The 220169-nt window shown below is 39.1% G+C and overlaps 3 protein-coding genes and 1 pseudogene across 6 annotated transcripts; 2 read left to right on the forward strand and 2 right to left on the reverse strand.

The window, feature by feature from the left end:
• Window positions 1-14199: 14199 nt before the first annotated feature.
• MAP4K5 (mitogen-activated protein kinase kinase kinase kinase 5) lies at window positions 14200-123640 on the reverse strand. The gene is made up of 32 exons (XM_079768429.1): window positions 123506-123640; window positions 123067-123280; window positions 99393-99450; window positions 85403-85493; window positions 84855-84919; window positions 81975-82030; window positions 73125-73172; window positions 72994-73036; window positions 71691-71763; window positions 67493-67624; window positions 65239-65301; window positions 62922-63003; window positions 61997-62113; window positions 55871-55949; window positions 50936-50994; window positions 49737-49804; window positions 48285-48327; window positions 47521-47674; window positions 46121-46218; window positions 45901-45942; window positions 45004-45088; window positions 41543-41622; window positions 41128-41188; window positions 37039-37153; window positions 35870-35928; window positions 31811-31914; window positions 31150-31327; window positions 28332-28400; window positions 23816-23908; window positions 20824-20894; window positions 17920-17975; window positions 14200-15819 (listed from the first exon to the last, which is right to left on the reverse strand). Exons 2-32 carry the CDS (start codon window positions 123172-123174, stop codon window positions 15732-15734), a joined length of 2538 nt encoding a protein of 845 aa, XP_079624555.1. The 5' UTR covers window positions 123175-123280; window positions 123506-123640; the 3' UTR covers window positions 14200-15731.
• A 206-nt stretch (window positions 123641-123846) lies between these two features.
• ATL1 (atlastin GTPase 1) lies at window positions 123847-181434 on the forward strand. Of its 2 annotated transcripts, XM_079768425.1 has the most exons (15): window positions 123847-123981; window positions 138038-138206; window positions 149018-149265; window positions 151259-151393; window positions 151842-151946; window positions 154395-154445; window positions 157547-157603; window positions 166010-166102; window positions 167085-167223; window positions 172361-172488; window positions 173818-173874; window positions 175113-175184; window positions 176427-176858; window positions 178523-178537; window positions 180405-181434. In XM_079768425.1, exons 2-15 carry the CDS (start codon window positions 138173-138175, stop codon window positions 180513-180515), a joined length of 1677 nt encoding a protein of 558 aa, XP_079624551.1. In that variant the 5' UTR covers window positions 123847-123981; window positions 138038-138172; the 3' UTR covers window positions 180516-181434. The 2 variants fall into 2 exon arrangements, with proteins under 2 accessions (XP_079624551.1, XP_079624552.1); XM_079768426.1 differs by lacking the exon at window positions 178523-178537 and having other exon boundaries at window positions 180405-181431.
• A 433-nt stretch (window positions 181435-181867) lies between these two features.
• SAV1 (salvador family WW domain containing protein 1) lies at window positions 181868-213389 on the reverse strand. Of its 2 annotated transcripts, none has more exons than XM_079768428.1 (5): window positions 212656-213389; window positions 208635-209012; window positions 195635-195905; window positions 191410-191553; window positions 181868-183256 (listed from the first exon to the last, which is right to left on the reverse strand). In XM_079768428.1, the coding sequence occupies exons 1-5, from the start codon at window positions 212747-212749 to the stop codon at window positions 183055-183057; spliced, it is 1089 nt and encodes a 362-aa protein (XP_079624554.1). In that variant the 5' UTR covers window positions 212750-213389; the 3' UTR covers window positions 181868-183054. The 2 variants fall into 2 exon arrangements, with proteins under 2 accessions (XP_079624554.1, XP_079624553.1); XM_079768427.1 differs by having other exon boundaries at window positions 181881-183256; window positions 208635-209078; window positions 212656-213387.
• On the forward strand, window positions 199832-200929 carry LOC307097880 (proteasome activator complex subunit 2-like; annotated as a pseudogene). Its single transcript has one exon. The product of its transcript is annotated as a proteasome activator complex subunit 2-like (transcript).
• Window positions 213390-220169: the final 6780 nt, after the last annotated feature.

Below are 220169 nucleotides of genomic sequence, written 5' to 3' on the forward strand. Positions count from 1 at the left end.
ATGCATTTCCATTTAGTGAAATGGAAATCAGGACAGGGGTCAGGTAGGAGCAGGAGCTGGGAGGAGAGGGATTGGTGCCTGCCTTGACAATGCAGTAGTATCTAGATCAGTGGTTCTCAACCTTCCTAATGCCACGACCCTTTAATACAGTTCCTCATGTTGTGGTGACCCCCAACCACAAAATTATTTTCGTTGCTACTTCATAACTGTAATTTCGCTACTGTTAATGAATCGTAATGTAAATATCTGTGTTTTCCGATGGTCTTAGGCTCTATAGCAGTGGTTCTCAACCTGTGGGTGGCGACCCACAGGTTGAGAACCGCTAGCAGGGTCGCCTAAGACCATCGGAAAACACAGATATTTACATCTAGATTCTAGATGGTCCAGGGGTGGACTGGAGTTCATCTGTGAACCTCCCAGGAATTGTCTGCAAACGACAACCACTGATGTGTTTTCTGTCTCTACAGTTTTGCCTTCTCCTGAATGTCATGTCAATGGAGGTATACATTATGTAGCCTTTTGAGCTAGGCTTCTTTCACTTAACATAAATAATTTGAGATACACCCACTTTGTTCCATTTATCAGTTTATTCCTGTTTATTACTGAGTAGTATTCCATTGTATGGGAGTACCATAGCTTGTTCATCCATCCCCACTTGAAGAACATTTCAGTTGTTTCCAGTTTTGGTGATTATCAGCCAAGCCACTATAAACACTCATGCATGGTCTTTTGTGGGAACATATGTTTTCATTTCTCTTGGGAAAATAATACTTAGGAGTACTGCTGGGTCATACGATAAGTATATGTTATTGAAGTAACTGCCAAAATGTTTTCCAAAGAGACTGCACCATTTTACATTCCTGCCAGCATCATTCCAGTGACTCTGTGTCTTCGCCAGCACTTAGTATGCGTGATCTCTTTATTTCAACCATTTTAATATGTGGGCAATGGTCTGTTGTGGCTTAATTTGGAATTCTCTAATGAGTAATGTTGAACCGTCTTTCATATGCTTATTTGTCATCTGGATGTTTTCTCACTGTTCTATCTAAAATTCCTAGGAAGTTTTAGTAAATTCCTTGGGATTTTCTATGTGGACAATCATGTCATCTGCAAATAAATAGGGACCGTTTTGGCTCTTCCTAACTGGTATGCCTTTTCTCTCTTTTTCTTGCCTTATTGCACGTGGCAGGTCCTCCAGTGTGAACTCGAACAGGAGTAGTGAGAGCAGATATCCTCATACCGATCTTGGGAGGAAAGCATTCAGTCTTGCACCACTAGGAATGATGCTGGATTTCTTTGTAGATGCTGTGGCAGACAGCCTAAGGTGGCCCTTAATGACCCTGCTTCTTGGTACTCATGCCCTTGTGTGCTCCTCTTCCTTTCAGTATAGACTTGACCTAGTGACTTGCTTCTAAGGAACGGAATATGTCAAAAGTAATGTGACGTCACTTCTGAGGTTAAGTCACGAAGAGACTGTGATTTCCACCTTGGGTGCCCCCTTGGGCTCTCATTTACTTGCTCTGAGGGAATACAGATGCCATGTTGCGAGCTGCCTTATGGCAAGGAACTGAGGAAGCCAACAGCTAAGAAGAACTAGGCTAATATTCTGTGAGGAAATGGGTCCTACCAACAACCATGTGAGTGAGCTTGGAAGCAGATCTCCCCCCTGCCCCAAACCACCTTCCAATGAGATTTCAGATAGACTTCGCCCCGCTGACAAACGTAAGTTCAGTCTCGTGGGAGGCCTTGAGCCAGAGGCACCTCCAGAAACGGTGAGAGAATAAATGTTTGATATTTATGCCTTGGGGGCATTTGTTTTGCAGCAAATAGAACTAATCCAGAGGCCCTTTCTTAGATTGGGAAACTTCTCTTTAATTCCAGTTTGCTGAGAGGTGTTTTTTAAATAATGAATTGATGTTGAGTTTTGTTGAATGCGTTTCTACATCTATTGAGATGATTGTATCATTTTTCTTCTTTATATCATACTAGAGGCCTGGTGCACGAATTCGTGCACTGGTGGGGTCTGGCTGGCCTGCCCTGATTGGGGCTGATTGGGCCAGGCTGGCTGCAGGGTGGGGCCACTGGTGGTTGGCTGGCCGATCAGGGGACGGGGCCAGCCAGCCAACTGCCCGCAGCTCCCCCCGCCCCCCGGCTGGCCCCTCCCACTGGTCCAACTCCTGGTTGACCTCCCAGTTGAGGGGACAATTTGCCTATTAGCCTTTTATTATATAGGACTAGAGGCCTGGCGGGGGTGGGGGTGGGGGTCCTCAGCCCAGCCTGCACCCTCTCCAATCCGGGACCCCTTAGGGGATGTCCGACTGCCAGTATAGGCCCGACCCCCAGCAGTTGGACATCCTTCTCACAATCCTGGACCGCTGGCTCTTAATCACTCACTGGCCTGCCTGCCTGGTCACCCCTAACTGCCCCCTGCTGCCGGCCAGGTTGCCCCCAACTGCCCCCTCCTAGCTGGCCTGGTCACCCCCAACTGCCCCCTCCTAGCTGGCCTGGTCACCCCCAACTGCCTCCCTCTGCCGGCCTAATCACCCTTAACTGCCCCCCATGCCAACCTGGTCGCCTCTTACTGCCCCCCCCCTGCTGGCCTGGTTGCCCCGAACTGACCCCCCGCCCCCGTGCCGGCCTGGTTGCCCCTCATGGCCCCCACACACAGCCTGCTGCTCAGTCATTTGATCGTCCCTCACTAACCGCCCCCACCGACCTGGTCGCCTCATGCAGCCTGCTTGTTCAGTCATTTGGTCGTCCCTCACTAATTCCCCTGCTGGCCTGGTCGCCCCATGCAGCCTGTTTGTTCAGTCATTTGGTCTTTCCTCACTAACCCCCCTGCGAGCCTGGTCGTAGGCAGCCATCTTGTGAGGGCGTGAGGGTAAATTTGTATATTACCTTTTTATTATATAGGAGGAGGACTTTTTTTAGTCAGTTGATAAAGTGAATTATATTGAGTGATTTATATGTATATATTTTAAAATATATTTTTATTGCTTTCAGAGAGAGGAAGGGAGATAGAGAGATAGAAACATCAATGATGAGAGAGAATCATTGACTGGCTGTATTCTTCACATCGTCTCCTGGGGATCAAGCCTGCAACCCAGGCATATGCCCTGATGAGGAATCGAACCGTGACCTCCTGGTTCATGGGTCGACACTCAACCACTGAGCTACACTGGATGGGCTGTATTGATTGATTTTTTAAAAACTTTATTGTTCAAGTTATTACAAATATCCCTTTTCCTCCCATTGACCCCCCTCCCCACTCCTGCCATGATCTCACTAATACATATATATATTTAAAATATATTTTATTGACATTTTACAGAGAGGAAGGGAGAGAGATAGAGAGCCAGAAACATCGATGAGAGAGAAACATCGACCAGCTGCCTCCTGCACACCCCCTACTGGGGATGTGCCCGCAACCAGGGTACATGCCCTGACTGGAATCAAACCCGGGACCCCCCAGTCCGCAGGCCAATGCTCTATCCACTGAGCCAAACCGGTTAGGGCTATTTTTTGATATTTTTGTTTGCTTGTTTGAAAAAGGTTTATTTAATTAACAAATTTTTTCCATAAATATTTGCAGTAATATTTATCTATTGATTTTTAAATGTTGAACTAACCTTTCATTGTGGGATAAAACCAACTTGGTTATGATATTCTATTATTTTGATACATTGCTAGAGTTGATTAGTAATACTTTATTGAGGATTTTTGTGTTAATGTTACTAAGATATATTGATCCATAGTTTTCTTGTTATGTCTTTGTCTAGTTTTGGTATCAGAGTAATGTTGATCTCATAAAATGAGTTAGAAAGTGTTTTCCTGTCTAATATTTTCTGGAGACATTTATATTAAATTGGTATTATTCATTCCTTAAATATTTGGTAGAATTTGCCAGTAAAGCAATCTGAGCCTGGAGTTTTCATTGTTGAAATATTTTAAATTACAAATTCTGTTTCTTTAATAAAATATAGAACTATTCATTGTATCTGGTTCTTCTTGAATGAGCTTTGATAGTTTGTGTCTTTCAAGGAATTTGCCTATTTTATCTAGATATTTGAATTTATGAGCACAAAGTTGTTTATATATAACAATTATACATTATTATCTTTTTAATATTATTCACATCTAATAATATTACATTATTATCCTCTTAATGTCTATAGTAGTGTTTCCTATGTCATTCTTGACATTAGCAATTTTATCCTCCTTTTTCCTGATCAGTTTGACTAAGACTTATCAATTTTACTGACCTTTTTAAAGAAACAGCTTTTGATTTGATTGACTTCATGTATGTTCTTTTCTGTTTTCCAATTTTATTGATTTCATCTCTTTAATATTTTCTTCCTTCTGCTTGCTTTGTTTTTACCTGCTTTATATATATATATTTTTAAGATGGAAGCTTATGCCGTTAATTTTAGATCTTTCTTCTTTTCTAATTTAAGCTTTTAATGCCACAAAATTTCCTCTAAGCACCACTGTAAATGAATCCCCAAAATATTGATGTTGCATTTTCATTTTCATTCACCTCAAACAGTTTTATTACTTTTTAATTTATTGATTTCAGAGACAGAGAGAGAAACACTGATTTGTGGTTCCATTTATTTATGCATTCATTGGTTGATTTCTTGTATGTGCCCTGACCGGGGATCAAACCCCTAACCTTGGCATATTGAGACAATGCTCTCACTAACTGAGCTACCCTACCCAGCCAGGGCCAAAACATTTTCTAATTTCCCTTGAGACTTCCTATTTGACCTGTAGGGTATTTTGAAGTGTGTTGTTTAATTTCTAACTATTTGGGGATTTTCCAGATATTTTTTTGTTAGTGATTTCTAGTTTCATTCCATTGTTTCCAGAGCAGTTTCTTTGTATGATTTAAATTCTTTGAAATTTGTTGAGGTTTGCTTCATGACCCAGAATATGGTATATGTTGGGGAATGTTTCTTTTTGACAATTAAAAAAATATATTCTAAGATGAAAAAAAGGAAAAAAAAAGATGAGGTAGGAAAGTCACTGTGAACTTTTCCAGAGCTACCTTGTCTAAGGTTCACACGAGGCCAAAGTGAGTCTGGAAAATTAACTTCATGGTTCAGTACCCAAGGATCCTGGGACGGTGCCAAGCCCAGGGGTAGTTAAAGGAGGGAGCAAGTGCACCAGTTATTGACGCCTAAGTAGGCAGCGAACCAGAAAGCTAGCGTGTCTTGCCGCTGCACCAGTTGTTATGTTTGGAGGAAGGTGGATTAAACTATAAGAGAACAACTTTGAAAGGGAGACAAACAGTTGATGTCACCATTTAGCGCCAAACAGAGAGGGTCCTATGGCCTCTATACTGTCAGTCTCAGCAGTCCTTTTAGCTGGCAGGACTGAAATGGGTTTTGAAATCAAAGAATTACAACTCCTGTGCAGCATAGTTCTTGGGAAGCTGAGGAATGTGGGCTTCTTTCCTCAAGCACATGTAAAAGAACTGTGAAACATTATTTTCCACTTACAGTAGATTTTTTTTTTTTTTGGAGCTCTCCATAATCAGAGAGAATACTTCAGTGTCCCTGGGTAACACAGACAGTGCTGTGATATTTTAATCATTTAAGAAAGCAGTAATCATTCAGTAGACTAACACATGCTCCGAGAAAGAGCCTGGGATTGGGAATCAGAGACCAGGATTTCTGCCTTCTTACTGGTGTTTGATCTTGTGCAAGATAATTACCATTGCCCACACAACAGCCACCACAATAACTATTTAATTAGTGCTTATTCGTGGCAGGCATTATGCTAAGAATATTTTATACTCGAGCCTCACCACAGGCCTAGGAGAGGAGTCAGGGTTACGCTGAGGTTTCAGAGGAGGAGCGTGAGTTTAGGAGGGGTAAGGAAGGACACAAAGCGGGCGACTGGACGCAGGCAGTCTGACCCCAGAAGCTTTGCTCCTAACAGTTTGGCTAACACTACCAAACATATCATGAGGAAAATAAGACATTTTTTTGGGGAGGGATGGGTGACCAGCAGCCTGACTCTGTACCTAGTTAATCAGTATCCCTAATGCACATTCCTGTTAGCCTATAGTCTAGTCACTGCCCCTTCCTTAATTATCTGGTCTTGCAAGACCTATTTACCTAAATACTCACATTTAACAGAGGCCATAAACCATGAACAATACACAACCCCCGGAGGGGGTTATCAGCGCTGGCGCCAGGCCAGGCCTTTAGGTGTGGTCTCACGGCCCCCATCCCAACACACGGGGCTTTTTGCAAAGCCCGTGAAAGGTCTGGAAGTCTGATCCATATTTGGGGGACAAAGAAGCCAAAGGGTATAAAAGGAACACTTTCTCCATATTGGCTTGCTCAGGATTTGGAAACAGGCTCCCCTGAGTCACGGTACCAGTACATCTGGAAATAAATGGGTTTTTCCTGTATCTCCGGGTACTCCTGTGTATTTTTCGGTCGCCTGGTAAATTCTGTCACACACAGAGGGGTGGTTGTCAGGGTGTCTGAGTTAGTTAATGCACAGGACGTGGGGAGCTGGCCTAAAATACTTACAATGCTCCATGGAGGACCCTCCTCCTCTTTAAGCTGCCAGGAGGATGAACCTTGTCATCATGCTTCCTTCTCACAGGAGCTCAGCAACTTCATCTGTGTGCAGGCCCGACACTAGAGCACAGCTCCCCATGAGGCTGAGAACGCTGGCGCCTCATTTGAGTGTGAACCCAGCAGCCAGGCTTGAAATCCCTCTCCCTCCATCCCCGCCCCCCCATTATGTTTCCTGTAAGGAAAAGAAAGTTGAGTCGCTGTGATTTTAAAATGACACTATAAAGCTGCTTCAGTAAATACTTGAATTTACTTTCCCTGTTTAAAGAGGATTTGGAAAGGAAATAGTTTCCATGGCACATACAGAAAATAGTTAATAACTACCATTTAGGGGCACTTATGTTTTGGGCTCATTAACCACATTATCTCTAATCGTTATAACCATCGTACATGGTTGGATTTACTTCCTGGTTGGGATGATGAAGTGCCCGTTTTATAAAAGAAGAAGCTGAGGCTGTGGGACGTTGGTCAATGGAGACAAGGCCACCCAGCCATCCAGGGCTGAAGGCAGGCTTCAGACCCAGCCCCACCACGCCCAAGCCCACCCGCCAGTGGATGTGGAGTTATGACAACGAAGAACACCTTGAGGAAGGTCCTCCGTCTTCAGATGCGCCAGGGAGCTGATGATGAGAGCTGACATCCTGATACACAGCAACCTCAAGAGGAGCCAGGTGTCAGCCAAGGTCCTCCTGACCAGGCACTGCTACACGTTACAAAACCAGGCATGTGAATAACTCCCCCCCGCCCCCCAACACCACTTATCTGGAGATAGTAAAGCCTGGTGAATCAAGGTAAATACTGGAAAGTGAATTTAAATAAAATAAGAGCTTACCCTCTTGACTTTATATGTGGGCCCAGACAACATAAAATGTTCTCATCCCTCATTAACATAACTTTAGTTATATGGCCAGCCATCCTTTTTAAAAATATATATATGTATTTTATTGATTTTTTACAGAGAGGAAGGGAGAGGGATAGAGAGAAACATCAATGAGAGAGAAACAAAGATCAGCTGCCTCCTGCACACTCCCCACTAGGGGATGTGCCCGAAACCAAGGTACATGCCCTTGACTGGAATCGAACCTGGGACCCTTCAGTCTCCAGGCCAACGCTCTATCCACTGAGCCAAACCAGCCAGGACTAGCCATCCTTTTTAAGCACCTCTTCTAAAAACTTTCCTTTCTCAATCTTCCTTTAACAACCTCAACACCACTTTGCATTTTCAGATTTTAAAACAACCACCTAATACTTTCACCAATGAACCCCAATGCCATGACTGCTCAGCAGTGTAACACTGGCGGGTTAATCACCAGAGGGTGTGTGTCAATGGATATGATGATCCTTCTTTGGGAAATAAGTCTCAGAACCTCAAGGTGTACACCTCTTTGCCACTTTGGACAGTTGTTTGCTAATCATACTCACAAGGCAATCTAAGTACATTCTGTGCTTTTATGATTTTTTAAAATGTGAATTTATGAGACAATAAATAGGAAAAAATTAACTTTCTGAACTTCAGCTTAAAACGGTGACACAGAGAGAGCTGTTTGGAGAGCAGACTTTCACTGGGTGCTGACGCGTAGGAGACGCCGTGCTGGGCACTGGAGATAAGACGTGACTTTCCGGAGATCCCACACTGTGTGTCCAGGCAGAGCGAGAGCTCCGCCTCCTCGCCCAGTGGTTTCCTCCAGGAGGCCACTGCACGGGAGGGCTTGGAGGGCTGGGGTTTAAATCGTACATTTTGCTTTTCAAAACACTTCACAAGAGTCCGTGGAAGAAAGAGGGCACAGCTGAGCGTTGAGGAAACAGATACAAAAAATATAAATGACTGTTCAGAGTGAAAAACCAGGGTCTCAACTCTGAGTTGTATTCTTTCCACTTGTGGTACCATACCGCAGCTTCAAATGAGCTCTCATCATGTGGCCAAAGAATATAAACCCGCCTTAAGGAAACCTAATATCAAAATAGAAATATTTGTGTTCATGACAAGGTGAGGGAGGGAGGAAGCAGAGGACAAGAAGTATGAATTACTTGCATTTAAAAAGTATTCTTCACTCTAATGAGATTTCTTTTCATACTGATTGTTTTAGAGATGCATCCATTTCTTAGAGTTAACACTCTAAGCCCTCCCAACTCTTACTTCCCGTATAAAAACTTTGTGATGCTTGTTCATTGGTATCTGAATAACCCTTTGTACAAACAGTAACCTCTGGTACCCTAGATACATTTCCCATGTCAACTACTGAATTTTTAGGCATCTATTGATCCAAAAGAGGTAAATAGTTTCATAAGATCCTCTTTACGCTGCATGCATGCCAAAGATTGAACGAAGATTATAGTTACACCCACATGCAGAAATCTTATCGTTGTAAATAGTGTTCATGGGAATGGCTCAGTGTCAAATATTAGTAGTGAGATATTATGGAGGCATCTAAAGCAAACCCACGTGTAGGTCCTTGTAAAAAAAAATCATTTAAACATTTCCCACAAACAATAAGAAATCCTTCATTTTAAGCATCAACATATTTATTTTTCTACAATATCATCTGACCTAATTTTCCTGGTAAGAGCATGAACTCTAGGGCTAGATTACCTAGAATCAAATCCAGCTCTGCTCTGAATCACCTGGTAAACTAGAGCCAGTCACACAGCCTCCTTGTGCTTCATTTGTGTCATCTCCAACATAGAAATTAATTACTGCCCTAGCTGGTTTGGCTCAGTGGATAGTGTTGGCCTGTGGAATGAAGGGTCCCAGGTTCCATTCTGGTCAAGGGCACATGCCCGGGTTGCGGGCTCGATCCCAGTAGGGGGTGTGCAGGAGGCAGCTGATCGATGATTCTCTCTCTCATCATTGATGTTTCTATCTCTCTCCTCCCTTCCTCTCTGAAATCAATAAAAATATTTTTTAAAAAGTAGTAAAACACACATAACATAATGGGCATGGCTGCTATACAATGGGACTCCTTAAAAACATTACAAAATAGCCCCGGCTGGTGGTTCAGTGGTTAGAGCACTGCCCTGTGTTCTGAAGGGTCGCGGGTTCGATTCCCTGCCCTGGTTGGTTGGGGCGTGTGCAGAAGGCAATTGATGTGTCTCTCGCAAATTGATGTTTCTCCTTCTCTCTGTCTCCCTCCCTCTCTCTCTCTCCTCTCTCTCCCTTTCACTCTCTCTAGAAATCAATGGAAAAACATTCTCCGGTAAGGATTAACAAAACAAAAATATTACAAAATAAATGGCAGATAAGATTTTGCAGATTGCTCTAAGTATCTTGAAATTCTCTCCTGATGTGAACAGGATAGACCTAGATTCCCACTGCTAACTGAAGTGTTAATTCCTTTCTATATTCCGTTCTTTAGTTTTACAATCAGCTTACTTATATATTTGATCTACCATGAGTGCCTTAGCTTCATTTTGCTCAAGTGTGACACGAATAGTCTAAAAAGTACTGTCTGGTACATAGTAGGTACCTAATTAAAAGTTGTTAAAAAAAAGACAGTTCTGGCACTAGAAGAGGCCTTTAATTGCATTATTCACTCCCTGGTATTCATTTCCCTAATTCAGTCCAAAGAAGAATGTTCAGAAATCATAAGAACAGGTGTTTTTATACAATACCTATTGGGACATTGGCTTCTCAAACAAAAATCCTCCAAGTCAGGTGTAAATTCACAGGAAGAAGATTTTTTGTCCATGTTTGTACTCAATGATCATGAAAGTAATGCAAATTAATTATTTATTGAAGAATGACTTCCTGTAACAGACTATAGATACCAAATTAAATTAGCACAGTCCTTTCGTCAGGCATTAATTCCAGAGAGAAAGGCAGAAATGTAAGTAATTAAAATACAGTGTGGCAATTCTTAATGTAAGCAAATTCAAAGTGTGGTATTATATTATCTTAAATTGTTTGCATTTTGGAGAGTTATACATGGAAAGGCCAACAATTAAAAAATATTTCAAGTTCTTCATAGTTTGGTTCCACCATTATGCTCTAAAAATCAAGTATTAACAGTTTGTTAAACGGAGAGTACACATGTATACATCTAACACCAGTGCACATGCACACTCACTGCATTGTTTCAAGTTGGGAAAACAAGATTTAGCTTTTAGCTCGGCTGGTGTGGCTCAGTGGTTGAGCATTGACCTTTGCACCAGGAGGTCACCTGTTCCATTCCAATACCCAGGCAGGGCACATGCCCACGCTTGATCCCCAGCAGGGGGCGTGCAGGAGGCAGCAGATGGATGTTGATGTTTCACATCAGTGTTTCTATTTCTCTCCCTTTCCTTTCCTCTCTCTCTCTAAAAAAAAAAAAAATCAATAAAAACATATATTTTAAAAAGATTTAGCTTGTAATGTAATGTGGCTCAGTTGGTTGGATAGTTGTCCTGTACAACAAAAGGTTGTGGGTTCCATTCCCAGTCAGGGCATATACCTAGGTTGCAGGTTCAATTCCTGGTAGGGGGGTGTATGGGAGGCAACCAATCAATGTTTCTCTCTCTCTCAAAACCAATAAAAACATATCCTCAGGTGAGACTTAAAACACACACACAAATCTGCCAAACTATCTTTCAAAGTGTTGCCCTATTTTCTATTTCCATTAGCAATGTGCAAGCACCGGTTTCTTCACAATCTCATCAATTTGTCTTTTTTGTTTTGGCCATGTTGGTGGGTGTATGAAAGTACTGTATTGCTGAATTTGAATTTCTCTGATAACCAAGAAAGATGAAATCATATTTATTGGCTACTTGGATGTTACTTTCTGTGGAGTGCCTGTTCAAAATCTTTTGGACATTTTTCTCTTGGGTTGTTTGCCTTTTTCTTAAGCTCTTTTTATCTTCTAGGTAGGTCTTGTGTGATATATGTCAGTCTCTTTTCCATTCTGTGGTTATCTTCTCATTCTTGTAATGGTGTCCTTAGATGAACAGAGCATGTTAATTTTAATTAAGTCCCTTTGACCAACTTCTTCTCTTACAGTCTAAGGCTTAATTTTCTATTTAGGAAATCCTTGCTTACTCCAAGTTGACGAAGATATTTTCTTTTTAAAAGCTTTATAGTTTTATATAGTTTAGATTTATAATCTATTGGATATTTGTATTTATTATGCAAGGTAGTAGTCAAGACTCATTTGATTTTTCATTATAATTTTCAATAAAATTTATTGAAAAGACTATATTTTCCTTTATTCCACTGCTGTGTAACTGTCATACATAAGTGACTAAGTGTGGGTCTGTTTCAGGACTCTTAATTAAATTTGTCTGCCTGTGCCAATATCATACTATCTTAACTGCTGTTATGGCTTTATCATAACTCTTGAAATCTGGTAGCCTAAAACTCCCAGGTTTTTCTTATTTAAAACTAATGGCCCGGTGCATGAAATTTGTGCACATTAAAAGGGAATTAGAGGAAATATTTTAATATTTGCTATTTGCCCTTTCTCTATAATATGTGTCAGAGATGAAAGAAAATTAGTAAAATGTATATGAAAATCTTCCTCCTGTCAGAGTCTGGGATGTGCCACGGGAACAAGACTCAAGTCCCTGCCCACCCATGTGCGCCTTGAAATCGTGCAAGACCCAGACCCGGCGGGTCCCTCCCCCATTGGGCTAGATCCAGACTTGGCTGGCCCCACCCCCGTCAAGCCCCGCCAGGTGGCCTCAGGTCGCCTGGCCCAGCGCCAGGGCAGGGGGCGTGGCCTGAGATCCCCCGGCCTGGGCTGGGGCAGGGGGCATGCCTTGAGGTCCCCATCAAGCCCTGCCAGGCATGGGGCACGGCCTCAGGTCCCCCGGCCCGGCGCTGGGGTGGGGGCACAGCCTAAGGTCCCCCTGCCCAGGCCACAGCAGGGGGCATGCCTTGAGGTTTCCCCGTCAAGCCCTGTGGGTGGGGGGCACAGCCTGAGGTCCCCTGTCAAGCCCCATGTGGCGGGGGGGGGGGGGAGATACAGCTTCAGCTCTCTGCTGATTGCTCGTTAAGGCTCATTATGGGAACTCAACCTCTGCTGTGGGCGCAGCCATCTTGTGTTATGGGATCCCCACCTCTGCTGTGGGCGCAGTCATCTTGTGTTACGGAATCCCTATCTCCGCTGTGGGCACAACCATGTTTGTTATGGCGTGGTCAATTTGCATATTCCCTCCTTATTAGATAGGATTGCCTTGACTATTATTGGCCCCGAACATCCTAATAAAGAGGGAATATGCTAATTGACCATCACACCCTCACAAAGATGGTGGTGCCCACAGCCAATAAGGAGGGAATATGCTAATTGACTGCCACGCCCTCAAAGATGGCGGTGCCCACAGCCACAAGATGGCAGTGCCCAGTCCCCTCAGCCCTGCCAGGGCAGCAGGCGTGCGGCATGGACAGGCCTGCCCTAGGCGGGTCTGGCTGCTCCGTGTGCCTGCCTCCGGAGTCCCCCAGGCCCCTCAGCGCCCCCGCCGCCCAGGGCCAGCCCAAGGCACAGGCAAGCCTTGGATGGCGGCTGCCCAGGCACCCAGGGCCGGCCGAGGCTCAGGTAACCAGGGCCGGCCGAGGCTTGTGCTGCTGGCAGTGGCAGCAGCAGAGGTATGATGAGGGCATCGCCTTCCCCTGACGGCCATTTGCTTCCCGGCCCTGAGGGCTCCCGGACTGTGAGAGGGGGCAGGCCGGGCTGAGGGACCCCCCTCCAGTGCATGAATTTTCACGCACTGGGCCTCTAGTTTTATATAATTTGAGAATCAGCTTATCGATTCCCATAAAATGTCTGCTGGGATCACACTGAATCTTTTCTAAATTATGTTTTTATTGATTTTTAGAGAGGGACAGGACATAGAAATATTGATGGGCTGCCTTCTGCACGGCCCCCAGCTGGGGTTCCAGTCTGCATGCAACCTGGGCATGTGCCCTGACTGGGAATTGAATCGGAAACCTCTTGGTGCGTAGGTCAGTGCTCAATCACTGACCCACACCAGCTGGGCTGAATCTTTTTTGTTGTTGTTAATCCTCACTGGAGGATATTTTCCCCATTGATTTTTAGTTCAATTTAAGCTCAGATTTCTCTTCCTCTTTGAGCTGTCTCAGGGCATTCTTTGATAGTTAAGGAGCCTATTTGGGAAAGGTTCTGTGGAAGGTAAAGGTTTCAAGACCTTGTACAGCTAAACATGTTTTCATTTTACTCTTAGGTTTAATAGTTTATTTGAATCCAGAATTGTAGGTTGGAAATTTCTTTCAGAATACTGAAGGCACTGCTTCTGTTGAAATCTGAAGCTACTGTTTCTTGTTCCTTGGTATTTGACCTGCCCTTTTTCTTTGGAAACAGCATATCTTGTCAACTGTGATGGTCACCGTGGAGTTATCTAGCTGGTAGTTTAGCTAGGACACCTGATGTCGGGAGCTGTGTAGTTCTTTCCACCTGCACTGGCTGGATTGCACAGAGATGATTCTTCCAATATTGTGGGATGGGAAGATCTGGCTGCCAGGATTCAGTAAGAGAAGAAGGATACTGGTATCCAGTATGTAAATATTTCCTGTTTTGAGTACGGTCCCCTCCCATCTATTATATCTATCCAGTGTTCTTCAGTCCAGAATCCCCATTAACATACCCCAAATAAACAGCCACACACTTACTGAAATCATATGTGCATTTTTAAAGGACAATACTTTATTTGCGTAACATTTATTGTTTGCATACTGCATAATGAAAAGAACAGAGTCACAAGACTCACGGTCTGGCTCAACCCCTAACTTGCTGTGTGAATTGGGTCTATTAACCCTGCTAACTTCTTATTTCCCCATTTGAAAAATAGAGATGATAATACCTATTTTATAGAATTGCTAACGACCAAATGAGATAGTTATACTGTTTTTTCTCTCAAGTAATTGCTCAAAATAAATCAGTAGTTTGCTATTGCTAACTCCTTGTTCATCATCTCAATGTTAACTGCCCTCAGTGAATGCATTAAGACACCAGGTACCAATGTGATACTTTACTTTGAATACTAACAATAGCAAAAGAGATGTAAACTAAAAATGGCCTTATTATTTCCTATTTTTAGAATATTGGTTTTTATAATACTTATTTATACTATCCCATGAGGAATTCAATTTCACATAAAACTTTTTTCTTAAACCTACTCAAAATGAATACCTACATATGTGAAAAACCCAAGATTACACATGTAGTTGCTTTACAGTGTCCCCTCTGGTATAGTATATGTGAATTACATATCCTGGGCAGTTAAATACTCCCCCCACACATTAAGGGATGATAATATATATGAAGGTTAATTTCTTATGCATTATCCCTAATGTAAAAAAAATCACAGGTATATTATACTGCTTGTCAAGAATACATACACATGGTAGTCATATCTACATACATACCTCTTCTAATAATATTTCAACCATCATCAATATCTTCTGTATGATCCCTTACAGCTATTTGTAGTTGAAAACACAAAATTCACTTTAAGGCAATTCTGGATAATATTGTTTTATAAAATACTTGTGTTAAACAAAATTGCATGTATGTATTGAACCTCCAAACACACTGCCTTTAAACCCTCTTACTACTCTTAAAAGGTAAACAAATTTTTATACATCATAAAAAAGTGTAAGCTGCTCTGCAACCCTCCTTTGCTAAAAGTTAGATAACATTACACCACTCCAGCAAGAGATTAATAAATAAGGATTAAATATTCTATTTTACAAAAACATACAGAATAGCCAATGTAAAAGTGAAAGGCTTATTTGGTAATTTCTTTATAAAATTATGTTCATTAAGAAGGAATAAAACATGATATAAAATGAGAAAACTGTCATTAAATTTATCTCCTTGAAGATAATCACAAGTTGTTATCTAAAAATATGACACCCTTGTTACAAACATTATTTTTTTAAAAAAGACTGGGCTTCCTGGAACTATAGGACTATTTATCTCATAGCTTTTATTAAGCAAACTTGATATAACCACCACACAGTGGCAAGAGATAAAACAGCTGTTTCCAGCTACAGAAAATATTGAATTCTACCTTAAAGTACAGATCATTTGAGATATAACCCATAACAGTTAAAGCAAATCATAGTGTAGTTTGTACTGAATTCCCTTAAGATATTTTTGCTTTCAATGGAATATATTCATTTTCCTGTCATTTGAGATCAGTTTCTGTTGCTTAGTAACTATTTTCATGTCCAGCCAAGATGTAAAGATTGCTGTGTGCAGTAGGATTTTCTGTTGGCCTACTTTCCAAAACGACAACCCTGCAATTAAACCAAAACAAAAGTTCTGTGTAAGAGTCAAGACACAGATTGCAGCTTCAAATACTAACATCAAACCAGGAAAGAATACCATTGTTTACATTCTCATAAGATTACATAAAGATCACAGACACAGCACAGTTAAGTTCAGCTTTACATTTTATAACTTAAAAACAAAACTGAGTAAGAATTGATGAATTTATGTATATAAAGTATTGAAAACATTTCAGGAGAGTCTCATTCTCTTATTTCAACTACACCAAGTTGGCTTACTCATATGCCAATGAAAGGTATAAATAGCTTTAGAAAATACACTAAGAAGAAGAGGGTGGAAGAAGGGCTGAGGATAAAACATGATTTCTATGAGACACCCATTCAAACTGTTCAAGGTATTTTTTAAAAAAGAAAAGTTTTTAGAAAAGTATAAAGTGGGGCCCAACTCCTTTGTCCATGGAACAAGGGCAAGGAAAGAGTTCAGTCAAAGGACCAATAGGAAGAAAAACCAATAAAGTGCCATACCATAGGATTTACACTGTTGTCGAGGGGTTTGAAAACAGAATAAAAAATAATGTACCCATGAACAGAAAAAAGTCTTGGAGGGGAAATTTTTCTAGTGTATGAGTTTTCTACAACTAGTATATTACTACTTTTGTAATAAAACAATAAAAAAGTAATATGTACTTTGCATTATGTATTGCAGAAAAGTAGAAGCGGAAAATAAAATTACCTATAACCCAACTACCCAGTTAACCATTATTAATATTTTTACATAAAATAAAAAAATATATAAATCGTGAAATCAAAGAGATGCTCAAGTAAGATAAACAGAATAAGGCAATGATCTGAAGAAAAACGTTTTTTTAGGGCAAATTGTGAGAGAATGGAGAAAGAAAAGGGACTAGTTGAAGGAGAAAGTTCAGGGGTGGGGAAGGTGGAAAGAAATACATAATTAAGAGAAATGGCTTAAGCAGAATTCTCTCATACTACGTCTTGTTTAGGTGCTATTTATGCCAGGATTATTACATGACCCACAATTCTTTTGTCAGCCCTTCCTGAAGAAGCAAAGAACCTCCCATTTTAGAGTCTTTAACCAGGTGGTCCTCAAATTCTTTCTTTCTTTTTTTCCCCCAGGACTAATTACAAAGTTGCCATGCTCTGTGGGCTTACCTTTTCTACTCATTAGTTACAATTTTTCAAAAAAATATTTTTTTCTCCTTACAAAAGTCTCCTAAAAATTTTTATAGGGTCACAACTCCATCCCCCATTTCCTTAAGTGTGTAATATTTAAGCAATTATTTTGTGACTAGATTGAACTTGAAGACCAGAGCTTCTCAATCCTCAACTTAGGACTAATGCATACTATTAGTCAATTTTGCTGCAGTAACAATTTTTGTTGAGAAAATAGAAAAAAATGTTTATTTTTAAATTGAATCTTTATTGTTGCAAGTATTACCTATGTCCCCTTTCCCCCCCCCCATTGACCCCTTCTAGCTCGCCCCCACCCCCTATCCCAGACCTTCACCACCCTATTGTCTGTGTCCATGGGTTATGCATATATGCATACAAGTTCTTTGGTTGATGTAGGAATGGGTGTTATATTAGTTATTGAGGTAGACAATATAGACTTTGGGGAACAAAAACTACCAAATTTTTTCTAAGATGGCACAGTTTTGGAATTTGTCTTCAATTTTTATCACAGAGATCCACATAATTCCTAATTTAGACTGACCACAGAAAATGAGTTGAATAGTTTCTGATATAAAAGCAGATGCCAGGGGGTACATATTCTGTTGGATTTATATAGTAATAGTTAATAGAAGGTAACATGCTAGGAAGAAATGATGAAAACAAAGGAGTCTGAAATGAAATATGTCCTGGTACTAGGGACATAAACACCTATATTAACACATTTTGTCTTGGCTGAGTATAACTATCTCTAGAATCAAGATCCTCACAATGATAAAAGATTGATTAATCAATTGATTAAAATACTATTCTCTCTTTCAATAAAAATGCTGAGAAATCCTCTAAGAGTTTATCTGACAGTATTTAAGAACGCAACCACCAAACTCCTTTGGTAATTAAAACAACCACACTCTTTACCTGTCTGATCCTAATAAGCGGAAAACTCTTGTTTCATCTGAAATCTCTTGGGTAACCTATGAGAGAAAATACCTATTAGTAATATCTTATCCCCATATTACTTAAATAATAATTTAAAAATCATTTAGATAGAACAAGTATTAAACAATTATAATTTCTGATAGACTCACTTCCTCAAATGAAATAAATTTCAGGAATTACCTTTTGACCATCTATTAGTAGAAATAAAACATTTATGAAACACCTGTTATTGGTCAGGCACTTTTCCCTAGAACTCTTTGTATTATAATCCCTGTATTACTGGATAGGAAAAAACACGAAGACTTGCAGAGGTTAAGTAACTTGCTTAAGGTTATATAACTGGTAGACCCAAGATTTAGACACAGGTTTGCCAGATGGCAGAGTTCCTGCTCTTTCCTGGTGTCATAGTGCAGATTCCCGCAGAGCTGCGGTGAACACGCCCACGTGCCAGGGTCTGACACCAGCGTACCAGCGGTCCTCTGCTCTGTCTTCTCCAAAGCTGTAGAAGGCACTCAGTCAAGCACAGGTACGATCCCAAAATGGGGAGCTTACACCCCCAGGGACAACCTTAACCAAAAGGGACAGCAGTTGGTGTATAAATGCACCTTCAAATGAGTCAATTCTGAGGTATATTCCACACTGTTCCTCAGTGGGCGGTGTGGGATTAAACCCTGGTTGCCCATAGTGGGAACCAGTTTATTATTGTGCTCTGTATTGGCTTTTTGCCCCTCTCTATTTTACATTCCTCACTCCATCGCTTGTTTTCTGGTATCTACTCCCAAATAAACTACCTGCACTTGAGTCCTTGTCTTAACATTGCGGACGGATCACAAGAATTCTCGCTTCATATTACACAGTGTTTTACAAAGTATCATACTTTAAAAAGATATTAGCTTTTAAGAACATGCAATAAATAACTTCAGAATGCAATGCGTATTTAATTTTAAAGCGTGCCTTTAACATTTATGTAAAACGTTTTTTGTACTCTTTCAACAGAAACTTATCTGGCCACTGGGTAAAGCTAGCAATAAAACTACTGGTCTGCAATGTGTTAAGGTGAGCTTTTGGAGGAACCCTAACTACAACAGTATGGATATAAAATAACTATAAAAATAGTCTGTTATCAATGAATTTGTAGAGCTAGGAAGATAGAATTAATACACTTAAATAAGAAAACAAATTAGATGATTTACTAGGTGGAGCTAATTTTCATATATTAAGTTAAAAAATATTCCAATCATTGTGGACTGGAAAGGATGAATATTATTTTATTAATTTTACAGCAAGGCCCGAATTCAAGTGTGAGAACATAAGCAGAAAGAAAGAGGTAATCAAGATGAGTTAAAAATGGGAAATAAAATTTGCACTTGATGTGGTGAACAACAGGTATCTTCCATAGATTGCTAACTGAAGGAGTGGTACAATGAGATCAGCATCTGAGGACAATTAATGTGATGGCAGTAAGCAGGGCTGTAGGCTTCATTAGAGGCAGGGACCTGGAGACATTAGTGACATGGGCAGTAACTAGATCAGTGGTTGGCAAACTGCGGCTCTCGAGCCACATGTGGCTCGCGAGCCGTGGTTTGCCGCTCTGTTGACTAATGAGTTTGCCGACCACTGTCATATACTACCCTTTACCTCTTTGCACACAATATGCCACAATTGCCTAATCCTCACAGCTTCCAACTACACGGTAACATTTAGTCTAGCAGTGGTTGGCAAACTCATTAGTTAACAGAGCCGCAGTTTGCCAACCACTGAACTAGATAAACTGACATGTTCAAAGATAGCAAATTTATGTCATTTTCTCTTAGAAGTATTCTAATTCCTCATTCATATAAGTGGTGAAAATACTCAATTACAGGCAATTCAAGAAAAAGACTTTAAGCTTTAAAATAAGCCCACATACTGATATTTGTGAGACCATGGCATACAAAAATTATACAGGTACTCACACAAATGGGAAATGTCTCTGTTAGTACTGTCTTAACTATTAGGATTTATCTCTCAAGGTGGAACAGCTAAAAGTGATTTTTGGAGATCCTTCAAATCCAGGCTATGTAATCTAGATAAGTTACTTAACCCCTCCGTGCCTGTAAAAATGGGAATATGAATAGTACCTAACCCCACTGGATTATAAGCCTTACGTAGCTAATATTTGTCAAGTGCCAGGAACACAGACGTTAGCAGAGTTTGAAATTATTTATAATTATACTTCCCTATGCCTTACAATGCTATAATAATAGTGTTTTGCATGTAGCTGGTACTCAATAACTATTTTCTAAATGAGTTAATTTTCTTATATTTTCCTTAGTCCTGGGATCTAATACATATCAATTTAGGATTTTAAATAAAATATTAAAACAGAAGCTATACACTTCTAGATTATGGAAAAGGCTTATTAAATTTAGAAAACTACTACAAGGTTAGTAACCATATTTAAAAATTACAAATTAAAGGACTGAAATGTACCACTGAGAATTTTACAATACAAAACTGAACTGGAAGGATAATACTGGCAATTTTTCTCTGCCAGTTCACAGCATTAAAACCACTAGACATAGCCCTGGCTGGTGTGGTTCAGTTGGTTGAGCATCGTACCATGCACCAAAAGGGAGCCAGTTCAGTTCTCGGTCAGGGCACGTGCCTGGGTTGCAGGTTCGATCCCCAGTAGTGGGCATGCAGGAGGCAGCTGATCGGTACTTCTCTCTCACTTTGATGTTTCTCTTTCTCCCTCTCCCTTCCTCTCTCTCTCAAATCAACTTAAAACAATAAAGGCACTAAACATAGTAATGTAGGTTCAGAAAGAAAATGTATGAAATGAACACTTCAATATTAAAAATCTTTAGTGGAAATCACTGGAGGTAATCTGAGAAACCTTACCTCATCTGATTTGAAGCTTTTCCCCTGCATTCCATGTTTCCAGAAAGCCAACACACTGTCTTGAAGGCACACTAAAAAAGATAAAGGGGAGGTGAAACTGAAATACAGCACAAGTAGTTCATTACACATTTTCCTTAACTGTTTTTAATAAACGATAATGTAAGGCTATCCAAATGCTTCGTGCAAAATTCCACTGTCTAGACCATTAGTTCCCAACATTTTTGTGGCTAAGCCATGTCTAAACTCAAATAATTTATTGAGTCGGGTCATAAAAGTTTTCAAAAAAAAAAAAAATACACACACACATACACACACACACACACACAAATATATATAAAACAGGCATTCATTTAAACATGGGCTAACTTATTTTTTTATTTTTAATTTTTAAATATATTTTATTGATTTTTACAGAGAGGAAGGGAGAGAGATTTAGAAACATCGATGAGAGAGAAACATCGATGAGAGAGAAACATCGATCAGCTGCCTCCTGCACGCCCCCTACTGGGGATGTGCCCGCAACCAAGGTTTGTGCCCCTGACCGGAATCGAACTTGGGACCTTTCAGTACGCAGGCTGACGCTCTATCCACTGAGCCAAACCGGTTTCAGCTTAACTTATTTTTTAAAAAGATTTTTATTTTTCAATTACAGCTGACAGACAGTATTATTAGTTTCAGTTGTATAACACAGTGATCAGACATTGGTATAACTTACAAAGAAACGTAAGTTGGTATCAGCATATTAATTTTTATTTTATATACTATCTTTTTTCTTAGGTGAATGAAATAATAAAAACATATAATTGGCTTTTTGAATAAAAAAACATCATTATTTAAATACTGTCATATAATTAGAAGTGGCTATTAAGGAAGCTTCTTTATGTTCACATTTTCCCTATTACAAAATTACTTAAACAAACAAACAAACAAACAAACAAACCTGTCTCACAATCCAAAATTTAACCACACAGTGAATATTTATGCTCTTTGTGCCAATTCTTACTTGGAGGGGCTCTCAGTTACAAGGCTCACTGCTGGGCCTCAGCCTCACCTCCTCAGGCATTGGAGCATCCTGGGCTTTTGCTCTGGTCTTGCAGGCCCCACTGCCCACATGTGGGTTCACAAATTTGAGCCAAGCTTGACTGCCTTCCTGATGGCTTTGGATTCAGGAGCAACCGTGGCCCCACAGGATGGCCATCATGTGGTAGGCCACAACACCCTCCTGCCCCACCCATCTCCCATGCTCCCCTGGGGTGGCCTGAAGGTCTTGAAGGGAAACCTACTCTTGCTGTGCTTTGTCCATTTCTGTGTCCCGGGTGGTGCCAGCCACAGGCCTGGGCCCAATGAGGAATTCCTATGCAATGACTTAGTGGTTCAGAAACAGAGGGGGCAGGCCCCCAATTGGAGGATGCCGTGGGGCCTCTGGGTCCTTCCTGGCAGGGGGCTGGAGTCATTAAGGTGCAGTGAAAGAGGGAGAAAACCCATTTTTGATTGTTGGAAAATTAGACATATGCCCTATACTATTAAAGGTGATGGGAGAAAGTGATAGAAACTTACTGTATGTTTTATTAGAATACTAACTCTATAAAAAGCTAATGTAAGAATGTCTTGGAAACATAATTTTACTCAATAAAAATAAAACTATTTTATTAAGAAATCACACGTTTCACTAACTGTAATGAATATGAAACCCAGTTACCAGTTTATTTTTAAAAGGGCTTAAAGGGACTCTTTTTACCTAGGAAGATCCTTGTAATTATTCCAAGGTTCACTGCTGGGGAGAGATGGTAGCTTATGGGGAACAAATTGTTGTGTAATAATTAAAGTTCCCTAAAAAATTTGACACATATGAAAAAGTTGAGGTATCAGTTGAAATGAAGAGGAACTATAAAGATCTCCGTCAGGATCTCTATTGAAGATATCAAAGCTTAGAAACTGGCATACAACATCCAGGACTTAAAGAAGTGAGGAAGAAATGAGCTCCAAAATTCCTTTTGTCCTGGCATCTACAGAAAGCGTAGGCTTTCTGTTTCAATAAATTAAGATTTTTCAATCATAAGCAAATTATTTTTATGTAATATATTTACACAGAGGGATGATCATACTTTGCGACAGGGCAAAATGCCAGTTGGGAAACCATTAAACTATTTTTTTAAAACACCTTTCTAAATAATGAGAAATATATTTTTCCAAGTATATATACATTTAATTACAAAATACATATATTTTTCAAGGCCAAAATAAAAATTGCCAACTTTGTTTTAACTATTTTTGACTTAGGGTAGAATCATATCATACAAAGTTCAGTGTTTCCAGCCACATTATTTTTTTTAAAAGTTCTATCATCCCTAGGGGGAAATACTTACTGACATATAATCAATGAGAAATTTTTATCATAAAACCAATGAGTATTATAAGAGTAAAACACTCATTGACAATAAAACAAATTAAAATGGCACATTAGTTTCCAAGTGGGAAAGTATCTATTTATATAGAAATAGACCTAAAAGCAATAATCAACACACACCAAGCAGGATTAGACACAAAGAATTATAGCATATCTAATATCATTAATCATATCACACAAATACCTTCATGATTTGGAAAGAATTGGGAGAAGTATAATTCACTTGAGGCAGTAAAGGGAACAATAAACAGAAATTTTAAAATGATTTCAAGTTTTAAATATTTAGGAACCAAAAATAAAAGATTTATTATCGTCTACACCTGCTTTGTCCAATACAATAGCAACTAACCATATGTGGCTATTTACATTAAAATGTAAATTAATTAAAATTTAAAAAATGTAGCACTAGCCATGTTTCAAGTACTTAACAGGTGTGGTTAATGACTATTATATTTAAGAGCACAGAGAACACTTCCATATCACAGAAACTTCTAAGACACAGTGCTGGTCTAGACAACCACAGATACCAAATGAAGGGAAAACCAAGTATTCTAATAGATTAAAAAAAAAAAAAAAAAGACTTACCTACAGACTCAATGCAAAAATCAAAAGTTAGCTCAGAGGCCAGTTTCTTACTTGACTTTAGTTTTCCTTGTAGATTTACAATTTTTACAAATTCTTAAAAAAAAGAAAAAACAAGTCAAGACTGGAAATCCAAATCTGTTCAAACAAATTTAACTTGATATATGGATTTTACATGGATATAGAACAATATTCTTAATGACATTCAACTATTTAGATTCAAAAATGTCCAGTGAGAAACTGTCATCAATATGTTTTACAATATAAGAGTACCTCCTCTGGTAAATGGCAATTCCGTTGCTATCTTTTTCTTTTTTAGATGGTATATATTGAACACTTATATTCTCATTTTAAAAAAAGTACAATGTTAAAAAAAAGTACAATGTTTCTTTAAAAGTGGTTACCTTGGTGTCTATATATTTAGCAATAAGAAGTGATTTTTCCCCCTTACAAATTACAAAACATGATAAGTATATCCGTAGTCATTCAATACAATAGTATTGAGTACTATTGTAACAAAGGGGCAACGAGTAGTACTCTTGAGGGTAACAATTGCTTTATAAGTAAACTCTGGGATGGGGGTATACATAATTTTATTTCCCTTTCATCTATTTGTTTTTCACTTTAACCATCTTAGCTCTGACTTGGAAGACACCTTTCTCTGTATTGCTTTCTTATCTACCTAACATAATTTGTGATTTTAGGCCTATCTCCAACTGGTGTTTACTAAAACTGATTCATACTGCATAGCTGATGCTTAATTTTTGAAGTCTTATATTGCTCCTTAAAAAAAAAAAAAACTCAAGAAAGTCAACTCTCCATTTACTTTGAATAATTGGGAAATGGAGGGCTTAGTTAATCAAAGGCTTAAAAATTTTTTTCTGGATAAATACATAAATCAACAAAATGAGACTAAGCACAATTTATTTTCCTTGGATGTCCCAGAAGGTATTAAGGATTTAACATTAAAGGTTCAACATTATTAAAATCAAATTCTGATTATCTGTTTATTTGCTTAATCAATATAGACCTTTCCAGCTCTTTGGGTAAAATATAATTTATCAAAAATACCACATGATCTCACTCATTTATGGATAATAAAGAACATTATAAACGGATGAACAAAAAGATAGATACAGAGGCAGTAAAGCATTAAACTGACTGTCAAATTACATCAGGAAGGTTGGGGAGGGGTGGAGATAAGAGATCAACTGAAGGACTTTTATGCATGCATATAAGCATAACCAATGGACGCAAGACACTGGGGGATGAGGGCATGTGTGGGAGTGGGGTGGGGGGAGCAATGGGAAGATATGTACACATGTAATACCGTAATCATTAAAAATATAAAAAATTAATAAGAAAATTTATCAAGTTAACTTAAATATCCTACCTAATAAAAGAGTAATGTGCAAATTGACCCTAACTCCGCTACACCCACAAGCCACGCCCACCAGCCAATCAGAGCGAGTATGCAAATTAACCCAACCAAGATGGCTACAGCCACGGAGACAGTAGGAGGGAGGCTTGGTTTTCCAAGGCGATAAAAGAAGCCAAGCTTTCCACCTGCCCTGGCTGGCCTAAGCCTCCACTCAAGGCTACAAAGTTTCAGTTATAGAAGGTAAATAAATCCAAACAGAAATGGCTGCTGGCCACGGAGCAATCAGAAGGCTTGGCTCCGCTCCAGGATACAAAGTTTCAATTGTAGAAGGTAAATAAATTCCAGATACCAGGGCCTCCACTTGGGTTGCCAGGGGGCGTGGCTGGCCTGCAAACAACCACAGGCCCCTCGCTCAGGCCACCCCACGCCCCAAGGGAACCCCCACCCTGATCCGGGACACCCTAAAGGGCAAACCAGCTGGCCCCGACCCATGCACCAGGCCTCTTTCCTATCTAATAAAAGAGTAATATGCAGATTGACCATCACTCCAACACACAATATAGCTGCCCCCATGTGGTCAAAGATCCTGCCCTCATGTGGACACAAGATGGCCACCACAAGATGGCCAGCAGGGGAGGGCAGTTGGGAGGCACCAGGCTGCAAGGGAGGGCAGTTGAAAGGGTTCAGGCCTGCAAGGGATTGGCAGTTGGAGGTGATCAACCCTGCAGGGGAGGGCAGTTAGGGGTGACCAGGCCGGCAGAGAAGGGAAGTTGGGGGCAAACAGACTGGCAGGGGAGCAGTTAGACATCAATCAGGCTGTCAGGGGAGTGGTTAGGGGGTGATCAGGCTGGCAGGCAGAAGTGGTTAGGGGCAATCAGGCAGGCAGGCAGGCGAGCGGTTGGGAGCCAGCAGTCCTGGATTGTGAGAGGGATGTCCGACTGCCCACTTTTTAATTGAATAATACTCCAATCTTATCAATATTAAAAGAATCCAAAGTACTTAAAAATGATGGGTGAATGAGATACTTTTGAGTTTTGGGTTACTTATCTGTAATATTAGATTATCTTTATGATTATATAAGGTAAATCCACTAGGGAGACTTCAGGGAATAGAAATTAGGACGGAAACACAGGCAAATTCGGTAGTACAACAATTTAAAAAATAACCCTATTCAGTAATTTAAAAAATATTAAAATGGATCAAGCATAGCAAATACTGTCAAGTTTTAAATATAGTGCCAAATCTAGGTTGAATTTCATCTTGCAGGATTCATTGCATAAAAATAAGGTGGGTTTGTTTGCAAAACTGAAGTAATACCTGTTGTTAAAAGTTTCTCTGATTACATTACAACACTCTTCTATCAATAACTAGAGGCCTGGTGCACAGGGGTGGGAGGTGTCCCTCAGCCCAGCCTGCACCCTTTCTAATCTGGGACCCCTCGAGGGATGCCCGATTGCCCGGTGGGATAGGGCCTAAATGGGCAGTCAGACACCCCTCTCACAATCCAGGACTGCTGGCTCCCAACCGCTCGCCTGCCTGCCTGCCTGATTGCCCCTAACCGCTTCTGCCTGCCAGCCTGATCACCCCCTAACCACTCCCATGCCAGCCTGATCGATGCCTAACTGCTCCCCTGCCGGCCCAATTGCCCCTAACTGCCCTCCCCTGCAGGCCCAGTCACCCCCAACTGCCCCCCCCGCAGGCCTGATCGCCCCTAACTGCCCTCCCCTACAGGCCTGGTCCCTCGAAACTGCCCTCCCCTGTTGGCCATCTTGTGGCAGCCATCTTGTGTCCACATGGGAGCAGCCATCTTGTGTGTTGGAGTGACAGTCAATTTGCATATTACTCTTTTATTAAATAGGATAGAGGCCTGGTGCATGGGTGGGGGCCAGCTGGTTTGCCTTGAAGGGTGTCCCGGATCAGGTTGGGGGTTCCCTTGGGGGCATGGGGCAACCTGGGCTAGGGGCCTGTGGTGGTTTGCAGGCCGGCCATGCCCCCCGGCGACCCAAGCAGAGGCCCTGGTATCTGGGATTTATTTATCTTCTATAATTGAAACTTTGTAGCCTTGAGCAGAGGCCAGGGCAGGTGGAAAGCTTGGCTTCCTCCATCGCCGGGGGAAACCCAAGCCTCCTGCTCTCTCCAGCTCTGTGGCTGCTGCCATTTTTGTTGGGATTTATTTATCTTCTATAATTGATACTTTGTAGCCTTGAGTGGAGGTCAGGGCCAGCCAGAGCAGGCGGGAAGCTTGGCTTTCTCCATTGCCGGGGAAACCCAAGCCTCCTGCTCGCTCCGTGGCCGCAGCCATCTTGGTTTGGGTTAATTTGCATACTCGCTCCTGATTGGCTGGTGGGCGTGGCTTATGGGCATAGCAGAGGTATGGTCAATTTGCTTGTTTCTCTTTTATTAGTGTAGATTATTCTATACTCTTTACTGTTATTTTAGTGTATGCTTTCTACTTACAGAAAGTAATGTTTTCCATAAAATAGCATGATGTGTTATGTTGGCAGCTGCCACACACATCTACTGTTTAGAGTGCCTCCTGAATGCATAATTTTCTCTTGTGCTTGATTTACTCTCATGCCGTACAGTTCACACTATACGTGTTTGTAGCCTAGGAGCAATAGGCTGTATACCATATATAATCTAGGTGTGTAGGAGGCTGTACCATCGAGGTTTGTGTAAGTGCACTCTTAAGATGTTCCCATAATGACAGAATCACCTAACAATGCATTTTTTAGAACTGGATATTCCCATTAAGTGGCACATGACTATATACCTTCTATTTTTTCATTAATTGAGGTCTGGAAAAAAAAAAAACCACCTCAAAATAGTTTTACACAGAATTTTATACAGAATAGTTTTATATAGATTTTTACCCCAAAGTTATGGCAAACTGTTCTAATATAATGTTTTCAAGTAGGCCAAACAAAGAAAAAAGTCACAGAGAATAGTAATGACAAACAGATCCATTAATTACTATTTATGATATCTGTAGCCAATTTAGATTTTCATCAATAAAATAAGGCCACTTAAGATGAAAAAAGTGAAAAATTTTCAATTATAGCTTAATAGAATCACTTCAGTAAAAAGACTTGTTATATCAAGTAGAACATTCAGAATAAATTTTAAAATAGTACTTACTATCTAAACACACTAAAACGGTATCCCTCTCCAACTGTGTTACATGAATGGAATCTAACTGTTGGCTGCCTTGGAGGGAAAAAAAGATAATGTTAGTTCTACAACAAGCTTTAATAACCTGATGAACAAAAAGATAGATACAGAGGCAGTAAAGCACTGAACAGACTGTCAAATTACAGCGGGAAAGCTGGGGAGTGTTGGGGAGAAGGGGGAAAGAGATCAACCAAAGGACTTGTATGCATGCATATAAGCACAACCAATGGACACAAGACACTGGGGGGTGGGATGAGGGCATGTGACAGGGGGTAGGGGAGGCTGGGGGAAGGTCAATGGGGGAAAAAAAGGAGATATGTGTACTACTATACGTAATACTTTAAACAATAAAAAAAGTCAATAAAAAAAATTAAAGAAAAAACACTAGAGCTTAGAAAATAACACACATTCTGACCTTTTCTGTGATTTAAAACTAATCTTTGAAATTTAACACAAATTGGATTTTGTAATAATATGGTATTTTTTCAAAATATGTATATAGGTCAACTTAGGAGAACAATCATTAAGTCCCAAGTAAGGCTAAGTGAGCTGAGAAAAGCTAAATATTACCGTTAATTAACACTTCAGCTAGTTCTAAAAAGGTGAGTTACAAAAATAAAATGAAGCAAAGGGTAAAATACACAAAAGTAAGGAAGGTGCATGCTATACAATGATTAGATTTTGCTCTGCATTTTAAAGGAACCCATGGGAAGATGGAAACAAGATCAGTTATGTGAATCACAGCATCCCTGAGATAAAAACAAGCCAGTAATTCAGAAAAACAAAAAATAAAATTAAAATAAAACTGTAATCAGAGAAAAAATTTCCTGGTGTGTGTAAGTTCCTTATTAAAGAGGACACTTAGTAATATAATGAACATTTCTGTCAACAATATCTTGGCAGGAAACAATTTTCATCACTTTGCTGATATTTGCAGGGTTGTTTCTTTTGATATATATTGACAGATGTGATGGCATTTGTGTGTGTGTGTGTGTGTGTGTGTGTAATGGCATTTTTGATAAAACAATTCATTTTAGGCACTCAGACTGCTTGAATAGTCTTGCTAAATCTAAGAAAATATTTTAGATTATTTAAAGTAATCATTCTTTTTAAAAAATATATATTTTTACTGATTTCACAGAGGAAGAGATAGAAACATCAATGATGAAAGAGAATCATTGATCGCACACCCCCTGCTGGGGATTGAGCTTGCAACTTGGGCATGTGCCCTTGAACAGATTCAAACCCGGGACCCTTCAGTTTGCAGGCTGATGTATACACTGTGCCAAACCATCTAGGGCTAGCGCAATCATTCTTAACTGCATTTCTTTGGGAAGCCAATGGATCCTCTCCCTTAAAAACTGCACATCTAAATGTAAATACAAAGTTTTATATATTATTTTTGGGTGTTTTTGGACCTTCCAAAGCTCATACACAGAGAAGAAGTCTGGTAGACAGACTGATAAATTGTTGGTCACTTGGGCAATAGTCCAAAAATAGTTTTTCTCAGTAAATCTATGTTCATGCATTTATTGAACAAATATTTATGGGGTGCTGACAAGATGCTTGGAATAGGAGTTCATTTTAACAGTTACAGCTGTTGCCCACTCAAGGCAGGGGGGTGCTTAAAAATGAATGCAGCTGGGAGGTGGATTAACAATCATTTGTGAAAATGGAAAAGCCTAATAAGGACAGCTTCTGCTTGAGGGGGATCTGAATGATTACCCTCAGAGTCCTGGCTTTCCTCAGGAAGCAATTTTGGTACTGCATTAATTTTTGTCTACAAAGTGTTATAAGTGGGTAGAACAGTACAGGCATTAAAAAACAAACAAGGGCCCTGCCTGGTGTGGCTCAGTTGGCTGGTGTTGTCCCATGCACTGAAAGGCTGCTGGATAGATTCTCAGTTAGGGCACATGCCCAGGTTGCAGGCTTGATCCCCAGTAAGGGGCATGCATGAGGCAGCTGACTGATGTTTTCCTTTCATATTGATGTTTCTCTCTCTCTCTCTCTCTCTCTCTCTCTCTCCCTCCCTCCCTCCCTCCCTCTCCCTCTTTGTAAAAATCAATAAAAAATCTTAGAGCCCTAGCTGGTTTGCCTCAGTGGACAGAGCATTTGAAATGAAGAACCCTTCATTTCACTTACTATGTAGATTTTAAAAATAAGTTGATTGATTTGTTTCAATTTTAAAGTTTAAATATAAACTTCCCAACTTTTTCTGAACTTCCATTGAGACATGTTGGATAAAATTTTAAGCTAATGAATCATTCTCAGACAGTGCAAGAGATATGTCCCTGTATCTTTAAATGGTAAAGCTGGATGCCACAAATGGAAAGCACCTGAACTCAATGATTCTAAGCAGTGTTGAGGGGAAAATTGATAGGGAAAAAAAAAGTAAACCTCTTTGCTTTTGAGAAGCTGGTAAAATTTGAAAAAAAGTACAGGGGTGGGCAAAAGTAGGTCCACAGTTGTTTGTATGAAAAAAATACAAATTAATACATAATAATACAAGAATAAACTCTGTGTTTCACATACTCATAATTGTAACCCTACTGTTCCCCACCCCTGTATCTTAGAAAACTTAAATCACTAAAATTTTCCTTGGTAAAATAATTTGTATCAAATTACCTCAGGCAGGTAGAGATCATAAACTGTATGTACATGATTCTCTAGGCTTACTTGGGAAACTAAGATCTGAGTGTTTGACTGAACCCACATTGGTTGAAATCATTCTGTTTTTTTCATATGCAAAATCATCAATATTTTAACATAAGATAAAAACACTTACCAGCACCAATTTCTGTAAACCATGATGATGCAGAATTCAAATTGATTGTCTCAAACTGAACTACCTGATTTGATTCGGTGCCTTTGCTAATAGCTACACAGACCATAGGGTATTCTTGTTCTGGTATTACCAGCATTTCAAAAACATTCAAAGGACTTGGCAGAGGAAAATCAAAGTGCTGCAAAAATAAACAAAAGAAGTATAATTTAGAAGCAATTTCTGAATAGAAGTACAATTTAGAAACAATACTACTGCTGAATAAAGTCAATGGAAAGACTTTAATTTTCTTGATCGATGTTAATTCTAAAAATAATCACTATAAGGATCATAAAAATCTATAAAATATGTTTTAGAGAATTGACCACATTCATCTCCATGGCTGGGATGCTTCTAAAAGTTTATTAACGTAAATTAAAGAGAAGGGCAACCCACTTGGGTCCCCTCCTTGCAGGAGGTAGCTTTTCTGTAATAGAATTTTGCTTTTGCTAAAAAAAAAGAGGCAATCTTAAGAACAAAAAACTCCTAACCCAAATAAAGACCTATCTATAAATAACTGTAAACATGCCCATTCTACATAGTAATAATGGAATCTTAAATTTTTAAGTTCAGTTGCACACTAGTGTTTTCTGAAGAAGAAAAATGTAAACAAAGTAATATATACCTTTATCAACATGAATTTCTGCATTGGCTCATACCACTGAAGTAAAACAATTCCAGACTGTAAAGCTCCACAGAGGTATTTATGTCCTGTGTAAGGGTTTCTGACTGGAAGGAAGCAAAACAGACATACCTAAAACACTGAATACCTTTCTATGAAAATATAACTGGTTTATGTCTAACCACTATGCTATACACCTGAATCTAATACAAAATAACATTTATTGTAAACTATAAATGAAAAAAGATATTAAAAAAATCATTAGTTTAGCTAAAAGCTAGATTCACCTAAAAGCTAATTCATCTTTCTTTATAAAGGCAATGCTAATATACATGGGGGAAAAATAAGAAAATGTGGCCTTCCGTGGATGGAAGAATTATGTGAAGCGATTATTTAGCTGATAAAGAAAAATTATTGTTTCTGTTCACTAGGATGATAAGAATGAGTAAAAAGTAAACATGTATTTTTTTGGGGGGGTTGCTACCCTTTCCTTTTCAGTTTCTTACCTCTTTATTTTATTTTTTTCTTTATTAAGGTATTACATATGTGTCCTTACTCCCCATTGCCCCCCCGACATTACCTCTTTATTTTAAAATTATATACATTTATTTCTAAACATCTTTAATATAGTGCATTGTTAAGCAGAGGAACTTTACAACAGTATTTTTAGCACTAAAACACCTAAACTAGTATGCAAGCTGAAGAGCTGCTTCTTCTTTTTCTTCTTCTTTTTTTTTTATTACCTAAAGTTTTACATATATCTCCTTGAAGAGCTGCTTCTTAAGTAAACTGACCGAAAGAATCCAGACAAGGTCTAGGAGGCAACTGAAATCTATGATTTCATTTTTGGTAGAGTTAACAGCTGAATTAAAACAAGGTGAAAATAACTGTTTTACATCTTCTAAAGATGTAACTTCCTTGACTCAAATCTACAAAAACTTATTGGTCTTCCCTTTTCTGCAATTTGACTCCCATCAATAATGATTATAAAAGTAGTTATTTGCAATAAGCTCTATCTAAATGTTCTGGTGTCCCAAAAACATGTACACACACTTTAACAGCTGATATCTCAATTGATGTTTCTTTCTTTTCAGCCAGACTAAGCTTTGAATAAAAGCTTTGAATAAAGGAAATTCATCCTAAAATGCTACTGGAAGTTTGAAATGCAGTTGAAGGACAAACACTGCTTTTATAATTACTCAAAGTATGTATACACTAGTGACTCGGTGCACAAAATTCATGCACATTAAAAGAGGATTAATTAGAAGAAATAATTTAATATTGCTATTTGCCCTTTCTCTATAATAGAAGCGTCAGAGATGAAAGAAAACTAGTAAAATGTATATGAAAACCTTCCTCCTGTCAGAGTCAGGGGCTCACCATGGGACCCAGAGTCAAGTCCCCACCCACCCACATGCACCTCAAAATCGCGTGAGACCCAGACCCGGCCAGCCCCCCCAATTGGGCTAGATCCAGACCTGGCCAGTCCCACCCTTGTCAAGCCCTGCCAGGCAGGGGGCACAGCCTCAAGTCCCCTCGCCCGATGCCAGGACGGGGGCGTGGCCTTAGGTCCCCCAGCCCAGACTGGGGCAGGGGGTGTGCCTTGAGGTCCTCCGTCAAGCCCCGCCAGGTAGGGGACACGGCCTGAGATCTCATATCAAGCCCCGCTGGGTGGGGGGCATGGTCTGAGGTCCCCCATCAATCCCCACCAGGCGGGGGGGGGGGGGGGCGCAGCCTCAGGTCCCCGGGCCCAGCACCGGGAGGGGGGTGCAGCCTCAGGTCCCCCGTCAAGCCACACTGGGCGGGGGCGCAGCCTGAGTTCCCCCGACCCAGCACTGGGGGTGTACCTTGAGGTTCCCTGTCAAGCCCCGCTGGGTGGGGGGCATGGCCTGAGGTCTCCTGTAAAGCCCAGCCAGGCAGGGGGGTGCAGGCTCAGGTCCCCTGGCCTGGTGCTGGGGTGGGGGGCACAGCCTGAGGTCCCCCGGCCTGTGCTGGGGCGGAGGGCGCAGCCTGAGGTCCCCCGGCCTGGTGCTGGGGCGGGGGGCGCAGCCTGAGGTCCCCTAGCCCAGCACCAGGACAGGAAGCGCACCTTGAGGTCCCCTGTCAAGCCCCACCTGATGGGGGGGCGTGGCCTGAGGTCCCCTGTCAAGCCCTGCAGAGTGGGGGGCAAGGCCTGAGGTTCCCTGTCAAGGCCCATGGGGGCGGGGGAGGACGCAGCCTCAGGTTCCTGCTGATTGCTCGTTAAGGCTCCTTATGGGAACTTGGCCTCAGCTGTGGGTGCAGCCATCTTTGTGATGGACTGATGGTCAATTAGCATATTCCCTCTTTATTAGATAGGATGTTTTGGGTCACAGGGTGTCCCCCTATGTATACACACTTTAACAGTTGTTAGCTCTCTTAATTTTCACCTCAGGTTTAACTGATTTGAAATAATGGGTGAAGCCAGACTAAGCTTTGAACAAAGAAAATTTATCACTAGACTTTTTTATGGGGATAAATCAAAGATGAAGTTCACGGTACAAAACCGGCAACAGCTGACGAATTGAGGGTGCACAAATACCGAACGAAATGATTCTTGATGTTTGTGATTCCATTGCTTTGTGTTATCAGCAGTGCCTGGACAGAATGGTCATCAGTTTGAAAACAGGCATTGACAAAAAAATTATTCATTTCTGTAGATTCTTTTAACTTTTGAAAATGAACTGTATGTTAATAAACTGACTTTATAATCATTCAAAGTGTGTATACATTTTTTGGGGGACACCCGATATTTATGAGTTTATATCTTGGGTTGTAAGCATCTAGACCTTTCTTGAGTCATGATCTGATAATAGATATGAACCTGATTCTCTCTAGAAAAATGCGCATGAAATTTGCTTTCAACTAGACAGAATGCTTGGAACCATGTAGCATGAAGATCAATGTGTATGGCCACTAATTAAACAAAAAGAATAAACAGGAAGTTAGGAGCTCAGGATCTGAAGTCATGGACTGGGTCTGATCCCAGGTTCTGTTACTTACTAGTGACATAACAAGTATCACAGGGTGGTGTTAGGGTTAAGTAAGATACGTATACAGTACAGAATTTAACCTTACCCCAAAGAGGTCTGCATTCTGTTGTCCCTCCTGGGAGGTACTCTCTAAGCCTTAGGAATGTCATAACTGATAGGAGTATCTTAGTTTGCCTGGGGTCTTGGGTCACTGGATAGTCTAACAATATGATTTAGAGTGGGGGCTGGCAACACTGGAGAGTCTAAGGGGGAACTGGTCATTCCAGAAAGACAACAACGTGAGTTAATATAGGAGCTTTGGGTCATGTAGTATCAGTTGACCGACCTCCAGAGGGGCTGGATACTGAGATCAGCCTTGGGAGCAATCAATCATGCCTATGTGCTGAGGTTTGAGTAAGCTTCCCTGGTTGGAAATGCTCTGTGTGTGCTGTCACACATCACTGTCAGAAAAGTAATGCTATCCATAACTCCTTAGGGAGAGGTCAACAGAAGCTCCTAGACTCTGTCCCATACACTTCTTCCCTTGGCTAATTTTAATTCATATCCTTTCCCTGTAATAAACCATAAGCATGAGTATTAAACCACTTTCACTGAGTCCTTCAAGAGAATTTTTGAACATGAAGGTAATTTTAGGAAGCCCCCAAATTTGCAATTGGAATAGAAATGAGGGTATTCATGTATGGACTGTTTTCTCTGACTTCTTGGTTGGCTTAACTCCAGCAGTTAATATGTTCATAAAGCACTAAGCAATAACTGTTAAATAGGAGTGTTAAATAAATGAAAGTAGGGTAGTAGCAGAGATACAGCCTCAGGGACTAAGGTTAGAAAATTCTAGGCACACTATGCTCTGAGAAAGCATTAGGACTACTATCTCCAAGCATTTTTATCCCATGTCCCACTATACATTCTTGTGCTTCACTGGTCCCTTAATTCCTTATAAAAACAAATATAAAGCCTATCTTCCTTCCTATTTGATATTATAAGTCTCTTCAGATAATTTTAAAGATGTTAAAATTTCTAACCATCAGTGTGAGAAATAGCATTTACTCACCTATGCAACATTTGTGGCAGCCTTTTGTATCAGGAATCTTTGTAGTTAAAGCAAACTTTCTGAAAACATAAGACAATATAAATGTACTTTATTTTAATGGCTTCCAAACAGTGGTCTGTGAATCAGTTGCATCAGAACCGTCAAGGAGCTTTAAATAAAACTGTCTTGGACTCTGACCCTAAAGTATGATTTTATAGGACTGAGGCAGGGCCTGGGAATCCTACCTAATAATAGACAAATATGCAAATTGACCACACCTTTGCTACGCCCAAACCACACCCACTAGCCAAGCCAAGCCCACCAACCAATCAGGACGAGAATGCAAATTACCCCAACCAAAATGGCGGTTAATTTGCATATCAAGACAGCATAGAAAGAAGCCAAGAGCTGCAGGAGGGAGCAAAGCTGCGGAGAAGCAAGCAAGCCGGGGGAGGAGAAGGGAGGAGCGGAGGTGGGGCCGGGGGAGAAGGAAGGAGAACAGGCGGGCTGTCGAAGAAGGCGGGGTGGGGGAGAAGGGAGGAGAGCAGGCGGGCTGTCGGAGAAGGCGGGGCGGGGGAGAAGGGAGGAGAGCAGGCGGGGGAGAAGGGAGGAGAGCAGTAGGAAACCCTATTGCAGGATTCTTCCTGCAATGGGAACACTAGTCTGTATTATAAAACTTCTATAGAAACAGACTTATAGACACAGAGAGTGGATTGGCGGTTGCCAGAAGAGAACTGGGGGTTGGGGGACTTGGTAAAAGATGTGAAGGGATTAAGAAGTTCAAATTGGTAGTTACAAAATAGTCATGAGGATATAAAGTACAGCATAGGGAATATATTCAATGATATTGAGATAGCTATATATGGTGCCAGGTAGGTAGTGAAAATATCAGGGGGAACACCTTATAAAATACATGATTGTCTAACCACTATGCTATATTCCTAAAACCAAAACAAAATAATATTACAAGTAAATTGTGCTTGAAAATTTAAAATAAGATGCACTAAAAATACTTCTATAGGGGAATTCTCATGGAAACACAGATCTTTCAAATTTTAGATGACATGTACTTTAGTGTAAACTATCTTTCAAAATCAAGACAAAGAAAGTTTTTCAGTGGGCAAAGAATAATGGCTGTTTTAAAAATAAACATCAATTTCTTTCTCTCCCAGAATAAAAATATTTTGTACCTTGGTAGTATGCGGTCTGGAAACCTATGAGTTTGAATATGAGCAGCTAATCCTAGTTTTTTGGCTTGTTCAAACAAAGCTATAAGATTATGCGAATAGAGCTGAAAGCTTTTTCCTATAAAAGAGAAACATGTTATTTTTATTAGAATCATTTACAGAAGAAAAAATACAATTTTCAAGCAAAAAACAAAAACAAAACATAATTACCTTCTAAAATGAGGAGTCCAGAAATGTCCAAAAAGCCAACCAATATAGAAAAACACAAACAAACAAACAAACAAACAAACAAAAAACCCAGTTAATACTATTTTGAAAGATAATAGGTAAAGTTAGTTTTAAGAAAATAGACAATTGTGTTTCTTAATACACAAATTAGGAATATTCTGACTAGTAGGTGACCTGGGTAGAATATACATAAACCTTAATGAAGTCAGTAAAGAAACAACATTGCTGAACGTCTTTGTACAATGGATTGAGTTACAATGATGTGCATGTGATTATTTTAGTATAACATGGAAAATTCTATAAAACATTATTTTCTGGGATAGAGCTATTTATTAATAATTTATCAAAATACCTTGGATTAAAACTGACTGTGAATAACATCTTTATAACAGATTGAAATACTAAGACAAGTAAAGCAAACTAATATTATATGCCATTAAACAAGGATAACAGTGATTACTATATAAAAATAATAGGAAATAATAGCATTATTTCCATATAATCAAAACCATAGCTGTCTTAAGCATGGAGGCATATGGTAAACATCTCATTCCTTGTTATACATGGCATCTATATATATATATAAAAAGACAGTGACCGGAACGCTGGAACGACTGGAATGACTGGTCGCTATGATGCCCACTGCGGCTGGCCAACTGGCTCGATTGGGGTGGGCGGCTGGCCCCGATCTGGACCCCACCCATGTACAAATTCATGCACTGGGCCTCTAGTCATATTATAAGAATTATTATAAATAATTATAAAATTATAAGTATTTATCATTTTAGCATTAGAAAACTTTATATATACACACACACACATATACATTCACAGGGTGAGGCAAAAGGTTTACAGTTGTATGTAAATCAATTTCTTATTATTACTAATTATTATTTATTATTATATTCCTCATACTAACAACTGTAAACCTACTTTTGCCCCACCATGTATGTATGTACATATGTATGTGTGTGTGGAGAGAGAGTGTGCACCAACCTCAGCCTCAAAATTCTCTATAGTTTTTTAGAATGCAAACATTCTGCCTAACATTGCACCACCCTTCTTTTCTCCATTACCCCTATACACTGAGTGGCCAGATTCTTATGATCTCTGAATGCATAATAATCTGGCCACTCAGTATATATAGAGGCCCAGTGCATGAATTCGTGCATGGGTGGGGTCCGGCCAGCCTGGCCAGGGAGAGGGGACATGGGCGGTTGGCCGGCCTGCCTGCTGGTCGAACTCCTGGTCGAGGGGACAATTTGCATATTAGCCTTTTATTATATAGGATATACACTGAGTGGCCAGATTCTTATGATCTCTGAATGCATAATAATCTGGCCACTCAGTATATATAGAGGCCCAGTGCATGAATTCGTGCATGGGTGGGGTCCGGCCAGCCTGGCCAGGGAGAGGGGACATGGGCGGTTGGCCGGCCTGCCTGCTGGTCGAACTCCTGGTCGAGGGGACAATTTGCATATTAGCCTTTTATTATATAGGATATACACTGAGTGGCCAGATTATTATGTGTTCAGAGATCATAATAATCTGGCCACTCAGTGTATACTATGTAACTAGCTAGGCGGCTAAACACACAAGTACATGTATGTGTGCACATCCACATAAACGCAGACCCTTAAGAAGAACAATATTTTCTCCTATTAATTCATTCCATTTTATGGATCATTTCAACTCGAGCATGAAAATAACTAATTTATAGGATAACTTTCCCCTATTTTCCTTAGTCATTTTATAAATATATAAGATGTATCTGTGTGGTTTTTAAGCTTATTTCCAAAGACAGGCATGAGTAGACATAAAAGAAGTGTTAGAGGAAAGTGATCTTATATGTAGACTAGAGGCCCGGTACACGAAATTCGTGCACGGGGGGTACCGACCTGTACCCTCTCCAATCTGGGAGCCCTCAGGGGAGCCTTCTCCAATCTGGGAGCCCTGACGGCTTAGGCCCACTCCCCGTGGTTCTTTGCTCTCTGTGAGGCCTGGCCACTCCACACCCACTTCCCAGAGGCTCTCTGCGGCCCAGAGGCTCTCTGCGGCTAGGGCGGGACGCTTGCCTCATTGCCGCGGCGATGACACAAGCATCCTGTCCCGGCCGCTCTGTGCACGCACTGCCCAGAGGCCCTCTGCGGCTGGGGCGGGACGTTTGCCTCTTTGCCGTGGTGACGAAGCAAGCATTCTGCCAGGCCGCTCATGCTGCCCACTCTCAGCAGCCGCCCCCCAAGGACTGGGGGACTCTGGCAGGGCTGAGGGGACTGGGCACCGCCATCTTGTGGCTATGGGTGCCGCCATCTTTGTGACGGAGTGACAGTTAATTTGCATATTACCCTTTTATTAGATAGGATAATTCAAAATTGTAAATTAACTGAAACAATTGTGTTTAAGTTTATTTTCATCATCATCATCATCAATTAATTATTTTGTTAAACAAAAGTATATAAACCTTTGGGGAAACATAATTTAAATCAAAGAGATTAAATACTCTTTTGAGGACCCCATCTTCTTAGAAGCCATTTATGCACAATCAAATAAAAAGCTCTTTGTAAATACTGTCATTAGCTTACATATATAAACTCCTTAAGAATTTCTAATTAGGTGATGGTTAGTGAAAGAATTTAAGTTACACATCCACACTTAAAATTATGAAAATAACATTTCTTAAATTAGGCCATAGTTCATAATGGTCTACCTATCAACAAGTAAGAACATGTATCAGCACTGATGCTTTAACCTTTTGCACTCGGATGTCGAGTGTGACTCGACACGGTTAGCATTAGAATAAAGGAATCGAGAAAAAAGCAAGCGAGTGCAAAGGGTTAAAGCAAAAGTAGCTGGAAGATACACTTAATGCTGATAAATCTGACAGAACAGTAAATAGAGCAGGGATATAACCCTCACCTGATCCACTGATACACAGCACAAGAGAGTATCAAACAAAAAGAATTTTTAAATACTAAAATTATTTAATTATTCAAAGCAGAGAAAGGGGTGAGTGCTATTTTAATAGTTAATAGTATTAGGATTAAATTAAGGAACAGAGAGAAATAATTATCTTGTACTCTATCAAAATAAAAGCAAGCAGCACATCTCTAGGTAGCCAATTAAATCTAAATGTAAAAGAAAATAGGTTTTTGTAGGTAAGAATGAAAAAAAAAAAAAGCCTAAAATGCCACCCATGAACCTGTCCCCAACAACAACCAAAAAAAGAAAAACACAAAAATAAAATTAGAATAGGTTGCTCTGGAACCCACTTGTTTATAAGACTTTAAAGCATCGGTCCAAGATAATTAATATGTGGCCCAGAATAACTTGAATTCTACCAGGAAACATCTGTTGAAATCTTTACAGTTTATCAAGCACTCTGGATATTATCTCATCCAATCCTCACAGCAACCTCTGAGGCTGTTATTGTTACCATCATTACCATCATTCTCGTTTACAATTACGAAAACTAAGCCTGAGAGAGACTTGCTCAAGATAACAGAGAAGCAGCTAGATCTTCTGATTCTTTCCCTTCAACTGTTAATTTTCAACAGAAGGTAGGAATAATATTGACAGTGGAGGTGGATGGGTGGAAGGGCATGGCCTCAGGTGACAATCACTATTATAGTCCTCTGATGCTGAGATCCTGGGAAGATTTGGGAAGTGCTACCTTAATGGAGATAGGGTCCCTTCTCAAAGTTTCTTCCCATTCTAAGTTGGTAAAAAGACATTTGCAGGTCTTAAAGTTACTATACTAGATTATACACAGAATAACAAATAACATTTTTAAATAATGCATATTAAAATTATATTTCTCTGCTTGTCTATGATTTATTTTTTACATTATGTTCATCATATACATACCCGATAATGACATTAAAGTATTATTGATGACATAGAGCCAAGTACATTTCCTTGGAAATAGCTATAAAAAAAAAAGAGAAGATAGTTAAAACTCTCCAATTTTCATCTTCTTACCTCTTAACCTCCAATTCCAACAGTCTGAAATAGTATAAAAATAACTATTTTCTACATTTCAGTAAATTACCAAAACATTACAGAAAAAAGCTCTCTCTCTCTCTCTCTCTCTCTCTCTCTCTCTCTCTCTCTCTATATATATATATATATATATATATATATATATATATAAATAATTTCACTTCTTTAAACATTTAAATCATAAAAATTAAAACTGAGGCCCATATAAATTGATTTGAAATTAAGATATTTCTTTTGCTCAATTTACTCAACTCTTCTTGAGTTAAAACTCCTGAATTACCTGTTCCATCGTTGCCTCATGTAGCTCATTGAGATTCAATGTGTAAATACCGTCTTCAGTTCCAAAAATAATGTACTGATCTAAAATAGTTGAGATAAACCACCAGAATTTACTATCAGTTTCTGAAATCATTCATTAAAATAATGGCTCTATTTTTTTAATGTTACTAAGAGTCAGACAGCTACCCACCCATCCAAAGAAAAATTATTTTTTTAAATCCATGCCACCTTCTTTAACTTTCTCCAATTCTTTTCTTATTTTTAAAAGCAGATATATGCTCTATAACTAACTCACTCTGGATCTATACATCCTTTTTTCAACATAATAATTTTCATATCTTAAGCTTTTTTTATTATTAGCTATATATTTTTTACTGGACATCTCAAATACTCTTTGAACAAGGAAACTACAAATTAAATAGAAATTATAAATTATGACACACCAGAAATCATGAGCATACCCAATATACAAACCGTGGTTTCTAAATATTATTTTCAACTTTAAAAACAAGGATTCTAATCCTGGGCAAGGAAAGTATAAGATTAGTTTAGAAATCTTGCTGTTTCAGAAAGTAAGGAAGTGCTCAAAAAACGATGAGGACATATCAAACAAAAGAACACAGGAGCTCCCACTGCTCAAAAATTCTGACAATTTAAGGGCTACAATAAATATTAAAAGTGATAGATCATACCTCACTGAATAAAAAAAAAGAATCCATACATTCAAATTGGTAAAAATACTTGAATGAATGGGAAAGAAGGGAAAATTACTGTGTCAATAGATATCAATGGATTGTCGCCAATGGATGCTAAAACTAGTTGGTGAAAAGTCTGATGAACAAGAGGATATTTATATAGTTTTAATGTATCTCCACACTTATTATCAACTAGAGGCCTGGTGCACAAAATTTGTGCACTCAGGGGTGAGTGGGGTCCCTCAGCCCAGCCTGTGCCCTCTTGCAGTCCGGGACCCAGGGGATGTCCCCCTGCCAGCTTAAGCCGATCCCTGAGAAGCCGGGCTTGCTGCTCCTTAGCTCTGCCTCGGAGGGGGGAGAGGCTCCCGCCATCATTGCTGCGCTTGTCAGCCATGAGCCCGGCTTCTGGCTGAGTGGCACTCCCCTTGTGGGAGCCCACTGACCACCAGGTGGCAGCTCCTGTGTTGAGCATCTGCCCCCTGGTGGTCAGTGCACATCATAGCGACCGGTCGTTCTGGTAGTTCCACCATAACGGTCGCTGGGCTTTTATACATATAGATTAGTTTGGGAAAATAAGTACTTATTTATTAGAAAGGAATAAACAGTAACTCGACAGTAGAGAATCTAGCTAGTGAACATGGCCTAAAACAACTGGTCAATGTTAATGTCACTAGTATTTGGACAAGCTGATATGATGCACTGAGAAGAGCACAATAACACTTCTGTGATATTCCTGCCCAAAATGCATAACCTGATCTAAGCATGAAGACTCACCCAAATTAAGGGACATTCTACAAACTAAGTAGCCTCAAAAATGCCAAGATCAAGAGAGAGATGGAAAGGTTGATAAACTGTTCCAGACTAACATAGACTAAAGAGACATGGTAGCTACCTGTCACATGTGACCCTGAATTTTGAACTGGGGGTGAGGGGAGGAGAAAGGGTGGAAATGATAAAAGGTATTATTGGGGTAATTAATAATACTTAAATATGCATTGTGGATTAAAAAATAGTATTATATCACTGATAAATTTTCTGATCTTTATAATTGTATTGTGGTTATGTAAGAGATGATTCTTGTTCCTAAGAAATATAGGGGAAATTTCAGGAGAAGAGAGCATGATGTTTTCAATTCATTCTCAAGTGATTCAGAAAAAAAACACACATATAGAGTATAGTAAAACAAATGGGGCAAAATAGATACAATCAATAATTCTGAGTTTCCTGCACTATTTTTCTAATTTTTCTGTAAGTTCGAAATTATATCAAAATGTACAAACACATACACAAAAATATAAATTTCCTTACTGTTAAAAATATTTTCTTGTTATATTTTGAAATAATGACATTTAAAGCAGGAAATTATATGATATGACCTGTCTTATTACTGTGTTGAAATGGAAACGAACATTTCCTGAACACCCTCTACTACCTAATTTCTGTTTGCTAATTACCAGACACCCAGGCAGGCTCTGCTTCCTTGCAACAAGGTGAGTTATAGTAACAGTTTTCTGTTATAAATGATCATACTGAACCAAAGTATCTTTCCCAAGTCACACAGTAATGACAAAGCGGGAATTCAAACCCAGATCTGTTTGATTCCAAATTTTTGCCTCTATGTATTATGCTTTCTCACTTTAAAAATGTAGTCTAAATTTTTAAAAATAAAATTTATTTGCCATTATTTCACACTTGCAGAAAAGTTGTAATAGTACAAAGAATTCCTGAATGTCCTTCACACAAGATCCCACATCTGTTAACATTTACTACTTTGGCTTTATCCTTCTTTCTCTCCATAAACACATTTTTTGCTGAACTTTTTTTTTCTTCAGATAAGTTACAAGCCTAATGCCCTTTTGCTCCTAAGTATTTCGGTGTACATTTCTTAAAGAAAAAGAACAACTTCTTATATAATCACAATACAATGATCAAAATCAGGACATTTACAGTGAAATAATATTGAGATTATCAACTGTCCAAGCACTGTCTTTTTACATAAAAGAAAATCCCAAAGTATGATTGTAATCAGTTGTGATGTCTCTTTGGTCTCCTTTAATCAGGAACATTTCCTGTATACTTTATATATATATATATATATATATATATATATATATATATATAAATTGATTTCAGAGAGGAAGGGATAGGGAGAGATAGAAACATCAATGATGAAAGAAATCATTGATTGGCTGCTTCCTGCACACCCCACACTGGGGATTGAGCCCACAACTCGGGCATGTGCCCTGATTGGGAATCAAACCATGACCTCCTGGTTCATAGGTCGACGTTCAACCACTGAGCCATGCTGGCGGGGTCAGTTCCTGTATGTATACTCCTACATTCTAATGTTTTAAATAAAAACTCTATTAACCTACTTAAGTGTTGCAGGTACCTACACTATTTAATATCTAAGTCATATTTTTTGTTGTTGTTAATCCTTACCCGAGGATATTTTTCCACTGATCTTTAGAGAGAGTGGAAGGGAGGGGAAGAGACACAGAGAAAGAAACATCGATGTGAGAGACACATCGATTGGTTGCCTCCCGCACGCACCCCAACCAGAGCCGGGATAGAGCCTGCAGCCAAGGTTCATGTCCTTGACCAAAATCAAACTGGGGACCCTTCTAGTCTGCTGCTCTATCCACTGAGCCAAACCACCTAGGCTCTAAGTCATATTTTAAAGTAACAACCTCAGTTCACTGATCATAAGGTCCCTTCCCATACAAGTATTTTATTGGAGATGTATATAAAAGTTCAGAAATTTTACCTTTTGTATCAGGATGTATCCAGGATGTTGCACAGTTAATTTTCAAAGGGCAGCCATCAAAAACTTTGGAAAAACATGCTCCCATCTTATTTATAAAGAAAAAAATGTTGACTTATTTGATTAATTTTGTATATTCTTAGAAAATGGCTAAGATTATTATGAAATGTTAAACTGACTCTTATTTACATACACTTATAGCTTCATTACAAAACAAAATTCGTATTTCTATGTTATTTAACCCCTTCTACCAATAGGGTCTCATAATCTTTCCTGTGTAATCCATATTTTAGGGCAAAAATATCAAATTTATCAAAACATCTACTCATGTTAATGATATCCTAGGAATTTTAAGTCACTGCTTTTTTAGGACTAACATTTAATAATGTGAAACAATGGATGATTTTACTGAGTAATCATTGTGCTATAATTCTTTCATAAGACTAATATTTATACTATATGTTAGACTTTACTAAATAAAAAAGTACAATTTATAAAGCATCCTATTCATATGGTAGGTTCTACCAAAAGACCCAAGAACAAGCATTAACAAAAGTGTCCCTGTATTTTTTCATTGTGCATAGTTCAATGTGAAAATGGTTTCATATGTAGAAAAATATTTAATCCATATAATGAAGAGGACACAGTACCATTAATATCATCACATTAAAATTAAATTGGCCTTTGTAGGCTAATCTGAGAACCCAACTGCCCATATTTATAAAAAGTGAAACTCCAAATTCTATCTAACTCACTCAAATTAGGGTATATGGTATACCCAAATACATTTAATGCCTTTGTATTTTATAAACCTTTCCATTCAATGGCTCAATAAACAATCTGCTGCTGCTTCTAAGGAGATAAAAATTGGTAAGTAATTAATATAAAAATATTTCTTACCAGCACTTTTGGGGTGGGCGGGAGGCCATTGATGACTGGTTTCTGTGATTAAAAAAAAAATATATATATATATTAATACTGTAAGACCTCTTAAGCCTTAAAAAAACTTTATAAATTTTGAAATTTAGTTATTTAAATTTTTCAATTTAATAGACTATGCCCCTTATATGATAAATACAGCATTAGTTACCACTAATAACCAAGTGCCTGTTATACCTACAGGGAACTCTCGCTTGTCCTTTTTTCGTGGGAGCTGTGGTGCTTGTGCTGATCCTTCTGTATTTTCGCTAATCAGTTTTGAAATACCATCACCATTTCCTAAAGAGAATCATGGTTAAAAGTTGAAGAACCATGCAAATAAGTACTTTCCTTAAAAAACAACTTTCCCTTTCCCCCACTACTTGTTTTTCAGTTTTACAGTTTACATTCAGGTGTACAACATAGTGGTTAAACAAGTATATACTTCACAAAGTGATCGCCCCACTCCCCCATATCTCAAGTACCCACTTGGCACCATATTTAGTTATTATAATATTACTGACAATATTCTCTATGCTGTATTTTACATTCCCGTGACTATTTTATAACCAGCAATTTGTACTCTTCATCCCTTCGCCTTTTTCATCCAGCCTTCCAAATCACTCCTCACCTCTGGCAACCATCAGTCTGCTCTCTATATTTATGAACCTGTTTTTATTTTGTTTGTTCATTTGTTTTTGTTTTGTAGATTACACATATAAGTGAAATTATATGGTATTTGTCTTTCGCCGATTTATTTCACTTAGCGTAATATTGGGTAGTCCTTTATTGGGAAATATTCTCTGCCAGACAAGTTAAAGTATCTTTTGCTCCTTTCTCTGGATTCTATACAGGTAGCATAGCATCTTTAGCAGTGATCTAAATGCATGAAAACAACAAATGTCTTTTCATATGTGAGAAAAACAAAATCTGACCTATTGATGCTGATATTCAAGGCCTTTCATAATTGAACTTCATTCTATCTTTTTGGTCCAATCTCCCAGTACATACCCTTTAAAAGTTCACACTTCTACCATATTAGACTGTATTTCCAACACATTCAAATTTTCCTGCTTCAGTGCATTTGTTCATTCTTTCTTGTTCTCCAAGAATGCCTGCCAGCACTGGCTCCACCTACTGAAGGCTCACCAAGCCCTTAAATACTTTGCAAGGGCTCACTTCCTCTCCCTTATCCTTATCTCTCTCAGATATCTCTCATCCTCTATTGCATATAGTTAATTACTGTAGAAGACACTTATACAAACTGTCTTGTCTAATGTTATATGTACATAGGTATAACTTCTACTATAGATCCTGAACTGCTGGATGGCAGAACATCCATTCATCTTTCTAGATCCTGCAATATTTAGTGAGGAATCAAATTAGGGTTGAATTGGACTGAATCTATGTATAGCCCACATATGTGGAATTTTAAAGAAATTTCACAAAGATTTAAAGACTAATAAAATTGACTAAAGAAAAAAGACATTCTTTAAAACATGACCAAAATGACTTTCTTTTCAATTTTCACTTTCATATATTTGCCCAGATCATAATATCTAGCTGTATGTACTCCAGGGCTGCCAATACTGCTAGCCATACCAATAGAGGAAGTCTCAGCTACAGGAACACAACTTGGGCTACTCTGTCTTCTGAGAACTTGGGGAGCTCTGTTCTCTGAATCAGGGCAACGTTTTATAGTTGATGATTTTTCTTCATCTAGGAGGTTGTCTTCAGGGTAACTGTTTATTCTTGGCTAGTGACAATAAGATACAAAAGTACTTTAATAAATTTGAATATAAAACAGTAACACTTCATTATCATTATGTATCAAAGACTTTAGGGGGAAGAGGACATGCCTATTTTTCTTTCTTCTATAGAGTTCAATTCACTGAACTATAAGCAAAGTAAGCAAGAGTTGAGTTACTGTCTCAACATAGCCATAAATTTGCCATGTGATTTTTAATCAACCATAGCTTAAGTTGATAAAAGTTTTATAACTAATAAAATTATGTAAATAAGGCATAAAATATTTAATATCTAGAAACAAGCAAGAAAATGACTTAATGAAGTATGACTCTACTGAAATGTCAAATTGTAGTAATAAAGCAGGAATGTAATGATTCCTCTCCATGCAGCCAAGTATTTTTTCAAGTGAGTAATAACCTATTTTTGCCTTTTTCTAATAGCTATTAAAATCTTATTTCTTATGAAATATTCTTTAATATATACTTTACATCTCCATATCACCTCTCAAATAAAACTGCATCTAAAATAATTTTTAAAAATTCAATAACATTATTTTAAAATTTTAATTACTTTCTTATTTAAACAGATTTATTATTTAAAATCTATCAACAGCTCACCTTAGGAGGAAGGGGAGGTGGTATTGCCCGTTTTGAGGTTGATCTAATATGAAAAGAAAAATGCAATTTAGATGGTGATAAATTATCATAACATAGATACACTATTAAATGTACATTAAAATCTATTTATATTTAGGGAACAGAAAATACAATTAGATCATGGTACACAGTATTTTAAAAATCTATAAGAAAACCTAAGATCTCATTCTGTCAAACTGTATTAGTATAACAAAAAAACAGAGATTTTTATACACTGAAGAAAAGGCTTTTTTACTTTAGAGTTATGGTTGGCAACAATTAATATATAATAAAAACTAAATTAAACTTAGTAGGAAAACACAGAGCCAGAATCTTAGAGTTGAAACCCACAGTGAATCACAGTTTCAAATGGCCATATCAAGTCCTTTGCTGCTCTAATTGGGGGTAAACAGATCAGCAACATTGGCATCGCCTAGAAACTTTTATAAATGCACTTTCTAGCCCACTGACTCAGAATCTGCATTTTAACAAGATCTCCAGGTGAGCATCCAGGCACATCAAAGATTGAGAATCATTGATCTAGCCTACTGGTCCCATACACTTATCTACAGTCACTACAATCAATTAAAAAGCTTTCAGGATTCTTTAATTCCAGTCCCAAAGACTGTGTTCTATAGACAGCGTTGGCAAACTTTTTCTGTAAAGGGCCAGACAGTAAATACTGTAGGCTTTCCAAACCATACAGTGGTCACAACTACTTAACTCTTTTGTTGTATCATGAAAGCAGCCATAGATAATAAATAAACAAATGAGCATGGTGATGTTCCAATAAACATTCATCTATGGACACTGAAACTTAAACTTCACATAATTTTAGAATATTACAAAATATCACTGTTTTATTTTTTTCAATCATTAAAATATGTAAATACCATTCTAGTTTGTGGGCTGTACAAAAAATACGCAGTGGGTAAAATGTGGATTATAAACCAGTTTACCAACCCTAGATTATAGGTCTAATATGGGAGCCCAGGAATCTGTATTTCAAAAAGCTCTCTAGGTACTGCAATGCATAAACAGGTTTGAAACAACTCACCTAGGCTACCCCTGTCAATTACTGAGGGAAGACAGGTCTAGAATATGAAGTAACTACATTGCAGAGATGAAACTGGGACTTTTTTACTTCCACTATAGTATTTTTTTCCCCCATGATGTCTTGTGGTTCATCTTTCAGTATATTAACATTACACATACTATATTCTAATTTAAAGTGCAAAAATCAAAAATCTTAAGAATCTACACATAATGCATTTTGGTAATAAAAAAAAGTCAGAAATTTTACAAAGACAAGAAGCCTCGTACAACTTTTTGAAGAATGTAAATGAAAGCTTATTAGGATAAATCACATCCCCACCCCAATACTGCTCTTATGTAATCAAGTAAAATAAAGTTTTATATTAGTGAACAACTTACTTTCCAGTACTTGCACCATCAACAAAAGGATTCCACTGTAGTACAAAGTTTGGGTCTGATGATACTCCCTGTGGAAGTAAAAATTTAGTTTAAAATGTTACCTTAAAACAAATACTAATTATTGTATTTGATTAAAAAAATAATTTAGTGTCATGATTGCTAATCATCTTGGCTTTCAATCAATTTTTTAATCTCCAGCTAGATTAACTGTAATTTGACATATTTAGGTCAATGACTCATCAGTTGGCTAAAATTTAGAAAGTCCATAAACATAATATATATAGCTTCAAGTGTAACAAGCCCTCTTTACCAATAAGCTCATTTGGTCAGAAGTAAAACGGAAAAACCTAACTTTGAATCATTTGCATCACTACTCCATTAGCACTGAGAACTAAACATCATACTATCATTAATTTATTGTGCTATTATTTTTTCCTACTAGTTCAGACATTGAGAGTTTATTATACAGCAATGTACAGGGTGGGGCAAAAGTAGGTTTAATTGTTCATATGGAAAATAATACAGTAATTAAGAAATAATAATACAAGAATAAATTCTGTTTTGTGTACTCACAACTGTAAATCTACTTTTGCCCCACACTGTATATAGTAGAACACCACTTCTAAAGGTTAAGTAAGATGAAGAGGTCCATGAACAGAAGACAATTACTCTAGAAATTATTCTTTTATTAATATAAAGTAGGTTAAGATAATATCGAGGCTGACTCTAATAATATCTTGTTCTATCTACTTCTTTCCTTTCAGATAAGGAAAGAGTTAACTAAATAGTAATTGCAGAATAAGAGCAATAGTTTAAAAATAACCTATATTAACAGATAACTATTAAAAATAGTAAGCCAATGCAATAATGTACGACAAACCAAAAAGAATCAATAAGAAAAAAAAATTCTGAGAGCTTAAAGCTGAGTATCAAAATCCATATACAGTACTTAATAACTTCATGCAAGTTCTTCAAAAGACCTCAGAAGGGTCCAAATAAATGGTTAAAATGTTATATTACACATTTTACCCTAGGAAAAAATACACCTAAATGTAGGCTTTTTTGAATTTTAATGTGTAAAGTACACTATCAAAATTAATGCTTAAGAGAACATTACTTTGTTCCATGGCCAAAGTATGCCTAACTATAAGTTTTCTCAAATTTTAGTGTGTAAAATACTTTAAAGTCATAATTCCTACCATTTCATCCCGTGCCTCTGTTTCTTTTCTCAAAGGAGGTTCAAACTGTAACTTGTCAACTGCAAAATATATAATAGATATTCAAAAAATCTATTTTACCGGAAAGTAAGAGAGAAGAAAGGAAAGAAGAAAAGACAAAATCTCTCTCTCTTTTTTTTTTAACCATAAGAGTACCCCTTACTTTATGTTTACCAAAAGAAAGTAACAATGTGGAATCATCCTAACTACTCTATTAATTCTTGGTCTGAGTCTAAAAATTAATAGCACTTTTTAAGTATAAGAGATTTTTAAAAACTAAGAGTAGATGACAAAGGATTTTAAAAGATTTAAAAACACTTTAAGGATGTTCTCTAGGCTGTAGACTCTGTTTTGAGACAAATTTAAGCTATAACTTTATGGTAGGGATGAACCACCGACCCCCAAATTACTTAGAATTCTCTAAAAAAAACCCCACAAGCCCTGCCTGGTTTAGCTCAGTGGAGAGAGTGTCGGCCTGCGGACTGTAGGGTCTCAGGTTTGATTCCAGTCAAGGGCACATGCCTGGGTTGCGGGCTCGATCCCAAGTGGGGGGCGTGCAGGAGGCAGCCAATCAATGATTCTCTCTCATCATTGATGTTTCTATCTCTCTCTCCCTCTTTCTTCCTCTCTGAAATCAATAAAAATATTTTAAAAAACCAACAACCCACAAATGATACTTAGTCAAGTTAAATGTTACAATGGTATACAGGAATTTAATATTATATTTTGATAAATGTGTATTTTATTTGGCCTAGTCAGAATGATTTTAGGATTAAGAGTACTTCTTTTATATGAAATGTTCTAAAACAGAGAAAAGGATGGCATATTACTTATTCATAAGATACACAGAATTTTAAAATTCTAAAATCTAATGTGTCTAAAAGAAATTAAAATTAAGGCCTGGGCCCAACCGGCATGACTCAGTGGTTGAGCATTGACCTGTGAACCAGGAGGTCATGGTTTGATTCCTGGTCAGGGCACATGCCCGGGTTGTGGGATCAATCCCCATTATGGGGCATGCAGGAGGCAGCCGATCAATGATTCTCTCTCATCACTGATGTTTCTATCTCTCTCTTCTTCTCCCTTCCTCTCTGAAATCAATAAAAATATATTAAAAAAAATAAAAATAAAAAATTAAGGCCTGGGGTGGGTTGGGACCCGGGTGAAGGAGGGCAATGGGGGGATAAATGGAGGCATCTGTAATATTCTCAACAATAAAAATTAAAAAAAAAAAAAACACAAAAAACCACCAATTGCCCTAGCTGGTTTGGCTCAATGGATAGAGTGTTGCCTGGGGACTGAAGGATCCCATGTTCAATTCCGGCCAAGGGCACATACCTGGGTTGCAGGCTCAATCCCCAGTAGGGGGTGTGCAGGTGGGCAGCCAGTCAATGATTCTCTCTCATTATTGATGTTTCTATCTCTCTCTCCCTCTCCCTTCCTCTCTAAAATCAATGAAATATATTTTTTAAAAAGCCCCAATAAACAAATATTTAGTCAAGTTGTAATATACAAAATCAATGTGCAAAAATCCATTGCTTTCCTGTATACTAACAACAAAACTTCAAAAAAAAAAAAAAGAAATGAAAAGACAAACAAAAACAATTCCTTTTGCAATTGCAACCAAAAGAATAAAATACCTAGGAATAAACGTAAAGAATATGAAAGACCTATATACTGAAAATTACAAAGCATTATTAAAAGAGACTGAAAAAGACACAACAAAATGGAAAAATATTCCGTGTTCATGGATTGGAAGAATCAACAGTTAAAATGGCCATAGGAATATACAGATTTAATGCAATCCCCATCAAAATCCCAATGTCAGTTTTTAAAGAAATAGAACAAGAAATCATCAGATTTGTATGGAACTACAAAAGCCCCTGAATAGCCAAAGCAATCCTGAGAAAAAAGAACAAAACTGGAGGCATCACACTATCTGACTTCAAATTATACTACAGAGCTACGATTATCAAAACAGCATGGTACTGGCAGAGAAACAGACACACAGATCAATGGAAGAGAATAGAGAGCCCACAAATATATGGGCAGGTAATTTTTGACAAAGGAGCCAGAAACGAACAATGGGGTAAAGATAGTCTCTTCAATAAATAGTACTGGGAAAACTGGACATCCACATGCAAACAAATGAAACTGAATTACAGTTTGTCCCCATGCACAAAAATTAATTCAAAATGGACCAAAGATCTAAATATAAGACCCAAAACAGTAAATCACATAGAAGAATATATAGGTACCAAACTATGGACCTGAGTGGTAGAGAACGTTTTATGAACTTGAACCCAAAGGCAAGGGAAGTAAAGGCAAAAAATAAATGAATGGGACTATATAAAACTGAAGAGCATCTGCACAGCAAAAGAAACTTACAACAAAGAGGCAGCCAACCAGACGGGAGATGATATTTGCAAACAGTAGCTCTGACAAAGGTTTAATTTCTAAAAGATATAAAGAACTCATAAAACTCAACACCAAACAAACGACCCAATCAAAAAGTGGGCAGAAGACCTGAAAATACACCTCTCCCAAGAAGACATATGAACAGCCAATAGATATATTGTTCTATTAGATATAGAAAAGATGTTCAACTTCACTGGCAATTAGGAAATGCAAATTAAAACTACAAACTACAATGAGATACCACCTTACACATATTAGGAGTTGCTATTATTAACAAAACAGGCAATAACAAGTGTTGGAGAGGTTGTAGAAAAAAGGGAACTCTCATTCACTGATGGTGGGAATGTAGACTGGTACAGTCAGTATGGAAAGCAGTCTGGTGATTCCTCAAAAATTTAAGAATAGAGCTATAAGAACTTGTATGCACACATATGAGCATATCTAATAGACACAGACAGGGGAGGGGCCTGGCGGCAGCTGGGGAGAGGTCAATGGGGGAAAAAGGAGACTTGTGTAATGCTTTAAACAATAAAGAATTTAAATTAAAAAAAAATGAATAGAGCTATGATCCAGCAACCCCACTCCTGGGTATATACCCAAAAACCTCGAAATCATGTTTCACAAAGATATATGCACCCCTATGTTCACTGCAGCATTATTCATGGTGGCCAAGACATGGAAACAACCAAAGTGTCCTGCAATAGAGGACTGGATAAAGAAGATGTGGTACATATACACAATGGAATACTACTCAGCCATAAGCAAGGATGAAATAGCACCATTTGCAACAACATGGATGGACCTTGAGAACATTATGCTAAGTGAAATAAGTCAGAAGACGCTAAGAACCATATGATTTCACTCATATGTGAGGTATAAAACTGAAACTCATGAACACAAACAGCAGTGTGGTGGCTGTCAGAGGGAAGAGGGTGGGGAGAGAAGGGGATACTAATATAAGGTGACAGATTTGACTTAGGATGGTGGACACATGGCTACAATATAACCTTATAACCTTAACATCAGGAAGGCCTTGCTTCACATAACACAAAACCCCAAAGCTATACAAGAAAAGATGTATAAATTAGACTACATTAATTGAATACTATACAGCTGCATAAAATAGAGAAAGCTTTATAATGGAACATCAACCTTGCTACTTTTCTGTCTGGTATCTGAAGCCTAGAGATTTAACTTGGGATTACGTAAGAAGGTAGCATAATAACATCATCAATCTGGGACTAACAAAGAGATAAAATCTTGAATTACTGGTTTAACTATAAATAGACAGGACTGAAACAACTGATATGGAAGGATATTTCTAACTCTCCATTGACCTATATTTCTGATGCTGTATCCAGAAAGCTAGAAATATTTGGGTTCAAGAAAACTAATCTGAAATGCTCATTTGCAATAATTCTAATTAACCTAAATACTTAATAAGTTATCTTCCTCCATTATGGTTTATAATTTTATTTATATCTTATTGTACTATAAACTACTTTAAATCTTTTTGAAACAAGTATGCATATAAATCAATATACCCATACTTAAAACTTCTTTGCAACTCTATTTTCTAAATTACTATGGCTAAAATGACAAATATTGTTGATACAAAACTTTTATCTGTCAATGATTTATTGAATAAAAATCAATTTCCTTTTATTTGTTTATTTAATCCTCACCTGAGGGTATTTTTCCATGATTTTTTAGTGAGAATGGAAGAGAGGGGGAGAGACAGAGAGAGAAACATCAATGTGAGAGTGAAACATCAAGAGACACATCGACTGGTTGCCTCTTGCACACTCCCCAACTCAGGCTGGGGATTGAGCCTGGAACCGAGTTATTTGCCCTTGACTGGAATCAAACCTGAAACCCTTCAGTCTGCAGGCTGACTCTCTAACCACTGAGCAAAACTGGCTAGGGCAATTTCCCTTTTTAAACATGCATTTTAGAAAAGACTCACATTAGTGTTAATGTTAAACTGCCTAAAAAACTAAAACCAAGCCAAATATCCAACAATAAGAAACTGTTCAACTATAAAGTTGATAATTCAATGAACAGGATGCAACCATCAAACATGGTTTATAAAGGCTAGACTAATATGAAGAAAATACTTAAGTAAAATTTTATGTATATTATAAATTCAGCCACCTAAAAATATACATGGAAAAGCATGAAGAAAATTCAGCAAAATATTATCTGTGGGTTGACATGAGTGATGTGATTATAGGCAATGTTGATTTTCTAGTTTTTCCTCTTGCAAATTTTCTGCAATGGACATATATTACCTTTGTAATTAGAAAATGAAAAACTATTTTATTGCAACCCAAGGGAATTCCATTATAAACCAGAAAAGCAACCTCTATTTTAGAGGTATTCTGATATGTTAAATTATGTAGCCTCAACTGGTTTGAGACTTTATTATTCAAAAAAACCACAAGAACACCCAGCTCAACCCCCCAAACCACCAATTGAAAATATATACCAAACACATACAATTTATTTCTGAAGCTGTCCGTTCAGCTCTGGCATTCCTGTTTGTAGATCTAATGGTATGACGAATGATTGCATGAGGCTGTGGATATAAGCATACAGTTAAAAATTTTATTTTTCAATTAGTTTATATTCAATATTATTTTTTATTAGTTTCAGATGTACAGTATAGTGGTTGGACAATCATATAATTTACAAAGTATCCACCCAATATTTCAAGTACCCACCTGGCACCATACTTATTACAACATTACTGACTATACTAGAGGCCAGTTGCAGGAAGATTCCTGCAAGAATAGGGCTTCCTGCGGCCGGAGCGAAGCAGAGAAGGGAGCAAAGCCTGCCTCGGCAGACTTCGCTCCCTTCTCTGCTGCCTTGCTCCCTCCCTTCTCCGCTGCTTCGCTCCCTTCTGCAGTGCTTGGCTTCCTTCTACAGTATTATCTGCCATCTTTGTTGGGTTAATTTGCATACTCACTCCTGATTGGCTGGTGGGCGTAGCGGAGGGATGGTCAATTTGCATGTTTCTCTTTTATTAGTGTAGATTCCCTATGTTGTACTTTACACCTCCAAGACTATTTTGTGACAACCAATATGTAGTTCTTAATCCCTTCACGTTTTAAAAAGAGATTTCAATGATAAAGTTCAGTTTCTCTTTTTAAATTAAACATTCACTTATCGACAAACATGACTACCTACTAATAAATTATAGGACAAAAATTAAAAAATATAATGAACACCAAGGTACTTTAAAAGTTTATTCACTTAGCCCTGGCCAGGTAGCTCAGTTGGTTCAAGCATCGTCCCGATATGCCAAGGTTGCAGGTTTGATCCCCGGTCAGGGCCCTTACAAGAAGCAACCAATGAATGCATAAATAAGTAGAACAAATTGATGTCTCTCTCTCTCTCCCCCCCTCTCTCTCCTCACCTTCTTCTCTCACTCTAAAAAAAACAACCCAATAAATAAAAATTTAAAAAAAGTTTATTCACTTATTCTATGTCTATACTGTATAAAATATATGAGATTCAAAGAAAGCCAGAGATCTTCAAAGAGTTTATAGTCTAGGAAAACAAGACACAAATACTTATAAGATTAGAAAATGGTAAGTGCCATTCATTAAGAAGATTATTACTAAAAAAAGATTACTATTTTTTTTTTTAAAAAAAACATGTTTTTATTGATTACAGAAAGAAAGGGAGAGGGAGAGAGAGAGAGATAGAAACATCAATGATGGGAGAGAATCACTGATCAGCTTCCTCCTGCACGCCCCACACTGGTGATCGAGCCCGCAACCTGGAGTTAGCTATTATTTGGCTATAATGAAGATTAAGTGAAGAGATGAAAATGCTGGAAGGAGTCTGAGGATGAGCAGGATCATCAGGATTGTCAGGTTACGGCTCTTAATTTTATTTTCTTGGCAAGGTATTTTTTGGAGATTTTACAGAGAGAGGGGGTGGCATCACCAGTCATCTTTAAGAGTAGTCTGATAGCCCTGGCTGGTGTGGCTCAGTTGATTGAGCATTTGAGCATGGTCCTAAGCACCGAAAGGTTGCTGGTTCCATTCCCAATCAGGGTACATGGCAGGTGGGCTCAATTCCCAGAAGGCAGCCAATCGAAGTACTCTCTCACACATCAATGTTTCTCTCTCTCTCTCTCTGAAATCAATAAAAACATTTTTTTTTTTTTTAAAAAAAGAATAATCTGGCCCTAGCCGGTTTGGCTTGGTGGACAGAGTGTCAGCCTGTGGACTGAAGGGTCCCAGGTTCAATTCCAGTCAAGGGCACATGCCCGGGTTTCGGGCTCGATCCCCAGAGGGTGTGCAGGAGGCAGCTGATCAATGATTCTCTTTCATCATTGATGTTTCTCTCTCTTTCTCCCTCTTCCTTCCTCTCTGAAATAAAATATATATATATATATATATATATATATATATATATATATATATATATGTAAATATATATAAAATATATATATATATATGTATGTAAATATATATAAAAAGAATAATCTGATGAATGTGTAAGGGGCATGGTGGGAAGAAATACTGGAATCAGGGAGACTAAGTAAGAATATTGTAGTAAATCAAATGAGATGCATACTACTTCCACCCTTTTGTGTAAGTTCCTGATTCTTTTGAAACTATGCCTTCAGCTCAACCCCTATCAAATTTCTGATGACTCCCATTCACTGATTACTCAGACAGTGCCAATGTTTTTTTTTCTCTATTTCAAAACCCACCATCATACCAACAGACTTCAAAAGCTCACTGTTAAAAAACAAAAACAAAAACAACAACAAAAAAACCCCCACTGTCCTTAAATTTTCTGACCTCATCTCTAGAGGCATTCTTCAATGCATTCTCTACTCCTAAGATCCCACCCTGAATCCTGTCATTCATTCTGATATAGAAATTCACACAATACTCCAAACTTCTCATCCTTTCTTCTCATCCACTCTCTTATTTGTCCCCATTAAACTTTATAATGTTTACATTAGAATCTCAAGTCCATCAATCCATTACTTTTTCACTATCAGAATTTTTCCTAACTTCACTTTTCTTCCTACTTAGTTTATATCAGGCAGACCACAACTGCAATCTCTTGCCAATATTCTAAATTCCCTTTGTCTCAGGGTCCTTCACTACACTAGCATGCCAAAATGATAACTCCAGATGAATTAAACTAGCTATTTTTGTGTTTACATCTGGGGTACAAATCACTGCTGGATGAATATTACACAGCAGAACACACTGAAAATCTCTCATGTAAGGCTTCAGCTTTGCCCAAAACACTTCTCGAGTCACTTAACCCATAAAGTCACCTCTACACACCTCCACACTCTTCAAACCCATCCATATTCCTACCCACCTTTAGGAGATAACCTTGCTACTAACCTCACAGAGAAAACAGAAACATCAACTAGAAACCTACTACCTACACTGTCAGCTACCCTCTCTATTGCAAGGGAAGTGTTTTTTTCTTTTCTCGAATTCAGCCTCTCTTTCCTTCTCAGGGATGTTGTCTAATTCATCTTGCTTCTCGTGGTTCTTCTATCTCTATCGGATCCTTTCATAAGCACTTTATCTTGCTCAAACTTTTTGCCACACATAAAACAGTCAATAAATCCCCTATGAACTCATTTTTCTCTAGCTATCGCTCTATCCTACTCCCCCACTTCCCAACTAAATTTCATAAATGAATTGCTATACTTATCTTTCAAACTATTCTAATCTAGATTCACCTCACCTTTTTAAAGTATTCAAATTCTACCACCCATATCCAATGATTTCTTTAACTCAACTTCAGTATTCTAATTAAGACTTTCCTTCTTTATTTTAATGTTCTTTATCAATCCTTTGCCATTCCCCTTAGCTTAATTGATTCTTGAATTGTGGGAGAAATCTCAGGATGCTGTCCTAGGCCCTCTTCTTTTCTCATTCTGCACGCTTATTTGGGTGATCATACCTACCCCTTAGGGTATCAACTACATCTATATCTAATACCTTTCAAATTCATATCTCTAGTCCAAACTTTTCTCTGCAAGCTACAACCACATAACCACATAGCTCTCTCACTTTTTATGAGATTTCTCCATTTGGAAGTCTTGTGCAACATTAAGATTACCATATATAAAATGAAACTCATCTTTCTTCCCAAATCTTTTCTAGTCAAAATCTGGAATAACCCTTTTCTGGAATAATTCTCCTCCCCCCCCCCCCCCCCCCAATTCTCATGTCTTCATCCCATCACCGATTCTCTCATATACAATAATTTTTTTGTTTTGTTTAGTTAATCCTCACCAGAGGGTTATTTTTTCCATTGATTCTTTTAGAGAGTGGAAGGGAGGGGAAGTGGAGAGCCAGAGAGAGACACATTAGTATATGCCCTTGACTGGAATCGAACCCTCAACCCTTCAGTCTGTACTACTGGCCGACTTAACCAAATAGGCTAGGGCTCTCATATAATTCTTGAATTAGTTCACTTTTCTCCATTCTTGCTCTACCACCCTAGTCTAAAATGCCATTATCTCTATTCAGAATAACTTCCAAAGCCCCTTAACAGGTTTTCTGGAATGGAATTACCATTCTGAAGTTATAAAGATCTTAAAATGCGTATCTAATTATGTCACTCCTTTACCCTTTAATAGCTTCTATTGCCCTTAGGCTAAAGCCCAAAATTTTCAACATGGCTTGAAATGGCTAGCTCTATAACTTCCTCTCTCACCACTTCCTTCCTTGTTTTCTGCTCTAAGAAGGCTGACTTATCTCTAGTTCATCAAATACACTGCTTTCTCTCTTAATCACCAGGCCTTCAAACATACTATTATTCCCTCTGCTCAAAACACTTTTGCCTGTTCTCTTCCTCTAATTCAAGTTACCCTTTAGGTTTTTAGCATACATATCACTTCTGCAGTGAGTCCTTTCTTGTCCCTATGATATGACCCCATAGCATCTTGTATTTATCAATCCATAATAGTTATCACACTTGTAAATTATTTGTTTATATTTCTGAATTTCCTTTGAGGGCATATACATTCTTTGAAGGCAGGAACAGTGTCAAATCTCATAGACCACTGTGTCCCCAACTGCCTGGCACAAGGTTTTTTTTATATTTCAAGGACTGGTGATATCACTAAACAGAAATAGAAATCTCAGAAGGTAGAGTAGATTTGGAAACCAAGCAAAATAATATGGGGGAATTAAAGAGAAGTTTTGTTATTTAATATGTCATTTAATATGTAACAAAATGTTTACTGGGTACCGATGATAAGACTATACTACATATATCTGTAGCAATGATTCCTTTTCAATGATTAGTTTTCAAAGATTGCTTAATGACTCTTTCTATTAAGTACATACATAGAAATGATGGTGTAATAACTAAGATAGTAGGCTTTAGAATTAGTTTGCCTGGATCCAAATCCTGATTCTACTACTGACTAATCATATGATCTTGTCAAATTACTTCTAGTCTTTCTTCTTCATTTCCTCATTTGTAAAATGGGGACAGTAATACCTATTGCAAAGGACTGTTCTGGGTATTAGATGAGTTAACATGGAAATTATTTGGCCTAATAATACTTGACACACAATAACTGCCCAATGAGTGTTAGTAGTAACCATAATACTTATATGGTATAAATTAAATCTTAAGAACATAAAGTAGAAAATTTCCTTCAATAAATAATAACACAAAGTTTAGTTCCATAATCTGGCCAAAAATGAAGATAGAGATAAAAAAAGAAATAAAGGCAGAAAGAGAAATGAATGGACAGATTTTAAGAAACACAAAAATAAAAAGGAATCAAAAAGAGGAAGAGACACTGGTGAAAAAACATAGTTATATACAGACAAGAAGTCCCTCATTCCTGATTTACAAGTTATATTGTTAAATATGGTCTATTCAAAATAATTCAACAATATTTTCAGTTATAAATAGCTCTGCAAGTAATTATGTAAAAAATAATAGTTTTGAACAAGTATTGGAAAGAATAAATTTCTATGGGAACCTCAACTTAATTCTTAAAAATTATTTGTATTCTGTTAGTGACCTGTATAATAAAGAAATTACAAAAATCTGGAAAGAACTAGGATTAAGAAATGATTATGTTATGTATATTATACCACAATTTTTAAGAAAAGTATCAAGTCGTAATTATATTCAGGATAAGTGTAGTTTATACTGCTAATTAATCTTTGTAGCTAAATCTGTTTTAACTAACTTAAAAGAGTGAATTAGAAAACAAACTTGTAAGGCCATATTAAACATTTATTTTCAAACTAGAGGCCTGGTGCACAAAATTCATCCACGGGGGCGGGGGATGTCCCTCAGCTTGGCCTGCACCCTTTCACAATCTGGGACTGCTGCCACCTAACCGCTCACCTACTTGCCTGCCTGATTGCCCCTAACTGCTCCCCTGCTGGCCTGATCGCCCCCAACTGCCCTCCCCTGCCGGCCCGATCACCCCAACTGCCCTCCCCTGCTGGCCTGATCACCCCAACTGCCCTCCCCTGCAGGCCTGGTCGCCCCCAACTGCCCTCCCCTGCTGTCACGTGAGGGCATCGTGTGAGCGCGTGACACCACCTAGGCTTTTATCATATAGGAGGATATTAGATTGCAAATACTCCTTACCTCAAAGTCATCATCGTCTCCTTCAGTGTAATGTGAATGGTTGTCTGGATTGTTCACTTTGTCCAAAAGTTCAACTGCTAGGGCCCTAGAGAGACCTGGCTGTCCTACAAACGTATGCTAAGTGAAAACAAAACAATTTCATAAGTATGCTTTTATATCTATGGCTTACAGAAACGTTATTTGTATTTTTCCATTCAGTATATATCAGAGATAAGTATATGGGAACCTCCTAGTACAAATAAATTATTAATCATGGAATCCATAATTATATATTATAAAGCTAAAGAATCTTTGTGGAATAAGTTTATAACATTAACATAGAAGGTAGTAAAAGTAAAACTTTGGCTATAACAATGACATTCATTACTCATGTCATTATGCTGATAAAATTATGTTAATGTACAAAGACATACAGTGAAATGATGACATTTAATAGTTTTCTTAGACTGCTATACTCATTGATTTTTTTGTACTATAAAAATATTTAACAAACACATATACACACAGAGCATTCTATAAATTAACAGAAGAATCCAAGAAAAGCAATTTTAATATGACAGCAATATTTTTAATAGTTTTCTCTATGGCAGGGGTTGGCAAACTACATACAGTTCATGGGCAAAATATGGTGCACTGCCTCTTTTTGTAAATAAAGTTTTATTGGGTGTTAAAGCCACACCCATTTGTATGTGCTATCTATGGCTGCTTCTGTGTTACAAGGGCAAAACTGAACAGTTGTGGCAGAGGCTATACAGCCCACAAAGCCTGTAATATTTACTGACTCTTTACAGAAAGTTTGCTAACCCCTGCTTTAAGAGATCACTAACATTTTTATATTAAAAAACCTAAATACCTTTGTTCTAGTGATATGCCTAATTAAGACATGACTACAGAATTATAATCCCCTATAATTTCAATGACTTACAGTCAGAAGTCTTTCAGCAGTTGGTCTTTTTTTTGGGTTTTTGGTTAGTGCTATTTTGACAAAATTATGGAATGTTGATGACCTTAAAATAAAAGGAGACATGTACAAAAATATTTCACTAATGTTAGTTTTTTGGTGTTACTAAATAAAGTTCTTACAAGTAGTTAAAAAGTCTGAAACACATGATTTTTTCCCCTTAGGTCTCTTAACTCTATATAAGCCAAAAAACAAAACCCAAAGCACAGATATTCCTTGATGCCCTGGCCAGTGTCGCTTAGTTGGCTGAGCATTGTCCCATGCACCAGAAGGTCGCCAGTTAGATTCTTGGTCAGGGCACATACATGCCCAGGGTGCGGGCTCAACCCCCAGTAGGGGGCGTGCAGGAGGCAGCCAACTGATGTTTCCCTTTCACATGGATGTTTCTTTCTCTCTCTCTCTCTCTCTCTCTCTCTCTCTCTCTCTCTCTCTCTCTCTCTCCTTCCCTCTCCATTTTCCCCCTCTCTAAAAAAAAATAACAATGTATTTAAAAAGAAGAAAATGTGTGTTAGTTCCATCTCTTAAGTAAAATTCCATTAGTTAACAGAATAGTAATATATGAGCTCTAAAAAATACAGTAAAAAGCAGAAATGCATAGCTGTATCACTTACAGGATTCATAATCTATTAAACTTAGAAATCAAAATGACCTTTTCTTATTGCCTAATTTATGTAGTATGTAAATGTTCTGCTACACCAAAAGAGTTGAATGGTGAGGAGATAGGGTGGGTAATGTAAAAGATTATTTAAAGCCTTTAAAAGGTCATTGAATTTCTTAGAAACAAGGGCAAAGAAGGAGTGATTTTAGCAAGCAGAAGAGTTTTCCTGCCACCTGAGTTGATGAAGCAGGGAAAATGACATAAATTAAAGGAATCATGCTTGGATTATTAATTAATAGCAAAGATGGATATTTGCACCATAGCCAAAATTCCACTGGAAGAGGGACTGGGCAAGAACCAAAGAGAATAACCTTAGTTATTACCAATGACAGCAAACACTCAGCATTTCTCTTCAGAAAAATCACATTACTGCATTACATTTGGTGACTTGTGGAGGAGATAACATGGAGTTACATAGTATCTGAGACTGGCAAAGGTATCCAATGGTAATGACTCCTCTGGAATCTGTGAATTCAGTGGTTATAGCTAATAGTTATTCATTCCTGAATGAATATTCAGTCCCTCCTGCCATAAACCCCTCCAGTTTTAATTGCTTAGGAACTTGAGGTGACAAGGAATAGGAAGAAACCTGTGTCAATACAAAAGAATACAGCTAGCAGAATATAAACCTTTTTTGGGAACAGGACTCTCAGAATCTGAAATAAGATATGAACATACAGAATTTGGGGGGGGGGGCATGGACCATAAAAGAGACCCATGTAAATCTAGATGAAAAAATAACTGAATTTAAGAACTTGGAAACTTATTTGCATACGTTTTAAAAATTAAATGTATGGAAAGACATTACCAGGTAAACAATTTTCAATTTTTATCATTCAATTGAAGATGTCCTTATGAACTATAAGAATATTCAAACTGCTTTACTTTTCATAAGAAAGAAGGTATTAGAATGAAAATATGTAATAACCTTTTCTTTTTGGAGGAAAGCGGGGGGGGGGGGAGAGAGAGAGAGAGAGAGAGAGAGAGAGAGAGAGAGAGAGAGAGAGAAAGAGAGAAAGAGAGAGAAATATACCGATGCAAGAGAGAGACATTGAATGGTTGCCTCCCACATGCCGGGGAACAAATTTGCAACCGAGTATGTGCCCTTGACCAGAAATCGAACCCAAGACTCTTTGGTTCTCAGGCCAACACTCTAACCACTGGGACACAGGCCAGGGCAGTAATAACCTTTTAGAATATTAGGGAAGGAAGGCAGAGAAAAGTCATTAAAGATTAATTTAAGTGTCATGATATCTGGGAAAACTTTTCATATCTCTTCCATAAAAGTCACCAAGTAATTAATGAAAGTACAGAGTAAAAATATGACTTTTCAAAGTCAATGTATTTATTTCAAATCCTTTCCTCACCACATCTCTTACCCAAAAATGCCAAAACATAAGAACATGATCAGAATTTTTTAAGAGAGCAACACATTATAAAGGAACACTGACCAGAAAAACCTAGATCCTTACCATAGCTCTGTAAGTAAATTAGATGTGTAACTTTAGGTAACTGTTGTTTAATGCCTCTGGGCTTTAGTTTCATTATCCATAAAATACAAGAACTAAACCTGTATCCCTTTCAAATGTAAAATTCTATAAATCTATATATTATTTAACTTACCATTTTGTTTTGTCCTTTAGTTTTGGGGGCTGAAAATTACTTTTGGACATTAAGAAGAGGGCCCTGAAATAAAAACTTCAGTTAAAGAGCAATACCAAAATACTTTTATTACTACATCTACTAATCAGATGAATATTCTGTAATAAATTTATACAAGATTACTACATAGGTAGACACTAATGAAAACTGGTATAAAATATGGAAATTAATTTTTTTATATTTTGGAAAACCTATGGAAAATTTCCCCTGGCTAGAGAAAGGATCTTTAAATTTCAAACAAGCTCTTATTCACATGGCAAAGCTACCAAATGTTAGAGAAGAGTTTTGTGATCATACTGGTAAATAAATAACTGATATTTTATCTTAGATAAAAATCTATATAAATTGTATATCATTCTGTAACACACCTAACATTAGGTTTTATGTTTAACTGAAGATTTGCCTATATAATTATTTTGGGTCTATAGGCAAATCATGTTGACTTCATAGTCTGTTTTCCTTTTAGGCCAATAATTTCCCACACCCTCTCATTATGATGATACAGAAGTCAACCTACAAGAGAACTTTCTTTATCTGCAAGTCTACCTGTGACCCATTTTCTATGTTTTCTATGGACTATAGGGGTTGAAGAATAAAGGATTTAAGAAGGAAGTTCTAAAATGCTCTATTTCACTAATTCCTACAAAACCCCTTCCAGGTTTCTAAGCAAACTCTTTAGTCTTTTTTTTTTTAATATCAAAGATATTTTCTCATTTTAAAAGCTAAACAGTGGTCGGCAAACTGCGGCTCGTGAGCCGCAGGTGGTTCACGAGCTGCAGTTTGCCAACCACTGATCTATAATAATAAAAGCATAATATGCTAATTAGACCGGACAGCCGAACGTCCTTCTGGACAAAGCTGCGGCTGTAAGGACCGAGGGCAGGCAGCTATGGCTGGCAGAGGCAGCAGTGGTGGGGTAATGGGGGCGGCGGGGCTTTCCCCTGATCGGCCGGTTGCCTCCCCTGAGGACTCCTGGACTGTGAGAGGGGGACAGGCCGGGCTGAGGGAGCACCCTGCCAGTTAGTGCACAAATTTTCATGCACCAGGCCTCTTGTTCATATATAAAGGAAAACTGAAAAAGAAATAAAGGTCTATACTCCTACAACCCTAAGATATTATTTGAAATTTTCTGCTCTTCTTTTTAGTCATTATCTTAATAATAACCAATTACTACATCACTGTATTAGGTAATATTATGTTCTGCTTTTTCTTCTTCTTCTTTTTTTTTTGTTTTTTTTTACTAATAATCAATTTCCCATGTTGCTTTGTTTTATGTAATAGCTGCCCTTAACTACTAAATAATTTGCTTAACAACTCACCAATTATTGGACATTTAGATTCCCCCCCTCCCCCATTATCCAGAAATGGATAATCCTTAGGTTGTTTTTTTCCTGAATAATTTCCCAAGTATCATTTTCTTAGTGAAATTACTGAAACATTTGGATGGCCCATAACAAATAATGTCTAAATTACTTTTCTAAAAGTCTGCATTTTTTGACATTTCACCTAAATGTAGATATCTCTTAACTTGTATAACTTTAGTTGCTTGTGAAGTCAAATAGTTCTCCATGTTTCTTTAGTACTTGCTCATAAACAATTTATATTTTGCCTATAAAATCTTTGAATGAGTTCCTTATGTAATATATATTATTTTGTCTATCATGTGAGGAAAACAAATTACACATTATGTTGATTTTCTTTTTAACTTTATATACTATGTACTTTAAAAGTTTAAATTTTAGTCCAATTTATCTTTTCACTCAAAATATTAAAAACTTTCAAAGGCCCTCAAATTTTTTTTCTGAGACAATTTAACCTAAATGCAAATGACAATTATACTAAGCACACCTCTTTATCCCTAGGAAAAGTAAAAAACAACAAAAAACATGCTGAAATGAACAACTAAAAAAAATCTCATCTGCAGTCTATCATGTTTATGAATCTACTTAAGACAAAAAAAGAAACAAGTTCAACTGACAGAAGAATGAATGTAATGACTTAAAAAAGATTTCAGACAGTATATACTGTTCGCTCCTTGTTGTTTTAGGAATAGTAATACAATCGAGCAGGGTTTAGATGAGATTATCCTTAAGTCCCTTATAACACCTCTACCATTTTAACATACTTGAAAATTAGCTTGGGATATCCAACTTATCAGTATCTCACTTCCCAGAAGACCTATTAATAAGTGCATAATTTTAAATAGTGAGAACACCTCATTGGATGAAGATCAAACATAGGTGGTTGAAGTTCTCCAAGTTCAATTGCTGTTATTCCTACTGCCCAGATATCACAGAGCTGGTTGTAGCCACCATTCTTTTCTACTGCTGCAACTTCTGGGGCCATCCTAGAAGGAATCAGTGAATATATCATGTTTTTTTTTTTTTTTAAATGATATGAAATCTGCTACTTTTGTCATATTCACTAGACTTCCCGGAGGAAAAGGAGCTGATAGACATTTGCTAAGAAGAAACTTTATTTTAAAAGACTTATAAAGACCTCATACATACAAAGACACACATTTTTTAAATTCATTATTTAAAAACCTTGAATCCTCTCCTCTGAATACTAGTGCTCTGAGGAAAAAATCGTGTTGTCTTATTTTAGTTTCTGTTTTGTAAATCTTGTTATGTAATATGGGAAAAGAAAATGAACACCTAAATCCCTGTGTAAGTCAGAGAAAAGTTCCCAAAGGAGGTGAGACTTAAATAATGAATTATCAGGGAGCTAAGAGCAGTAGGAAGTTGGGACATTTTAATCAGATGAAACAAGTGTAAATGAAGGGAGACAAGAAGAGAGCATGAAATATCTGGAGAAGTGATAGGACAGTGCTATTCAATGTATGATATGGGTCATAAATTTCTTGCTATGAGTCTGTGATAAGTAAAGAAATTGAGAGTAAGCATTTATTCTCATCAAATACATAATCATTTTTCAGTTTGTCATTTTTAATTTATTTTACTGAAAGGTCATTCATTACAGATAGTTTGAGCGGGACAATAAAGTATTTGAAAAATGAACATCTGAGATGGTGCTAGATGGACCATGAATGGCCTACTGAGTATATAAGAAATTCAGACTTTACTGTGAAAATAAAAGGTTAATTATGGGGGTAAGCTTGATCTAAAACTCATGGCAACATGAAGGACAGTGTGAGAGGAGGTGAAACCAGCATTATGCAGATGACTTAGATTATTTCAAAAACACAAGGGAAAAAACAAAGGATTTTTTTGAAGGCAGTGGCAGAGGGGACAGAATAAAAGGGGTTGACTATAGAGAATGATGTGAGTATAAAATGCTTATGCATAAACAAGTATAGCTATTATCAAACAGCTGTTTTGAATATATACAAGACTGAAGGTCAACTGAGTAGTGGAGTTGGAGTTATATCTACCTGGCAGTCTGTGATGTAAAATGATGGTATCTGAAGTTATAAAGCATAGATGATATTGCTCAGGGGAAATATTCTTTTATTTTTTAATGTTTACTATCTTAAAATTAATTTATATTTATATTGAATACCCAAAAGGTAGAAGTTGCTTTTATATGCACTTAGGTTACAAAAAGTTATACAACAAATGTCTCTCAACTAAAATGTGGTTAAGGATATAAAATACATATACTAAAAATGACAACAGGTACATGTACATGCTCTTTGAAAGTACTAGATACATAATAATGGGTATAGAAACAAAGAGAAGAAAATGACCACCATGGAGCAAAGGTGACTGAAGGCAAATTTCATAGAGGAAAGGAGCTGAGCTAGAACCCAGAAAAAGCATGTGGGCTTCATCTCCTCTGCCCACTGGAATCAGGTGTTAGTGGCTAACTGCAGCACCAAGCTGATCAGGACTGTTGCACTTCCTGGTTCAGTGGAAAACAGAGATGTGACCAATCAGTCAGCCATGGGTGAGATAAGGCAGAGAGTATGCCACTCTTCAGACAGAACAGGACTTAAGACAACTATACTAGGAAGGTAATAACCAATATCTGGAATAGTCACGGTACAAAAAACTGATAATTTTGACTAAAGAACAGTGTTGATTGGGAAGGACAGTCACAGAAAAGAGATTAAAGAGGGAAATAGGCATGTGAAGAATGAAATTTTATAGGTAACCTAATTCACCTGTTTTCTTTTAACTTTATTTAAATGAGATTTATCAGGGCTTTTTTCTGTGGTTGAAAGTGATATGTGTTGACTGAAGAGAATTTGGAATATATGACAAAATATGGAAGAAAACAAGTTATCAATTATACCATCCAAAGAGAACCACTGTTTCACATATTTTATCCATAAATTTAAAACACACACATACCTTCTATAAAATGGTATAATATTGCATATACTACTTTTAATCTTCCTTTTTAAATTAACATTATATCACAAGCCTATCCACTGATCTTTTACAACAGGATTTTTAATACCAGCAATTTCTTTAATTTGAATGAATGTACATAATTTCCTTAACTAATTTCTACTGGATATGCATATATTCCCTCTATTTTTCATTATTAAAGTATTTGATAAAGTTCTTAATATGTAAATCTGTATGTCTCTTTGATAAATTAATACAAGCAGAATTGAGACTAGAACATAAAAATTACTTAAGGAAAAAAATTGTTACCAAATTATCTTTCAAAACTGTCCTACAAATTTCTACTTTCATTATCAAATATTTAGTGATAGTGATAGATATTACCCATGATTCCAAATATTTTCCAATTTGATAGAAAAGAATGTAATTATTTAATTTGCATTTTTGGTCATCATTGGGGAAATTTTTTTCATATTTTATGGTATCTTATATGTATGATTTTAATAACTCTGCTTCTAAGGAAACATTCTTTATTGACTTATTAAGAACTTACATATTGCCCTGGCCAGTTTTTCTCAATGGTTAATGCGTTGACCTGCAGACTAGAGTCCTGGGTTAGATTCCTGGTCAAGGGCACGTACCTCAGTTGCAAGTTCCCCAGCCCAGGTAGGGGCGAATGTGGGAGGCAATCAATCAATGTGTCTCTCTCACATCACATTGATGTTTCTCTCTCTATTTCCACCCGCCCCCATCTCCTCCTTCCCTTCTACTCTCTCTAGAAAGCAATGGAAAAATATATCCTTGGGTGAAGATTAAAAAAAAAAAAGAAGAACTTATATATTAAAGATATTAAAACCTAGTTTGTCATATTTTAGCCATTACTTCCTGGTTTGTTACTTGCCTTTCCCTTTTAAGTGGGTATACATAGAGTAACTTTAAATTTTCATGTAGTTAAATCTATCAATTTTTCCCTTTAACATTTTATGCCAAGAAAGGCTTACTCAACTCTTTTTTAAGTTTATTTTTATTAATTTCAGAGAGGGAGGGAGAGAGTGACAGGAACATCAATGATAAGAATCATCAATTGGCTGCCTCCTGCACACCCCTACTGGGCATTGAGCCCACAACCCATGACTGGGGAATGTGCTCTGACCAGGAATCAAACCGTGACCTCCTGGTTCATGGGTCAACGCTCAACCACAAGAGCCACATGGGCTGGGCTTGGGCTACTCAACTCTTAAAGCAGATAGTCATTGATACTTCTTCTGGTTTTAGTTTTACATTTGACTATTCCCATATATAATTTATTTTGATATTAATATGAGGTATAGAGCTACTTTAAATTTCTTTCCAAATAAATAATTATCCAAGTAATAAAATATCCAACCTTTCATCAAACTTTAAATGGCACCATTTATAATATTGAGTAAATGATTTTACATATTGAAATTTATTACTAGGCTTTCTATTATATTTCAATTATCTGTCTTCACTAATGAAAGCAGTGTTTAATTAATTTATTTTTAATGTTGTTTTTTTTTAATTGATTTTAGAGAAGGAGAGAGAAACATCAATCGGTTAGGTTGCCTTCTGCATACACCCTGACCGGGGATGGTACCCGAAACCTGGGTATGTGCCCTGACTGGAAATCGAACAGGAACCTTTCAGCGCACAGAACGATGCTCAATCAAGTCACAGTGGCCAGGGCTGAAAGCAGTGTTTTAGAAAGATTATTTTGTCAGTAACTGGTAGGATGCATTACAAGTAGGGTAGGATGCATGAGTTTTAACAAACAGATAGCAAAGTCCAAGATTAAAATAGAAGCAATATCAAAAGAAAGGGTAACAAAATGACAAGAGATTGTAATATGAGTTTTTCTTTTGAAACTCTCATACCTATGAGTGCTCTCAATACAAGATCCCAGAGATGGCAGGAATTATTAGCATTTTAACATTGACAAAGCTGGACAATGAAAATGAGTATTGAAGTTTCCCAACCCAATTAGAACTATGATAGTATCAAGGAGCATGCAAGCCTTCAGACTTCCTAAAGAAATGAAAATGCATAAAATTCAATTATAATATAAATTTGTCTTACCAATAAGGGGTGCCAATGAAAGATTTTCTCTTTGCAATTGTAGCTGTTATTTTTGCAGCTACACCAAAGTCAGCTGGTAGAGAAAAAAATAAAACAGAAAATTTTAGTTCTTTTCAATAAAAGCATTAACATTTCTAAGTTTCATCCTTAGCCTGACATTATTAATAATTCGAATAGTAATGCTAGGGAAATGTATAAAAATTGAATACCTAAATTCCTTCTTGCTTGGTTTATAACACACCCATTAAAAGAAAATAATTTACTGGTGGCTTTACTAGAATGAAAATGTACATTATTAAGGACAAAGTTAATAAAAATATTTTTGTGACAAGCACATTAAAGTTAATTTGAGCCCGACCAGTATGGCTCAGTGGTTGAGCATTGACCTATGAATCAGGAAGCCACGGCTTGATTCCAAATCAGGGCACATGCTGGAGGTTGAGGACTTAATCCCCAGTTGGGGTGTGTAAGATACAGCCCATTGATGATTCTCTCTTATCATTGATGTTTTTATCTCTCTTCCTCTCCCTTCCTCTCTCTGAAATCAATAAGAACATATGTTTTTTTAAGTTAATTTGAAAAATAGAGCAAAAAATAAAACACCCACCTGAATTCCTTTTATTCTAACACAACCAGGTTAGTATTTTGGTGCTATTATAAAAAAAAGTTTTTTGAGTGTACCTGGGGGAGGAAAGTTGGTGGGCTTTGGCTAAGCAAAAAAGTTCTTTTTCTATGTATAAACTTTGTTATTGTTGCTAAACATGGTTGTAAAAAACTAAATACAAATATAGTTCATTTTTTTCATGTAACAGATCACGGGATTTTACTCTTACTCTTCTTAACTATTAATTTGTTTTAAATCCTCATCCAAGGATATGCTTTTATTGATTTTAGAGAGAGAGGAAGGAGGAGAGAAACACCAATTGATCACTTCCTGTACACGCCCTGATTGGGATGGAACCCGCAACTTTCCGGTGCACAGGTTGACGCTGCAACCAACTAAGCCACCTGGCCAAGATGACTGACTGAATAATGTTTCTTAAGTGGATTTATCACAGCTTAACAGTTTTTCTATTGCTAAAACTATGCTCTCATTTTCTTCTATTACATATGATATTATGATTAACCCTTCTGTGAATATGGATTTTTTTATCTTTAGAATTAATCTCCTTAAACTGAGTCTCAGGAGTAAAATTGCAGGGTCAAACAATGAACATTATTGTGGCTCTTGACATGATTATTAAACTTGTCTAATGTTAAAATTAAAATTTGGGAAAAATGTTAGAAACTTGAAATAACATACCTAATTTTACATCGCCATGATCTGTCAATAAAATATTTGCACCCTAAAACAAAAAAACAAATACTATTTAATTAGTATCATAAAATTCATTCCAATAAAATTATCAATTTAAACATATTAAATAAACTTACTTTGATATCTCTATGCATTTTGCCTTTAGTATGCAAATAGGCAAGACCCTAAAATTAAAAAAATAAAAGATAGCATTAGCAAAATCGCAAAACTGAAGCCTACACTTCCTGCTTGAATGGCTTTCTGGTGGTGACCCCAGATGAGTTTCTTTTTACTAGTCAATATTTACTATATTTTAAGATTTCAAATTCATTTCTGATAAAAATCAGAAATATTTTACTACTGGGGGCCCCTCAGCTTGGCCTGTGCCCTCTCGCAGTCCAGGAGCTCTCGGGACGTCTGACTGACGGACATCCTTAGCACTGCCGCAGAGGTGGGAGAGGCTCCTGCCACCACCGCTGCGCTCACCAGCCGTGAGCCTGGCGGCTCCTGGCTGAGCGGCGCTCCCCCTGTGGGAGCACACTGACCACCAGGGGGCAGCTCCTACATTGAGTCTCTGCCCCCTGGTGGTCAGTGCGCGTCATAGCAACTGGTCGTTCCGCTGTTCGGTTGATTTGCATATTAGCCTTTTATTATATAGGATAACACCATCTCCAAAATTAAGAAAATGAACATATTTATTGCTCCCAAAAGTTTCTCCCACAAACACTGAACTGCTTTCTTTAAATTAAAATATTTTTTATTATAGAAAATTCACATATAAAGTCTGAGTAACAATACAATGAATCCCTATGTATCCATAATCTAGACTCAACAAGTGTGAAATCATGATCAATCATTTTTATTTTTTTATTATTATTACTACAACTAGTAGCCCTGTGCATGAATCCGTGCACCAGTAGCTCTCTGCGGGGCCTGGCCACCTTGCGCCCGCTGCCCAGAGGCTCTCCGCGGCCCAGAGGCCCATCTGCAGCCGGGCGCAGAACACATGCCTCGTTGCCGGGGCAACAACACAAGCGTTCCCTCCACCCCTGCCACTCTGTGCCCACTGACCAGAGGCCCTCCAGGGCCAGGGTGGAGCGCTTGCCTTGTTGCCGCGGCGACAAAGCAAGCATTCTGCCAGGCCACTCATGCTGCCCACTCTCAGCGGCCGCCCCCCAGGACTGGGGGACTCCAGCGGGGCTGAGAGGATGGGCGCTTCCATATTTGTGATGGAGTGACGGTTAATTTGCATATTACCATTTTATTAGATAGGATGTCATGCACCGGGGGAGAGGGTGGGGGGGCATCCCTCAGCCCAGCCTGTGCCGTCTCGCACTCCGGGACCCCTTGGGGATGTCCAACTGCTAGCTTAGGCCCGCTCCCTGCCAGCAGTCGGACATCCCCCAAGGGGTCCTTAGCACTGCCGCAGAGGCAGGAGAGGCTCCCGCCACTGCCAATGCACTCATCAGCCGTGAGCCCGGCTTCTGCTGAGCAGCACTCCCCCTGTGGGAGCTCACTGACCACCAGGGGGCAGCTCCTGCATTAAACGTCTGCCCCCTGGTGGTCAATGCGTATTATAGTGACGGGTCGTTTCACCGTTCGGTTTATTTGTATATTAGCCTTTTACTATTATATAGGAATTTTTTTGTTAATCCTCACCTGAGGATATTTTTCCATTGATTTTTAGGGAGAGTGGAAGAGGGAAAGAGAGAAACATTGATGTGAAAAAAAACAAATCAATTGGTTGCCTCCTGCATGAGCCCTGACCAGGGTCTGGGCTGGGGAGGAGCCTGTAATAAGGTTACTTGCCCTTGACCAGAATCGAACCTGGGACCCTTTGGTCCACAGGCTTACACTCTATCCACTGAGCCAAACCAGCTAGGGCTCATGGTCAATCTTGTTTCATTCTGAACCTCACAGTACCACACACTCCCCCTCTACCACCATATTATTCTGAAGTCTCAGATTTCATATAATTTCATCCACTAAGACAGTGACTTTAAAAAAACATACATAACCACAATGATATTATTATACCTCATAATTAACAATTATTTAATACTATCAAATATCCAGTGTTCACAAGTTAAAGTGGGATTCAAACAAGGTTTGTACACTGCAATTCGTTGAAATGACTCCTACTTCTCTTTTAATCTATAGAATCCTGTGCCATATCTTATTACATTTTCCTTGTAAGTTTTTGTTAAAAAAAGTGCTGTTTATCGTGTGCAGTCTCTCAGGATTTGGATTTTGCTAATTACATCCCAATGATGTTGTTTTACGTTTTTCTGACCCCTGTATTACCACTAAATGAGCGCTTATATCTAGAGTCTTGATGAGACTCAAGACTGAATTATTTTGGTAAAATTACTTCATGGGTGGTGCTATATTAGTCAGAGTTTAGTCAGGAGACTAAAAAAACATAAGTTATTTGAACTATAGAACTAAAAAGGAACAATGAGAGCAACAAATATTACAGCAGCAGCAACAGCAGGAAGCTGCTAACAAAACTCTAGGACCTGGAAGAGCAGGGTAAAGAAGAGGGTGGAATTATTAATACTTAGAAGCCTGGGAAAAGATTCCTGTAGAACTGAAATTGAGATATCTGAGAAGGTGCTAATGTCCACAGAAATTACACAATGTCTGGCTGTCTTTTAGTGATATTAACTGGTCTGATACTGATCTGATTTCTGTCATGATAGATCATTTCTGAATTTTCTAGAATTTATGTAAAAGAAATCATTCAGCATATTCTTTTTTGTCCGTATCTTTCACAATAATTAATATGACAATCTTTCACAATAATTAATATGACATTCCTTGAGATGAATATATCAATACTTCATTCTTCTTTATTACTGAGTAGTAGTCCATTATACAGATATACCAAAATTTGTTTATCCATTTACCTACTGACAGACATTGGGTTGTTTCCAGGTTTTGGCTATCTATAATAATACTAGAGGCCCGGTGCACGAAATTTGTGCATGGGGGGGAGGGGTTGTGTCCCTCAGCCCAGCCTGCACCCTCTCCAATCTGGGACCTCTCGAGGGATGTCCGACTGCCCATTTAGGCAGTCACACATCCCTCTCACAATCCAGGACTGCTGGCTCCCAACTGCTCACCTGCCTGCCTTCCTGATTGCCCCTAACCACTTCTTCCTGCCAGCCTGATCACCCCCTAACCACTCCCCTGACAGCCTGTTTGCCCCCAACTTCCCTCCTCTGCCGGCCTGGTCACCCCTAACTGCCCTTCCCTGCAGGGTTGATCGCCCCCAAATGCCCTCCCTTGAAGGCCTGGTCCCTCTCAACTGCCCTCCCTTGCAGGCCTGGTCCCTCCCAACTGCCCTCCTCTGCTGGCCATCTTGTGGTGGCCATCTTGTGTCCACATGAGGGCAGGATCTTTGACCACATGGGGGCAGCTATATTGTGTGTTGGAGTGATGGTCAATCTGCATATTACTCTTTTAATAGATAGGATAGAGGCCTGGTGCATGGGTGGGGGCCAGCTGGTTTTCCCTGAAGGGTGTCCCAGATCAGGGTGGGGGTTCCCTTGGGGTGTGGGGCAGCCTGGGCGAGGGGCCTGTGGTGGTTTGCAGGCCAACCATGCTCCTCCCCTCCCCCTGGCAACCCAAGTGGAGGCTCTAGTATCTGGGATATATTTATCTTCTACAATTGAAACTTTGTAGCCTGGAGTGGAGGCCTAGGCCAGCCAGGGCAGGTGGAAAGCTTGGCTTCCTCTGTCGACAGAGGCAACCCTAGCCTGCTCTCTCCAGCTCCGTGGCTGCCGCCATTTTTCTTGGGATTTATCTTCTATAATTGAAACTTTGTAGCCTTAAGCGGAAGCCTGGGCCGGCCAGGGTGTGCGGAAGGCTTGGCTTCCCCATCGCCGGTGAAATCCAAGCCTCCCTCCTGCTTTCTCCATGGCGGCAGCCACCTTGGTTGGGTTAATTTGCATAACTGTTCCTGATTGGCTGGTGGGCGTGGCTGGTGGTATAGCGGAGTGGTGGCTAATTTGCATATTACTCTTTTATTAGATAGGATAAGCATAAAATGCTAATTAGGCTGGATGACCTTCCAGACAAAGCCAGGGCTACGAGGGAAGCCCGAGTCCGTGGTGCCAGAGGGAAGATGGTGCCGGCAGCCGGGGGAAGGAAGGCCTACTCTTGCATGAATTTTGTGCATTAGGCCTCTAGTTATAAATAAAGCTGCTATGAAGATTCATGTACAGTTGTTGCATGATTTTTTCCCTCATGGGTAAATACCTAGCAGTGTAACAACTGGATCATACAGTGGTACAAGTTAAACTTCTGGTGACTGCCAAACTGTCTTTCAAAGCAGCTGTACCATTTTACATTGAAAACAGAAGTGCATGAGAGTTCCCATTAATCCATAACCTCACCAACCTTCCTAAGTCAGGTTGTGTGTTTTTTAATTCTAGCCATTTTAATTGGTGTGTAGTGGTATCTCACCATGGCTTTAATGCACACTTTTCTAATAACTAATGAAATTGATCATCTTTTCCATCCATATATCTTCTTTGGTGAAGTGTCTGGTTAAGTCTTTTGTTCATTTGCATATTGAGTTGTTGTTTTCTTATTGAGTTTTGAGAGTTCTTTATATACTGTGGATATAAGTCCCTGGTCAGGTATATTATTTGCAAATTTCTACTTTTAGTCTTGTCCTTTTATTCTCTTAATAGTGCCTCTTGAAGAAGAGAGTTTTAGTTTTGATTAAGTATAATTTAGCAAGTTTTTTATTTTATGGATCATGCTTTTCCTGTTATGTCTGAAAAGGCTTTGCTTAACTCAACATTGCAAAATGTTCTATGTCGTGGTATTTGAGTCAACACATCTGTCTCAGCCTGCATTTGTGTTTATTCATTTCACAGGATTTTATGGATATGTATAAGCATATTTGTTTAACCTTTATTTCTAAATGTCAACTACCAAGATAAAAGTTCAACAGTATTCAGGTAAATACTTTCTTCTTTTCTTAAATCCAATCTTATTCATTACAAATAGGTACAAGCATCTGCCTGTTTTATTGTATCTTCTACTTTAACTATACCTGAGCATTTATTTATTAAAATACAAATTAATTCATTATAAAAATATTTTCTCCTACTTTCTCTTCTAGAATTTCTAGTGTATAGAAATCCAACTGATTTTGTATATTGATCTTGAATCCTGCAACCTTTCTCGTTATACTTATTAGCTCTAGTAGCTACTTTGTAGATTCAATTCCATTTTCTACATAGATAATTTTATAGTGAATAAAAAGTTTTACTTCTTACTTTCTAATATGTATGCCTTTAATTTCATTGTTTTTTTCTTTCTGCAATGGCCAAAATCTCTAGCACAATGTGGAAAAGAAGTTGTGAGAACAGACACCTTGCCTTGATTGACCTTGGTGAAAAAGCATCTAATCTTTACCATTCAGAATGACACAGTTGTAGATTTTTCATAGTTGCTCTTTATCAAGTTAAACAAGTTCCATTCTATTCTCAGTATACTGAGAACTTTTATCACAAATGAATGTTGGATTTTGCTAAATGCTTTTTCTGTGTTTAGACAATCATGTGGTTTTTCTTCTTGTTTGCTAATAAGGACAATTACTTGAAATGATTTTTGAATGTTAAAACAACATTGCATTCTAGGATACTGCCCTCCACCCCACCTTATTCATGATGTATTATCCTTTTTATATAATGTTGAACTGCCTTTGTTAACATTTTATTTTCCTTTTTAATTTCTGCATCTATGTTTATGAAGGATATTAGCCTGTAGTTTTGTTCTCTTGTAATGTCTAATTTTGGCTTCAGATCAATGCTGGCCCATAAAATGATTTGGGAGGTATTCTCTATTCTTCAGTTTTCTAGAAGACTTCATATAGAATTGGCAGTATTTCTTCCTTAAGTGTTTGATAGAATTTATCCATGACATCATCTAACTTGGAGATTTATTTGTGGGAATAGATATAAACTATTCAGATGATTTCTAACTGTCTGAGCTTTGGTAGTTTGTTAGGAAATTTTCTATTTCATCTAAGTTGTAGGCTTTATTGGCATAAAGCTGTTCTTAACATTCCTTGGGTATTGATTATCCTATTATCCTCAATATTTGTAAATTGTCATAATATTAGTAACTTGTGTCTCCCCTTTTTATTTTTCTTAATCACTCTGCTAGAGGTTTATCAATTTTATTAATCTCAAAGAATCATATTTCTGTTTCAATGCTTTGCTCATGTTTTCTGCTTCCTATTTAAATGATTTCCACTCTGATCTTCATTATTTTCTTTCTCTGCTTACTTTGGGTTTAATTTGCTCATCTTTTTCCAGTTTCTTAAGATGGAAATTGAGGAGGTTGTTTTCAGATCTTTCCTTCTTTCTAGAAGAGCTTAAAACACCTTTTTAGTAGTGTTATAAACGTTCCTCTACTAAGTACTGCTTTAGCAGCATCCCAAATTTTGATGAGTTGTGCTTTCATTTCATTGGTTTTAAAATACTTTTTAGTTTCTGATTTCTTCTTTGACTCATATGTTACTTATTAGCACTTTATTTAGTTTGATTTCTAATTTAATTGCATGTGGTCAGAGAAAATACTTTGTATTACGTAAATCCTTTTAAATGTATTGAGACTTATTTTATGGCCCAGAATATAGTCTATCTTGGTAAATGCTCTATGGACACTTAGAAAAGCACATGTATCCCACTGTTGTTGGACTAAAAGGTCAGGAAGGTCAAATTGGTTGATTGTGTTGTTCAAATTTTCTATATACTTACTGATTTTCTCCTACTTGTTCTACAAAATTATTGTGAGAGGGGTACCAGACTGTGCATTAATCTATTTTTCCTTGCAGTGCTATGGTTTTTGCTCATTTATTTTGAAGCTGTGTTTTATTAGGAACATAAATATTTAGGATTGTTATGCTTTTTGATAAAATTACCTTCTTTAGTAATAGTTTTTGCTCTGAAGTCTACTTTCTCTGAAATTAATATGGCCACTCAGCTTTGTTTTGAATAGTTAGTATGGTATGTATATTTATTTTCTTTTAACTTTCGATCTATTTGTCATTATAAAGGTATTTTCTTGCAGGCAGCATCTATTTGTATTTTGCTTTATTCCATTCTGACTTCTGTCCTTTTTTCTTTTTATAAAAACACACCTATTTAATAAAACTGTATATACAGGGTGTCCCAGAAAAATGTATACACATTTCAACAGCTGATGGCTCAATTTTGAAAATAAAATGTATTTTAATAAAAACTGCCTTTGTAATTATTCAAAGTGTGTATATACATTTTTTGGACACCTATATTTAAGGTGTACATAACTTGATATACATATACAATGAAATGATTACTTGAGTCAAAGTAGTTAACATATCATCTCACAGTTGCTAGTTTTGTGAAGAGAGCACCAAAATCTATTCTCTTAGAGTATTTTTAGTATTCAGTATAGCAGTATTAACTTTAGTCATCATGCTATACATCAGTAATTAATCAATCTATATGATTGCAACTTTATACTCTTTGATCAACATCTCCCCATTTCTCTTCCGCAACTTAGCCCAGACCCTGGTAACCACCATTCTACTTTCTGCATCTGTAAGTTCAACTAGGTTCTACAAATAAATAAGATCATGTAGTATTTGTCTTTCTGTTCCTGGCTTATTTCACTTAGCAAAATGTCTTCCAGATTCATTTGTGTTGTCACAAATGACAGGATTCCCTCTTTTTATGATTGAATAATATTGCAGTGTGTGTGTGTATATCACACCTCCTTTAACCATTCAGAAACCAGAGGAGGAAATTTGTGAGAATAATAAAATTTTAAAATTGGAACTAATCTTGGAGGCCATCCCTTCCAAAGACTCATTTAATCCTTGAGGAACTAGAACTATAGAAGAGATTATGGTCATAAACCAGAGCAAGAATGCAAATGCAAGTTACTGTTTCCATTCTGTACTCTGTCCATTACTATACAAGAAATGAACTTTGCAAATTAAAATATAAAAAATTTAATCTGTCAATAATTCTCTGCAATGAGTATATGATTAGTTTTGTATTGTATGTGGGTACAAAAAGATTTCTATGTTATGTGAATGTTAAGAAATTATATATATATATGGAATTTATTTTCATGTATCTAACAGTAAGATTTAACATGGTATGTCTTTTAAAGTATGTGGAAACCAAATCTTTTCAAAATGACTAGAGCTTTCTCAGAAATCAGGTCAATCTCCCCTATATGGAAGAACATTCAGAACCATTAATTTCACTTCTGAACAAACTATACAATCTAGGAAATGTAAGGATAGAAGCATCAATTAATAATGATCAGTTGTAAATTAACAAAATAAAAAACACAAGCACTACAACTTAATAACCCTTTTCCTAATTTAAATGCTTTAAAGTATATGAACAAAACTGTGAATTGCTCATTTTCTCAATGAGTAAGTAGTCTTTCAGGACACTGAAAAGATAAACATATTGGGAGAAATGCTGCATACTGTATACTATAAAAGATTCACAACCTACTTTAACATATTAAAAGCACTCACAGATCTGAAATAAAGAAACCTCTGCATAATACGTTATTTACCAAGCTTTTAGAAAAAAAGATTCAGCTCAAATAAACTCACAAAAATTCTTTACAAAAAAAATAAAAAAAGATTCAGCTATCAATGATTCTTATTAATATCACACAGAACCAGGATTTCCAGAAACCATTCTGGGTAATTGTTATGCTAATTTATTTTCTTTTGGGGGAAAATCGCAAAAAGACCACTGTGTATACCAGCATCAGCTTAAAAGAATTCCTATCAATCATTCGTGAAAGAAATAACTAGGCTTACAGAATTACAATATGAGGAGTTAACAAAAAACAAACAAACTGGTTTTCTGACTCTTTGTGCACATCACCATTTTATAGTTTTCAATTGTGAAAGGAGAATTGCCTTTTAGCTACGTAAGTAAATGTAGTACCTGTAAAGTTTCTCTGCATACATAGGCTATTTGCAATTCTGATAATGGTCCAGTAACTAGAAAGAAAAAAAAAAAGACCACATTGTAATACATCAGATTAAAAATAGTCTACTATTAATTTTTTAATTGATTACAGAGAGAGGAAGGGTGAGAGAGAGAAAAAAAATTAATGATGAGAGCATATCATTAATCGGCTGCCTCCTGCATGTCCCTACTGGGGATCAAGCTGGCAACCCGGGCATGTGCCCTGACCAGGAATTGAAGGCAACCTTTCAGTGCACAGGACAACACCCAACCAACTGAGCCACAAGGGCCCTAGCAAGATATTATTTCTTTAGTATAATTCTTTACTACAGCTGTCAAAATAGAGAAGCTTGATCCAGTCCCTTATCTAAGAGTTTAAAAAGGAGGCAGATCACTTCTGGCAACCAGATCTCTCCCTATCATGAAATACAAAATCCTTTTGCATGTACCCAATATTTGAAATCTAGGGTGGTGTGTGCTGACAGTGAAACCAAATGAGGTACTTCCTTTTAATCTTTACTTAAGAGAAATATTTTACTGCACATTTTAATCACTGGTTCTCTACACCTATTCTGAAACATAAACTTTTGATTCTTAGTAACTTGATGAAATCATAGTAAAAGAAGAAAAGCCACTTTGTTAACAGTTTATTGTAAGTATAGAGGCTCTTGATTACTATGCTATCCAATATACTATTTATAGAAATGAATACTACTTAAGATTCAACTTAATTCAACAAATACCAGATTTTAATAATGGAAAGTAGAAACTTCATGAAGATAAAATTAATGTCTCAAAACAATTCTTTAATTGAACATAAGAAGTAATGAAAAAATGCCAACTATATAGTTTTATTTATCCATATTCTTAGGTTCTCATTCTGTAATAGTGCGATGAATAAAAATTATAATTACTGTATAAAAACTCTATATGAAAGATAATTCTTCATTACCATAGAAAAGACTTTTTTAGTTTTTGTTTTTATTGATTTTTAGAGAGCGAGAGGAAGGGGAAAGGGAGAGGGAGGGGGGAGAGAAGAGGGGGAAAAAGAGGGGGAGAGAGAAGGGGGGAAGAGAGAGAGAGAGAGAGACAGAGAGAGAGAGAGAGTGAGAGAGAGAGAGAGAGAAACATCAATCTGTTGTTCCACTTATTTATGCATTCATTGGTTGATTCTTGTATGTGCCCTGACCGGGGATCAAACCCACAACATTGGCATATCAGGATGACACTCTAAGCAACTGAGCTACCCGGTCACGGCCACAGAAAATACTTTTAAATCAAGTGGCATAAGTTATTTTCTATCAATAATTCTTTAAAATCAACAACAGGGTAAAATAAAAGAGAATAGTCATTCTAGTATGATATAATACATAAGAAAATAAAAGACTACTAAATAAGAAAATAAACTTTATTTTTCTCTTTTAAAACATGAGATTCGTTTTTGCTTTAAGCACTTTATTATTTTGTTTATCTGCAACTATGTGGTATTAAATATTATTTTAAATAAAAATAGTCAATCCCCACTCAGGGCACGTATAGAAGGCAATCTATCGATGTATCTCTCTCTCTCTCTTTCCCCCTTTCTCCCTCTCTAAAAAATAAAAAATAAAAAATAAAAAAAAAGAGACAGTTGCTAGAGTTTCGACATCACAATCTTTTTTTGTCATGGCTTATCTTCTGTGATAAAATTAGATAATTATTATATTTATCAATGTATAATTAAGATATAAATACATTTATATTATAATTCAAATTTTTACTTATGAGTCCCACTTCTCCTCCCTAGAGGTAATGACTTATCAATTTGATATGTTTCCTTTAATTTTGGTGTGCATTTACATTTGTATGTATACTTTTAAAAAGTCTAAGTATGAATGATTATGTTATACAAATTTTTTCATGATTCATTTTTTCCATTTAAAAAAATGTCCTTGGGGCAATATACCCCAGACAATATAAATGGAACTACTGCATCTTTTTAATTGCTTCATAGTATTCCATATTATAGATGCAGTGTATATTTAACCACCGCTCTATTGACTGACAATTAAAAATTTGACCTCTACAATCTACATATATTATTTCAATGGCTATAGCACTTGTTTTTAGGAGTACTACGGTTGCATTTGTAAGCTGCATTAAATTTTATAAGGCTTTCAATATAAAGATTTCAGCATAGAAACATTAAAAAACATTCCTTAAATGTTTAAAAATACCTAATAAATTATACAACACATGGTTGCAATAGTTTTACTATTCTATATCCAGTTAAAGAAAGAAAGTTATTTTATAAGGATCTATACTTAGTCTCATAAGCTCTAGAAATTCAGGAAACTGTCAACAACAAAACAAACTGGAAGCTAAACTGTAGAGACAAAAGAAAAACAATTTCTACATAATGTTATGAGGCAAAATCAAATTCAACTAAAAAAAACTGCCTAAATTAACAGAATGCTAAACAAAAATATTATAGCAACAACTAAATTGCTTTCCTAGATAGCAGGTTAAAATATTAAGACAGGTACATAATTTCTTTTATGAGAGAATTACCCTTTGCATTTTAATTCGTACTTACAAGGAAGTTTAGGCAGTTTTATTGGTAGAAAAATACTTTCTCTAAAAAGTAAAATTTGGATTATTCAAGTACACTTGACTTTCTCAGTTCAGGCTCCAGCAAATTTAACTGAATAAACAAAAAATTAAATTTAAATTTCTTTTATGCAATACTTCAGGAACAGAACAGATGAATGTAAAACAGTAAATCTACCTGTTAATATCCCTGGTTAACTAGACATGTCAAACAACAATCATTAAAATCAGAGTCAGCCTCAAAATATAAAAACAAATTAATAGTACCATGGTAAATATCTTGAAGTGATCCGCCACCACAGTATTCCATACAAATCCACAGTTTTTCCCGACTAATATGAAAGAGAAAGAAAAGTACATTAGCTAGTAATTCTCAACCATTGACAACTGTGAAGGCTTTCAGCACACCAAAATGTAGGATAAATTATTGCAACAGAAAATTGCCCTGGCAGTCTCTCTCTTTTATTTTTCCTTTTTATTGAATTAATTGGGGTATGGTAGTCTCTCTTCAAGCTACAGAAAATATACTGAACTCAGCATTGTTCCCACCTTACATAGTTTGGAATATGACATCTTTTATAAGCTAAAATACTTACTTGTAATCATTCATAATATTTCATTAAGTTTGCCAGATAAGGCATAATTGCATAAATGGAGGTGTTCTATTAATATAGAGGGAAGCAATAAGAGAACCTAAGAAATTTTAGAACTTTAGACAATATAATTTTTAAAATTTATGTGTATAACAGCACTGACATAAAAGGGAAAGTGGTGGCAAAGAAATACAGAGAGACCAGAAGCTTTTTTTTTTTTACCTGAGATAGCTCCCAAAGTAGGCAACAATGTTGCAATGTTTACATTCTTTAACCATAAATATTTCTTGCTGAATCAAAGAAAAATCATCTCCTGAAAAACAAAATAATAACTTGGTCATCATATTAGATTTTGAGTCTCTATATATGGGAAGAAGGATGGAAAACTTTACAATAAATATTAGAGATGAGGAATTAGACATTCTTAATACTTCAAAGGGAATGTAAACTGGTACATTCTTTCTATAAAACCAGAAGCCATAAAAATGTACAAAATCTTTGAACTCATAATTTTGCTTCAAAATTTTTTTTCTTGAGATATGCAGATGAATGTTCTCTACAGTGTGACTTAACAATTAAAGAATGGTTAAATAACTTATGGTAGAGGTATAGTTTTATAGTTAAAAACAGGTTTTGATATGAAAATATGTCTATGATATATTAAGTGAAGGGATATTTTATATAATTATGTAAGTACATATGTATATAGAAAAAACGTTTCAAAAACATACACCATATTATGTCTGGGTAGTAAAATTAAAAGTAATTTTGCTTTCTTCTTTTGATTTGCATTTTCCAATTTGTCTATCACAAACCTATATGAGTTAATAAGAAAAAGTTATATTAAAATGAAATATTATTCATTGGAATTTTATAGCTATTGTTAGTTAGATACATTCTGGCACTCCATTATGCCCCACTTGGGGCTCTTGCCCCTCCTGGCGATTTTCCTCTCTCTCTAAAATCAATAAAAACACAGTTTTTAAAAAAATAAAGATCTTTTGTCTTAAATATATTGCAGTTTCACCATTACATATGCACATGGGCATTTCTTATTATTTATTCTGGTTGAAATTCTTAAATATTTGGTGTTTTCTCTGAGTTCTGAAAAATTTTCAACAGAAATGCTCCAAATGCCTGTGCCAAATTGTATTCCTAATTAGACCCAAGTTAGATCTTCACTCTATTTTGCACTTATTTTATATTCTTCCATATTTTTGCTTCTTTGAGCTATATTTTACATAGTTTCTTCATTCAATCTATATCTAACTTGTTACATCTATTGAATTTTAAATATATAATTATTTTTCATTTTCAGAACATAAATTTGGTTATTTTTCAAATCTGCTTGTCTTTCTTTTGGCAATTTATTACTTTTTACTCATAGTTTCAAATCATTCTTTTATTTATCTAATCATATCATATGTAGAGTATGTAATTCCAAAATTTGATGTCTTAATGGTTCTGTTCTGCTTGTTGTCTCTGCTGGCTCTTGCTCAAAGCACCTTCATTCCTTGTATCTTCTGTGATTTTTGACTCTGAGCTAATATTTCTTGGAACTTTATGTGTGGGAATTCTTTCAAGCTTGAGTTAAAGTAAGAGACTACATTAGCTTCTGCTATGTGACTGGGTGTGCCACGCAAGGACACATTTACAACTATTAAACCAAGAGTTTTTATTTGGTTTTGCTAATCCTCACCAGAGGATATTTTTCCCATTGATTTTTGGAGAGAGTGGAAGGGGAGGGAGGGGGGAGAGAAAAAGAGGGAAAGGGTAAAAAAGAAAGAGAGAGAGAGGAGAAAGATACACATAGACTGGCTGCCTCTTGAATGCACCCCAACTCTGGATCCTTAGGTGCACAGGTCAATGCGCAACACTGGCCACGGCAAACCCCCCACCCCCCGAGGTTTTTAAAGCAACACACACAGTGCGATTCCAATTCAAGAAAAGCAATATTTATTGTTGTTGTTTGCAGATGACATAGTACAATTATAGAAAACCCTAAAGATTCCACCAAAAGGCATTAGAACTAATAAATGAATTTGGTAAAGTAGCAGGATGTAAAATTAATAAAGAAATCGATTGCATTCTGAGCTGCAGAAATGGTTAAATAATTCTTAGAAATAATCATTTGTCTGTATATAAAAAGAATACATTTTTATATACCAGTAACGAACAATCAGAAAAAATTAAGAAGACAATTCTATTTACAATTGCATCAAAATTAAAAATTGCCTAGGAATAAATTTAACTAAGGAAATAAAAGACCTGTACTCAGAAAACTCTAAGACACTGAAGAAAAAAATCAAAGATGATACAAACAAATGGAAGGATATACCCCAAACAGCCAAAGCAATACTGAAAAAAAACAACAACAATTTTTCAATTGAGCAAAATGAATGTAGAATGCAAATAAATAGGACAGTCAATTCTAACAAAACATTTTCTTTAGGATGCCAATCTTAGATTCTGAAAATTCAACTAAAGAGAAAAATCCTCTCTATTTTAAATTCACTAATTTAGAACCTGGCATTGTAGTTCATCTTTTTTATTACATAGTAATAAAAAATATTTATATTTCAACTTTATCTTGTGTTTAAAAGCAAATTGGAATCTAACTGAAAAAGAGTACCCTAGAATTAAGTGATTTTTACCTATTTAAATAGCAGGAAATATCTAACCATATTAGTTTTCTATATCTATTATTTAAAAGAACATATTTGGGGGCTTTTGTGACATCAAATTAACATTTCCACCAATTCAGGCTTGAGCTTTCCAAATACTGAAGATAGGATACTAATATTTTACTCTACAGATTATTTTTAAAAATCGAAATTATGAGATTTTTAAAATAGAAGCAAATAGTGAATAGCAAGAACATAACACTTAACTAGGATAGCTGACATTTGTCCCATTTGGCCAAAGCCCCTACTTTGGAATTTCTTTGAAGAACATTAACAAGGCAAACGAACGGCTGTTTAAATCTTTACAGACCTTGACTTTTTAAAAATTTGTTCTTCTTTCTGTGCTTATCCAGGAAACAAGACAGAAGTAAGAAGTTTTAAACATCTATTAAAAGATACTTAAAGATTCTTACTTATTTTAAAACATGTTTACACTAATGAAATACATTTAACTTATTTTATTTAAACATACTGATCTATTTCATGATTATTTCAATTTAGCATTTAAAAAAAGCAAGCAAGCAAGCAAGCAAAAGTATACTGCATTAATGAGTCTGGGTGGTAATTTTATTAAATTCCATCCCTGTAATTAAGACTTACAGTTTTCAACAAACTATAATTTGCATAACTTTAAAATATTATCATATAGTTTCACCATAAAAGAAGGGTAATTAGAGGAGAGAAGAGAGGGGAAGGGAAAGTAGGATTCTGATGATTAAATGTCCCAAGAATCTTGCTCCTGTTCTGGCTGTTGGCTGCTACTAACTACAAACTTGTTTGAGCAAATGAACATCTGTAAATTGAGTTAGAGGGCAAGCTGAAATTCAGACAAGGACAGGAAAACATGGTGACAAATATCATAATACCCGCCTCCTTTTCTGGGGTAGTTCTGATGCCTGAACAAAGAGATGGAAACTGCAACTAAAAATCAAAACGGTATCACTAATATACGTTATTTACTTTCAATACTAATCACTGGTATGTCAAACTTTATTTATAAGATGGTATCATATTTAATAAGCAGCTACTATTAAAATGAAATACAGAAATGGTTAAATCATTCTTAGAAATAATAACTTGTCTGTGTATAAAAAGAATTAAAAAAACCTGAGGACACAGGAAGGAATGCTGACTTGTTATCTTTTTCAATTGTTTTTGTGGCTAATTAAAAAACCAACTCTCTGTGCCTATTTGTTTTTATTGTTAAAGCTAATGTTCACTTTAGAATTTTTATGAGTTTTAGGAAAAGCCTCAAAGGCAAATTTTCAGTAAAATTTTAAATATAATATAAATGTAAATTGCCAGGGATAAGTCAGTAAATCAGTAATAAAATTCAAGGCTCTAATAAACTTCTATTATTTTTAACTGGGGTGAAAAGTGTTATTAAGTTTATAGCTGCAATTTCATTTACGTAAAAAAAAAGTCTTGTTTATATTTAATCAGACATAAGGCTTTTTGTAAGTCATATTGGCAAATAATTACCTTTTCATGTCTAAAAACAATTCTAAACCAGCTCATCTGTTAAATCAATACAAGGAAGCACTTTTATAATGTACTGGCTTAAGTGCAATTTTTTAAAAAGCTGAATTCATTTCTGAAATACAGCTGTCTCCAGAATTATTTGACGTATCTGAACTGAATGATGAAATAATTCTTTAGCATACTATCAGATTTTTAATCTAAACATTCCCTTAGGTCTATTCAAATGTGAAAAACACCATCTACTCTGGCTTTACTGAAAATGCCAGCTAAACCATGCTATAAAAATCTATGGTCATACAGAAAACATTTCTTTTAAAGGCAAGAAACAAGAGGAAAAAACTCCACAATTAAAATGTAATGAAACAACCCAAATGAATAAAATCACCATCACAAACAGAAGATCAATTCCTCAATTCTAAAGCACAGATATGAAAATAAATTAAGCTGTTTTCTAAAATGAAAAGTATATATACTTATACTAATTTAGAACCTGGCATTTTATTTCTCAGGTGACTAATTTTATAGTTGTTATTTACTAATTTTTAAAATTACAATTACTACTAACCATGAATAAAAATCTAAAGGTATAATAAAGATTAAGGCCGTATTTTCTGCACATCACAGCTTAGAGAAGATATGCAGGCAGCACTTGGTACCACAAGCAATCAGGCAGAAGCAACAAGTCACCTACCTGTAAGAAGACAAATATCAGGCTGGCCTTACAGTTTTCTCTAATAGTATTCAAGGGAGAAAATGCCTATAGGTTTTTTGATGGTGGGAAAAGAATGTGTGATACAATAATTATATACCTAATTAATTTGTCATTCTTATACAAAGACAACAGAAAGACAAATATAATATTCATCTGTACAAAGAATATACTGTCCCAGGTGTTGAAATACGGCAGTGAAGACAGATCACTATTCTCATGATCTTACACTGTAGGAGAGACTGACCTTAAACAAATATCCTATATAATAAACATATAATATGCAAATGGTCGTTATGCCGTGAAGTGTAACAACCAACCGCATAACGACTGGATCATGGATCAGCAGGAGGGTGGGGCAGCAAGCTACAAGCAGGCAGCGGAGAGCTACAGGAGGGGGCAGGGCAGCAAGCTATGAGGGGGAGGCAGGGGGCGGAGGGAGCTACAGGAGGGTGGGGCAGCAGGCAGAGAGCTACAGGAGGGTGGCAGCGAGCTACTGGTGCATGGATTCATGTGGAGGGCTACTAGTCCTATCTAATAAAAGAGTAATATGCAAATTAACCATCACTCCAACACACAAGATGGATGCTCCCATGTGGACACAAGATGGCCACCACAAGATGGCCAGCAGGGGAGGGCAGTTAGGGGTGACCAGCCCGGCAGAGGAGAAAAGTTGGTGGCGACCGGGCCTGCAGGGAAGGGCAGTTGGGGGGGACCAGGCCTGCAGGAGAGGGCGGTTAGGGGTGACCAGGGCGGCAGGGGAGAGCAGTTAGGGGCAATCAGGCTGTCAGGGGAGTGGTTAGGGGGTGATCAGGCTGACAGGCAGAAGCGGTTAGGGACGAGCAGGAAGGCAGGTAGGCGAGCAGTTGGGAGCCAGCAGTCCTGGATTGTGAGAGGGATGTCAGACTGCCCATTTAGGCCCGATCCTACCGGGCCTAAACGGGCAGTCGGATGTCCGGTAGGATCGGGTAGGATTGGGTAGGATCCAGTAGGATCGGGCCTAAACGGACAGTCGGACATCCCTCGAGGGGTCCCAGATTGGAGAGGGTGCAGGCTGGGCTGAGGGACACCCCCCACCCCCGTGCACGAATTTTGTGCACCGGGCCTCTAGTCCTATATAATAAAAGCCTAATATGCAAATTGACCATCACTCCAACACACAAGATGGCTGCCCCCATGTGGTCAAAGATGGCCAGCAGAGGAGGGCAGCTGTGGGTGATCAGGCCAGCAGGGGAGGGCAGTTGGGAGGGACCAGGCCTACAAGGGAGGGCAGTTGGGGGCGATCAGGCCTGCAGCGAAGGGCAGTTAGGGGTGACCGGGCTGGTAGAGGAGGGCAGTTGGGGGCAACCAGGCCTGCAGGGGAGGGCAGTTGGGGGGGGGGGAGGGAGACAAGGCCTGCAGGGGAAGGCAGTTAGGGGCAACCAGGCCTGCAGGGGAGGGAAGTTGGGGGGGACAAGGCCTGCAGGGGAGGGCAGTTGGGGGCAACCAGGCCTGCAGGGGAGGGCAGTTAGGGGTGACCAGGCCTGCAGGAAAAGGCAGTTGGGGGCAACCAGGCCTGCAGGGGAGGACAGTTAGGGGCGACCAGGCCGGCAGGGGAGGGAAATTAGGGGTGACCAGGCCGGCAGGGGAGGGCAGTTGGGAGGGATCAGGCCTGCAAGGGAGGGCAGTTGGTGGTGATCAGGCCTACAGGAGAGGGCAGTTAGGGGCAATTGGGCCAGCAGGGGAGGGCAGTTAGGGGTGACCAGGTTGACAAGGGAGGGAAGTTAGGGGTGACTGGGAAAGCAGGGGAGGGCAGTTGGGGGCGACCAGACCTGCAGGGGAGGGCAGTTAGGGGTGACTGGACCAGCAGGGGAGGGCAGTTAGGGGCGACCAGGCTGGCAAGGGAGAGCAGTTAGGGGTGACCAGGCTGGCAGGGGAGGGCAGTTAGGTGCATTCGGGCTGGCAGGGAAGCAGTTAGGTGTCGATCAGGCTGGCAGGGGAGTAGTTAGGGGTGATTAGGCTGGCAGGCAGGAGCAGTTAGGGGCAATCAGGCAGGCAGGCAGGTGAGCGGTTGGGAGCCAGCAGTCCTGGATTGTGAGAGGGATCCCAGATTGGAGAGGTTGCAGGGTGGGCTGAGGGACACCCCTCCCCCCATGCATGAATTTCATGCACCGGGCCTCTAGAATATAAATAAATAAGTATTAAGCAGTCACATGTCCTATACAGAGAACTAACCAGAGCCTGGGTGTCTACTTTAAATTAAGTAGTCAGAAATGGGTTTCTCTGAGGACACAACATTTAAATTGAAATCTGAATGACCAAGAATCTCCTGAGCAAAGATCATGAAAAGCAGTACTTCAAGTAGAACAGAAGAACTAGTTTAATCTTGGACTGTTTTGTTTTATTTTAATCCTCACATGAGGATATGTTTTTATTGGTATTTTTAGAAAGATAGAAACATCAATTGGTTGCCTTGACCGGGTTTGAAACCCTCAACCTTTTGGTGTATGGGACAACACTCCAACCAACTGGGCTGTTTCAATAAAAAGAAAGCAGAGGCAGAGTAAGGAAGCGGAAATGATACATTATGAGCTCAGAACAGTAGACAGAGCAGCTCATAGAGGGTTTTATAAGCAAGGTTGAAAGTCTGAATATTATTCTAAGTGGATTTGGAAACGCCACAAATGTTTTAATCCGGAGAGCACAAAAATTTGTGTTTTAAAAAGATCACTATGGTAGTTTTATGGAAACTAGATGGTGGCAGATGGGGAAGTGTGGGAGAGGAAACAGGGAGGCCAAGAGAGTGGAGATGGCAATAATGAGAAGTAGTTGGATTCAGGATATGTTTTGGAAGTGGAGTTGAAGGAACTTGCTGACAGACTGACCCTGGAGTACAAAAAAAAAGAGAGAAATCAAGGCAATGGCTTGGCTAACTGCCTAGTAAAATGGGGAAGACTGATCTGGAAAAAGCAGGCTTGGAAAAATCAATCAATTTGTGGGTTCAAATTATATTATTCCTAACACTTACATGATCCATCCCATCAACAGCTAACCTATCTTCTATATCTATCTTCTATACTATTAATAAAAGTCTATGTGGTCGTCATGCCCTCACGCCGTGACGCCCTCACGCTGCAACAAGCGATCACCAGGAGGCTGCGTGAGCGGGTGGGTGGGGCTACGTGTGTGCATGGATGGGCAGGGGCTTGATGCTGTGTGCGTGGCGCGGAGGCAGGGCCTGTGGCTCCGCACGGTGAGGCCTGGGGGTCCTGCAGCTCTGTGCAGTGAGGCCGGGGGTCCTGCGGCTCCACGCAGCGCTGAGGCTGGACCCCCAGCTCTGGCCTACCTCTTTGGGGCAATCCATTGAGGAGTCCCGGATGGATGGGCGGGGCCTACCTCTTTGGGGTGATCGATTGCGGGGCTCCCATACTGTGAGAGGGCACAGGCCAGGCTGGGGGAGCCCCCCCCTTGCGTGCACGAATTTCGTGCGCTGGGCCTCTAGTATACAGTATAATAAATCCCTAATATGCAAATAGACCAAACGGCAGAAAGACCAGTTGCTATAACGCGCACTGACCACCAGGGGGCAGATGCTCAATGCAGGAGCTTCCCCTTGGTGATCAGTGCACTCCCAGGTGGGCAGTAAGGAACAAGGGGTCCTGGACTGCGAGAGGGCACAGGCCAGGCTGAGGGACTCCCCCCAGTGCACTAAACTTCATGCACCGGGCCTCTAGTCTTCTATATATATAAAAGCCTAAGTGACCAGTCGACTGGTCGCAATGATGCACACTGACCACCAGGGGGCAGACGCTCAATGCGGGAGCTGCCCCCGGTTGGGGCCGGTGAATGGGCGTCACCAGGCCACCAGCCGAGGCAGGTGCCAGCAGGGGCCCCCCGATTGCCCCACTGGTTGCCCCATAGATTGGCCCTGATCGCCGGCCAGGCCTAGGGACCCTGCCCTATATATTGGGAACAGTCTCTTAGATTTAAAAATTAAAACATGGCAAGGTTACTCTAACACTGAAAAAACAGGATGATGCAGCGATGACATGCATGAACTCTGGCTTGTACATTTTGTGGTCAGCCCTGATTCTGACACTTATAACTGTGTGACAAAGCCAATTACTTAACTTCTCTCTGCTTCAGTTTTTCCACCCATGAGATGGGGAAAATGACACTACTGCCTCAGAAGGATCATGTTATGTACTACGTTTTATAATCAGGGCAAAAAATGTAGCTGCCCATACAACAGCAAGATGCCTTTCACCTGTATGAAAAGTATGGTCACTGGTGCATGCAGCAACCCGGATTGTGAGAGGGATGTCCGAGGGGTCCCGGATTGCGAGAGGGCGCAGGCCAGGCTGAGGGATCCCCCTCTCCTCCCTCCTCCCCGCCCCCCATGCACGAATTTCATGCACCGGGCCTCTAATCATACATAATGGTCAAAATATTGTATTTGAAATGCAAAACCATTTTAACTGCTAAGATTAAGAAACTGTTGGCATAATTACTGGTCACACAATTTACTCTACATGTCTAGGTTTATGAAGCAGCAAACAAACAGATCATCAATTATTCACCTACCGGTCAAAAATTACTACTTCTCATCTCAATGACATTTTCTGCAGAACGAGCAAAACACATCCTAAAATTTATATGGACTCTCAAGAGACCCCCAAATAGCCAAAACAATCTTGAAAAAGAATAAAACTGGATGACTTGCACTTCCTGATTTCAAAACTTACTACAAAGCTACGGTATCAAAATAGTGTGATAGTGGCATAAAGACAGACATACAGACCAATGGAATAGAAAGCCCAGAATAATACTTAAATAATTTTTGACAAGGTTGCTAAGACCATTCAGAGGGAGAATCTTTTCAACCAATGGTTGAAAACTGGATATACATCAGCAAAAGAATGAACCCTTATCTAACAAAAGTTGGACCCTTATCTAACACCACAAACAAAAATTAACTCAAAATGGATCAAAGACTTAAATGTAAGACCTAAAACTATAAAACTCTTAAAAAAAACACAGGCAAAAGCTTCATGATATTAAATTTAGCAATAATTTCTTGGGTATGAACCAAAGGTATAGCAACAAAAGAATAAATTAAAAACTGGACTTTATGAAATTTTTAAAATTTGGGGCATCAAAAGACACTATCAACACAGGAAAAAAGCAACCCAAATAATGGGAGAAAATATTTGTAAATCACAACTCTGATGAGATTAATATCTAGACTATATACAGAACACCTAAAACTCAACACCACCAAAAAACAAACAACCAGATTAAAAAACGGACAAAGAACTTATAATAAATACTAGAGGCCCGGTGCACGAAATTCGTGCACGGAGGGGGGTTGTCCCTCAGCCCAGCCTGTACCCTCTCCAATCTGGGACCCCTGGAGGGATGTCCGACTGCCTGTTTAGGCCCGATCCCACTGGGATCACAATCCAGGACTGCTGGCTCCCAACTGCTTGCCTGCCTGCCTTCCTGATTGCCCCTAACCGCTTCTGCCTGCCAGCCTGATCACCCCCTAACCACTCCGCTGCCAGCCTGGTTGATGCTTAACTACTCCCCTGCCAGCCTGTTTGCCCCCAACTTCCCTCCTCTGCCAGCCTGGTCACCCCTAACTGCCCTCTCCTGCAGGGTTGATCACCTCCAACTGCCCTCCCTTGCAGGCCTTGTCCCTCTCAACTGCCCTCCCTTGCAGGCCGGGTGCCTCCCAACTGCCCTCTCCTGCTGGCCATCTTGTGGTGGCCATCTTGTGTCCACATGGGGGCAGGATCTTTGACCACATGGGGCAGCCATATTGTGTGTTGGAGTGATGGTCAATCTGAATATTACTCTTTTATTAGATAGGATAGAGGCCTGGTGCACGGGTGGGGGCCAGGTGGTTTGCCCTGAAGGGCGTCCCGGATCAGGTGGGGGTTCCCTTGGGGTGTGGGGCGGCCTGAGCGAGGGGCCTGTGGTGGTTTGCAATGCAAGCAGAGGCCCTGGTATCTGGAATTTATTTTCCTTCTACAATTGAAACTTTGTAGCCTGGAGCGGAGCCAAGCCTGGGGCTCCCTCCGAGGCTGGCAGCCATTTGTGTTGGGGTTATAATTGAAACTTTGTTGCCTTAAGTGGGTGGGCCCGGCCAGGGTGTGCGGAAAGCTTTGCTTCCCCTGTTGCCAGCGGCAACCCTGGCCTGCTCTCTCAAGCTCCATTCTGCTGCCATTTGTTTGAATTTGTTTACTTTCTATAATTGAAATTTTGTAGCTTGAGTGGAGGCTTAGGCTTGGCAAGGGCAGGCAGAAAGCTTGGCTTCCTCTGTTACCTAGGAAACCTTGCTCTCTGTGGCTGTAACCATCTTGGTTTGGGTTAATTTGCATACTTGCTCTGATTGGATGGTGGGCGTGGCTTGTGGGTGTGTCAGAGGTATGGTCAATTTGCATATTTGTCTATTATTAGATAGGATTTCTCCAAAGCAGATATACAAATGACCAATAAGCACATGAAAAGATACCAACATTACTAATTATTAGGAAATACAAATAAAAACTACAATGAGATACCACCTACTCACACCCATTAGGATTGCTGTTATAACAAACAAACCAAAATAGAAAAATAACAACTGTTAGCAAGAATATAGAGAAATTGGAACCCTTGTGCACTGTTGGAAGGAATGTAAAATTGCACAGCCACTGTGGAAAAATAGTATGGTGGTCCCTCAAAAAATTAAAAATAGAAATATCATATGATCTAGAAATTCCACTTTTGGTATATACCCAAAAGACTGAAAGCAGGATCTCAAAGAAATACTTGTAACTTATGTTCATAGAAGTATTATTCACAATAGCTAAAGTTGAAAGCAACCCAAGTGTCCAACAGATGAGTGGATAAGTAAAATTTGGCATATATATACACAATGGAACATTATTCAGTACTAAAAAGAAAGGAAACTGATGTGACAACATGGATGAAGCTTGAGGACATTATAGTAAGTGAAATAAACCAGTAACAGAAAGACAAATACTGTATATGAAGTACCTAAAGTAGTAAAAATCAGAGACAGAAAATAGAATGGTGGTTGACAGGGGCTGGGGAAAAGAGGGAAATGGGAAGTTACTGTGAACTGGCTATAGAGTTTCAGATGAAAAGAGTTCAGGAGTTGGATGGTATTGATGGTAGCACATTTAGCTCTGGCCAATTTTCTCAATGGTTAGAGCATTGGCCCACAGACCAAAGGGTCTTAGGTTTGATTCCCCATCAAGAGCATGTACCTCGGTTGCAAGTTTGATCTCTGGCCCTGGTCAGGGCGTGTGGGAGGCAACCTGTCCATGTGTCTCTCTCCCATAGATGTTTTTCTCTCTTTCCTCCTCCTCCCTCCCTTCCACTCACTCTCTAAAGATCAATGGAAAAAATATCCTTGGATGAGGATTAAAACAAAAAGAAAAGGTTTAGATGGTAAATTTTATGTAATGTTTATTTTACCACAGTAAAAATAAAAAACTTGGAAGAAAAAAAAGCTACTACTGATCTCATTAGAAACTTTTAATTTTGACAATATAGATGGATCTTGAGGGCATTATAAATATAACAGATCTCACTTATGTGCGGAATCTTTTAAAAAACACACACCAAAAAACCAAGCTCATGGATACAGAGAACAGATAGGAGGTGAATGGTTGGGCAAAATGAATGAAGGAATACAAAAGGTAGGAACTTCCAGCTATAAAATAAGTAAGTCATGGGATGTAATGTATAGCATGGTGACTATCTACATATATAAAAGCCTAAGGAACTGAACGGCTAGTCGCTATGATGCACACTGACCACCAGGGGGCAGACGCTCAATGCAGGAGCTGTCCCCTGGTGGTCAGTGCACTCCCACAGCCAGCCTCCTATGGTTGGCCAACCTCCTGCGGTCCTTCCCCTCAGCCGGCCGCCTTGATAGGTCCCGATTGGGACTGGGAGAGATGGCCCCAATCAGCCCCGATTGCCGGCCAGGCCGAGGACCCCACCCATGCACGAATTCAAGCACCGGGCCTCTAGTAGTTAATATTATTATATTGGATATTTGAAAGTTGATAAGAGTAAAATTTTAAAAAAATGTATTTGTATTGATTTCAGAGAGGAGAGGAAGAGGGAGAGAAAGAAACATCAATGGTGAGAGAGAATCACTGATTGGCCGCCTCCTGCAGGGCCCCCACTGGGGATCAAGCCCGCAACCCAGGCATGTGCCATGACCGGGAACCAAACTCCAATCTCCAATCTCCTGGTTCATAGGTCGACGTTCAACCACTGAGCTATGCCGGCGAGGCAAAACAGCAAATCTTAAAAGTTCTCATCACAGGAAAAAAAAAAATATAACTGTGTATGGTGACAGATATTAACTAGATTTACTGTGATCCTTTCACAGTACAGATAAATATTGAATCATTATGTTGTACACCTGAAACTAATATAATGTTGTATGTCACTTATAACTCAATTAAAAAGAAAAGAATTTTTACTGACCTATGTAAAAATTATGTAATGTCCTTTATGTAATGTAGGTGAAGAACAGCATACAGTACATGTAGTATATGCTCTCTGTAAAATGTTTACATGTATACACAGGAGGAAAATAAGAGGAAATACACTAAAAGGCAATAATAGTTGTCTCTGGGTGACAAATGGATTATTTTTATTTTCTTCTTTACACATTTCTGAATTTTCTAATTTTTGTGGTAAACCTGGGCAGAATACCAATTGAATACTTGTTTAAAAGATCCCATTACTAAGAAAAGAAAAACTTTGAGGATATCAAAATAATAAAATTGTTTCAGGTCTTATATAGTACTTTTGTTTTCAAAGCAAATCACTCAGTATGTTTTAAATTAACAGCCTTCTGACAGAAAAAAAAAATGTTTAAAAAAAATTAGTCTAAGACCAGAATTATTAAACCAGACAACAGCTAACATAAAATACCATTATGCCAAATATTACCAAATATCCCCCCAAAATCAATGAATACTTTCCTAGTCAAATTCTCATAGAAGTTAATACTGAAGCTCAATTATTTCACTATAACTTAAAAGAAAATTACTTTAACATTGTCAATGTGTCTTCCAATTTTTGAATGTGCACATTTGAACTTTTATTTAGCAACAAAACTATTACACCAAACTTGTCTTTAACTAACAACCTCCAATGCAATTTAATGTAGCCATATTTGAGACATCCTATTGCCCTGACAATATATAAACATTCCTTTTGGAAGAAGGGAAACAAGGAAATATGGAAAATGCTTTTAAGTTCTATATTTGTGAACTGCACCCGAAAAGTGTTAAAAAATTGTCATGAGTGTTTTAATACATACCAGGCTCCAATTTGATAATTTTTACTGCAGCCAACTCTCCCGTATGTATATTTCTGGCCTAAAATGAAAATAAAATGTTTTAAAAGTTTGTTAACTATATAAAAGTTACTTGTATTATGTTGATTGTTGCTTACCAATCATGCTTTTAATAAAGCTAAAAAACAAAATTTTAATGAGTATACTAATTTTTCCATTAAAAGAAAATATATAAAATATTACCTTTATTCCCACCACTTAAAAACAGTTATTGTTTATAATGTTGGTGTACTTCCTCCAAGTCCTTTCTTTATACTTGAGTTATTATTTTTCTATTTTGTATTTTTATCTTTACTGTTGAAAGTATTACAGATGTCCTCTCTCTCTTTAACCAACCCCCTTCCCCGGTATTTTTCTTAATTAAAAAAATACTCATGAGGAAACTGGACTTTGGGTGGTGAGCATGCAATAGAGTATACAGATGTTGAATTACAATGTTGTACACCTGAAATTTACATATTGTCATTAACCAATGTGAGAGAGCATAGGGACCTGGGCCTGGGATCCCAAGGACACCACACCAAAAACCCCACAGAGCTGGCATTACCCACGGCCCCTTGCTGGGATTCCAAGGCTTCCTGGTGGCCAGAAAAAACACACAGATAGGCCCACCACAAGAATGCAACCATTCCTCCACTCCCCATCGAAATGTCTTATTCCCCCTTCTAAACTCTTGCTTTTCATACCGACACAGAAAATTCCCAAGGCCGCTTTTTTTTTAAAGTCTACCTTTTCACACAAGTCTGCTTTGCCCCCAACTTATAAAACAGCTAAGCAGAGCCAGCCCCTAAGCCAGTTCAGAGGACCTTTCTTTTCCTCAGTGCTGCCTCTCTTGTGCTCCAGCATAAGCTTAATAAAATATGTCTGGAAAATTCTCTGGGGCTTCCTCTTGATTTCTATCTTGGAGAACCCAAGAACCCCAACACTGGTAACAAAAGTTACTTCAATAAACTTAACTTAGTCCACTGGGGCGAGTCTCAAGTGATTGAGTGTTGACCTATGAACCAGAAAGGAGGTCATGGTTTGATTCTCAGTCCGGGCATATGCATGATCTCCAGTAGGAGGGAGTGCAAAAGGCAGCCAATCAATGATTTTCTCTCATCATTGATGTTTCTATCTCACTCTTCCTCTCCCTTCCTCTCTGAAATCAACAAAAAGATATTTTAAAAAATTCTTGAAGTTAATTTAAAAAAAGAAAAGCAAGAAAAAATACCCATGGTTGTTATATATTTGATAGTCATAGGTCATTAAAGGAAAATAAAAATAAATAAAAATAAATTCCTAGCCGGATGGCTAAGTTGGTTGGAGCATCACCTTGTGTACCAAAAGGTTGCAGGTTTGATTTCTGGTCAGGACACATACTAGGTTGTGGGTTTGTTCCCAGGACGGGAGCATACAGGAGGCAACTGATGGATGTTTCTTTCTCTTCCTCCCTCCCTCCCCCAAAGTCAATAAAAACATACCCTCAGGGGAGGATTAAAAAACAAACAAACACAAATCATCTGTATCTTACAATCTGGAGGGAAAAAGTTTAAAAGTTAACATTTAGTATATGTGTTTCTTTTTCTGGTCTGTGTGTGCATGCATATGTGCATGTGTGCATGACAGTGTGTATGTGTTGTAGAAGACAATGATGTCATCACAATCTTCTACAACATGCTTTGCAATGCTGCTTAATTTTCCATTAATAGAATATATGATATATTTAATGCATGAAGGTGTATATATGTTGTAGAAGAGGATGATGCCATCAGTCTTCTAAACATGATATACAAAACTGCCTAATTTTCCATTAATGGAACATATAATTTAACTAGAGTCCTGGTGCACAAAATTCGTGCATGGAGGGGGGGGGTTCCCTCAGCCCAGCCTGCACCCTCTCCAATTGGGGACCCCTTGGGGGATGTCTGACTACCGGGGATCGGGCCTTAAACCAGCAGTTGAACATCCCTCTTGCAATCTGGGACCGCTGGCTCCTAACTGCTCACTTGCCTGCCTGCCTGATCGCCCCTAACTGCCTCTGCCTGCCAGCTTGATCACCCCTAACTGCCCTCCCCTGCCGGCCTGGTTGCCCTTAACTGCCCTCCCCTGCCGACCTGGTTGCCCCCAACTGCCCTCCCCTGCCAGCCTGATCTCGCCCCCCATGGCCCTCCCCTCCCAGCCTGGTTGCCCCTAACTGCCCTCCCCTGCTGGCCTGATCTCGCCCCCAATAGCCCTCCCCTGCCAGCCTGATCTCACCCCCAACTGCCCTCTCCTCCCGGCCTGGTTGCCCCCAACTGCCCTCCCCTGCCAGCCTGATCTCGCCCCCAACTGCCCTCCTCTGCTGGCCAATTTGGTTCTGATTGGTCAGTTTCTATACCAGTCAGTGTCAAAAGCTCTGTCTGCTAGGCAGCCATTGGCACCCCACAGCACCCGGATTTGGTTCCGATTGGTCGGTTTCAATGCTAGTCAGCGTCAAAAGCTCCGCCTGCTAGGCAGCCATTGGCTCCCCACAGCACCCACATTTGGTTCTGACTGGTCGGTTTCTATGCCAGTCAGCGTCAGAAGCTCCGCCTCCTAGGCAGCCACTGGCTCCCCATAGCACCCAGATTTGGTTCTGACTGGTCGGTTTCTATGCCAGTCAGCGTCAGAAGCTCCGCCTCCTAGGCAGCCACTGGCTCCCCATAGCACCCAGATTTGGTTCTGATTGGTTAGTTCCTATGCCAGTCAGCGTCTCCGGGCCTATCAATGGGGCCTGATCAGAAAAGTGGGGCTGATCAGCAGCCCCGGTGGAGGCCTGGAGAAAAATGGAGGCATGGCTGCTGGCCAGACTGGGAGAGAAAGAGAGAAGCAAGTGTTGATCAAAAGCTGCCACAGAGGCAACGGATCAGTCCCTGCTTCTCTCTTCAGGCCTCTCTCCAGCCTGATTCGCAGCCCCCTCAGCAGTCAGTGCTGGGGCACCACGCCTTCAGCGGAAGCAGTCAGACTGCAGGACTGACTTCCGGTTGGTCAAGCCTTGGTCATTACTGGTCGTTACGACCCAGGGTTTTTATATATTAGGATTAATATGTTATTGTTGGACATTTAGGATTTTAATATTATCTTTTAATTATAAACAGAGGGATAAATATATCTTAGATTTTTACCTATCCACAGCTTTATTTTCTTCAGAGAAATTCCTAGAAGAAAAACTATTTACCACTTAAAATATTAGAGAAAGACTTACTATAATTAGTGCTTCAATGATTATCACTGCAAATATTTTAGCATATAGTAATATATTAGTACAAGAATAATTGTTAGGTAAAAAGGTATGTGGATTTAAAAGGGATATATCGTCATAATGCTCTAAAATAAATTATGTGAATGTATATTTTTACCAACCCTGGATGTTAAACCTGTCAAGTTCTATTATAAACACAAATTTTTATTGTTTTTAAAGGTATGTACTTTCTCCATGCTATATATAATTTTAAATGGCTATATAATAATCCATATAATTGTTTTCCTTTATTGCTAGACATAAAGGATGTTACAGTCTTTTCATTTTTAAAATTATTTCTTTCAGATTCTAAAGTATGAAATTACTAGGTCAAAGGGTATGAATATGAACATTTAAAAGGCCATTAACACATACTGCCTAAATACTAGTAGCTTAAAAGGGTTGCACCATTACACTGTCATCACTAACATGGGTGCTCATTTTCATTGCACCTAGGGCACCCCATATGTGGAAATGCAATTTAATAATTTTCTAAGCAAAACAGGCATTCGAGCAATATACTTTGCCTGTCACAGGATACCAAAAGAAAATATGTGTCTATACTTTTCAATTACAGATTATCCAACAAGTGCTAACAACATGAAAAGATCTAATAAGCTTCTCTGAGAGTTTGGAACAATTAACTCCAGTTTCAGTCAGATTAATCAGAAGCAAATGACCTGTTTTGAAAACACTGTCCTCATTTTGGTATATTCACTTCCCCTGCCCCTTTAGCCCAGTTAATCTAGATTATCCTTCAGAATGCAATTTAGGTATCACCTCTTCTAGGGAGTCTTGCCTAATATCTATCCCAAGGCTAGATTAAGTGTGTTCTCTTCTTAACTCTAGGCATAATTCTTTAAAAAAAAATCTTTATTGTTGAAAGTATTACAGCTGTCCCTCTTATTTCCCCATTGACCCCTCATTCCCCACCTGGCACCCCTCTCCCACCTCAGGTCTTCACCATGATTCTTTGAAGGTCTACGAGCTAGATGTTCTATAAATTTGTTGAATGGACAATTATGATTGTAGGAAGGTTATTATTCTTTTTATTTAAAAAATAAGAATAAAATATTAAAATCCTCTACAACTTAGAAGTGCTATGAAACTGATCATATACTGTTTTTAATGGTCAACTAGTTTTCATTTATGTTGATTTATTTTCAATTTTTATTACTAATTAATTCAATAAAGCATTTGGAGAAAAAATGTACTCGTAAAAAAATACTCCTTAACATTGTTTTTAAAAATTCAAACAATATAAATAAAAGATGATAATCCCCCTCTCTCCTAATCTCATCCCCCTGAGTTAACTCCTGTGAATAATTTAGAGTATATCCTTCCAAACTTAATTAGATTAATTCTTAAAAACACATATACTGACAGTTTGATAGCTTCTTACAAAGCTAGTGTTACCATATGATTCAGCAATTCCCCACTTCCAGGCACTTACCCAATTAAGTTAAAGACCTATGTCCACACAAAAACCTGCACAAGTGAATGTTTATAGCAGGCTTTATCCATACTTGCCAAAACTGGAGCAATCAAGATGTCCTTCAATAGGTAAATGGATAAGCTGTACATCCATACATTGAAATATTATTTAGTATAAAAATAACTGAGCCATCAAACCATCAAAAGATATGGAGGAATCTTAAATGCATACTATTAAGTTAAAGAAGCCAGTCTGAAAAGGCCACATAGTATGATTCCAACTATATGACATTCTGGAAAAGACATAACTGTAGAAAGAGTAAAATGAACAATGGTTGCCAGGGATTTGGGTGGAGATTGATGAACAGGTGAAGCACAGGGAATTTTTAGCATGGTGAAACTATTCTGTATGAAACTTAACGGTGGATACATGTCATTATGTCTCTGTCAAAATCCATAGAACTGTACACCACTAAGAGTGAACCTTAATGTAAACTATGGACTATAATCATAATATCAACATTGGCTCAATAATTGTAATAAATGTACCACTCATACAAGATATTAATAAAAGGAGAAACTGTCTATGGGTGAGTGGCGGAGGTGTGGATGAATATAACTCTATGTACTCTTTGCTCAATTATTCTGTAAATCTAATACTGTACTAAAATTGTCTATTATTTTTAAAATAACACATATAAAATTATTTTAAGTATATACTTTCAGACTTATTTGAGTCAACACAAATACACTGTTTCAATGTATTTGAACCAAAGTGTTGCAAGGACCAAAGACACCTTTACTTATTTATTTTTTTAGAGTTTCTGATGGGTTCAGAAAGAAACATACCATTGGAGGATTTGAACAACAATCACAGAACCACATAAAATAAAGATGGTGGATAGTCTCTTCAATTAGTGATGCTGGGAAAACTGGAAAGCCACATGCAAACAAATAAAACTGGATTACAGTTTGTCCCCATGTATAAAAATTAATTCAATATGGATTAAAGACCTAAATATAAGACTCAAAACTATAAGTTACATAGAAGAAAATATAGGTACCAAACTTATGGACCTGAGTGGTAGAGACTTTTTATGGACTTGACCCCAAAGGCAAGGGAGGTAACGGTAAAAAAATAAATTAATGGGACCTATTTCAAATTGAAGAGCTTCTGCACAGCAAAAGAAAAGGATAACAAAACAAACAGGCAGCCACCCAGATGGTAGATGATACTTGCAAACAGTAACTCAGACAAAGGTTTAATTTCCAAAATATATAAAGAACTCGTAAAACTCAACACCAAACAACCCAATCAAAAAATGGGCAGAAGACCTGAAATACACCTTTCCCAAGAAGACATACAAACAGCCAATCCTGTCTAATAAAGAGGGAATATGCTAATTGACCCTCATGCTGTCGCAAATATGGCAGTGCCTACAGCCAATAAGGAAGGAATATGCTAACTGTTGCCCCGCCCTCAAAGATGGGAGCACCACAGTCAATAAGGAGGGAATATGCTAATTGACTGCCACACCCTCAAAGATGGCAGTGCCCACAGCCAATAAGGAGGGAATATACTGATTGACTGCCACGCCCTCAAAGATGGCGGCACCCACAGCCACACGATGGCGGCGCCCAGTCCCCTCAGCCCCACTGGGGCGGCAGGCATGCAGCAAGCCGCTCTGCGCACCTGCCTCTGGAGTCCCCCGGTCCCCTCAGCCCCCCAGCCGCCCAGGGCCAGCCCGAGGCTCAGGTAACCAGGGCCGGCCGAGGCTTGCTCTGCCAGCAGTGGCAGCAGCAGAGGTGTGATGGGGCGTCGCCTTCCCCTGATCGCCCGATCGTCTCCCGCCCCTGAGGGGTCCCGGACTGTGAGAGGGGGCAGGCCCGGCTGAGGGACCCCCCCCCACTTCCAGTGTATGAATTTTCATGCACCGGGCCTCTAGTAGATATATGAAAAGATGTTCAACTTCACTGGCAATTAGAGAAATGCAAATTAAAACTACAATGAGATACCACCTTACACCTATTAGGAGTCACCATTATCAACAAGACAAGCAGTAACAAGTGTTGGAGAGGTTGTGGAAAAAAGGGAACCCTCATTCATTGCTAGTGGGAATGTATACTGGTACAAACCAGTATGGAAAGCAGTCTGGCGACTCCTCAAAAAATTAAGAATTGAGCTACCATATGACCCAGTACCCCCACTCCTGTGTATATACCCAAAAAACTCAAAAATCATTTATTCTCAAAGATATATGCACCCCTATGTTCACTGCAGCATTATTCATGGTGGCCAAGACATGGAAACAACCAAAGTGTTCTACGATAGAGGACTGGATAAAGAAGATGTGGTACATATACACAATGGAATACTACTCAGCCATAAGCAAGGATGAAATAGTGCCATTTGCAACAACATGGATGGACCTTGAGAACATTATGCTAAGAGAAATAAGTCAGACAGAAAAAGCTAAGAACCATATGATTTCACTCATATGGTTCACTCATATGTGGGATATAAAACTGACACTTAGGAACACAAACAGCAGTGTTGTGGTTGCAAGAGAGAAGGGGGTGGGGGGAGAAGGGGGTCCTAATATGAGGTGACAGAATATTTGACTTTGGATAGTAGGCACATAGTGCTATATACAAATTTTGTAACTTAGAAATCCACACATGAAATCTCTATGTTCATGTTGACCAATGTCACCCCAATAAAATGTAATAAAAAATAAAATTCAGCTACATCATGCAGAGGTTTTCAAAATATATGTAGTTAAGTAAAAAGTAAAGAAAATCCCATAACCCTAACTCTCTTTGATAGAATAAATATGTAAATGTCAGTCTCCACTTTGAAGACATAGTTCTGTTCTCTCCAAGTGAACAACTGATGGGCACATGTTTTTACTCTGTAATTTTCCAGCTGCATTTTTAAACAGAAAGCAGTACCAGGCTCTTTTATAATGAAAGGCAAAGAGGCTTTCAGAAAAAAAAGATATTCTAAATAGAGACTTTACAGATTCAATGTACTAAAGAGATCTTTCAGGTATTTAACACTAAATATCCAATTTCACACTAAAATCCAAAGTAGTCATACGTAATACTGGTGTTTGAAACCCAACATTTCCCTGCAACAAGTGAAATGTGACAGTCTCAAGCATTTTTGTTTTTAAACCATAAGAATTTGAAGATCCTGCATTATATTTACAGAAGGAATTAATAGAAGTACTACAGCACTTCAATATCACCATAAATCGATAAACAGCCAATCCACTTGTTTCTACTCTCATTGCCAATGCAGTTCTCTTTAATTTCCTAAGTAACATTTTCAAGTCAATTTTCTACTGTGGAAGTATTTTAACTCAAACTCTCCTGTCTTGGATTTTTAAATTCCCAGTAAAAAGTTAGCCTTAGATTTCCACTAGCACCAAGAAAAAAAATTAAAGATGCTGATCTTTCTAACTAAGCCATTTCTATTTCAACAATACTATTCAGTTGCTATTTTATCAGCCATGAACTTTCCTACATGCTGTGAAATTTTTAATTCGATAAATAATTAAAGGAAAGCTTTATGTTTATACATTTTAACTACAAATTTTCAACAAAGAATAAGAAGATATACACATTACATCTCAGTAGCCATGAAGTCAGAAGATAGTTTTTTTTTTAATGTTTTTACTGATTTTTAGAGAGAGAGAGAGAGAAAGGGAGGAGAAGGAGAGGGGAAGAGAGAAAAACATCCATCAGCTACCTCCTGCATGAGCCCCGCAACCTGGACGGGAAACGAACTGGTGATCTTTGGGTGTGTGGGATGATGCCCAATCATCTGAGCCACAACAGCCAGAGCAATTTTTCAAAACTAGGGCAAAAAAATGAAACCGGTGCCGTGGCCAATTTGGTTCCATGGTGATAGCGTTGTCCTGTGCACTGAAAAGTTGCCAGTTTGATTCCAGGTCAAGGCACATTTATCCCGGGTCAAGGCACATACCTGGGTTGTGAGTTTGATTCCCCCCACCCCATCTGGGTAAGGAAGGCAACCAATGGATGTTTGTATCTCACATCCAACGTTTCTTTTTCTCTTTCTCTCCCCACCCCTCCCCTCTCTGCCCCCTCTTCCTCTTCTTCCTCCTCTCCCCCCCTGCCCTCCCTTCAGCTCTTATATTCCACTTTACTGTTGTTCATGTGAGGCCCCTTTGCCTATCCTCTGTTAACTTTCTCTTAACATAGTTTTAGAGTCACAAAACTTTTCCAGGAAACCAACCAGGGACATCAGTTTTAAATATGCATCCTTCCCTCCAAGCCAACCAGGGGCATCAGTTTTAAATATGCCCCGTTCCACCAAAAATAGTCTTTAACATAACAAGAGAAAATCCAGATGTCTCAATATTTAACAAGCAATCTCTAGTGGCTAGTGACTACTACTCAGAGTCAGAATTATACATCCCAGATTAAAGAATATGAACTTCAATACAAAAGTGGCAATACAGCACCTGTAAGGTTTGAAGGAATGCAAAGCAGCTCGTTTGTCCACAAAAGAAGAACACAGTCAATTATTTCATAAGCTGTAAAACCTCTATACCTGATTTCTTTATGGAACATTGTTTTTGACTGATTCATTCATTCAATAAATAATACTGAACTAGAGGCCCGGGGCACGAAGTTCATGCATGGGGGGAGGGGGGTGTCCCTCAGCCCAGCCTGCACCCTCTCCAATCTGGGATCCTTCTCACAATCCAGGACTGCTGGCTCCCAACTACTCGCCTGCCTGCCTTCCTGATTGCCCCTAACTGCTTCTGCCTGCCAGCCTGATAACCCCCTAACAACTCCCCTGCCAGCCTGATTGATGCCTAATTGCTCCCCTGCCAGCCTGATTGCCCCTAACTGCCCTCCCCTGCCGGCCTGGTCACCCCTAACTGCCCTCCCCTGAAGGCCTGGTCACCCCTAACTGCCCTCCCCTGCAGGCCTGGTTCCCCCCCAACTGCCATTCCTTGCAGGCCCGGTTGCCCCCAACTTCCCTCCTCTGCAGGCCTGGTCACCCCTAACTGCCCTTCCCTGCAGGCTTGATTGTCCCCAACTGCCCTCCTTTGCAAGCCTGGTCCCTCCCAACTGCCCTCCCCTGCTGGCCATCTTGTGGTGGCCATCTTGTATCCACATGGGGGCATCCATCTTTCACCACATGGGGGCAGCCATCTTGTATGTTGGAGTGATGGTCAATTTGCACATTACTTTTTTATTAGAAAGGATAGATAGGATACAGGCCTGGTGCATGGGAGGGGGCCAGCTGGTTTGCCCTGAAGGGTGTCCCAGATCAGGGTGGGGGTTCCTTTGGGGCGTGGGGTGGCCTGGGCAAGGGGCCTTTGGTGGTTTGCAGGCTGGCCATGCCCCCCGGCGACCCAAGTGGAGGCCCTGGGTATCTGGGATTTATTTATCTTCTATAATTGAAACTTTGTAGCCTTGAGCGGAGGCCAGGGCAGGCCAGGGCGGGCAGAAAGCTTGGCTTCCTCCATCGTCAGGGGCTACCCAAGCCTCTGGCTGGCTCCAGCTCCATGGCTGCCGCCATTTTTGTTGGTATTTATTTATCTTCTATAATTGAAACTTTGTAGCCTTGAGCGGAGGCCAGGGCAGGACAGGGCGGGCTGAAAGCTTGGCTTCCTCCATCACCAGAGGCAACCCAAGCCTCCTGCTCTCACCAACTCTGTGGCCGCCGCCATATTTGTTGGGTTAATTTGCATAGTCACTCCTGAATGGCTGGTGGGCGTGGCTTGTAAGCATAGCGGTCAATTTGCATATTTCTCTTTTATTAGATAGGATACTTACTATGTGCCAGGCACTGTTGTTGATACTGGGCATGTAATGAAATAAAATAGTTCTTGCCTTCAGGGAGCTTTTATCACTTGGAGAGACAGAGAAGTGAATAGTAAATACAATAAAGTGCCCTGACCGGTTTGGCTCAGTGGATAGAGCATTGGCCTGTGGACTGAAGGGTCCCAGGTTCGATTCCAGTCAAGGGCATGTACCTTGGTTGTGGGCACATCCCCAGTAGGGTGTGTGCTGCAGGCAGCTGATCGATGTTTCTCTCTCATCGATGTTTCTAACTCTCTATGCCTCTCCCCTCCTATCTGTAAAAAATCAATAAAATATATTTAAAAAATAAAAATAAAAAATAAATAAATACAATAAAGTGTGAGAAATGTTCCAAGGTGATATAAGACAACCTAGCAGGATTCTGAGCCCAGTCAAAGTTGACTGGAGAAAGCTTCCAGGAAGAAGTAAACCTAAGCTGATACTTAATGAGACTTTCCTGGGAGGAGTGGGGGACGGGGGGGGGGTAAGGGACTGTGGCAGAATTTCAGGCAAAGGTCTTAAGAAAGAAAAAAGCATGGGCATTTCAAAGAAGTAAAACTGTCTTGTATTAGGGAACATCCTATCCCCGTGGTCGGTAAACTGCGGCTCGCGAGCCACATGCGGCTCTTTGGACCCTTGAGTGTGGCTCTTCCACAAAATACCACGGCCTGGGTGAGTCTATTTTGAAGAAGTGGCGTTAGAAGAAGTTTAAGTTTAAAAAATTTGGCTCTCAAAAGAAATTTCAATCGTTGTACTGTTGATATTTGGCTCTGTTGACTAATGAGTTTGTCAACCACTGTCCTATCCTATCCTATATAATAAAAGGGTAATATGCAAATCAACTGACCAATGGAACGACCGGTTGCTATGACGCGCACTGACCACCAGGGGGCAGACGCTCAATGCAGGAGCTGCCCCCTGGTGGTCAGTGGGCTCCCACAGGGGGAGCGCTACTCAGCCACAAGCCGGGCTGATGGCTGGCAAGCTGCCCCAGCCGTCAGTTGGATATCCCCCAAGGGCTCCCCGACTGTGAAAGGGCGCAGGCTATCAACCACCATCCTCTTGTAGCCATCATCTACTAACCTGGTCATAGCTCCTTGTTCATGTTAAGACTTTATGGCCCTGGCTCACAGTCTTCCTCTCCACCTCTCTCTTGCCACCATTCTTACAAACTTCAACATCCAGATCTCCTCTCTGATTTCTCATTCCTTGACATCCTATCTGAATCTTGATTTTGAACACTGTATTTCCTGATCATAACCTTCTATCCTTTTAGCTCACTTATACTCTAGCCCTCCCATTCCATCAATTCTTCCTCATGAACCCAATGCATTCTCCTATGACAACCAATTACTTCTCAATTCCTCACATCTTGCTTACTTATAAGGGTTCCATGATCCACCATGCTATTTTATAATCACTCTTGAAACATCCTTAACTTTCTTACCCTTCTTTCCCTCTATCATAATAACCTGGCAAAATCCTAATCTGATTAAGCCCAATTACTCACTAATTCTATAAAAACTAATGACCTTGGGTTTTGGACTTAAGCAACTGGGTAGATGCCGTAAATTTTATTTAGATTGGCAAAGTGTTGGGATGAATGGCTTTGTGGAGCAGGTTATCACAGAGTGTTCTGTGTTAGGCATGTTAAGGTTGAGATGCCTGTCAGGTTTCCATGGATTTAGGAATCTGGAACTCACTGAAAAGAGATTTGTTGTTAAAGAAGAATATTAGATTAAAAAAAAAAAGGTGAAATTCTATCATCATCAGTCAGGATAGGTTAGAGAGGAGGGAGTAAAAGAGAGGCTGAGGCATTATTGGAGGTTTGAAAACAGAGGAGCAAAATAGTTTTTATGAAGAGTTGAAGAATGGAAAAATCAAACCTAGTGGAGAAGCTATAGTTAGATTTGTGTTATGATTGGAAATTAAAACCAGTTAGCTTGATTTTTAAAAATATATATTTTTGTTGGTTTGAGAGAGAGAGAGAGACAGAGAGAGAGAGACAGAAACAAACATCAAAGATGAGAGAGAATCATTGATCAGCTGCCTCCTGCTCGCCCCTCACTGAAATTGAGCCTGCAACCCGAGCATATGACCTGACCAGTAATTGAACCGTGACCTCCTGGTTCATAGATAGATGTTCAACCACTGAGCCACATCGGCTGGGCTGTATATATCCTTAATATGAGTTTTTAAAAGTCTAGAAAGATGTATACAACAATGTTTATATTATGGCAAAGGAGATAGAGGTAATTTTTCATTTATTCACATATCAAATTTTTCTAAAATAAACACATTACTTAGAAGGCTACCTGTGCTGAAGCAAGGAAGAGAGGCAAAATAGGAAGGCAAGTCCTACTCATGGATCAATGCTATTTCAGAAAGAATAATAGAAAATTACTCTTGGGAGGGAGGGGGAATGGTAAGGAACCCAAGCATCTCCACTGTCTATTACAATTAAGATAGGAGCGAAAAAGCTTAAAATGCAAAAATTGTTACTAATTTATCGAAGGTTATGTCTATTAAAATATATTAAGTCATGCTCTCATTGGCTCATCCCGATATTGGTAAGAAGAAGGGTTAAAAAAGGGGGCAAGAAGGCACAGGGCACCTAAAAAGGGGGTGCATGTGTGTGAGAAATAACATATTGGTTCAACTTTTTCTTCTTTCCATATCTTTAATCATCTGCTAACATATCATATAACTTATGTTTATTGCTTATTGTCTTTCTCCTCCCAGATTCTTGATGGTAAGAATCTTTCTCTACTTTGTTCACCCAGCACAGTGTCTAGCGTCTAGCACTTAAGAGACCCTCTATAAATACTGATTAAATGTTAAATACTCCTTTTCATCCTGTCACCCACCCTGTTGCATCTCAGCTCTCCATTTATCAATGTGCCTCATTCTAATCACACTGACAGGGGAATAACTGGGGCTGGAAATCAATTAAGTCTCTACATCAGAGAGGAAGAGAATGGAAGAGGGAGGAAGGGAGGGAAAAAAGAAGGCCTTTAAATTTATCCCCTACATTGGTTCCTAACAACCCCATCCTAAGTTTTTGCCTTTAATCTCCTTTCTAAATTCCCAAATTGTCTGATTTCCTTCTGTAAACTCAGCAACACTTCTGCTCACTTGGGTGATAAAACAAAATTTAAAGGATAACAACTGAAAACTGTAATCAGTTTCAGTGAAAGGAAAAAATCAGAAACCGTGGAAAAAAACACTGTGTTTCATTTCTTTTACTCTTCATAGCTAAACTCCATCAAGGAGTGATCTACATTCCCTCAAGTTCCTTATTTACCATTCACACCTCAACTCTTTTGATCTTAATGAACCCTTTCAAACTTCTTTCTTACATGACCACTCTGTGGCTCACTCCTTCAAAACATTTATTGAACACATACTATGTTCTACGCACTATGCTAGGCTACCTGATTCAGTGGTAAACACAAGCTCTCTGTTCTCATGCACTCTGAGTAGAGCAGGAAGACTGTCAGCAACAATTATGAGTGACAAATGATGAGTATTATGGCAAGAAATCACACAGCAGATAGATATGACCTGGAAGAGACAGAAAAGGCCTTTCTAAAAGTACAATGTTTAAAAGGAAACCCAAAGAGTAGAAGATAAACAGATGAACGAGAAGAAGAGGAAGAGTGTTCTATGGAAAAGGAAATAGTACCTGCAAAAACCTGAAGGAAGGACAGAGAGCACAGTGCACATAAGGAGCTGAAAGAAGTTTAGAATGGCGAGGCTTTTGGTATAGGCAGGGCCTTAAAGACATATTAGTCTAAGACTTTATTCTATGGAAAAGGGGGAATGACACAAAACCTCAGATTTATATTTTTTGAGAAATCAATATTTTCCTACTGCTGACAGAATGGAATGGATGCAGATGATATAGATGGGCTCTTGAAACTCTTGATATCTATGAAAATAATTTCCTTATACCTCTTTGTTTCTTCTCAGATACTTTCAATATACATTATTTTCTTCTGCACTTTAACACTACAGCCTTTCCTCAACTCTACTACAAATTCTCCTGGGTGACCTCACCTACACTTCACAGGTACAACCCATCTGATAACTTCCAAACCTGTATCCCCAGTCCAGATGTCTGAAAGCCAGAGCTGCATTTCCCACCATTTATTAGACATATCCATCTATGCAATGCCCTACGTCCAAAACAAAAAACAAGAGCCAGACCACATAAATCTGGTATTTCCTAATTCTGTTGATGGCACTAATGTAGTCACCCAAGCCAGAAATTCTAAATGCCCTTAATGACCTGTTTTTCCACTATCAATCACCAGGGAATTTTGATCATCTCCTAAAGATGACTCAAACCCATCCTTTCCTTTCGTCTCTAATACCAGTGCCTAAATGTATACTTACATAAACTTTTATCTGGATTACTCAGGGATTGGTCCTTATATTTCCAGCAACTTTGTCTAATCCATCCTCTACATCATGAAAGATTCCCTCCTAAAGCGTTCCTTCAGTGTACAGGAAGAAATCCAAATTCTTCGACATGACACACAAGGTCCATTATCTGGTCCTTTTCTATCAGAAAACAGGCTGTGGTCTACATCTATAAAATCTCTGCCAGGTTTGGTCACACCGACCTTAGAATGCAGATGCAGATCCTTCAAAATGCATCCTGGTTTGCTTAAGCCACCAGGTGTTTGCACACTATTCCCACAGCCTGGAATATCTTTCCCATCTTGTCCACCTGGAAATCACCCTGCATTTTTAAAAAATATATTTTTATTGATTTCAGAGAGGAAGGAAGCAGTAGGGAGAGATAGGAACATCAATGATGAGAGAGAATCATTGATCAGCTGCTTCCTGCACGCTGCCCATAGGGGTTGACCCCACAACCCGGCATGTGCCTTGACCAGGAATCGAACTATGACCTCCTGGTTCATAGGTCGACGCTCAACCATAAAGCCACACAGGCCAGACAGCACTGCATTTGTTTAACATCCACTTAATACCCTTCCTCTGTTAATCCTCCCTGGCTCACTTCACAGTTCTTTCTCCTCTCATCCCTTCTCCTATCCCCCAATAAAGACAGAATTGGACATCTCTTCTACTTATCTTCTACTATGGCACTTACCAAATTATGAGTGTTTACATGTCTGTTTTCCTGGCTAAATTATATATTCCTTGTTGCCAGTGTACTTTGTCATGTTTGCATCCTCATACTCAACACAGAGTTGACACTCAATATTTCTTAAAGAAAGGAATGCTTACAGAAGTGTTGTGATATATCAAGTTTTGTCTTTATTTGACTAGAATCCTGGAATATGTTTCAAAGTGCCTAAAACAATTCAAAAATTGTGAGTTCTGCCTTGGGGAAGAGAAAGGGATCTGCAAAAGAGGTATTCACTACAGAGAACCCAATTTAGTGAGCATCCAAAGGAACCCACGTGCTAAGACACATGACAAAATTTCTATACAAATGATAACATTTATAATTGCAAAAAAAATGTTCAAATTGGAAACAACAAATATGAAACTTAAAATGATTAACTAAATGAGGGCTTGTTCTTTTTTTTTTAATATATTTTATTGATTTTTCACAGAGAGAAAGGGAGAGGGATAGAGAGCTAGAAACATCGATGAGAGAGATACATCGACCAGCTGCCTCCTGCACACCCCCCACCGGGAATGTACCCGCAACCAATATACATGCCCTTGACCGGAATCGAACCTGGGACCCCCCAGTCCGCAGACCGACGCTCTATCCACTGAGCCAAACCGGTTTTGTAAATGAGGGCTTGTTCAATGGATATTTTAAAAATGGCATTTTTGAAGAATCCTACCTAATAAAATAGTAATATGCAAATTGACCGCACTTTCGCTATGCCCAATCCACGCCCACCAGCCAAAACCACGCCCACCAGCCAATCAGGGTGAGTATGCAAATTACCCAACAAAGATGGCGGTTAATTTGCATACGCTGAGGGAGGGAGGAGTGAAGACTGAAGACAACTTAGAAGGAAGAGGGAGGAAAAGTGGAAAGCAAGGTGGCTGCCAGAGGGAAAGCCTGGGCAGTGGGTGGGGGGAGTGGGGCGGGGCGGAGCAGGGCGGGGCGGGTTGGGGCGGGGCGGGGCGTGGTAGAGCGGGGCGGGGCGGGCGGCAGTGGCGCGCGGGTGCAGGCGCAGAGGCTGCAACTGCAGCGGCAGCGCATGCGGCCGCAGCGGCTGCTTGCAGGATTCTTCCTGCAAATGGGCTACTAGTATTTAATAACCAGGGAAAATGCTGTTCATTCCAATTAACTAGAAACAAGAGGTATATCATGATCCCAATTTATAAAAGCTATTTTTAGAAACATATTGGTTTAAAAACATTTGGGGGAAAGAAGCCTAAAATAAATGATATTAAATCATGAACAGTGTTTATCTCTGAGTAATCTAGATATAAAAAGCCTAAGCAACAGAACTACCGAATGGCCGGTTGACCAGTCGCTATGACTCACACTGACCACCAGGGGCAGATGCTCAATGCAGGAGCTGTCCCCTAGTGGTCAGTGCGCTCCCACAGCCAACCTCCTATGATCCGTCAACCTCCCGCGGTTCCTCCCCCTGGCCGGCTGCCCTGATCTGGACTGGGCGAGATGGCACCGATCAGCCCCGATTGCCAGCCAGGCCGAGGACCCCACCAATGCATGAATTCATGCACCGGGCCTCTAGTTTTCTATAAATAATGTCATTCAACAAATATTTATTGAGCATCTCCGTATCAGCTATTGTAAGCAAGGGATATCTGTTCCTGTCCTCCTAGAGTTAACCCTTTGCACTCGCTTGCTTTTTTCTCGATTCCTTTATTCTACTCGGGATTTAATTTTTTAAATACCCCAGATTTTACAAAGCGCAGCAGTAGAATAAAAAACTGGAGTTTCTTTTCATACAAACTTATTTATTTGGATTTTTTTATATTTCAAATTATTGATACATTCAAAGAGTAATTTTAATCTCGACATCCAAGTGCAAAAGGTTAAACATATTACATTTTTATAATCAATTAAAAAAGCAAAACCAGCCCTGACTGGTTTGGCTCAGTGGATAGAGCGTCGGCCTGCAGACTGAAGGGTCCCGGGTTCGATTCCGGTCAAGGGCATGTGCCTTGGTTGCGGGCACATCCCCAGTGGGAGGTGTGCAGGAGGCAGCTGATCGATGTTTCTCTCTCATCGATGTTTCTAACTCTCTATCCCTCTTCCTTCCCCTCTGTAAAAAATCAATAAAATATATTTTTAAAAATAAATAAAAATAAATAAAAAAGCAAAACCAGTTAGGAAAAAATAGATGGGATTGTCCACTCTACATTTATATCCCATGTAAGGTAAAAATGATTCCTAGAACTTCTCTGGAACCTAAGATGGGGATGATTTTGATACAAATATTCGGATACAAATATTCCCGTTAGCAGTAATTAGCCCTAGCCGGTTTGGCTCAGTGGATAGAGCACTGGCCTGCGGGTTGGTTCCAGTCAAGAGTACCTACTTTGGTTTCAGGTTTCTCCCTGGCCCGGGGCCCTGGTAGGGGCTCATGCAGGAGGCGAGCAATTGATGTGTTTCTCTCACATCAATATTTCTCTCTGTCTTTCCCTCTCTCTTCCACTCTCCATAAAAATCAATGGAGGAGAAACCAAGATGGCGGCATAGGTAAACACCTAAACTGCTGCCTCGCACAACAATTTCAAAACTACAACTAAAAGACAAAACATCTATCACCCAGAACCACGGGAAAGCTGGCTGAGTGGAAGTTCTACAACTAGAAGGAAAGAGAAAAGAGCATTGAGATGTGCACAAGAGCTGAAAAGCTGAGGTACGGAGGCGCGCAAATCGGGCTGGCGGCAGGCGACTGGGTGCTTTTTTCAACCCGAAGGGAGACAAGCTCCCAATTATGAACTCCAGTTTCTGGGGAGATGCAGGGGACCCAAACTCCTACATGGAGAAGCTGGACTGTCTGCCATCGGGTTGGAAAGTGAGGGTGACTTTCTTGCAGAGGTGCACCCAGCAATCACTGTTTACTGTGCTGGGGCGCGAGGTGCGGGGACTTGGAAACGCGGAGACGCAGAGATGGCTGACTGGCAGCCATCGCTGTTTGCCACGCCCTAGCCTAGTGACTCCCTGAGACCCCGCCCCGCACAATCTACAAACCCACCCAAGCTCCATGCAGCAGCTTTTGCATATAAATGGCCTGCCCTATCGCAGCTTAACCTAACAAACTGCAACTCTGGTCAGACAGCTCCAAAACCTCCAAACCCCAAGCAAAGAGGAGAAAACTGTAGTTCTCGCTGTAGCTCCTGCTGGGTGGCCTCAGACAGCAGCTGACCTGCGCCCCATTGGAGATCTAGAAGCTAGTGTATCTAGTAATCAGTGAGACGACACCAGATTTGAACTACTCACATCCGTAAAGTGACGCATTCAGGAGGCAGACTCAGAGAGCACCAAAGCCCCACTGAAACAAGTCCTGCCCCATAAGCGTGTCTCCAGCACAGCAGTTCTTCCATTATAGACAGAGCGGGTCCTCACAGCCAATTGGCCTGGAAGTCAATTCCTCCCAGTGACACCAACAACAATCAAGACTTAACTACAACAAGGCTGTACACACAGTCCACAAAAGGATGCACCAAGAGTGTCCACCTCAGGTAACTGGGAGGCCAACCCATTGGGCCATATAGGACACCTAGCACACAAAGCCAACCTACCAACTCAGAGAAGCAGCAAAAATGCGGAGACAAAGAAACAGATCACAAACAAAAGAAATGGAGAAAAACAAACAACTGGATGTAGAGTTCAAAACCACGGTTATAAGGTTTTTCAAGAATTTCCTAGAAAAGGCTGATAAATTTAACGAGACCCTCGAGGATATGAAAAAGGACCAACTAGAAATTAAACATACACTGACTGAAATAAAAAATATTATACAGAGACCCAACAGCAGACTAGAAGAACGCAAGAATCAAGTCAAAGATTTGAAATACAAAGAAGCAAAAAACACTCAACTGGAAAAGCAAAAAGAAAAAGGAATCCAAAAAGTTGAAGATAGTGTAAGAAGCCTCTGGGACAACTTCAAGCGTACCAACATCAGAATTATGAGGGTGCCAGAAGAAGAGAGAGAGCAAGATACTGAAAACCTATTTGAAGAAATAATGACTGAAAAGTCCCCCCACCTGGTGAAAGAAATAGACTTACAAGTCCAGGAAGCGCACAGAACCCCAAACAAAAGGAATCCAAAGGGGACCACACCAAGATACCTCATAATTAAAATTCCAAGGGCAAAAGACAAAAAGAGAATATTAAAACCAGCAAGAGAAAAACAGTTAATTACCTACAAGGGAGCACCCATACGATTGTCAGCTGATTTCTCAACAGAAACTATGCAGGCCAGACGGGACTGGCAAGAAATATTCAAAGTGATGAATAGCAAGAACCTACAACCAAGATTACTCTACCCAGCAAAATTATCATTCAGAATTGAAGGTCAGATAAAGAGCTTCACAGATAAGAAAAAGCTAAAGGAATTCATCAACACCAAAGTAGTATTATATGAAATGCTGAAGGGTATTCTTTAAGAAGAGGAAGAAGAAGAAAAAAGTAAAGATAAAAATTATGAACAACAAATACGTATCTATCAACAAGTGAATCTAAAAATCAAGTGAATTAAAAATCTAGGAATAGAATAAACTGGTGATATAATAGAATCAGGGGCATAGAATGGGAGTGGATTGATAATTCTCAGGGGTAAAGGGGTGTGGGGGGTACGGGAAGAGACTGGACAAAAATCGTACACCTATGGACGAGGACAGTGTTGGGGGGTAAGGGCAGAGGGTGGGGTGGGAACCAGGTGGAGGGGAGCTATGGGGGGAAAAAGGAGAAACAATTGTAATAATCTGAACAATAAAGATTTATTAAATTTTAAAAAATCAATGGAAATATATCCTCAGATGAGGATTTAAAAAAATTATTTTTAACAGTAATTACAAATAAAATTTGCTCAGCAGAAATTTAACCCTTTATCCATCTTCAACACATTTCTTTTCTCTTTGTTACTTTCCCCTCCACCATTTCTTGTTCTTGCCCTCAATGATTTACCCAATCTATCTAAATGAAGCTTTATATTCCTCTTTATTTTAACCAGGGAATAGCCAGTTTAAGATTGAGCTCTCCCATCTTGGAGATTTTCGGGAAAAAGGTGTTTCAGAGGGGATCTGCAGTTTCAAAGAACATAAAAATAATTCATCAAGAATCTGAAAATTGTAGTTCTTTTAAAGCTCCTGCTTTATAAGGTATCTCAGGTGTGGAAAAAAAAGAGAGAGAGAGAGATAATATTTGATTAGAACAGTGACTAATTTACCTTCATTATTCTTCACTGTAATAATGCTACTAGTTTATATCACTGATTGGAGATACTTCTAAAACTTCCTATGGTTTTCAGCTCATCAGAAACACAGTGATGAATAACAAAATTACTCTAACTGCTCCGAGCTTTAAAAACTTCAGCACTATAGCAGAATGGTACACATTTTTAGGCACATTAAAGAGTAAATATAAACTGGCAAAATTTTGTAGGATTTAGAGCGCTGAAAATAGATATGCTATGAAATAGTTTTCCAGAAATACATATTTTTCCTAGAGAACTCAAGTAACTGAAATTTGTAATAAAAGTACATACGCAAGATATTACAATAGGCATTACAGGAATACAGAGTACTAAATGCTTAGTGTTGTTATGTCAAAAGCATATGCCCACAGAACTAGGTGATAGAATTATTGATATTTATTCATTCATTCAACAGATTTTTAGAAAGCACTTACTCTGTTCCTAGTTATAATCCTAGGAGCTATTACACATAGAGCAGTGAACAAAACAGATAAACCTCCTGCCCTCCTGGAGTAGGGTAATGGGTTGAGATAGATAACAAAGAAGAAAAAAAACACACAAGTAAAACTAAACTGGTGTAAGTGCACATGAAAAAATATAGTAGGCAAAAAAACACGGAGAGCTGTAAAAGCCAGTGGGGAAGGAAGCAAGCCATGTGGGCTGTCTGAGGAAAGACATTCTGAGCAAAGGGGATAGCAAGAACAAAGGCCCAAAGGTGGGAATATGCTTATTATGTTTAAGGAACAGCCAGCAGGCCAGTGTTCCTGCTAGAACAGAAAGAAGGAAAGGGGAGAGCTGTAGATGTGGTTGGAGAGAAGCAGGTGGGGGTGGTGAAGGTCCTGGAGGAGCATTTCAGTAAGGCTTTCAGGGACAGGTAGGATAGCCACAGGTTGAAATGAGGGTGGTAGGTGATGCCAGGTAATTAGAACAAGGAAAAACAAACAAGGAACCAGAGTTGAAGATGTTGAGGAGTGAGAAGCTGGCCTAGTGTATGAGTATACATGTAAAGGTGAGGGAGCAAGAATGTGAGGGAAGGGGGTTGTGGGGAAGGGGTGGTGGTGAAGGCGGTAAATGATAAATATTCATTCTTTGATCCTCAGTTTAGAAACTGTGGAAGTGGGACATACTAGGGGGAAAGGCAAGTATTTACTGCCCCTTTAATATAACCCTTTGCTTTCCTTGTCAAGAATAAAATCCTACTCCAAGAGCTGCTTTAGTTGTATTTATAAAGAAAAAAAGTAGAGGTCTTCGGATTTTTGTGGGGAAAAGCACTTATATACATAGTGAATCATAAGACAAAGATGACTAAAAGGGAAGACTGAGAAGGCAAACAGGAATTTCAATTTTTTAAAGAGCATTCCACAAAATGACTAATCCATGGGTAAACAGCTGAGTTAATTACCTATTAATTTTACATAAAGCAAAAGAGGATTCTGTTATAAATACCCACTTTGAATTCAAAGGTATACAAGGCAAGAGCTGGGACCTACCTCACAATTCAACACCCCACATCTAGAACAGTGCCTAGTACAGAAAATTCAAATGCCTGTTTAAGGAATACAAAGCCTACACTTTACAGTCCATCCCAGTAGAATAAAACAGCACTAGAGCTTTCATAGCATCACCTTAAATTGTTAGTATTAATAGGGAGCATATTAAACAAAAGCAGAAAAATAGAAAGAAAGAATGTTTTCCTTCCATACCACCACGTGTGCAAAACAATGACATACCCCAGAGGAGCCTACTGGTTACTTTCCATATGTCATCCAAGGCCCTTTCAGCTACATGCAAGAGTGTTGTTTGGAATAATGGGATTACATATCGTGATTAAATCCAATGAACAGAGCTGTTGCAAAATCAAAGGAAAGTTCCCTTAATATACCCATATGAGTTGCATTGATGCTCCCTTTCTGGGACAGAGAACACAACGCATGAGGCAATCTAAACCAATCTCCTTCCTCTTGATCCTTGAAGAACTCAGTGGATTTAGGGAATTGGGTTTGCTTCTCTGTGTTTTCTTAAACCCCAAACTAAGAGTAACTCACCCTCATTTGTCTCAAATGATGCAAAAGAGCACAATTAAAAACACAGCAGCTCTTATCCACTCTTGGTCATGAGATGTTATAAAGCCCAGAAAAAAAAACAATCATCAACCAGTTACAAAGGGTGAAACTTCTGCCAGGAAAAGCATCTTTCTACAAAGGATGTTTGTGCTCACGTCATTTTGACCCAGTATTAGATTGTGTACAGTTAAAAACTGAAAGACAGCTTTTCATACGACTTTTTAAATGAAGCCCATCCGTTTTAAAGGGTTTGTTTTTTTTTTTTAAGTGCAAATGTCGGAATGTCAATATTCTTTCCTGTCTTCCATGAAGCATTTTTCCAGGCTAAAGCTAAAACATCCTCAAGTGCGACTCCGTAGCAGATTTGAACTCCCTTCAATACAACAAATAAGAGCGTTGGCATGCCTTTACACCACAAAAAAGTACAACAGTGGTTTGCAAAGGTGTGTGTGGTTAGTTCTGCTTCTCGGTAGCGATTTGAGCAAGCAATGAACATTGGGTGCCCTGAACGGAGTAAACGGGACCCCAGCCGCTTTCATCTCCAAGATGCAACAATAAAAGCATCCTCTCCGGTCCTCCTCCTGCACCCCAAAACCCTCTTCCCAGGAGCCCGCGCCCGCAGGGAAAGAGCCGGGCTCGGGGCCAGCCTGCCTCACCTTATAGACGTCCCCGTAGGTGCCGCTGCCGACCCGCTGGACCAGCTCGTAGTCCTGCTGCGGGTTCCGCCTCAGGATGTCCGCAGCAGGCCGCAGCGGGGCCTCCATCTTCGCTCAGCGCCTGCCCCGCCGGCTCTGCCCGCGGCGCCCGACTCCCGCTAACGAGGACGAGAGGCGCCGCTTCCCAACATGGAGCCTCTGACCGCAGCTCCGCCTGCACGAGGGACAAGCGAAGGCGGGTCGGCGCCGCGGGCGACGACCCCGAGCGGCCCAGCCCCCTTCCTTCCGCCGCCGGGGGCGCGAAGAAGTGGACCAGGAAGAGCCCCCCCGCCCCGGCTCCCCGCAGCCCCGTGGCCAACGCAGCCCTTCCCCTCCGCGGCCGCCCGCCAACTGTCCGGCCCGGCCTCCCCGTCCGCTGGGCCCGCGGCCGGCTCGGTACCTGGAGGGGCGGCCCCGCTTTGTGGAGCGCCGCGCCCGGACCTACTTCCTCGCCGGCGCCTGCGTCCTACGTCCGGCGCCTGCGTCCTGCTTCCCGGCGGCGCCCGCCCGCCCGCCGCTCCCAGCCCAGCGCCGCCGTCTCCTGTGGCCCCGCACGTCCTCGCAGGCGGCGGAGGCGCGTACGGTTGCCGCTGCAGTCGCACCACGTTCGCCACCCGGGGGTGCGTCACCCGGAGACACGTTCCCGGCCGGCGGGGGGGTCGGCGCCCAGCGGGTGTCCCGCTCGAGCGCGCCGGCCGCGGGACCAGGGTGCCGCCCTGAGGCCTGGTCGGGACACGACAGCCTCCCCGGCGCGCCCCTGGCCCGGCGCGTCTTCTTAAGGCGCAGGCTCTGTTACCCGCCGCAGGGATTAGGGACGCCCTGGGCATTCATTCGTGGGCCGGCCGGCCTCCGCTAAACGGCCCCCAGATTGGTCAGGTAAACGTAGTGACGGGTAGAGGGAGAAGGGCGGGCGCGAGGGCGAAGGGAACGCACCCTGCCAGGTCACGGAAAAAGTACGTTGAGGGCACCGGGCCAGAAGGAACCTGGCATTGGGGCGCTGGCGGAGAGGTGGGGAGAGTGCCAGGTTAACTAAGTCGCGGCACACCCTACTGCACCTTCCTGTTTGGCAAACTCTTCCCCGTGGTACCAGTTTAAGGCTGCCCTGCACACCTGCACAACCTGTCTTCTGCGGAGTTTTCCCGAGACGTTTCTAAAATCCCGAATTCCTAGGAAGTGTCAATGACTTATTCCTGTTGGGCACACGCGCTGTCTCACCGCGGGTATTGCCCCTTTGATTGGATCGTGGGTTCTGCAGAAGCAAAAAACAACAATGGCAGGGACCACAGCCTGGTTCTGGTTCTGGTTCTACCACTTCCTCAGTATGTAATCTGGGACAAGCCATTGTATTGGGCAATATCTCCCTCGCCTTATCTGTAGCTGGAAAGGGATCAAGTTTTGCATCTGGCATCCAAGCAAGTGTTTGTAAAGCATTTTACAGGATTCTGAAGAGGCTAATCAAATAGAAGAGGTTTAAGGCCTGGCCGGTCGCTCAATGGTTAGAGTGTTGGCCTACCACCCCACCCCCTCCAGGCACCTATGGGAGCCAACGAATCCATGTGTCTGTCTCACATTGATGTTTCTCTCTCTCCCTCCCCTCTCCCACTCGCTCTGAAAAGCAATGGAATAAATATCCTCAAGTGAGGATGAGCAAAACAAACAAAAGCAAAAATACTTCGCAAAATACAATCAAACAGGAGTTCAGGGAAGTAATTTGATATTTCACAAGCTGTTTTGCAGTTTCAGTTACAGTCTTGCTATGAAGGTAGAAATAAATTTGCTGGACTTATGTATACTGGCAAAATTATTTCTAGAGCCCAGAAGACGTTTTGAACAGAAAAGCCAGATGACACACAGTCAACACATTTAGGGGCTGAAAAATAACAAAAGAACAAGTTGCAGGCGTTGGCTGGTGGCTTTGAACATCCAATTCAATTCTGTTCTTGGGCAGTATGCTCCTTGTTGATCATTGTAATCAGTTGTATAATGTAGGAATTAAGTTCACACCTTAACAGGACAGGGAATATATGTATTTTCTTGTGCTCCATGCACAAAGGGCACTTATTTAGGGAACATAAGCAAGCTCAGACTTAAGTGCTTTATGGACAAAGCTTATGTGTTTGCTGTATTGAAAAAATTGTTGAAGAACAGTTCGTTCTTTCAGAACTTCTTGGCACTTGTTTTGGTGGGCACATACTTTTGGCTTCAATGACTCAAAATCTTTTCAAATGTTCTGTTGGTATCCTAGTACTTGTTTGCTGTCATAGATTCTCTTTTCTTTTTTCACCTCTGATCCTATAAGCATTGATCCTTTCTGTAGTCTGAAAATTATGTATTCTTACTTATTTATACCTGCATTATTCTACAGAAAATTTAAGACATTGTACAGAAAATACATACTATAACACAAGACAAAAATAAATAAATGAGGCAATAGGTATGATATTAAAGAGAGGGCAAATAGGGTAGTGGAACAATGTAACAAATTAGCTAAAATAGAGTTTTATAGTATTTTTGAGATCACAGTCAAGAGAGAGGCATATTTTTTCCTGATACTAAGACTTCAGAAAAATTTATCTCATGAGCCTTCATAAAGTGGAAACTTGGAATTCCCAGTTTGAAACGAGGATAATTTCCTTCTGATAATCCTCCAAGCACTTTATTCTTGAAACAGTGTTTGATATGAATTAAGCAATAGAAAATTTGAGGTCAGAGGTTTCAAGACCCTGGAGTGAAGATATTTTATGTTGCCAGTAATAGCAGGTCCATATGCTTTGACCATCAACTCAGAGATGGATAGCATGGAAAAAGTTGAGATTCTATGTGGTGGTTAAAGAGTGTGTCTGCTATAATCATTATTTTACTTGTACCACAATTGATGCAAAGAGGAAAGCATTTGCTTTATACTAACTCCAAAGAATCTTAAGGATTTTAAAATTCTTACTGGTTGAGTTAATTTTAGTAAGATTGGTGAAGTCATATCTAGTGGTTAAATATTACATGGTTGGTAAAGAAATTAAAGTTCAATTTCCATAAAATAAACATACAGTGCATAAACTTAATTTTACATCCTAAGCAATTAAGCATATAGTTTCAAGGTTGACTGTTATATAATAATTATTATGTAACAAAAAATTATAGCTAGCAGGTAAGTTTTTTACAAATTACCCAATTTTATGATGATATGGTATAGAATAAGAATATATATGGCTTGATAAGCCCTTCATCCCAACCTAATTATCTTATATTCGTAGTGTCTTCATAATATCTGTTATGTAACTACCATATTTTTCTGTGTATAAGACGCTATTTTTTCCTAAAATCGTTAGACTGACCATCGAGGGGAGTCTTATACACGGAAGTCAGCCGAGGAGGGAGCTGCTCTGGTGCCTAGCTGCCCATACCTTGTCAAACAGGCTTCCTCCAATCACGAGCTTTATCGTTACTGACGTCAGCCAATGCTGTAATTGGAGGTGGAGGTGGAGAGTGCATAGATGCAACAGGGACCGGAGTGTTCTGAGCCCATAAAGATGTCAAAAAATAAAAAGATAAATACCATAAGTGATTGTCTTACTCTGCAAAATTCAAACTGAATGTAATCAGCTATGCAAAAGAGCATGGAAATAGAGCTGCAGAGAGACAATTTGGACCTCCTCCCACTGAATGTATGATCAGACAGAGGAGAAAACAGGAAGAACAACTCCTTAAGATGCCAAAAAATAAGAAGGCCTTAAGTGGAAAACCAGCAAAATGGGCAAACTTGGAGCAGAGGCTTAAGACTTGGATTATGGAGCAGTGCCAGAGTGGCTTATGTGTGTCAACCAAGCTTATTCAATGTCAGGCAAGAATGTTTGCAAGCGAAATGAACATTGTTGATTTTACAGGAAAGGCAAAATGGTGCTTCAATTTCATGAGGAGAGAAGGGTTGGCCATGAGAACACGAACAAAGCTCAGAAAATACCACCAGTTTATGAGGATGGTCTCACATATATAGACAGTAACTCAGAAGATGGTAGTCATACAGTAGAAGTAGAAGAAATTGATATGTCTGGAACTAATAGTGATGAAGAAGAGAGCAGTGATGCAACAGAGGCTGAATAAAGTGATAATGCTGCATAATATCATAGTACTGTATGTAAGCATTACCTGCAGTAATTACTAAATAAAAATGTGTTCTGTTTTATGTTTAAAATATTGATTTCTTAATTTGGGGTTGGAAAAGTGGGAGGCATCTTATACATAGGGGCATTTTATACATGGAAAAATATGATATATTCCTGCTTTTACTCTAATCTATATATATAAAAGCCTAAGTGGCTGGAATGACCAGATGCGCACTGACCACCAGGGGGCAGACGCTCAACGCAGGAGCTGTTCCCTGGTGGTCAGTGTGCTCCCATGGCCAACCTCCTCCGGCCAGCCAACCTCCCACGGTCCCTCCACCCGGCTGGCAGGCCCTGATCGCCCAATCGGGGCCGGGCCCTGGGCTAGGATAGGGAACTAGGGTGGGTGGCAGCAGATGCGGTCCCATTCCCAGGGGGGCCGAGGGCCAGCTCCCTCCTGTGCCCTGTTCCTCCCCCTGGCCGGCAGGCCCCGATTGGCCTGCCACCACCCACCCAGAGGTGGTGCGGCAGCAAGAAGAGGAGGAAGTGGGGAGGTGGGGAACTGCACAGTGGTGGAGCGCTGATGATGGCAGCATCAGCGTCGGCCTCCATTTCTTCTGCACCCAGCCCCGCGACTGTCGCCTCCTCTCTGGCCTGGCCCTAATCAACCTGGCCCCGATCAGCCCTGATCACAGGCCAGGCCTAGGGACCCCACCTGTGCATGAATTTCATGCACCGGGCTTCTAGTCTATAAATAACCCATAATGGTTTGTTCTATGCTTTGCAGTGTTTTTCCCTTCTGTCATTTTTTTTTTAAATAAAAGGCTAATTGTAATCTGTGGCCTTGGGTTTCAACTTTAGCCAAGGTTGAATTTTTAAAAATTGGAGACATAAACATTTTTAACTTCTATATAGGTAAAGTTCACAATTTACTATGCAAGACAGAATGACTAACATAAAACATAAGGACAGTATTTTTAATCTATAGAACATATAGGTTTAAGCAATATAATCTCCTGATGAATCTTCCAACCTAAACTAGTTGCAAAGTATAACTCTATGTGATTGAGTTGGTTGTTCAATAGGTTTGTTAAATATAAATTAGTTAAATGTTGAAAGACATCTGCCATAACTATGATTTGGACTTTCAAATCTTAACCTATGTTTTCTTGGCCCTCGCCGGGTAGCTCAATTGGTTAGAGCATCATCCCAACACATCAAGCTTGTGGGTTTCATCCCAGGCAGGGCACATACAAGAATTAACCAGTGAGTGCATAAATAGATGGAACAAGTCGATGTTTCTCTCTCTCTCTCTCTCTCTCTCTCTCTCTCTCTCTCCCCCCCCCCTTTCTCTAAAGTCAATAAAATTTTTTAAAAGCCCTATTATTTCTCTTACTAATTATGTCCAGTTTTCTATGAGGTAAAAACCATGTTCTCAAAGTACATATAAGAAAATTCTATTTTCTACTGGATAGTGGTAGAACATGTATCTCATTCAGAATAAGTAACAAATCATTAGGATGTAAGTTTTAAAAAGAAGAGTTGAGCCTGGCCAGAGTGGCTCAGTTGGTTGAGCATTATCCTGTGCACCAAAAGGTTGCCAGTTTGGTCTCAGATCAGGGCATGTATGGAGGGCAGCTGATTTATGTTTGTTTTTTTTTTTTTCTCTCTCTCTTCCTCTTCCTTCCTCTCTCTCTAGAATCAGTAAAAATATTTTTTTTAAAAAAAGAAGAGTTGAGGAAGGCAGTGCACAACCCATTTTATCCAGCTTGACTTGCTCATCTGATATGTTAAAATGCTGTTTCTATTTCCCTGATCCTGGCATGGTAGTTTTAAGGTTTATGTGAGAATTGGTAACAGGGTTCCTGTATTCAACTCACAAATTGGTCCTGTCTGCAAATTCAGTAACTAAGAAAGATACATATTACAAATAACCTTATGTTGTTCCTTAACAATTTTCTTAAAACATGAGTATAATGTTCAGAAGGGGTGCCTAAAGTTTGCTTACACCTCGTTTAGACTAGTATTTTGAGAAACTAATGCAGAAGAGCCCACAATGCCTGGCTGTGCCCTCTTTTATAGCATACAGCTCTTGCAGGATTCTAATAAGCTCTTTTTTTTTTTCCTTGATCCTTTAAGCTAAGAATGATAATAACTCCCCACTGTTGCTAGTTTCAGGGTGCTTCACTATCCTTGTTGGTTCCTTTAACCCTGTCCTCATTTTATAAATAGTCCTTTTATTAGCTTCTCTTTCTGTGCTACCCTTTTATTGCAGAACCCTGATTGCTAGAGGAATTGAAAGTAACCCCAGGAAAGAAATCCTTGTTTCTGGTATGGTATTACTCACATATCTGATGATTACCTGTATAAACTGTTTGTCCGGGAAAGTGGAACAATGCTATTTCATAGCACGGAGTGGCATTACAATTACTCACATAATTATCAATAGTGGCATGTGATGTAATGCTGATGGAAAGCATAGCATTGGGAGACCAACCTTTAGCACTTAACTGCTTTGACAGTGATGGTTACTAAAAACTGTGGTGTCATTTGCTCTGACTGCTTCTTTGAAAATACATGGGAAAAAAGACAGAGAGCCTTGAATTTCAAACTTAAGGCATGTGTAGAAAACCTGAAAGCTGCTTTGACAGCTTGGAAGAAACCTATTATCTCTTATAGCTACAGGGCAGATATAGCTGAGAATCAAGCCCAGGGCCTAATGGTAAAGGCGACATAGTTGCAATGTCAATTAAATGTGATATCTGGATCTGTTATGCCAAGGTAAGAGCCCTGGTGGGGAAGAACTGGACCCTGCTGCATGAAATGGGGGCATTTGGACAAATATGAATGAGGTTGAAAACTTTTAATAAGAGTTAGATTTCAGCATAGCCCTGATGGAGAAGGACAAGACCTATTCTTGAAGAAGAGAGTTTATGTACTGAAAGAACTATAGGATTTTGCCAAATACTTACCTGAGGTTTAGATTTGATTTGTTGACTTGAGCAACTGGTAGTCCTTCTAAATTGGTTACTTGAAACTGGTAGTTTACTAATATATGCTATGATGCCAGAACTTTCCTGTCATACTGTAGAGGAAGGAATCTGAGATTCAGGGAGATGGGAATGTTGGACATACTGTATAATGTGCATCCTGTTTAGTTATGCTCTATCCATACCATTCCTAGGCGTGCCCATCAAATTTACTTTTATTAATGCATTGAGTAAAGAGCCACAGATATCCCTGAAAACTTCTCTGGTTGTTTGGAGATGATGACGGAGATGGCACAATGAAATTGGGATCCATGATTCAGTGGGAATATCCCTGTACATGGGCCTAGGAGCCAAGAGGCGGATATAGGAGTGGTTCTTCTATTATTCCTAAGAACTTACTTGAAGAATTTTTGTCTCTACAACTTTGTCTCTATAATTTTGTCTTTAAAACATTGATTGACCTTGGTGGATCTGAAGGCCCTAATGCCCAGGGCACAGATACTATTTCCTGATAACACAGTCATAGTTTAATTAAATAAGAAGCTTAATCTACCACCTGGCTGATATGAGGTCTTAAGACCACTGAACCAACTTAGAGTGTATCATTATACTGCTTGAGGTGATTGGATCTAATTACTGAGGGTAAATTGATTGTTGCTCCTCAAAGAGAACAAGAAGGACTATGTCTAGAACCCCAGGTATGTGCTAGGATAACTCTTGGTGTTCATATGTCCAATATTACAGGGCAGGGGGAAACTGCAGCAACACAGTAAAGGTAAGACCACTAAGAAATTAGATCTGGGCCACTCCTCCAGATGAGATAACTAGTGGAAGATAAGGAGAAATGGAAGCTATGGTTACCACCTTGAGCCTTGTGCTCAAAACTGTCCTCTCTCCTCTTTCCTTACTATTCTGGACTATAACTGTGTTTACCTTTTCTGAGTGGCTATGTCCATGAGAAGAGACTGAGACACTCCCTAATCCTAGAGGACAAATCTTGATTGGCATAGCCTCATTCCTCTTGTTAAAGGAATGCTTTAGGCTTAGATAGTTCAGGACAGTGATATATGAGGAAAAGTATGCTGGAATGCTTCTAGGAATGTTCTTCACTTTTAACAAGGTACAGGAGACACAGATATGGCTTTTTTTTTCTTTTTTTTTTTTTGTCTCTATGCATGACTATCTGTCTCTGATGACTAGAATGGCAGATGCCATTTTGGAGCCATGAGAAGAGCCCTTGTTAGAAAATAAGCCAACACACACACAGGATGGTGGAGTACAACCTTGGTCCTGGTGGCAAAGTTGGCTGGTATTCTCCAATATTCATTTCCCTTCTTTCTTTAATATTAGATTTCCTAAATTTTAGTTGGATACATGGTATGTTTATCAACTAGGTGGGACATGTACTGGTCATTAGTATTTGAGTAAAGGTGGATATGTGCAACTTCTGGGGCCGTGTGATTCCACCTTTGGCTGTTTTTATATCATGTTTTTGTTGTTTTTATATCATGTCTTTGTTGTTGTTATATTGTTGTTATTGTTTATTTATTAACCAATTTATATGTTATTTTCATATACATGTTACTAATTTTCATCTCTGACACTTCTATTATAGAGAAAGGGTGAATAGCGATATTAAAATATTTCTTCTAATTAATTTTCTTTCAGTGTGCACGAATCCATGCACCTGGCCACTAGTTTATGATACAATCTCTCAGCAAAGTGGGAATAGAGGGAATATACATTGAGTGGCCAGATTATTATGATCTCTGAATGCATAATAATCTGGCCACTTAGTGTATATCCTATATAATAAAAGGCTAATATGCAAATTGTCTCCTCGACCAGGAGTTCGGCCAACCACCCATGTCCCCTCCCTCTGGCCAGGCTGGCCAGACCCCCACTCATGCACGAATTCATGCACCAGGCCTCTAATATATATACACTGAGTGGCCAGATTATTATGATCTCTGAACACATAATAATCTGGCCACTCAGTGTATATCCTATATAAAAAAAAGCTAATATGCAAATTGTCCCCTCGATCAGGAGTTCGACCAGCAGGCAGGCCGGCCAACTGCCCATGTCCCCTCCCCCTAACCCCACCTATGCATGAATTCATGCACCAGGCCTCATATATATATATATATATATATATATATATATATATGTATGTATACACACACACACACACACACACACACACACACTCTCTCTCTCTCTCTCTCTCTCTCACTGAGTGGCCAGATTATTATGCGTTCAGAGATCATAATAATCTGGCCACTCAGTGTACCTTAACATAATAAAGGCCATATGTGAAAACCCTACAGCAAACATCATAATCAATGGGCAGAAACTAAAAGCATTACCCTTAAGATCAGGAATAAGAAGGGGATGTCCACTTTCACCACTTTTATTCTACATAATACTGGAAGTCCTAGCCACAGCAATCAGATAAGAAGAAGAAATAAAAGGCATACAAATTGGAAAGGAGGGCATAAAATGCCTTTATTCACAGATGACATGATATTATACATAGAAAATGCTAAAGATTCCACCCAAAAGCTACTAGATCTAATAAATTCTGCAAAGTAGCAGGATACAAAATTAACATTCAGAAATCAGTGGCATTTCTATACACCAATAATGAACTATCAGAAAGAGAAAATAAACAATCCCATTTACTATTGCAACAAAATTAATAAGGTACCTAAGAATAAATTTTACCAAAGAGGTTAAAAACTTGTACTCTGAAAAATTATAGGACTTTGAAGAAAGAAATTGAGGAAGATAGAAATATATGGAAGCATATACTGTATTAATGGATTGGAAGAATTAACATAATTAAAATCTCCACACTACCCTAAGTAATCTATAGCTTCAATGCAATTCCATTAAAATACCTGCGGTATATTTCATAGATCTACAAATATTCCAAAAATTTATATGAAACTAAGAAAGACCCCAATAGCCTCAGCAATCTTGAGAAAGAGGAACAAAGTTGGAAGGATCACAATAACTGATATTAAACTATACTATAAGGCCATTGTAATCAAAACAGCTTGGTACTGGCATAAGAACAGAAAAATAGATAAATGGAACAGAACAGAAAGCCCAGAAATCAACCCATGCCTATATGGTCAATTAATACTTGACAGAGGAGGCAAGAGAAAACAATGTGTTAAAGACAGTCTCTTTAATAAATGGTGTTGGGAAAATTGGACATGCAAAAAAAATGAAATTAGATCACCAACTTATACCGTACACAAGAATAAACTTAAAATGGATAAAAGACTTACATATAAGCTGGGAAACCTAAAAATCCAAGAAGAAAATGGCAGTAAAATATCAGATATCCCTTGCAGCAATATATTTTTTAATAATATTGTTTATTACATGCAATAAACAATATTTCAAGAAAAATGATTTTAAATACAATAAAGTTACATGCAATAAACATTTCAAGAAAATTTTTTTAAATATAATATTACCAAAACTATACTAACATAGTATAATATCACAAAAGTTGTAGGAAATATTAAAAATCTGCAAATAACAGGATTACTTCTATTATATTCTAAAATATTTTTCCCCTCTGGCTCTATTTTGGCTCATTAATTTATGTTGTTCATTATATTCCACAAATGAGTGGGATCATATGATATTTATCTTTCTCTGACTGGCTTATTTCATTTAGCATAATGCTCTCCAGGTCCATCCATGCTGTTGTGAATGGTAAGAGTTCCTTCTTTTTACAGCAGTGTAGTATTCCATTGTATAGATGTACCACAGTTTTTTAATCCACTCATCTGCTGATGGATACTTAGGCTGTTTCCAAATCTTAGCTATTGTAAATTGTGCTGCTATGAACACAGCAAAAGAAATCATCAACAAAATGAAAAGAAACTCACTTGTATGCCAGAACATATTTTCCAATAGTACATTGGGTAAGCCGTTAATCTCCAAAGTATATAAAGAACTTATACAACCCAACACCAGGAAGACAAACAATCCAATTAAAAAATAGGCAAAGGACCAGAATGGACACTTCTCTAAAGAGGACATATAAATGGCCAATAGACATGTAAAAAAATGCTCAACATCACTAATCATCAGAGAGATGCAAAGTAAAACCACAATGTAATACCACATCACACCTGCCAGAATAGCTACCATCAATAAATCAACAAATCAACAAACAAGTGCTAGAGAGGATGTGGAGAAAAGGGGACCCTAGTGGTGGGAAGGTAGACTGGGGCAGTCACTGTGGAAAACAGTATGGAATTTCCTCAAAAAATGAAAAATGGAATTGCCTTTTGACTCAGCAATCCTACTCTGGGACTATATCCTAAGAATCACAAAATACTAATCCTACCTAATAAAATGGTAATATGCAAATTACCATCACTCCGCTACGCCCACGATTGGGCTGTTGGGAGGCTGGGGGCGGGACTTGGGGTGGCCCATTGGGCTGGCCGGGGGAGGACTCGGGGTGACCCATTGGGCTGGCGGGACTTGGGGTGGCCCATTGGGCTGGCGTTCCTCCTGCTGGCCCCAACGGCCGGCGCTGGGGGAGGACCCATGGGGCCGTCGGAAGGCGCCAGTGGCGGAACTCGGGGTGGCTGATTGCGTGGCTGCCGGCACCAGTTTTCTGCCAGCACCAGTTTTCCTCTGGTCACCCGCCGATCGGAGTGCCTCCTGCCAGCGCGATTGGCCACCCAGAGTTCCTCCACCGGCGCCGCTGGAGGAACTCAGGGTGGCTGATCACGCTGGCGGGAGGCGATCGGCAGGTGGCCAGAGGAAACAGCGCTGGAGGAACTCGGGGTGGCCGATCAGTGGGTGGCCAGAGGAAAACTGGTGCCAGCAGCCAGGTGAAGGAAGGTCTTTTGCACGAAACTTCGTGCAACGGGCTTCTAGTTTGAAATAATATGTGCACCCCTGTGTTCATAGCAGCATTATTTACAGTGTTATTTTGGGACAGCATGGATATACCTAGAAAAATTTATTATTCTAAGTGAAATAATACAGTTAGAGAAAGACAAATATCATATGATCTCACTTATATGTGGAATCTAATGGACAAAATAAACTGATGAACAAAATAAAAACAGAGGCAAGGATACATGGAACAGATTGACAACTTTCAGAGGGGATGGGGAGAGGGACTAGATGAAAGAAGGTGAAGGGATTAGCCAAAGAACATATAAGCATAACCCATAGACACAGACAACAGTGTGGTCACCGCCAGAGGAAAGGAGGTGGGGTGGGGCTGGGTGGAGATGAGCAGAGGAGGGGGAAATGGGGACATCTGTAGTGGTGTCAACAATTTTTAAAAAGAAAAGGGGGGGGGGAAGGAGGCAGAGCTAATTCTAGTTCTGAGGCAGGGAAACTTGAAACATTTTCTTGTGGCAGAAAACAAAATAGTGGTCAAAGACAAATAGAACATAATAAAGGATACAGGGTTGACTTGAAGAGGCTCCCATTGGCCAATTTTAGGACAATTTAAGTATCAGAATAATGATGATGATACATAAAAACAGAATCCAAAAACTTCTTTGTTATAGATTTCACAAATCTATAACATTATGTAAGAAACAAAAATGGGAGGAAGACTACCAGCTGCTAAATGTAAAACGTAAAATAAATGATGTAGTTATTTTAAAAACACCATTTTAAAATTACTATTGTAAAATTGATCTAGGTAAGGATAATCAATGAATGCTAACAACCATGGAATGAAAATTCTTGGCCAAGATATTCACACAGTCACCAAGTACATCCCACAGATTACTTATTAATTACAATGGGTAAAGTGTGGTTTTTTTAAAATAAATTTCTTTTTCAATTAGGAATAGATATTATAGAACAATTATTTTTGTAGAATCTACTGTACTCTTTGTTTTGGTTAATCCTCACTGGAGGATAATTTTCCCCCATTGATTTTAGAGAGAGTGGAAGGAAAGGGTTAGGGGGAGAGAGGAGAGAGAGAGAAAAACATCAATATGAGATACATCAATTGATTGCCTCCTGCATGTGCCCCAATTGGGGCAGGGAACTTACAACCCAAGTACATGCCCTTGACTGGATTCAAACCTGCCACCTTTGGGTTCTCAGGCTGACGCTCTAACCACTGAGCAATGCCAGCCAGGGCTGTACTCTTTTTTTAATAGGATTCACCTGAAAAGCATGATCAGACTAGAATGTGAGATGGGAATTATAGCAAAATAATAATAATAATAATAAAAAGTACAGAACACTTCTTTTTGTACTGTGAATTTGGTTTGTAGGTTCAGCAATGAGATAATTTCTGTCTTCCTATGTTGTTTTACTAGTGTTCAGGGAATGCAATTCTAATGAACACAGTTCCCTTTAAAACTATAATGTAAACTTGGTTTCTAGTGTTCACAGTTCTGAGGTCACTAGAAACATTAACTGAAATATGGAATGCATAAAATTTGGCAGTAGTAGGTAAAACTGTTTTTTGACAAGTTGATTTTGAAGTGTCAGTAAAAAAAGTGAAGATGACCTCAGGCAGTTATAAATTCAGCTCTGTTGTGATGATCCTCTCTCAAAAGAGTTTAAGACTAGAAGTATAAATTTGGGAATCATAAGCATGGAGGTCCTGTCTGAAGATACCATAGTAAATTATGTTGAGAGAACTTAGAGTGAGGAGTTGCTGATGAGGAGTAAGCAGAAACTAAGGACCTGGTAATTAAGAGGCTAGCAGCAATCTCCTAGTCCAGTGGTCGGCAAACTGTGGCTCAAAAGCCACATGCGGCTCTTTGGCCCCTTGAGTGTGGCTCTTCCACAAAATACCACGGGCCTGGGCGAGTCTATTTTTGAAGAAGTGTCGTTAGAAGAAGTTTAAGTTTAAAAATTGTGGCTCTCAAAAGAAATTTCAATCGTTGTACTGTTGATATTTGGCTCTGTTGACTAATGAGTTTGCCAACCACTGTCCTAGTCAAAACTGACTTGTAACTTGTGACCAACAACCAAATGCAGGAGAAAACTGTGAGGAGGTAGGAATGGGATGATGGTATCTCAAGGGTCAAGTAGCATGAAGGTACAGTGTGTCTAGGATACTGAAAACTAAATTTGTAGGCAGAGAGGAAGAAAGGAAAAAGAGAGAGATTGAAAGTATATTTTTAAGTATTTATTACCTTTTGCTTTCCCTTTAAAATTGTTTGCAACCTTTCTGGCTGCCAAGGCTCACCCAGACTCTGTAGTGTGACTTTACTTCAAATATTTGCCAATATAAATCCAGACTTTATCTCTACGAATCTAGTGGGAAGTTTTGCCTGCTAGAGATTTAGTTACAGATTATAATGAATTTTCAGCTTTCATTTATCTTGATCTTCTTGATCTAATTTTGCTATCCTAATTTTAAAAGACAGGCCTGTTCAGTAGACAGGTGCAAAATGCACAATACCCTCTTTACTAACATGACCTTGCTTTTAAAGTGGGGCGGGGAATGGTGCCTGGTAGATAAATGCGGATTATTTTAACTTTTTTTAGCTACATAAATGTTGCCACCATGTTTGTACTAATGTGTAACTGTTCTAGAAAACAGGTATTTGAACATGCAGCATAATACAGTATATTGGTTTGTGTATTTCTGTGACTAGATAATGCTGTTACATTCCTTGTGAGTGAGTCTGAGGGGGTGCTGTTTGTTTATGTGTGTTTTACATTGAAAATGTTACAGCACATCGACCGTCACTCTCTTCACGCTCTGGGGGTGGGCAGAGGTAGGGAGGGTGTGACGCTGATATTTGTGTGAATTCGGGCTTGTGATGCTGAGCTTGGTTCATCCGTTTTCTCCTCCCTTCTCCTTCCCACCAGCGCCACAGCAACATCCAGAGCCTGAGCGTACTGCGCCCAGCGCGGGCACAGAGCCTCCCACTGCCAGCAACCTGGGGCCCAGGAGGAGAGCGAGCGCGGTGACAGCGCCTCACTGCCACCAGTCCCCGGACCGCCATGGCCAAGAACCAAAAGGACAGAAATAGTTGGGGTGAGTAGAATGTGGGGACTTCTGCTGCCTGCACGGGACTGGCCCTCTTCTGGGAAGGAGGAGGGCCAAGGACGACGCGGCACCAGCATCCAGGGCTGGGAGACGGGCCACAGCCGGCCGAGCCGCGCCCGGTCGGGGCAGAGGAACCATGGCAGAGCGGAGCCCAGGTAACTGCATGCTGTAGGCGAGGGCTGCGGTTTAGTGCGGCCACAGCCTCCCGTTTCTCCCTGTCTCCGTAGTCTACCTCTTCCCAGCATTTGGACAGCACCCACCCCTCGCCTCCCTGAGACTGCCTGGTTCCGCTTTAGCGATAGGTTGGCTGGAAGGAGATGAGGGTGGGAAGGGGCCTGTGTTACTCCGTGGAGAGGAGTAAGGGATAGGGGATCCTACCCCCCCCCACCCCCCTTTCCAGGGAGCTGCGAGAGCTCCTGGGCGCGGGCTCCCAGCGGGCTGCGGGGCTAGAACAATGAAGCGGGGAGCTTGCCGGGCCCAGGAAAGCTTTGCAGACCTGAGCGACAGAGAAGGGACGCCCGCTTGGGAGTGCCCCAGCGCTGCAGTACTCGTTTTTAATTTGGGGGTTGGGTGGGGGAAATGGGGGAAAGGAAAGCAAAGTTGTGGTTTCCAGCCTTCGGCCCCACCCCAACCTGGTACCCCATTCAGGGTGGCATTGTTCTTTGATTTTACCGTTTGGAGATATTGGGCTCATGATTGGGCTCATGATTCAGCACCAGGCCGAGGGGAGGGGGAAGGAGAGGCTAGGCCGAGTGGGTTCACGCTGGGTGGGTGGACGGTGCTCACGCAAGCGGAGAAGAGCAAGCGCAGTGATGCAGGAGAAATCTCGGCCCCGCCCGCCTGCTCTGCTGCTCCACTTGATTTAGGATGCTTAGTGTGGGCCGGTTGGGCATCTTTTTCCGCCTTGGGCATCCGATTTCTTCCAGTCTCGGTACTAAAGACGCTACCACATTAGAACTAAAGCCTTATAGGGCATTTTATTATATGAACCAGAGCAGATCTTAGGCTACTGTGGCTTGGTGGGCAGAGACATATTTTGTTCATGAGTTTTGAATTATTATTTGGAAACTTTATGCCCACTAGATATTCAGAGCTTCTTGATTATCTCAGTGAGATATATAACTGTCAATCAGACCAAGAGGTATAAATTTTAATTGGTTATTTCAGAGTACTTTTATAAAAAAGCCATATTTCTCCTTGCTCAGATTGGTCACAGGACCGCCTTAAATCCCAGTAGAAAAGGTTTACATATGAGAGATTATTCAAGGTTTGTGGTAGATATGGGGAGTTGGTAGCAGGGAGGTCTATCTCTAGTTGTCTGCGTTTAAAAGAAAGTGGTTCCATTTTACTGAGATCACCAAACCCTAGTTTAGTAGGTGTGACTATTGCAATAACACTGTTTTCTTTGCTTCTGATATACAGGTAAGCTTTTTCAGTGTCCCCTTTCCACCCTCCCTCCCCTTGGCTTCTAGAATAAGATTTGCTTAAACACTCACAGTTAAGGTATGTATGTTCAAGTCAGTTTTGGTCTTGATCTTCATGCATTGTTGATTCCACCCTGTTTGGAGACAGGCATGTGAAAGTTTATGGTGAGGATTAAAATTTTTCTCTTTCACGAAGCTTTGGATCATTATTCTTCAGTATTTCCTTTGGTTACAGATTTCTTGTTTAGTGGAGGTTTTTTTCTCTCTTGGGAATGTGTTTCTCAAATGGGATTTTCATAAAAAAATCACTTTGGGAACTTATTAGACATGCATATTCTCATATCTTCCAGCCAAAGCTTTTGAAATGGGGTCCAAGAGTCTGCCTTTTAATTAGCATCTTAGGTGATTGAGAAGTAGGTGGTCTTTGGATGTTACGTTCAGAAATACTATAATTGATTATTTATATTTGATAGAAACATATCCCAAACAGTTCACCCAGAAGACACCAAGAGAGTTTCAACTCAAGTGATGAATTAGGAAAAGGATACTAGAGTCACTGTATGTTCATTGGAAATGTTCACATAAAAGAAATAGTGGAGTTGTGGAGTCTTATCTTAACACTCGATAGAAATGCTTTACTGCTCAGATTTTTCTTTGCGGTAAAGTATATATGACATAAACGACTTAGAAAGTGTAACATATGGAGTAGGAGGTATAGGTTTTTGGCAAAGTATTAGTCATATCTGTTTTGACTCCATTTTATTACCAGTACCTAGTAGAATGCCTAACACATAGTAGACATTTAATAATACCAATAATAGCTAATATCATTGAACTAATATCAGTGAGGTAGGTGCTATAATCCTTTTGTTACACATGAAAAGGTAAATGATAGAGCCAAGATTCCAACTCTGGCGGTTAGACTTCAGTATCTTTACCACTATGCTATACTGCCTCTTTTTTGAGTGGATAATACCTTCTGCATTATATAGAATTACAGTTTTCAAGGCACAAATGCATTATTGCATTTGATCTTTAGTCTCTTAACTTTGCAGGACATGTTCCCTGTTTTGCAAATGAAAAAACTGAGTCTCCCATTGGGTAAATAATTTGGTGAAAGTCACCTGTTTGGCAAGTTGGAGGACTAATAACATAGAGTTGTCTTCTAATTTATTTTCTGTAACATGATGCTGTGGAATGTTTTATAAGATATTGGGCATGGTGTCAGGGGAATAGAGAGAACAGGTCTTTGTAGAAGCCAGAGGTCACTGGTGAGAAAAAAAACTCAGGTGATAGCTATAAAAGACTGACCTTATCATCTATCTAGATAAATATTTCCCAGACAAGTTAGAAAGTCAAGACCAGAGGGCAAAGGTAGACTATCCAGAATTGGACAATATAGTGATTTCTAAGAAAAAGACAAGAGATATATTTGTAAAATCTGTACAGGAGACCTAAAATTTAGATAAGGATCCTGTAGGACCAGGTTTATTATTTTCTGAGTGGTCAGAGACCTGTTAGATCTACATGGGCCATGGGAGCTAGAAACCTGAAAAGCATCTCTGCTGACATCCAGAATTGGGGGTCATATTTGAGGATCATACCCACAGGTACAACTGGGAAGCTGGTTTGTGAGTAGGACTGAGAATCCCACCACCTGTACCTAAATATACACTGAACTAAAATTTGAATAAATTTACGCTTTTAAAAATTAACTCTTTAAAGATAGGGATTATCCTTTTTTAAAAATATACTAGAGGCCCGGTGCACAAAATTCATGCACGGGTGGGGGGAGGCGGGGGAGTTGTGTGTCCCTCAGCCCAGCCTGCACCCTCTCCAATCTGGTACCCCTCGAGGGATGTCCGACTGCCCCTTTAGGCCCGATCCTATCGGGATCGGGCCTAAAGGGGCAGTCGGACATCCCTCTCGCAATCCAGGACTGCTGGCTCCAAACTGCTCACCTGCCTGCCTTCCTGATTGCCCCTAACTGCTTCTGCGTGCCAGCCTGATCACCCCCTAACCACTCCCTGCCAGCCTGATTGCCCCTAACTGCCCTCCCCTGCAGGCCTGGTTACCCCTAACTGCCCTCCCCTACAGGCCTAGTCCCCCCCAACTGCCCTTTTCTTACAGGCCTGGTCCCCCCAAACTGCTCTCCCCTGCAGGCCTGGGTCCCCCCCAACTGCCCTTCCTTGCAGGCCCGGTCGCCCCCAACTTCCCTCCTCTGCCAGCCTGGTCACCCCTAATTGCCCTCCCCTCCAGGCTTGATTGCCCCCAACTGCCCTCCCTTGGAGGCCTTGTCCCTCCCAACTGCCCTCCCCTGCTGGCCTGATCTCCCACAACTGCCCTCCCTTGCAGGCCTGGTCCCTCCCAACTGCCCTCCCCTGCTGGCCATCTTGTGGTAGCCATCTTGTGTCCACATGGGGGCAGCCATCTTGTATGTTGTAGTGATGGTCAATTTGCATATTACTCTTTTATTAGATAGGATAGAGGCCTGATACATGGGTGGGGGCCGGCTGGTTTGCCCTGAAGGGTGTCCCAGATCAGGGTGGGGGTTCCCTTGGGGTGTGGGGCATCCTGGGCGAGGGGCCTATGGTGGTTTGCAGGCTGGCCATGCCCCCCGGCGACCCAAGCAGAGGCCCTGGTATTTGGGATTTATTTATCTTCTATAATTGAATCTTTGTAGCCTTGAGCAGAGGCCAGGGCAGGCCAGGGCAGTCAAGAAGCTTGGCTTCCTCCATCACCAGGGGCAACTCAAGTCTCCTGCTCTCTCCAGCTCTGTTGCTGCCGCCGTTTTTGTTGGGATTTATTTATCTTCTATAATTGAAACTTTGTAGCCTTGAGCGGAGGCCAGGGCCGGCCAGCGCAGGCAGGAAGCTTGGCTTCCTCCATCGCTGGCAGCAACCCAAACCTCCTGCTTGCTGCAGCTCCATGGCCGCCGCCATATTTGTTGGTTTAATTGGCATACTCGCTCCTGATTGGCTGGTGGGCGTGGCTTGTGGGTGTAGTGGAGGTATGGTCAATTTGCATATTTCTCTTTTATTAGATAGGACAGTGGTTGGCAAACTCATTAGTCAACAGAGCCAAATATCAACAGTACAACGATTCAAATTTCTTTTGAGAGCCAAATTTTTTAAACTTAAACTTATTCTAACGCCACTTCTTCAAAATAGACTCGCCCAGGCCGTGGTATTTTGTGGAAGAGCCACACTCAAGGGGCCAAAGAGCCGCATGTGGCTCGTGAGCCGCAGTTTGCTGACCACGGAGATAGGATAAGGAATCTGAGCCTCATCATGAGTTACTTGCCAGAGGTTCCATAATTTATAAGTTATAGACCTAAGATAGAAATTGAGAGTTGTTTGCTTCTCCAACCCATGTCATGGGGACAAGGAACTAAAATAGTATGCCAAAAGGGGCCACAATAAGCCTATGCAGGTGTAAGCTGGTATAAGAAATCAAGGCTCTATAAATTTGATCACCTTGGACTAGAAAAGAAGGCAAAGAATGTGCTAGTGTGAAAAGTAAAGGGAACAGATGAATATCAGGAGGCAGTAGCCCAGAAAGCAGTCTTTCAGTGTTGGGCTTAGAGCTTAAGTACTCCCAGAAACAAAACAGAAGTGCACCCTTTTTTGCTTATTTGCTTTTGTAATTACAGTTGGTTAAAAACTTGGGATACCACATAGGAATTTGAGTTTTCCACAACATAACATAAACTGTCTCTGCAATATTGCTTTAGAAAAATAATATTTGCACTAAAATGTCAGCTTTTTCTGGACCAAAAAGAAAAAAAAAAACTATCTTAGCTGCACAGTATGTGTAACAAATGTCTGTTAAAATTAATTTTTAGGTTTCTGTTTTTTGAGAAAAAGTTAAAAACATTTTTCCAGTTTTATTGAGAATTAATTGACATCACTATATAGCTTTAACCTTTTGCACTCGGATGTTGAGTGTGACTCAACACAGTTAGCATCGGTAGCAGGAATTGAGAAAAAAGCAAGCAAGTGCAAAGGGTTAAGGTGTGCAGTATAATGGTTTTATTTACATATATCATGAAATGATTACCATATCCATCATCTCATATAGATACAATAACAAGAAAGGAAAAAAATGTCTCCTTGTGATGAGAACTCTTAGTATCTACTCTCTTAACTTTGTTATACATATATCTTACAACAGTGTTAAATATAGTCACCATGTTATACATTACGTCCCTAGTACTTATTTATCTGTAAATGGAAGTTTTTACCTTTTGACTAACTTCCTCCAATACCCCCTCCCCAAAATCCCTCACCTCTGGTAATTATAAATCTGATCTATTTTTCTATGAATTTGGTGGTTTTATTGGTTGGTTGGTTAGATTCCACATATAAGCGAGATGATACAGTAATTATCTTGGTCTGATTTATTTCACCTAGCATAATGCCTTCAAGATCCATCCTTGTTTTCTATGACTGAATAGTACTCACATGTATATGGCAACATTTTTATCCATTTATCCATCAATGGATACTTAGAAGATTATTTCCATGTCTTGACTATTGTAAATAATGGTGCTATGAACATGGGAGAACAGATATCTCTTTGAGTTGGTGTTTTCATTTCTTTAGGATATAGTCCTAGAATAAAATTGATGGATCATATTTTTAACTAGTTCTATTTTCAGGTTTTTTTTTTTGAGGAATCTCTGTACAGTTTTCCATAGTGGCTATACCAATGTATAATTCCACTTACAGTGCACATGGTTCCCTTTTCTTCATCTCCTCACCAGCACATGTTATCTCTCATCTTTTTGATGATGACTGTTTTAATAGGCATGAGGTGGTATCTCATTGTCATTTTAATTTTCCTTTCCTTAATGACTAGTGATGTTGAGCACCATCTTTCATGTACCTGTTATCTTCCTTGGGAAAAGTATAAATATAATCTTGAGTATAGTATAGGCTGCTGGCCGGGGCCTCCCTTCCCCAGCTGCTGGCTGCCAGCCAGGGCCTTCCTTTGTTCCGCGCCTCCCCCTGGTGGTCAGCGCATGTCAGAGTGAGCGATCCCCGTCTCTCGGTCAAACTCCTGAGGGGACAATTTGCATATTAGGCTTTTATATATACTAGTATAGATTATACTTTGTATCTGCTTACACCTTGTCCTTTCCTTTCTCCCTCTTTTTCCCTCTCTTTCTTTCTCCCTCCCTACCTCCCTCCCTCCCTCCCTCCATCCCTCCCTTCCTTCCTTTCTCTCCACCCCCCCTCTCTCTCTTCCTTTCTTTTTTTCTTGCTTTTGCTTACACCTTGTCTTGATGTCTCCTGGCTTATTTCTTTGCTCTGTTTCAAATCCTGCAGTATTTATTATCTTTAGAACCAGTGAATAGACTGTAAATAGAATCTGTAATTATCAGGAAAGTAAGCCTCGGGGAAATGATCCACTGTTACTTTTAGTCACTAAAAAGTTGGGATATTTTTAAATTTAGAAACTAAATTTAGTATATATATATATATATATATATATATATATATATATATATATATATTCATTTTTTTATTGTGGTAGAATACACATAACATAACATTTACCATCTTAACCATTTTTAAGTGTAAAGTTGAGTGATATTAACTACATTCATGTTGTTGTACAGACATCTACCAGCACCCATCTCCAGAATTCTTTTCATCTTACAAAACGTCTATGTCGTGGAACACTAAGTCCACATTCCCTTCTTCTCCCAGACTTTGGCAGCCTCCATTGTATTTTCTCTCTCCATGATGTTGACTGCTCTAAGAATCTCATATAAGTAGAATGATATAGTAGTGTATTTGTCTTTTTATGACTGGGTTAATTCACTTAACATAATGCCCTCAAAGTTCATCCATGTTGTAGCATATGTCAGAATTTTCTTCCTTTTTAAGGCTGAATAACATTCCATTACACACACACACACACACACACACACACACACACACACACCCACACCACTTTGCTTATCAATTTATCTGTTGATCAATGCTTGGGTTGCTTCCATGTTTTAGCAATTGTGAATAATGCTGTTATAAACATAGGTGTACAAATATCTCTTTAAGAACCTGCTTTAAATTCTTTGAGTATATGCCTAGAAGTAGAATTGCTGAATCACATGGTAATTCTATTTTTAATTTTTTGAGGAACCACCATACTGTATTCCATTGTGATTGCCCCATTTTCCATTCCCACTAACAGTGAAATTTTTCTAAGTTATTGCCAACACGTCTTATTTTCTGATTTTGTTTTATTTTTATAGTAGCCATCCTAATGGGTGTGAAATGGTATCTTATTGTGGTCTTGATTTGCATTTCATATCCTGATTTCTCTTTTGATTCATTTGTTGTTTATGAGTCTGTTGCATTATTTCCACAATTTGTGAATTCTCCAGTTTTACTTCTATTACTGACTTCTACCTTTATCCTTTTGCAGTTAGAGAAGATATGTTGTATTATATCTATCTTTTAAAAACCTATTAAGACTTAATTTTGAACCTAACATAGATTCTATCCTGGAGAATGCTCAATTTGCAATTGAGGAGAATGTGTGCTCCATTGTTGTTCTGTATATGTCTGTTAGATCTAGTTGATTATTATATAGTTGATTCTTTATTGGTTGTTGCCTATCTGGTCCTTCTATTCATTATTGAGCATGGGGTATTGAAGTCTCCAATTTTTGCTTCACATATTTTGATGGCCTGCTATTGGCAGCATAAATGTTTATAACTATTATATCTTCTTGCTGTGTTGAAGCTTTTAATATACAATGTCCTTCTTTGTTTCTTGTAACCTTTTTTACTTAAAGTCTATTTTGTCTCATATAAGTATAGCCACTCCTGTTTCCTTTTGGTTACCATTTGCATTGAATATATTTTTCCATTCTTTCACTTTCAACCTGTTTGTGTTTTGGATCTAAAGTGAATCTCTTGTAGACAGGATCATGTTTTTGTTGTTGTTGTTGTTGTTTTATCCATTCTGCCATTCTCTGTCTTTTGATTAGAGTTTAATCCATTTACATTTACTGTAATTACTGATAAGTAGGGATTTACTTCTGCCATTTACTATTTGTTTTCTTTATGTCTTATAGCTATTTTGTCCCTCATTTCTTGCACTACTGTCTTATGTGTTTAGATGTGTGTGTTTTTAAACCTGGGATCTAGTCCTAAATTGACAGCTATTAACTATGTGAACTTGGATATATCACTTGTTAGTGGGTCTGATCTTAGGGAAATTATCCAATTCTTAAGTTTCTCATGTGTCAAAAATACAGATAATAATAAATACCTTGATAAATTGTTTAAAGGAATAAACAAATAACACAAGAAGGCATCAATGGTAGATTGCCTGATACAGAAATTCTATTTCCTTTTCTTGGGCAAGGTCAGTTACATCTTTGGCTTTAACTTTCCTAAATCTACAATAATACTAATAGCATTTACTATGTACCAGCCACTGTTCTCAGTGTGTTATATGCATATATTAATTTACAACAACCTTATGAGGTAGACACAGAGAGGTTAAACAACTTGCCTGGTTACTCAGCTAAAAAGTCGGAAGGCCTTGATTTGAATTTCAGCAGTTTAGTTTTTAACCAGAGCCTGTGTTTTTAACCACCACACTGTACTGCCTTTCTAAAGGAAGGAGTTATAGGCTGTATTAGTTGTTTATTGCCTGTTATGCTGCATGATAAACAATCACAAAACCTCAGAGGCATAGAACAGTATTTCTTGATCACATGTTGAAATGTGTGTTGGGCAACTCTGTTGATGTTGGCTTGCTACCTCACATCACTGAGGGTTAGCTTGCTGCAGGGTGTGGCTGGGACTGGACAGTTTGCTCCTGTTCCAAGTGACTCTCATCCTGCAACAATCAGACTAGTCTAGGAATATTCTCATGGTGCATGGTAGAGACATGCCTGCTACAGGAAATCATGTGGCTGACCCCTGAGTCAAAGCAGGAGGATATTATGAAGTCACAAAGGCAGTGGATATAAGAATGTGTCACTTGACACATTGAGGTTGTTTTGTAATTTACCACAAATGCCAAGGCCCAGGGTTCCAAAATTCTTGTATATTAAGGATGAATTCTAAAAGTTGACCTCAAAAATAGCATTTCTGATAATTTAATAGAAAACTCAGAAAACATGAAAGTGCATACAGACACACACACACACACACACACACACACACACACACACACATGAATTTATAGAAAGTATGCAGAACTTCTTCCAGGAATACTTAAATCAGCCAGTAGTCCAAAGGTAGTAGTGGTGGTGATGATGATGATAGCTAATGAGCTATCAACCTTTATAAGCTTGCTATGTGACAGCACTGTTCTCGGCACTTTACATATAGTAACTCAGTAACTCCCTCAATCTTTACAACAACCCTATTAAATAGGTACTATGAGTAGTTCCATTTTACAGATGAAGAAACTGAGAGATTTAGTAATTTCCTAGGTTCACATCATTTTTTTGTAAGATTTTCACATAAAGTAACTTTCAAAAGTTTCTTATTTTTTATCGAATTATTTCCAGACCTCTTTGCCATGGAAGGCCTTCTGTAATCTGGCCCTACCCAATTCAGTTCTCTGTCATTTCCATTGCTCTGAGGTATAACTTTAGACAATTAAGCGTCTGGGATTTTGTAGATGGGATGCATACATTGGAGGGAGCTGAACTAGTTGCATTAGAGATTTATTCCAGTTTCAAGAATATGTGATTATGAGTCCTTTTATGTATTTCCTCCTATGTATGTGCAACTCTAAAAAATTTGCAAGGCTCGCCGAAACCGGTTTGGCTCAGTGGATAGAGCGTCGGCCTGCGGACTCAAGGGTCCCAGGTTCGATTCCGGTCGGGGGTGTGCAAGAGGCAGCTGATCGATGTTTCTCTCTCATCGATGTTTCTAACTCTCTATCGCTCTCTCTTCCTCTCTGTAAAAAATCAATAAAATATATTTTAAAAAAATAAAAATAAATAAATAAATAAATAAATAAAAAATTTGCAAGGCTCTTTCATCTGAATAACTAAACTTATCCCTAGGAGATGAAGAAAGTATCTGCTAAAGTTATTTTATTCCTCTTTCCTAAAAGTAGACTCCTTTGTTTTGATTTTTCTCACTCTGCAATCAGAGATCTCTGCACTGATGTAGAACTGTTTTGAAACTAAAATTGTTTTATTTGGTCACATAATCAGAAAGACCAGATGTAAATGTTTCTGAGATATGATGTGAATGACATTAACATGTCATTTAAAAGGAGTATTTCTAATTCGACTGTGTTCCTGTTTCAGATGTTTGCGAGTTGAGAGGTACGTATACTTGCTTGGTATTTTGAGATGATTACCTGACTACATTGCTATTATATTCAACAGGTGGGTTTTCAGAAAAGACAAATGAATGGAGCTCAGAAGAGGAGGAACCAGTGAAAAAGGCAGGACCAGTCCAAGTCCTTGTTGTCAAAGACCACCATTCTTTTGAGTTAGATGAAACTGCACTAAATCGAATCCTTCTCTCAGAGGCTGTCAGAGACAAGGAGGTCGTTGCTGTATCTGTGGCTGGAGCATTTAGAAAAGGAAAATCATTCCTAATGGATTTCATGTTGAGATACATGTACAGCCAGGTATGTAATAGTTTGTTTTTTTAAGTTTTCTGTTTCTGTGCTGTCACTTTGTGCTTTTATTTAGTAGTGTCCATTATTTCTATTTCTATTATTATGTACCCTAAATATGCACTAGTTTAAAAATGCTATGCTGTAATCATTCCAACTTTGGTGCTCGGGGCACCAAACTACACAGGCCACTTTTGCCTGAAGCCACCTAGCTACATTACCCTTAGAACATATCTTATTTTTTACGCTTAAAAATAGACACCACATAGTAATATGATTATAAACTTTACATGTTCTAGGGTTTAAAATGTCAAATAACTTTTGTCATAACATTTTATTGTAGTCATTTTCCCCCAACATTTATTATGACAATTTTCAAGCATGCAACAAAGTTAAAAGAATTTTACAGTGAATACCTGGGTATCCACTAATGAAATTCTACCATTAACATTAATATTCTTGCATTATCCCATATGTCTCTAACTATTCTTTCCATCCATCACTTCATCTTATTTTACTAATTCATGTCAAAGTAAATTGCTGATGTCAGTATACTTCCCCATAAATTTTCTCAATATACATCATTATTATATTTTTTAGTATTTTTTCTCGTTATAAAATTTACATAGTTACATGCACAATTCTTGAGTACATTTGCTTATTTTTTTGAAAATGCATATACTTCTATAGCCCCAAATTCTATCAAGTATATCTCGCCTTTACCCCAGAAAGTTCTCTCTGATCTTTTCCCACTCATTTCTTACCCCACCCCCAGAGGCAACAATGTCATAACATTTGCATCAGCAGCATGTCACAGAAATGAGACTTTAAGGGACCTAGAAAGCAGAGGGATAAATAAGAGATTGGAGCTAGGGAACAGAGGGTTGGGTGTGGAGAGCATACCAGTATTTTTTCTACCTTTTATCTATAGCAATTCTGATGCAAATATGGATTTTGAGGCAGAATAGACACACTAACCAAGAAACTTGGTTCTATGTATTTACACCATAATTATCCATTTTGGATTGATCTTTTCTAGTTGGGTTATTTTTGAACAATTGTGTAACGATAACATCTTATGTCTAGTGTCAGTTCAAACAAGTCAAGAACAAAACTGCTAAAATCTCAGGCTTTGAAAGCAAGAAAAACTTATCATTTTCTATTTTTATCATACCAACATTAGTGTGCTATAACACAGGTGGGAAAGTTGAGTGAACAAAATTAGTATACTTTACATTCTTTGAGATTATACAGTTTTATACATATTCATAATTTTAACTGTTAAACATTTGAATGAAATGCTCAATAACACTTGTTATGTTGCTTGTGTAAAATAGCATTTTCTCAGATTAAAGCTCAGATTTGTTTTGTTTTTGTCTTTCTGCAGCTACCATTAGATACCTTTCCTCCTGCTATTATTCATCTCCTCCTCCCCCAATACCAAAGCATTTGTGTATGTTACTGTGTATATCCTGATATACTATATTCTCTCATATCTTTATTTCTTTGTTTCTGGAATGCCCTCCTCAAGTTTGCTCACCTGGAAAATTCCTAAACATCCTTCAGTGTTTGCCTCAAACATCACCTCTCCTTTGAAGTCTTATATAACCAAGAGTTAATTATTTCTTTTCTTATGTTTCCATTTATGCCTAATATATACTCCCATTTTAATAGGCATATATAATATTATATTAGTTAGTTAGCATGTCTATCCCCTGTTAAGTTATGAGCTTCCATTGGTCTGGAATATCTTTGTATCCCCAGGACCTAGCATAACATGTAGCAGATGATTGCTTCCTCTGTAATTAATTTTTGGATTAATTAGTAAAGTAATTGTGTCGGTACAGTAGATGTGCATATGTTGTTTCCTTTTGGCTAGAGTTAGAAAGAGAATACAAATCTTAATGGATGAGTAGAAAATACTATACTATACTATACTATACTATACTATACTATACTATACTACATATCTAGTTCCGTATCAGAGACTTCCTTAATTTTATAGGAATCAGTTGATTGGGTTGGAGATTACAATGAACCATTGACTGGTTTTTCATGGAGAGGTGGGTCTGAGCGAGAGACTACAGGAATCCAGATATGGAGTGAAGTCTTCCTTATCAATAAACCTGATGGTAAAAAGGTATGATGTGAACTTCTTAAAGAAAATAGATTTTTTCACTTGCAACAGTTACCACTTTTCAGGATCCTCAAAAGCTCTATTTTAAAAACTAATTTTTGGCCATTTGACATGATATTTAAAAGGGAAGTCGGTAGCATTCTATTGCATATTTCCTATTTTCCTTTCTAAGAGTCAGGGTAAGCAAAATTGTAGAAAAAATAGAATAGCAGATCAGCTAACATCTAACCTTCATTTCAATGATGTTTCTGTTATGGTGGATTACCAGTGAAAGTTAATCATTACAGTATTCAGCAACTAATTACATTTTTATTTTCTGTGGCATTCATGGCACACGTAAAAATATTCATTATTAATGATTTATTTTAGTTCTCATGATGTTAACTTTGTGTTAACCCTAAAACTCTACATGTTCTATAAAATGTCAATAATGTTCTCTACTTGCCTATAGGTTGCAGTGCTATTGATGGATACTCAGGGAACCTTTGATAGTCAGTCAACTTTGAGAGATTCTGCCACAGTATTTGCCCTTAGCACAATGATCAGCTCTATACAGGTATGGAATAAAATAAATCCATATTTATGGATGTTTCTTTCACTAAAAATTATGAATATATGTATTTCTACATATGTGTGCTAGTGAGACAAGCAACAGAAATGGTAAATCATGTATATTATTTGGCTTAATTAGCATACCAGTTCTAATTATTTCTGTAACAGTAGAATTGTTTTTATTATTGTCATCTAATTTCTGATAAGTTTTCAAATTGCCTACTTTAGTCAGAAAAGATTATATTATCTTACTAGAGGCCCGATGCATGAAGATTCGTGCAAGAATGGGCCTTCCTTTCCCTGGCTGCCAGCACCGCCTTGGCTCCAGCTGGGAGCCGCCTTTCCGCCTTCCCACGCTGCCCAGAGGCCCCGAGTGGCTGGGGCAGTGCGTCAATTTGCATCTTTCTCTTTTATTAGTGTAGATTGATAAATTTTTTTCTGTTTAAAGCATGTAATAAACTCAATAATATTAAATCTTATAATGTATGCAGTTACATTGGGATCACCTAGTTAAGTTACATTAATTGAAATAAGATTTATAAATGCAAAATTTTATTTTACATAGCTAGTAGAAACATTTCTAAATGTAAAAAACATGTATACGTGTTCATAGCTTTTTAAAACATATTACTATGCATCTAAGAAAGTAACTGTCTTGTAAAAATTTTTATCTTTTTTTCTTTCTCTGCCTTTTCTTAAAGTATTGTCTGTGAGGTTATTGTAGGCTTTATAAGTTGTCCTAAATAACTTGGAGAATTTTACTATAGTAATAGAACACATAGCATAAAAACTTTTAAGCCAAATTAAAATTCTTTTTCTGTTTACTGTAAAGAGCAAAAAGCGATAGTAGACAAGAAACAGTTTTTAAAAAAGGTAAGATAGTTTTAAAAGTTAGGGAAGACAAAGTGGTTCGGATGAGTAAGCGAAGGCTAAAATTATAAGCAAGAAGAGAAAATGGAGCTAGTGAACTGGCAATAAAGGCATGGTGTATGGGTAGGACAACCGTGAGAGGGTTAATAGAAGAAGACTGAAGTTATTTTTATAAAGGACTTTAAGATAAAAAGCCATGATTATAACTTATAGTTGACTAGCTTTTAAAATTATACTTCTTAAATGAGTAACCCTTTAAAATATCGACTTACCTAATTTTTTCATAATTGACAGTATAACCCATTTACACAAGCCAATTAAAACCAGATTGACTTTGCCTTTGTAGTATTTATTATTTACTATGTATATTTTACCTGAAGACATTCAATATTTTCACTGAAAATGTAAGTCCTCTTAGTAATGACTATTTATTACTATCTGAGAAATGATCTATTTAAAAATATATTATCTGTATAAAGATATACACATCCTTAAGTTTCCTTTGACGTTACTGATATTTATCCCCCTCAAAAAATGTCACTTTGATACAGTGATTTGTTCATGAAGTAATAATTCATATGTTTATGGGTGTGGACATAATATTCAGAACCTAACTTCCATGTGATGAAACTTTTTGTAGACATAACTCAGATAACCAGTTGTGAAGAAGTCAACATAAATTTTTAAGAAAACTTTATGGGTTATTCAGATTTAGATTGCCATCCTATCTAATAAAGGGGGAATATGCTAATTGACTGTCATGCCCTCACAAAGATGGCGGCACCCATGGCCAATAAGGAGGGAATACGCTAATTGACTGCCATGCCCTCAAAGATGGCAGCGTCCACAGCCACAAGATGGTGGCACCCAGTCCCCTCAGCCCTGCCGGGGCGGTAGGCGTGTGGCACGGCCAAGCCTGCCTCCCGGCGGGTCTGGCCGCTCCGTACACCTGCCTCTGGAGTCCCCCAGTCCCCTCAGCTCCCCAGCCGCCCAGGGCTGGCCCGAGGCACAGACAAGTCACTGATGGCAGCTGCCCAGCCGCCCAGGGCCGGCCCACGGCACAGACAAGCCTTGGATGGCGGCTGCCCAGTCGCCCAGGGCTGCCCAACGCTCAGGTAACCTAGGCTTGCGCTGCTGGCAGTGGTAGCAGCAGAGGTGTGATGGAGGCGTCACCTTCCGCCGGGTCGCCGCCCTCCCCTGAGCGCCCCCAGACTGAGACGGGGCAGGCCGGGCTGAGGGACCTCCCCCTCAGGTGCATGAATTTTGGTGCACCGGGCCTCTAGTTATTTATAAGAAGGAGTGTTTTATTGGCTAGTTGTTGAGTTCATAAAGTATTTTTAGTATTCTGCCTCCAGACAGGTGGCTATTGCATTTCTAGAACAATTTTATGATCATTGTACATTGTTTATTGTCTCTCAAGCTTCTTATACTCCTCAATTATGGTCTTACAAATATCATTATATAAGAATGTATGTTAGAGAGTTCACATTTATGATAACTGATATTTAGAAAAATAGAGAATGACAAAGTAGTGCTGAGGATGATGCTAATTATTTCGTTTTAACTTTATTTCTTAATCAAGGTATATAACTTATCCCAAAATGTCCAGGAGGATGATCTTCAGCACCTCCAGGTAACAATATTTATAATCTTTTTTAATATCTTGTAATCATGCATAATGGAACTTCAGTAGGATTTAGAAACATAACCAAATGAAGGTTGTCTTAGTTCCAGGTTTCTTGTTCCAGCCTTGTATAGTTATATTCTGTCTAACTCAGTTTCCAAACTCATTTGTTTCTGTAAAATTACTTGCTATTGACCTGCATATGAAACTATGTGGCAAGTTAGAATGGAAAAATGATCTTTGGTTTTAAAAATGACCCAAAATAAGAAGTAGAAGTCTTAAGATCAAGGATTTAAGAATTGCTAGTGGGATTTCAGTTGTATGCCCATTTTTTCCCCCTGTGGATCACTTTATACCTAAGAACTATGAGGGGCTTACCTGATGATAACTCATAGAATTCAATTTTAGATCTGAAAGAGACCTCAGTGACACCTAATTTATACTTCATATTTTATACATGAGGAAAGTTTGGCTGAACTAAATAAATGACTTGCCTAAATTCTTGTGGCTAATTAGTGGTAGAGTGGGAGTAAAAATATGGTTATCTGACTGGGCTTAGTGTCTCTTCTATTCTCCAAGCATCATTTAAATCTCAAGTAAAAGATTAGCTATTCTTAACCCTTTGCACTCACTTGCTTTTTTCTCGATTCCTTTATTCTAATGCTAACCGTGTTGAGTCACACTCGACATCCGAGTGCAAAAGGTTAAAGATACTTCACATCTCTGTAACACCCTGCTCCTTTTCAATTCATGTTATATTGGTTACATAGGAAAGACTATTGTTTCTCTGATAGTTGCCCTCTGTGTATTTTGTAGAAAATTTTGCTTTCAGTATATTAATTAATTTTTGCAATAAGAGCCATTTAAAAATTTAACAGATAACAAAGGATGATAAAGCAGGGTAATCTCTAATGTGAGAAAAATCATTTGAGTTTACAACCAGAATTACTCCCGAATGTATTTATTTTCTTTTTTTTAAATCAGTTTTTTATTATTTAGTAAAATTTTTATTGATCTTAGAGAGAGGAAGGGAAGGAGGGAGAGAAAGAAAGAGAGAGAGAGGAAATATCAATGTATGAGAGAAACATTGATCAGTTGCCTCTCATGCATGGAAACCTGGGTCATGTGCCCTGACCAGGGATCCAACCTGCCACCATTTGGTGTAGGGGACAACATTCCAACCAAGCCACACCAGCCAGGGCCCAAATATATTTCTTGTCCATCTCACTGACCTTTATGACAAATAGGCAATATGCTGAGTAAGTGTTAAATTTGTTGTTGCTCTCTTTTTTATTTTGTGTTTTTATTTGGTTTGATTTGTGTTATATATTTCTTATACAGTAATAAATACAATAGCTTCTTTAAGCATGTACTGTTCAGTACCAGTTTTAGGGATTTCTTAAAGAAGGACTGATTTTGGATTTTTATATTGAGTTGTCTTTTTTGAGGTCACTTAAAAAATTTCTTATAAGTGACAATATCTCAGTCTTCCTCAAAAAAGATTGTGTATTCAATTTATGTTAGTAGATAATTCTAATGAGAGTGTTAAATCCCTGACCAGCTGCCTTTTATTTTTTAAAATATATTTTTATTGATCTCAGAGAGGAAGGGAGAGGTAGAGAGAGATAGAAAAATCAATGATGAGAGAGAATCATTGATTGGCTGCCTCCTGCACGCCCCCTACTGGAAATCGAGCCCATAACCTGGGCATGTGCCCTTGACCGGAATTGAACCCGGGACTCTTCAGTCCACAGACCGACGCTCTGTCCACTGAGCCAAACTAGCTAGGGCCAGTTGCCTTGTAAATATGATACTCCAGACTTTCATTTAACCACTCTAATAAAATATCTAGTAATTACCCTTTGCTTTCTATATTCCCATAGCCCGCACGAAGAGGGGGAAAGGATGGTAATCCTCCGTGTCAGCTTTCTTCCCCAGCTCTGAAAAGTCACTGTGGCTTGTTAATCTTGTATATTTAGTGGCATTTCCTGTGCACACATGGGAAAACTCTCATCAGGGGCCCAATCACAGTCACTCCCTTAGGTCGTGTTCTCTAAAACCTTTCATTTGTGGCAACATAAAAACTGCTATGGTGCCTCTCAATTGGGCACAATAAAAAATATTAGACAGCAGTGTATTTGATGTTTTGATTTTTAAGCCAAATACCTATATGACTTTGTAATAATCCAGGCCATTGTGTGTCCTCAGGCAACACACACACGCACACACACACACACACACACACACATGCATATATATATATATATATATCCGTATTTTCCGGCGTATAAGGCAACTTTTTAACCCAGGAAAATCTTCTATACGCCCAATCATCTTATACGCCGGAAAATACGGAATATATATATATTACATAATTTATTGCTCTCTGGTCTAATTATGCAAGTTCTATTTTGAAAGGTCATTTAACATGTTTCTCCCCATTGTCCCTACAAAAAACTGTCCTATATCTATAATAATAAAAGTGTAATATGCTAAGTAAACTGGACGTCCTTCTGGACAACCTTCCAGATGAAGCCGGGGCTGCGAGGGAAGCCTGGGTCCCGGGTGCCAAGGGAAACCGGTACCAGCAGCTGGGGGAAGGAAGGCCTACTCTTGCACGAATTTCGTGCATTGGGCCTCTAGTTCTAGATATAAAAGATGTTAGCTTTAAAATGGAAACTTTATTTTTAAAATATATAATTACTGTACTGTTTTATCTAATACTTAGTTCCTTAAAATGATTATTGTAACCCTAACCAGTTTGGCTCAGTGGATAGAGTGTCGGCCTGCAGACTGAAGTGTCCCAGGTTCGATTCCAGTCAAGGGCATGTACCTTGGTTGTGGGCACATCCCCAGTTGGGGATGTGCAGGAGGCAGCTGATCGATGTTTCTCTCTCGTCAATGTTTCTAACTCTCTATCCCTCTCCATTCCTCTCTGTAAAAAAATCAATAAAATATATATTTTTTAAAAAGATTATTGTAATTTTAAGCTTGGGGAAAAATATGAATGGAAGAAAGCCAAAAAGTAAAACTTTGCAGATACTGAAGTTTTCTTTGTGCATGTGTATGTGTATGTGTGTCTTTGTATGTGTGTGTGATTTTCCTTCTAGCTTTTCACTGAGTATGGCAGACTGGCAATGGAGGAAACATTCCTAAAGCCATTTCAGGTAAGTTGGGGTTAACTGATGATAAATTCCTATTAAAATTTCCTGAAGACCATAGCAGTTATTTTAATTAATTGTAAGGGTCTGTTTCTTTGCTTTAAAATTTCACTTCAGAAGCACTTTTGAATACCTATTTAATGCTATTTGATGTAAGGAGAAGATATCAATATGGAAATAAAAATTTAACAAACTGTTTTTTAAAAAAGGGGAAGGAAAAATAAAAGAATGAATAAGATATTTTGGTTCCTGCAAAAATATCAGCTTTTCTCCCCTGAACCAACCCTAGAGATGTCATAAAAAAATAAACATGCTATGGAGTGAAAAAGTTGCCTCTTAAAGACTATCTACAGTATGATGGCATTTTTAATATAGCTAAAAAATGAGCATAACTAAATTAATAGCATATTGTTTAAGAACATATACATATGTGTTAAAACTATATTGAAAGCAAAATTTAGGGTAGTGATTACCACTGGAGAGGAGAAATAGGGTATGTCAGGGAGGGATACACAGGAAGCTTCACTCTTATTGATATGTTCAATTACTTAAGTGGGTTTGTGGATTCATAGGTTCATTTTACTAATGTGCATAATAATATGTATATAAGTTATTTTATAGGTGTCATATCATAAAAATTGTAAATCTTAAAAAGTCAATAATATGTCTCAAAACAGCAATTACCAACTAGCAAATGTAAGTTATTTTGTATGTATGCAGTTTTTTTTCAAGTATACAGTTCACAATAGCAAAAAACACACACAAAAACTTTGGTAATTAACTCCCATAATATAAAGACTTTTATGGAGAAAAATGCAAAGATCCATTAAAGATCATAAAGGGAAATTTGTATAAAACAGATATATTTCAGATGGGGTGATTTAATGTTGTAGAGAATTTAATTCTCCCCAAATTAATCAATAAACTCAATGCAATTTTAATGAAAATTACCACAGAATTTCTAAAGAAACTCAATGTATTGTGCTATAACTTCTATGGAAGAATTAAGTTCTGTTTTTATTTAAATCAGTTTTTAAAAAGAAAATCAAAATTGGAAGATTGAATACACACTAAGAAACCATACAAAATGAAAATGTTGTGGTCTTGCACAGATACAAGAAAAAAGCCCAATGGAACTAAACAGACGCCAAATATATCCCTATCTATAATAATAAAAATGTAATATGCTAATTAGACCGGACGTCCTTACAGACGACCTTCTGGATGAAGCTGGGGCTGCGAGGGAAGCCTGGGTCCTGGGTGCCAGAGGGAAGTCGGTACCGGCAGTGGGGGGAGGGAAGGCCTACTCTTGCACGAATTTCATGCATCAGGCCTCTAGTATATATAGAAACCTGGTATTCAACAGAGGTGGTGTCATAACCAGTGGCAAATGGATGGATTAATAGCTGAGATTTGGAAAAATAATTCACTATTTGAAGAAAAAGTTGAATTTCTGTTAAACACCATATAGATTAGTAAGTTACAATTGGATTAAAGAACTAAATATGAAAGTTAAAATTATACTAATAGAAGAAAATGCTGGAAAATATCCTTCTGAACTGGAGTGAAGAAACATTTATATATTAAGACTCTCACAAAATAAACCATGTTGTGAAAAATTGATGGGTATTATTACATTAAAATAGAGTATTTCTATTTATCAGAGGATTCTATAAGCAAAGTGAACAGATTGGTAGAAGATATTGACAATGTCAAAAGTCAAATTTGGCCATTCTAATAGATGTGTCGTGGTTCCTTTGCTTATTTTTAATGGGCAAAATGTCCTTACTTAATTGCAGGGTTGGTCCCCTCCAACTGCCCTCCCCTGCAGGCCCGGTCACCTCCAACTGCCCTCCCCTGCAGGCCTGATTGCCCACAACTGCCCTCTTCTGCCGACCATCTTGTGGTGGCCATCTTGTGACCACACGGAGGTGGTCATCTTGTCCGAGGGCATGATGGTCAATTTGCATATTACCTCTTTATTATATAGGATTTCCAAAAACTTGGAAGCAGCCAAAATGTCCTTTAATAGATAAACTGCATATATCCAGACAATGAAATATTTAGTGTAAAAAAAGGAAATGAGTTATCAGCCTATGAAAGAGACATGGAGAAACATTAAATGCATATTACTAAGTGAAATAAGTCAATTTGAAAAGGCTAAATATTGTATGATTCCAACTATATGACATTCTGGCAGAGGCAAAACAATGGACACAAAGATCAGAGGTTGGTGGGGGTAGTGAGGAGTGGAGAAATGAATAGGTAGAGCACAGAGGCTTTTTAAGGCCATGAAAATACTCTATGTGATATTGTAATGATGGGTATATGTCATTATACATTTGTCCAAGCCCATAAAATGTACAACATTAAGAATGAACCCTATGGATTTTGAGTGATTATGATGTGACAATGTAGGTTCATTGTTGATGAAAAAAAAGAGTGCACCATTCTGGTGAGTGATATTGATAAATGAGGAGGCTATGCATGTATGGGGACAGGTGGTATTTGCCAATACTCTGCACTTTCCTCTCATTTTTCTTGTAAACGTAAAGCTGCTCTAAAAATAGTCTTATAAAACATTAAAATGATAAACTGGACTTAATTTTTAAAAAACAGGCAAAAGATATGTAGACAGTTCACAGAATGGAAACCTGAATGGTTAACACATTTTTGAAGGATGTCAGTTCTCATTGATAATCAGGTAAAAATTAAAATAATGAGATACCACTTTATACTCTTTAAATAGGCAAAATGTGGAACATGGGGTTAATACCATATTATAGCTACAATTTGGATAAATGGGAAAGCCAAGACCTATTGGTGAAAGTCAGATTGGAGCAATCATTCTGTGGAGCAGGGGAAATGTATAAGGATATTGACTGGAACATTGATAGAGTAGTGGTAGTGGGAAGTTGGAGGCAATTTATTTGTCCACCACTAGAAGAATGGATACATAAGAGCATTCTCTGGAATATTTTGCAACATCCAAAGGGAGTGAACCAGAAGTATACAGAGTAACATGAATAATAGAGTGTTTAAATTCATACTGAATTAAGCAGAAAAAATTTGAGATCTATAACATACTATTTATGATTATTTAAAACACTCTAGATAAACAAAATATACATATTAAAGTTGAGAACAGAAAATTGAGTGACGGGAATGGGGGTCTTGGAAAAATGTGATAAAGAAAAAGGGGCCTTAGCATGGAGAGATGATGGTATACTGTGAGTGAAAGAGTATGAATCCTGCCCCCATGGTCTGGGGAAGCAGGTGGGGTAAGGTAGAACAAAACCAGGTCCTGCTTACAATCTTCTGTATGGTTTACAATACCTACTAGATTCTGTTGTCTTTTTAAAAAGTATTTGTCAGGCTGATAGTTGAAGTGTTGTATGGTAATTAGGATATTTGCTTTGATTTTTTTAAAATATATTTTATTGATTTTTTACAGAGAGGAAGAGAGAGGGATAGAGAGTTAGAAACATCGATGAGAGAGAAACATCGACCAGCTGCCTCTTGCACACCCCCTATTGGGGATGTGCCCGCAACCAAGGTACATGCCCCTGACCGGAATCGAACCTGGGACCCTTGAGTCCGCAGGCCGCCGCTCTATCCACTGAGCCAAACCGGTTTCGGCTGCTTTGATTTTTGTCTTCTCTAAATCTGTTATTCTCCGGACCCATTGGTATAGACTGGGGAACTGCATTGTAAATTCTGGAAAAGAATGTTAAGTCTTATCAGCAGGCATCACTGCTTCTTACACTTTGCCAGATATACTAAAGTCAAAGAGACCAAGCAATGCTCAGGAGGATGGATAGATAGATAGATAGATAGATAGATAGATAGATAGATAGATAGATAGAGCAAGTCATAGATTTACTGCTTTTGGTTAAAAACACTTGTTGGTAAACTGTTGGCATTATGAAATGTCAATGAAAAAAGTTATGACTAAATGAGTCCACTAACTCCTAAACATGTTTGGATGTGTAAATCCAAGTATCTGAAATTGAATTGAGAAACTCATTAAGTAGCAAACATGGCTTCCAACACTACTTAATAATATTTAAGATAAAAAAACAAACAAATTCAAACTAAAAAATACTGTACATCATGAAATTAAAAGATAAGATGCAAATATATTAAAATCTCAGAACATGTAAGATAGCAGCAAAATAATTCACATTTAAATTAGCATGGAGGAAAAAATCCAAAATAAAGTAATTTTGAAATAAAAGTTCAGATAAGTGCAAGCTTTCTTAGCAGATCACTTCTGTCCTCTTCCTCACTCCAGAAAATTCAGTTTTTTATTTTTTTAAAAAAATATATATTTTATTAATTTTTTACAGAGAGGAAGAGAGAGGGACAGAGAGTCAGAAACATCGATGAGAGAGAAACATGGATCAGCTGCCTCCTGCACATCCCCTACTGGGGATGTGCCCGCAACCAAGGTACATGCCCTTGACCGGGATCAAACCTGGGACCTTACAGTCGCAGGCTGACGCTCTATCCACTGAGCCAAACCGGTTTCGGCCAGTTTTTTCTATTGTGAATCAGTGTCACCTCTATTACCCACATAAACATGTATTGATATATCCTACATATTTGTAATATTAATAGCTATGTAATGTATTTTCATATTAATTGCCATAATTTGTAAAGTCATTTCCCAATTGTTGAGCATTTGGGGGTTTTTTCACGGTTACTCATAGTAGTACTATAACACTGATTTTTGAATAATTTCCTAAAGGATTAGTCTGCAAAGGGAAGTTAACAAAGGTTATGTTTTTCATGTATTAAAAAATATATGTGGTCATTTATAGGATATACACAGCATCCTTTGCCCCAGTTGCCTTCCTGAATTTAATTCATTCAAAAAACAGTATTTATGACTTCAAATGTTTTTATCTAAGAAAATTAGGGTAATTTATAGTCTTGATTTCTCTCTCTCTCTCTCTCTCTCTCTCTCTCTCTCTATATATATATATATATATATATATATATATATATATATATACACACACACATACAAATCAAGTTTCATCAATGTTGAAAAATGATGGCTTTTGAAAAAAGGACCAAGATTCATAGAATTCCATACATAATAAATGTAAAATATACAAATTATCTAGGGAGAGGGTGGGGCCAATGGGTGTGCTTTTATTAGCTGGCTCATACCAGTTCACAAGAGCTAACTAGTAAATATTCAGGAATTATGTAAGCCAATTATTAAACAGTTAGTAGCTTGAAATCAGCCATAGTGTGCATACATAAATTGTCGAATGCTACAAATCAAGGCGTTTTGTTGTTGTTGGATGGGAGCAATAGGCAAGGATATAGGGAATTTGACACTGTAGATAGATAAATAGAATATAGATTGTTGATATGAAAAAAAAGACTTCATATTTGATCCTATTCTACACATGGTCCTCATTATGTCGACTTGGGAAGGTGTCCAGTGAAAAAGACCAAGAAATGAAACTAAAATCTCCCAAGAAAAATGCAAAATATAGCCAAATCCACATATTTGGTTTCATTTATCCTGGTTCATGAACTTCTATTTTGTAAAAGTTGCTTCATAGCTAACTTCTATTTTCAAAACACATGTTTTAGGTGTAATTGTTCTGAATACAAGTTGTTATATTTTATTTTGACAAAAATTGGCATATAATTAAAGATAGTGGACATAGGTACTTTTAAATTCTCCTCTCCATAAGAATCTCTTTTTTCCCCACAAGAATCCACAAAACAAAACAAGAAGAGAGAGAGAAGAGAGGCTCTACCTTAGTGAAACAAGAAATATCCATAAGGCAAACTAAGAAGCATTCATTTTTAAGGAAAGAAGATGTGAGCCAAAAATTTTATATCCAGCAAAATTAACTTTCAAGTATAAATGGCACAAACTGTTATCAACATATAAGAATGCAAAAAAATAGTGTTCCCATGAGCCCTTGATGAGAATTCTACCAAAGAATGCACTTCAGATAAACAAAGATGACATAACTTCGATCAAATCAGAGATAATCATATACCATGTGCCTCCTGATAAAAGGACACTCTGCTTCCCATAGTCGAGCCAAAGAAATAAAACCTGTGTCAGACCAAGCCTCTGTCTCTAGCTGCCAATTTGCAGGAAACCCAGAGGACAAAGGAACATGTTGAACTGCTTCATGAATATGCAATCAGCAAGGTCCCAGTTATGGGAAACTCTACAGGTCAAATTCCTAGGTTCTCCAACAGATGAGCTGTAAAGGGGAAAAGGGGTGGAAGAGGAACCTGTAGATTAAATGAGAATTAAAAGACATAATTTTAATGGGCGAGTCTGAAAGATTCAGTTAGAAACTCAGAAAATATAAATTTTGTTTAAAACATTGATTTTAGAGAGAGGAAGGGAGAGAGAGAAACATCGATGCAAGGGAAAACATTGATTTGGTTTACCTTCCGTATGCTGGGTGTGCCCTGACTGGGAATTGAACTGGCCACCTTTTAGTACAAGACAGTGCTCTAACCAATTGACCATACTGGCCAGTGCAGAAAATGTACTTTTAGAAGGATCATTTAAAGATAGCTAATTTCATAAAATATGATTTCTTCTTTATTACCTACATTTTTTTCAGAAACAAAAATTGAAATATCTCTTAATCTAATTTATAAAAAGCATATTTTAATCAGCCCTTAGATCATAAACTACATATTTTATACTTAACTTTGAGGAGCAGTACAGCAAAGATTTTGAAGTAAGACCCAAGTTTACTGAAATTCTTTCATCTCTGGCTGTGTGAATTTGAGCAAGTTACTTAATGTCAGATGAGGGTGGAGATGATTTTTTATATATCTCTTTTGAAAAGAATGATAAAGTATAACCTATCTCTTAGGGCTGTTATAGGAATATATGAAATATCATGTGTACAATTCCTGGTATTGAAGCTGGCATATTATTGGCACTCTATAAATGAAAGCTAAGCCCTAACCTGTTTGGCTCAGTGGATAGAGCGTCGGCCTGTGGACTAAAAGGTCCCAGGTTTAATTCTGGTCAAGGGCATGTACCTTGGTTGTGGGCACATCCCCAGTAGGAGGTGTGCCAGGAGGCAGCTGATCGATGTTTCCAACTTTCTATCCCTCTCCCTTCCTCTCTGTAAAGAATAAAAAAAAAAAATAAAATAAATAAATGAAAGCTAATATTACATTGGTTTCAATAGGTCTGGAGTGGAGCCCAAGAATTCTGTACTTTTAAAAAAGCCTCCCAAATGATTTTAATGATTGTTCTAATTTGGGAAACATAGTCACAGATAAAATCCTTCTGGATGTGAACAAATATTTAACTTGTAGAATGATTATCAATGATTTTCTTAGAATAGTGTAAAAACTGGAAAATATCTAGGAGAAGGGCAAAATAAATTATGGTCTATCTATGTGCTGAAATACCATGTTGCCATTTAAATCAAAATCAAATAGCTAACAGAGCACTAACTAGGTATCAGGCACTATTCTAAGTGCCTTCTATATTATCTCATTTATTAGTCCTGTGACGTGGGTCTATTATTATCTCTAATTGACAGATGAGGAGGCTACAAATGTATATAACATTACAAATAAAAATTGTGAAGCTGAAACATAAACTATCAATAATAAAAAATGTTTTATAATAAGAAATTGGCTTCATTAGAAGAAAGACTGAATTAGCTTTCTAACAAAAAATATTTCAAAATCTTCATATGAAGAAGTGATAAAATCATTTGCAGCCAAAAACTGTAGAGGGAAAAATATATTACAAAGGTATGTTAGTTATTTTGCTGGAATGTGTGTGTGTGTCTGTCTGTGTATGTGTAAGAGAAAGACTTGTTAGCTTTTTTGAATTAGTAATTTATTTTTCTCATTCTAAATAAATATTCACTTTAAGCCCAATTTTGTATTCTTTTTCTTATTGAGCCTTCCCCCTACAGTTTGTGTAAGATTCAGGCCCCACAAAACCCAGATTAACACCCCTTTTTATACCATTTATGCATAATGAGAACCCCTATAGAAGAGAGTGGGACACATGTAATAGAGGAAAAATATCTAGAGAGTAATAGACGAAACGTTCCTCAAATAAAACTTGAATCTTCATAAAAAGCTGTTTGAAACCACCAAGGTGAATGTACCCCACCAAGAAATGAGACAGAGATGCCCTCAAATTGGCACTATGTAACTAATCAATTTTGGGGCAGCTTTTGGTTTACTCTTAGTGGAAATAGGTAGGATGATCTAATAGAGGAGAGACTGCTCAGAAACTGTCAAATATTTTATGTTTGCTTTAATTCCACAATGTGGTAAAGAATATTTGAATAGTATTCTTTAATTGGTTTCAATTAAAAAGCAGTGGGAGGCAACTTAGAATATCCTTATCAATTCTTTCTTCAAATTATTTCATAGAGTCTGATATTTCTTGTTCGAGACTGGAGTTTCCCATACGAATTTTCATATGGATCTGATGGTGGCTCCAAATTCTTGGAAAAACGCCTCAAGGTTTGTTAGATATTTAGGTACATGAAATTTCACCATTAGTAATCTAGAATTGTTTTCGTTGAATGATTTGCTGAATACTTAGTAGCCAAAATCTCATTTGACCCTCATAGTATCTCTATGAATAAACTAAGACAGATACTTAATAAAATACTTTCAGAATTATAATTTTCAATAATTATGATACAGATAAATAGTTCTTTTGTAGGTATCTATAAAACAATGATTTATTTGAAAAAACAAAGCTTTTAATTTGAAGAATTAAGTTAGTTCAAGACCAACAGTGCAAATATCTGGATTCATGTTTTAGCAGAGGTTTAAAAGTCAATTTAACAAAAATATCTAATTTTGAAATCCCCAATCTTAAAACATTTTGCTAGTAGTTCACAGAAAGTAAAATTAGAAGGCTTTCCATTTTTTATGTCATGATAGTTTAATATTGACTGATTTACATTGAACAGATAGCACACAAAAATACCTACTGAGAAGTCCGAAAAAAAAAAAATTAAAAAATTTTTCTTTATAATCGGAATTTCTGAGCTTACCTTTTTAGGTTTATCATTACTTTTAGGGTAATTCGTACTATTAACTGTCAAATACATGTAAAAAAAAAAGTGCAACTTAGATTATAAACACCTATCTATTCAGATGCTTTCCTAGAATTTGAATGTATACCTACCAGGTGACAAGAAGCTGTTCTGAGTATCTCCTGAAAAGAAGGGAGGAATATTTTATGATCTATTCCTGTCTCCTGTGAGTACTTTGAATTAAAATAGGAATTTGTAGGAACTAGCTAGAGTAAAACACCACTAATTTGTACTAAAAAAAAAAAGGGAGGGGGGCGGGGGGAAAGGACCATCTGAGTTGGCATAAGAATAGACATATAAATGTGGGCCAAGATAGAAAATATAAGATGCCACAGACTTCTTTGAAGTTCAGCTTATATTGAAAGTTGTTTAAACTTCAGGATGATTTACTCCTGCAGGTCTCAGGGAACCAGCATGAAGAACTACAGAATGTTCGAAAACACATCCATTCCTGTTTCACCAAAATTTCCTGTTTTCTGCTACCTCATCCTGGCTTAAAAGTAGCTACCAATCCAAACTTTGATGGAAAACTGAAAGGTTTGTCTGTCTTTTAATGAATATGTTTACATCACTTAGTCTGATATAAAAATGTCATTTATCTGCTGGGCTTATGACTGCTTGTTCATTCACTGACGTGAGGCTGGTGATTAGAAATTGTCAGAATTGTGATTCCTGGGCTGGTGCTAGAGCGCCTCCTTGGTGAACTGTGAGATTCTGTGGCTGCTGAATATGTGCATTGAGAAAAGAGGCTAAACCCTGAGTTCACTTGGAGGCAGTAGTCTTCACCTTTTTGCAGAGGTTCCTGCTCACGTTTGTGCATTGAGAAATGCTCTTTAATGTCTTCCTGTGTAATTTTTCTTATTTACATTAAAGGGGGAAAATATATGTCTATATTCCTGGGATGTTGCATTAAGTTATATAATAAGAGATTGAAATATTTCATGGTACTGAATTCAAGTCCTTTAAAACTGCTACTAAATAATTATAAATTATTAAAAGCTTCACTAAAAAGGAGATCCTCTTCTGAATGAGGAACAGTATTTTAAAAACCAAAAGCACTGGAGTGTTTTTCAAATAGTATGTATTAATAGTATGTAATTCTCTCTTGAACAGAGGCATGTCTAACATTTTAAGATTCCAAAGCAAGAATTAATGAGGAAAAAAAAATATTCCAAAGCAACTAAACTTGTTAAAGAGGGAGGTGGAAGTAGGATATGGGGAAGCAGAAGTTAATCTTTCCTAATAGATAATCACCAGGCCTTTAGATGTTTGCTTTGTAGTTAGTACAGGAAGTACAAAGACATTTCTGACTTTTTTACTTGTAAACCTAGCATTGAGTATACCACTAAAGTTCAGACATTTGCTTAATATGCGGTGGCCTTTCTGCATTGTGCCAGGGCTGGTGAGACAGTGACATACATTTTTCAGCACAGTTGTTCTGAAAGGGCTTTCAAGTTACTTTTTAAAAAAGGACAACATAACTTATATCCAGTTTCGTAGAACTGGCCGTTTTGAAAAGCAAACCTATCCCCCCCGACTCCCAAATCGATCCATGGTATTTACTCTCAGATACTTTATATTTAGCTATGGCAGTTAGTATCATAAATAGATCCCAAAATTTTCAATCATCAGCTTTGTTTTTATACATGTTTTAATAATGATCTTACCTTTATAATAACAGAACAAATAGAGTAGGCTATTGATGCATGGATTCCAGGGTCCTACAATTTCACTGTCACTTATGAATTCCAATCTACGAGTGAACACACAGACCTCTTGATACTATGCAATTACTTAATGGCTTCCCTGTATTTTGAATAAATTACATAAAAAGAGGGCTTCCCACAAGGCCTCTCTTTCTTCTCTGGAGTTGGGAGCTGTAAACAGGCAGAGAAGGGACAGGCCTTCCACAATAGTCTTTTATTGGACAAAAAGTACTCTGGCTTGTTCTGTTTCTGTGGTATACATCTACAGTTTTTAAACTAACTGATACATTTTGCAATGAAAGATCTCAAGGAGAGAATTTAAGACAAATCATGCAGATTTGTAACAAATCTATTCTCCAAATTGATTTACATTTAAACATGTATTGACCCACACAATTGGTTTACAGTTACCCGTAAGTTATGAGTTTATCAAAGTAGCTAGCCTGAGAGAGAGCAATGAAAGGCAGCTTTAGTTTCCCATCAAACATTCCATTTTTATGAGGTTTATAGAACTGCTGCAGAATCCTGCTGTGTGCTGAAATGTTCTATTTTGCCTGTTTCTCGTTGGGCATATATTGGTTTTCCGTCCCATCCTGAATCTTATAATTTGGTGTGATTTCTATCCAGGATGTCTTGTGTGCTGGCCATGCTATTCTCCAGAGGGCTGGCATCTGAGTGTGTGCCTATGGAGAAGAAACGTCTCTGAATATAAAAACGTGCAAAAATTGTTCTTTGATAATAGTTTCTCAGACACTTTTCACACATGGAAATAACTTTCAAGTTTATTATTAATAGTAATAATTGTTATAATAACTATTTGTTCATGGTCCCTCACATTATTAAATTTATGTAGTTCTAGTGTTATTTAAAACTTAAAATACTATGATTAAATTTAATTGCCATTAGTTTAATAACTTCCCACATAGGAAATCAAAAGGACCAAAAGCACTGAATTACAATCATTCATGCTACATTCAACCACGCCTCACCAAGTGCCTACAGAATGCCTCTCCTCCTATAGCAAATCCAATCTTTTAGTTACCTTTTTTGGAGGTTGCTCTGTGTTATAGTGCCCCAAGTAGAACGACCAGGTAACCACACCATATATTGTGGAGCTGCATCCTTAGCAGCTCAGGTAAGACTTCAGAAAGCATAACCAAGACCACCGCAAGGTGATTATTGTTAAAAAGTTGTTTCTAATGACTTGTCAGAGTCAGGTAATCCTGAGAAAATATCTACCTTGGTTAATTTACGCAGCAGCACTACACCAGTGCATCTGCCCTGCCGAGATCTTATGCATCATGTCCTCATTTATTGTGACAGATAACCACTCTGGCCTAGTCCCTGAACTCCTAGCAAGGTTTTACTCTTGTGGAAATTATTGAAGAGATGATGAAAATAGAACATCATCCTGAATAATCATCTACCCACACATATTTATTGATCAGTTGCAATGAGCCAAAGCTGATTAGTATACTTCTGTAATTTGATCTGAACTGGACTGCAGATGTTCTGGATTATGTACTTACTAGTGGCCTGGTGCACGGGGTCGCGGGGGGGGGGGGGCGGGGGGTCCCTCAGTCCAGCCTGCCCCTCTCACAGTCCGGGACCCCTGACGGGATGACCTACTGATGGCTTAGGCCTGCTCCCCATAGCAGCAGTCTGGCCTCCCTCTGTGGGAGGCAACTGGCCAATCAGGTATATAGATACTTTCTGAAGGTAGCACGGACTCCTTCCTTATTTCTTTCCTCTGTGTTTGGAGAATAGGGGACTAAAAGGTGGAGATAGAACTGTGCCCAGGCCTGGGGCTTTTGTAGGCAACGGAAAGAGGGAGAGGGCTGAGGAAAGTCTAGACACGGTTTGCTTCAATTGTCCTCCCTTCCTCTGGGCCCCTCCCTCCGTTTTTTGTCTTGTTGTGGTGGACGCTTGGGCCTCGGACCGACAGGAGCCCAGTGACGGTGGGGTTCAGCCCCTTCACTTCTCAGCTGAACGTACAGCCGCCTCACATTCCAAGCGGGGCTGTTTTCAAGTGGATAAAGCACTGGGAATTCACGCCTCCCGGCCTCTCCCCTCTCGGTTTCCTCCTTGGGTCTGTTGCAAACTTCACCGAGACACCGAAGCAGCTCTGCCCTGGTAGTTCTGCACCGGCCTCTGCCCGGCCCCGCCGGGCACTCTTCCTCGAGGTCTCCGGGTCCACAGTCTGCCCTCGGGGAGGTCACCCAGAGCCCGTTCCCCCGAGCAGGTGGGGCAGGGGGGCTGGCTTGGAGAGCTGGAGGAAGATGGCAGAGTAAGAGTGTATGAACCAGTGCCTGCTCAGCCAGACTTCCTAAGCTCCCCACCGGGCTCAGGCCGGGCCCCTTCCCCACGCCAGGAGGATCCTGGCTGAGGTCCCCTCCCTGCACCCAGCGCCCTCCTCCCTGTTCTACCACTGGGGGTGGGAGCAGCTTGCCCACTCGGGACCCTGCCAGCCCAGCAGGCGGTGGCGCAGGAGGTGTGGCCTAGGGCACCAGTGGCCGCAAGCCTCCTCCCCTTCCTGAAGCGTGGGGCGGGGTCACAGCAGCTCGCAGCTGCCCCTGGGTGCCCTGCATGGCAACACCACTCACCGCTGAGCCACCGTCCGGCCCGGGACCTGTGGAGGCTGGGGTGGCCTTGGGCTCCTGTTGGCCCACTGAAGCCAGACTTGGCTTGGCCGCCCAGTGAATACAGATACATAGCAGGCAACAAAACACAACACACGAATCTGGTAACATAATACAAATACCAGTATTGTATTTCAGTGAATACTGATAACTAAATAGCACACCACAATAACAAATACATTTGATTAAATCTATATATAATACAAAACAAAATAAGTAAAATTGGTACAGTGCAAAATAAATTCGAATAAACTACACAGATAGTGATAAAGCATGAGCAGTAATTTCAAAGCTGTACAAAAGGTGAAGCAAAATAAGTCTGAAGGATTTCTATCTGCTCATACATGTCATAAAAGCAGAAAGCAAGAGAAGAGAAATATGAATTCTGATGTAAACTGGTATTGCAATGTATATTGGAGCTATAAAAACAAGCAGGGAAAATGCAAACACAATCATAAGGTTTTCATCTTTAGCCTTAAAACCTCGGATATCATCAATTCCAAAGTCTGAAAACTCAGTGACTCTGCTGAAATTCAGATTAAAAAAAATTATATGTAGCTATTGCATTTACTTAGATATCAAGTCTCTGGACATACCTTGTTTTTTACATATATAATGTGTATTTTTCTATATGTTTTGAAATAATGATTTAATACATTATCAGTGTTCAAAATACTTCTTTAAAGACCTATTTGCTGTGTTACTTTGCTAAGTCTCTAATGTTAAGATTAACCTAATGCTATGATAAATAACTCCAACTACTTCTGATCTGCTTGCTAAATTAGGTCGCCATGTTATTTTGAGTTTCACCACTAGAGGTAGCATCATCATCCCTATCTTTTTGAACTTCAGTTTCTAGTTACATCATACCCACTATACACTTTTCATAAGGTGGGCACACTAACCACAATTTTGAATATATTTTCTGGAGGGAATACATCTTCTCAGCTGGAAAATATCTGGCTTTTCTCCCCATTTATGAGCCTATATATAATACTACAAAAAAGAATAAAGACAGAATACATGAAATGTTTATGTGAATAGGGTGTAAAATATTTGAATAACGTTTAATATCAAGGAAGCTATTTTATAGGTGGAAGACAAGATAAACGTGTAATTGAAGTGGCGATAAGAAAGAGCAGCAGTAGAAAGTCTGGGCAAAGTGGGTCATCCACCCTAAGAAAAGTGGGTTCCAGGAGTTGTTTAGATGATAGGAAAGTGATAGCTTTATCACTGGGGAAGAAACAGGGGAAATCAAAGGATGTATTATTGTATGGCCTGGAGGACTAGATAGAATTTTAAAAATAATTAATTTGCTTTTACTTGTAGAAATAGATGATGAATTCATCAAAAACTTGAAAATACTCATTCCTTGGCTACTTAGTCCTGAGAGCCTAGATATTAAAGAGATCAATGGGAACAAAATCACCTGCCGAGGTCTGGTGGAGTACTTCAAGGTATTGCTCTCATTTCTAGCACATTTGTGAGTACTTAGATTTGACATGTTTGGAATGCAGTTCCCACTTGAAGCTGCAACAACAAAAATTATAGACTCTGTAATATGGGGCAAAAGTATGAGGAATCCATACAAATGATGAAAAATTATGAGATTCCCAAGAGGAACTTGTTTTCTGAAATCATTTTTTGAGGGAACTCCTTGAGGTAACTTTCCTGTCCCCTTTTATCTAGAGGGAAATATATTTTGAAATATGAATGTATCTAAGAATTGGAAATATCTTTTTTGGGGGGAGGGGTGTTTCCCAGGGTCCAAACCACATAGTCCTTAGTCATGATCTGTACTGAATTTTACCTTCATTCTGAAGATTTTCTCAAAGGGGGCTACACCTTGCCTTCCTACTGGAGAACATGCTTCCGCATTTCCCATTCTGCACCAAGGGCCAATTTGAAGTGGAATTATTTTAACTTTGCATTTACCTATTTACCTCAGGTAGCACTGAGTACAAAGCTTTCTTTTTTTTTTTTACCAACCCACAAAAATAGTGAAGAATTTCAGTTACCAATCTAATTTGTGTATTGGTGATCTAAGGACTAAATTATCAATTTTTAAAATCAACATTCTGTCATTTAAAATGCACTCATATCCTCCTGTGTGGTTACTGACCATCACTCTGAGCAATAAAGGATATGTTATCTAAAAATTGAATTCTTACTGTGCATAACACTGTGGAGGAGCTTAGAATTTAGTAGGAGATTCAGGACCCTTACACAGTTCTGTTCCATGAAGTTTATGACATCAGCAGGTACAAATTCCTCTGGTAACTGAAAAAGAAAGGTTACTCTTAGCAGAGGGATCTGAGAGAGTGTTTAAAGGAGGTAGAAGTGAGCTAAGCCTTCAAGAGGAGTAGGATTGGCAAGTGGAGATGTGTGAAAAGGGCCTTTCAGGAAAGGGGAACAAAAACTAAGAGGGAATTAAAGTATGAGAAAAAGATAATTAGTTCCTGAAACTGCCAAGACCTTATTTTTTTGGTACTGTCAAGACCTTAAACCAGGCGTCCTCAAACTACGGCCCGCGGGCCACATGCGGGTGTTTTTGCCGTTTTGTTTTTTTACTTCAAAATAAGATATGTGCAGTGTGCATAGGAATTTGTTCATAGTTTTTTTTTAAACTATAGTCCGGCCCTCCAACGGTCTGAGGGACAGTGAACTGGCTCCGTGTTTGAAAAGTTTGAGGACCCCTGCCTTAGACCTTAGAATACAATTTAACAGAATTACAGAAATATTGAATAGAACTACTTGAACATGAGTCTTTCTTTTTTTCTTTTTAGGCTTATATAAAGATTTATCAAGGTGAAGAATTACCACATCCCAAATCCATGTTACAGGTACTTATTAATCATGAGGCATGACACTTTAAAACATTCTATCATACAGCTAAGATTTCCTTAGCTTTATGCCATGCTAAGCACAAGATGTGCCTCAATCTGGTTGTCAGAAATTATCAAATTAAAATAATAGACAGAATGATTTATTAGAAGATTATTTTTCTAATAACTGCCTATTTGTGTGTTCAGCTAAACATTTTCACATAAACATACAGCACCCTCACTTGTGCTGAGATACATACACTTTATACCAGAGTTTTCATTCTCTTTGTACTATATTTGTTTAGAAAACAGACTCACACATGTAACAAGAAGTAGAAAAGCAGGTTTTAAACAAGTGGTGAAACTGGCCTTTTCCTTACTTATTTAAAACATTTCTTAAAGTTCTTGATAGTTCCTTTTTGTTATCAGATACACTGTTCTATCAGTATAGCAGTCCTTAAATTTGACATTATATATATATTACTATATATTAGTTCCATGTTTTTGGGTTTATATATTTTCCCCAACCCTCAATCTGGTGAAAGGCTTAAAAATGTTGAGGAAAAAAAATCTTCCAAATGAAAATTCATTTTAGAACTATGGTTTATTTATTTACTTTTAATACATTTTTTATTGATTTCAGAGAGGAAAGAAGAGGGAGAGAGAAAAAGAAACATCAGTGATAAAAAACCATTGATCAGCCGCCTCCTGCATGCCCCAGTGTGGGGACTGAGCCCACAACCTGGGCAACATGCCCCAACCAGGAATCAAAACGACCTCCTAGTCCCGTGGTCGGCAAACTGTGGCTCGCGAGCCACATGGGGCTCTTTGGCCACTTGAGTGTGGCTCTTCCACAAAATACCACGGCCTGGGCGAGTTTATTTTGAAGAAGTGGCATTAGAAGAAGTTTAAAAAATTTGGTTCTCAAAAGAAATTTCAATTGTTGAACTGTTGGTATTTGGCTGTTGACTAATGAGTTTGCCGACCACTGTCCTAGTCCACAGGTCAACTCTCAACCAGAGCCACACTGGCTGGGCAGAACTATGGTTTATTGAGTAAACATGTATGTATTATATTTTTTGAAATTTTAGTTTTACTACTTTTTAAAAATATAGAAGAAATATTTCAATGATTTAAAATTATTTGATGATCTTGGGTTTTTGCACATTTCTTGCTCATGATGCTTATAAATGAGAACTGCCTGTGGAAATTAATATGAATTCCATTTTACATAATATTTTGTACTTTGTCCAAAGGCCACAGCAGAAGCTAACAATTTAGCAGCCGTAGCAAATGCCAAGGATACATACAACAAAAAAATGGAAGAGGTAAGAATTAAATTATATTTTAAACAAAATTAGTATTTTTTCCAGGAAATACTGATTTCATTCCTTTTTCTTCCACGTTATACTGTATAAACATACAAAGAGGCGGCTTTGACTTATTCTTTCCCTGCCTATGTGTATCACATTTCTATTTATTGTATTCCTAAAATATTTTAAAAGAAACCAAGAAAAGAACACTAGGTATGCACAATTTTCAACATATTTTAAATGTTACTTCCATATTTAATAGACACATTTTTATTTTTGTCAGATCTTCCCACCAATTTATAAGATTTAGTGGCTAAAATAACATGCTACCCTCTCCACTTCACCTCCCTTCATTTCACAGTTCCAGAATTTCTATCTTAGCTATAAAAACCTGTTAGGAAAAAAGAAATTAAACTTTAAGGGCTAATATTTCTACATACCATATTTCCTTTTTTGTTTTAACAATCTCAATGAGGATGCACCTAAAAATTATTCTGTATATCTACTAATGTAATGGGTCTTTTTTCCCCCTGAAAATGTTATAAAATTAAAATTACATTCAAAATTGATGGAGTCAAGAGAAATATAGTATATGAAATGGTGTTTATGACATAACTAAGGAGTAATTAGAATGAGAGTACCTTTATGTAGTTAAATCTCAAATAACCAAAGTGAATGGTATAAATAACAGATTTCCCTTGTAACTTCTGAAGAAAACAGAAAATGTGGTCCAAGAACATTTAATATATTTCCATTTAGTCTCTTGAAAATACTGCCTGGGCTCCATTGAAACAAAAATCAGTGAAATTGCCAAATAAAGCTTTTAATGATTTTACTTTAGAGCTTTATAGCATTGCTCATTGTTTTAAATTAAACTTCATTTGTCAAAATTGTTTCAGTGCAGTTAGAAAAAATTTCCTAAAGGGACTAGTTTTCTTGAATTTAGATTCATTCTGTAAATGCACTCAGTTTGCAGTTCACTTTGTGTCATGCCTTTTCATCTTGGATTAAGTTATGGATATTCTTTCCCGTGTCAAAAAGAAAATAAAAATTAAGAATGATTTTATGTAAGTAAACTATAAAGCAACAGTCCCACTTATAGTCACACCTGACAGTTATTAACTGTGGATATGTGGGTTGACAAAACATATGCAGACTTCTTGGTTATTATTATGTTCTAACAAATTTAAGTGAAAATGTTTACAGTTGCTAATTTTACTCTGCATTGCATAAACAATACTTCTGCATCTGATACAGATTTGTGGTGGTGACAAACCATTTCTGGCCCCTAATGACCTGCAGACCAAACATCTGGAGCTTAAGGAAGAGTCGGTGAAGCTATTCCGAGGGGTGAAGAAGATGGGTGGGGAGGAATTTAGCCGGCGTTACCTGCAGCAGTTGGAGAATGAAATAGATGAACTTTATATGCAGTATATCAAGCACAATGATAGCAAAAATATCTTCCACGCAGCTCGTACTCCAGCCACACTGTTTGTTGTCATTTTTATCACATATGTGATTGCTGGTGTGACTGGATTCATTGGTTTGGACATCATAGCTAGCCTATGCAATATGATAATGGGACTGACCCTTATCACCCTGTGCACCTGGGCATACATCCGGTACTCTGGAGAATACCGAGAGCTGGGAGCTGTAATAGACCAGGTGGCTGCAGCCTTGTGGGACCAGGTAGGAACACTTTACTTCTCTTCAACCAAATTCAGCACACATTTGATTGTCTATATTATATACAGGGCATTATGTTAAGATGTTGGAAATATACAGATCAACATGACTTAGGGGCCCAGTTTTCAAGAACTTTAGAATATGTAAAGATGGCCAGATACAACCAACTGTATAATATAATATGTGAAGTCCCAACAACTGTTTTCCAATTAACAATTCAATATTTTCAAAAATACATGAACTAGGCAGTGGTTTTATTTTTTTATCCTAAAAGAAAAAGTTGTTAAAAGAAGTGTGAGAAAACAGTTGTTTTTATTTAGCTGCTTGTGACTCTATATGTTAGCCTTACTTCATACTTATGAACTATTTTATTATTTGACAAGCATTGGCTTTGTTAGGATCATATACAAACCACTAAGTGTGTATCACTGTCTCTTTTAGTACCAACTCATAAAAGCAATATCTGATTACTTCAGATTATCTTTATTTGAACTAGACATTTGCACCAGGCCATCACATGAGTTCAGGTCAACCTTTTGATCAGTTGCTCATGGGTCACTTGTTCTTTATGGTCCAATTAACCATAACCTCGTCATGGTCCATTGTTTAAATAATTGATTATGGACAGGGGAAATCACTATATATACACCTAGAACAATAATCAACTCTTTATGTCATTCTGGAAGTATCGTCAGTTACCTCATGAAAATTTAGGGGAATTTAGTGAAGCTAAAGTTGAGATTCTCCGGAAATTTTTGGAGTTAAAACTTTTGAACATTTATGGTCTGTGTAAGTGTACTCTTCTCCCAGCATGAAGAGTATACTTACACATACAATTTTAATGGGTTTACCATGTGACTTTGAATAATCTAGTTGAGATAAACTAATGGTAGCACTATGGGAAAAGAATGAATTAAAGCCCTGGCCAGGTGGCTCACTTGGTTGGAGCATCGTCCTGTACACAAAAAGATTTGCAGGTTCTATTTCTGGTCAGGGCACATACCTAAGTTGCAGGTTTGATCCCTGGTCAGGGAGTGTATAGGAGGCAACTGATCGATGATTCGCTCTCACATCGATGTTTCTCTCTCTTTCTAAAAATCAATAAAAACATATTCTCAGGTGAGAATTTTTTTAAAAAAAATGAATTAAAAACTGGATCCTCTGAGCCACTGTCTCAAATAGCCCCTCAACCTCAAAAGATAGAAGAGGGACTATTTGAGGAAAAAAACCAATGCCCTCCTAAAATATGATGCTAAAACCTATAAGGGATATCAAATTGGGTTTTTCAAAAGATGTAAATATGTAATACAAACAAAAAATTTGCAGTATTTGTTCTTTTTAAAATATATATATTTTTATTATTTCAGAGAGAAAGGGATAGATAGAAACATCAGTGATGAGAGAGAACCATCAATTGGCTGCCTCCTGCACGCCCCCTACTGGGGATTGAGCCTGCCACCCAGGCATATGCCCTTGACTGGAATTGAACCCGGGACCCTTTAGTCCGCAGGCCAATGTTCTATTCACTGAGCCAAACCAGCTAGGGCCTGTATTTGTTCTTAAATGATCACAAATTAATACTGTGAACAATGCTGAATATTGTAATGCTATTAATGAAACAGAATATATACTTTTCTTTTCTCCCTTTTAAACTGCCTTTGCTACAGGGAAGTACAAATGAGGTAAGTTAAATTTTTCTAAGAGCTTATATTTGAAAACATGACATTTTTTTTATAAACCAATTATCCATTAAAGGATGTCTAAATGTAGATTAGAAAATCTTTGATAACTACTGCTCCTATGTTCTCCTTGCATTTATAATTTTAATTGTGAATTTTTAAAACAATATTTAATTTATTCCAGACATCATGTGATTTGAAATGCATAGGAAACACAAACACATGAGTATTGGGAATATTTTATCTGTTTTGTTTCCTAAATATGTAGGAGATTTCAAAATTCCTAAGCGCCAACACTGTGCATTTTTCTCTTCTGAAGAATAAAACATGTACAGTTATGAATCTTGAGGAAACTCAACTACTGGACAGCACTTATTTAACTTTGACTTTTGAGTGATAGTTACCCATACACTTTAAGCAGGTTCCAGGCCAAAAATGCAGCATAACTTTCTTGGCATACCTCAGACATGACTTGTACATTGGTGTTCATTTTTCCCACCACCCTTTCATTCTATCACTCTCCAATGTGCAAATTCTGTATCTAACGGAAGAATCTAAGCTTCCAGGAAGGAATCATTTGTTACGTAAGAAAACTTATCTCAGAGTCAGTTAGGTCATTGTGTTCAGGAAGCAAAACCTCCTGAACTACAGAGACAACGCATAATTCTTTCCTCAGTTTCTGCTGTTACATGTGACTGGATTATGTCCTGTAATCAAATAACAATGATAAACTTAATATTTACAAGTCAATAAAGAATTATTTTATATAAAATTCAGTAAAACATTCACTAAAGTAAAAACAAATTTCAACTTTACAAAGCAAACCCTAAGGAAAAAATCTAAGCTTTTAAAAGAACAGGGATTAAACTAAATGTGTTAGAATCAGAATATAATAGAACTAGGACAATATCATGTTGCACCAATATGCATTCATAGAACTGATGATGGTACCATTAGACTATGAAAATAGCCATATAGATACAAAAGATAAAAATTAATGGTATTTCCTGGGAATCAATTACTATTTAAAGAATATCAAGCTTTTATCCAGTTTTTAAAAATATTCAGACTTTTTTACAGACTCCAGAATTACATAAAATAAGTTGGTCTTAACTGAGTGCTCATTATGTGAAAGTCAGAAGAGGGAATTTATCTTAGACATTAGGTGGGGAGGGGAGAGAGAACATTAAAATATTTTTGAACACTTATATAAAGCAATATGTAAAAATTCCTGATTCAAGCACTGTTATAAAGACACAAAGAACAATTTAGAGGTAGTTTTAATGATGAAAGGCTTTCTGAGGTAATGTTTCTGAATAATGTTTTGTAAAATATGAACTAATTAACAGAAATAAGGCAAGAAAATGTTTGAGTGGACCCCAGTGTGGCAGAGGGAGGGGGCAACATACGTGCTTATTTGCATGACTGTATGAGGAAATAATGGAGACTAAAGGTGGCCCCATTCTGAAAAACCTGTAAGGAAGCCCTGAGAACAAATACAGTAGCTACTGGCAGTCAGAAGTTAGGACCTCCTGTTATTTCTCTAAAACTGACAAGTTCTCAACAAGCCCCTGGGGCATAGTGAGTGGTTAGGAAGCTGTGCTCCACGAGATGTGCAGGTAAAAAGGAAATGCAGTCCGAGAACAAAATGTTTACCATGAAGGTCAATCCACAAAAGCAGTAACATACACTGTAGAGCTGAAAATACTTTTGGGTCTAAGATATGAGTTATTAATTTATATTCCATAGAGATTAATGATACAGATTCCAAATTTAGCAAGCTAACTTTTATATAGTACCATAAATTAATTACACTAAAAAGAAAAATGTTTACATCTGTGTTTTAAAATCTGTATTCTTGTCTTTTTAGGCTTTATACAAGCTTTACAACGCAGCAGCAACCCACAGACATCTGTATCATCAGGCTTTTCCTGCACCAAAGTCCGAATCTACTGAACAATCAGAAAAGAAGAAAACTTAATCCAAATGTTAAAAAATACAGGTGCATGACCAATTATCAGTTACATGTCTCCATGTAAACATTCAGTGCTTCCATCAGAAAGAGTAAAATACCAAACACCTCTGAAGACTGCAAAAATGGTTTTGTTCTTTTATTTCAGTGTTTAATAGCAGATGTATGTATGCATGGTTATTATTTCGTTAACATGTACAGTTTCCTGATTTTGTCTTCAAATATACTGTTATTATTTAAAGTTATCTATTTATGATGACAGTACATGTGTTCTGCTTGAATTTACTAAATTCTACTACAGGGTTATAATTAAACCAAGTGGTAAAATATTACTCCCTGTTTGGATATGCTCATTTAGTTTTTACAGAAGAATTTTGAAATTATTTCATAGTCATTTGTTAAAGCACAGCATCACAACTCAAAAGGCTTGATTCAATCTATATCATCTTACATATATCATAAGCTCCTTTTTTAAAGACATTTAAGAGAGCTTTTCAGTTGCTTTATCAAAAAATATGTATTGCTTTTTATATTATGATTTAATATAGAATATAAACCTCTTGATAAAAAAATGCACAATAGATCACTTTGTATGTATTTGAGTTTCTGCATTGTATATTTTTTCATTTGCTACACAAAGAAATGTATTCATCATAGGTTTATTCTTTTAATATGTCAACTATGATTAAAGTTTACTCTGGTTCCTAAGATTAAAAACAAATGCTTACTGAATTTGGAAATATTTGGGAGTGTTGATAAAGAATAATGATGGTTTATCTTTCTTTTAAAAATTCAGGACGCATTTTCTTTAATGTTGACCACATTACAAATTTAGGTTTCCATTTTAAGAAATAGGTACCTTCCAGTTCTTTTAAAACAGTAATTCTATACTGTATTTCAAATTACTAAAATCTATAGTGGAATTTCATTGAGCATACACCTTTTAAAGAGAAAAAAAGTGTGGTAATGAAAAAAAGAAAAGTAATGCCTCTTATCTGGGAGCACTAAAACAGTAATTTCTAACTTTCTTTGAAATGGCTAAGGCATAATTAAACAGTAATATAAAGTAAGGGACAACAGAAAACAATAATTAAGATAGAAGAGTGTGTGACAGTTCATAAGGTATGTAAGCTTAAATCTTAGAAAAGTTTGATCACATGCCCTGCAAAGTAACTTTCCCAGTGATAAAACTCCACCAGCTTATTTTCATTTTTCAAATACCCCTTTCAATGTACTGTTTTCTTTGATGATGGGTCTTATGAATGGAAAAATCAAATATTGATAGCACTATGTATAAAATATAGACTCAAACATTTAGTTTCCACAAAAATATATTTAATAAGCTGCTTGTATAAAATCAAACATTTAATATTTCCAACATTTTATCAACAAATTAAACTCACTACTATGTAACTGGGAGTGCTTTGTATTTTGGAAGATTACCTAAAAAAAACGTATTTACATATTTACAACACATGTAAATATAACTGAAGAGCTACTTCAACTAATGTTAAAATTAATGGAATTCTAGAGATTTATAGGCTAGAAGTGCCATAAATTTGTCTGCAATCAAATGTACTACACAAATTATGAACAATATCTTTGTAACTATTAACTCAAAAGGAAAAAAAATGGGAATAAATACTGGGTTTTAAAGTTCTGTGACAAAGAAACTTTATCTTAAAGATAAAAGAAAATCAATTTATTGACCAAGATTTCTTAATGAATCCCTGATTGTCATTTTTGGCAGCTCAACCCAGCTTGTTAGGATGGTAGCATGTTATGCTACAGGGAACCCTCCACTGTCTCATCAGAGCCATGCTCCTAAATGCTGAAAGAGCCCTGGCCCAAAGTAAGGAAGTGATGTTAGCTACTCTGAGTGCTGTACACAGCTCTCCCACACAGGCTAAAGCCTTATGCCAAAATTTACTCCTTACAGATTGAAGGCCCTTCACTCTTTCATACCAAAAGAATACTTTCTCATCACATTTAAAACGTTCTTTACATGGGGGGGGGGGGGGGGGGGGGTGAGGGGATACCATAAATTATATATAAAAATTTATCACAATGAAGATTCCAAATCCCATTTTATGTTTTGAACTATACACAATAGTAACATTTAAAGCATTCAATTCCAGACAATGTTCCACACTAAAGCAGGAAACATCTTTTTTTAAATACTGCATAGGTTATCTCTCTCTGTTTTTTAAAGAAAGGTACTACTACTGTAAGAGTTTATTTATCAAGTGATCATTTCCTATTTAATATCTCATAATGACATTTCTTGCTGCATTTGTCTCCACTAAGAATATTCAAAGCAGTTTCCTAATATGCAGCATTAAGAAGTTTGCCACGTTGGCTCTAAGGTGATAAACATTTTTTTTCTCAATAAGAGTATTTTTAATAAAATACATGTAAAATTAGAATTTTATAATTTCTAAAAAGCTGCCTTTATTAACCAAAGTACTTGTTTGCAGTCTCTTATCTGTGAGAATATTTTAAAGCCCTTATAAAACTTAAATTCTATTTTTATTTTTTAAAAATTTACTTAAAAATTCTTGCCATGTTGCTGGGCATACCACTGCTGCCGCTGCTTGCGGTTTTCCAACTCTGTGAGAAGAGCCTGTCTGTAGGCTTCATACATTTTGACAATCTGTTCCAGTTCTTTCATGAAAAGCAACTTTAGCATTCCCTGGTATGTATCTAGGTCAGCTAGCTGGAAGAGTTCCCACTTCAGAATATGGTCATATCTGTTTTAAAAACACAATCATACATATATTCAGAATACACACATAAATATGTATTTATAGTAATCAACTGGTCTATTTTTATAAATATCAACTTATTAAAATTAAACAAACCATAATCTATAATTGAATCAACTGCTATTTAAATATACTATTTCTTAGAGGAGAAAATAGTTACTTCATTTCAATTTCAAAATACCCATTTCTTTTCATCTTAAGTGTCAGTTATTCTAATACTAGAGGCCCGGTGCATGAAAATTCATGCACTGGAGGGGGCGTCCCTCAGCCCGGCCTGCCCCCTCTCACAGTCTGCGAGCCCTCAGGGGCAGGAGGCGACCCAGCAATCGGGAAGGCGACGCCCCCATCACACCTCTGCTGCTGCCACTGTCAGCAGTGCAAGCCTCGGCCCACAGCCCTGGGTGGCTGGGGGGCTGAGGGGACTGGGGGACTCTGGAGGCAGGAGCGCCGAGGGGACTGGGTGCTGCCATTTTGTGGCTGTGGGTGCCGCCATCTTTGAGGTGTGACAGTCAATTAGCATCTTCCCTCCTTATTGGCTGTGGGCACCACCATCTTTGTGAGGGTGTGATGGTCAATTAGCATATTCCCTCTTTATTAGATAGGATTAACACTAGATAGTAATAAACACAGATTTCAAACCACTGTGGTTCTATAATTTCTGAAGAAGACATTCTATGCTATTCATAAGTTCATCTAAATGTCAGGAACTTAAGAATGCTTTAGACCACACTGGGCCTACAAATAATACATAGAACGGGCAAGGTCATTTGTGTCATTAGTGTCAATAGGGCTTTTTAAAAAGTGTATGTTTTTTATTGATTTTAGAGAGAGAAGAAGGGAAAGGGAGGGAGAGAGAGAAATGTTAATGAGAGAGAAACATCAACATTGATCAGCTGCCTCCTGCATGCCCCCTACTGGGATCGAGCCAGCAACCTGGGCTTGTGCCCTGATGGGGAATTGAACCAGGGACCTCTTGGTTCATGGGTTGATGTTCAACTACTGAGTCACACTGGCAGGGCTTGATAGATGAGGAATGCTGTTCTCTACAGCAAACAAGGAACTAAAAAGAAGAAGGAATGAAGAGGAACCATCATTCATGGGTTGAACAAAAAAACCCCAAACAACAGAAAAACTCAAGCAGAAAGCAAATGAGCTCTTTTTAAAATGAGAGAATAAGTAGACTGTAGAAGATTCCACAATGTAGGGAAGGACTCATATAAAATTATATCTATATCTCAGAAGGCCTTTTTCAATGGTAGGTAGATCACATACTGAGATGGTAGCATGCCACAAACTACTAAAGCAGTAATTTATACTTTGAATTGAAAGACATCTGAAGACAGCACTCTAATTCAATTTTATTTTACAGATGAAAAAACTGAAACCCAAAGAGGCCATATATCTCTTGCAATACTATTTAGTAACTAAAACATCAGAATGGCCTAAATAACTATGGACAAAGATGCTTCAGAGTAATAATTTTTACTGTTAATACTAAGACTAGACAAATAACTTGAACTAGAGCAAGGCATATACCTATGTGATAATGAAGTTATACTTCTCAAATCATACTGCAGAGCTGACATAATAGAAAGTTTTATAAATTCTGGTAAATACATTTTTAATGATCATTTCAAATATTTCCTACCCAATGGTCCTTTGGTAATTCATTTACTATATTATTCCAAAAGGATCACTCGTCTAATATAAATTTTAAAAGGCTTTTTAAAAAGGGAAACAGTAAGCAAATACTGAGCAGCCAGTATGAGCCACATACTGTGTATAAATATTCTGTATAAGTATTTTAAAAAAGGAAAAAGAGAAAAAGCTTTAGATAATTATCTGACTTCCTAATCACAGTATTTAGCATCAAGAATAGGATTATGGATAGAAGCAACAAAATCAGAATAACTAGAAGATATCCTTTGGGAAGAAGAAAAAGCATTCTAAGGAACAACATAGAGAAGAAAAGTAAGCAATGCACCAATTTCTACTCGAAATTCTTGCCCCTACTGTTTCTGTATAATTTCTTCTTTTCTGCCTATAATTCATCCTATTATGCCTAATTATTTTTACCTTCTTACTTAGCCAAATAATCTACTTCCCCAAGTTTAACTTTTAGCCACTTATACTCTAAATATACAGGTAAATCATTTAGAAAATAGGCTGTAAAAACTCCCCCATAGCCTATACTTACAGCATCTCTTTTGCTGTTTTTCCTAGGCCAGTACTCTGTTCAAACACTACTTCTAAATAACCCATATATGCAAACAGCCATTGCTATAATGCCACCAAGAAACCAAAAAGGTGTTCACACTGCAGTGGATGCTGGCTTTAGGAGCAAAAATGCTGCCTTTCTCAGCTCCAGGTATCATAATGTAGTCTAAGTTCCCGGCACCTGCCCCCTATAACAGTGTGCCCACTATTCTTTCCACCTATACACAGAGCTGGGTCAATGGTGACACTGGAATCAAGCCACAGGAATGAAACAGAATCCATTCCACAATGCTGTGGGGGGACTGGTGTTGGAGTGTGTCTAAGGAATATTAGAAAGTATGTTCCTGACAGTCTTTTTCCTGCTAAAGATTAAATCTCATAATTACATCTGATATTATAGTTATATGATGCATTACAGATTTTTGTGAGCAGACTTAGAAACATTAACTTCACTAAAATTAAATAATTTAGAACAATCTGTTTCTAAGTCAAGTTCTGGAAGTATATGCAAACAGTATTTTTGTAAGTTACTTCTAGGGACAGAATTAAAAATTTCAGTAAGTTAAAAAATGGTCAATTGTTAAATAGGAGGAAGAAAGGCTACTTTTTTTCCTAAAACCTATTTTTTTTATAAGTAATTGATTCTCCATCATCTAATTCATAGACAACAGCTCACCCTTTATTGATAGAACAAGAATAACCATTTCTATACTCTTTAGGGATAAAAATTTAGGAGCAACTAAAAAGCAATAGGTTTCCTGACTTTTTAAGTTTTTAAGCAAATAAGTATTTGCTCTCTTTTCTAGGAGAGTTCTGAGCTATCTGAAGATTTAAAAAAAAAAAAAAGTTGCTAGTTTCCCAAAATTTTATAGCTAACTCATAGAATCGGATATGAAAAGGACTATAATCTTTAGGAGTCTTCCCTTTTACAAGAAGCAAGGAATTCCATTTAAGTATTATCCTTTTCCCCCCAAAAGAGAAGCTTTTTATTTTTTCTAACAATGACTATAAATTAGAAAGAGTAACCCTATTCAATCTTACCAACTCTCCCAAATAACAAAAGTTAACAGTTGGGCACATATTCTTCCAGACTTAAGGAGAATAAAAATACACACACCTATTATATTTGACTTGGGATCAGCCTAAGAACAAAGGCTATACACAAGTAGTGGGTCAAGTGTTATTCAAGAGTGAAAGAAGAAGGGATTAAACAAAAACCAATTAACAAAAAATCTTCAAACACAGACAACAGCATGGTCATTACCACAGGGAAAGGGGGTGGGGGGAGGTAGAAGAGTGTACAGGGAGGATAAATGGTGATGGAAGACTTCATCTGACTTGGAGTGGTGAACACACAACATAAAGTTGCTGTATTATAGAATTGTGCCTCTGAAACCTATATAATTTTATTAACCAATGTCACCCCAATTAAGTTCATTAAAAAAAAAAGAGGAAAAGGGAAGAAAAGTCCATCTGCTGTCACATTCTTAATTCCATTTTTATACTATAGAGATATTATCAGATAAAAAAGCTGAGAACCAAACCATGCTAAACTTCTCTGGATACCTAATTTCAAATGTGTCCCTAATTTCAAGTAAACTAAAACCAAACTTTAGATAAGCATTGTATATACCTTGCAGAATCTACACTAATAAAAGAGAAAGGTGCAAATTGACTGTACCTTCGAGATGCCCACCAGCCAATCAAGAGTGAGTATACAAATTAATCCAACAAAGATGGCGGGTTAATTTGCATATAGAGGCGCCAAGCAGCTGGGGGCAGGATGCTTGCGTTGTCACCATGGTGACAATGCAGGTGTTCCGCACCGCCCCAGCCGCTCCAGGCCTCTGGGCAGCATGGGAAGGCAGGAAGGCGGAAAGGTGGCTCCGGCCAGAGCGAAGGCAGTGCTGGCAGCCAGGGGAAGGAAGGCCCATTCTTGCACGAATCTTTGTGCATCAGGCCTCTAGTAATATCTATAATTAAAATTTCTTTTAAAATTACATTAAATTTGCCCTGGCCAGTGGTTGGAGCGTCAGCCTGAGCACTGAAAGGTCGCATGTATCTTGATTGCAGGTTCATTCCTGGCCCCGGTTAGGGTACATGCTGGAAACAGCCAGTTGATGTGTCTCACATTGATATGTCTCCCTCCCTCCTCCCTCCTCCCTCCTCCCTCCTCCCTCCTCCCTCCTCCCTCCTCCCCCTTCCTCTCCTCTTCTCTTCTCTCTCTCTCTCTCTCTCTCTCTCTCTCTCTCTCTCTCTCTCTCCCCCCATCCTTCCTCCTTTCCCCTCTCCTTCCCCCTCTTTCTCAGAATAGAGGGGATGTAAGGGAATGTGTATGTTGGCCAAAAATTAATAATTCATAGTAAATGACCAATAACTATGATAATATTAAACTTGCCTAAATGAGCATCATCACCTACATTATAAAGGCCAGAGACCATCATGACCTAAATGAACAGACGGACAACAGGTATACCAGGAAGTGCATGGAGCACTTCTCGGTCCCTCCCCCGTGGCCCACAGGCTCCTATCATAGCAAGGCTGGCAGCGTGTGCGGGTGGGGGAGGGCGGGGCGAGGAGGGCATAGAGAGGTCGTTAGGCCTCTGGCCTGGGGCCGGGCCAGAGGCCTAACGACCTCACCATTGCCACGGCAGATGCAGATCAGGCCCAGAGAGAGGGCCGGAGAGAGGGGCAGGGCCTGATCTGCACCTGCCATGGCGGCTGTGGATCAAGCCCAGAGATAAGCCCAGAGACGCTGACTGGCATAGAAACCGACCAATCAGAACCTAATTTGGGTGAAATGCAAAGGCAGAACCTAAGGTGGGGGCATAGGAGGGGTTTTAAGGGCAATAGCTGTTTGGTGTAATGTGTAAGAAAGCGGTTCAATTTTTTAATGAGCGGTTTGGCAGTATAGTACATATGGCTGGCTATCAAATACAGGGATTATGTATTTTTGTCTGCCAAGAGCATCTCCTCCTGCTGAAAAAGGCTCCTCCCCTCCCCATTTAAGCAATCCTATCCTATATAATCTATCTATACTAATAAAAGGGTAATATGCTAATTAGACCGGGTTGACCGGCCATCTTCTGGACATCCGACTTCCTTCTGGACAAAGCCATGGTGGTGGTGGCCAAGGCAGAAGAGCTTAGGGTCAATCAGGCCAGCAGGGGAGGGCAGTTGGGGGCGAGATCAGGCCTGCAGGAGAGGGCCATTGGGGGCGAGATCAGGCCTTCAGGGGAGGGCAGTTGGGGGCGACCAGGCCGGCAGGGGAGGGCTGTTGGGGGCGACCAGGCCAGCAGGGGAGGGCTGTTGGGGGCGAACTGGCTGGTAGGGGAGGGCAGTTGGGGGCGACCAGGTTGGCAGGGAAGAGCAGTTGGTGGAGATCAGACTGGCAGGGGAGGGCAGTTAGGGGCGATCAGGCTGGCAGAGGAGAGCAGTTAGAGGTGATCAGGCAGTCAAGCAGAGGTGATTAGGGGCAATCAGGCAGGCAGGCAGGCAGATGAGCGATTAGGAGCCAGCGGTCCCAGATTGCGAGAGGGATATCCAACTGCCGGCAGTCGGACATCCCCCAAGGGATCCCCAATTAGAGAAGGTGCAGGATGAGCTGAGGGAACCATTGGTGCACGAATTTTGTGCACCGGGCCTCTATTCTATATATATAAAAAGCCAGTGACCGGAACACCATAATGACCAGAATGACCGGTCGCTATGATGCCCACTGTGGCCAGCAAACTGGCCCAATCAGGGGGGGGGGGGTGGGAGTGGAGGGGGCAGGTGGCCAACCTCCCAAGGCCCCTCCCCCTGGCCGGCCCACCCCTGATCAGGCCTCTCCCACCCTGATCGAGGGTAGGGCAGCCGGCCAACACCCCCGCTGCCCTTCCCCTCAGCCCACCCCACCCCAATTCACAGCCCCTCCCTTGGCTGGCCCCACCCCCGATGGGCCCCCACCACCCCGATTGCCCTGCAGTCCCTCCCCCTGGCAGGCCCCACCCCTGATTGCACCCCTCCACCCCAATAGGGGGCGGGGCTTGCTGGCCAACCTCCTACAGCCCTTCCCCCCGCCCGGCCCCACCCCTGATCAGCCCCCTCACCCTGATCAGGGGCAGGGCAGGCCGGCCAACCACCTGCGGCCCCTCTCCCCAGCCAGCCCCGCCAATGATGGGCCCCCACCACCCCGATTGGCCCGCAGCCCATACCCCCAATCAGCTCCACCCCCGATCGGCCTCCCCACTCCGATCAGGGGCAGGGCTGGCCAGCCGGCCAACCACCCATGGCCCCTCCACCAGCCGCTGACCCCCGATCAGCCCCCCCCACCCATTTGGGGCGGGCCAGCCAGCCCATCGCCCACAGCCCCTCTCCATGGCTGGCCCCGCCCCAATCAGCCTCCCACCCCAATCAGGGGTAGGGCCCACCAGCCAATCACCCTCGGCCCCTGCCCCTAGCCTGCCCAGCCCTGATTGGGCCTCGATTGGAGCAGGCCGGCCAGACCTCACCCGTGCATGAATTCGTGCACTGGGCCTCTAGTAGTCAAATAATTATAAGGTATATACTTTAGGTAATGTACCAACTGTTCAAATTAAAAGCCTAAAAAGAAGCTAATAAGAACAAATGGCTCTAAGCAAGAAAAAATCATTAAAGGCATATTCACACACACACACACACACACAATGGGCTAATAAATATATAGCAGGATGGTAAAAATTTAGACCCCTTGAAAATTTTATTTCAATAGAAGAAAGAATTACTATTTAAAAAAGCATATATATAAAAGGTTTTATATTCCTTTTATTTGAATATCAAAGATTTAATTTTTTTATTCCAAATTCATTGTCTAATCATCTTAAACTCTTTAAAACTCTTCTTTGGGCTATTTTATGCTGATAACTTTTGCTGATAAAAGGGAAATAAGAGTAAGACTACAAAAACTAGTAACTGAATGTTACCTTATATAGTTGTTAACCTTTTGCACTCAGATGTCGAGTGTGACTCGACACAGTTAGCATTAGAATAAAGGAATCGAGAAAAAAGCAAGCGAGTGCAAAGGGTTAAAAGTACATGAAATAATTATTATGTGTAAAATGCCTGCCAAAGTTCCAGGAATTTAATAGCTGCTAAGCAAATGCAATCTATTCTATATATATAAAAGCCTAGCAACTGTCTGACTGTTCGACCGGTAGCTGTGATGTGCAATGACCACCAGGGGGCAGACGCTCCGAATGGTAGCTATGACATGCACTGACCACCAGGGGGCAGACATTCAACACAGGAGCTGCCAAGCTGCGGTGACTTGGCAGCGGCGGTTCTCGGGTGACACACCCAGAACCAGAGAGAAGGGAACCCTATTCCGGGGTCGGGGGATGTCGGAGAGCCGGTTTGGGCCCGATCCCCGCAGGCCAGGTCGAGGGACCCCACCTGTGCATAAATCTGTGCACTGGGCCTCTAGTTGTTAAATAAGAAAGTACCAATGACAAAAGTTAATAATCTTTGAAGTTAAGAGATAAAGGTTCGAAATCTACCACTTAATAGTTGTGTGATCTGAGCAGCGATAAAACCTCCGTTTTTTTTCATTTGTGAAATGGGTTTAGGGAAGATTTTATGAGATAACATGTCTAAAAGTTTGGCACAGTAAAGTACATAGCAAGAACTGGATAATCAATAACTATTTACTTCCAAACACTTTGTATATAACACTGTTACTAATCTTAATAATGTTGGTATCTACTTCTGTTTTCCCAGAAAAGTTCTTTGAGGCCAAGATTTCATTCATTCATTCATGATTACATTGCAAGAACAGTGCCTAGAATGGCACCCAAAAGATATCATTAATGAGCTTGGCAAACTCATAGCCATCTTGAAAAACTAGCACATCTATGGTCTTCCACTCATCCCTCAACAAAGATTTGTGCTGTAAATTCACTTACTTCACAGGGGCTCGAGCATAAACCTGAAGCCAGTCAGGAATTTCTGCGGTATGATATGGATTTGCAGGTACCAGAAGGGACTGATTTCTTTCAGTTTGCTGTGCCTGGTATGTGACAGGAGGAGGTTGATCATACCGAGGTACACTAAGAAGAAAGAATTGACATTCATTAAGATAAAGGCCCTAAATTTAAACAATTATAAAAACAACTAATATTTAAGCGTTGTTTTTTTAATGTTTTTATTGATTTCAGAGAGAGGAAGGGAGAGGGAGAGAGAGATAGAAACATCAATGATGAGAGCGAATTGGATGCCTCCTGCATACTCCCTCCTACTGGGGATCGAGCCTGCAACCATGACCTCCTGATTCATGAGCCGATGCTCAACCACTGAGCCACACCAAACAGGCTTTAAGACTATTTTAATGAGCTTCCTGCCCAAACTCAGTTCCTTCTACCACCTAAAAAACCATAAAGTTTACAAAGCATTTTCATAATTAATGTGCTTTTCTCAGCAACTCTGTAGACAATTATTTTTTATCATACTATAGGGGAAAATCCACCTTCTCTTAGCAACTAGTAGGTCACTGACAATGGATAGAAACTCAGCTAAATCTTTACATATTTTTAAGAAATTTCTTCCGGCTTGTATTCAGTCTTTTCAAGGTTGACTTCAAAGGCTATAAAAATTAAGAGTCTAGTTGTAACCTTTATACAGAGGCTTAAAACTAGAATCATAAATTCCAGTAATTACTAGTAATTAGCTGTAAATTTATGTTGGAAAGGTTGATAGTTTCTCTCAAAATGATAATGGACTTTCTTCATCATTTAGGCTGAAAAGGCTTGGAATATGTAGTACAGTAGGAATGCTTGAAATATTCACATTAACTGTAATGTTTCCTTTCTATTTTTGCCACCTTAAGAGAGTATATGGGAGTTAGATAGAACCTATTTTAAATCAGAATTAAAACACACACACATACAAGAAACAACCACTATGCTTTTATTAATTCTAATGGCCTCTATATGTTGGGGGCAGGGAAAGAATAGCAACACAGGAAGAAGACTGTTACAAAGAAAAATGCTAAGAAGAGCATTGAACCAAAGAGTGAGTTCTGGGAGGTCAAAATGATCTATTCCAGTCTTGGAGACAAAACTGGAAGGGCCTGCCTCCCAAAATTAGGATTTAAGTGTAGCCTGGCCACTGTGCCTCAGTGTTTGAGGGTCAACCCATGAGCCAAGAGGTCACCAGTTCAATTCCCAGTCAGGGCACATGCCCGGACTGTGGGCTATCCCCAGCAGGAGGCAGATCAGTGTTCCTATCTCTTTATCTCTCTCCCTTCCTCTCTTTCTAAAATCAATAAAAGCATATTTAAAAAAAGATTTACATGTATATCAGAAAAGGTCATTGCAATACTAAACTGGGGTTAAAATAAGTGTTAGATTTAGATTGTGTTTAACAATGTAAAAAATCAATGTGCAAATGGCACTGAATCTTATCTTCAATTCTTCTTTCATAACTCGGTGCAACAACTGGAAGATGGAGAAAAACTAAGGCTTTGACGTCAGCTATGTCTAGGGGGTTTGGCCATTTAGAAATTGTATGAATGAAAGCAAAACTGCTTTACTTCTCTTAGCTTCAGCCTCCTTATTTATAAAATGAAATAAATCCATATCAAAGATGACTGTTTTCAGGATTAAGTGACCTAATATAAGAGTTCTGTATAAGGATTAGCATAATATAGACAATCAAATAGCTATTAATACTACCTACCTTTGTAAGCTTAATGAAGGTGTTTATTCTCTCCCGTTTAATGTCTACAGAGTTGCTGAGAAAAGCATATTAATTATGAAAATGCTTTGTAAACTATAAAAATTCTGTAATAATGTAAGTTTAATTATGAACAGAAAGTTCAATATACTCGCAAATCTAGTTATCTGATCACAAAGTCCTATGTTACCTGGTAAAAATGTAACCATATTTTTTTCCCATCACTTATTCAACAAATAGCTGCTACATTCCACTTTGTGCCCATCTCTGAGTTGGGTCCTGGGGCAAAGTAGGAATAAGTGGGACTCATCCCTGCCCTAGGGTGGGTGGCTCTGAAATACTCCTATGTGATAGGCCTGAAAATGGAGGCCAGGGAGGCATAAGCTTGTTTGAGATGGTACAGAGAGTAGGCAAAGGGGGCCAGAGCCCAACACAGGCAGAGCATTTGGTTTGGTTCTTCTGAAGAGATGACAACTTCAGTTGTTCAATAAACAATGACAGAGTGCTACTAAGTGGAAAAACTGCTGTTCAAATATGAATTAATAAATCTAAATATGTATGCAAAATGATTAATACAATACAATGATAAAGCTTAGTTTTCTAGGTGATATTAAAATGTATTTTTAGGAATTGAATGATTCTAAAAAATGCAAATGTTTGCTATAACTGAAGATCTGTATTACGCTAACTATTAAACAACATCTATTAACATGCTAATGATATTCTACATATTTTGAATGTTATGGTTCAGTTCTTGAACGTTCAAATGTAGTTAATCGGGCCCTGGCCAGTGTGGCTCAGTAGGTTGGAGTGTCATCCTAGACACCAAAAGGTGGTGGGTTCGATTCCCAGTCAGGGCACATATCCAGGTTGTGGGTTCGATTCTCCCACCGATCAATGTTTCTCTCTCCCTCCCTTCTTCTAAGGTCATTTTTTTTTTAATGTAGTTAATCAGGAATATTTGTAAATTCACTACTAAACTAATACTAGTTTTTTTTTATGTACTTTGAAATCCAGTTTGTATTTTATATTTAAAGCATATCTCAATTTGGATTAATCACATTTCAATGCTCAATAGCCATATGTGACAACACCATATGTGGCTACAGTAGTAAGAGGGCTAGAAATCTGGTAATAAGCAAGATAGACAATGTTTTATGCACTTCCAATTTTCACTTTCCTGCCAGGTAAGAGTAAAAAACACAACATAACATGTCTGAAATCGAATAAAAACAGCAAGATGTTACAATCCAAAAGTATACTTTGAAACATTAGGAGGTAGTTCTGTATTATTTATAGGAATTTAAATGTTAAGAGACAGATGTTTTATTTACTTCAATTTCTGGGTATCTACAGCAAAAACATTCTAATATATTAAAGCAGAATCTGATCATAAGAATACTGATCCTGTTTTGACGTTCTTTAATGAGAAAAGCTTTTTTAAATTATAAAGTCATTCATTACTTAAAAAAAATGTACAGAGAAAGGTATCATCCTATATAATAAAAGGGTAATATGCAAATAGACCGATCAGCAGAACCGAACAACCAATCAAAGCATAATATGCTAATGATATGCTAAGGCTGCTCAACCACTCGCTATGACGTGCACTGACCACCAGGGGGCAGACAGTCAACTGGTCAACCAGTCACTATGACGTGCACCGACCACCAGTGGGCAGATTGCTCCAACCGGTAGGTTAGCTTGCTGCTGGGGTCTGGCCAATGGCTGATCGGGACTGAGGGAGATGGGTCAGACATGCCCTGGATTCCTTCTTCAGTCCCTCCCCAGCCCGATCATGCACCAGTGGGGTCCCTCAGCCTGGCCTGCGCCCTCTCGCAATCTGGGACCCCTTGGGGGATGTCAGAAAGCCAATTTCAGCCTGATCCCGCAGGCCACTCCCTTTGAGAGGGCTCCAGACACAGGGCTCATGGCTGGTGAGCACTGCTGCAGCAGCGCAAGCCTCTCAGGATCGGGACTGGATTGGGCACGAGCCCAAGGCAGGCACAGTGGGGCCAGGATGAGCGGGAGCGGCAGGTAGGAGCTGCAGGTGGCATTGGACTGCAGGTTTCGGCCCAATCCCTGCAGGCCACCCAGAGGGACTCCACCTGTGCACGAATTTGTGCACCGGGCCTCTGGTCCTATATAATAAAAGGCTAATATGCAAATTGTCCCCTCGACTGGGAGTTCAACTGGGAGTTCGATAAGGGGGCGGGGCTGGCCTGCCAACCTCCTGCGTCCTCTCCCCCTAGCCGACCCAGCCCGATCAGTCCCAATCAGGGTGGGCCAGCAGGACCCCACCCGTGCACAAATTCGTGCACTGGGCCTCTAGTAAACTTTGAAAACAAAAGCTTTCAAACATCAAACTTCAGGATACCGTTCTCTTTGATGAAAATATGATCTCAATATCCAACATTAGACAATCTCAAAACAAAAAGTTGAAAATAAAGTCAATACCTAGGAGCACAGGGATGCCTATACTGAGCCTTCTTATTTGTGTGATCCACATAATAGGTTCCAAATTCTGATGACTCAACTCGCTCCCATCCTGGAGGAAGTCCTTCTCGCTCAAGAGGATGGCTCCAATGAGTTGTATTTGTGTTGTGATCTATATAATATTTTCTCCCTCTCATTGTCCAGTCCACAGACCAACCAGGAGGAAGGGGTAAATCTTCAGAACTATGGTTAGTTAAATTTCCTAAAGATGTAGCAGCAACTCTCCCAATACCTGAGAAGAAAGAGAAAAAGAGAAGAAATAGGACAATTATTCAAAGCTAAAAGATGCTATTTGATGAATGTAGGTAAAATTCTGTTAAAATGCATGATGTTATCATTATAAATAAAATTCTTCATAAAACTAGCCAGTATTACTATTATTTAATTACAAAACCAGGGAGAAGTAGTCTTCTTTGAAATTGGGTATTTTTAGTTGATGCTTCCATCACCAGGCCATACAAACTTTAAACTCCTAACAAAGCTACTTAAGTAGGTATACTGCTAAAGGAAAAGTGAAGAAAAGAAAATTTCACCTCATTCAAGATTTTAGATTTGACATTTCATCTAAAACAGTAAAATGAACTTTTAAAACTATTCCCAGTTTATAATTTTTAAACAATAATCTGGCTGTGCCCCAGAACTACTAAGTAAGTTTATCAATGTAGCAGGATATAAGGTCAACCTACAAAAATCAATAAGTATCTATATACTAACAATAATTGGAAACATTTAAATACTTACACCATTTATAATAGCTCTAAAAAATCAAACATTTACATATTAACCAAGCAAAACACGTACAGGATCTGTATGCTGAAAACTACAAACACTGATGAAAAAGTGAAAGCGTTACTACCACATTAATGGATTGGAAGACTCAAAATAGTTAAGGTGTCAATTTTTCTTGAAATGATCGTTAGGTTTAAGGTAATTACAATCAAATTCTAGCAGGAGTTTTTGTAGATTTAGACAAATATAGACAAGCAGACTCTAAAACAGTGATGGGCAGCCTTTTGAGCTTGGTGTGTCAAACTTCGCCAAAAAACTGAGCATAACTCGGGTAGTGTGTCACTTTGAGGAAAAAACTAACTCCAAGACTCTAGTCGCAAATGTTTCATTTTCAGCATGCGGCCACGTGTCATCAGAAATGGCTACGTGTGTCAGTGCTGACACACGTGTCATAGGTTCACCATCACTGCTCTAAAATGTACATAAAAAGGCAAAAAAACTGGAGAAACCAAAACAATTTTTAAAAGGAAGAATAAAGATGGAGGACTCATGGTATCTGATTTTAAGATTTACTATCTATAATAATAAAAGCATAATATGCTAATTAGACTGGACAGCCGAACGACCTTCCGGATGTCATTCCAGATGTCCTTCCAGATGAAGCCGTGGTGGCAGGGGCCAAGGCAGAGGTGGTTAGGGGCGATCAGGCAGGCAGGCGAGCAGTTAGGGGCAATCAGGCAGGCAGGCAAGTGGGTAGGGGCGATGAGATGAGGCAGGCAGAAGGATAGGGGTGATCAGGCAGGTAGGTGAGTGGTTAGAGGCGATGAGGCAGGCAGGCAGAGTGGTTAGGGGTGACCAGGCAGGCAGGTGAGCAGTTAGGGGTGATTAGGCAGGCAGGCAAGCGGTTAGGGGCATCAGGCAGGCAGGCAGAGTGGTTAGGGGTGATCAGGCAGGCAGATGAGCAGTTAAGAGCCAGCGGTCCTGGATTGCGAGAGGGTGCAGGCTGGGCTGAGGGACCCCCTCCCCTGCACGAATTTCGTGCACTGGGCCTCTAGTAAAGATATAGTAATCAAAACAGTGTGGTATTATCAAAAAGACAACCAGATCAATGAAACAGAGAATCCAGAAAAACATCTACATATACATGGTCAATTAATTTTTGACAAAGGTGAAAAATTGAGGAAGAATAGCTTTATCAACAAATGATGTTGCAACAACTGGACATCCATATGCAAAAAAATTAATCACAACCTATACCACCTAATATAAAAATGAACTCAAGATGGATCATATATCTGATGTAAAACATACAACTATAAAGTTTTATAGAAAAAGTAGGATACATTTTTGAAACCTTTTGTTAGGCAAAGCCTTCTCAACTAAAAAAAAAAAAAAAAAAAAAAAAAAAATCCCTGAATTCATAAAGATACTAAAATACAAACTCACTGGTTACCTTTGGAAGTGGCCAGGGTACCAATTCACTATTCTGAAAAAACCAGTCAATAAAAGGAAAGATCTAGCATTTATCCTGTCTTGTATGAACAGCAGCCAAGTAATTGACACGGAAAAGTTCTTCACTATAGAATTCCAACTGATAGAGAAGAAATGATAGAATTGGAGTATCACCAATTTGTAACACCTAATGAAATATTGGATCTAGCGAATGATCATTAATAGCTGCCTAATTATCATTAGGTAAAAGGCTGAAGGATATCTTTATAATGGATGAATGGGGCTGACATCTAATCCCATGATCAATTTTAACATCAAAGAGAAATCAGTCATTATGTGTTTCTGGAACTGATGCAACAGAATGTATACAACACCACCTATAAAGTATTCTGGCAAAAAGGAAAACGCAAGAAAAAAAAATCACTCTCAGTACCATTTGGGAAGAAAAGGCTACATTCTTAAAGCAGATGGTGATTGTAGAACAGAACAAAGTTTTTTGATGAAACTGACCTTGGCTTCTGTCAATCTGCAACTGAAGGTTTATTTAATAAGCGTAGCTAATGCAATTTCAATACTTGAAGAGAAAATATTGAAACAGAAAAGAGATGTCAACAAACTAAACATACGCACATAAGTAATAACTTTGAAATCACATTGTATAAGCATGTAATGGCTCTATACTTTCTTATACTTCCATCATTAAATATGTATTTCTAGACACAACCAAGGATAGCAATCCCATATAATAAAAGCCCAGTGACCGAAAGGCGGAACCACCAAAACCACTGGTCAACCAGCCACTATGACGCACACTGACCCCAGGGGCAGGTGCTCAACGCAGGAGCTGCCCGCTGGTGGTCAGTGCGCTACCACAGTGGGAGCGCTGCTCAGCTGACCGGGATGAGCAGCTGCTCCCGCTGCGAACCCCAAGCCGACAGGCAGTGCTGCTGCCACCGCTGGCTTGCAGAGCTGATCCTGGAGGCTGGGGGGCAGGTTCGTGGCTGCTGCGGGACTGAGGCCTACTCCGCCGCCTCTCAGTGCTATTGTCCCTGAGCCCAGCCCTATTGTCCAGGTCCCCTGGAAGGTGAGTGCTCTGACTCCACTGAAGATGCTGGACCAGGGAGCAGCCTCTCAGAGGGCGGGTCCACAGCGGCCACGCCCCTCACCAGTGCACGATTCCTATGCACCGGGCCTCTAGTTTTGAAATAAAAAAATACACACACACACACACACACACACACACACACACACACACACACGAGGTGGGGCAAGAGTAGGTTGATAGTGGTTAATATGGAAAATAATACAATAATTAATAAATACTAACAAAAGAATAAACTATTTTGTATACTCATAATTATAAACCTACTTTTGCCACGTCTTACATATACATAAACACATACTCAATTCAATGTACTCAGAGTTATTTATAAGAACTGGCCTGACAGAGGTCCAGCTGGAAATGTACAAATTTATAAATACAACATTATTAAGAACAAAAACTATTATAGTAATTAAAAACTGTACAGGCTTACAGAGTATTAAAGTTTGTGACAATTTTATTCCTCTCCTTAGAAAATCCGAAGTTCTATATACTGAACTTGCCTAAATCCAGAAATATACTTTTGCATTTAAACATTATGTACCAAACACTAGATTTAAAACATGACAAACTTGAAATTCATAGTTAGAGGAAACACAAAGACCTCTCTGTAAAAATCCAATTTCCAGGAACTAAACCTTTCCAATTTGATAAGGAGCCACGAAGTCCACAAAGTTCCATATAGGTTCATCAGCTTTTTAAATGTCATGTTAGGAGAGATATCCACAAAAAGATTTTTTGGTTTCATGACACACTCCACCTGTACATTCTGAAAGTGCCATGTACACTAAATTTTTTCAAACTATTATTTGGGATAATTTCATAAAACCTATTGAGAGAGAGAGAGAGACCTGAGATCTAGCAACTGGAGCAGCATGACCAAGCCTTGTGGGGTGCGCCTGAGTGAGGAAGCCTGCAAACAGGTAGATGCATTCAGGTAAAATCTTTCCTAGGAGGCTGAGGAATTCCTCTACAGATTCTTGCCATAGAAGTTCATACACCTGAATCAGCTCTTGCAAGAAGACTTCCTCAACGTGGCTGGCCTGACCTCTCTCTGAGCCTCACTGGACATCCCTATTCCAGATCCCTGACCCAAAGATGATGAGATGGAAACATATAAGCAGGAGAAGAAAGAAGTCCCTAAGTGTGGCTTTCTCTCTGGGAATGAGAAGCTCCTGGCCTTGCTTGCCCTGGTTAAGCCAGAAATCTGGACTTTCAAAGAAAAATGTATTCTGGTGATCACATTCATCCAGCACCTGATCCCCAAGATTGAGGATGGAAATGACTTTGGGGTAGCAATCCAGAAGAAGGTGCTGAAGAGGGTGAATGCAGTCAAAACCAAAGTAGAAGCCTTCCAGACAACCATTTCCAAGTACTTCTCAGAACGTGGGGATGCTGTGGCCAAGGCCTCTAAGGGGACTCATGTAATGGATTACCAGGCCCTGGTGCACGAGCAAGATGAGGCAGCCTATGGGGAGCTCAGGGCCATGGTCCTGGACCTAACGGCCTTCTATGCTGAGCTTTATCATATCATTAGCAGCAACCTGGAGAAAAGTGTCAACCCAAAGGGTGAAGAGAAACCATCTATGTGCTGAGCCCCGGGCTAGAAGGGAAATAAATTACCAAAACTTTGTGTGGGGAAAAAAAGAAACAAACCTATTGAGAGATAAATGTACAATACAAAAAGATTGGAAACCACTGATCTAAAACATAAAGCATTACTAATAATAAATGTGTCTAGGAGACTAAAAAAAGAAAAAGGCTATAGCAAGCTTTAACACATCAGATCTCCACTCTAAGTTCAGCCAGAAAGTTGAAACTTTAGTAACAAACATGCCAAATCTGGAAAAAGGGCATGAACGCTAACAATTATGAGTGTCTGTTCTGTCCCTGGTCATTTCCATCTGTACTATTTCAAACTCAAAACAGCTCTGAGGTAGTAGATAGAATCACTACCAATTTACAGAGTTTGAGGAAACCAAGTTTCAAGTAAGTTATTTTACCGAAGGCCACACAGATGGTATAAGGTCAAATGACAATATTACTAACCATGTAATATTAGCAACAAAAGATCATTTGTAATTCTTCAAAGAAAAATATGACTACTATTAATAAAAAAAAGGCAAACCATCAATTTGAATTCAGTCAATGGAAAATGAGAGTCTTGTTTCTGAGCTATGAGGGAAAAAATAGTTTTTTACTGCCTCCCCTCCCCCCTCCCTCACTCGTTCTCAAACCAATCAACCAAAAAATTAAAAAAAAAAAGTTTTTCATAATTTCAATTGGCCCCAGAAGAATGAGTGGCATTCATAATCCTCAAAATAACTTCTACTTGCAGGAACTAATTGCACACCTTCCGTTTATATAAAATAAAGCATTCATAAGCTAAATACAGGGGTGGGCAAATAGGTATGGAAAAAGATAGGTTATGATTATTACAATAGATTTGTGTTTCATGTACTCACAACTGTAAACCTACTTTTGCCTACCCTGTACATGAATTTCCAAAGTTACAGAAAAAAGAATTATTTTGTCTCTTTACCAAGCTTTCACTAGATATGTCTCCAAGAACTTAATCTCATATAACCAGGCAAATATATATGAGATGTGTCCTTACAGAAAAATCTCAAAAATTCTAGTTTCCTAATTTTATAGCAGCTACAGAGAACAAAATGGAATCCGGAACTCTAATGGAGGTCTATAAGCTCCAGGTTAATAAATACTAAACATTATAGCCCATGTTATAATCAAGATGTTGATAAAGAGATCTAAGAATTGAAGGAAGCCAACTGCTTCCTCTGCAAAATAATTACAAATAAAGTTGTGTTTCTAAAGATTATTAACCCCTCCTCAAAGATGACTCTGGTTCACTAAATATTTATGCATATCCTGGAATACACAGAAAGTCCAGAGGGTTTTTTTTGTAAAGCCTGACACTTTCCATTTTGATTCTTATAACTTGATGTCTTTTGTTGTCTTTAAAAATAAATGTTAAAGTTTGTTACTTAAAACTGTATAAAACTAAATTATTTAAGTGCAAAACAAAGGAATTCAATCTGCCTTTAGTATTCTAACTAAAGACTTCCTGTTAACAGGATTCCTTCCTTTGGCACATACAATAAGTATCTGACTGATATGCTGGCCAAAAGGTTAAAGGTCAAATTTCACAGCTAAATGTAGAACTTGCTAGATCCTAAAACCCTTTAGGATATTATACAACTTGCTTTCATACTTCTGCTAACTACAATAAAATGAAGTTAATCATTGAGATAGGTGTTCCGGGGAGTCTAAATAACAATTGGCTGGAATTACTACTCTCTTTAACTCACTACAAAACTATTTCCTTCCATACATTTTTTATGCTTATTACATTAGTAACAGCAATCAAAATGTAAAGCTTATGAAAATAAATGTCTGTATCACATCCTTACCCTCTTACCAAAGTACTTTCTCCTTTCAATTCACTCAAATTCCTTGAACTCTCTCCAGTATAAATCTTGAAAATATAGTAAATTTCAAATCTTTTCTAGATGATTTCATGAAACTTCCATCTATTGTCTCAAATTTCTTTCCTTCTGGAAAAGACAGCTAGGCTTTTCTGTTTCGTTAATAATTGGTTATTAATCCTTTCCTGCCACTTAAGACATTCCCTCAAAGTAGTTTTTTCTAAAAAACATTAAATCTTATTGCTCACATATAAATTAATCTTGTTAAGTTAAAGCTCTCAAGCATGTATAAGTTCTGCAATAAATGCAAATCTTTTAAAAAGTAACATTCTTTAATTTGAAAAAGTATATAATTAACTTATATTTTTTAAATTTCAAAATCATTTTTTGTGTTAATCTTCACCAAAGGATATATATTTTTTACATTGATTTTTTTTTTTAGAGAGAGTAGAAAGAGAGAAAGAGAGAGAGAGAGAGAGAGAGAGAGAGAGAGAGAGAGAGAGAGAAACATTGAGAGTCACATCAACTGGTTGCCTCCTACATGCCCCAACCAGTCGGCTGGACCAAACCGACAACTCAGGTATGTGCCCTTGACTGGGAATAGAACCTTGACCACCCTTTTGTGTGCATGGGCAGAGGCTCTAACAACTGAGCCACACTGCAGGGCTAGTTTCAAAATCTTGATTGGAAAAAAATTTTTTAATTGAATTTATTGGGTGCCACTAGTTAACAAAATTACACAGGTTTCAGGTGCACAATTCCATAACACATCATCTGTACACTGTTATTGTGTGTTCACCACCCCATTACCATTTATTGCCCCTCTACCCTCCCCACAACCCCCCCATCACCCGCAATACTCATACTATTGTCCGTTTGTGAGTTTTTTCCTCAATCCCTTGTCCCCACCTCCACCTCCACCCTCATCCCACTGCCCAGCCTGCTCTCTGTCTATGGGTCTGTCTCTATTTTGCTTGATAGTTCACTTTATTCATTAGATTCCACATAAGTGAAATCATATGGTACTTTTCTTTCTCTGGCTTATTTCACTTAGTATAATGCTCTCAAGGTCTGAAAAATTATTTTAAAGTTTGTCATTAAACTTACAAAAACTGTGAGACTGCTTCTGAGAAGATCAGTAGAAATTTATTTCTTAAAATATTTTCTCAATGATATTTTGCAAATAAGAATTTTAAAACAAGATTTTAACTTGGTATTATTAATTCTTCATATTTACATTCAGGCAGAAAAGTGTTATGACTATCAGTGATTTTTTGTAATCTACACTAATAAAAGAGAAACATGCAAATTAACCATCACTTCACTACACCCACAAGCCACGCCCACCAGCCAATCAGGAGCGAGTATGCAAATTAACCAAACCAAGATGGCAGCCGGCCACGGAGCTGGAGCAAGCAGGAGGTTTGGGTTGCCCCGGCAATGGAGGAAGCCAAGCTTCCCGACCGCCCTGGCCGGACCTGGCCTCCGCTTGAGGCTACAAAGTTTCAATTATAGAAGATAAATAAATCCTAGATACTTCCTTCTAATCGGCCCTGGCCTCCACTCAAGGAGGCGCTGAAAAAAAAAAAAAGAAAAAGAAAAAGAAAAAAAGGAGGGGCTGGGACCTTGGGTTGCTGGGGGCGGGGTGACCAGGCCAGGACGGGACGGCAGGAGCCGTTGGGGGTAAGCAGATCAGCAGGGGGGCCAGTTGGGGGTGAGCAAGCCGTCAGTGGGGGTCAGTTGGAGGTGATCAGGACAGCGGGTGGGGGGGTCAGTTGGAGGTGATCAGGACAGCGGGTGGGGGGGGCAGTTTGGAGTGAGCAGGCCAGTGGGGAGGGAAGGTGAGGGCGAGCAGGCCAGCAGGGGCGGCAGTTGGGGGTGAGCAGGCTGGCAGGGGGGGCAGTAGGGGGTGATCTGGCTGGCGGGGGGGGGGCATTTGGGGGTGAGCGGCAGGGGGCAGTTAGGGGTGAGCAGGCCGGCAGGCAGAGTGGTTAGGGGCAATCAAGCAGGCAGGCAGGCAGGCAGGCAGGTGAGCGGCTGGAGCCAGCAGTCCTGGATTGTGAGAGGGATGTCCGATAGCCGGTTTAGGCCCGATCCCTGTAAACCAGGAGTAGGACACAACCCCCGCCCCCTCCGTGCACGAATTTCGTGCACTGGGCCACTAGTATATATATATATATATACATGGGAAAGGTAAGTGTAAAGAACAACAATCTGTATTAATGGTATATAGAATGTTATAAGCTATTATTCATGCTGTTAGCTACCAAACTGTCTTAAGACTCCAGACATGAAGTTTCTAGCTTAATTCACCTATTCAACCATTTATTTTTTAAGTTCCTCCTATACAGTCAGGTCCAATGCTAATGGGTCCTATATGACTATTCATTCTTTCCCTCATCCTTATAATTGCATTAGTGACCGAATCCCATCAATGAAGATGTGTTCCACTTTTCCCCTTTGCAATGTCGCAGCTTAGGTCAGGTCCTCATTAACATTTAAAATATTAACTACCAGGGTTTTTTTTATCCATTCATCTACTAATGGACACTTTTTACTGTTTCCAGATCTTAAGCTATTGTAAATAATGTTGCTATGAACACAGGGGTGCACATATTCTTTCTGATTTGTGTTTCAGGCTTCTCAGGATATATTCCTAGACGTGGGATCACTGGGTCAAATGGCAGTTCCAATTTTCATTTTTTAAGGAAACTCCACACTGTTTTCCATAGTGGTTGTACCAGTCGACATTCCCACCAACAATGTACAAGGTTTCCTTTTTCTCCACACCCTCACTAGCACTTCTTGTTTGTTGACTTATTAATGATAGCCATTCTGGCAGGTATAAGGTGGTACTCTCATTGTCGTTTTGATTGCATCTCTCTGATAATTAGTGATGAGCATTTTTTCATGTTTCAGCCATTTATATATCCTCTTTGGAGAAATGTCTATTCAGGTATTTTGCTCATTTTTTAATTGGATTGTCTGTCTTTTGTTGAGTTACATGAATACTTTATATATTTGGGAAATTATCCCCTTATCAGATGTATCATTGGCAAATATTTCTCCCATATAATGGGTTCCCTTTTCATTTTGATGCTGGTTTCCTTTGCTATTCAGAAGCTTTTTAGTTTCATGTAGTACCATTTGTTTATTTTTTCCTTTGTTTCTCTTGCCCTAAGCCCGTGGTCGGCAAACTGCAAACTGCGGCTCGCAAGTCACATGCGGCTCTTTGGCCCCTTGAGTGTGGCTCTTCCACAAAATACCACGGCCTGGGCGAGTCTATTTTGAAGAAGTGGCATTAGAAGAAGCTTAAGTTTAAAAAATTTGGCTCTCAAAAGAAATTTCAATTGTTGTGCTGTTGCTATTGTTGCTATTTGGCTCTGTTGACTAATGAGTTTGACGATCACTGCCCTAGGCGATGTATCTGTGAAAATTCTGCTATGTAAGATGTCTGATATTTTGCTGTCTACGCTTTCTTCCAGGATTTTTATGGTTTCACGACTTACATTTAAGTGAAAAAAAAAAAGTGTTTTCTACACAATGGAATATTATGCAGTTGTAAAAAAGAAGGATCTCTTACCCTTTGAGACAGCATGGAGGGATCTGAAGAGTATTATACTAAGTGAAATAAGCCAGTTAGAGAAAGACAAGTATCACATAATCTCACTTATATGTGAAATCTCATGAAAATAAACTGACAAACAAAATAGACCCAGAGACATGAAGCATGCAACAGACTGATGTATTTCAGAGGGGGAGGGGAGACAAGATTAACCAAAGAAACTATATGCATACATGCATAACCCACAGACACAGGTAACAGTATGGTGAAAGTCTGAGGGGCAGAAGCAGGTGGAGTGGGTCAATGGGGGAAAAAAAGGAGACATCTGTAATATTTTCAACAACAAAGATGAATTTAAAAAATATATATTAACTACCAAACATGGACCAAATGTAAGATTACAGATTCACTGAAATTAATAATAAATAGCATATTACATTAAGAAACTCATTCAAGTAAGAAACAGATATGAAACTGTATAGATTTTTAATTATAACAGTGTAAAGATAAATAATGTCACAGGCAAAGATGAAAGAAATAACTAAAATATTAAGAATCTCTGATGTGATAGGTACTTAACCTTTACTTTTCTGTATTTTATAAATTTCCTATAATAAGCAGATATTACTCTAAAAATACATAAATGAGCTTTATTTTAAAACTTACTATACTTTGGTTGACAGATTTCTGAGGTTTAAAACTACATTTTATTAGAAATAGCCAAAATAAACATTGAAGTGTACAACTGTCTAATCCTTTAACACAGAACTTCTTAAAGAACTTTTTAAAAATTAAAAAGGCACTCACCTATGCTCATTAGAGTATTTCTATGTACCTAGAAAACCTCTTCTCTTCAATGTTCCAATGAGACTTCAATGTTGACTTTCACAAAATAAGCTGCTCTTACCAATTATTCCACACTATTCAATTAAAAAAATTTTTTTTGCCCCATCACCATTTATCCCTTCCATGGCCTCTTCCACCTCCACCCATCCCCCTCCATCCCCACAATCACCACACTGTTGTCCATAACCATGAGTTTTGGGTGTTTTTTTTTCTCAATCCTTCCACCCTTCCAACTCCTCCCTGCCCCCACCCCCTACCCCCACGAGCTGTCGGCCTGCTTTCTATCTATAAGTCTGTCTTTATTTTGCTTCATACACTACTCAATTTTAAAAACTTTAGTGATTTACTCATTCCCAAACTCGTAATTGTCTCATTTTTCCTTCAAAAACATCAGATTTGCCTTTTCCTCTGCAATACCACTGGTACCTGCAGTCCACTTTTCTCTAGGAATGTACCTCAAGTATAACTAGTAAACTGATCTTTAAACAGTACTTTCATGAAATGATTTGCCTTTTTGAAATCTGCAATGATTTTGCTTGACTCATTTCAATCCTATAGCCTGTTGTTGGGACCACAAATCTCCATTCTACCTTACATCTTATTCAAATTAGGCAAAACTACACAGCTCCTTGGACTTGCATGGTGTCTACTTTGTTTTCACTTGGTTATTTCCAAATTTCTAATTAAAATGCCCTTCATCTGCCCCCATTAATCTAAAGTACAAGCCAAAAGCACAGATGAAGTCCTATCTCTTCCACCAATCATTCCAGCCTACCCTGACTATATTTTTCTGCCTCTCTATTGTACCTACAGTTGGTACCACAAAGTATACAAACTGTTTTGTGATTATTTTGCATATATTGGTTTTACTCCCTCAAATAAGGTACCAGAGAGGAAGAAGAAGGTGGTTAGGGAAAAATGGTAAACATATGATTCATATTAAATGAATAAAATGTTTTCTACATGCAAAATACTCATGCTCCAAAGTATTCTTAAGTCAGCGTATTTGAAAGTTTGTGGATCACAAAATAGATGTCTCAGGTATTTTTTTAGTTTTAACCTGCCAAAATTTAAAGCCTACAACTACTTAAAAATAGTCAAATGAAAATAGTCAGATGAAAAAGTTTAATTTTCAGCTTGCTTCAGTTTATTTGGTGTATTCCAGTACTTTAGGATTAAAGCAAATTGTGCATTTCTCCTGTATCTTCAACTCCTTTTATAAGAATCCTCAAGTCAGTAAATATAGAAAGCAGATTTCAAAAATTTATAACTAATATTTTTGCTCATTTCATAAAAGAACAACAAAAAGACATACTTAACACACAATTAACTATTTCACAATAAGTCTGTCTGACCAACTTGGGAACTAATTATTGAACTACGAAACCAGTTTTGTTAAGAGAAACAGTACAGGTTCTAGCAAAGTAATGATGCAGTTGTCCATGGTATTAACTACCATGCCCTATTCTTCCTATCTGCCTTGCCTTTTCCCATTTAAATCCAGTTTCTCTGAAACATTAACCTAGATTCAATCCAACTATAGACATTAAATTATCTAAGTTCTCAAAGTTCATAGTGTTAATAGTAAAGGTATCCTTCAAATAAGTACCAAGTTTTTATAAAATGAGTTAATAAAATAAAGGAACACAAAATTCTTCCCCTCATTGTAGGTTAATAATTATTTGCAAGCTGGCTCAGCAATACTGGCAAAATGAGTAAGTATTTCCTTAGGAATATTTTGACTTCCCAAGAAAATCCAGAAAAGAGCATCTTTTAAATTGTGTTAATAAATCTAATGTAGTAGTTCTAATTTTAAATTACCTGAAGCATGCCTCCCCTGATTCTGTGGCATTCTTTGGAAGAGATCGTGGTTGTATTCATAATATCTGTAATCTTCATGTGTACGATCTCCAAGTGGGCGCCTTCGCTGACCATCAAAATAATTATCTGAATAATAATATCGGGAACCAGAGTCTCCATTTTCAACAGCAAAATTAACTTCTGTTAAAAATGACTGCGAAGAGCCATATTCCCTAGGGACATCTGCTAGACTCCTGGCAAGATAAGAAGGTGCTGATAATCTGTTGCTTTCTCTTCTCATTATTTCATGAGGTGTTCTTTGAACTGGAGTTCTAAGGAAACTCTGGTTCCTTGAAACTATTCCATCTCCAGAAGCTGGAAAGGCATTCGGGCTTGAATCTGGAAGACAGATATCAGTTCGTCTTGGAATTGTTGGACCATGCCGGATGAATGAAGGCATGAGATCTATAATGAAACAATAAAATGACCATTTCAATAAGTAACACTTTTTAAAAGTTGCTCATTTGCATCTATCACCCCAAAATACAAAATTTCAATGGACTTAAGAAAACACAATTAAAATTTAAAAATATATATTTTATTGATTTCAGAGAGGAAGGGTGAGGGGGAGAAAGATAGCAACACCAATGATGAGAGAGAATCACCGATCAGCTGCCTCCTGCACTCCCCATACTGGAGATTGAGCTCACCACCTGGGCATGTGCCCTGACTTGGAAATGAACCATGACCTGCTGGTTCACTGGTTGACACTCAACCACAGCCACAATTAAATTTTTTATTTAAGATAGGACTTGGGGTCCTGGCCAGATAACTCAGTTGGCTGGAGCATAGCCAAGGTTTTGGGTTCAATCCCAAGTCAGGGCAAATACAAGAATCAACCAATGTATGCATAAATGAGTGGAACTACAAATACAACAAATCAATGTTTCTCTCTCTCTCCCTTCCATTCTCTCTCTAAAAATCAATCAATTTTTTTAAAAAGATAGTTAAGTAAATCTATGTTTGTCTCTCTCCTTCTCTCTCCCTTCCACTCTCTAAAAATCAATCAATTTAAAAAGAAAGTTATTGGGCATTTTAAAATTGAGGCTGCCCTAGCCAGGTGGCTCAGTTGGTTTGTGTGTTGTCCCATACACCAAATGGTTGCAGGTTCAATTCCTGGTCAGGAGGCCATGGGAGGCAACTAATTGATGTATCTCATAACAATGTCTCTCTCACTCCTTTCTCTCTCCTTTCCTCTCTCAAAATCAATGAACAGCCCTGGCCAGTGTGCTCAGTAGTTAGAGCATCTGCCCATGCAATGAAGGGTCTTGGGTTTGATTTCAGGTCAAGAGCATATACCTGGGTTGTGGGGTTCTCTCCCCACACAAGGTCAGGGTGCATGGGGGAGGCAGCCAGTCAATATGTTTCTCTCACATTGATGTGTGTCTCTCTTCGCCCCCTTCCCTTCCTTCTACTCTCTCTGAAAAGCAATACAAAAAATATTCTCAGATGAGGATTAACAAAAAAACAAAACAGAAAAAAACAAAGGCGAGGATTATTTTTTTAACTGAGGCCGATTAATCTTTCTCTACTCGAAAGGATTTGTAATTTGTACAAATGTACTAATCAAATATATTCTGTATACTACCATACATATTACAAAGAAGTATCAATAAGCTTAACTATGAAATACATATTAATGAAATACTCATGAATAAGTGTGTAAAATTAGTAATCTGTTTTCTTTTAAAAAATTGAACATATTGCTATTCCCAAACATATAAAGGTAGAATCCTTTGAAAATATTTTAAAATTATTAACTTGGTCTTCCTATTCCTGGAATTACGTAAAAGTAATAAAGTGTTATGGCAAAAGGGAAAGCCAAAAATTTAGCTATGAAAATTTAAAAATAGAAATATTTCATTTCATAGAGGTATGTATACAATGTTGAATTAGTACAAAAAAAGCCAAGCCTGAAATTATGGCTCCTTTAAAACACGTAACTACAACTCGAAACAGAAGAGAATAGAACAATGGCTTTTAGGATACAGTACTTCAGAATACAGAACTTAAATAGTTAAGACATTAATGGTTAGAAAGCAAAATACCCTTATAACATGAAGAACATTGGATCTGGAGACTTTTATTAGTTCATTGAGTAAATATTAGAGGGCACTCAATAAGTTTCAGAATCAAACTCTAGACAGAAATTAATACCTAAATAAACAAGTCTCAACACTTGAAACAAAAAAAAATATTATATTAAATTATTTGCTTAAAGGTATGACAAACGTATTTCATGATTTCAAGTAACGTTTAATAAACTATTGGCAGCACACTGCAAGTTATCATAAACTTTGCCAAAAATGTGGGAGAACGTGTAACTGAAAAATGAACTGTTAAAAAAAGGTTTAAGCCCTGGCTGGTTTGGCTCAGTGGTTAGTCGACCCACGGACTGAAAGCTCGAGAGTTCGATTCTGGTCAAGGGCAAGGTATCTCGGTTGCAGGCTCAACCCCCAGCCCCTCCCGCTGTGTGTGGGAGTCAAACAATTGATGTGTCTCTCCTGTCTCTCTCACATCTAGTTTCTCTGTCTCTCCCCCTCCCTTCCACTCTTTCTAAAAATCAATGAAAAAAATACCCTCGGATGAGGATTAACAACAAAAAAAAAGGTTTAAAAATCAAGTTTCTGGTTACTGGTGGACCCGTTTAAATCTATTTTGTTGTTCTATAAGAAAGTACTGCAAATACAAGGTTAAATCTAGAAGGTTGATGATGTAATTATAGTGGGAAAACATGCTCCCCACCCCTTTCTGTGTGATATTGGGCAAATACTAGGAATCTCTATGAACAGCTTTCCCAATTATAATATGAGGTAATGGTTAAGTCACAAGGTTACCACAAGCTTCCAAGAAACTTACACAGCCAGCATGCAGTATGAGCACCAAAAATATTAGCTCCTTACCTCACAAATGATCTGAACACATAGCAAGTATTAAAAATTCAAAAGATAGAAATAAAGTTTTAAAAGATTCAGCTGGAAAACCAAATACTTAAACTGAACAACAAAAAAGGTATTGGGGGGGGGGGGGGAGAGCGGGGAGGGTAGGAATACATCCTATTAAAGTAAAAAAAAAACAAAACACCACTTTGCCCTAAGGGCCTAGCTGGTTTGGCTCAGTGGACAGAGCATCAGCCTGCGGACTGAAGGGTCCCAGGTCCAATTCCGGGCAAGGGCACAGGCCCAGGTTGCTGGTTCAATCCCCAGTGTGGGGCATGCAGGAGGCAGCCAATCAATGACTCTCATCATTGATGTTTCTATCTCTCTCCCTCTCTCTTCCTCTCTGAAGTCAGTAAAAAAAAAAAAAAAGTACTTAAAAAAAACACACTTTTCCTAATTTCTCCTAAAATGACACATCATTTTGAGTATTTTTGTCTTTTCAGGGGCCCTTGGGTTTTTTTTATTTTTATTGGAAGCAATTCTCATTAATAAGCCAAATACACATGATAGTGGTTCCTCTACTCTGAGATCTCAGATTGATGAGGCGTTGGGTAGCGGCTACCATAGCCACGGTCAGCTTTCCGCTCCCGGCTCAGCATCAGCAGCAGAGCTCAGGAATGCCAGCCCGAGTTCGCACAGCGTCCAGCACGGGCGAGTGACACCCGCAATGTTTACAAACACAAGGCACCTCACGACGTGTCTAGGAGAGAAAAAAAGGGGTTCCCGTCCACTTACTTTGACTCCTATAGCATCAGGGATTCAGGAATTTAAGTATTTCCCCAGGAACCTCTTTTTTCCAGTAAAACAACACCCTGCTATAGGGAACCGGGAAGTTTGCTGTTATTTTTAGGGGGGCGCGGGGAGGAGGGAAAACTCATTTAAGTTTCTTAGTCTTCATCGGTTTCAAATAACAAACACTTCAGGCGTATTGAAAAGTAAAAACACACACACAAAACTACTTCACAGAGATCAATGGGGATGAAAAGGCGCGGGGAGGCGCGGCCGCCCGGGACAGGTAGGGGTGCGCCCGGCTCGACACTCACTCCGCAGCAGGGGCGACGTCTCCTTCTTCACGTACTTGCCCTGCACCTCGGCAGCCTTGGACACTTCGTTCTTGGTTTTCTTTCGGGACAGCATCCTGGTCGACGAGGCCCTACACCGCCCCGGGTGCCGGCCGTCCCCGCCGCCGCCTCCGCCGGCGCCGCCGCCTCCTTCCCTCCGGAGCCGCCGCCGCCGCCGCCTCTCCGCAGCCCGGGGTCGCCCGCAGGGACTGCCGCATGTTCGGGGCGCTAAGCGCGCCAGCCGCCGCTCAGTCGCTGGTCAGTTCCTTCCCGGAAGTCTGCCTGCCCCGCGACGCTGCCCGAGGACTCCTTGAGGAGAGGCCAGCGACGCCGGGCCAGGGCCATGGTCCACCGCGGACCGCCGAATAACCGCTACCGCTACCGCCGCCGCCGCCGCCGCCTACGTCCCGTAAACTTTCCCCGCGGCCGCTGGGAATTCTGGGAAACCCGACGCTGCGCGGCCGCCGCGGCCGCCCCGCCCCCACTCTGGCTGGGGCGCGGCTCGGGCTGCGGGACGTCCGCCTGCTCGGAGCTAACGGGCTGCCCTACGGCCGCGGCCGCCTTCGCGACGCCTCAGCGAGAGGCAGGTCCCGAGGCCGGGAAAGGAGGAGGACGCCGCCGCCCAGGCTGAGCGCGGAGGTCGCGAGCTCACGCCGCGGAGCCCCGTCTTCCCACAGATTTTTCCCTCAGGACTTGGAGGGAGCCGGTGACGCCCCCCCCCCAAACCCCCCTTCTCCAGAACGCGCCCCCGTCATCATCCTGGAGTGCAGACGCCCTTTTGGAGTTTCTTGGTAAATTCAGGTCCCTCATAACGCAGAATGCGAATAGAATTAGAGTCACAACCCCCAGACTAGTGCCGGCCCCCCCCCAAATTTAGATATCTCTTTTGTTAAAAAAATATTTTATTGATTTTTTACAGAGAGGAAGGGAGAGAGTTAGAAACATCAATCAGCTGCCTCCTGCACACCCCCTACTGGGGATGTGCCCACAACCAAGGTACATGCCCTTGACCGGAATTGAACCTGGGACCCTTGAGTCCGCAGGCCGACGCTCTATCCACTGAGCCATACCGGTGAGGGATGGATGTCTCTTTTTGTTGAAAACATGGATCTGGCCAATACAAATTAAACAAATATAAGGAGTGTGTCTCTCTGATAAAGGACAAAACGGAGAGGGGGAAAAAAATGGAGTTTCTACTACCTCTTATTTAAGATAAATTTGATGTTAGCAAATTTTATTTAACCATTAACTATCGTTATTATACTGGATAGCCACATGCCTCCTCTTGGAGTGAAATATGACAATCTTAGAATTCTGAAGACTGAGCATCAAAGTTCAAGATCCAAATGGTCAACGATGTCTCTGTCTTTGCACGCTGTTGTGCTGCCTTGGTACAGAGCTCGCCATTCATTCCTGAGCCATCGAACACTGAGCGCCCAGTATGCCAGGCACTGGTCTCGGTGCTTGAGGTGTAGCACTCAAGGAAACAGACAATATGCCTTACTCTCTTGGCGAAGAGAGACAATAAAGAAGGAAAATAAGAAACAAATAGTGTTACAGAGTGGTAAGTGCTAAGGTGAAAACAAAACAAGAAAAAAGAGGGCTTGGGATTTTAGAGTGATGGAATGACCAGAGGAGACTGCCGGGCGGTGACCAATGAGGGGATTGGTAATGGCGCTCTCTGGTCTTCCAGGCAGAAAGCAAGTGCAAGGTCGCTACAGGTTGCCATGCTCCTAGCAGCTTGGAGGTAAAGAAGGTCCGGGTCGCTGGAGCAGAGGAGAGGAGGGGGAAATCAAGTTAGATAGATGGCAATGGCTAGGGCGCCTGGGGCCTTGTGGGCCATGGCAAGGAATTTCACTTTAAGTCCGATCTGACTTTAATGTTTTGATAGGATCGCTGTGGATGCTGTGTTGAGAGTAGGCTGAATGGGAACAAGGGTAAATCAAGTGAGGAAGATCAGTCAGAAGCTCTTGCTGGCTTGGACCAGGGTAACAGCAGTGGAGATGATAAGTGGGCAAATTTTGGACGTATTCTAAAGACAGCCAACAGGATTTGCTGACAGATTGAATACAGAATGTGAGAAAGAGAGAGAGAACTCAAGGAACACTCCCATGGGGATGTCAATCTGAACAATAGAACAGAATGGAGCTCAATTAGAATAGCAGATTGTCCTCTGAAAGGAACATTAGAAAAGCAGTCACTTGTTCCTGTGGTTCAGGTACGAGGACCAGTGCTAAACTATTGGTAATACAGATGGAGAAGAAATGTAATGACACATAAATGAATAGACAATGGGGTTTTGTTACAGATAGGGTATGAAGGCGGGGGATGAAGGAGAGAAGGGGGTGCCAATGAAGTGCCAGGATTCTGTCCAGGGCTTACCTCAGAAGGATAAGAGAACAAAAGGATATCAGGGCATTGTTAAGAAAGCCAGCTCTTCACACCTGGTGTTTTCCCACAGACTGAAATACAGGATACCTTTCCTATAGAATCATAGAATTTTATAATGGAAAAAGAATTGAGGTCAGCTAGGCCCGTGGTCGGCAAACTGCGGCTCGCGAGACACATGCGGCTCTTTGGCCCCTTGAGTGTGGCTCTTCCACAAAATACCACGGCCTGGGCGAGTCTATTTTGAAGAAGTGGCATTAGAAGAAGTTTAAGTTTAAAAAATTTGGCTCTCAAAAGAAATTTCAATCGTTGTACTGTTGATATTTGGCTCTGTTGACTAATGAGTTTGCCGACCACTGAGCTAGGCTAACCTCATTTTATTGATGTGGGAACAAAACTAGAAAAATTAAATGTGTGCCTCAGGTTATATTCCTGGTTAGTGGCAGACTAGTCTCAGAACTGGGGTTTTCTATTTGCATTTTGGACCCTTTTCTGCTATGGCGCATTAAGAATCCTGCTAATGTGAGTCCAGAGTGTTCCTGACACAGTTGTTTTGAAAGCCACCAATGTTCCTTACAAAATACTCCCCTTTTCAATGCTATTTCAATTATTTGAATTGCAGCAGAGAGAAAGCCTCAATTAGGTGCTCTTCTTAAGAGCTATAATTTGCCTTTTTATCAAGAAGGGTGCATTCCAGAATCAACACTCTGCAGGAAGCATCAGCAATAGCAATGCATATCAGTATGTGAACTTTGAATCCAATCCTTAAATATAGATGCTTTGCATTCACATCTGTTTTCTAGAAATTCCTGGACTTCTTAGAGTTTTTAGGAATCCAGATTTTGCAGCTATAATTCTTCAGACATTGCTCTTGAGAAGGCTAATACTATATATATATGTGTGTGTGTGTGTGTGTGTGTGTGTGTGTGTGTGTGTGTGTGTATATCCTGTATAATAAAAGGCTAATATGCAAATCAACCAAATGGCGGAATGACCAGTTGTTATGATGTGCACTGACCACCAGGGGGCAGACACTCAATGCAAGAGCTGCCCCCTGGTGGTCAGTGCACTCCCACAGAGGGAGAGCCACTCAGCCAGAAGCTGGGCTCACAGCTGGCCAGTGCAGCGGCAGTGGTGGGAGCCTCTCCCACCTCAACAGCAATTGGACATACCCGGAGGGGTTCCAGAGTGTGAGAGGGTGCAGGCCGGGCTGAGGGGCCCCCCAAGTGCATGAATTTTGTGCACCAGGTCTCTAGTATATATAAAAGTGTAATATGCAAATTGACCAGACAGTGAAATGACCAGTCAGCTATGACACACACTGATCACCAGGGGGCAGATGCTCAATGCAGGAGCTTTCCCCAGCCCGCAGGCCCTGATCGCCCGATCAGGGTCTGCTGGCCAACTTCTTGGGTCTCTCCCCCCCGGCTGGCAGGCTCCAATGCCTGATGGAGAATGAGGAACCAGAGGTGGGTGGCAGCAGCTGCAGGTGGCGCCAGGGCCCTGATTACCCCACCAGTCACCCCACACACGGAGGGTGACTGGCAGTAGCTGCGGTGGGGGGCGGGGCCAGCTGCCAGCAGCCAGGGAAGATCAGCCCTGATCATAGGCCAGGCCTAGGGACCCTACCTGTGCACGATTTCATGCACCAGGCCTCTAGTATTACATAATAGAGATGATTTTCCCCTTGCAGTTGCATTCTCTATGGAGAAAATATACGATCTTATCAACAATGATTTTTTAAAATTTAACATTAAAATTTCTTTTAAAGGAGGCAGTAAGGTATTATTCTGGGCTAACCTCATAACTCTCTGGGTTTTAGTTTCCTCGTATGAAAATGAAGAAATTGGACTGGTTGAATTCCAGAGTGTTTTCCAGCTCTACAGTTTTGTGCCACACAGGCAAAAGAAAAAACACAAAAATAAAAAACAGTTACTCAAGTAGGACAATAGGCATATAGGTGATTTCCTTCTTTAAAAATATTTATCTTTATTGTTATATTTTTATTTAAAAGCTGCTGCCCTGGCCAGGCTAGTGTTCTCAGTTGTTGAGTGTCGACCTATGAAGCAGGAGGTCATGATTCAATTCCTGGTCAGGGTACATGCCAAGATTACCTGCTGAATCCCCATTAGGGGGTGTGCAGGAGGCAGCTGATCAATGATTCTCATTATTGATGTTTCTAGCTCTCCCTCTCTCTTCCTTTCTGAAATCAATTTTTGTTTAAGTATAATAAATAAATAAATAAATAAAAGTTGCTGCCCAGGTCGGGTAGCTTAGTTGGTTGGAGCATCATCCATATACTAAAAGGTTGCAGGGGGCAACTGAATGATCTCTCTTTTTTTCTCTCTCTCTCTCTTTCTCTCAAAATCAATAAAAATATATCCTTGGGTAAGGATTTAAAAAAAGCCACTAAAGGAACTGTTAGCTAGCATATTATCATTACCATAAAATAAAATTTCATACGTGATTGCTTCTTTCAAAGATAGACAAGTTTCTTATGCTATTTTTACTTTCTCATGCTAGAATCATGTAAAATTTTAAAGGGTGAATTAGCTAATAAAGGGTTGTCCAAGAAAGAACCAAATGGAAATAAGCCCTCCATATGGAGCTTCTTAAAATAAATTAAATTAAATAAATAAATAATTAACAAGGAGAGGAACTTCTACTCTCCAACCCACTATTTTTGGTCTCGTAACAAGATAAACTTAATCTGTCTCAGAAGGAAACAATCATTATGCTAGAATCTAGGGGTTTTCAAGCCTCCAAAGTTTTGCTTTTAAAATCTGGGAGGATACATTCCTGAGTATACTTTTAGGCAGAAGCTTTAGCTATTTTCTATGAAGGATAGGGATTTGTGGTGTGTACACAGCTTTGAAAATATAAATGCTGAATATTAGCAACTAAATTGTCCCCCAACTAATATAGAGAATTAGTACCACAAGTCTGATCAAAAGAAATCAAGCTGAAAAATTTGGTGTCCCTAAGCTTAGCACTTATTCCTATATATTGTTATTACCTGGATTTAGAGGTCCTCTGAAACGTTGACAGCCAACCAAAATTAATCTTTTATTCTTTGCAATGCTATCCTTTGACTTCAATTGGCTGTCCATATGGGCCTTTCTGTATCGTTGCCTCTCTAGCCCTAGAAACTGTCTTATTTCTTTCAAAATTAGGCCCTACCTTCAGCCATTTTCAACTTTATATTTAATTTCTCTTCGCAATTACCAGTTTTCACTTGGCTAATAGTAAGATCTTTTTTTTGAGACCTCAGTAAAAATTTACTGAAGGCCCTCATTATGGAGTATCTATTGATGTTTATCTAATGTGGAAACATCTGCATTCCTTTCTACAACACATGGGAGCCAAGGGATCCTCAGAAGCACCATGTCTACTTCATCTGCCAATAGGTGATGCCATTATTTCTCTCTTGCTGTGGACACTCCATGCTGACACAGAGGACACCTGCAAAGATGATCTTCAACAGTCCCAAATGGAAATTGGGACCTACTCTCTCAGTTCAGTATTTATTCTCCCTATCAAAATACTCTATTTCCAGGTCATGACTTCTAGGAACTTACTCTGCATCATCTCTTCTCTATCTTGTGGACTGCTTTCTTGAAGGCTCTAGTGACCCTTTTCTCTGGGACAATAAACATGATTTCTGGGGAAGGAGGAAATGAAAAATACATTTGTTTGAAATGTTTTCAAGAGAGCAGTTTCAATGGAATTCTTGCGGTTAGACCAAAATACAAAGGATTAAGGGCGGGGGTGGGGGGAGGTGGGAGGGAGGAAATATCCTGTTATGTATGGAGAATGGCCATATAAAAATATCTTCTCTTCCCTTCTAGAACACCACTTAATTGACAAAGAAAGAATAAAAGGAGAATAAGCCCATAAATATTATGGAAACAAAATATGGGCCATCAGTGAACATGACATTAATGAATTTCAACTAGAGTGATGGGATTGAGGTGAGGTGGAAAGGAAGTGAAGAGAACAGATAAAACAGGACAGAGGTAGCTGCAACTAAAATACATGTAAACATACATACAGTCAAAGACCTGGGAGAGGCTTGGGGCTCAAAAGTATCTGGTTTAATTAAAGAAGGTAGGAAAGAAATGTGGAGTTGAAAATAGACATTAATTAAAAGTCAAAACTTCATTCTTCTCCCTCTGCCCCCAGAATATCAGGCAGCTAGATACTATCCCACAGAAAGGAGATATTTGGGTTCTTTTCTTGAGAAATCAAATGGCCCTACAACAAAGATCTTGGATTCTAACATTTGTAGATGCTGCAACAAAAGAGCCAACTCATCTCATGGGGAAGACTGCCAGGCAATGGGCCCTGATCCTTCACACAGACTCGTAAGTGTTTGTTTGTTATTTTTTTAAGTACTTATCCTATATAATAAAGAGGTAATATGCAAATTGACTGTCATGCCCTCACAAAGATGGCTGCCTGCTACCAGGCTGGCAAGGGGCCCGTGAGGGGTGACCAGGCTGGCAGGGGGGCAGTAAGGGATGACCAGGCCAGCGAGGGGGGCAATTAGGGGTGACCAGGCTGGCAGGAGGGTGCAATTAGGCTGGTGGGGGGGCAGTGAGGGGCAACTAGGCTGGTGGGGGGGCAGTTGGATGTGACCAGGCCGGCAGGGGGGACAGTAAGGGGCGATCAGGCCGGCACATAGAGGCAGTGAGGGGTGATCAGGCCGGCAGGGGGATGGGCAGTTAGGAGCAACCAGGCAGGCAGGCAGGTGAGTGATTAGGAGTCAGCAGTCCAGGATTGTGTAAGAGGGATGTCCAACTGCCGGTTTAGGCCCGATCCCAGGGGTCCCGGATTGGAGAGGGTGTAGGCTGGGCTGAGGGCGCCCCCCCCCCCCCCGTGTATGAATTTCGTGTACCGGGCCTCTAGTAAAGTTTAATCTCATAAAAAATCTGCACAATCACCACAGGTAAAGTCACTGAAGAATATTCCTTCTGTTATCCAATCTCCAGCTCACTTTTAGCCAGCACCAACATTGGCCTTTGCAGTTCTCCTGACTTTCTTCATTCTATTCTGTTCTTGCATTCCTTTCTGTTTTCTTGAGGTCTTCTCATACACGCCATATCTTG

This window comes from Cnephaeus nilssonii, assembly GCF_951640355.1.
Source record: "Cnephaeus nilssonii genome assembly, chromosome: 4".
Lineage (NCBI taxonomy): Eukaryota > Metazoa > Chordata > Mammalia > Chiroptera > Vespertilionidae > Cnephaeus > Cnephaeus nilssonii.

Excerpts from the sequence above, each read along its gene's own strand:
- MAP4K5 (XM_079768429.1), bottom strand. The coding sequence starts at position 123,174 with ATGGAGGCCCCGCTGCGGCCTGCTGCGGACATCCTGAGGCGGAACCCG. Across the intron at positions 84,920-85,402 it reads TACTTTGGGAGCTATCTCAG|TCGGGAAAAACTGTGGATTT; the intron begins GTAAAAAAAAAA and ends CTTTCATATTAG. Across the intron at positions 17,976-20,823 it reads AAAGCTTCAAATCAGATGAG|GTTACCCAAGAGATTTCAGA; the intron begins GTAAGGTTTCTC and ends TTTCTCTCATAG.
- ATL1 (XM_079768425.1), top strand. The coding sequence starts at position 138,173 with ATGGCCAAGAACCAAAAGGACAGAAATAGTTGGG. Across the intron at positions 151,947-154,394 it reads CAATGATCAGCTCTATACAG|GTATATAACTTATCCCAAAA; the intron begins GTATGGAATAAA and ends TTCTTAATCAAG. Across the intron at positions 172,489-173,817 it reads GTCTGGTGGAGTACTTCAAG|GCTTATATAAAGATTTATCA; the intron begins GTATTGCTCTCA and ends TTTTCTTTTTAG.
- SAV1 (XM_079768427.1), bottom strand. The coding sequence starts at position 212,749 with ATGCTGTCCCGAAAGAAAACCAAGAACGAAGTGTCCAAGGCTGCCGAG. Across the intron at positions 195,906-208,634 it reads TCAGGGGAGGCATGCTTCAG|GTATTGGGAGAGTTGCTGCT; the intron begins GTAATTTAAAAT and ends CTTTCTTCTCAG. Across the intron at positions 191,554-195,634 it reads AGGCATCCCTGTGCTCCTAG|TGTACCTCGGTATGATCAAC; the intron begins GTATTGACTTTA and ends CTTTCTTCTTAG.